The sequence below is a fragment of the Helicoverpa armigera genome, chromosome 6, assembly GCF_030705265.1.
Source record: "Helicoverpa armigera isolate CAAS_96S chromosome 6, ASM3070526v1, whole genome shotgun sequence".
Lineage (NCBI taxonomy): Eukaryota > Metazoa > Arthropoda > Insecta > Lepidoptera > Noctuidae > Helicoverpa > Helicoverpa armigera.
The window spans coordinates 9,900,482-10,188,839 of NC_087125.1; the positions used below are offsets into that span (position 1 = coordinate 9,900,482).

A 288,358-nucleotide genomic window follows, 5' to 3' on the forward strand; every position below is an offset into this window, starting at 1 on the left:
GCGCCGCCTGCGCGCCGATCGCGTGTGGCGCGTAGGTTGCGCGCGAGCTGCGCGCGGGCGGCGCAGAAGCGGCGCACGAACAAAAATGCACGCGCGCAGCTCGCGGACAGCTCGCGATCGGCTCGCGTGCTGCGCATTCGCGGCGCATTCGCCAGATGTGGACGCACCCTTATACATCTTTCTCCAAAATTACAGAACCGAATTTAACTAGGGTTACGTATGAAAACGCACTGTAGCAAAATATAGGAAAAAAATCTACAGAAATTCATGTAAGATGGTTCTGATCCATTTAAGTAATTCTTCCAGTTTCACATAACACATCTACATTCCTGGCTTTTAACAATTTTAATAGATTTTAAATCGTTCCTGCTACATTTCGGTAAATGCACGGTAAGATAAGAGTATATTTAACGAATAAAAAATATGAAATAAATATTTGCATATCCAAAACTGACAATAAATTATGATGATGCAGCAAACCGAAATCAAAGGTTACAAATAAATGAGTTCCCTTTTGAAAGTTAGTTATCTAGTTTGTTTGTGCTTACATCATCTGTCAAGGCTCTTTTTAACTAACTTACAAAATTAGTCAGTTTTTTTTTCTTTGTTCGATTTTTTGAAGACAACTCTACCGATTTGAAAAATCTTTAATTATATGAAAGAGAATACTTGGAGTTGGGTCCCATTGCCACCATGTCAGGATTTGATGATGGAAACCCTGAAAAATCGAGGGAAACTAACAAAATTGTAGGCACGTTTCGGGTGAAAGCTTGTTTATCGTGTGTATATCTGGTGCTTATCTAATGATGGGGACAACAGTTTGAAGCAACAAGCATGTAAGCTTTGTTGAATGACCGTAAGGTGACCATTAGATTTTGAATCACATTCTTTCTCTCCAATCTTATAGGACAAAAGGTGTAATAAATGTAGTAGTAGAAGCCAGGTCCCGAGAAGTTCTAACGCCATATTCTAATATATAATTGTCGAATAATCTATCTATCATATTTGTAACAGATTGTTAAAAAAAAAAGGTTTTAACCTTCTACTGGCTCCTCTAAAAGCTTCTCCTTTTTGGAAAGCTGTTTGGAGAATTTTAGTTTCTAATTTGGATATTTGTACGTTTTCTTCTATTGCTATCATCTACCAAGACGAAGAATCATTATATGTTGTCAATGTTCATGTATGAAATTCATATTCATAATAATTTCCAGGAATGAAAACCTAGGTTGCATTATCCCGAGATTAAAATACATCGAAGTCTTGCTTTCATTTTAAATCAGCTGGTATTTTATTTTTATCTATATTGAGAATTAAGGTTTCTGTTTAATATGAGGACTTATTCTTCCGGCGACTCTCCAATACTGGAGCCATCAGATGAACGAACTTATTTCAGTCTTGTATCAAACGATATCTTCAATTTTTTCAGTACCTATTCTTACTTTCAGACCCTTTATTATCCCATCATTATAAGTTGTAACCATAGGTGCTTTTTATTTCTCAGCACATAATCAAGCGTGCACATGAGCAAGTGTGGTGATTAATGCTCAATCCTTCTCCGTGTGAGAGGAGGCCGCAGCCCAGCAGTGGGACGATAAAAAAAGGCTGTAACAGTAACATAATGAAGATACTTACGTATTTTTTTTGTCAGCATTTTAAACAGCCAACAGCTACTAATTAGAACAGTTAAGCTGCTATAAAGTAAGAAGCTTTCGCTTTTCAGGTTGATCGTGACGCCTGTAATCTATTTTCTTTTGAAATACAAATTATGTAAGAAAAATACCCTGAGGTCGGCAAAACGTTTTTCTTCTTTTTTGCACAAAACTTTTTATGAAAACGAACTGCTTATCCGGATTTTGGTTTGTTTTCATGAGACAGAGATGCGTCTTCCATATGTCTGAAAATACATTTAAGTATGTAATGAGTGATTTGAATTATTCATAAAGTGACTAAACGATTCTCTAGTAATTCTACCAGCTTTGTTAACAGATTTGAAATTACTTGATTGATGTCTGACAGATCTTTGAAGAAAGCGCTTAAAAAGGCTTTGTAGTGTCATTTGCTAAGATGCTTTCTACCCACGATATAGCCAGGCAATTCATGACATCAAAAAGCTTTTCAAAAGTACGAAAACAATGTATCAATGTTGAATTTCAACACGATATTAAGCTATTAACTTGCCATGACACGTCGCGGATAAAGCAAACTCATTCGATTATAACGAGCGGTTTAGTTCAAATGCGGAACAATAGTTTGGGATATCATCGACAGTTTTGTATGAGGTTTCGCTAATCGCTCATGCAGCGGCCAATTTCGGCGTGAATGATCCGCCGGCGGGCGCTTTTGTGCCTTGTCCTCGATTCTAATTGAAACTATTTTGGACGCAGGACAATGCGGCATTGTCCGCGTGTCCGGCGGTGTTTGCCGCCTTTATTAATTCAGGTGGGCGTGGTCGCTGGTGGGCGGGTGTCGAGGCGGGGCGTGTTAGCGGGACCGCCCAGCGGCGCGTCGCTCGGAGCCGCGCGCGCTCGCATCGCTCAGTCGGTCTGTCGACGCGACGTCTGACGCTCATCCTTGCGCGATCGGCGACGGAATAACTTTCCAACATCGCTTACGAGTAGATGCTCCAGTAACTTGTAGACTGACCTTAGCCGTGTCCTGGCTGGTGGCAGTGCGTGAGGCCTGAGCCGAGTGGGTCCAGTGTGCAGTGGGCGTCAGTCCCGCGGGACTTGCCACGTGCTTTTGACAGTTGCCGCACGGCCCCACACGCACGCCAAGTAAGTTTACTTTATGAAAACTAATTTTACAGTAACTTACATAAAGTTCTTTACAGATTTATAACAAACTAGTTTTATGAACCTTCAAAACTTTTTCGTGTGCAGTAAAAATATTTATCCAAATGACAAAACTTTATTCAAACTTCCTAAACATAATGACAAAAATTTAAAATTATGGAACTCAATAAGTAAACATTAGTATACCCACAAAATATCGTCATTTTTCGAAAGTGGACTAAGTCACTTACATAATTCGACAAGCGGTGATCCCTACTGTCTTGAACTTGAAAAATATACTTACCATTGAAATATTCATACATCTTATTTGCTGGAGAAAATTCATCATGAATGAATTTTTATTTTCGATGCTTTTCTGTTGCCATATTTTAATCTTCGATGCCATTTAGAATGTTCGAAAGAACTTTTTCAGAACCAAGTGCGTGTAGTATTACTGAAAACATATTTCTATTGAAAATTAAAGAAATGGAAGTTATATGCCACCAAAATATTTTAGAGATTTTTTTTTATAAAAATATACTATGCTCTTTGTGAAATTGTTAGAATGTTCGAAACAACTTTTTCATTAGTAGGTACGTAAGAATGTGTAGTATTTACTGAAAACGTATTTTTCCTGATATTAAAGAAAGAAAAGTTAATAGACAAAAAAAGACTTTGAATATTTTTTGCCATAAAAAATATATTAAGCTCTAAATTGTTAGCACATAGGTAAAAAAGTGGGGTAATACGTATCCCTAAATTGAAAAAGTAATTTCTGAATTAGAGTAAGCTAACTCACTTTTGTTTTAAAAAAGAATTGTGTTAACATTGAAGAACTTGCTGCAATTGTATTTTATATAAAAAGCTTGATTTTTTTTTACAACAAGTAAATCTTTTCTCATTTATACATAATTAGCATTTCTCTAAACATTTATAACCTTTAATATATTCTGGTAATAAACTAAAAGTGATTTTGGGGCAAAGATACAAAAGACAAACCAATCATAATTATTTTATTAGGTATAGGAATCGTAATTTTCTACAATAAAGAATTATATATTGAATTAACATTATATTACGTTTAATATTAAAAGCAAAACTTTATATTAAAAAAAAACTGTCACGAAGTTGACAATCTCAATACTCCACCCCTTCTAACAACCAAAAAAGTTTAACCCACATTAAAAAAAAAAACAAAATTACACAATCACGGAACCCAAAAACAACAAGAAAAACACACGTCACTAAAATACTCTACTAACCAATTGAAATGGGAACAAATCAGTCGTCACTGACGTTTCTCTGAAGTTTTTCCTACCGCGGTATAAAAATCCCGCCCGCCCAAACCATGTTGTTGCACCCCGCGCGCCCGCGCAACCCCCCCGTCGCCCTCACCCGCTCAAATCATCGCTGACAATGTGAATTCCGTTTTATTGGGCCGACGATCTTTTTATGGCAATTGGCAACGATCGTTTTTCCATTCCGATTGGGGTGCTTTGTCGTTCTAGCGGTTTCTTTATTTTTGTTTTTCTTGGTTAGAAGAAATTGAATTTTTATTGGTATTTTTAGGTTGGTAGTTTTCAGTAGAGTTGAAAGCTTTAAACTTTGTCTTTTAAATAATCTTACTATAAGAATCATCAACACAGTTGAACTCAAAGTCACCATCGCTTATTGAAAATTGGCTCATTGGATTTGAACTTTTTTTCAACCAAAAAAGTTCAAGCAGGCAATTTTCCATTCGCCTTTTACTGTTATCTCTTTTGTAAAAATTAAATTATTGACTAATTATATGCTGCAGAGACAAAATTATGATTTCGATTTCTATTTTAAAATATCTTATGTATATTATTTTTTACTCCTGTATAAACACGTTAGTATATTCTGTTTAATATTGTATATACACTGCGATTCTCAAAACACCGTTTTTGAGAAAATTATAAAGCCATGTCATCGTATAATTTAAAATGTTCTATAAAGCATCTTTGTTTCAAAAGCTTCTTCTTGCATTATGGCAATAATCCTAAAAGTGAAAATTTACTGTGAACATATACAACATGTAACTTAATTAACGCACATCCTGAAATTAGTTTGTTCAGAATCGTTTACTGAATCGATTTATATCATTTTTAATATAGGTAATTTTTTATCCCAAAAATAATTAAAACTACGGAAATTATTGTCATATTAACCCTGTACAGTCAAAACAAATTCAAATAGACCGTAACTCAAAGTAATAAGACTTCGTGTATTGTCGGCTTTTTCCGTAGTTTCGTTATTTTGTGTCGAGTGGCGCGCGGCGCGATATTTGCGTGCGTAGTAGTATTACCAAAAAGTTCTTCAAGAATTAAAGTAAATAACAATGCATACACATGTCAAATTAAAAATTCAGTGAATGTATTATGATTATAACATAATATTCTAATTGGGGTGTTTGAGGGTGTGCGTTAATTACGTTACATGTTGTATTAGGGGTTAAAGTATGAAATTGCCGTTTTATTCTAGTAGGTTTTTGAATTGCCATAGAGTCTTCATGGTTTGAGGTTTTCGAATGGAACTTTTTTCACGTGGTTTCTGTGATGTTCTTCTTTTAAAAAATGTGAAACATTTGATTATCGATGTTCAATTGTTTTTGTTATTCAACTTAAACAAGAAAGATGGATACTGCGAAAATTTGAGTAATTTTTGAATATGAGTTCCGACGCGGGATTGAACGGCAGAAACAGCCCGCAATATCAATGCTGCATTTGAAGAGGTGTCTGCTAATGAACGCGCCGTGCGATTTTGGATTAAACGCTTTCGTGGTGGAAACTTCGACTTGAAGAACGAGCCATGAGAAAGACCGCCTGACAGGTGATTAACGAGAAATTAAGAGAGACGGTGAACGCCGATCCTAGTCAAACTACCCAGATACCCAGCCGAACACCGAATAATGTTGAAAAAATTAGCAGTAAAACAGCCACGACTCATGAATCGACCTTCACCGCTATTGCTCCATGACAACGCGAGGCCTCATACAGCAAAATAAACCGTTTTAACTCTTCAGGAACTGCAGTTGGAAACTATTCGTCTTCCTCCATATTCGCCAGACCTTGCTCTAACGGACGACCATTTTTTTTGTGATTTGGACAATTATCTACGTCACAAGAAGTTTCTTCCCAGGAGGCAGAACAAAATTCTTTCACACTGTTTGTGCAGTCTAGATCCTCAGAGTTCTATCGTAAAGGCATAAATGACCTTCTTATTAGATGACCGCAATGTATAGATAATAATGGCAACTATTTTGATTAAATAAGTTTGTTAAAAATTAAAAAAAAATACAATTTAGGTTTTCAGTACAAATCGGCAATTTCATACTTTAACCCCTATTATAATATTTTAATATACCACTTTTAATTTTGCTACAAAAAAACTATTTAACTATGTATTAAACAATAGCATACAAAGCTTACACAAATATCGGTTACATGTTATCGCCAGATCAACCACCCATAACAATTACTTTTTAGTAGCCAGATTACACAGTTAACTCACTAACCTCTAGTTAAACTAATCCGAACTATATCCGAAAATCCAGTGAATGCAATAAAAATACATGTACATAATATTACAAATAAATTATGATAACGGGCGGTTATCGAGGCTTGTTCCCGCCTGCTCCACAAAATCCTTCCCAACGGGTCCAAAGCAAGAAAAAAAGATTTTTTTAAAAGTAATATTATAATCAACAAACAGATTTTAAATACAGAGAGACAGGACAAAACTATGGAGACGATACTTTAGTTGGCGTATATTGGTACATGTTGTATATAAAAACACAAAAAAAAATAATTTCGCTCATAAGCGTTTTATTTTGCTGGAAGGAATTTGAAGGTACCTATATTTTAATTTATTTATTTTGAATAAAACTACTTTTACGGATTTTATCGCGGTTATAATAATCTTATTTTTTTTTCTACAAAATTTTGGATCAAAGTGGGAGACAATTATGAAAACTTTTCTAACAGAAAACAATGGGGTTTGGAGTGAATAGGAACAAGCCGTTACCGATAGGGTCGTAATGAGGTGACCGCCGACGCGATAACGAGCCGGGTACGATCGGGATTAGAGATGTCGCCATATTGCGCGTTTATCCTGCGTTTGCAGTGCGTTTGTGCTGCGTTTAGGAGGTTTAGTGATGGTTAATGTGGTGTTTGCTATAAATTTCTATATTATTTTATGTTTAAATGCGATTTTTTTATAAAATTTCATTATTTCATGGAGACAAATTTTTTGACCGCACATTTTGATGAACTTTAATTTTGAAATGAAAACTACAACTTCTAATCTTTTCTGATACAGCCTTCCAATTTGGGTCGCCATCTTCCTGTAATTGCTTGTTTTAAAAAACTGAAAATAAACCTTACAAAGTTTGTAACAATTTACATTAACCTATTACATTCCAATCGAGGAGAGAATGACTGTCAGAGTATCATAATCACCTTGTTTGTTTAAATCATAAACCAATTAAAACACGTACTCAAATCAATATAAAACAACAAAAAAAAAATAATGACTTCCATCGTTTCTCTAAATTAATATAATTTGAGAAGCAATATTATGTGTACTAATTAAGAGAAGGAAGTGACATCAGTACGACATCTAAACGTGGCAATAACTTTACTCAATTAGAGCTTAAAATGAAGCAGTTATGACATACGCGACTTTAACATGGAGTATGAAGCAAATGGAATGTCAACAGCCCTAGATATTATTGCAATAATTTTGCCAAAACGAGAATCAGCATCTTATCAAGAAATTTTTCGCAAGTCGACGTATTATTGATATGAGGAACATTGGATATTAATTAATAATACTAACTACTGCAGTCTGTTCTTAGAAAATGAAAGAGAGTGGACAAATAACTCAATAATATAAAAAGGTTTCTTTCATCACTAGTTCCCTCGTAATACGCACACGGTATCTTGTCTCTAGGAAAAGCTCATGTTGATTCTCTGTTGTTTTTCTACTCTGTGGCGTGTAACGAGGTCGGGCACGTTATGAGATAAATATTTATGTGTTTACATGCAGTTAGCGTTGGATCGCTAGCGCTGATGGCTTCATAAATGATATTTCAGTCGCCAGATTATCGCCCCGTATTAATCAAACTTGTTGATTTTTTATTTTATTCGAAATAGCTTGTTTACGCTACAAAAACACACGTGATACCATAAAACCAGTGATTAGATTTGACTTACAAAAACATTTTTTAAATTAAAATAAACTTTGTTGTAAATGAAAAAATATTTGGAATAATACAGTGAGCAATGAAGATGAAACATTCCATTTCTGTTGCGGAATTTCAATTACAATCAGAGTTAAAGAAACTATTTTTGTAAAGGTCGCCACAGACAATGGTATCAGATGTTCACAGGGAATTCATAACTAGAGATGAGCTTCGGTATCAGTGAGCAGTATAGTATCCGAATAACAAGCGAACGCGAAAGGATTCAGCGGTCGCATTAAAAACGGATGAGGGTTAAAAAGCAACCCGCAAATGATGGTAAATGATCGTCTTAAATAAGCGGTTATGACGCGTGGGGGAAAACGCCCGACTGTCTGGTATGCCTATTATACTCACAGTGAGAACACCTACTATATTTGCAATGAGATATTTTTTAGATAAAAAATAAATATGGAAAACTTTCAGGCCAACAAGAGTTGTTTATTTAATTTTGTAGCCTCAGTGATAACAAATTTTAATTACAATGCATTATAGGTTTTCTTTTTTCAGTCTGACATTAGAGATTAATTATGAGATGTTGAGATGTTAACTAAAATAGTTTTGGAATGTGAACTTTGATTAACTTTTGGAATAGTGAATTTATATTATAAGTGGACACACAATATGGGGAACAGGTACAGAAAGCTTAGACAAAATTGAATTGAAAATATAACATTTAAAATCGCAGCGTTTCACCCGCTGGTCTGCATAACCAGCACGGCCGATTGGTTTAGTTAGCAGTGAGCGTCGCGCCTCATTTGCTTGCCGCACCGCGCCGCCCGCCGCCCGTCGACTTTGTTACCACTCTTTTCATCCCGACACCGTTCTAACTATCCGCTGAAGTGATAAATCGGTGTCATAAAACTTTATGAATGTTTTATGCACTTGATTTTATGTTTTATAGCCGTTTGTATCTCATTTGCAAGCTTAAGGATGAAATTGTGTATTACAGCTTAAGATCTATGTATGCTGTAAGTGTCCTGTAATTAATTTTCTATAATCATAAATTAGTGAGTGAGTTCTCCGTGAAATTTTATGTTGTAAGGTAAATGGATTTGTTTCAAAAGATACCTGTAATGAAATTAAATGGCACTGAAATTCTTATATTAATTTACCTAATCGGGTATAGTTTTAGCCGTGTAAAAAATAAATATTTCGAAAAAAGCTGCTAGTCCCCAAAATGCATCAGTCTGTCTTTTACCATGTGGTAGAGAAATAGAAATTCTCTTAATATTAGAAATAGAAAAACTATTAATATACTTAAAACGCTTTTCTAAATAAATCTCCTCTAAACACATAATCTTAGAAACAGAAAAAAACTTTAATTATAACGCGGAATTAAATATCTAAAACCCTTTGAAAGCGGAGAAATGAAGAAAAAGTAGAGAAAGGGCATCGGTTGAGCGCCCAACAGGTTGACGGCGGACTTTTAATGATCCCTTAATGATTGAGCCGCGGGCGACACGATGCGTGCCACCCTGATAATGTACACACAGCCTTATACTATAGATATAGCCACGGAGTAGGGAAAGAGCGGAGATACCATAATGCTGGTAGATCAGGCGCCTTCTTCTAAGTCAAATACATACGATGAATGATCAGTTACCTACGAGTGAACTAAAGAGGCGTTCGGGTTCTTTGAGACATCGGTCAACGTGGAGTGTTTATGTGATCTTTACTGTTGACAAAACGCTTTCTTTCATCAAATTAAATGTCCGAATTATTTTGTAATTTTTAGTGCGTGCTAAAAGCGTAATTTTTAGTTTTTAAACTATCATTCTTATTTTATAATTTTTATACCTAAATCATAGAGTTGCATTGCCAATCTTAGGACCTGCATTTTGGCGCGCTACTTTTTTAGGAGATTTTCCGTTATGGCACTTCTGCTGGTAATTCTGTTCTCCATGGCTATAGCCTTTGTGTAGAGTTGCCGGTGTATATCTGGCTTTATGGTCTACTATTAAATCAGAGCTTGATAGTCAGACACGGTGGCACGGCTGTTATTGCTATTGATGCTGTATGATTGATCGTTAGCTAATGGTGATTGGATTTTTAGATCGATCGATAAATGCTACTGTGGTATTCAATAAACAGGCGGTAGCCTATTTTTCTCATATTTATTTTACTTTTTTGATATATTGATTTAAAAGTGGCAGATAAAAGAAAACATGAAAAGGGGCGTGATTTTATTTTTTAAGCAAAACAGGTTCAAGTCAACCAGCAGTTCAGCTTGCAGTTATTACTTTTTTTTTCAGACAGATGATGGTTATTTAATGTCACAATTAAAATATTCATTAATGAGAGATCCCGAAGAATCCATAGTTTAAGCTTATTAAGTTAGACCTACTAATAAACTGAAGGAACTATACTTAAGTCTATATATTTTTGCAAAGTTTTCTCGCTTAAAACTTTCTGCTAGTAGTGCTAGTAGTTTGTATCCGTTAACTTCGTTCATTAACGCAGTCTGTTGATCGAAGTCAGTCGATCAAAACTATTAAAATGAAATATTGGAATGCTTGCTAACAATACACTAAAACTTTACTATCTTAGACTGCTTTTCTGAAAGGGTACTGTATTTTTTTAAAATTATGTTGTTTTTGATTTTTCAATAATATTAAATTTGTGTAATTATGGTTGTTTGTCCATATTTAAATTGTTTACATGTCCTAAAAACAAACTTATTTCCTTCTATACACATATACACAACTAAAAACAATTATTGCATGGCAGCAAATAACTCCTCATTGCTGCCCACCGGGAGTGTACCCAAGTGGCTGGCAGTAAATTTTTGATCAAAATTATCTTGTTTTTGTATTAATTGAAATATTGATATTTTTTCTTAAATCTCTAAATTCTTATTAAACAGATCTATTTATTGCGACTTATGAATAAGAAACAGAAAATTTTGGGAACGATAACTTTCTGTTAACTTTTGCTAAACAGAACAATGCATTGTTGTGTATTGTATTGTATCTTTGAAAATAAAACTTGGAGTTTTTCCTATAAAGTTATTCAATAATTTCTGATAACTTAACTATCCAAAAAAAGTCATAAAACATTTCTAATCTTTTTCAAAATACAAAAAAAAAAAACGAAAGAAAACGGTTTTCGAGCCCCGAGTTATTTGGGCGGACAAACTCTGTAGAGTATTAGTGACAGGAAAGCAGGCGGTAAGCGCCATTAATGATTTCTTAATGATTGATTCCATGGCCCGAACGCGGTCTCGAACGCTGGATTAGACTTTTTGTTGGTTTTCCCAAAGCTAAAGCTAGAGGAAAATTTAGTAAGTATACCACATTTCATGTGTTTTAAGACTAATTTAAAAAGAAGAGATTTTAGGACAAATATTTTTGACAGCAAAATCCTGAAGATGACGACTAGTAGTCCTGTGCGCAACTGGGGTGTTCTCTCCGGAAATGAAATTAAATATCTGTTGAAATTATTTTTTAAGTTCAACAGCGATGTCGTTAGATGTACCAAAACCTAAACAAAATTTTAATCCTTCAGGTTAGAAAAATACGACGTTGTATTTGTTCGCGCTTTGGCTCAAAATTTCGAATTTTTTTCGCTGCATATAATTAAAGCTACAAACAGTGATTCTTATGTCGTGTCGAGTGCGGATGTACTATCGAATTACTTGGTGGTGCTGGTATGTGCGGCGTGGCTATGCCGGCGGCGGCCCATTAAAAATAATCGATGCTTGCGAAAATATCGAGGGCTTTCCACTAATGACATCGCGCGGGAAAACAAAGCGAACCGGGTCGACACAGCCGAGCGACTGCCGCGCCATCTAACTCCCGCTCCGATTCAAATACGGCCTAAGGACGTGTGACGACTTGGCGAGTCACGGGAGTGCTGCAGCCTGAGACGGCGACTGATTTACCGTTATAAGTGTGCGTGGGCCTTAAGACCTTAACATTCTCTTGAAGACGTAAACAGCGAAAATACACGCCGTTTTTATTTTCCTAGCAAAACAGACGGTTGATAAATGCACACTAATAAAGCAAGTTCTACGAATAGACAAGGGAAATAAAAAGTGAATTTAGTAAAATTAATGGCACCGGAAAATATTGCCCGATTTTACGAGTAGCTACGGAACGTCGGTAACGGAAGTTATTTCCCGAATTTGGTGTTTAATAGGTTAATTCACGTGGAAGATGTTTGTGGAGCACCGCGGCGGCGGCGGCGGGCCCGCGCCCGCGCCTTGTTTTTCTTACAAATGAAATTATTGCGCGAATAAAATATTTTACTGTCTGTCAATTTGGTTGTTTCACTTCGTCGAAATGTTCCGCCAGATATTAAGCAGAGGTTAAAATTTTATTTGCACGGAGTTATTGCTCGAATGCCGGCGAGTCTCGGCGTGATGTTGTTGAATTCTCCTCGGTACATCGGGCTCGTTCGTGGCCCATTATTGCTTGATGTAAGACAATGCCTACAAATAAAATAAAATACTCTTATTTATTGCTTCGTAGAATATCGAGAGGACTTCGTTCGCTAGAAGTGTCTTGTGATAGAAAGATGGTCACGGTAAGAAAATAATGACAATGTATCACTGATGGGTACATGCGTTTAAAAAATAAAATCAATAACTAAGATGGAGGGATAACGTATGGAATTTGTGATGGCTCTGGAACACACGTAAATATTTTACATCTTTATTGTTTTATTTTATGGATTCGAAAAACTCTGGCCGCCCCTTCTGTAAGTACCAAATTATATCTATAAATCCAATTTTTAAACGGTAAACTTTATAATTATTAGGTATTTTTAGCAAAATGTAAGCCTCTGAAAGTATAATTTAGTATTTTATGGATCATCTAGGTAATCCTGGCTGATTAATTGTGTCTAAAGCTACTTAGTTACTAAATAAATTTTCTTTTCTATTTTTGTGACCTTTCGAAGTTATCGATAGAGGATCTCTATCATGACACTAAACTTCAACATAGCCAAAAATATGCATTTGTTTCTTGACTTCTATTTAAATATACCAAAGATAGATACGTGTGTCGTGTGATACGTGTGTCTACCACTATAGCACATGAGTGAAAACATACTATAGCCACTAATAAGCAATTCTATTTATCTGAAACGAAACATCCAAAAAACAAACACTCACTAATTAGAAACAAAACAAAAAAAAAGAACAAAAAATCATATCTAGACTCGCAGAAATACATCAAAATACTACCTATAGGTAGGTACGTGTTGGTAGCGGATTGAATGCACCTGTGATACGAATATAGTTGGACGCAACAAAGCTGGTGTAATTGGTGCATTGTAGAAGGCCGCGGGCTACCATCGTTAGCCTTTCTTTCCTTCACCCGGTTTTGTCCGGGCCGCGCTTGCTAATTAACTATGAAATTAATTGACGCGGCAAAGTTTCCGAGTGAAACTTGAATTAATTGGCACGTCCGACTTCAGCCTAATTAGGAGCCTGAGGCTTTTCAGTATCGCGCTCGTTGATGCCGTGAAAAACACACAAAAGTGTTGTGTATAGTTTGATGTGCGGGTTCTCGGTTCCATCAAAATATTCTCTGTGCGATGTTAATTGCGTGGCGAGGTGAATGTGTGCGATTTTTGAAGGAACGGCGTTTTGGTGCTTCTGTGAATCTGATTTGTAATTGGATTACGTACTTGAAGTTTTTTGTGAGTAGGATTTGTGTAACATCTGAATAGATATCTCTTTCGTACCTCATTTTGTCTCTTTTGTAATACTTAGTAAAGTGCTATAGATGACATATCTAACTTTTCTTTCCTATCATTATGTACTTACTTTCTAAGGGTAACTTAGAGATCAGTAAGTACTTTAATTTTAAGTCTGAAATTGACAATCTGCCTCGAGCCAGACGGTCATTCTTTCTCAATTATTATTACAAGACGCCTGTGTCCTGCTGTAGGGCAATAAGAAAAACTGATGAAGAATCAATCGTCAATAGGTATTATTTTGCAATAACAACCACTAAAAACCTCACTTATTTACACATTTTTGATCCAACACCCAAATAACACATAATTCGGTACAACAACAAAACACGTTCCGTTCCCTTAAATCAAATAACAAAAGCTGTTATTTAGTTCGCTTATTTAGAATTCCCAGTGTTGTCTATCATTATTTATTTGTAAGTGCACAATATAAACACAGTTCGCGGCAAGGGCCGGGTGGAGGAAAGCTTGTCCCGGGGCTAAGGAACCACCATAATTAACATACATTATGAATTATCGAAAATGACCGACTCGATAGACCTAATTACACGTTGCCGCGGCAACAGCAAGCCGAAGTAATGAATAGCCTTGTATTTTATTAATACGTGTTGCCGACCTGTATTAGATATCTTTGTTGGGATGAATCATATTTTATGAGCCTATTACGTGTTAATTGGGTTTATGTGGGCGTGTTTTGTTTTTTTTTTAAGTTCGAATTTCGAAATTTAAATTAGATTCGGTAATTTTAAATGGAGCGCTAGGATATTAATGTTATTAATTTGTTCTTTATCTGAAATTAATTTGGTTTTAATTTTGTAAGTTTTGCGGTTCTATGATTATTTTAATTTGAATGGTTCATTTTAGTTCAAAATTAATTTGTTTATTTTAGTTACAGTTGATTGCCTTCAAACAAGAAAAGTACTAAAAAAATACACTTCCAAGAAGGTTTCATTCATCGTCAATTTCACGACCCAATCAGTTTCAGTTGCAAATTCAAAAAAGATATATTTTGAGATACCGATCGAGTATTTTACGACGATCCTGTTATTGGAGTATTTACCGGTATTTTTCAAAGATGTTCGTATCAATACGAATTTATATTTCCGCTTCGGTTTGTCGGTGCGGGGGAAAATAAGCCTGTTGGCGGGAGAATACTTCCGGATGGCTGCACAAACTGAATGATGAGGTATGGTACGATATGTTTGGGGTACACAGGTGGTATTTAGGTACCAAGCAATATAAGTGTGGAAGATTAAAAAAAAATGTACGGTATTTTATTTGTAGCTCAAGAAAAATAAAATTTTTGGTAGCTAATTGACAAAATAACTCCAAGTTATAAAATTCTATCCAATTAATTTCGATAATTCCTCTCAGACAAAACAAAAGGTCTTCCAAAACCAAATGCATCCTTGACTCCTTAACGAATATTAAAAAAAAACATATCCATAAATCTAAGTAGGTATAGGTCATTACCTCAAGTGGTCTCGCAGTGACCGCTAATGACCGAACGATTGCAGAACGCCTCGTTACCACTGCCATTGTCAAAGAGTTGTTCATTCGTTCTTCATTCAAGGCGTTCTTCATTCGAATTCGTCTTACGTGACCGTGACGTCACCGGAACGAAAGGATTACGTTCGAAATTCGAAAATCTACAAAGATTCTATAATTGAAATTTTAAGGCACTTCCTGTACTATTGTTTGTTTTATGACTTCTGATTGGGTATTAGGAAGTTATTATAATGCTGTGTAGTATTATTTGAGTGCTATTTAATTTGTTACATCCTTTAGTTTTAGTATGAGAAATGTAGTTAAATTATGAGAAATCAAGTAACGTTTGTTAGAGCTTTTTGTGTAATTGTATTGTTTTTTCCAGTGTTTGCTAATTTCATCAGAAAATGGAAAAAGCAAGAAAATTGAAAGGCTTAGTTAGTGTTCAAAAGGCCCTCTCAGGGGTTCATTTACAACTCCCAGCTATATTTACTTAACATAAAATTCATAGTTAGCAAAAACATGAACACAACCAATTAATACAATTAAAACGAAAACTTTGACCGTTCAACTTACTGTTCTTTAACGAGCTGAATTAATTAATAATTAATTATATTCGCGATGTTTGCATACGTTCATAGTGCACCGAACTAATGTATGCACTGGGTGATCGAGCCAACTTGATTGCTTTTCTTTCTCAACTTCGCTCACTTCGCTCGCTCCGCTCTCTTCGCTCCATACGAAGTTAACGTGTGTTGTTGACGAGCTATTATAGTTCGTGTTTTCCTTTAAGCTTCACTGTCTAACTTTTGAAGCAATTGAGAGCAATGTAGAAAGGTCGATACTCATTAAAATTCGTAGAATATCTGACTATATTTAGAAGCTTATTAGTTTACATGGTTTTCGCCTGTTCTTCGAAAATGTACTCTGAATTGAATTTCGTTATCTAATACATTTTGCAATCAGTAAATATTGGTGCTGAAACTTAGGCCTGTAAGTCTAGCACTTGACCAATTGCCATTATTGATTTATTCATTGCAAGACCAATAATTATACTAAGCTACAGCGGCTCGCTTCTCATTCGAATTTGCCTTCGTGTTACAACATTTCATAATTCTTAGACATTACTCCGCATAAGCGCTCACTAAATAACGCTTAAAACACGTTGACAACATGGCTATTTGTTAGCCGTAACAACAATAACACAACAATCGTATAACAATAAGCCATTAGACAAGTTGTGGAAATTTTCCGGTTATTTCCGATTCACACCGATTGTTACGGCCGAGTCGGCCATTCGAAGGGCCATAACTCGGCCGGAGAGCCGCTTCGAGTGGGGTCTATGGCCAACGACCACGGAATCGTATATTTATGGTATATTTGTGGTATATTTACGGCCTATATAATGCGGGAGATTTATTGGGTGCGGCGTAATTAGCTCGCGTTTAGATTTATAATCTGAATTTGTAGAGCCAGTTGTGGCCACTTTTTAATGGCACGCTTAGTGCTAATGAGCCGGTCGACTGGCTGTAGCTTTTAATGATACGCACGCCGTCTACTATGAAAGCACGGAACACAATGGCGTCGTATTGCTCGCAGGAATTCTTTTGAGGATAATAGGCGGGATGCATTTAGATCCTTTGTCTCGGTATTGCTAAGTAAAATCGATGTTTATCTGTCATAAATTAGTATAAATAAGTCGGATGGGCGAGTGCGCCGGCGCCGCGAGCGCGCGTAAATCACGCACAACCGCTTATTAAGTTGTTAGGGGCGGCCGAGCCTGGGCCCACGCGTGCCCGCTCCGCCGCGCTCCGTCCACGCCCTTATGTTTGCGCTAGCGCACAACCTTGTAGCTCCGGTTTGTTCCCATAAACTTGTTTATTCCTTGTAGATACTTGTGAACATACAAAAAGGGACAATTATTTATAAGCCGTGTATGTAGACACAGTACCTTTCATGACTTTGTTGTTTTCATTGACAAAAGATAAGTTTCTCTAGAAAGTAAGCTAAGCTGATGTTGTTTTTTTCATGCTTACCTATACAGGACACAACGGACAAAAACTTTAGAGAAACATCGTAAAGGACTAATGCTTGTCACCTTCTTGGAACAGCAAGAAATAGCCAGTTCTTGTTGGAATACTTAGCCCAACAATCGCCACTAACAAAATGAACAAGTTTGCACATAGGTAGTTAGAATTAAAACAGCCCATTGTATCTACATTGTCGCAGCCCTTGCTAGTTGCAGTACACCATTGTATGTGCGATTACCATTGTGAAAGTCAACAGAAATGTTGTAGGTATAAAAAAAATACCTATAATAAGTAACTCTGCCTGTTTGTGGCACTTTCTCGCTAAAACTACAGAACTGATTTTAATGAAAGGTTGTATACCAAAACTCTGACAATCTTCAATAAGGACTTCTACTAAAGGACCACTTTTTCCCGGTTACTGTGAAGCCGAAAATCGATCTTAGTGGCGTGCACTTGGAGAGGCCTATGTCCAGCGGTGGACTGCGATAGGCTGATGATGATGTGAGTGGTTCTACCGGGACGCGAGTGAAACCGTGAGGAAAAGCTAAGGTGTTCGTGAGAACGACAATATCATACAAATACCTAGTCATTTTCCAGATGTCACCCAAAATCAACCAGTCCTGATCCTGATTGATATTAATTTACTCATGTTTAGTACAAGAAACATTTCATGCAACCTTACGAAACATCTTGTAACTCTCAAAATGTCAAGCAACACTATACATTTGTGAAAGTAACTCAAAACTTCAGACAACAATGAGCCATTTCAAATCATCTATCGAGGTATCTACAGGATTTCACGACCAGCGTACGCCCATACCGCGGGCAAAAAGACTGTGACGAATCCTGATATTAAATTAATATAAGTAATATAGGTATATATGGGTATCTCTTCTTGTTTAATTCTTGGAACTTACAGATTGAAGATAGTGGCTAAATTAATTATTTTGTTTATGTTGTGTCTGCGATGCGATGGTGTATTGTTGATGTTCTTTCAACTGTTTATCTTCTGTATAGGTATATATGGTATATATCTTATGTATGGTATAAAGCTAGAGATATATGTGTATAAAAGGGATTTGCCACTATATGATTAATCACGATATCTAAAACTAAAGGTAACAATGAGACCTCCGATAAAAACTGATTTTTAGGAAGCTCCAATCTCAAAACGGAATCTAGTAAAAATAATTAAATGGATTAATGCCAGGTCTAAACCATAGGTAAATATTACCAGTTTAAGTATAGCATCTGTAAAAAAATTAAAACTTTTCAATTTACCAATATACTAAATATTACTTAAAGAAATAAGATTGGACATTATACACCAGACAGACAATACTACCTTTAATAGGAGTCACTATTTTTTTTCTGCTTTTGCCTATTTCAACAAATAAATCATTTCAATCAATTCTAACCAAACAGTTTAATGAAGGCAAATTATATCTATAAAGCTCACGACTTGCAGAATAAATAAATTAAACACAACTGATTATTTGATGTAAGACTACGGACATCAATTTCATTTCTTAATTAAGCGGTTAATTACCATTCATCATGCGTAATTGCTTCACTAAATCACGAATACCCATAAAAATGAACAGTTTTTTATTGAACTTAATTAAAGATTTAATATGACATATGTATTTACAGATGTCGTAAGTAGGTACCTACTTTCAATCGTAGTAAGTAGGTACAGTTATGAAAAAAAGTTTTATTAAAGAAAGTTACTAAAAGTTTTGTATTGAAGCTTATTTTTTGAAAAATAACACGAAACTAAAATATACACAAACCACCTTGATTAGAATAATTTTCTTTGTATTTACCAATTAGCCATATAATGAAATGATTTACGTACACAAAACAGCCAGTGGATAGCAAATATTTTCGCTACGTGCCTGCATACCGAACTGTTTTGTTGACCAGACATAAGTAGGTACAGGCGAGTCACGTAGAATTGGCATGTTATAACAACTTAATGATGTTCGGTAATTTACCGACTTCAATCACCTTCATTACGGGAATCTTTTCGGTATCGGTAAAAACCGCACGGTAAATAAAAGTGCGCCCATTTAGTACATTCGCACTGAAAACTAGCTAATACATTTAATGAAAAAGCTTTAATTGCAATGCAAGGAATTGTCAACTTTAACACCCTCCATATAAAGTTAATTTTACACTAACAATATTTATTTAAAATGTCGTTAAATATAAAGATTTGCAATTAATATTAAACCTTATGATGATGTGATAAGGTTATTAATCCAACGCTGATTAAGAATTAATATCTATCCTTACTAATGTCGCGGTAATGGTGCAATTGGAATATAATGACCGTACGTAAGTCAATCAAACTGTAATGCTAAGATAAAATCATTATTAGGCTTTCTATATTTACCAGACGACTAATTTTTCAAACATATAAGTGTAATGTAATGATACTAAATAAATTAAAGATCCTCAATTTAAGGGTCTACAGTAATGATCTTTCCTTTAACAAATGACCGGATAGAACCAATTTTAAACTATTCGTCACGATAATTAAAAACAGTAATAAAACTTAAACAAGTTCCTGTCCCAATTACATACCTTCCCTGGATCGTGGGTAGAAAACACGTGAACATAATTTACTAGGTGTTAGATCATATATTTCAGTAATCGGTGTGTCTAAGATAACATTGGTTCGTCGAACGGTATAGGGCGTGTGCTCACTGCGCGCGAGTCGAGTTTGAGCGATATGCCCGATAATGTGGACTCGTTACCGACGCGTGAGAAGCGCCGCACCACCATTTCTCAGGACGAGATGAAAAAAATATACATGTTTGTTATAGCAACGCATCATTTCGGTCGTAGACTTTACGTAGTGTTTTTTGCGAAGGTTCTTTTTACCTACATATACTTAGTTGGCTGTGGCATGAGTAATCTCTAAGGAGAAAAAACGACTGTAATTAATTTAAATTACATTCACAAATAAACATTTAAATTAATGACGCTTATAAAACAAACCCTTTTCTTTACACGCATTCGTACTCAAACAGGCATCGTTTAAAAGACGCGCCGTGATGACGTCACATCACAATAATAAGCGTCATTACTTGATTACACCGTGGCGTCATTACCCCCACACATGAGCTGTGTGACGTCATTACCCGGTTTTTTCGCAATTTGTCGGGAAACATTAATTAAAACACTCCCTCGGCATTTGAGACAGTGAAGTCCCGCGTAATACCCGGCACACAGCGGGCGCAGATTACTCATATCATTATTTAATTCATTAACTTTTTTGCAAGGAACTGTACTGGAAACTTTAATGAGACGTAATACTGTAATTGCCTCAAAAGACCAACAAACCACTTAGGAAACAAAAACAATTAAATGGCGTTCTCAATGCCAAGGTTCGTTCGTTACTTAAACTGGTTACTTCAATGAAATTGCTACGTAAATAAAGCAAGGGAAAGGCCGCAAAACAAAACGATGGCTGTGTAAAAATGATGCTACGTTGGTGAATTTTAATAAGGCAAAAAGTTTGTTTGTAGTAATATTTGTTTGGTAGCTCATTTCGGCGCTCACGTAGGTGCGGGCGGGGCAGCGCGCGATGTGCCGCCTGCTTTGCACGTCGTCATTTCCTCGAAAGTAATTCAAATGGAATCGTGTGCGCCGTTATTAAATATTTCATAACTTACCTCGCCCCCCGGCCCTGACTGTGTCTCACGACCCCCTCCCTCCCGGCGACCGCATATTAAAGTCATAAAAAAGGGTTGTTTGATCTATCCCCTAAAACAATTTACATATCTCGGCTCAGGCCGCCGCTAAATTATTTAATTAAGAGAGGCATAAGTTTTTATTATTTTAATATGTCGGGTATAAAATTGTGTTAATGGAACAATGCCGCCATTGTGGACTGAATTTTAACCCTCGAAAGCGGGGAGATTACGAGCATCGACGTAAATATACGAAATACTGAAAGTGTTCTAATTTAGTTTCGCAAATAAATTAATGGTTTGTGTAATTAAATGGTTAATCTTCGTTGATCTCTACAATAGTCTCTTTTATTGGAGTAAGTATTTAAAAATCTTAGAAGCTGAGCTAAAACCGAGTCAAAACTGAAGCAACCAGATAAAGTGCAAGCAAAAGTCTGGTAGCCTTTTAACAAAAAATAAAATAAAAAACAGAACAGTACTTATTTATGCGTAAAGCAGCTACAAACAGCAGCAAACGGTTCGGTATTACGAGCGTAGTTTGCTAGGACACTGCTAAGCGAAGGCATGCGAAATTAGTGTCGCATTACTTGACCGGTGAGCAATAAACATTAGGCAGAGTAAAATAGGATAAAAAGAGTCGGTATGCGGGCACGCGACGCCGGTATGTTAAGCAGCGGTAATGAAAACTGCGTCGGATACACGATTACTCGCGTCCTCCGATCTTGCTGGGAATTCAACACCCTGTGTGTTATAAGAGGAGCGCTAAAGACAGGTGCGTGCTTTAGTTTTCAGTAACTAGTTCGACATACGCCTACAGTAAGTAATATAAAAAATATTTAGACATTTCCAATGAATATGTCCATGTGTATTTCTCGCAAAAAATATTGAACGAATTTTTATGAAAAAAAATTATACATAAAAAAAACGTAAGTGAATTGTGGGAAACAGCTATTTAGTTTGTCTAGTGTGAGTTACAGCGCTTTCATACAAGCGGATTTTCCGCTCGGTTTTTCCATGTACACGCGCCAGCAAACATTTGACAACTCTCGGTTATATAAAGACATTTTTTTTAATACCACCTTATAAATCAATTTTAATCTTTAAGCACAATTGAAAAAAAACTTTGGTACATTTCTCACGTTCAGTTCCTAACTTGGCCCCACCTTTCTCGCACTCTTACATACCGTACGGCGCACAGCATTACCCACTACACAGGGTGAGTTGACCACCCCAGGTTAATGAGAGTATTTTTATGTGCTCTCGCAATGAGGAATGCAAATTCAGTGGCGGTTACCGACGTTACTCGCCATTGTTTCACCGTCGCTTAACACCCTACGACTTTTATACCTTTAACCCCCGAATAACGGAGACTTTAGTGATACTCTGTTTTTGTTTAGCGGGTTATGTGTTTAAATTTATTTATTTGAAGGAATATTTTTGGGTGTTGTGTATTTTTTGTTACGCTTGTTGAAAATAAGTAGGTACCTATCGACTAGATAGGTACCTACTTATTGGTTAGTGGTTTTTAGTAGAAGCAAGCTTTGGTCTAAACTTAGTGATTCTAGCAAAGGTTTTCATTTCATACTGTTCATTGATCTGGAAAGAGCAGCTGATCTATAATTAAAATGGATTTAATAGTGACCTCAATAAACCTCATATTAATCAACAATATTAATTTTTCCGTCACTATAATTGCAACAAAAAAAACCTCCAATCTATCACAGCGACAGCAAAAATAATGGACATCGTGATTTCCGTCCATGTTTCGGATTTTAAGCTGCACTGTAATGAAAATTGAAATATTTTTTGCGCAGTAAATAACTGTGATTGAAATGTAAAAAAAGAAAGGGAACACAAAGGTGACGAGGTTTGCGCTTTCACGCAAATTATTTTATTGTAATCAATCAGCGTATTGCGCGGCGGGCAGGCAGCGCGCGACACGGCCGGCGCGGCCGACACAAGCCGCCCAAATTGCGAAGCTGCCGAACCTACCATGTTTTTATTCCAATTTTTCTCAACAACGAATATTGTAAATGGGAACGCGCAATTTATTTCATTCACTCGCGAGTGATTGCTTATGATGTGATTGTTAACTGCATTTTCCTCTCAATATTTTTCAATTCATATTTATATGTGTAACACACAACCGAGGGACGGAAACGTTACAATTTTATTTTTAACATGTTTGCGCGTCGTTTAAAATAAATGTTAAGCCTCTTAACGTCGATATTTATCACAATTTGCGACGATGTAATAACTATGGTTGGTTAAGTAAAGGTGAAGGGTTTCAAGCGATTACTAAGAGACAAATCGTTCAGGTGGTATTTGTGTATCTTTTGGTGATTCAACGCTTTGTACATTTTCATGTGCATAAATACTCCAACTTGAATCATCTGACTACAAGCGATACACGATATTTCATATGCACTGCAATATGAAATGCATAAATAGGAGTATGTTAAACGATGTATAATTAAATGGCCATTTACAGAACTTGACCAACATTTAAGATGAACAGAAACGCAGCTAATTCTCAACATTAACAAAACACAAAGCGTCATTTAATTCCAAAACTTGCACACAGATAGTCAAACTTTTTCGTTCGGCCACTAGTTGGCAACTGCCTAGAGGCAGGTTCAATTACGGGCACGTTGCGCACCCAATAATTGGCAGTAGGGCCCGCGACAAAGCGCCCACAATGGGCCCTGATTAATTTCCGAACTGCACCCGAATTCTAACTAGCAAACACGCGACGAACGCTCCGTGAAACCTGCACGGGAAAATTACTTCGCCGCTGTAGTCGGCAGTAGACCAGCCCCTTATTGTCTAGCCAGTGTATCAAAGGTTTTTGTCTGCTCCGATTGTTATTGGCGTCTGCTGATGCTGTTTTGTTTTTTTCTTTTTGTGATACGTGTCACGGTGATGTGATTAGCTGAGCTTTTTGATGGGTGCTCGATGGGTGTTAGTAGTGACTAGGTTAGTGTTAAACAAGGCTAGTATGAATGTTTAGGTATCTATGTTCTAAGGTAAGTAGCTTTAGAACGAAAAATGTAAATTGTATGTAAAATATTTCACCATTGAATTTAATGTTTTTTTTTATTATTTAAAAGTTGATAATTTTTTTACATAAGAAATACAGTAGTACGCTTATATGCATTCAATTGAATTATGCAAGCAGATTTACAAAACATCTTATCACCGGTCAGCCCCAACTTAATCTAGATTCCAAGGCGCAAAGATAACAAACAAAGGCCCAGTTTCGCTCTGCTGTGTTAATTGAATCTCCAACTATCAGATGATGGCAGCGAGAGTGAGCTCGGAGGGGGAGGCTGGGAGGAAATTAAACGTCATATGGTCACTTTCTTCCCCGGAACAATGCGCTGTTAATAATGATACTTGTCTTATGTTCTGTTACAACTTTAGTTAAAACTGTGACGCTAGAGCGATGTTTTATTTATAGCTTCATTTTAATTTATCGTGAATAAGGAGAACTATAATATGTCGTGCATAGGATGATTGTTCATTAATACGACTTAACATTACATATAAGAAGTTGACTTAGCATCGGCTACGCGACAGCTACGAAGCGTGCTACGCATTTACGCGTAGCACGCGCGTAGTTTTATTATATGCGCGTTATGTTAACGCCCATTGTTAGTTAAGAGGAATGGGAAACCTAGGTTATATTGAAATGTAACCTTAAACTTTAAAATTTTTACATATAAAAACTCCATACAGCAATCTTGATAAATTCCGCAGTGTTTAAGTAATGTTATTGAAAATGTGCAACTTCCGTTACCCCCATTAACTAGTGCTTACCTTAAGCATTAGATAATTAAGTAAACTTCTTATAAAACTCTGCCCTACCTACTACTTAGAACTACCTAACTAATCAACGTGCACTGCGAATCAGCACTGCAGGAAATTAACCGACGACATACTGAGGACGGGTTGTCTATGGCTGCTCAATTACGTTGCTTACTCTATGCCCAGAAATGCTTGATTTACTGCCAGCTTCTAGTAATAGTGGCCTTTGAAATCTTTGCTTATGGTTTAGATTAGTTTGGTGAATGGAGGTTGTAAGTGTAATGTTATTGTTTATGGTTTTGTTTTATTGGGGTTATATCATTTGTCGCTGCTTGTTTTTATTTTATAGAGTCTAATAAATAAGAGCGCCCACGTCGATACGTGTGGGGCTGATCTGGTAGCAAACGGCTAGGAGACATATGTAATAAGAAAGTTCATACCTAGCACTGAAGTAAATAATTTTATGTTGAAATTATTTGAGGACTAATGCAAGCTCAAAGCCATTACCACAATCATAAACAAAAACAACACCAGACCATTAGTTCATTCAATTCAACGTCTTAATTATTCCTTAATTAAGGCTCCATTTACTTCAAAAACGCTTGAAACAGAGAACAGAGGTGTTCACTCAAAATCCGCTTGTAAATAGAGGCGTTCGTACGTTGAATGACGTGACGACGGCGTTGCGTCGCAGGCCGTAGTGTCCTACCGTTTAATTTCCTGGCTGACGACGCGTCGCCGCCAACTGATTGTACAAGTCCAGTTTGTCGACAACAACTGCTGCCAGTGTTAGCTAATGTTTTCCCAACTTAGTTTTCGAAACGCTGTAATAGGTCAGTGTGAAACTTTTTGGAAGTTGCTAGAAGTTGGTGCTGGTAAATCCTCATGAAAACACTGGTTTAAAATAAAAGCAGCTATAAGAAAGGGGATATTGACATTAGATTAATCAAAAGCTTCTAGGAACCTAGCTCTTTGTGTAAACAACACCAAATGAAATCTAGATACACCAAGTTTAGGGGAAATAGGCAATTAAGTATCCGAAAATAGTGCAGTTAGCGTGCGTGGTATCTGCGCATCTAGCGCGTGCTGGCTCGGCGTGCGCGGCGTGCCGGCGTGCCCGCGCGCCAATTAGACGCCCGTCGCACCACCGGCTAATGGCCCATTAACACTCGCTTTACACCGCGCGGCCATCGCTCACCGCCATCTATTCGCCAGTTAGTGCACCGCCAATCCAGCACCTACCCCGCCTCCCAGCATCTAACCACGGCCACGGAGGGGAACCCCGCTTAATTGACGCGACTCCGCTGTCATAAATAAACGTTCAAATGTCCCACTTTATTGGTAGTACGCCTAATGCGCAATCGAATTTATTTATGGCACGAATTCAATAAATTGATGGCACTATGTGGTCCAGTAAGTAATTGGAATAACTTTAACAACTCCGAATACGTCATGTTAAGGGACAGGCGGAACAAGTTGCGTTCACACTGCAGTTGGACGTTAAGTTGGCAGTTTAGTGATGGGTGTCGCTGAAGAGAGATAGTTTCAAATTAAACAAGTAATAGAAAGTCAGTAGCGTCAGGTCGTTCCCGTGGCAGCACGCGAGGCGATGCCCCGTGATCGGGCGTTCGTTTCGCGTTAATTAATTGGGTATTTTCACACGTCAGCGGCTAGATCTCTCCAAATAGATCGGCGCGCGCGGCCCTTAATTAGCTATATCTGCGCGACCGATCGGCTGCGCCCGCGCACTCCGCCACGCCAATTTGGCGCTAGTCTCTGCTTCGGAATAGTTGGAGATAAGGCAACTAGAATGCTCAGTAATAACCTCATTATGAAATATACGACCCTCTGCTGTTTGTTAGATAACGCGACGAGTCTGTGTATCTTACGTTGTTATATTGTGTTGCCCACCTTATTTATGGCCATGCGCTTTGTTCTATTACTGAAATAAACAATGTAAACTTACATTAATTAAAGTTTATTTTATTCTAAATGTTTGCCTTAAGACAAAATTTCAAGTTCAGGTTTAGATTTATGGACTGTTTCGGGTTAGTAGGACATTACTTTTTTTTTTGAGAACTCTCTCATGTTTCATGAATGGAGAAAACGACTCATAATCGTTTCATAAATTATATTTCTAATAATTTTAAAATAATTACCATTGTCTATTCTCTATAGATGAGTCCGTTGCCGACATAACACTATCGTGTCGGTATAACACTATCGCTTCGCAACAGACAGAGAGTCGGTCGGCGCGCACGTGTCGCTCGCTCACTATTCTCTCCGCGACTGATTGACGCCCGTCAGGAAACAATTACCTTTTTGTCGGCCGACCGATACACCGCTAATTACAATAAGTGATCATTGATTTTTTTAATTACGCCGCCCATTCAGGCGTCTATCATCGCGGCTAATAGTTGCCAGTCAGTGCATTTAATAACGCCCGCCGCTGCCTCTACGGAATGCTCGTAGTTTCGCTCTCGCGGAATTTCTATTATAAACTCCTCCTTCTTTAATCTATTTTTTAAATTAAACTCTTGTACAGAATCATCCGTGACTAGTAACCGATTTTATTTAATCATCCTTACAAATTGCAAGTCGAACATTGTTAGCAGGAGGTGGCGGGCAAAAAGTTAACAACTATTAAGAGCGAATTTTAATGTGTCGAGTGAAGAAAATCTTTATACAATATGCAGTTGGAGTGTAACCTGTTTTGGTGCAGTTTGTACGCGTTGCATTCCTCCGGAGCGCGAGATGCGCGGAGCGGCCCGAGCGGCCGGAGCGGTACCGCACGCGGCGCGCCCGCCAGCGCCGCCCCGTGAGAAACGAATGTTCCCGGCCTCTAATTACGTTTTATGCGATATCGCCATTTAATTAGCAACATGTTTCCCATTCCGAAACATTAATTAATATTTTCATCAGAGTTCTCTGCATTTAACTGTGCTTTTATTACTCTCTCGAGATTTTAATAAAGATTCTCGACCACCCTCATTCGAGTGTTATTGTTTTAAAAAGTCTTATTATGAAATTTTTATTGCTGTGTCGTCGAGATCGAGAGGGATCATTTATTTCATTGTCGACGGCTTTTGGATCGAATGCCATAAATGAGTTCTTTTAAGTAAGGCGAGGGATCGAGTAAGAAAGTTTTTTGCGACGCGCTGTAACGGCGACAAGTGGTTGACATTATAACAACGCAAGATCACATTGGTCACTTTTTGCAATAATAAAAATATCACCACGAACGTTTCTTGACAGCTACACAAGAACTTAACATCTCGATAAGTTGACGTTCGCGAGTGAATTCGCCAGATAAGGGGTACAATTAATTCAATGGTCGGCGAGTAATTGTAGCAACAGATTAATAACCGATCCACGTAGCGACGGACAAATTGCGGCAGCTGACCGGCGCGCCCGCGCGACATTGCACGTGTGACGTCTCTCTTACCGGGACACTCGCTACCACTCGCAACTACGTATTAATGACGACTAATTTATTCAATGTCTCCGACTCGCTGGATATTCAACTATATTTGCCTTATCTGCATAATTGTAATCGATGAAATTCCTATTATTTCGCAGTGTTTAAGGTCCGAGAGCGTGAGAACAGCCCTCGGAGGGAACTAATTACACCGAATGTGGCTTGGGTCTTCGGTTAATTAGAGACGGAGTGGTTCAACCCTCTTAATTAATACTTGTGCCTAGAAGGCCCTCATGCTTACCTCGACTGTTTTGTTTGAATTGTTAATTCGTGATAAAACATCAGTGGGTATTGTGTTAACATTATAATTAAATGTTAAAAAAGCAATAGAATTTTCCTTTTTACCCTTAACCCTTAAAGTACAATAGAAATTGGAGCGTTTATTAGTATAATTTGGAAATGTTGATACATATTTGTAGAACATAATGAAAATGTTGGAAATCGTTTTTCTTTTTCATAATTTGCTTTCCAAGAATGTTGTTTCATATTCTCAATTATTCAGCATAGCTTGCATTTGCAGAATGCTTTTGGAGGAAATAGAAAAATATGTAAAAAATACAGTCAAGCTTAAATACCTGGCGAAGAAGATAACCGTCAAATCCATTTTCGTCTTTGACCCATAAATTAATAAACTTTTATAGTTTGATAGCCGTTTCCGGATCAAAATATTAGTTTAACGCAACAAAGGAAAAATATTGTTTCCGAAAAGACACAAGATTTACGATAACAACTTCATAGTTCGAAGTTAAAGTAAGAACACACTGCAGACTAAACAGTCGGGCGACAGTTGACACACAGTTGGCGGACACGATGGTTGTCATTTTTTAAAATAAAAATCTTGATTCCAACTCAAGTTTCAGTCGGTCTGGTACTGGCTAAATACCGATTTTTGTAATGTGCGTACTACCATTCATATTCAGCCCTAACAAACTATCAGCCGACTAAAAGTTTGCCGTATGCGAGTACTCTAAGTATCGAATAAATTAAGATATTGTAAAAGGTAAGCTGAGGAGTAGGTGGTGCGTAGGAGACGATCACGAATCACGCTGTTGTGTCCAACTATACGATATTTTTGTAACAAAACAAGCTCTTATTTATGTTACGTCTTCATTCGAATGAATTGAGACGTCGTGTGATTTTATTTAAATTGTTGACAAAACCAAAACGCATTGTGTACGAGAATGTACCTACTTGCGAGTGTTAAGAAATTTGTATTTGTTATTTGAAGGGTCAATTTTTATATCTATTTTTGCAAAACATACCTATTTGTTGTTAAAATTATTTATTTACTGAAAATTGAAGAAATTATGAATATTTTTTTTTTGTTTCGTGAGTTTCATAATAAGTAACCTATAGCTTCAATAGTAAAAAGTCGCACTTTCAATTATTTTAAAATTATGTTGCATTTTAATTCAAAATTGACCAATAAAAAAAACTATTTACAACTCTGACCTCACAAAAAATTATAAATGGCCACAAAATACACGAATGCTTATCGCATTTTTCAGCCACATAAAATGTTATACGAAAAACGATTTTTCCATATTTTCTAAATAAAACTTAATCATGCTTGTAAGCCGACACTTTTGAATTACTTCAACTACTTGAACACGGAATTTCTTTACATTTGTAAATCTACTTTAGCTAAGAAAAATGCGGCTCGCCGTAATGAATATTGCATTAAATAGCTAATTTATTGGCCACTACAAATGAAGAAAGAGCATTCGATATCTCGAACACGACTTGAAATTCCTTCACATACGCTTTATTAATAACCTATTAATGTAATTACCATTATTTAACAATTAAACTTTTTTTTCCCACTTTCCATAAGTTCGTTATTGTTAAAGTTATTATCTTTGAGAAAGGTGTTTACGACTTTTACCAGGTAATGTATGTATAATGTTAGTTAATTAGGTGTATAATTATGATAATAATGCAAGCAACTCTTTACATTTATAGCTCCCATGTAATTCGAAACCAATGAGAGCGGTTATTTCAGCAATTTTTTTTATTGGAGATTATTTATTTAGTATCCCTTATATTTACTTAAAAGCTCATAACAGTTGTCCCGTATCGTGGCACTTCGTCCCGATCGGGTTCGCTTCCAATTACCTCACGTGCAAATAAGGCTGCAAGCCTGCAATAGAAACTATATAAAGTCAATTTACGACGTGTCAGTGTAAAGTCGTAAATGTGAAATTGTTCTCGACTGTGGATAATGGCGTATTTAATGTATTTGTGACTGGATGCTCCGCATTACCTAACCGTTGTTTCTTATGTACACGTCGCCCGACGACACGGCTCTTCGATTAACATAAAATCGAGGCGAACAGCGGCGACCCCGCGTGGGCGCGTGCTCTTGCGCATCTACCCAGCCCTGTGCCTTATGCTTGATCTCGCTTCCTCTAAAACTCCATAAAGCTAAAACTAAACAAATGTACTCAACAAACACAATCCTATTACCACAGCACGGTAATCAGTAAAGTATTTCGTGACCACTAAACCGCATTTAGTCAGTTAGTCATCATAAACCAGCTGATGTTGCAACTCGTTGGTCGAAAAATAATTAGCAGTTAGCCGACCTCGCGGCCCAACTGCGAAGGAAAACCGCACGCGCTGACATTGACCCGGCGAGCCCCACTCTGTCTGCAGCCACAGCCGGCTCAGCCACTCCACCACCACGCCACACAAACGCGCTTTTTGCCTTTATGAAGTAATAGCTAAGTTTACATTCACGCGGCACCTAATAGACTCCAATAAAAAAGCTAAGATGTTGAACACGCCAGCTCTATACGACTTTCATCCGGTCGGCCACACAAACCGATCATTACCACTTACGGGATCAATAATTCATATCCAATTAGCTGATTACCGCAGGATGAACATGTAATACTCATATATTTATAATATCGACCGCGTTACATGATTGCGTTTTCAATTAATTTATCTACTCATTTAAATAGTGGTTTACAATGTAGTACGATAGTGTCAGACATGTTTGATGCCGAGTACCGATGCGACGCACTGATAACATTCCGGTTCAGGTATCGAACACGAAATTCTTGGCGTGGTCAAAGCTGAGCCATGCTTGAGGTACACAACGATTCGATCTAGACCAGTGGTTCTTAACCGGTGGTCCGCGGACCACTGGTGGTCCCTGGAGGCATTCCAAGTGATCCGCGAAGCTTAGCTTCGCAACGTTGCTATACGTTATCTAACTTTATTTTTATCGACTTATAATTGCGAGCGGGGGTTTTCGCATGGAAGTATATCGGGTGTGTGCGGTAACTAGTCCCCCCATTCATGAAAATGTATGTTTGGGCTACATTTTACGTAATATTTGGTCGAAGTCCGATAAAAATTTCGCGCTCGCTTCGCTCGCGTATTCAGAAACAATATTATAGCCCTTATTTTGGCATTTGCCAACAAACAAAAAGTTAAATACGTTTGTGTTACATTTTACGTAATATTTGGTTTAAGTCCGATAAAAATTTCGCGCTCGCTTCGCTCGCGCATTTGGAATCTACATAGGCAACTTTTTCTTCATTTGCATTTGCTTACCTACACAACTGCCAACATGCGTTTAGCTTTGAGTAGAACTGACCCAAAAATTCAGTTTTTTTTTTTATAAATAATAACGAAATGAGTGCTAATTTAGGTAAACAGATGAGGTGGTCCCCGGCAAGACAAACTTTAGTTAAAGTGGTCCCTCATGTCAAAAAGGTTAAGAACCACTGATCTAGACGTATGTTTGAATGCGTGGAATTCACGGACAATTGATGGAAGCGCGCGATCCATCGCTCTCTATGTGCAAATCTAGTCTTTAGGGGCGGACAGGGGCGCGCAATGTTCTGCATACCGTTCGATGAGAGGTCTCGTCATCGGCTGATAGGATCGTGACAGAGAATTCGTCGGTCGGCTGCCGGTGGAATGCGAGCGGTAATTGATTTGTCCTGTGTAATCGACGACGAACGGGATTGACAGGAATATCGAGACGTCACGCTAGTTGGATGTCGAAGATACGCACGCAACCCGCTGCTACCGGTGGCACACTTGTCGATAACTAGTAGCGTCACGCGTGCTCAATTAATGACATTTGAGGGTTATTACACTTTGTTATAGATCAGCTTAACATCACACACGCAATCGAATGGCACGGCAATGCGAAGTAAAGGGTTCACAACAATTTGTCCATTTTACTTAAGCTATCAAATTAAGATTCCGATAAACTTAAAGTGATTTTCACTGAAGCTTAACGTGAACGGCGTTCTTCAAGTCCGTCATCAGTTGTCTTACATTAAATATTGGAAAGAGTCGCGAGTAATTCGTCGCACGCGATCCAGAAACTGGTCCGTTCAGTAACAGCGCGAAGCCAAATAAAATTAATATTCATAGCCGTTGTATTTATTGGCTTTCAATTAGTATAATCTTAATGGAGCATTAACATACGCGCGGGCGACGCGTTGGAGCATTACCATAGCCGTCCGTGGGTTGCCAACCTCCATATAGCTTGGGACTTTTCGACATTTTTCAATAATTGTAACACTATAGTGACTAAACTTTTTCTATATTTTTAAAGAAAAATCGAAAATAAGAAGCGCCAAGCGGATATGCCATTAGTCGATAAAAAAAGTTTTGCATAATCTAGACTTGCATGCACAGATCATTACTTCTAATGTATCCTGTCCGTAGCTGCCTCGTGCAAGACTAATAGACGACTTAAAAAGGCAACAAATGTTACGGGCTGTCCCAGTTAACCTCAGCCGTTTCGAAAAACTACATAAATGGGCAACCGAGTCGGCCTAAGCTGGCAACACCGGTCGCGGAAGGCTCGCTGCCGATGACCTCCGGCGACCGGTTCCCGCGGCTCCCTCCCCGCCGCCCGCGCACCCTCACCCTCGCCCCTCGCGCGAGACGTTTCATTACGTTATTATTATATTAAATGCTATAATACACATTGTAGGCATTAGTCCGCCGAGACGTCGTCCTAAGAAAGGGTAATGTATGGGCCACGTAGCCGGTCCATTCGGTTTTATTTGAAACGCTCAGGGATTAGCGCGGTGATCTTTATGACCGTTTTGAATGGCGAATTGTTCTATAGCGAGAAATTTTTAGTCATTATGTTGGTTTCTCGGTATTTTGGTATGAAAGAAAGTTTTGTGTTATATTCTGCACGTTTTGAACGTAAACGCTGGTTCATAGTTTAGCCAGAAGTTTAATTAGGGAAACTTTGAACCTTCAATTAGTTTTTATGGCTGGTGGTAAGTTGTCATCATTTCTACAAAGACTTCTTTATAGTTCTGAAAGTTTATATAATACTAGCCAATGGTCTAACAATGATTCACAAACTGAAAAGTTAAGATGATCATCATTATGATCTTAACCACATGATCTTACCAAACAGTTCATTCAAGAAGTAGTTTCGAATGATAGACACAAATAATTCATGGTTCCTTTCCACAAACAAACATGAAACGAAAGTGCGTCTAATTTAACAATTATCCGAGGTATTGAACATGAATACAGATGGACACCTGTACAAACATTCAAGGTCAACGTTATCCAAATAATAGCAGTCGCGTGTTTAAAAATATAATGTGTTGACACAGCTCCGAGCCACCGTTGTTCCTGCATCGTCTGATCGTAATTCGATTTGGCATTAAACCGATTCTTTGGCGCTCTCGAGCCGTATATCGATTTGGAACAATTAAGTGAGAGATTTTTAATACTTCATACGTGTTTTTTATTGATAAGCGCAAGTACGGCGAGTGCAGGATTAAATCTTTAATGAAGTATGGTTTATGGGTAGTTTTTCTTTTATTTGTCCGGCTTGTACAAAGGAGAATTTATGCTCCTGTAATTATGCAGTCTTTAAAACTTAACATTTTGTTTCAATAGTAGTTAAGTACAAAATGGTATAGTCAACCCATATTCAAGTTCCTCTTTCCTCTCAAGTTGTTAAGTCGAAATATTTCGTGGTCGATTAACTTTTGGGCCACGGTAACCGTAATAGAAGCGGGGCCGGGGCTTATCTAAGATCTAAATTCATCTCATTATTAAAACACAAATTATTTCCACGTAGTGTGTCACAGAGGAGCGAACTAATTATAGAGTTGACCAGTTCTGTGGGCCGCGGGAGGGGTGCCGGGGGGTACCTTTCGTCGGAATAAGGCACGCTACAAAGTATCGCGTTACATCGCGCGGTGCACTTGATCATGCCGTTGTCCGCACTCTTTTATTTATTATGCTTTATATCCGTCCTTTATTTTTGTTCGAACCGCTTTGAACGGCGACCGCACCGACCGCACCGCTTAGCGCTCGCCACAGATCCCACCAGACCGAATTAGTCTTACTAGAATGCATTATGTTCACGTCAAACCACATTTAAAATCAATATTCGCTAACTAAACGTCTCGTGTGGTGCGACTTTAAAATCGTTTTAGTAGTCCCAAGACCGGCATTAGACGTGGAACCGCATAACTTTCATTACCGTCTACTAAATCCCACACGTTATGACGCATCCTTTTAAGCCAGGGCTAAGTCGATGTTTGGAACTTATTAGAGCAGTCGTTAAAGTGAGTACTGTTGAGGAGCATAAATCGAGTTGGCACGTCAAATATCAGTGGTGATGGAGCGGAGTGCGTGCGGCGCCGCGCCGAGCCCGAGCGCCATCGCGCAGAGGCCGTGCCCCGGCCGACCAATTTATTCGTCGGGACGTCAGATTTCGAGGGCCTCGTTACGACTAAGCCTCCAATTAGACTTATCCCTAATTAAGAGATGCCAATAAATTACCCTCCATCACGGGCTAACGAAGACGCGCCGCACTAATAACGCTAATTGATTTTGAGTAATGAGCTCGAGTTTTGATGGAGCTGATTGGGGGCCGCGAGGGGGCGCCATCGATCGCGACTCTACTGCCAATATGAGATGCCTTTGCTGCGCTTCTCCATTATAGTTTTGTTGTACTTTCTTACCCTGTTTAATTAGCTAATTGAATTTGGGGATTCGATTAACCTGTGTAGACACGTAGACAATCAAGAATTTCAATTAAATAATTGAATGAAACTTGTAAAAAGCTCCTTCCAATGATAATTTAATTAATTGTATGCAGCGGAAGTTTACGCTAGCTAGTAAGTCGGTATCAACGGCTGAATACACTGCGTTAGAGTTTTAATTGAATTCCATTACTGTAGTGAAAGCTCTCGTTTAATTACCGAGTGGACTCAACAGGAACATGTTCTGATAAATTGCATTTTAAACGTAAATTCTGCAATTGTTTTATTCCCGATAAACATTTTAATTAATTATGTCATATATTTTGATTTGCTTTGTTACGAAGCTTTTGTGTTCCTTTATAAACTATTGAAACATTTTTGCAAAATGTTTATTTACGTTCAAATAAGAATTACATTTAAAGGTGAGGTAGAAACTGAATATGGAACAATTAATATATTAGGAAAATTCGTTTATAAAGACCAACACAAGATGCATTTTCAAGGTAAAGTATTAACTGAAAAGCTCTTATCAACAATATCAATAGTTATTAACTTCGAACAGCCGAATAAATATTTCACTTTAACTTTTTCAGGAAACTTACAAAAGCTTTCCATAAACAGCTAAAAATAACTGTATTTTGCGTTGTTAACCTTAATGAGGACCCAAGAACGGTTATTACGTGAAAAACTATAAATAATTTATACAAAATTCTTTTGTTGATATTAATCGATGTTCGTGCCAATAGACATTAAATACCCGTATCTTTTTCATCTGCACACACATTAAAAAAAAAACTTAAGTCTATCGATTTTTAATTTCTAAACTGCTATTTAAGGCGTTCAATTTAACTAAACGAGTTTATACGCTGCAAGATGTCCGCTTTCCGCATCGCCCATGTATAGAACTGATCGTTTTCAAATAATACCACCTTTATAAAACTTGTTCCATCGAGATGATTTATGTTTACCTGACAAATGACAATCGTCCATAAATTTCATATTACCTTTTAATTATGAGTCGCCGACATTAAATAATTGTTTCGGGCTTTACCTTATAAGGTTTGTTCGTCGTTGATGAAGTTGTAAAGCGTGCGCGCGCGCAACGTGACTCGCGACTATCTGTAGATCCTATCGGGGATACATGGGCCGCTATCAGAATCTCATTATTCCACACAATCCGATTAGCCGTGTCTTCAATAGCGTTAACTTGTAATTTCGCTTAATAATGAGGCTTTGAATAGTTTATTCCGATTTTGGTGGTTATCGTTGATCGATTGTTTGTTCGTTTCGGGTTAAGGGTTATTGGTGTTGATGTGTTTATTTATTGCGTGTATTTTTAAATATTAATCCTTATATGTAGGTGTGTCTTTTCTTGTTGTTATTTAAGGCTTTAGTCATAGTAAAACTATTGCAGAATTTGTGCCAGTTGAAGCCTTTTATCGATACTTCTGCACAAGTGGTTTTTAACTACATAATATATTTTGTTTCCCACGAAGAACTTAAAAACAAATTGCAAGAACATTGTTTTAATTTTTCAACGTGTACGCAAGAATTGTAAAATCCCAGAGGCAAAGTAAATACTCGACAGTTTTTGTGTCTTGGTAAACTTTTTTCTTCAAGTCCCGCATTCGTCATTTCGTTGCGCAAACAATGACATACGGCAGTAGGCTTTTTACACTTTAACTAAGTTTTTGCGGTAAAGTGGGGGCCTTATGCTTAAGTTTTATGACCTATATAGTTATGAGTAAAAAGTGTTTAGTTCTCAGCGATGCTGTTTATGCAAATGATTGTTTGTTTTATGGTAGGAGAGAAAGATGTGAAATATGCAAGATTTTTTTTTAGATAATTCTTGTGGCAGAATATGATGCTAGATTGTATGAAGGAGCTTGAGGTTTGATTTTCAAGTTAACAATGAATTCATGGTTTTGATTCCGTAGTTATTTAGCATTTCCCTTATAAAGGGGAACGTTCTTTGTTTGTTTTTGTTTCCAAAACTACCGGACCGATTTGAAAAATTCTTTCAATATTCGGAAGTTTGATTAGACATAGGCTTTATTTTATCTGGGCTGCGGGTGGGGATGTAGTTGAAATAGCTAGATTATTATAAATATACACATCTTTGACCTCGATTGTACCCCAAAGCAACAACACCTATCTCAAGATACTCACGTAATTTTTCAAGGCATCTCAGATCTAATAGCATCAATTTCTCAATAAGGCCTTACATCACAGAGAAACAATCGCCGTGTAATAAATGTATCAATGATACACAGGCAGAAACAAATTGATTGCCTGAGGCTACACATTGAACCGACCTCTTTAGTCGTTTACGTGGGATAATGACCAACTGACTACAGCCTGTACTTCATCGGGGTGTTTCGTTCTTACTGCTGGAGACTCTGAATATTCTCTTAAGGATAAGACTAAAGAGGTGTCTATATAAAGGGATTAAGATAATATGAACAAAAGAAATAACTAAATACCTATGTCATCATGAGTTACGTTTAAGATCCTAATAAAGACTTTGGGTTCTTCTTGATCAATTGTTTTTGTTCTTGAATCCGTCGCGAAAAAGAGAATAAACAATTATAATGTGACAGCAACTTAAAAGTCATCTTTATAGAACTGCTGCAATAGAGAACAGCTGTATTTATGTCAGTATCATCCCATATTAGTCAGTCACATCAACTACAAAATACTTATTAAATCCATTAGTACTATCATCCCATACTGTTATGCAGAATCTGTCTCAAAAGAAGATATGTAAGTAAATCTGTGCCCGTCTAAATAAATGAAAGCTCTCATGTCACAGTCCCGATACGGACTTGACAGGTGGCACATTGGTTGAATGCACCATAACATTCATGGAAGTACATCACTATAACTGTTTGAAGCACTTGTATTTTGGTGTCACCTACACACAACCACCAATCTAATCCCCACTCTATGGCCTTCAACTTAGAGTTGATTATGCACTAGCTGGAATGATACACGAACAAGTTCCTCGTGTCGCCGTGTGATGGGCGAGGTAAGCTCCAATCTTTGACATTAAATAATGAAGTCTAACTGAAGCCACTTATACCACCATTACTTGTTATAATGAGCTATGTAAGATAAGCTTAATACTGTTAATTGGTACTGGTTGGTCACACACGGATTTATAGAGTTTCTTCTAGTGGTCGCGAGATGGCAGCGGATTAGCTATTGAATAGTTTTTATTGCTTCGAGTTGTTTAGTAAGCTGCTAATGGCAGTTCAATTAGTTGGTTTTAGCATTTATGTTTTATTTTTTACATGTTTAATGTCTGATTTGTTTTTGCTAAACTTAATTTTATTTGTGAGTTTAGCAGAGTTTAGCTTACGTGATGTTTGTAAAAGCTTAATGAAGGCATAGACGTTGTTAAAAAAAAAACGAACAAAGTTTGACAGCAATACGATTTCCAGAGGCAAACTTTAGATCAAATACAAATCATTCAACATTCTTTACCTCCTCTTCTTTAAAATACCAGTAATAAAAATGAAATTAAAGAAAAATAATTATCTAAGCACACCTACTATAAAACAATAAATCATTGCGCTAATTAAAACAACAAAAAACAACATTAAAACAATAAAGCAAATATCCAACCAATTAATTAAAATAAAATTAAATAATTCCATTAAAACAATAACTTAAACTGACTCAGCAAGACAGTACCTACGCATCTATTTATAATAGGGAAATAATTAGGAGAGTAAACAAGAACCGAGTAAAATGAACTTTCTCGTACAAGGTGAACTGCTTGTGATTAATTAGCAAGGTGGCTAATTAGTGAGCACAAGTCAACTCATTAGTAACCGTAATTGAAACAAGCAAGCCTTGGATTTTTCCGAGAAAAATCTCCGGTTAATTTTGTCTATACATATTGTGACCAGGAGTTTTGTTTGGAGCGGGACATTTTAATGCTCGGTATTTTTCTTATATAAGTTCTTATGTGTTTGAGTAAAGAGTAAGTTAGTTTTATGTAAATACCATTTCAAATACATACCTAGTTGGTTTAAAAAAATCCTTGATTGAGAAGGTTTTGAGCAATGTTTTGTATTTAATTATATATGTGATAGTCTTTAGGATATCTAAGTATATCTATGGGCCAATGTAGCCTGACGATAAAGGTATATTTTGATTTGATTTGATAAACGTGTAATGGATAAAGGATGGGACGACCAGAGAAATGCGGATGGACTGTGTGAAAGTTGACATGGCTAAAAAGATACTTATGAGATGACATAGAAGAGAGCATGGAAGAAGAAAACAAGCTGCACGCATCCCAAATGAAACTGGCATAAGGGGGAATGTCAATATGCAAGCTGCAATATTTTGTTTAAATAATCTGTAGTATTATGAATAAGAACACACGATCAGAACATAAGGAAATCAAAACTAACTAATAATTTTGATATTTTTTTCAAATCCGATATCGATTAATTTGACCTACAAATATTTTTCTTAGATTGTCTGACCTTTATTATCCCAGGAGACCAAAGTTTATCAGCAGAATTTGCATGCAAAGCGGAAGACTATTACAACACAATTCTCACATATTGCAAAATACTTGTATACTTTGACGTCATTCTGTACGTCATCCACACTTTATCATGTTATTAATTTCAAAATTTAATTTAAGTGACAGCTCACTTTTTGTCTTTGAGAGACAGTTTCCATAAAACGTGAATCATGGTCACACTGTCTTAACATTAACTATTCCGTAGCCAATTTAATGAACGTGCATTTTTGCACATTTTTTACTACAATTCCCATTTCGCCCCGTTGTATTTAATTATAAAGGTATTAATTAAAACTATAATATGAAACTGGCATTTATTTCGATGTTGGCTATGCTTAATTAACGACGGAACACGCTTCTTTCTTCTTTTAAATGATGCTGTATATTTTGTTAAATGAATAAAATTGTTTGTATTGTTAACGGAAAATCAAAATGTTATTTATACATGTAGGTATCGATAGCAAACCAACAATTTTTTATTGGTATGATGACCCAGATAAAATCGTCTTACAGTGCAGTAAACTAAGCATGTATGTAGTATGTCAAATATTCGTTTTAGTTTAGTGGCTGAAACCGTAGTGAAGAAACCTACTTTTTTAAACCTATTTTAAGGATAGGATACAACAGATACATACTACCCACACTTTATAGTACCAACATCATGAACGAAAAAGAAGCCCGAAAAATGAAAATACATTTATTTCATTTTAATTAGCAGTAATAAACTGGATTAATTAAGCCAGTACGGGACGTATTGTCTGTCATATTCAATTATTTCTAAAGCCGCTCGCACAAAGAAAACTTTACATATGTGTGAATAGGGTACTTTTTATTAATATATGAGATTTGATAGTGTGTGTAATGAATTGGTAATTGTTTAAGAACAACTTGTTGCATTTGTGAGATAATATAGATTTTGTGGTATGTAGTGGTTGTATGATGGATAAGTAACTTTCTAGTTTATTTAAAAAGTCAAAAGGTCAAAAGGCCATCGCTAAAGTCAATATAGCCAAATACAATATAATGTACAACATGGTTACAATGGTAGGTAACTTTAAAAATCAAAGTCAGCTTGTCTCAACTGTGAGAATAATACATATGCCACATAATTTTTTAGGTATCTAAATCTTCAAAGTTAATAACAACCAAATAAGTTTCAATAAAATTAGTAATTATTTCTTTATGAATAAAACCCTATATTCTGTGAAATTGTTAAGAAAATTAGCTAGGTTGTCACCTGATATTCTATCGATATACTTTAAACTTGACCCACTTTGACTACATTACATCTTTATTACAGCCTAAGAATTAAGTCAAATATTTCAAAATCCTGCAAGTTCATTAATTTGTTCAGAATCAGGTTAGAAGGCTTAGACTGGCCTTCTAGTGAACAGGACTAAGTTTCAAACGCTAATTAGCACCATGAGAGCTTAAGGTACTAGCAAGCTTAAAGTACTGTACCTACTTATTTGATGAGAATTTTAAAGGATTTTTTTAAATCATTGCAACTTAAAAAACATAATTAAGACTATGTGTAAAATCGTAAATACAGGAAACCCTATTTTAACTTTGAACTTTTTTGGAAGTATTAATTTTAAAGTCTCCGTACTTCAAAGTTACATTACAGACACCATATGACCATATACCCATAAACATTTTTCATACAAGCCCCAATCATGAGACAAACAATCGGAATATACCTGGGAGTTACATGTTATATTCTGGTGGGAGTCAGGATTAATCGAATTTCTATTAACTATAATTAGATTAGCTGCATACCACTCAGATAGAACAACTTAAATCCATCTACTAGTTCCTTACTTTCCCACACCCACTCATCCACAAAGTGGTTCCTATAAATGAAAATCAAATCAAGGAAACATAAATAAATGATAGAGATAACTAAGTTATTGGTTTTAAATCACATTATTCCCTACATCGCACTGAACTCAATTTGAAAGATTGGCTCGAGCACCGAAGTGCAATAGGGTGATGGTATAAAGGCGAGATTGCATACCTGTGCTACAACCTAGGGCTGCAACACACGCGCCATTTGTATCGATACTTTACAACCTATCATTACACTTTAATGGCATAGTATTTTACAAATAAAATACCACTATGTGCGTCTCGCGTTTCATAAATGATTATTATCTTTCTTAATTGGCTTATTTATTTAATGTAAATATCCTATCCATTTCTTATCTTTTTTCCTAAGCCTATGTCGGTGCCATGGCAATTATTCATTTGATAATTACGTAGTATAAAACTTCAATTATTTTGCTATAAGCCATCGATTATGCAAATTAACCTGTAGGGATATAACAAACATAGATAATTTATAGACATTAATACATAACGAATAATGCTTAGACTACAAATGCCAAACACATAGATCAGGTAACATTTAGAAGCACCTGTTTACCCTAGAACATCGTTAAAAGCGATTAATCAATTTTTTAAATATAATTTCTAATATTATTCGTCATAACTATATTTTGCAACACGAATGACAAGCGGACGAGTTAAATTAATGCGGCTAAACAACGTTCGGATCAGAATCGGTTCGGAATCAATTTAGCGTGGCGTTTGCCCACTTATCGAGTATTGTTGGACTGAGATACTCGCTTTGTGACGTTTCCCATCCCTACGGGCACCCAGCGGGGGGTGTTCGATGATTGATGGCTGGCCGGCTGCACGCCGCGGGGAAACGGGACGGAGATATCGGCGAGGTGTCGGACCTCTCGTTCGGATGCACAGCGGGCTGGCCTCGTAATTGAATGGCAATTACCTGGGCTGTAAATATGACACAAGCGCGTAATTGTAGGAGTGGAACGAGTGCGGCCGAGACCGCAGTGTGCACGCTGCCTTTGAGATGAAATATTGAACTCACGTGTCTCTTCGTGCACAACACTGCTTTAATTGGAGCATGACACCTTTTAATTCATTAACTTTTTTTATTTAGACAAATGCGTTTTACCATAAAGGTTTTTTTTTACCAAAAAGGATCATGTTCAAACCATTGTCCACGCAAACAGTTGGCATTTTTGAAGATACTTGACTCCGGTTTACGGTTGGGTCCCACTCTAAAAATGTTAATATATTATGACACTATGTTATTCAACCAACGAGACCTTTTTATTTTGGGTCTCTTTTTATACTATTTGTCATCCCAAACTAGCTCAAACCCTTGTGACATGAAATAAATTAAATATTTCGAAACCAGTGTAAAAAAAATATTCAATCGTTAATCCAGAATACACCGTGTTTTTTTGACTGAAAAAAAAACCTGATAGCTTTAATTAAATTTATTTAGGTCTCCACCATACAACAGACACGTGCACTGTCTGCACTTTTCCATTCGTATTTATACTTTGTTTTCATAATATTAAACTGATAATATTTATATTGTTACTACCACGTTTACTTGCAAACTTCTTTTAGCTCTAAAAAGCCAATTAACATGACGTGTAATGTTAATGTGTTTAGAAAATCAATATTAATTGGTATTAGGTACATTGTTATTTTTTAAGTTTACTGACATATGCTCTGATTTAGACGAAACGTCACTGTAAGTAAGAGCACTACCGACTTACTTAGGTACATAGTCGTTGACCTCATTGCGAGCATAGTAAATCATTGTCGATTGATCCTTAAATTACGTCATCCCGAGTTACTAAGCTGATTCAAAGCCGCGGGCAACTTGAAGTGAAAGGCTAAGCAATACCTACCTAACTAATTAAATACTTGTTCCAGCAACTACGCGGACATATTAAGTGAATTATATTAACAACTAGTATTTATTCAGTCATTAAAATATGGAAAGTAATGGTGTTTATTTTTAGCTGTTAATTAAATTTTTAATTTACATACAAATAGTGGGCACATGTCGGTGATGGCGGGCAACTGTTACACCGTTGCGCCCCGGGCCCCGTCAGGCGGGCCCCGCCGCGCGCCCTCGCCACCTGTCTCACGCACTGGGGTGCTCACACAGATATTTGCAGTATGCACCGCACTACACACTTCATGCCAACTAATTAAGCACCCCACATTGTTCGTAACTACCAACTTGTACGTGGCTTGTACGTAGGTAGGGACTCCCATTATAGCGTCTTAGCAACAGTTTAATTTTACATATTAAAATAGCCACGTTTAGAGCCCAAATAACCTGGTCAGACCATGTTCACACGCCATGCTAGCTTGTGCCAATTAAAAAATATTTCTAGAACATTGATTCAATTAAAATTCAACACAGCTAGCTAAATCTAACGCGTGCCATACCTACATGACAAAACGCCAGGAGTCAGGTTTTAATTGGCGTGGTGTCGAGTTCGGTCCAGAGGAGTGTGGGGGGAGGCCGCGGGGAGCGGGGGGATCGCCTCTCGCCCGACACTCAGTTTTTCTCTCACCCTCTACAGAGCAACAAGTGGTTCGATGAACTGCCGAAATTTCCGAAACCGCGAATCTATTACATTAACGTCGAAGAATTGACAAAGTTACCGCCAGTACTTTTTCTGGCGCATCATTGTAATGGGTGTTAATCAGGGCCACTCTAATATCAATCGTTCATTAATCCGAGCTCCTGCACAATCGTTCATTTAAAGCGTTCCCACGCCTCATTAAAGTCTTTTTCGTGATTCGGCGACCGCGTCTACCGTTTCCCGGAGCACAATGAGCGAGTGATTCGGCGGCGAATAACGAGGGCATTTTGTCGGCCGCCTCTCACGTCCGACGCCTTCCGACGCTCAATGAAAGTTTACCTGCAGCCGTAACGAGCGATTTGTCCCCTGGCCCCGGCCCCCGCGCCCCCGGGCCCAAATCAAAGCCCATTCACATCTGCATGCCGACACAATGCTGGCAATTAGGCCGCGCCTGGCCCTACAATCGAACGTAATGCGCTCTCGTTCGATGACGCCACGAGTCTGCTCGTCCTTGATCTCTCAGTCCCCAAATCGAGGTAATGTGATGTTCTGAGAATAAGCAACACCATGCCAGTTGATAAGCAAATATTTGGTATCTGTTTTAGGAAATAATAACTCTCTAATCTGTTTATCTGCATCACGTCAGTATGTGTAAACAATGTTCTCCAGTTTCAAAATAATTGTCGATGACTTCCGCTGCTATGGGCATTTCGTATTCGTGTTTACGTTTAGTTTTTAAAAAGGAAACGTTTTAATTAATTTCGTCGCAACCCTTTATATCGACATAATTAAGGGCACAAAACATTCAAATAGCAGTCAATTAAGATCTTTTTCACATAGCAGGATCCCTCGTCTGATTGCCAAGGTTAGGGTCAACCGTTTTGTGCGTCCCCGTCAACGCTTCTTTTGTGAAGGCAATTTGCTTGGCAGAGGTCAACTGCGCACCGTAAATCTCCGCACCTGCCAGTCGCGCCAACTTTCTTCGCTTTAACTTTAAACTTCCCAATACATAAACTAGTGAGATGCAATTATATTCCTTCCTCGAATGATTTGCAGTCTTCACTAATCATATGTTTAACATGTGATTAAGGTATTATAATATTACAATAGAAAGAAACGTTACAACCGCAACCCGTGCATTGTAGGAATTTGGCAGCTATCCAGCTTGAACGCAGATTTACGAAAGCTGTATTCCGAACTTTTCTTGGATTTATACATGAAACCACAGTTTGCGATAAATCACACATTTTCATTTTGAACCGTATTCCTACTGTCCTTATTTTTATGTAAAGTGGCATGACCATCAATCATTGAAGTGGCAAAGTGGTGAGTTCCTAAAACGGGCTAATCACTGTCAGTTTAATTACTTGTAACAAATTTTGCTAGTTTTGTGGGCACTAAAAGTAGTTTCATAAACTCGCGTCCCGCGGCGTGCTGGGGAACGTCAGTGTTCGACATTTAGTGCCCTCATAATGTAAATTGCAACCGCGGTTTGTCTTGCAGAACTAGTACTGGTACATCCAACTGTCTTAGCTTTGGCACGAGTATGATATTTAAGAGAAGCATTTCACGATCCTATTTATGGAGTTATTAGTACTTTTGTAACTGTAATAAGTGAAGATGTTAGGAAGACTGCTCTAATGTTTTGTGATTATCACGTATTAGAGTTTTTAGGGCAAGGTAGTTAAAGCTTCGCTCGTTCATTTCGGTGTTTTGCTCTTTGGCTTTTTAACCCGTTGGTAGAATTTGGTACTAGTGTTTTTACTTACGTCTTCTAGGTGAGTGCTTCCAAATATTTCACATTTTCTTTCAAGGAATGATGATTTGTTGACTTATGTACAGGCACAAATCACATGTTGGTACATTGTTGACAGTGCTAGCTGGAGTGTCGGCACACCACTCCACTCAGTTTGTGTAACTGTTGCTTTGGCACCCGAACGTGCGTACGCGCACGCAAGTACAAATACTCACCGAATTCCACTACAGAGTACTGGCTGTTGATGAATATTTATAGTTGCGCCTGTACTTGGGCATAGTATTGCAAGAATGTTGTTAAAAAACAAATTGGAAATGACTAATGGAATGATGCTTCATCATTTCCTTGTGTTTTTTTCTAATGTTATCTCATCATTTACATGCCATTGTTTTGTCATCGTATGGTAGTTTGAGTACAAAAGTGTACACATAGTATACATATACATACTCTCTGTTTATTTGCAACTGAACAAGACTACATGATTGCCCTCTTCATGCATTTGCACTTCGCACCACGGTTCCAACTAACACCACACTAAAACTTGACTTCAACGCATACGGCATACAAGCCGACTCAAAAGACACTCCCCATGTGGAGTTACCTCGACAATGATAGACAATCGCGCAAATGTCGTGTGGGTGAGGACGGCACACGGGGCCTGTGGGCCTGGGCCCGACGCGTCATTAAGGAGCATTCACGCCGTCCGACAATATTCTTCATTTGCGTACCGACCGTCATTTGGCGCATTGTGACCGACGCGCAACACCCGCCCTCCGCTGCAACGGTGCAGTGTGCCACCGCCTTAATTGTACCCTTGTCTCGTTGTTACCCGTTTTAGAGACGTGAATATGTTAAACTAATCTTGAAATAAGATGTCTGCATTTAGCCGCCTTGTTCGTTTTTATTGCTTGGTTGAATCCAGATTGTTCTCAATGCTTCAAATAAACCACATGTATAGAAAACCACGAGCTAATCACAAAAGTGCACTCGATAACAGCAAACTTTACCTTGTGGAGTACAATTTGAAGGCACTTACACGATTGACGGGTATCACACATTATCCTGATTGGATGAGGATGAGACGTCCCCGCGTCGCTCGGCGCCTCACATTTTGGCAGACAGAAGGGGAATGCTACCCATTACTGTCTGCGCTATAATACTGATGCAGAGAAGGTTACATGAATATCATCCTTTTAATAAGAACACTTACAGGATTAAGAAGACTCTCTAAAGTACACCCACAATCACAAAGCGTAGTCGTTAATACAACTTTCACAAAATATATTTACATAACCTCTCTAATTGAAGCAGCTGCCGATACAATGTATAAAGTTATTATAAACACAATCACATTAGAAAGAGCCATAAAATTAAAACCACACTTTAATGGCATTACAATTAAATTAGTCGGGAATAAAGCCCATTATATTAAATTCCCGTGGATCTGAGTGTTCTCACCTCTATTAATTAAGAAATATAATATTGGTAACACATTCACCTGCCCCGGTATCTTTGAATGAATAATTCTAAGTTCATTATGAGCTTTAATGCAGGGCCTTAAAGTGTAATTTGTATTGTGTTCCGGATCTATTAAATGTAATAGAGCAACGGACAGGTTGTGTAACGGTGCATTTGTTTTCGTAATAAAAGCCTCGATATCTTTGAAGTGAGTCACCGATTACCACATTATATTCATCTAGACATAATGCCCATGATTAATAAGGCCCATTAACTTTAAACAAAGATTAATTTCAAAGCGGAGCAGTCTTGTAAGAGATTTCCTCGTACCACGAAAACTGAGGACCTTCAAAGAGTTAAATTGATGTATTTTACTTTTATTGTCAGTTAATCTAATTATAAGAAAATATTAAAATATACAAAAAAAATATGTCAGTTTAACTAAAACAGTGAGTAGATATTTTTGTGATCTGTTTATTGTAGCTGATGGTATTAGTGCAATGACAGCTGTCACCTGTGACCGCAGAAAGCCCAAAAAAATGAAGGAAATAATAAATAAGCAGATTCCAAGTTGCACGCTTAAGATTATTATCGAAGACTGGAATCTAATAACTGTAAGTTTTTATTATGTACTTAGATAATTTAAAGACCCAATAAAAACTTAAAAATTAATAAAAACTTAAATCCTGAGATTAAAATACTTCAAAGTTTCATAATACGGGATGGTGGTGCGCTTACTTCGTGAAGCGCCCACCTGCGCCCGCGCATCGGTTGATCGATCGGGCTAAACCGAACTAAACCGAATTAGCCCGATAATGCTCCATCCGTAAAATTATTGAATTAACCAGAAATCGAGACCGGCCTCTTTCTTGTAACCCGACACGAAATGTGTAATGAGTTTCCTGTGGGGGATGTCTCAGGTTATTTTTCGATTCGATTCACTTTTTTATGTTCACAGAAATAAACGAAAATTGACAGACTTAATTTAAAACGTCTCTTGTTCTAAGAATTCTGCTAGTTAATACATGGAACTATATTGATGATTTATTCGTTTTTGTAATGAATCCGCTCAGAAGTTTATCTAAAGCTTTAAAGCTCATTAAATAAAAATTTTAAAAAATTCAGTATGTGCAAATCAAAAATACACTCCAATTTCTTCCAATGTTCTCTAAAAGTTTCCAAACTAAACGAGTCGAGTAACACTTGGAACGAAGGAATCGCATCAGTAATTCCCCGTGCCTCAGTTTCGCAGCCTCGGCCCGTGGGAACAACAAATGAACTTAACGGATTGGGTTCAATAGTCAACGTCTAATCGACTCTAGTTGGCTTAATTGGTAAACTGATCGTTGTGACATTAGACGCTTTCATTCTTAAAATAAGAGAAAAGAAACACGAGAAGTTAATAAACTCGATCTTGTTGAATGAGTCAATCAATGGGACTCCAGTACCTGTGTTTCGTATTCCTATGGGCTGTAAGCACTAAAAGGATTCGGCCCATTGATTAATATTCACCAAAATGCATAAAGTGTCGTCGGTGCTGCGGGCTGGCCGACAGGACAGACTCAATCTTTAACAAGGTTTTCGTGTACAGCCGTCAGTCGTTTGAGAACATCTGACATCGTCGAATAACTCACTAGTGACTTTGTTTTACTTCTGTATGTAAATGCACCAATTAGCGGGTCTTACGTTGCTCGGTAGGTAATACTCATTATTTCAAGCTGGGATTTTTTCCTGCGAGCGTACCGCAGCCGCAGCCGCTGTAATTAACCATGAACGGGACGGGTCCTTCAGCGTTTGCTTATTAACGTCTAATCTTTGTTGGCGCTGTTGGATTATATAAAGCAAAAACTAATACCCCTAACTTTCGATAACATTGTTCTTTGTTCTATCTGAACAATCTACTGTTTATTTAACTCTACACACACTGCGTCACGGGATCTTGTTAGACGGACGTATTGCTTCCAAGTACCATTTAAAGTATAGAATAAATATTTCAATATCAAATTAGTATATTATTTCTTTTAATCCCATACCTCCTATAGGTTATGGGCCCAGTGCGAAAAAGGACATTTAGTAGTGAGAACATTCAGTAGTGCGTAGTGACAGTAAAGTGCATAGTTGTAAATAAAAATAAAGTTGTGACAATGGAAAAAGTGAAAAGAAACATTAAGCCTTTTAATGGAGAAAAGTACAGTGTATGGAAATTTAGAATTCGTACACTGCTTTCAGAGTTAAACTTGCTCAGTGTTATTGACGAAGAAATTCCTGGAACGCGATCCGCTGAGTGGGAAAAGAATAATAAGGCAGCCAAAAGTATTATAGTCGAATATTTGGCGGACTCATATCTTAATTATATTAATGAAAATGGGACTGCTCAAGCAGTTTTTAAACATTTTGACGCGATCTATGAAAGGAAAAGTGTAGCAACTCAATTAGCGCTGAGAAAACAATTATTGGGATTAAAATTAAAAGCCGATATACCCTTGATCAAACACTTCTCAACATTTGACGATCTGCTGACAGAATTATCAGCTGCTGGAGCTAAATTAGAGGAAACGGACAAAGTAGCTCATTTATTACTTACTCTCCCGAATACATATGATGGCGTTATCACTGCAATTGAGACACTATCTGAAGAAAATATCACTCTCGGTTTTGTAAAAACTAGACTATTAGATCACGAAGTAAAATTAAAAAACGAGAGTCGTGATACCAGTTTAAAGATACTCCATGTTGAAGAAAAATATAATAAAAACAGATACAATCGCACAAAACAAAACTATTTGAAGAATACAACATTCAAGAAAACAAACAAACAAAAATTTGTGAAATGTCATTACTGTGGACGCAAAGGACACAAGAAACAGGATTGTTTCTATTTCAAAAGACAGACAAATATACAAAACAATGCCCCAGAAAGGACAAGACAAGTCCAAACTATTGCCCTGCAAGAGGGAACGACCTCGAATTCTTCTTTTCAGGATTTGCGTTCATGACAAGCGCATACCATTATGAAAAGACCACTCGACAATTAAATTCCTATTAGATTCAGGAGCGTCTGATCACATCACAAATAGAGATGATCTCTTCACATCGTTTGAATGTTTAAATCCTCCTTTAAAATTTCAGTAGCTAAAAACAATACATTTATTTCAGCAACTAAAGGGGAAACATAAATCTTATCAGTCAAACAGGAGTGCAAGGAATACTTACAAATGTATTGTTCTGTGCCGAAGTACCATATAATTTAATATCGGTATCAAAGATGCAGCAAGCAGGATTCACCATAATATTTGATGACAAAGGCACACAAATTACAAAGGAAGGTAAAATCATCATGAAAGGTAAGACATTGAATAATCTTATAGTTCTAGAGTTTAAAATACCAGTAATAAAGGGAATCCGCTTCCCAAGCATGTTATGTTAATGAAAATAAATATGAATTATGGCATCAACGCCTAGGACATATAAGTAAAACTAAATTCCTGCAGTTAAAATGTCATAATATGATTGATGACTTAGATGAAATAAATACCGTAACTCCAAATGATAAGTTGTGTGAAGCATGCATAAATGGGAAGCAGACTCGCCTGCCTTTTAATAAAGTTAAAGACAAAAGTTACATTAAACGCCCTCTGTTTATTGTGCATTCAGATGTTTGTGGTCCTATAACACCTCCAACAATAGATAACAGAAATTATTTTGTTTTATTTGTTGATGAATACACACATTATTGTGTGGTGTATATGTTAACTTACAAATCAGAAGTGTTTACAGCTTTTAAAGACTATGTCGCTAAAAGTGAGGCTAAATTCAATTTCAAAGTAGTAAATCTTTATAGTGATAACGGTGGTGAATACTTATCCACCGAAATGAAAAACTACTGTAGAGAAAGAGGCATAAGCTATCATTTAACAGTTCCTAGGACCCCACAGTTAAATGGTGTTGCAGAACGTATGGTTCGCACAATAACAGAAAAAGCTCGTGCTATGTTAAATGGCACTAAAGCATCAAAACGTTTTGGGGAAATGCAGTTTTAACTGCAGTTTATTTAATAAATATTACGCCTACGAAAGCTTTAAGTCAATCAAAGACACCATACGAGATGTGGCATGATAGGAAACCAAGCGTTAAAAATCTCAGAGTTTTCGGTTCAACTGTATATGTTCATAATAAAACCAGTAAAACAAATTTGACAATAGGTCGTGGAAAGGAATACTGGTAGGTTATGAACCCAATGGTTATAAAGTTTGGAATACAGAATTCGAAAAATATGAAACTGTAAGGACGTTGTAATTGATGAGACTAATTTTATCGAATCTAGGCCTTCATTACGACCTGAACGGAGTAATAATACATATTCCCAAGACGAAACTGATAATGACTCCGTAACAAAATCAGTGTCTTATAAGTCTCATAGTTCTGGCCCTAAATCAGATAGCTCTCAATCTGATGAATGCAGTACAAGTAAAATTCGAAAAATCGGTAGTCATGAAATACCGAATGAACCTGAAAATGAATCTGAGAGTAGTTTGAAACACAAAAATCAGGATAAACCTGATGAATTTTTAAATTTACGAAGAAGTGAAAGACTGAAAACATGTTCGCGTAAATCATATAATGAAAATGACTATGATGTCTATAGTGCGTTATCCATCACAAGTAATATACCAAAATCATTAAATGAAATTAAATCTCTGAACGATAGGAATCAGTGGGAAAAAGCAGTCAGAGAAGAACTCAATTCTCTTAAGAAAAATAATACATGGACATTAGTACCAAAACCATTAAATAAAAATATTGTAGACTGTAAATGGATATTCACTATTAAAAATGACGTTTCAGGTCAACCTTCAAGATATAAGGCACGTCTTGTCGCTAGAGGTTTCAGTCAAGAATATCTTAGTGATTATAATGAAACATTTGCACCAGTTGCTAGAATAGCAAGCTTTAGATTCTTAATTAGCTACGCAAATCAATATAATTTACTGATTCATCATATGGATGTAAAACAGCATTTCTAAATGGTACACTAAAGGAAGAAATCTACATGAAAGTTCCTGAAGGTGTAAAATGTAAAGATAATTACGTATGCAAATTAAACAAAGCTCTTTATGGCTTAAAACAATCAGCTAGATGTTGGTACGAAACATTTGAACAATGTCTCAAAGAAATAGGTTTTCAGAACTCCCAGTAGATAGGTGTATATATATGAAAGGTAAAGGAGACATTTCTAAAAATATTTACGTAATCTTGTACGTCGATGATTTAGTTATAGCATGTGCAGATTTGCAAACAATGAATAATTTCAAAGCATATTTAATGACTAAATTCGAAATGACCGACTTACACGATATCAAATTATTTTGGGCATTAAAATAGAGAGACACCATGATAAAATTACTTTAGACCAAAGTGCTTACATTAAAACCGTTTTGAATAAATTTAATATGAGTGATTGCAATCCTATAAACACACCGATGGAGCTTAAATTAAACTATGAAGCTCTTAACGCTGATAAGAAGTGTGACGCACCATGCCGTCACCTGATCGGTTGTTTAATGTACATTATGCTTTGTACGCGTCCGGACTTAAGTACATGCGTAAATATTTTAAGTCGGTACACAAATAAGAACAATAAAGAATTGTGGTTATGCTTAAAGCGAGTTTTAAAATATATCAAAGGCACAATTGATTTGAAGTTAACATATACAAGAAATAATTACAATAACATCCTAAGTGGATATGTCGACTCAGATTGGGGTGGCCACGATTGTAATGATAGGAAAAGCACTACTGGATATGTGTTTAAATTATTTGATCAAAATACAATTACATGGTGTACAAAGAGACAAACATCAGTAGCGGTCTCGTCTACTGAATCGAATATATGGCTTTATATGAAGCTGTTAAAGAAGCATTATGGCTTAAGTCTCTGGCAGAAAGCATAAACTTAAAATTAATAAGCCCATTATTTTATATGAAGATAATAACGGATGTATTAGCATAGCTAATAATCCAACAAGTCATAAAAGGTCCAAACACATAGATATAAAATATCATTTCTCTAGAGAACAAGTTGAGAAAAATGTAATAAAATTAAATTATATTTCCACAGGTAACCAGTTGGCAGACTTGTTGACAAAACCTTTACCAGTCGTGTCTTTTATAAGACTGAGAAAAGGATTGGGTATAGAATAAGTTTTAATTTAAGTACAATTTCATTATGAAATGGTCTGATCAGGTTTTTCTGGGTTTTCCCTGATCCTGTGCAGCAAATGTTGGACCATTATTGTACAGTTGTCCCAGACCTTACTTGGAAGTATAATATGTTACGTCGTATTTATAAGTTGGTATTCACTTTGTAATGTTGAATTGTAGACTAGATACTGTATAGTAAACTAACGAATGACTAAAAGTTAGGGATTAATTTTTGAGGGGGCGTGTTGGATTATATAAAGCAAAAACTAATACCCCTAACTTTCGATAACATTGTTCTTTGTTCTATCTGAACAATCTACTGTTTATTTAACTCTACACACACTGCGTCACGGGATCTTGTTAGACGGACGTATTGCTTCCAAGTACCATTTAAAGTATAGAATAAATATTTCAATATCAAATTAGTATATTATTTCTTTTAATCCCATACCTCCTATAGGCGCCCGTCGATCTTAATTAATTCAATTAAAGTATTAAGGAGTAGGTGAAGGTTGCGGTCCTCTCACTGAAATTTAAAAACTTAACGTCGCCGTCCTCGTAACGACTCACCGAGTATAGAAGGGGGAGGCGAATTAATCAAATAATACCGCGGAGGTGCGGGGCCGGCGCCCGCCCGCCCCCCGCGCCCCTCTCGCGACCGCGTGGCTCAGTCGCGACCGAAACGCCGGACGGGGAAGTGTCGTCGATCCCCACAAACATATCTACTTTTTTCGAAGTTCTCTGCACAGTTTTGTTTTAAAGTTTTACAAGGAAGTTTTTATGTGACCAGTCTTTTATCCTGTCGAACTTAAAGGTTAAGAGACTGCGCTCGACGGTGTAGTTTCTTGAGTTCATACGTTTATTGTGTTTTTTTGTTATTGTTAAGTTTTTTTGTTTGGTGCATCGCGCCGGTCCGGAGACCGGCGGGTCCCTTCGAGGCACCAAGCCTGGACGCGCGGCATACAGACCCCAGAGGACAAAGCCTTTAGGTAACTATTGGGAAGAACTTAGTGGTTTGGCTGTAACGATCGAACGTCTTTAGCGTGGAACTGCAATGCAGCATGTTTGTAAACAGACTGCATCAGCTAATAAACTATGACACGTTGTAGACATTATAACAATAGCTGAGGTGCTGGATGTAGGAAGTATCGGAGAGGTGGTGGGGCAGTGCCGGCTGCAGTGCGCGCCGGCTTGCTAACTTCTGAGCGCCACGTGCGACTCCGGCTAATTGCTTCCAACCCGAAGTGATGTGCAATTATTGACATGACTACTTAAATAACATGCAACTATTGAAAGTAAGAAACTTATGAAGAAACTATTTTTGTCTAATACTATGGATGTGTTCTTGTCATACGTACCTAAGTAGGTACATAGAAGTTTTTATGTGTGTATTTTTTTCCAAATTTATGGACAGTGCAATTAATTTTGAGGCGATTGCACTAGATAAATCGGTTACTGAACTTATACAAGCTGGTATTTAAAATTATAATGTAAGTAAAACAAAAAACGTGTCCGAATTAATGAATTAATTAAAACTTTTATCAGCAAAGAAGACATCATAATAGATTACCCCGTACAACAGTATCTCCAAAATCATTAATTAATAAGCATCTCGTGAGCACAACACTAATTATTTTACCGTCAGGTGAAACTCAATTACTAAGAGATAATTAAACCATCAAGGATTTATTTACTTTGAACATCAATTTTCTTTAAAATAAACCTACTTTTAATTAAAGCTTTAACGAAAAACAAATAGAGGAGAGGCGCACAACCCTTGCGTACGAGGCGCCTCGTCACCGCGGCCCGCCCCGGCCCCAACATTGTTATTGAGGACTTAGGCCTATTCGCTCCTGCCTCCTCCGGACTTACAATCTACATTCAGCCACGAACTAAACTAAACGTATGATGGCAAACTATTGCTATTGACATAATCTTCAAAGAAATGTTGATTGCAATTATGACTATCAAGTGTCGGATAGACCAGGAACGTAGAAATTATTTCATCAAATCATTCGTAATAAGACGGGTTAAAATTATTTTAAAACATGTCTAAGCAATATTATACGGACCACTTCATTTCATCGCCGGTTTAATTAAAAACGAGTGCCCGCTCCCCTCCCTCATTTTCGGGTTGGAGTACCCCCTGCCCCGCGTGGGCGTCTCGCTCCGCTTATATTTAGATAATTGTACAATCATCTAAATTAATGAGTCCTCTCGTCCGGCCCTGGCCTCTATTGTATTATGTTTGTGCTGGCCACAGAACGGATACACGGTGACAATTTTAATTTAAAAATTCTAATTAATCCATTATTCATTTCGTGCTTGGCTCTCGAGATCCTAAATAATTCCCGAGGATTTTAATTTCAAAGTTGTAATAGATTTAGCTTTTCATTAGATTAAATTACGATTGTTAATGATTATAAAAGCTTAAAATATTTAGATGGTTATAAATAATGTCACGCCACTAATGCCTCATAATGCATTTAATTGGTCCTCCACGCTACATGGTATGTATGTATTTGTTAGCAGCCCGGAGAAGAGTACAATCTCTGTGGGTGTTCATAACTCCCAGTTGACGACAGTGATAGAGCTCAATGCAATTAAAAGTTTCACTACGTGCGTGGACGAGGCGCCGCGCGAATCTACCTTAATTTATGCTAGCGATAAGCCCAAGTTATGAGAGCCAATTAATTACTTATTTTAACTAAGATTCTCATTTGGATATTAAAACAGATTAAGAAGCTGATTCTTTAATTAGCTAAAATCAAATTGTGGAGCCACAACATAGGTATAGACGAAATGAATTAAGTGAATTTATGAAACAAAAGCAAATTGATGTTTCGTGCATCGATGGTTTGTAAACGACAAGCCCGCTGATGGACAAATGGAATTAGCGACGCATCCATCATCGAATGCCCTCGCAAAATTAAATGCATCAAGCAACAGAAGGATGGTGCATGGAGTGGGCCGGACACCCCGGAAGGCCCCGGGCGATCAGCCTAATGAACCCGCACCACCCCGCACCCTGATTTATTAACGAATTAAACGCATTCTGCTGCACCCTCATGAAAACACGATGTACACAAATGGATTTTGATTAAAGAAAAAGAAACATCACCGAGTATAATCATAAACTTTTATTGAATCCACCTAACTTCCCCGACCTTCCAAGATAGCAGGGAAAATTGGAGCTTCACTGCAACAACCCAAATAAGAACTGTGTTTCTTTCAATCAAAACTTTGAAAACGTTAAAACCCCAGAAGAGCTAATGTTAATTTTACTTAGTGAAACATTACCGAGCAGAACATAACCAGTTCCGCTTGGCTAACTCTCTACCTACACATTAGTTCCTTACATTTAAAGAGCAACTAAACAACTCGCTTACTATGCAAATAAAGCTTGCATATAGCATGCCAGAGCTACGTAAATTTCCAGAGTTCTATTTTCTTAAAAAATAATGGGATATTTCAAATAATATAATTTGTGCGAAATATTCTGGAACTGCCATTTCGTCTGTGATACATTTGGAATGAATACTAATATATTTAATACTCTAGCCAGACGCCATTCTAAAATGCGGGGAGCGACAGGTGTACGTTCCCATGTTTCTCTTATAAAAGCCTTTTATTCGGAGGAGGATATTCTAACGCCACAAATGAGAGTTGATTGTTGAAATAAGAGGATTACTAAGTATCAATGACATCAATATTTAAAATAAGTTTTACATCACTCGGAGTTCTAAATATTCAGGCTTTAAATTGTTGGATGTATCGTCAAAGCAATATGGTATTCGGTATTGAATAAATTGAGATGGCGTAGTCGAAGTCATATTATTGTTGCATCCATTATTCAGCGAACAGGCCGGTAAGGGACGGCGCGCCATCAGACCTTAAATTATTAAACACGCGTTACAGACACGCCGCCCTAAACTCATTCTCGAATGTCTTTGGCCGGCTCTGATGGTGGAATGATTGCCTGCTCGACAACTTCATGGGGTTCGCAAGTCTTTTTATCTTCGTTTATCAAACTGAGATCGCACGTATACGCTATATCAAGGGCCAGCTGTGTGGCAACATTTATCTTGAGTTATAGCTAGACCGCGAAGTAAATCTCAGACAAACTATTTAAGGCTCGAATTGGAATTCTCATTGAGGCAGTAGGCTCACAGTGGAACACCTGCTATGATATCGCGCATGCCCTCTCCCCAGTCCGTAAGTCCACATTGACTAAACCGGTTTCGATTACAGGTTATAGCTACCTACTTATCCGTTTGGCGGAAACGAACCTCTCACGTAGGTTGTTGTGCATATTTTTAATACAATGTACAATTAGCTTTTTTTCGTTTGTAAACCATTTTAAACAAGCAACTATTAACTTTGCAAAGTTTTTCACCGTCTTATTCTTTTTTGGCTCCTTATAATTTTGTTTAACTACATCTTACAAGTACCATATTTTGCGTGTCCCTAAGTATGGACTACTTAGATCATTATTAGAAAATCTTCAAGTGATATTTACAAAGCGATTACCAATATTACCCCCGTTCCAGGAAGAAGCAATTCAACTCCCATAGAAAAATAAACAAAGTCAACCGAAGTTTATTTGTTTTGTAGGTAAGAGGGTCTCGGCCATGAAATAATGATGTTTGAAGAATTTAGGAACAAGCGTTTAAAACCTCTATCATAATAACGAGACGAGCATTCTTTGAATAAAAAAAAATATAGCTCAGACATTTTAGAGAAGAAACTGGGCGTAGATATTATCTACACAAAAGTACTTCTGATTGTCAAGCTAAAAATGTCAGGCGATCTGTAATATCCCCAAGAATTTTTGATTTAGGATTTCGTCGTTATAGAAGCTACAGATAGCAATGAGGAAAAGAGGAATAATTCCTCTGAAGAAATTCCTTTCAAACAATACTAGTCTTATTCAATCAAAATAAGTGCACTTCTCGCTATCTTAATGGTAGTTTTCGATGTCGATGATTGAGAGCTTAAATTGAATTGTGAATGAGGGCAAGGGACAGCTGTTATTGTGCCTTTACCGAAGAGAGACAGATGATCTCCTTAATTTCTCTCTGCGTGCGGCCACTCAACTTGTGCCAGTCATCCCATTTGATTGTTGAGGATATTTCGTGTCGTAATTGGTACTAATTATTGTTTTGAGGGCACTCCATTGTATGGCCTGTTGTTAAAACTCATGTGGTCTAATCGCGATGAGTTATGATGAATTGACTGTTGTAAAATATTTTCCGACACTGAATATTAATAAATTTTTACATGAGATCTCAATCTTCCCTTCGTTTGCACACTGGGACACATCTATTACACACGTCTAATAAATAAATGGCAAAACACCGAACAGGTTTGTTTTATACCGATCAAGATTTTTTATTAGTCATGTTACTCAATAAGTCTTAACAGGAAAGTTGTTACATGATAACTTGATAAGGAAACTAAAACACATCGACAAATTGTATCAATTGCTGCAATATAGTGGGAAACACTATAAAATAAATGCACCAATAGAAGAATGGAACTGAAAATTAATAGCGATCCTTAGCTAATAATAATGGCAATAAGCTTTGTAAAGACGGGGCCCATATTTCACTGGTTGCCATGGAAACTGGCGCGCCAAACACGACCAACGAGGAGATATAACGGCAGTTACGTGTCGATATCTGGCTCACATCTACATACAACACAATAATAAGATTATAATGAGTGTAGCCAAAGAGCTTTTTGAAAAGGATCATCGATAAATGTAACATAACGAAACATTTTGGCGAACAATAACATTGAAACCTGTTACAATATGATATCAATTCAATTATTGGTCATGCAAAAAGGTCATTGCCCAAAGTGATTCATGGAAATAATATTATCGAGTAACTTTTAGATTAAGAAGAAAATGATCCTTAGTTATTGCAATATTTTACGTTATTCGTGCTAATGTGGACTGTTCACTTGGATGTTTCTGATAAATCTAATTGTAATCTCCCGATAATCGATTGATACCTACAAAGATGCAGTAACTTTGAATATCCCATAACATCACATATCCATTGATATCAAAATCATAAGACTAGTTTAGAACAATTTGTTGCTTCATTATCAGGGCGTCCGGAGCGCTAACAGCAACTAAGTAGATAACAATCAGCTGAAGGCTTGTTCGAGACACGAAATTAATTAAAACAAGTTTGTTCGCGGATCCTATGCAGGGCGAACAAAGCCATGCTGAGTCACTAGGTAATTACACCAGGGCAGACGCCAGCCAGGCGCCTCAAATCTAACATTATCTTGAACCTCATTGCTATAAAGCTCTGAAGACCCTCCATGGAACTTCAAAACGATTAACAATCTAAAAACTATAATTTTAGTTCAGCGAAAACACAACAGATAAATGAATTAGCCGCTCATTTGCAAGTCACGTCAAATATTAATTGAAAATTGAATCACTTCAAGACGACGGTCCCAAAGGGTTAAAAAATGTCCTTTCATTGGCTCTTTGAACTCGCCAATATTCTTTCTGAGGGTTTTCCTCTCTGATGAATATTGTGGTGATCGCGCCTTGTCATCGGGAATTTTAATTATATTCAGTGATTAATTATGTGTAACGAGCAAAGCCGGGTGGGGTTTGTGATAGCTGATTGATGAGGAGCCAAGAAGTTCTTCGTTTTACGCGGAGCTCCTTTCCGCGGCATTGTCTTGTATTTAATTGTTACTTTAAACGTTATTTTGTTTCATTGTTCATCGCATAGTGGGCGATGTAATTTGATTTATTCGGTACACTGAGTCATTGTTGTTATTAATTTTATAATGATGAAGACAATGCTGGTATTTACGCCGTGCAGTCGCGCGTCGAGCTGAATCATCGTATAAACCTAATTGTTTTACGTATTTGATACCCGATGTCTAGTATTTTACAAAATACACAACATAATTATTTTTAATAGTTGTCATTTTTGCTAGTTTCGTAACATTCTAGAACAATCGCGTGCAATTGTTTCCCTTATTTTGTATTCTTTAAGTAGGTGAGCCGAGTCGTTTACTTGAAGTCATGGCTTATCTCTACCTTTTAACACAATGAGCCATCTGTTACTGTGGCGACGACTGACGATATCCGTGACCTCATGGCAGGCATACCTTTGCTATTATCTGCCTTTCTTACTTATTTGTAGCTGCTAATTAACTACTACAGATAAATTATTATTCATGGGCATCGTTAATGCAAACGATGGGATCATTGAAACTAGAATTAATGCCATTAAAATATTTCTTTAGCAAATGGTATTGTTGCGGAGTCTGTTGAAATATCTCCCGAGTTGAAATTTATAGCATTTTTCAAGTCAAATGATGTTAAGATTAGATAGATAACTACTCCAAGTTTATAACGGTGAAAGGCTAATGGAGAATTAATCCGAAGGCGGATTATAAAAGAGTAATTACTGATAAGGAACATGCTGAGTAAGAGGAAAATCAAACTGACGTTGAACAAGCAAATTGTAATGAGTGTTGACGGCGAGCTTCGCGATAATAGTAAATACTCGTTCATGTAATATCGACTGAATAGATCGGTCCACTCCGAATGTAAATAGATTATACTGAGTGCTCCCAGCGGCATATATTATTAAACAAGCGATTACCCTCTAAATTTAGATCTGCATAGATACCGAACGATCCGGGAATCGCTAGTACGCGCTCCCTGCAAATCCGACAGTTTTGACAAATTATGCGCATTCATTTGCACTGCCATAAATTCCAACCAAATTGTCAACGTACACAACGATCCTAATACGTTTAACGAGACACAGAGTCACATTGAACGACCTCACGCAAAAAACTTATTTATGAAGAATGGTGTTAGACATTTTTCTTAAGAGATTAATGGCTTGCGAGTAATTTGCACACAAACGTTTGTAATTAAAAGACTGTTTACGTCATAATTCTCGGCTCGCTTCCCACGTCGCGCCGTTTTCTGTAGTTTATCTAATCTGCTCAGGGCGGGTTATTTGCACTCTGATAAAACTGCGAATGGCCCTTAACGGATCGGCATTTTGCAACAGTGTTCCACTTTACAATCATTTCGTGGAGACATGCTTTTTTGCTTCTAAACTTTTATCAGACAGCAATAAAATTGGACGCATAATTTTTTTGAATTATCTGAATCTAAATGCAATATAAACATGTTTGGGGGTGGGGTGCGGACCCCGGCTCTGGGGGGCGCCATCCAAATTGGCAACGGTTCACGAGGGTTCTTCCCATACGTTAAATACGCAATTTGGTGCTCTATACAATCAGTCAAATGAGCTCGCGTCGATGCAATCAATTACGCATCTTTTTTATTTGGGGTGGAAATCAACGAGTTCACTAGGTCACCATTCATCGAAGATATAGTAATTATTGGTTTATTGTATGCTGTTATTATTCACTTTTTGCCGTCAGATGTATTTCGATCAAAATGTTATCCTAAACAAATAATGACATGCATTTTTATGGCGTACGCTTCCAAAACGGGTCTGGTCGACATGGATACCTTTAAAGATATCCATCATTGTAAGTTTATTACCACAAAAACAAGATCTATCAAATAACACAAAAAAATACATCATAAATTACAAGTCGATTAATTAGGCTTTGAATTATGTGTTACAAAAAATACAACCCTTTCTCGTACGAACAATTTTACAAACGTGGACAAACAGCATGCTTGCGACACATTACAATACCTTGCACAAAATAGGCATCATTAAACGCTTGTTATGGCGATATACATTTTTCAAATCGTTCACAAACATCTACATTATAGTACGAGAACATAATGTTTTGTATAACATTAGCTATTTATATTTAAAGCCGATGTATTTACGCGTACAATTACGCGAGACTTCGCGCCGTGAAATGCGTTTCCGTGTGAGCGTTATCAGGCTCAATCTTCCATTGACTCTCTCTATTATTGTATGTAAAACTTGGAAAAGCTTTGATAGCATTAAAGTTAAATGATGTTAATTAAGATATCAGTTTCTTATCATTGTTTTATTTCTAATTTATAAAACGAATGCAAATACCCAACTAAGTAAGAAAAAAAAGTAAGAAAAACCTTTTTAAACCCTTTACTGTATATATTTTGGATAATCTCAAGCATAACATCCTAATGACAAAAGTTTCTCATGACAATAATAAAAATGCATTTTTAATTTAAATATAAATATTTTAATAGGAATATGGAAAATCCCAAGTAAGCGATGGAAGAGAAGAAAAACGAATAAAGATGGATGACACTTATTAAAGTCACAGACGAAATCCCCAACTTCAAATATTTAGTTCCCAACACAGTGTATAAAATAATAAACCAAACTGATATCTGAACCAAATACTTCAGCCAATAAATACCTTTCAGACTAATTCCCGAGTCTAAAAATAAAATTTATAAGAATACTCGTGTCTCGTGTAGCAACTTCTTTTCCAATAAAGGACTCAGTTCGTGACAATTTGTATTAGACACCATTTTCTACACAAATTAAATGTTGGTCGTCTAAAATCAAGCCAGTTGAACTTGTTAAAGTATTCCGAGACGTGTGAAGTTTTAACGAGGTAGATCCAGAAGCCCTCGCGACACTTAATAGTTTACTTATTATGGACTCTGTATATGCTACAATGATTATTAAAATAACTACATACCTGTCACTTATAAGGGCAAACAATTAAGACGTATGCGCCTTTTATCGTGATTCATGATTCAGTTTTCTGCTATGAACAAAGAGTCTTACTTTATGCTATAAACCTTTTTATGCATAATGTTTTAGTGTAACAATTAAATATAAAATTATGGCATACACATGGAGCATCCGTTTAATTGTTTGATGAGCAGTCGACGAATTGAAGTCGCTATAAAATGGAAATAAAATACTGTTGTTAATGGTCATGTTAAAATTAAAAGCTGACTTTAGCTACAACTGTATGGGTGCATACAATGATAAAATTATTATTTTATGTACCTGCGTACCTACCTATTTATTAAATATTTTTTTTCCAAAAATCCTTATTAGCTAAACCACTAGTGCTTATTAATTAGTGCCTGGTACCGCTACTAATGCACGCATACCCATCACAAAGGCAATGCAAAAGGAAAATAACCAATATATTCTGTAATTCTGCTTTATTTACTATTAAGAAAAAAATATAAAAATCGATATTAGCCTTTGCCTGATATGACGTCAACTAACATAATACTAGCAACCCAACCAGCAGCCTCACCGTCCATCACACTGGACAAAAAACAAAAATAATGTAAACTAACCGTTTTAGTCATCACCAGTATTTAGGTACCATTCAGCATTGTTCCACACCATGACCTCTTTGTCCCTCTGACACCGCTCATCAGCGAACAATGGCGACCTGCGCACGCGCACATGAACGCTTCGCTACCTGTTTATGAATTATTTAAACGCTTACCACCTCTGTGTGCACTTGGTTGACCCTGACTTTAGAAAAATAAATTCTTGGCTACAGTATTTTTTTGTGTAAATTGTGCTTGGGAGTAAGCTTGGGACTTAGATTCCAGAACTTTAAAGGCTTTTTACACAAGCGGCACAAGCAACCTTTTTTTATTCAAGTTATTCACGAATTCATATTATTTGATTCCTATATTCATAAGTTTTAATTAAAACTGAAGACTCTTCTGTAATTAAAAATTCATATTGCGCTTATGCTTACTGGCAGTTTAACAGGTTGTACATATTTAACTAGAATTAATATGCCATTTGTTATGCTACTTAAATTTCGAATACCTAAAACAAGCCGATCAATCATTTACTATGTAACGCATCCAGATCATTTAGGCTACCTAATGAATCGAAACTAATGTTAAAACGCAAACACGCAAAGTGCATCAAACTAAATTGCTCAGCTACATGAAATACCAATACTCATATTGTATCGTGAAACCGTTTTATTACAGTTTTATAAGGCAGCCTTCGAAAACAATATCTCCTTTAAAAGAAGAACCTAGTTTCTTAAAGGTTACGTCCATAATGTGTTTGATTAATATAGTCGGTAGACTCGATACGTAGACATGCAAGACATGTTGTCATATTTAGAGCACACGGCAAACTTTTAGTCGGCCGATAGGTTGTTTGCGTAAATCAGTATGAAGATGAATGGTAGAATGCACATTACAAAGATCGGTAATTTAGCCGGTTTCAGAACGACTGAAAGCACCGACTAGTGTCAAGACTTTAAAAAAAAAAAATTGCCGACTGTAGGGCAACTGTTAGTTTACAGTGTACTGCTTACGTGTCTTGTACGAGAACATTATTGCTAATACCGTTACGGTATTTTATGTCCAAATAAAAAATACCACGTGGAAGCCACTTTGACACGGCCACAATTTTTCAACTTAAAAGTATTTTTATCATTCTACTTAAGCAACGGCGTCCGTAAATACGTAGGTACTTAGATTTAAATAAACGAATTCTATGAGTTATTATTTTTACAGTAATAATAGTTTTCGGCGTCGCTATGTCTGCAGGGGAAACAGATGGGGCCGGGAACCCCTGATGGGTCTCGTTAACTGCACATACATACATAGATAAAGATAAATTTATTTTTATCTGCCAATTTACCCCAATCTCGTCTATTGTAGACACGATGACAGTAATCGTTAAGCGACAAAACGGTAATTCAATGTCAATGAGAATCTAAAGATTTTATCTCGATTATTATGAGTTGTTAATAGATACTGATTAATGCCATAAAAATCGAATATTTAAAAACAAAATATTGCGGCTAGAAAACAACACGTTCAGCATCTATTTGTATTAAAGGAATGTAAAAGAGTTTCGTTAATGTGAATTCTTTAGACAGTACTACAGCATTCAGTAAAAGCTTTCACGTTAAAAATTATCCTCGACCGTTCACCTCAATGGACCGACGGATTCTTGCGTCGACCAATAAAATGCTTTAAGTGTGAAATCTTGTTTTTGTTTTGTAATTTTTCACGATAAAAAGCCGGTCAAGTGTGAGCCCGTCTCTTGATAAATGTTCCGAAACATTCTAGGCGTACTGTTTACATGTATAACAAATTGTTTAAATAAATATTTTTATATGTGCTAAAGAATGTTTATTGTGTAATGCGCAGCTGACAATTTTGTTCAAGGTAGAACCCATTAGGCATATTTTTATTATTACTTGAATATTAACCGAGGGGTATTTTTTCAAGATTTTATTGCTCAACATGTTCAATGTTAACTGCACTAGTTACGTTTCTCGTATCATAAAAAAATACACACAAATGATGTAAGAAATCTATTTAGAGCGTCACCTCCAAAGAAAGCCGTGACACCAAAACTCAGTCGGAGACAATTCCATAAGCGTTCCGTTTTCCCAATTTCATTAGGGAACACTAAAAATAATTCGGTGTTGTGTGCGCCGTCCACGGGCCGTATCTCCGGGCGCGCGGCAACAAAAGCGTTATCTTATCATTACCACCCCATCCCCGCCGATAAATTACCATAACTCTCATTTACATGCACCTACGTACCGACGAGCATTGTTTACGACCCACAGATGACGGATTTTCTTCCGCTTTCGCTCTGCCTACTAAAACTCGGATTCGGAAATTTCGTGTTATTGTGTTTCTCTGTTATAGTCTCGCATATACATATTTTTGTACGGCATTGTTGTTGAAAGTTCCCTGTAATATATCAGGTACATAACGAGGGTATAAATACTCCGGGATGTCTCCAATCGAATGCCAGTCCCACTCGATGAAATTAATGTCTTTAGCTGTTCTATTTAGGTAAATACATTATAAGGCGAAGACAGTAACTTTCAGGCGAGATTTTCAGCGTTGCCAAAGAATCTTCGTTATGCTAAAAGCTATTTTATTGTCTCCAATCATTTTTTTTATATCGCTCCAAGAATTTTTAGTCCATTAATTCGTTCAGCTGAACGAGTTACATTCCTTTCCAGGCGTTGAGCTACTTCGAGTTGATAATAATGCCTGTAATACAACTTAATGTTTTAATGCGCACTCAAATTTGGGGAGCACTGATAAAATAGGAAGCAAGTCTTATATTACTCACTTACAGAGTAGTTATCCGAAAGAGCTTTTAAATCATTCACAAAACACTAATGGACGTGGGGTAGGGGCGCGGGGCGCCGTGCGAGGGAAGCCCGGCCAGATGTACTCCCAGGCGAGCAATGAAATGGAGATATAACAATATGAAGGTGTGCGTTTGAATTGCCGTGAATTGCAATTCGACAGAGTAGTAGACAATGTAGACACGACGACGAGAATCGCCAGCGACGACGTTAGGGAAATCGAATGTCCTGTTTTTATAAACTTTTTCGTGTATGTACGTGTTTTGTAACGCAAACAGAACAACTACATAAAATTCCGTTGAAATGCTCCTTGACACGATTTCCAAGAGAATCCCTTTAATTACATTACTCCAGATCTGCCCTTGTTCCACTTTAAGAATATTTAAAGTTATTTACGTTTAATCAGTACTGAGCTAAAAATAATGGTCTCTATTACTTCTTAGTTGCAGTAAAGTATTTATGGACCGGTGAGAAATTAAAAAAAATATTATTCTCTGTTTCCGTATTGTGCAGGTACTGTTGGAATAATAAATGTCGAGGGGTCTGCTAGGGGAGACTGGGTGCCATTATTATCGGCGGCAATTTAATTAGATCCCCTGCGTTATTACCACTGATTCGTTTTATAATGCCGTCTAATATCCATCCAGTGGCCGACGCTGCACCAGACTTGTTTGTTCATTAATTTAATTTGACATTCCGGATTACCATTGAGAACAATGTGAGCCAATTGTTCGTAATCGATGAGAGCTTTCATTGTCTCACTGCTAAACCTATATTGTTTTCGAATTAGCGTTATATAGGACGTGACTATGTATAGAAGAAGTAATTTTATCTGTAACAGCAACAGCACTATCAACAATATATTCCAGATCAAACTAAAATTCAGCTTAAAAACCATAAAATTACTTTCTGAGCGACGGAATTTTATCACCCGATGCAATCACCCGCGCCGATAGGCTTCCGGCTCATCGATATTCGTAACGAATCGTCGAAATTCAATAATTATCCCGAACACGACTTCATTCACCAAAAACCATCGTAAAAAGGTGTGAATGAAAAGAGGAAGGCAACGGTTGGTTTTTTGGGGCGAGCGACCAGCCGGCCAATCGCTGTCGCCGATCCGTGGCTCCATTTCACGTGGTGGTACCAAGTCGTGTAGTAGATAAGATTAAAAGTGGGTAAGCGGTTATCAGTGCGCGACCAAACTGGTTGAATGGAGTCCGAACGCCGTTCATTCATGAAGCTGGGATGCCATCACGCGAGGGAGACTGCGCGCGCGCCGACGTCGCCGCTACCGATGCAACGTGGAACTTCGCGTTTATAGTCGAAATCTTTACGATCATGCATGCCTCGGTAATTAACAATCATCACTTCATTAGCCGCTCACCTGGGTACATTAACTTGTCTCAACAATCGAATTTATTCGCGACGAATTAACAGCTCGGCTTTAAAGGAATAATCCCAATTAACACTGTCATCCTGCATCTCGATATGTCAGCTTCCTCATTACCTCCATGTTGTATACGTTTCAGGTGTTTAAATTAACACAATCTTAACATTTAATTGGACAAGAGATATCTTTAAATAGGACTCTGTAATGACTGCAGCTGGGACGTTCATTCATACATATCTTCGAAATATACAAAGTTATTATGAGAGTATTATATAAACTTTATTTCATACTTCTTTGATCTACATAAACAGGTCGAATCAAAGTGTAGGAAATGTGTTAGTAGTATTTTTATTAGCGGTCTTAAATTTATAGTTTGTATAGTTGCGCCCACGCACGCTCTCCCAATAAAATGGTCACTGGTTCGCTGGACCACAGTGTAACAAAAATAAAGATTTTCAAAAGATCAGTTAACGATATGAATGTTCCGATTCTCATTCGTTTGTATAAATTGAAACATTTATCATCTGGTAGCTATTAATTCTTCAATAACGGAGATAATAAAATAATATGAACTTACAGCCGATGCGTGTAGAACATTTTATAGATTGTTTAATATTTATAGCATTGTTTAGTACAAAATGGCTCTGAAACACGAAGTATTGTAGTTTATATATAACTTCTATTTCAAGATACATGTGAAGCTCATTAATACAATATTCTCGTATTTCCTGTTCGTCTACTAAAACTAGCTTACTTACCTAAATAAAATTCTCAGAATATTGTGCGTATGAAAGACTATAATTAGGAATACAATCAGTTAGTTCTGTTCCTATACATTTTTGACTAAACAAGACTTTATGGTCTATTAAAATACCGTTAAACAAGTGTTTATTTTAATAATAATGTAAAAATACACCACGTGCAGACGTTCTTTGATTGCAACCTTGATCTGTTATTAATTTTCCGCTTATTTTCACCGCGCCCTCCGATGAGTCATGCTCTTGCGCAGATAGTTAATTCACGTTCACAACGGTAAAAAAGCAAGTTCCACAGTTTACCTGAGCTTGGATACACCTAAATTGTTGTATTAACCAATGTTTTATTCTTGTTTCAGGTAATACGATTTTTGGTATTTTTATTGAAAATCGCTGGTGTATCTGGTGAAATTAAGTAAGGTATCATTAAACACATGAAACACCTATTGGTGACAATATGTGTGTAGTCATAAAGTAAATAACCACTAGAGAGCGCACTCGCCAATTTCTTCTAAGAACACGACTCACCACTGCGGGCGGGGGGACGCGGCATAATCCGCGGCTACTATTGGTCAGTTCACGGTCGCTACTAAAGGATCGTACTGATCGTAGCCTTATAGTACGCGCAAAATCACTAACTTTTGGCGAGCGTCGGGGCACTGTATGCGCAGTCAAGTGGTTTTATAGTCTTTGTGTGTAGTAAATAGTGAAATTCAACAAAAAAAAATCTTTATGTAATATTTGGCTTCTCGGTTTGAGCTACCAATTGTAACAACGTAATTTCTTAACGTGAGTATAATGTTATGACAAACATTCCCGTGTCCCGGTCCCGGCGGCGGGCGCGGCGGGCGGCGCGGCGGGGGAGGCCCCGGAATGCGGTCTACCTGCGCGGGACCACCGCTAATCAATTTAGCTTTTATTATCGTACCAATAACGCTTCATTACAACTTCTAGATTTATGCTCGCGTTGTTTGCTTTGCTCTCCAACGTTTTTGTGACCGGAACATGTATTGGCTGTGGCACGCTTACACTACGAGTACTTTGGAAACTTGCCTAGGAAATTTTTATGAGCGACCTACGTAGGTAATGTTCTGTCGCGCTCGTTAAAGCGACAAGTAAAAGAGAAAATCATACGCATAGAAACGGCCCGGTTTGGTGCAGACACGAGAGCTTTTATTCTAATGCCAACGACACACGCGAGAAATAAAATGTACAATAGTTGTCTGTGACAGTCTTACGAAAATTTAAACGTGGAACTGTTATGTTGGGTATAAAATTGTGTCACAATAGTTGGGACCACCTGGCTACGGGCTGTCAGGGCGCAGTCAAACGTCCATCAATGTGAACCGGGGCCGCCGCTTATTATCCCGTCTTGCTATATAATAAAACTTTTAATGCGCTCGTCAAAGCGGCGTTGAAGCGTAATACACGTAGGGAATGTGTTGCTTTAACGTTGCACGATTGAGTTTTTAGATTTTAACTTTGGCCATCATTCTTTTTTCCGCTGTCCGACCTTCCTCAAGATTTGGGGAATGACAGACTTCTCAGCAAGCAGCATCAGCATTGGCTTCCATTGACATAAACACTAAATGTTGTTGATTACCATAACCTCCTTCTAGACAGCATGTATATCCTTCAACATTGTTGTAATAGGAAAATTCAGCAGCCAATTTATGTATGTTACTGCTGTGTGTGTCACCTAAGATTTAAAAAGTTTAAAAAGTCAAGTCAATCGAAAACTACCCAAACATTTTGCTTAATGCCACGCTCCTGAGACATTAAGAACTTATTTACCACCAAATTGTACAAAAAAAGCAGTTTGTTCTAAAGCTAATACGGGATTGGCTTAGCAAACAGTAGTGTTTGGAGCATACAGTCGCCTACGCATGCATGCACAGACAGACATACAAGAGCGTATATCATGTTTACTTTTCTCAATTCTGTATCATCAGACGGGCAATGACTTTCCTCTCAGAATTCGGTTTGTTAAGTTTGGGGAATTTTAAATAGAAAGCTCGTACCTAAAGGTCAACTTGTCTTTTGCTAACTACTTCTTAAATTTTGTTCTGAATAACGTCTTTGCTGGTTACAAAACCAACAGAATCATTTCTACAGGACCTGAGATTTATAACAATTTTTTTTATGGTGGTTGCCTGTATTGGTCCGTTTCTGAAGAGATTGTGATCAGGACTAGTCCTAAAAAAGTAGCTTTATGTAAGAATGTTGCTGTCAAACTTTTTTATGGAAGGCCCTATTACGTAATTAAAGAAGCGTCGCTTAATTTAAGGGGAAAATAAAATTAACTGCTTTTGAGGACTTGGTATTAGTTTTTGATCCGTCTCGTACCAGACCGCCCGTCGTTTTGAAACCACTACCCGAGTTTCTTGTCAGTCAATGTCACTCCTCATTCATAGGTAACAAATATCAGACCCACTGGTGCATTCGTTCAAAAATATCGTGTTCTTTTTTAGTCGTAAACAATTAAAAACCTTTTTTTTTTTTGCTACAGCTGGCTGACGTATTTTTGATCTAGGTAGTCAAACTGTTTATCAAAACTGCGATTATGTCACTAGTGCTGCAAGTAGCTAATATTATAATGTTTAGTGTAATTTCCTGATTTAATCTTCTTGCGGATCTAGCATAACCTATCTGTCATTTTATCTATCCATTCCTCACTCATAAAACAGTTGTCACAATAAATAAACCTATGTTTCTTGTATCATGTTCAATGTTCATATTTCCAAAGAAACTTTTCATTGTCTTATCTTTTACCTTTAAAGATACACGTGTAGCAATTATTGTAAAAAACGTAGCTACTTAACTAAGCGAAACACTGCCTAATTTTAATTAGTTTGTAAACTAAAATATTTGTAGACAGACGGTATTAGCCTAAGGCACTTAATAATTAACCAGTAATGAACCAAGCTCTCGATTAAAACATAGCTTTTGATTTTTTGACCATCTGTTCAGTAATTACTGCTTTTTTGTTTAATTTCGATCATTATATTAATATCAAAGGCCCTTCGTTAATAATGATGATGATGCTTTTTTGCTATCATGTTCTATTTTTTTGCAAATTAAAATTGAAAATGGTGTAGTAAGAAGTCCACAAGTCCTCCTTTTGGGCTTTTTGGAGTTTCAAACAGCAGTGTTGTATTCATCTCGATTCCTTTTCCATCAATTCGAACCGATAATCATCTATCAATTCGATTCCAAATGTTCCCAACTAATTATAATGACGTTAACGTTTTATAAATCGCCCATCACGAAGTATTTTTATGAGCCATTTTCTTACATAGTATTAATTGAACAGTGATTTCTATTACTCGAAGTTTGATATCGTGACTATACGTGAACCCCGAATGACTTGGTTATAATGAGGCCGCGAAGGCCCGACTATTAACAACATCAATTGAGTCATTTGTTAAGCGGCCCGCACAAAGAAGGTTCGATGTCAGCTAATTAGTGGTATTATTTGATTGAAATTAGCTACATTTATTATAATTGAACCTTTTATAATCCAAACGATAGCTCGGAGCAATCTCGACGAATGATCAAAGAATATAATTAATCGTCTGATATTAATAAACAACAAATAACATGTCTGTTATGAGGGAGAGGAATTGAAATAAATACGATCCTGGTGTACAATATAATGTTGCGGTTGACGTCGCATGCGCAGCTAACGGTAGTACGTCAGTTAACCGCTTAACTTAACAGTTATAACACAAAAAGTATGCATAAACCAGATGTTTTACGCCTTCGCTCACTCATCATGAATGGTGTTCACTTCAAAATGGCTTTTCACGGTAACGCCCAAAAAAATATTGAAAATTTCAATAAAAAGCTTCCTCGTTTTTGCAAAAGTTTCTGAAAAAATCTTGTCAGTGGTCTCAATGCTCACGTTCTGCGCTTCTTGGGGGTAAGAACCGATTTACCGCTTCTTAAATAAATGTAAAATTCTAGCAGGCAAAATAAGCAGTAAACGATTTCACTGAAATAATTACCATGATGAATTGTTTCATAAAAACGTAACTCAATTATATCTTAGTTTACGAACACCATCAACCAATCAAGTGACTGCTTTCTTCGCTCAAACGACGCGGGAAATTATGCAGCGGTTTCACTAGAGCATGTCATTTCTCCCGCAGTACATAGAAAGTAAATAAATCAATTAAATGTCGAGATTTTTATAGGAGGAAATTGTATGATATTTATCTAATAGAACGATAGAAAGTGCGTAGTTTACGCTTGTGTGTAGTAAAAGCGATAAATTGATATGGAATCACGGTTATCTCGGTGCGTCTGCGCCGCATCGCAATGCGCTGGCGCATGTTCGATGCGCTATGAGCTATAAAACGGTGTGAAAGTTACCGAATAACGACATTATCTGTCCGGAGTGAGATACAATAATAAAATTATACTTCAACTTATCTTATTCGTTATGGTCTGTAGATTATAAGACTTTAGAACATCCTGATTTATCCGACTGCGTCTTTGGTCAAAAAGTCTTAAGCGCAATTTCTAACCGTGGGTTTGAAAATGTCAATGTGGATGTTATAAGTATCAAAGTGTTATAAAGTAAGCTTTTATCCGTTAAACAAGAAAAGCGAAACAATGACCGGCGAGATAATCATCATCAATCTATTTTTTTTGTAATTTGTAATATTCTTGACTTTTGATTGCTATTGAAAGAAAAATTGTAAATACTGTGTCTTCTGGGTACTTAAAAACTGCTTTCAATAGGTCGTACTACAAGAATAGTCATCCTTCACTTCTTAACCTCGTTCAAAGTCAAATGGGTTATTAAAATTAATAATGAAGACATCATAATAATGATAATTTACCTTCCTATGAAATAGCATGAAGACTTTACTACCTAGTGTAATTAAACTGGTTGTAAAAATGTTAGTGGCTGCCTATGGGGTACATAATAAGTTTAAAAGGAAATAGTACGGTTTAATAACAAATTGTTTTGTTATATGTAGGTATTATATTAGTAGCGTATATTTAGTAGGTACTGGAGTAACTTTAAAACTGGTATTCATATGTATTTTGTCTTCGTGAACAACATTGTTGTCTTAAAAAAAATGCACATTGACAAAGGGAAAGCTGGAACTGGAAATTAATTTTGAGATAACTTCTTAAAGTTTGGAACCTCCTGATTTTTTGAAAGTCGATTACAAACATGTAACTTGTTTGTTTAATGGCTATAGTTTAATGGTATTTCAATATAATACGCCATTTTTTTATTGTCTTCTAAAGTAAGTACACAACATTGTTCTTCTATTTGTTTGATAACTGGAACTGCAAAGTACCTTAGCAACTGTAAAATTGCAGATGTTAAACACATGTATCTTGATACTCATTTTTACTACAAAAATATGAATTTGAAAGTACATGCTAGGTAATATTGCAGTAAAACAACCGTTAAGGCTGAATAATTTTATGGTTCTTTTCGTATCCATAAACATTAAAAAATAGTTTTTTACTTTTTTGTAATACGCAGGTATTGTTAAAAGTACCGACCACATGTTTAACTGACGTCAACCGTTTTTGTTTTCTACAAACAAACTTTGTTAATATTTCTTAAAAGATTTTAAGTAGCTTTCGAAACATTTCATTATATTATTGGAAAACGAACTTCATAAATAGACCGGCAGTAACAGTTAAAAATAGAAGTTCTTATTTTGAATCTTGACTTACGGGTTTGCCATCTCCGGTGGTCGAAATGGTGTTTTTTTTTTTTTAATAAGACTGACTTAAAAAAGGTCATCTAAAGAAATTATGCTTGAGGTTAAATTAAGCATAGGATATTTTTATCTATCACAAACCAATTACTCCTACCTGGAATTTAAAAAAAGCTCATATTTATTTAAATGCAGTCTATATATTTTCAACTCAAAATTAGTCTCCCGATGACAATTTCGACAAGAAAGCATTAAGTCGCATTACCTATTATAAACAGGATTGTTATAACATAACGCCTATTAAAAGCCCTAAAATATCTATAATAATAAGACACCTCCGCCTAGCTTTTCAAAAATAAGCACAGTGATGTTCATAAATATGTTTCAGATTATTCGAATTTTTAAATGAGCTGTGTTGTAGAACACACCTACCTAAAACCCACATGTTATGTAAGTATGTAACATAAGCCTCGAAATAAGTACAACTTATAATATATTTCCATGGTTTACCTGCTCATTATTAACTAACTCAGTATAATGTGTTCGTAGAAATGTACGCATCGCTTTACAGTCTATTATCGTGTTCATTATATTGAACAAGTCAAACAGACGGACAAGAATTCCCATAATATTACGTAGTTCTTGCAGTACTTAAAAATTGTCGATATATCAATCTGTCATTCGTCTTGAACACAGGAGGAGAATGTTGCAATTTAGTTTCCAAGTCCTTTTAAGTGGAGACCTACGTCCACTTGATGTTTTTCTTGGGTCAACAAAAAACCTCGTGAAGAAACATTTGTATATCGTAAATATTATTTTTTGACAAATCACTGATGCAGGGGCGCCCCTTTTCCAAAAATACTGCCATAGACCCAGAAAGTGCAACTAAACTCCATGATGATGTCATTAAAAAAATAAAATATAAACAATCAAAGATGGCGTCGATGCATAGTTCTTTGACCTTTCAAAGGCGTATAAAAAACAAAATATAATATTGATGACAATAACTGTGTGCCTGATGACATAAAGTTCATTCACTGATGGAAACAATGGATGCCTTGTGATTGTGAAGTATTATCACTATAACCATCGGATGATAATGACCTGTGAGACATCAGTCGTTTAAAATTTACAGCCAACGTCATATTAACTGACGTATATCCAAACTTATATTATAAATACGAAAGTAGCTCTGTCTGTCTGTCTGCCTTTTCTTCACGCCAAAACTGCTGAACCGATTTGTGTGAAATTTGGTACAGACATCGTTTGTCACTTTCGAAAGGACATAGGATATTTTTATTAAATTTTTTCCCTACATAGGTACAGCGCCATTTATTGATTAAACCAAAAATCTGCCGAAAGTCACTATTCCACGCAAGCTAAGTCGCGGGCAAAAGCTAGTTTTAAATATTTTACTTTTGGTTCAAGTACCAATTAAGGTTTTAACTTGCACCCAATTGAAGATAAGATGAGAGAAAGATTTACATTGTGTGCACTTGAGATATCCCGTTGAAAGGAAATTAGATATACGAGTGCGTTAGTGTTCGAATGCGTCCGAACAAATCAAATAATAATCGATTTAACACGTGTAGGCAGACGATTTCCTTAAAGCGTCAAAACGCATATTTTTAAATGTAATTCTTATATTATTCGTAACGAATATGCAAAACGTATTCCGAAGTAATGACGTCATATTTTGTAAGCATCTCATATGTGGCTATATGGAAGATCTTGGTAATAAAGCATCGTCGGTATCAAAGTAAACAGGCAGCAATCACTCGTGTCGGGCTAGCAACAAGTTCAAGTGTCGGACACTTCGGACCCGCCCGAGGCCGACATTTGTGGCAAAACGTTCTAAAATTACACACTGCTCACTTCTATCACGAATACTTAATATATTTGTTGGACGAGGCACAATTATGGTCAGTCCGCCGTGACGGACAAACGTGGAGCCTTGAATATGGGTCCGCTTTTGGATGAGGCACATTGTAAACTTATGATCGCTTTTGAAAAAGACTGTAGATAGATATAATAGGATTAGCAGATAAAAGAGTACCAAGTTATCTGTTGAAGGTACATACCATATTTGAAGCATTGGTTTGAAGCTTAAACAGAAGCTAATGCAATAGGTACCCAGAAGCCAATAGAACAAGGGTTACATGTCTTATTTATTTCATAATAATTTGTCTTGCACCTGCAAAAAGCATATTTCACTGTCATCCCTTCGGTAGCATAAATAGATCTTATCTAATAAACCGCAAAATAATCGCAAGCGCAATCACGCAGCGATTATCGTTTCATCATTAATTCATAATCTATATTTTGTAGGTTTTCAAAATAAAATTTATTAGAAGGACATCAGACCAATGTTATCCTATTAGTAGTAAGGGCGGCACCTTTGTTTTTCGAACTAAATCTTTATCAATTTAATTAATAATGTTGTTTAACAGATCCTATATCAATTTTTTAAGTAATCTACGATCAGTTAATTAAATTATCGTCTATAGATCATCTTTTTCAAGTCTTATCCGTGCGTAATTTGGAGCGGTAGCTTTAAACATTGCAGATTTTGTACCTGATAAGTGATCGTTATCAATTTTTACAAAGCATTGAAAATTGACTTAACATATTAAATTTCATTTTACATGGCTACATTTATTTTTATTATTGTATCTGTCACAGATATCTCTATTTGATTAGCGTTAGGGAAGTTGGTAATAATTCTAATAACATTCAATGCAATTTTTGTAATCTGTTCTAGAATTATTTCCGTGAGGTTCGTTCTTGACTTAGCTTAAGGTTAATCGATGCCTCCTCTATGCTTCGTAGGTCTGTGTCGTCCTCGGTCGGCCGCCTCTAATTACGGGCGAGAGCGCTCGATCTGTCGGAGACAATGTCTACACTTGTACGGTCATTATTACGTGTTTTTCGTCACGACACCTGCTTGCCGGCAATGACAAATCCTTCGCCATTAGTGTACTACAAAACGTTCCTATTAGCATTCTTCGTGCGCGTGCGACTCCCAGTTCATTCACTCGCCTGTAATTTTATAGCTGCAGGTTAATTCTTCATGAATAGACTTTTAAACGTTTTATTGCAAGTGTATTAATATGTTAAGTGAGTGGTTTGAAGTATAAGTATACGTTTGTAATACAAAAGTCATCTACTAAGTATCTTGTAATTAAAAAAGTTATTATTTACAGTAATATTCTTGAACTGAGTACAGCGTACATACTTAGTTGCATGAAATACTATTAAAATTAACTGTTTGTATGTTTCCTCCATCATAAGCTCGTAACTGGTAATTAACGGACAGCCTCAACAAAGCAAGGACAAAATATTACCAAATACTAACGATTCATGCGAAACCCTGACACGGCTTCGACTGACAAGGTAAATGATAATCATAATTACCGCTAATGATGGTAATGGACAAACATAAAAACAATATTTGCCCTTTTCCGGAAAGGTTTTTCAAAAGAAAAGTTTAAGTTCTGTGCAATAGAAAGTGAGATTATTAAGCGTGCAAAGGAAACTGCAACTAAGAATTCCCACCCGGAAAAACCAAATGCATGTCTTGCTATCCCGCTATGAGGATAAAATCTGGGAAAAATAATCGACACTGTTAGTTGTAAACAATTTTATTTTCGACGACCTCGATGGCGCAATGGTCACCATGCCGGACTGCCGAACCTGAGGTCCCGGGTTCGATTTCCGGCTCGGTCGACATTTGTGTGATGAGCATGCTTGTTGACCGTGGTCTGGGTGTTACAATATGTATTTATAAATATGTATATATGTTTATCAGTTGTGTTAGCACCCACAACACAAGTTAATTAATAACTTATCATGGGGCTAATCGACCGTGAAAAGGTGTCCCGACATTATTTATTTATTTATTTTGAAAGAAAGCCACAATTACTTTTTTTTGTTAAAATAGGCAGACATTGTTAGGCAAATACCAAGGCGAGATATATATACGCTCCTATATCAGTTTTTGTCTTACAATCATTTTATTGTGTTTAAAGTTGTAAACATTGGTTTGCGAAAATTCCTAGTTGTCGGTTAAAAAAAATTGGTACTTTATACAACCGTTTCCAAACATTTTAAAAGCTATATTTTATTTGATACCCACACCCACATAATAACTATCATTAAGAATATGGCACACAATTTTGTCGGATCTGATACCATCGTGCGTCAATTACGTCGTTTACCACTCGTGATTTCTATAAAATTATCTATATGCTACGTGATTCCTTAGTAATTACCTACCTATCATGAAATAACCATTTTAAAATACACAGATGTATGGAGAGGGAATGTACATCGATAAAACGGTTCTTGCGGCCGTTTTGAGGTCACGCCGGATGAATAATGCGTTGGCCACATTAACGGTCATTATATGCAAATAATATTACACACATTAGTCTCATGTACTGTATACCCGTTTACTATAAGTGGGCTGATACATTCAAAACGCTGCCATCATTTTTTTCAACACCATGAGTCGCTATTTCATTCTTCATTGTAGGTAATTGAAATCGGATATATTCGATACATCAGTGAATAAATCAGTAATCGCACACAACGCCGAAAGTCACTCACCTAATGAAGCATGACAATTAACTCCTGAAAAACTTGAATTCGCATCCGATTGGATAAAATTAATCAATGGCAGACCGGTGCCGTCAATGGAATGGATATTTTATGTTCCCGTGGGCGAAGAGTGGGCTCCAATTTGTCCGCAGTTTTTTAATTAGTATGGATGTGAGAGAAAACGAATTGGATTTATGCTTGCGACCGACGTGCGCTGTGCTGTGATTATTTGCGTGATGCAATATAAAAAGCAGAAAAAAGGCTAATATTTTATAGCTTCGTTAAAACGCGGCTCATTAGCGCAGAATTAATATTACTGGCGTAGTTATGTTTGTCATTAGTTCTGCAGGGAATTAAAATTAATTGGCATTTTTGAATGCGCCTTTTTTCATGTGGATTATAATTTGGTCACATCATTAGTTGGTTTTTTAGGCATGCGTGTTTGTGTGGAATGAATGAAGACGTTACGTCACGTGTCGGGGTCCCGCGTGCAGTCGCGAGGCGCGGGGCCCGGGGGGCGGGGGGTCTGGGGTGCCGCTGCAGCGTCTTCCGCCCCGCTCCCGGCTCTAATTAGGCTCACATTCTCATTCCGTTTTCGCGTTTAATTTCGCCGGCGGTTTCGCCTTAATTACATTATTCGCGGCGTGCGGGCGCCCGGCTGTTCTTGGGGAACCCTGCAGTTAAAACAAGTGACCGATACGTTTACTTACATTAGCTTTTTTATAACTGTTTAAGTTTTTATGGCCATGAATAATTCCATTGTTCCGTGTTTTTCTAGTCGGTAAATAATTTTAATTCTTTAATATTTCTGTTCTGTCACAATGATAAGTATGATTAATCGCTCGAAACGATCCGTCACTTTATCATCCATATTTCGGGGAATTCTACGAAAGTGTCGAATCATCACGTTTATTGCAGCTGACAAATGTTTTAGAAGTAGACTGTGGAAAGCGCGGAAATAAACATTCACTAACAAGATGACTTACACTTTCGTTTGGAACCTGCACCTCATCGCGGTAATTGAAAAAAAATCACTTAACAGGTAAATAGAGGGGCTCCGAGGAGGCTCATCGTACCGCTTTGTTGTCGGCCGGTTGCTAATAAGATTTTTAAACGGCAACAAAGTATCCAATCAATGGCGCTTGAATAATGAAAACGGCACCTGCTAAGTTCTCAGCCCACCCCCCGGCCTAAACACGCACCGCGTACTCAGAATAAAACATATTTTAAACTTTAATCCAAACAACAATACGATCTATTTTAGAATAAACAACGGTTCCAACTAAAATAGACATAAGTTTGAGTAATTATGCACAATTGTTTCGTGTCCCAAAACCAGCATTTGTTTTTTATTTACGAACTGATACTGCTATTGTACTCGGCATGTTTCATGAAACGAACGATTTTGAAAAATTGTTTCGGTCACAGATTGAAAAGTTTTACCGGCTTAAACCACACGAGGCTGCATATATTGCTGTAGATAGGAACCAATAGGAATTACTTGGAAACAATAGATGGATTCACATTCATTGATTAAAATATTTTGAAATAAAATACTTCAGGAAGACATGTAAAAACGTTAACGCAGTAATTAAAACTTATAAAAGAGTATTGTATTTATGTATTACATTTTCAATAATGGCTTAACGATTCTAATTAATATTTATAAAGAATATTTTACTATCAATTTATGCAATTAACTGTCGCAATATTATAGATAACAAGATTTATATCAGAGGTGTAGTGTTTGACCTACGTTAAAGTATTACTGCTTGTATGCATTTTGTTGTGTTACTGACTGTTTGTAATTAACTCGAATTTAATCTTGTTTTCACCATTTTAGTTGCAATTTTTACCTGTCTACAAAATAAAGTCAATTTAATATTAGATATGGGTGTAGGATACACTAAATATAGTTCAATCTCTTCAAATTCATCGCCTTGATTACCTAAACGGACATAATACGCTTAATTTCCTGTCTGGCTAGAGTCTTTCTGGCACAAACATAGGCACTGTAGCACGCACACAGCGATTAAGCCCTCAACTCCTCAACACTGGGCGAATGCCTTAATGCGTTGCAGAATTAACTAAACAAAGACATTAATACACCTCGGATCGCGTAGTTCGGGCGCGATTTAACGAAGTGCGATAGGTGCGCACGCGACGACGCTCATTAGGACGCACGCAACGCCGGCCACGCCATACCTCGCCCTTACTGCCTTCATTATAGACATGCTTGCCAAGTGCACGGTGTAATGACTTCCCTCACGCTCCTGCAGATGCAGCACAGGCCGTGATGCAACACGTAATGTTTACAACACCATTGCACCAATCGTAATTGAACGTCTACTACGTTAATTAATCACGATACGCTCGTTAGTACTGACTCATTATACAATCATAGCTCCAGCCGCTCTGATAACGTTATTCATCATACTTCAAGCTGATTCTGATGTAAGAAATAAATCTTGACGCAGCTACAACCCTTTATCTCGTTGGACACAGAAATTAAGCAAATTACATTCAGCAAAGCAAATCGTTCCAAAAGAAAGGGCTACTGAAATAATTGTCTACTTTACTCTCGGAGAAATAGAATTACAATCTAAATTAATTACGCTTTTAAAGCGTCCGTTATTCTTAATTAGTTTCTGCACCGCAGCGGAAGCTCCCGCGCCCGACTCGCGCTCTCTTAATGAAGGGTAGTTTCAAATCAGTGCGTTTGATCAACTCTGTGCAGTCTTAATTACGGCACCCGTTCCGCGCGGGACAATCCGGTTATTTATGACTACATAAGCTTGATTATTCTTTAATGAATACTTGTTTTAAAACGTTTAATTAAGTTTTATGGCGACAGGGCCGCTCAGACGGCACGGGCGTCCCGCCGCTTCGCCGGCCGCGAGCTAATTGGATCGGGTTGACGCACTCCCCGCGCCGCGACCCGCGCTAACCATCCCCTACCCCTCGGCCCGCACCCTTACCCCGCTCCTAATTGTATGAAATTGCTAATTGGAAAATTTTATAAACGCGGCCGCCCGCAGGCCTACGCCTGAATCCACTGCGCCCTGACCAAGGGCTGCCAAGAAAAATTAAAACAATGGGTCAACATCTCAAAGAGGTCAAAGCAGAATATTTCCCTTGATTAAATAGGGTAGGATGGGAATAATTTCGATGTTGTTGTTCAGTCTTCGGTAAATCATAAGAGGATATCAGTCTAACAGTAAGTTTGTTTGTCAACAGGGCGTGTAGTTGTGGTGGTCGGTGCGAGCGGTCCCCGCTCCAACCGTCAAGCTGGCAACGAGCGCGTTGAGCATGAACCCGCACTACCACGGGTACGCGGAGCTCAGCTCGCCGCACCCGCCCTCGCCGGAGGCCGCCTTCGCCGCCAACGGCCACGACTACCCGCACAACAACAACAACCCCGCACTCAAAGAATGCGCAGGCTGCAACGGCAAGATTGTGGAGAGGTTCCTCCTCCACGCGCTCGACAGATACTGGCACCACGGCTGCCTCAAGTGCGCCTGCTGCGGCCAGGCGCTCGCGGACATGGGCCGCTCCTTCTACTTCAAAGGCGGGATGATATTATGCAAAAGCGATTACACAAGGTGAGCCACGTTTATTCTTTTAATCTAATTATTTTCAAGTCTCGTCTCCAACAGGACTAATTGGTACCTTTTATGGTTCGGTATTCCAAGTGTTCGACTCCGCATCGATCTTTCCCATTGATCATCAATATAAGGTTTAGTTTTTAGTCCGTCATCTGACGATGACAATGGCGTGTCTGTCAAACGCATCGCATCCAAAAAAGTATACCGAGAAAGCCGTAGGCGCATTGTTATGAAAATGCTTCGAACCGTTGTGTTTTCTACCTGGAGAGGAGCAAAAAGTAAACAGTTTTGCACACAACAACCGATCGACGGCGTCTCGCGGACCAGCTAAATTGGTCTCGTTAAAGAACGCTTAGGACTAATTTAAGATGTAGGCAACAAGGTTTTTATTTGAAACCCCGCACTAATCAGCCTTTTGTGTGGCAGTGTACCGCGCTATGTAGGAGCTAACTAACGTTACGGCTGTATCTACGATTATGGAAATTTTATGTCTCTTTGCGAACTAATGAATAACCATAGTTAGTAGTTTGTACCACGTTGTTGATAAATACTGTGTGTGGCCAGTTTATTTCAGTACTTGATACTAAAGAATAAGACATACTTCATAGCAATCTAGGTCGGTAAATACCTTAAGTTGTAGTATAAGCAATTATGTCCTACGATTTCCATTAAGTTTTACACAGGCCATAATCTTAATCGATGTGGAATTACGCACAATCACTTCTTTGTAATTACGTTAAATGTTCATAATTGTTAACTTCGTTAAAATAACTACGAACATGTCTCTTTTTATGTGTTGATAATTACGGCGTACATAGCAATAGTTTCAAGCTAATGTTCATGCAAAGTATGTTCAAATAGTTTATTGCCCACTTGTAGAACATGAATAGTAATCAAGGGTCGTCAATTAACCATACAAATAAATATACAGAGGTTAATTAATAAAAATACTTTTTGCAGTAAATAACGAAGAGAATGGTTGTAAGTAATTTTACTTTTAATAGCTGCATCGTTCAAAAGCGGACAATACTAATAATAGACTATAAGTTTTTACGTGCATCAAATGACATAAAATAAAAAGCATTAGTAACTATTAAAATAAACCCTAAGAGCCGCCGTACACGGACTGCTTCAAGCAGTTGAGACCGACTGCTTAAAGCCGCGACCGCGCAGTGAACTATAGTCATTCATTCGCTGCCGTACACACGACTGCTCGAGCAGTCGCGACCGCTTCAAGCCGTCAACTGCATGATGAAATTCCATCGTGCCGTCGACCGCTCGCGAGCGGTTGCGAGGCATACACCGACTGCTCGAGCCGTTGACTGCGCTAGAGCAGTCGACAGCTCTCCGACTTCCCTCTCCCCCCCGCCCTTTGCGGCCTCGCGGCGTCTGTTTTCTCATTTGACTGCTCGAGCAGTTGGGTCGTAGCTCGAGCAGTCAACAACCGACAGCTCAAGCAGTCGACGCCGACCGCTCGAGCGGTCCGTGTATTTCACTCAGCCGCTAACTGCTCGAGCAGTCCGTGTACGGCGGCCCTAAGAGCCGCCGTACACGGACTGCTTCAAGCAGTTGAGACCGACTGCTTAAAGCCGCGACCGCTCAGTGAACTATAGTCATTCATTCGCTGCCGTACACACGACTGCTCGAGCAGTCGCGACCGCTTCAAGCCGTCAACTGCATGATGAAATTCCATCGTGCCGTCGACCGCCCGCGAGCGGTTGCGAGGCATACACCGACTGCTTGAGCCGTTGACTGCGCTAGAGCAGTCGACAGCTCTCCGACTTCCCTCTCCCCCCCGTCCTTTGCGGCCTCGCGGCGTCAGTTTTCTCATTTGACTGCTCGAGCAGTTGGGTCGTAGCTCGAGCAGTCAACAACCGACAGCTCAAGCAGTCGACGCCGACCGCTCGAGCGGTCCGTGTATTTCACTCAGCCGCTAACTGCTCGAGCAGTCCGTGTACGGCGGCCCTTAGTAATCACTGTGCATATGAAAGTTGTTCACAAATAAATAGAAACTGCGATTTCTCCGTCAGAGGTGGGAGGGTCGCAGCAAAGATGCGGGCGGCGCGCGCGCAGCCCCACGTGGACCGCAGCTGTCCCTACGCGTTAATTAGCCAAAAGCAAACTATTTCAAGCTATTCATTTCATTCCAGCTCTGCTACAAAATATGCCACATGCCTCTTAGTTTTTCGTACATAAATGAATAAGGCGCCTTCATGATTTGGGTCTTCATCGCGGATACCGCATCTCTTACCAACACCTTCTGCCGTGACAGACGCCTATAATATCTCGTTACGATATTTAACCCCCGTCTATTTGTCGTTCATATAAATTCGTTTTACACTGATTTCCCTTGTTTACCGGCGGTTGTGAGTCAAACTAGAGCGAAGAGTGGGCCGACCGCGGCGCGGGTCGTGCGTCGTAGATTCGATAAAGCTCGTCTCACAGTTGACAGAGACGGCGCGGCCTAACGAGCGGGGCGGGGGACAGGTGAGGGGCCACAGAGGGGGATGAAGAAGTGCGGTTCCGTGCATGTCTCTGCTGATTGACCCGCGTCACTCGGCAAACAACAACTAACGAGTCGGCCCCGCGCCTCCAGGTACGGTAATTCGCTCGAATCGCTCCCGCGGCGGTCGCGCGCCGACTTTACTTACACGCCTTCACTGATTGAGACTCCTTAACAAAATTAACGCTCTCTCACGCAAACAACTGGCGCGTTTATCCGCCTCCTTTTGTCTCGATATGATGGATTGCGGTCTCGCTCCACAAAGACGCTGATGATGTTACGTGCTGCTGATTACTGTGTACGAACGAATTAGCCGCCGAGGTGTTACGCCTCGTGTGTGCGACTATAAAAGCGGCGGAAGCGTTACATAAACATTAAGCCGGCTTAATTTGAATTTTATAATGATTTATTGCGCGTCTGGCATTGTTCGAATGAAGACATTATGTTTCATATGTTGGAGCAATAGGCAATTCACGGGCCGTGTAGCGGTAGGTGGTACAGAATTTCTCGATTGTGTACAAATGAACCAAATTCAGTAGGGATTCCTCGACGTCAATCGGACCGAATTATTGGAGCTAGTCAGCAATCAGAAAGCTGTCGTAGCGCGCAGCGCCTCTATGAGTTTTGAATATGACGACTTTTCATAGCAGGACCATGTGTTCAAATTCTTTGCAGCTTTGAAACACGTCAACAAGTCAATTTAGATTCTTACACAATACTCGAGTAGACAACCAACCTCGATTACATCAACGTATTTTTTTTTTTATAAATAGCATAAAATTCCACACCTGTTTATTTATACCGCAATCCGACACGCAATCACTTCATCAGCCCACTAACCCCTGTTACACATAGTGACCTACATAGAGGATGCGTCTGTGAGTCTGTAAGACGCAGGTTCGTCGACGGGACGTGCGAGCAGGCACGTCCATGTTGAAAGCAGGTTCGTTAGCAGTGCGGGCGCCGTCAATCAAGGCAATTGGTGCTCAATCGGCAATCAGCCGCCCGCGCGCCTAACGAGACCCCTCTAAAATACCAACTTCTTACCCATTCTTAACAACACTTTAGTTAACTAACGTCCTTTGCGAAATGCTGTTGAGTGCCGGTATTTGAGTTCTGTGCTGTACTAATGTGGAATATGCGCTTCTATGCTCGAACTGCGAAAAGCACATATTTGGGAATAGTCTTTGCTATAGAAAGATGGTACAAGAGATTTGTATGCATTTTAAGATTATCGTCTGTAAAATTGAATCCGGCAAAAATTACAAAATTTGTTTTAGTTTACAATTTACATTTACTTTCAAAACTACATCAATTATCCAAATATTTCATTAGTTCAATTGACCGAATAAACGCAGAATTACATTCACATATAAATCGTTTTTGTCCCCCGTATCTGGGCAATTTGTCATCGACAATCAGCAGTTCCCCCGTATCTCGAAGGGGTCTCGTTAGCGGTGGAGCACTGCAGCGCTAACAAGCCCCCTTTATACAAACATCTTGTCCTTACTGACAGTTAACATCTTTTAAAACTGCACTTTTAATGAACACCAACCTCCAAGCGTTAATTTAGTTAAATTGGAATTATTTTGTGAAATAATCATAAAATTGTATCTTTTAAATTTTCTCACGTTGCTTAAGAAATACTCTACATAAATTGAAAAATAAAAAAAATATACAAGTTAATTAAAACGAAAAAAATCGTTCCATTTCCAACTCGCCTCAAAATAACTACGACATTAGTTCGTTCTCATCATTATCAGCTCAACATTATATCCTCATTTAAACCCAAAGGGAACACAACATTTCACAGCGATAGCATCAGCGAATATATTTATTGCATCACGTCGAAATGTATATTTATTAAAACGCGTGTCCAGGGCGGGCGGGCCGTCCAATTTGGGCGCTCGTTAAGTCGCAAAAGACGCACGGTTTAATTGCAACGGCTCGCCTCTAATGAGGCTCTGTATCCCGGAGTCGGTTCTCTTGCGCAAATTGACATTGTACGTAAATTGATGTCGCCAAACCACGATACGCGAAGCCAAACGATGATGTTGCCAGTGTTAATTAAAAATTGCGCTTCTATTAATTATGAAGTCATTACGTGGGTGGCGATAATTGGTTTAATATGTCTTAGAAAGAGATTCTCTTTGTGAAGGTTGTAGGGACATCTATTTTGGTTTGCGAGCTTTGATGAACTTTATTGTTGCGAACAATGACGAAACTTTTAGTGACATATTTTTTTAGAATTTGGCAATCTGCAGGGTTAATTTTAGTTTGTAATTACATTGAAGTCTCCAACAAAACTGAGTCCCAACAAGGTTACGAGAATATGGTTTGCAGAAGGCTCATGGCCGAACTTCTTGCAAGAGCAGCGCCCGAAGCCATGGCTGATCTATTTAAAAGGCAGAGACCGGATAGACGCGATTGGATTAGGCCGTCGGCGCATGTCTCGATTAATTTCGTTTGTCTCTTTGTCCGCCCGTTCGTCCGGCGTCTCCGGACCTCTAAATAGAACCTAAAGAGCGTCCAGCAAACGATCTTTGCGTACAATTCGATTACCGATATTCATCTCGGTTGGTATCGAGAACATTGCTTGCACAACTTTCCGTCTATTGAGAGAGATCTATCTTCCGAAGTGATTCACTACGAATCACTTTAGCGAATGAGCTTTTATTAATTTTAAGTTTACTTAAAAAAACTTTAAATGACAATTTCATGGACTATATTTTCTTTTTTTAACAAGACAACTATAAAGTTATAGTTAGTTTTGGCCTATAAAACACTCTTGTGGAAAGTTTATGAATGTGGGGGATCATATATTATCTAGAATGATACAACTTGGTGTAGTAAAATTTTTGTTTAAAAAAAATATTTGTGGGATTTTTACTCCTTCGTAAAATGTGTGTGCCCCATGCTACATATGTAGGCCCATCTCCGGTATCGCGAATATTCTTGCACGTCAGAAGTCTCTCATATGAGAATAATTGTGGTCATTATGTCATTGCCATTGTGTGTCTGGCTGTATGGGAAACATTAGGTAGAGACTTTAAATATAGCTTTAAAACTTAACACCACACAACTATCGAAAAACATACCACACTACAACAGTCCCACAAAATATGTATCAAAAGCCGCAAGATGGAATCCAAAAGCAACTTAAAACTAATTAAATTTAAACTTTCATTAAACTAAATTCCAATTACTGGACACATTCAACTACAACAGTTCTCACTTCTCAAGCTTAATCAATTAAGACAGCTTTTAGCCGTTAATTGGTGATCTAAATATATTCGCACATTTACAGGGAGGCAGTTAGGTTGGGCAGTGGGTGCATTAGTCAGGCGCAATTTAGCGGTTAGAACTGGGCCCGACGTGCAATGTGTTCCTAGGTACGACATGTGCTGCTCTGTAAATCATTGAAGCACGTTTGTGTGTGTGCGTGTATTGACGTTTGACGGATGATTCGGAGTGTCTTGGTTGGGTATCGGGTGGTACTAGTGAACTTCGAGCTGTTTCATGGGGCTTTATGGTGTTCAAAGTTTGATGTAGAGCCGAGATTATAATAGATAAGATAGATTCTACGGATTTTGTGACTTTAGCGATAGCCAAAAATGGCAAAGATTTTTTTTCAAACAACAGTAATTTAAAAATGAGCTTTCAAACATGTCAAAGAAAATTGTTGCGACCATTTAAAATCTTGTGTTAACAGTCAATTGTATCTGTCAGGGTGGTCTTAACAAACGCTTAACACTTGCATCACAGATACACACGACAATATGAATGATTCAAGCTTTCAATGAATCGAATGCTTTCTACTTATGCGTGGTCATTCAAATGGTAAACATTATAATTATTTATGAAATGAAATGAAATCGTTTATTTTGCAAGTTGGACATTACATCACTTTTACACGTCATTTTAAGAATGCTGAGGTCGGCATTTCCTAACTGACTGATCCCTGAGAAGAAACGCCGAAACAAACTCAAGGGTCATAGTCTCTTTTAAAGTCCAAACATGTTATAAATCAAGTAATATCATGTGTGAGTGTCACCATGTACGCGGTCTGGAATGGCCTTTTGAGGAAAGAGCCACATCAGGCTGGAGCTGACCAGTCCCAACAGACGGCACGCATGCATCAGTCGTCGTGTAGCTCAAACCATATCTTAGGGAGCTCAACGACCTGTCACACGACGATACCAGATCTGCAGAACATTTGCGTAGGCCATTCAAAAATACTCAAACCCGCCAGACAGTATTTATGTTATAAGAATATATAATGTTGCTCGCATACACGATACTCACATTCACAATAATACAAGGGGCCACCTTGACGTGGTGGGGGGGCTTGTGGGAAGGCATGAACAGTGAAATTGTCACTACGATCATGACAACCCTGTGCCATCAGGTAATCAGGAGGTACTAAATTAAATTGTCTCAAGACCTTGACAACACCCTTTCCAACTAACGGTCCCAACTTCCTAACCTATCAATTCCTTTATCCTTATCTACACTCTCCAACTCCCAAGAAAACTGAAGCTTAAACCTTTACCCTTCAGGTATCAGCACGACTTAGATACCTAAAATTCTATTCCCATATAATTTATTTCTTTCTTCCTGTCTCTTTAACTATCTTCTTATAGGTTTTAAACCTATTAAGTTAACTTCCCTATGAAATGCGACTACGTAATAGAGTATTACCCCAGGCGGGTACCGGAACTAACCGTGATGGAGAATCCCGCCCCATGGCTTCCAGCCTGGGCTGCCCTTCGTATTCTGGGGGGGGCACCGTATCGCAGCCAACTGCTCAGTTCCAAACTGCTGCAGTGTCACATGACGATGAGTCATCATGTTCTTCACTTTTTTCATCAATCCCATCATCATCACAATCATTTTGCATCTCACCATCACCATCATTATCATCAGCTAGTATACAGTCGGTGGATGTTGTACAGGAGACAAATTTTGTCAATGAGCCTGTACCCAACACCAGCACTGCACCAATACGTAGAAAATGGACTAAAGAAATGAACGAATTCATTCTACGTACTTATCTTCATCTCACTAACATGGAAACCGATACCAAAACATATCTTCAACCCTTACACACACAGTTTTCATCAAAATTCCCACACATGCAAGTAAGCCGACAGAGAGTGGGGGATCAACGCAGAGCCATAGTTAATAAGAAACTGTTACCACAAGATGCAATAGACCGTATTTATGAAGAAGTAAGAGGTCAATTACACATATTCCCCACTCAAACACAACAACACTCTACACAAAACAGTACACTACACACAAACACTGGACAACGAATGAAATGGGGTAACGAGTTAAATGAATCAATCATGAGAATCTACTACACAGTAACAGAACTTGAAACAAACAAAACATCCTATAGAAAATATTTGCACGAAGAGTTCATAAACCAATATCCACACTTATCTCATATAACAGAACAAAGATTATCCGACCAACAAAGAGCCATTGTCAACAACAAATATATAAATAATAGTCGATTAGCAGAAATTAAAAGACAGGTATCCGATCAGTTGAGGAGCAGCAGTAACCAAATTGATGACCAATCAAACACACAAACACAACACAACACAGAAAACTACAACGACAATTACGAAACACTTAACACTGAGCTAACAAACACACAAAACCCTAACTCACAAACTAACAACGAACCTCATATTACGTTTGACATAGGTCAGGACGATTTAATTAACAATATCGATATTGAAGCCTTTATCCCATCTCAAAATAATACTGACACTGCCCCAGAATTTAATTCCATGATAGAAGACACATTCACACAAGCAAAACAATACTTCCTAGACACACATCCTACCAACAGACCATTCATACCGAAACAAAGGACATCCAAAAAATTCTCAGTTATAGTAAACTACATAGATACCAAAATTCTACCCAACAACGTAAACGCTGACACCAATTTTAACACTCTACAGTCCATAATATACTGCGCAGCATGGACGGCAGCAAAATGCAATGGAACCAAAATTTCAGAACAGATACAAAACCAAAATCGAAGGAACGTACAGAAAAAGCCAAAGTGGCAAATAAGACTCGAAAAGAAAATCGACAAACTAAGAGCAAACATCGGTAGGCTAACACAATACGCTAGAGGCAATAGAAGCCGCAAAGTAATAGCAGCAGTAGAAGTAGTAAAATCAACATACCAATTACATGCACAACACGAAGATTCAAATACACAAATATCACACTTTCTGGACACACTGAAACAAAAGCTTAATGCTGCAGCTAGTAGACTCAGGCGATACATGACATGTACAGAACGTAAATCACAAAACACAAAATTTATCAATAATGAGAAAATCTTCTACAGGAACCTCACATCTAACAGCAACACTAATCAACACACTCTTGAAACACCTTCCCCTGAAGCCCTTAGAGAATTCTGGGCAAATATATGGGAAAACCCTGTAGAGCATAACAACAACGCTGAATGGTTAAACCAAGTTTCATCTGAAATCAGCGAAATGAACTATGAATTTATACCAATAGACACATTCATAGATGTCCTCAAACGTACACACAGCTGGAAAGCACCAGGCACAGACAATATACACAACTATTGGTATAAAAAATTCACTCGCATACACCCATTCATACACAATCATCTGAACACATTCATTAACTCACCTCACTTACTTCCAACATACATCACACATGGAGTCACGTATATGATACCAAAGGATACAAACGACACCGTCAATCCAGCCAAATACAGACCAATCACCTGTCTACAAACCCTATACAAAATACTCACCGCCTGTATAAGTGAAGTAATATACACCCACCTAACTACACACAACATACTGGCTGAACAACAGAAGGGATGTCGAAAGAACAGCCAAGGTTGCAAAGAGCAACTTATAATCGACGCGGTCACCACAAACAGCGCAGTCAAAGGCAAAAAGGAGATTCATGCGATGTTCATAGATTATCAAAAGGCCTTTGATTCCGTCCCTCACAGTTGGTTACTACATGTTTTAGACCTTTATAAAATCCACCCGACACTTAAACTTTTCTTACAATCTGCCATGCAAAACTGGCAAACCACACTTAAAATCAATCAAGGGCCTTCATCTGTATCTACCGAACCAATATATATAAAACGCGGAATTTTCCAGGGAGATGCTCTAAGTCCATTGTGGTTTTGTATGGCTCTAAACCCACTATCTCACTTACTCGATCAAACTAACAGAGGATACACACTATCTAACAACAACACACAATACACACTGACACACCTCATGTATATGGACGATATTAAATTGTACGCAGCTGACATAAACAACCTATTTAAATTAGCCGACACTACTCAACAGTTTTCCAATGACATATACATGCAATTTGGCGTAGACAAGTGCAAAATCTTGTCAATAGTCAAAGGTAAAGTACAAAATAACACTTACACACTTGACTCTGGTGAAACAGTACAACCAGTCGATCAACACAGTACATACAAATACTTAGGGTTCAAACAGTCCAGACAAATACAGCAAAAGATCACAAAACAAGAACTACGTAAAAAATTTGCACACCGCGTCAACCTCATCTTAAAAACCAACCTTAACTCCAGAAACACAATTAAAGCTATAAACACATTCGCAATACCCATCCTCACATACTCTTTCGGAATCATACAATGGTCTAATACCGACATTCAAAATCTACAACGCACTATTAACACTTCATTCACTAAACACAGAAAACATCACCCCAAATCATGCACACAACGTCTCACACTACCAAGACAAGAAGGAGGAAGAGGATTAATAGACATACACAACCTACACAACAAGCAGATATCGACACTCAGAACATATTTCCACAACAAATCTGAACACTCACCACTACACAGACACATCACGAACACTGACATACAACTAACACCACTCAACCTACACGACCGAAATACACAAACTAACGAAACAATAACAAACACACAACAAAAAATAGCAGCATGGTCCACCAAAGCCTTACACGGAAGACACCGAGCCTTCCTGTGCCAGCCACACGTCGATAAACTTAAGTCGAACGAATGGCTCAGGAGAGGCGAGTTGTTTCCGGAGACCGAAGGGTTCATGCTCGCTATACAAGATCAGATTATAGCTACTAGGAACTATAGAAAGTACATTATAAAAGACCAAACTCAGCCGACTGACCTATGTAGACACTGCAACACTGCGTCTGAAACGATACAACATATTACGGGAGCATGTAAATCCCTTGCGCAGACCGACTACAAACACCGGCACGACCAGGTTGCAGCAATCATACACCAACACCTAGCTTACAGATACAAACTCATAGATAAGATAGTACCATATTATAAATACAAACCTGAGACAATTTTAGAAGGCAGGAATCATAAAATCTACTGGGACCGCACAATAATAACAGATAAAACCATACATTACAATAGACCGGATATAACAGTACACGATAAAACTACTAAAACAGTTTACTTAATAGACATTGCAATACCTAATTCACACAACATCCAAACCACCATTTCGGAGAAACTGAGTAAATACCAGGATCTCGCGATAGAAATAAAAACCCAGTGGAAAGCGCAAACCGTTCACATCGTCCCCATAGTCCTGTCATCTACCGGTATCATACCCAAATCTCTCTTACAAAGTCTCAACACACTACACATGCCAGCCCATACACTACACATGCTTCAAAAAGCCACCATACTTAACACCTGCCGCATTACACGTAAATTTCTTACATCATCCACACTATCATCTACATTTTCTATATAATCATCCCTTACACGCTTGGCTCCGGCCCGCATGTAAGATTCTATACTCTCTTTAAAGAGAAGAAAACAAAATAACATAAAAAAAATAATAAAAATAAAAAAATATAAAAAAAATACAATTATAATATATAAATGTCAATAAACAATGTCATTAATAAAATGTTATCTGATGATAATATATATTTAAATGTCAAAAGTAACAATACACAGGCATTTGAAAAGATATCACTCACTAAGCGAGCAGCTCATTCCCAAGCTTTTTTATCATTTAAATAATCAGATATTTTGTAATATCCTTTTTTCAAAAGTTTGGATTTTATATGATTTTTAAATTTCTTGATAGGCAAATCACGAACCGCTTTGGGAAGTTTATTGTAAAAGCGTATACATTGACCCATGAACGAGTTGCTTACTCTGTGGAGGCGAGTAGCATGTACAGCAAGATTATGTTTATTCCTAGTATTTATGCTATGAACATCAGACATTTGAACAAAGTCTGATATGTTTTATGAACGTACATTAAATTTTCAAAATGTATTGAGAGGCAACAGTCAGAATATTTATTTCTTTGAATTTCTCTGAGAGAAACTTTTGGACCCAGATTATAAATGGCTCGAACAGCTCTTTTCTGTAAAATAAATATAGTTTCAACATCCGCACAGTTTCCCAAAGGAGGATCCCATACGTCATTGAACTATGAAAGTAGCTAAAATAAACTATTCTGGCTGTGTCCACATCTGTGATTAGACGGATCTTTTTAATAGCATAGGCGGCGGAACTAAGTTTTCCTGACAGTTTAACAATATGTGGGCCCCATTGGAGTTTGGAATCAACGGTCAAACCAAGAAATACCGTTGACTCAACAGGCTTCAACTCTACTCCATTTAGTTGTACATTAGTTTGTAACTGCCTTACGTTGGGCGTTGAGAATTTAATTAACTTCGTTTTAGACTCATTTAAAAGAAGATTATTGACATTAAACCAATGAACAACCTTAGAGTGCATTGTTAACTTCGTCAAAATTGTCGAGTTGGCGCTTGATTTTAAAAACGAGTGAAGTATCATCAGCAAACAACACAATCTTGTGATTGTCCCTTATGTGATAAGGAAGGTCATTAATATAAATAAGGAACAAAAAAGGGCCTAGAATTGAACCCTGCGGAACCCCCATGGTGACCGTAGATCCAGAAGACCTCTTACCGTTGACATCTACCTTCTGAATTCTATTATGCAAATAAGAAGTCAGAAGGTCAAGAGCCTTATTTTTGATACCATAGTGGTGAAGTTTCCTGATGAGTATATCATGGTGCACGCAATCAAAAGCCTTGGACAAATCGCAGAAAATACCGAGCGCATCCTGCGAATCCTCCCAGGCCTCGAATATATTTTTAAGCAATTCCACGCCCGCATCCGTAGTAGAACGACCCTTGGTAAATCCAAATTGTTTAGTGTGCAACAAATTGTTTCTATTAAAATGGCTCAACAATTGACGTAATATTAACTTCTCAAAAATTTTACTCAAAGTGGGTAAAATTGAAATTGGCCGAAAATTTGATGGATCGGTTGTACTACCAGATTTAAACAATGGAATTACTTTACTAAGTTTCATTAAGTCAGGAAAAACACCAGATGCAACACAAGAGTTAAACACAGTTGCTAAATAAGGTGAAATTATTTCAATTATCGATGAGATTATCTGAACTGACAATCCCCAAAGGTCAGCAGTCTTTTTTACATCGAGATCTTTATACGCTTGAATAATATCCTTAGAGCTAACAACTGAGAATTCAAAACCTTTGTCACATTCCGCAACACAATTTTTTAATATTGTAAAAGCCGAACTGGAAGACGACATAAGAGTTCTGGTTGTTAAGATAGGGATATTGGTGAAAAATTTTCAAACTCAGATGCTACCCCAAGTCCGACTTAACGTCTACATTGTTTATTTTTAAGTGGAAGTCTCGATTCCGTACAGTGGATCGGCCTATTTCTGAATTGATTATATTCCACGTAGTTTTTATTTTATTACCAGAAGCTTTTATTTTATGTTTTATGTGTATTGATTTAGCGGAGGTGCAGGCTCTTTTAAATATTTTTGAATAGTTTTTAACATACTGTTTAAATGTTTCATCTTGATTGAATGATCTTTCATAGTATAATTCAAACAACTTCTGTCTACTTTTGTAAATACCCGGCGTTGCCCAATCACTAAATGTTACCTGATCACAAACAGATATGGACTTAGTAGTAAAACTTTTTAAATTCACAATTAATTAAGTTGAATAAAAGGGTGTAAGCTTGATCAGGATTATCATGATAGGGCAATTCAGGTAGTTTTTCAATCAAGTTATTTTTAAAAAGTTCCAACCGATGTTTGTTTACAGGAATAAAACTTACATTTTTTCTCTGAGCTCTAATAGTTTTCATGGGAAAGGTAACTAATTGACCAGAGTGATCAGAATCTAACACATTTAAAATATGTTTGTTTAAAGGTTTTAAGTTAGTAAAAATGTTATCTATACATGTAGCACTAGTGCTAGTTATTCTAGTCGGCTCGAGAAATGTACTGTACAAGTTGTATGATTGAAACAGAGTTATAAAATTATTAACAATAGCAGTATTTTCCAGTATATTAATATTAAAGTCTCCACAGACAACAACTGTTTTATTATTGTTAGAAATTTTGAATAAAACATCTTCCAGATGCTTCTCAAAAATTGTATATGTTGCACATGGGGGCCTGTATACACTCATTACAATGAACTGCTCAAGCTCAACGCATGATATCTCAATTACTCGCTCAACAGAAAGGTTCACAATATCCTTCCGTTCTTTGAATTTAATAGTATTGCGAAGAATTATTAGAGAACCACCACGTATTATATTTACTCTGCTGTACGAGATGCCTACACAATGGTTCTTGAAGCTAAACATGAACTGATGCTGTTTAAGCCAATGCTCAGTTAAACATAAAATATCTATATTATTACAGTTCATGAACAACTCCAATTCCAATTCTTTACCAATCAAACCTTGAATATTTTGATGGAATATATTCAGATTGTGTTTGTTTCTAGTATTTATACTCAAAGGGTTTGATGGATTAGAAGTAACAACATTATTTGTGGTATTTATATTTGAACATATAATTGCATTTATGTCACAATTCAAAATAATTGATTGACTGCTAGAGATTGGCTCTATTGTCTGGTGGTGGAGTTTAAATCACTTGGAACTAATTCCAAGTTCTGTGAAAAAAATAAACTAGACTGCTCAATAGGAGCAGTATCGTTAGCCAAGCATTTGGCTTTGTTCAAAATACAATAAAATAGCGATTTTGCTATTTGTCCTTTATAGAAATTACAAATATAATAATTATCATTTGTCATAAAATAATTATTACTAATGAGTACATTAGAGTCAATAAAATTGAATTTTTCATTATACAATGTCATAGTTTGCAATTTAAGATTGCATTTATGTCTATGGTTATTTTCTGTCTGCGACAAGCCCTTGCCATAGGGAAAAGCATATAAAACTATTTTATTTACATTTAATTGCGATAAACACTCAAAGTATTTAATTACTGTTTTAACAGTGGCATTTCCTCTTCTCCCAATTAGTACAACTAAAGTAGTAGTTGGACAGTAACTACTGCTTAATATTTTGTCTAATATTTGTTCATAAGTAGCTTCAGGCATGCAATAGTTTATTACCTGGTCACCTAAATATTGATGTAATTTGTGACACATGTTTTGTCCAATTTCATCACTAAACATTACTATTTTGTTACAATTATTATTTTCATTTTGTATTAATTTTATTGTTTTTTGTGTGTCGAAGGAAGTACTTTTTTTACAACCATCTAATTTAATACAATGAGAAGATTGATGAGAATCATCTAACCCTGAACAGCCTGGCAGATCTTGTTCACAACCTGGTGTTCGATTGTTTGTCAATGAATTAAACATTTTCTCATTTTCACTACACAGATCCACCAAGCCGTTCATTGCCAGTATGTACTCACCCATTTCTCTTTGTGAGGTTTGATATTTGCATGTAACTGCCATCAATGATTCTTGTAAATGGAGAATCCTTGACTGCAGATCCTGTATATCAACCTCATATTCTTTCTACTATTGTTGAAATTTAATTGTAATTTTTACAACTGTTAAAAGATTTGTGGTTTTGGTGAAATTATTTTTGTTACTTTTATTAATTTTGAGTCCTTTTAATAAATTTATTTATTTTGACATATTTCTTTACTTTGTTTTGCTGCCAATGATTTGCTTTACCTGAGATATTGATGCAAAACTATTGTCAGTAGTCAGGTCAATGGTTACAATTTGAGAACTATTATTCAAGAGTGAGTCAGCAGACCGCACCGGAGTGGTACCAACCAGTTCCTCAAACAGTGCATTGGTTTGCTCTGTCTGAAGTTTCTGGCTGGTACTTTCCATCCTGATAATAGTATCCTGGGCTTCACTCAACCTACACTTCAGTTCAGCGTTGTGTTTGAGAGTTGTGTCAAACTCATCGCTGCACCGGTCAAACTGGTCAACAATGTGTTGGAGCTTATCCCGTTCTTCTGTGATGTTAACTAATTGACAATGTAGTTCTGCCATCTCACTCTTGAGTTTACTATTATTGTTTAAAATTTGAAGTACTTCCTTCTCATTGTCATCCTGTTCCCTCTGTAGATCCCCACACAAATCCTTATATTTCTTAAGTTCCACTAATGTTTGTTGAAGTTTAGCTTCCTCCAAACGTGCAGTGGCTTTCCTGGTCATTATTCTTTCCATTTTGTACAGAAAAAACAATAACTCAGGTGGATGTTTACGAAAGTATTTTAGTTTGTGTGAGAAACTATTTTCTATGCACTATTATGATGAAAATTATTTTCTCCAGTAATCACTGATGAAGAATAGGAGTTCTCAGTAATAAATAAAGTTGAAAAAGATAGTACTTACAGGATTTCACGATGACAATGCACTTTAATTCAAAACTTTCAAAGATCGTTACCAAGTTTCGAACTTTGACAGGTCGAGATTTGGTTATTTATAATTACACAGTAAAAACACAATTATATCACAAAATTTACAATCCCAGCAATAAGATTTTGTTATTATTGCGAATTAATATTATAAGTTTTATAAATAACACTAAAATTATATTTAAATTAAGTTAATTAATTGGGAGAAGTTTTGTTGACGTCTTAAAAAAATGTTTCGTTGATTTACAAGTCACATGTGTTGGCACTGGCCACTGTTTATTAACAATAAAAAAAATGTTTTTAAGTGTAATGTTTAGTGATAAGTGAAGTATTTGACACCGCATTTGAGGCTATGAGGACCACAGGGTAGTGTGTAAGATTGTATGTAGCCAAACAAAATCTTAACAGCCTCAACGCATACCTGAGCTCAGTATATTCGTCTTCTTAAATTTCAATGTTAACTATAGCTACAACAAACAGAAACTTCGCAACGTTACACTAATGGATTTAAATTTAAATACATTAGCATAGACGATAAATAAGATTCATTGCATAACTGGTCTAACAGGTCGAATTAATTAATACAAAGAAGTCATTAATATTTCTTATGTATTGTTTTAATCTTTGGAATTCGAATGCTATTTGTTTGTGAATGAAACTTTCTCTTTGGGGAATGCTACAGGTACTTCCTTTGAAACTTATAAGAAAGTAACAATAGTTGCGTTTACGTGTAATATTAATCGTTTCTCATTGGTTGCACTTTACAAGTCTAATCGACTAAGATCGATTCTTGATGACAAGAAAATATAATTTTGCACACATTCTTTAAGAGGAGAGTCTACTTAAAAATAGTTTTTAATTCAACACGGCTATCCAAACGCCCTTCTTCAAGCTTGACAATCATCGACAAAAAAGTTTAACTTCACGACTCTAAACTCTATGGCCAAACCACTGCCAACACAGAATAAGATTTACAACCACCAGATTAACACAGAAAGCAATTTGTGAACGCCAAATAACGGACGTACCAAACATATAGACTATAGAGCCGAATGCACATGTACCGTTCAATATACCACCGATATTTGTAGTCATCAATTTGACGTCGTTGAACGTCATCCAACATGTTTGCAAAGCGTCGTCCATAGACATATACGTCCACAAGTCGTGTACCACGGAAAGCCACGAGAATTTCACGAGATGAACCAATCTTGTACATGTTCGTCCAAGTCTGTTACATTAAATTGATACTGTGTTTGGTTTCTTAATTGGACAGTCTTGGCTTGCAAGTTATGGTAACGTGCGCGGTTTTATTGTGTTTGTTGCAATGTGTCGGTTTTAAGCGTTTTGGTGTTGTTTATGAAGGTTTTATTCTATTGTAACTTTGGTCTGACTCGAGAAGGTGACCTGTCTTATAACTATCAGACAGACTTTTAAATAGTTTAATACACATGTACAATTATATCCATCACTTTTCAGAATAATTAACCTCACGTTTATAAAAACTCCATAAGAGAAACTTAAAAGTACCTCACAGATACGCAAAGCTAAATAATCAACCAGCTACTTTATTTCACAACCACAAGCAGGAACTAACAAGACAACCAGTTTCGAAATACCTCCATTCTAAGTCTAAACATGGTTTAAATCTGTAATTAACGGACATCTGATTCTGAAGCGGTTCTATAGCTATCGGTTGTAATACCTATCCATCCATTTCCAATCTTCTCGGAATCCATTGCCTTTGAAGTAAACTGCACTTAATTAATACGTTACAAGCTGTAGCCGATGAATCGTCATGTCATACAATGTTATATGGAATATAGAAATCATTGCTAAATACTCCGTCTATGACTTTGATGCAGTTTCGTCAAAAGTTCTATCAAAGTTTTTAAGGTTTATTTTGTTTTGTTTAAAATAAGATATTACCTGTATCTTTGTTTGTTTTAAGCGATAAGGTGCATGCCATTTTAACCTTTATTCTAAAAACAAATATAGTCTTAACCGTTGCTTTCCTTGTCAATACAAGGAGATTGATAATATGTGCTAGAAAAGGAAATTTTACTATAAATTGAAGTTTATACGTCAAAAGCAACACCTGAAAATTTAATATATTCTATTTGCAAGAAAACGATAAAGTTGTATCCGCCAATCATCCCACACAGTTGATACAAATGGGTCAAGCGTGGGCGCTACACAATGAGTGCAATTGTGCATAGTGACAACTTGTTAGCCGCACGCGTGCGATGCAATCATTCAATTTTTCAATCTAATGCTTGCTTTACAGTCAAACGGTACTAGTTAGTAAATTAACGTTTCAATTGAAGTATCTGCGTGAAACAAAGAAGGATCTAGTAATCTTATTTTTATATGGTTCAGTTTTTTATGAATGCAAGTGTATTTGCTACGCCGGCTACGCTCCATTTTAGATAACGCTACGCGTGCTACGAGTCCTTTTAAATAAGAATAAAAATGTGTTTAGAAGTTACTGACTTTCTACGTTTACTAGAAGAGTTGCTTTATTGCAGTTTTATTATAAGTCTAAAATCAAAAATAAATTACAGAAAAAATTGCAAAAGTAGATGAATAGATAAAAGAAATTAGTACATAAAACAGTGAAATAAGCTACAAAAGCTAGTAGATGAAAATAATTTTTATTACACCAAGTAGTTAATTAAGTAAGCCGCGAAAATTAATGTCCATATTAGAGTCAAGAATGGCCGGTCGCATGAAGGTATGCAGTCGTCAATAATTCGAATTATAATGCTATTCCCACAGATTAATTTAGATTTCCTATTCAATGGATTATTCACAGAACTCCGATACCATAGAAGGAATTCAATTGGCAATTGAACAAGTTAACTAGTTGTTGTGATTAGCATTTCATTTTAAGATTTTATTGCTTAATTTGTGGTTGTTTGCATTTCTGGGCATTCGCTTTTAGGGATGCACTATGGAATGCACAGTCGTCATAATGGGTATTAACACGTTAAGTACAGTGAGTGTCGCAGTGATAGCACGGGGCGGCCTGCGGGGCGGGGGTGAGGGTGGGGCGAGGGGGGGTGGCTCGATGTGATGTTAATTAATAACGTCTGTCTCACGAGCGCTAACGACGCCGTCACGACTACATTATTTAGCCACCTGATTAGTTCGCAGGAAGCACCTCGCCCGCAGCTCTAATTAGCGAACGACTCCCCAACAGGACCCGGTTAAATTTGATTTGTTACTGCACTATCACTAATTGGAAGTAGTTTGTAATTGATGATCCCAACATTGAGCTGTACGAGGCTACGTGTCCTGCCTAGCCACGTCCGACGCCGCCGTAAATACCATCCGTTTAACTTCAACGATCGACTAATGAAATATTAACATTCGGACTGAACGCTCGATATCGCTCAATGTGCTCATGTCAACAGAACCGGACCAGTTTTATTTCTATTCTATTATTAAAGCGTTTAATTTAGGGCAACAGTTTTACACACAAAACGATCAAAACGCAATCTCTCCGGCCGAATAGGAAACCTATTCGAAATTGATATGGGTGGAGCGCACGGGCGCAATGCCGCGTCGCGCCTATGCAGCCTCGTAAACGATACCCGCCCGATTGAAAAAGGCTTATCGCGTGTCGCACCCGCCACTGCATCTTACACCCTATGCCATCGACATGGAGCCCACATTGACCTCAGCACACACGACGGACGAGACGTGTTACATAGACGGACGAATTTCGTTAATAAATAAACGCAGTGCCCGGCGTCCGGCTGGCCGTCAAAAAATAGTAAAAAATGTTCCCGGTGAAAATTTGGCGCAAGTATGACAGCGGAAGCCGGCGTGACGTACACAAATCATTATTCGATAGCCACCGCTGTCAAAGGAATTTTTAATAATGTTTACTGGCCGAGATTCGGTTAGTCCGGACTCCCACTTGTTACGATTGGCGCTGTGACAGTTCATATCCAGTCAAAAGATATTGTTTTGACTCGCCGATAGAGATTTTTATTGACAATTGTCAATGCTTTTTGAGTATTCCGTGTGTTTTACAAAGCATACCCGAGCAAGGAAACTAACCAATTACGTTTATCGTCGGATATAAATTAAATTATCGTAACGTAAATTTTAATTAAATTATATACCGGGAATAAGCGAGAGCTTGTGATGACGATCAAATCGTATCAATTAAGGGGAAGCACTCAGTAAACTCGCGCGGAGTGTCGGTAGCGACGTTAGCTAGTTATAGGTCCCGCTTCTGATCTTAATTAACCTCATGTGTTAACCTCGCCATAACTATGAGACGCGTGCTCTGTGCACTACTAACTTACTACGACTTACTTATTAATAACAGGAGGTATGCTCGCACCGATATGTAAATTTATGCTTAACTTTATTGAAGATGCCTTAATTACGTACCGGAGCGGCTGTAATTTAATAGTAAAGCGCTTAACTTTACCACTATTATCTCCTCACGATTACACCTAATTTTTATATCGCCCTAAATTCCTGCAGGAAATGCTGGCAGCGCATCCTATAATTACAAAAAAATACGCAATCATTATCTAATTACAATTACGAATTTAACTACCTCATTTGTATACATGTATATCTGGCGTAACTTTATGAGGTTTCTCGTTCGATCATAAAGTCGTACGATCAATTTTACTAGTGTACTGTATTTATGTTTGCATTTTGTAACGATGGGTTATGAGCAGCGAACGTGGTAACATAAAACTGTATTTTTCCACTGTTCGCAGTAAAATAAGAAGGTAACTGTTTGCCGAATAACGCAACCGGTGCCCTTGTGTCAAATAGTTATGACATGTACTGATAATAGGAGTGTGAGCTACTGGTCCGCGACGATATGCGTCGGTCACTAACGCGTCTATTTCCAAACTTTCTAATACCTAGTTCATCAACAAATTCATTATGTCGTAAACCGGCGTGCGCGAGACCGAAATATCGCGGGGCTCGTAAAACCGCTCGTAAAGACGTTTGTTTACTAATTCGAGTGGGGCAGGTGGGGCGAGACCGCAGCACGCGAGGGATGCTGCTAATAATAATAGTGCGCCACTAACGCGATACTAATAAAATATTTATAAAGGGACGTAAACGAAGACGTCCGACTGGCGTCACAGTGATAGTGTAAAGTCGGCTCGTTAATAAGTAGCGGGCGAAGTCGTCGCGAGCCTCCAAATTGCCTCCTCCGCAGGTCGCAACTTTTAATGAGGCAAAATTCCCGTCGATTCGCCGTCTCCGTCGCCTTAACGCAACCTGTTCGTTAGCGCAAAAACGGGCCACGCTAACACGCGATTAGAATACACCCCCGCCGGCCGGACGCACACCGGACGCAAACACTACCTGCTAAAACATTATTACATTCAATTACTATTATAATTAAAAACACCTGCACTCTACAGAGGTCGTTCCGGTACTTCGCCTTTGTTCGGAGGTAATCGTGCAGATTATAAGATGATCCTTATTTTTCCACTAATTAGAAATTAATTATTACTGGCGGTAAACCGTGGTTAATTATGAGATTAGTGGGTTATAAATAAGATACTATCATTAGACAATAAAAGGTGAATTGCTACAAGGCTTGTTTAATTGCCCGATGGTTACGCTCGGCTACGATTTTTTCGTAGTACGGACGTGCTACGAACACTTACGATTTTTCTATCATGCTATTTTCTTTTATTAGAATAACATTAAGAGACATTTACTTACATATCAACACTATCACGAAATACACGAACATTTATCTGGAACGTCTAACTAAAAACCAGCCCCTGTGTGCCCAAATCCTAAGCCGAAAAGATGGTCCCTCATTTGTGGCGGGCTTTCTCTGTTGTTGTCACATTAGCGAATAACTGCGGCCAACTTTGTCGATACGTTAATGATGTCGGCGGGACGTCTATTACGGTGAAAAAACGTTCCTTTTGTGCCGCATCCGCGCGGCTTTCGCTTACCCGGCTCTCACACCGTACTGTCATATTGACATTGCTGAAAAGGATGCTTAATTTTTATATGAATTCTTTTTATTATTTTATGATCTTTTATTTATTAATTTAATTATCTTTTAGTTTTTGATTTTGTGTAGTTAATTTTCACGTAAATGCTGTATATTTCTCACTTTAATTTGTAGAAACGTATCGTATATAAAAGGTTGCCAGACTCCAAGATTCTAGGAACCTGTAATTATTTGTTGACAACTAATGATCACCAGCTCGAGACGACGCTAACTTTCGCCTGCGTTTTTATCCGATCCGCGATCGATAAAAATCTTTTATTCATCGATTTGAACGAAAAGCCCTTGAATTAGTAATTTGTACTACATTTAATGTTAATGCAGACGGAGTGGCCTACCGCCGCATAATATATCATGAAACAATTTTCTTCTAATAGAGTTTCAATTCACCTTAATTGACCATTAAGTTTCATTAATCATTAAATTACTGAACGTTGGGGGAAATAAACATATATTTCCCTCTAGTAGCTTTAATAGGTAAAATACTAATGACTCCAGAAATAAGAACTATGGAGAATTATTTTAAAACCAATATGTAAAAAAATATGTGTAATTTTTATTTATTTGTTCCTTTATTCGATTGAGTGATGACACTCATTTACAAATGATAAAACATCATTAAAATCAATCCATCAGTTTTCGAGAGCACCCCAAACATACAAACACGGTAATGCACTCCGTCGAAACAAATACTAATTCACAAAATTAATTGCTACGTAATTAATTAATGACACAGCACACTCCACTCGTTTCTTTTACAAAATGTTAATCAGCACTTATTTACAAATAATTTGAATACCTCCATGTTTTGTAATGAATTCTAAAACTGGCAATTAGCATAAGCGTTAATAGAGATGCTTAAGCCAATAGGTGTAAAATACTATGTAAGAATGCTACAAATGCCGTTTTTAATGGTAATCAAACTTAGTTTATTCAATGATTAGTAGGGGAAACGAAAAAAAGACACGATACAGCTATGCTTAGGGTCCGTATTATGAATATGTAAATGCACATTGCACACCTTTAAAGTCTTGATAAATTGCTTGAAGGGGCTTTTTTCGAAAAGCTAGACACCGGTTGTGAGATAAAACAGCTTGTGTTGCTTGACCATTGATGTTCGTTTAATTCAAACAATGTTTAAAGCCCATAACATCGTTGTTGGTATTCTTTTTAACACGTAACCAACCATATTTGGCTATAATTTTTCTGCGCACATGTATGAAGTAAATTTGTGACAGTTGCATAATTTAAAATAAAGTTTTAAAGTTCAGTAAAGTAAAGCTATAAAACTGCATTCAAAAAATAACAATGAAGGTAAAGTCATACATTACCTTCTCCCCTAAACTTACTTAAGTTATATTTGTGTTGTACCGGACCATTGTCAGTAAAGGCAGTTGTAATTTTCTAAAACAATTGAAGGTCAAGTTTATTACCCTTCAACAAACAACAATTGTCTTTAAACAGAAAACAATAAGGTCCAAATTCATTATTTCCAAAGAAAAAAACAAAGAGTTTGCGCTCATGTTTATTCATAAGCCCGGATTGTTTGGTTATAATCTACAACAGAATCTACTTAGCGGCAAGAAACTCATTTTTCAACTTCATAAATTATCGGCCGATATCCGAGGCTATTTCCCACCGACGTTACCTACCGTAATGAGGTTGTAAACAACACTGTCTAATTAAACTCCTTAATCGCAAAACTCAAACGGTAACCGCTTTTAAAACAAAACCTCGCAATTTTCAGAGCGACCACCGCGTAAATAGCCTTCGTTATATCGGAGCGGCGATCGCGGCTCATTACCTCGCCCCCACTCCCTAATTAGACACCCTTCCTTCGTACACCCCCCGTGCCTCGCCGACCTGCACCCCTCTCTTCTGTCCGGATTGTTTTCTAATAATTCCTTTATTTTCGTGCAGGTTAAACTCCTAATTACCCTTTTACGTTACAAATTGTTTGCGATGGCGAATCAAGATCGAGTGAAATATGAAGTACGTGCCACAATATTGTGAGGCAAACGAACTTCCATCCTGTCGTACCTTTGTGTGCCACCTTCATTGTGGAGATTTGTTTCTTTCAAATCAACGTTGCACCAGGATATGCCTTTTTATCTTTAACCTTTTTGTTCGGAGCTTATTTAATTAACTTTTCTTTTTATACAGAATAAATACCGTAACTTAATCATCTGCCTTCATTGTTTTCAAAGTTTTTGTTGTTATTTTATGTACTCTTCATTATATTGAGTGGCACAGGTGTGAGGAAAAAATAAATAACCGCGATATATTGGTTTGGATTCATAACCGAAAAATGATTTAATAGCTCTCCAATTAATCGATTCGCTACGGAAGAAATTCAAATTGGTTCTCATTTCCTGCGGCCACCGCGAGAGGGCGCACGCACGGAGCACCTGTGTGCTGCATCCGGCCGGGCCAATTACTGGGCCTTTTACCCTAAATAAAGCTCCCTAACGACCGTTACTGGACACCGGTTAAAATTTGCGTCGAGATTCATTAATATCGCATGTAAATTGTGAATATCATGTGTTGCGTGTAATGCGAACGCGCAACTTAATTATCGCTCTAACTTAGCTCATATATTAACTCGGTTTATGTGCTGCGCGCTCTATCACGCGGTGGGATCTGGATAAAGGTGATGTGACTTCACTTAAAGTCTTGTAATTATATATTTTTTTAAATAAGAAAAATATGTATTTAATTTAAAATTAAAATAGTATTTATACATCCTCACATAAAATTGTATACACCTGAAAATTGCGATGCCTAATTAAAAGTTAATTTCTTTTTCTGTGCAAACTATCTATATGAGAAACCAATTCAGCAATATTTAGAATATTCTAGATATTGCACATCTAATATTACCGCTACCTGCAGTTCTAGATATAGGTACTTAATTTACGTTTCTAGCTCGTACGTCACTCAGCATATAACGATGAAAGATGAAGTGCAAACCTTCGTAGTTCGCCTTCCACGCTGCCATCCATCTCGGCCGTCTCCAGTCCTAACTAACAAGACATATTCACCACTCAACTTTCAACCCAAACACAATACAAACAAAGCTCTGAATCCTTCAGCCAACACCAAACACGGTCAACGATTAGATACATGCGATTTCATACACTGATACTTAAAGCCTTATTATCTTATATAGAGAGGTCGTTTCGGCGTTTTCGCTTCTATAAATGTCCCAAGATGTGTGATAAGATCTGCGCAAGCGTCTCAGATCGGCACCTATTTATTTATTTAATCAGGTTGAGCGACAGATAATGTGCCATTGTATGTCCTGATTTATTGCTCACCGCTCATCTATAATGGACTTGATTCTTGTTTTACTAACAAACATCTACACTTGTCTCATAAATTAATTGCTGACGAAATTGATTATGATCAATTTGACGTAAATCCGATCAAATGTAATAAATTTGTTTACATAAAAAAGTAATATTTGATCAGTGAACGTTATAAAATCAGTTGGAGGTAATGTCGATCGATGCCGATGCTGGAACTATTAACGAAATTGATTCGTCTATTTAATTTTTGTTGCTTACAAATGGGTTGATTAAAACACGTATTATGGGCACGGGAATTGAGTCAATAACCAATTAATTATGATAACAACCTATTTTGTATATGAATTCTGAGTTCGGAACACAATATTTGCATAATATCTTTCCTATTGATAGACATGTTATGAATGATATATCTTAATTGAGAGCTTTCCACGCGTTGCGTTCAGTTATACGCATGCTTATTTAGACGGCGATGAGTAAGGGACGTTACGATATTTTTATTAAAATCGTGTCAGTTTATTGCGTGAGTTTTGAGTGAGGTCATCAATTAACTATAAATCTGAGATTGGGTTGTGATATCAGGTACACGTTATTCCATCGTTAATGGCCGGGATTTATAAGCTGTTACGTTACTATTATGGCTTCGGAATAGACCGACCACACATGGTAAGAGGATTTATGATTCAGCTATTGGTGTTAAGAGGACGAATTGGAATTTTTGGCGCCAAGGATGTCAATTTTTCTCAGTAAATACAAAACGGATCAAAATACAACTTGGTTACCTGAAAGTTCATGATATAAGCCTTATTTTGTTAGTTGTAGAAACATGATTAGGTAACTTTTATAACAGAGAAAAATATATCAAACATACCTCTTTTTAAAAAGAGATTCACATATTATGGGCAAACGGGACCGATTTAAGCCTCTTAACTTTTTTAGTAGTTGAGTATATACATACTCTTTAAAATGGTAGTAGGAATTTTTATTAAATTATCATTTCTAAATATTAAAATTACAAAACCATTTTGTCGCTTACGACTTTTAGTTATAAGCTAGCGCGCGTATTGTTATCCTCGCCCCGCTCAGACGCTCCGACCCCTTTTGGCGCCTTAGATGCGCGTGCCGGTTATGGAATTATTGTTGACCACTTCCTCGCCTTAATAACGATATCTTCATTTAACTTTATTTAAACTCCTAGTAGTTTAAACCCCTCTAACAATGCAAAAAGCACGTAAGTGTGCAACTTGTGTCCATATTCGCTCGTCGTTTTGCATTTAAATTAAAACTATTCACGATATTAGCATAGAAATGGGTTCGATGGCTAATCGTTGCGGTGTCAAAAATGTTTAATTAAAAAGATTGATGCTTACCGGCGGAGTGGAGCACCAGAAGTACAGTGGAGTTGCAAACTTATCTAATTAGTTAGGGGCGGCGGGGGGAGGGGGCGTCGGGCGGGGAGGGGGTGCGCCGCGCCAATTAGCGGTGATAGTCGATTAGCTCATCGTGCGAGCGCGGCTTTTGACAAATGTTGCCACTTACACATCATTATTATTACCCATGCGTGACACCAATAATTAACATTATCCGCACTTATCGACACATACTTAAAGTCACACCGAGTGAACCCTCGACTACATAATTGCGCGAAATAACATTTTGAACTGTCAATTGTATTGTTTGCTAATTGATAAGATAACAGTTATGGTTTACTACGTGTAAATAAGGGCAGCGCTACATCAAGTTCTCGTAACAACTTTACAAGTTAGATAATGAATTGTTATGACCGTTCGTTTATTAAGTGCAACAAGCGATATTAACTTACGCACACAATAACACATGTCATTCGTATATATTGTTATTAGTCGCAATACAGACTATTGTGATTAAAACTTAAACGTTTTATAACTGGCCACCGTGGCTCCATTCGAATCGCTAATTAATTTAGATTTCTACTTCAAGAATTTACTGAATAAAACGATAACTGCTAGCATGGGCAATATTTATTTTATCCTTTTTTATTAACAAGCGCTATTCTCATTAAGAAAATATATAGTGGTAATTTTATAGAATTATGTTATAGCGAGGTTGGCTACTTTGGAAGATTGATTAGTGAAAGTTTAGTAATAAATGAGGGACCGTAATACCGAGATAATTAATTCTTAGCGCAAGTTAATTGATATTGGTATTAACAGTAATTAGAAAAGTTTGCTATACCGTTTTTGTTATACGTTTATTTATACACGACGCTGTATTTTATAGTGAAACCTCTGGGGAGCGGTTTAAAATCTTTTATGACGTTAACCCTTTGCAAAAACTGGTGCAACTCATTAGCAAAATTTGATTGTTTCGCGTGAACATAATTACAGGATAGTCTCGTTAAACAGCGATCACTGGAGGACAATAAAGCGCTTTAAACTAATGGTGGGGCATCTCTCGGTTTTAATATGACATGGCTCGCAGCGAGTGGGACGTCGCGCTAATAAGTACGTCGTCATTACGCCACAAGCGCGGGAGTCCGCCCCTAACACTTGTTAGGTTTTTCCTCGCTAGTTGTAGTAATAGTTTAGCTAAGCGACGGCCACTGGAGTAGAACAAGGCGTTTAATTAAAGGACGCTCACCTCACGGCCGCTGTTGTCGGTCGGCTCATCGCATGCGCCTTAATTAGTTCAGACCGCCCCCTAACGGGCTTATTTTGTTTTTCTCTGATAATTTTTAATTAAACGCTTGATTAAAATGAAAGTTTGCGTAAGTAGCGAGCGAGGAACAATCGAGCCAGAGTTTAGGATAATGAATTGATGGTGTTACTTTGCTCGCTTGCCGCTCGCTAGGGACTTAATTAAAAATCGCCGATAGAATGTGTAGAGGGGAGTTTGAAACGAGTTTATGGAACTTGGTCCGGAGGCTCTGTTGTTTTACTATGTCAATTTGAATACGAGATTGCCTCACGGTTAACGAACGTAACTCAAAATAAAATTTTCACTGGAAATATATAGAAAACAATTTGTTTGTACCGAGATATTTATATTGCGACAATCTGTCACAATAAAATTTTATTGACATCCAATATGCTGAATTAAAAACATGAATTGTAACTTTATGTTATTTTATACCTGTCCAAAAAATTTTGCTCTACAAAGTCTGTCTGTAGTTAAAAATTCTGAATGCCGATACAAACCACGGATCAAGTACAAAGCCCTCAACACTAAACAGGCAGACGGCACCATGTTCCGTCATTAAGCTCAATCGTATGCGACACGTTCCGAATAATAAACATGATATTCATTAAAGCGATCCGATTTGTCAAACCGCTTGATTCATCCGCGTACGAACCGTAGACGGCGCGACCGCGAATATCAACAGGGCTACCCACCGGTTATACTTCAATTATGAACTGATATTTCATAAATAAAGTGCTTAGTATTTTGTCACACTAATGCATAACTACTATCGTAAATGATTTCTCTTAAATTATTTATTTTCCTAGACATTTTATCTGCACTTACAATAGTTAATGTCACCAATAAATAAACATTACTGCGTAGAAACAGACTTAATCCACGTTCAACGCTATCTGCTTCAAACATTTCACTACAACATAATCAATGTTTCCCCCACTTAATGCAGTTCCTTGATGCATAATCTTAATTCCATTAATTAGTCTGCGAAGACTGTCTCATACGTTTTATAACGGGTTATATTAGTCAACCCTATCGTGAGCATGTGTCATTAGCAAATTCTTGGCTTGTCGTCGCCACGCGCCGCTAACGAGTATCTCTAACGACGTGCTAACTTGATACACAGACAGTACGTCCCGCCTCCGAAGTCCCTGCATGCATTGTGATCATAAGCACACAATCACTGTATTGACGTCTTTGGTTTCTTAACTAAATTATAGACTGCATTGATTTTGTTTGAAGACTTTGTACGTAATAGAGTTCCGCTAGCATTAACTCGGTTTTGTTCAACAGCGATGACTGGCTTCAGATTGGTTAATTTCAGACTTTGTCTACAAAAATATGTGCAAAAAAATATTGTGAATATATGAAAACTTAATTAGATTTACTTAAAAGCTTGCGGCTTAATTATAATCACAATTCTAATGATACTTTCACAAACGTTCAATTAATTAAAGTAATATAGAAAGTATTTCATAACTTATAGGACTTCTTGAATTTATCATTAGCACTGTCGCAATCCAATTACCATATGCAAATTAGCTGTAAAATAAATCAATGTTACGCTAAGTACTAGGAAAGTATGAAATATAGGTGGTATAAGTTAGAACTAGCAACTGTCCGCAGTTTCATCTGCTTTTCAAAGGAACTCCATGCCGTATAAGGATAAAAATTATCCTATACGTTATTCTGATCTACAAAATAGTTTAATACCAAATTTTATCACAATCCGCCCTTTAGTATTTGCATGAGAGAGGAGCAAACATCCATAGGTACATACAAACATTCGCGTTAATTATAATAAGTATGAAGTAAAAGCGTAAAGAGACGAAGAGTAATTCAATATCCTCTCTTAACAGTGATAATGTCGTCGTTTAAAGATTTCTTCTGTCCTTTCCTTAAGTCTGATAGTAAACAGAGAAGCAACAAGTGAAACCGGGTCGGGATGCGTCTCCGCGATTGAGAGGCATTCGTCTAGCTGTACCAATCGCGACTCCCTCCCGTAGTTAGAGTACCGGATAGTAGTTAATAGTTATTAGGAATTATAGTAAATTCTGTGTAGGTATACATTGAAGCAATTTCAAATTAATAAAAACTTTTTTTTTTCTGCAAGTTGCTGAAATTGTGAAATTAAAATTTTCGGTATTTTCGGAAGGAAAACCATCAATATAATTTCCCAAATTGGTTGTCGAATCCCTGGAATAGATAGCAATTAGGTACCTAGTGTTAGACCAATACGGCAATTTTAGTATTATGCATTTAATTCTGACAGAAAAATAATAGTGACGAAACGAAAGCTCGAAGTAAAAACCATTTTTAGCTATAGTTATTTTGAACAGGTGGTTTGAAAACATATTGTTTTTAATTCCGAACAAGGACAACAACGAGGAAGGAAAGATGAAAAATCTGATATTTAATTAAACATGTAGGCAGCCAACCGTGGACTAACTATATTCTGTACCTATATCGTTATAACTAATGAGTCATGTAATAATCGTAATTAACTTATCGGTACGTTCTCGCTTCTAGGAAAATCCAGTGATAATTGCGTGTTTTTTTTTCATGTTAGCTCTCATCTGCGTTATATTTAGATGCGATAAGAGCGCCCTCTCGCGGGCCCCATCCACACCCTCGCTCTAATGATCTTGTCGAGAGGTTTAAAATTATGTTCCTTACAACAATCCGAAGTCGACACGTACACAACCGTGAGACTCAAGACGCTCCCTTAATGAATAAAATAACATGTCAAGATACAGTCTACATCTTAAATTAATGAGGATTCACTGCGACGTATTCAATTTTACAAGTAACGAAGGCAAATAAAGTTCGAGTAGGCACCACACCCGTACGTACGAAACTTTCGCATTTATTAAACACACACTCCTTAATTAATATCAGTATGAAAGGGAACCTAAAAGTTGCCGATTAGAAATTCTTAACAACTTTGGAACTACATTACATAAATAAAATTACAAATCACGATGAAAGGTATCGAACTAAGCGGGGCCTTTATCAGTTTGAAATGTTCAAACCCAAACTAAACTTGTTAAAGTCACACGGTCGAATAAATAAAACAACTTCGCGTGTGTTAATATCCTCGTTTTAATTAAGTCCGTTCCGAGAATTGATGTGCGATGTACAATGTTCAAAAGATTCGTAAGGAAATATTAAACATATTAATTAACTTAATTAATTATAATGTACGGTTCCGCCGGCCTTCAATGTGCCAAAGCACGACATAATATCTTTCTTCCAAATGAAGTAGCCCTCACAATTGGCAAGGTTCTACATAAAGAGTAGATTTATTTAGGTATTCATAGAGTTCGACCCACTTACGGTAACGAAAAGATTTATTGGTATGTCAACCTTGCTTAGGGTTATACTTTTGCTTTATAAGTTGTGTAACAGCCTACAGATACATGGCATAGGGATGTTCGCCGTATTTTTCCCGGGTATAATCCACACATCTTCTGGTACACACGGCTTCGCGAGCGTCCAACACAAATAGATTCGTACATGTTTGTCTTGGCTCGGTTTAATTAATTTTACCTTCATACGCCGATACTGTTTGTCGGGCGCTCCTTAATTGAAAACGCTCTTACCGGAGTAAATGAAACGAAATCCTATTTGCTCCGAGTGATTGAAGCGAATTTATCTTTTAAGACTTTCAAATTTATCTTTAACCCATTGCCAATGTTCGGCGTTGAATTTCAAAACGAATATCGCTAAGAAGCGCAGGTAATTAAATTTTGATTGCTTTCGGCCGGATTGTTATTGCGATTTATTAATATTCAGGCCGGTTGTAAATAATACGGGCTCGCCGGCGACGCTAATAGCGATTGCAATAATGACTCATTAAGTATTAAATGCCGCTATTAAACTGCCACAGCCGCGGTGTTCTCACTGTTCGACGGCATTTTTGGGAGGATACATGTCATTAGCTTAAATCGAGTTTTCCGTCAAGAGTTGCTATGTGGAGTCCGCGCGATGCAGCGAACGCCACGGTATTCTAGAAACTTTATGCGGAATCATGCTAGTTAACAAGCTAAATAATAATAGATTTATTATATTGTAGTTGGCAAACGACGTCTGAACTAAAACGAAGTAGAGATTGTAATTATTTAACGGCAACGAGGTTGTTAAAGCTGTCATGTAGACTTTTAGGTTCATTGCTGTTTTATGTGACAGAGCTTCCGTCGTATTGCAGGTCCTCGCCTAATGAGGCCTCTTAATTACTAGTTCATTCACACCAATAACACAGATTGCTTCATTGCTATAATATTGCGTAAACCAGAACTTCAGCATAAACTTAAAATAAGTTTAATTACATTAAGAATTTATTTTACTTCTTTCTTGGGTAATACATTAACTAAATATAGTTAATTGATGTGATAAAAATAATTTGCAAAGAACCCATATGGAATAAATCAGGACGTTTTATTTCCTGCCACAAATGAAATACAAACATTAGTCAAAACTGTGGTCATTAACTTTTATCGCAAATTATAAACATAAAGACGACACTCGTCAAAGGTATTATAAACATTATCTTATCGTCTGTGTTCACACGTTTTATTGGTCATAAACCATTCAATATGGCCCCTTAAGCCTTATTAATTATACGCTAAATCACTAAGAAACGCGTGATTGATTTTACAACATAGCGTTGAAAAAGTTAGAGGAGAAATAGAAAATTTAACTACGCTTTATGACGGAGAAATGATGATTGATAAATTGTTATATCAAAATTCAAGCTGTATAGGTGGTCTTGGCTAATAATAAACCAGCTTTTTATATTCTGAGGTTTTATATGACTGCGTACAATGAAGAACTAGAGAAATAGAGAGTGGAAGGCCGTAGGACCGTAGCAAGGATTTTTACCTAATTTTGCCTAAAGGTCCCTTAGTTGATAAGTCAATAAATCCTTCCTTAATTTAGATTGTCAAAAGAAACAATGACAGATAGATAGAAACGAGGATTTTGGCAAAAATATCACACACTACATAGGATTAACTTCTGAGCAGTAAAACTATTCAGCAGGCTGTCTGGTGATCTAAATATCAAGCAAATTTTCTGGCGTGGAACTAGCAATAATTTTATAAATATACCCAGTAATTTAGTGTTTAAACAGCAGTACAAATAAGCATGTATATTTGAGTGATTTATAGTCACCGTCGTTACTTTATTATCCATTTATCAAAGCTTAACGAGCAATAATCGTGGCATTTTAACGGATTGAAGCTAGCTTGTTAAAATTGTTAGCTCTTAGTACCTCGGATGTCGATCATTTTAATCTTCAATTTAAACATTCTGAGAGCGCAGGTCGTTTAAAATACTCCAACTTCATTAGAGAATATTTCAATACTTGTAATTAGTTCGCGTTCTAATTAGCCAACTAGAAAAGTGGGTTTTAAATTAGTTTTTTGTTTGATTTAATTTTTATTTTTAATATACTGTGTATCTATATTTATGTTGTTTATATTTTATCATGTTTGTTACTTGAGATTAAGCTAATAATGTCCCACACTAGTTATCGTCCACATTATCCTCTTTCAACACACTTGGAATTCCCCTTGATTTATAGCATAATTAAATGACTAGACAAGTAGTATATTCATCCTTATAATTATGGCACAAGTTGGCCCAATGTTGAGTGGTTTTCCCTTCCGTTGTCCTCTTTTCTGTAGACCGTGTGGGAAATGACGATACGATTCGTCATCTATGGTCTACCGAGAAGTGGTCTACCTTTTCCTACTAAACAGTTCTGTCTCAACATTGGGCCGTTGTCCCCTCCCTGGGCCCGGGGTATTTGAGCTTCTAAAGCAAGTTAAAATAAGGCTGTCTTGTTCCAGAATGTTCGGTTCAGGAGGCGCGTGCGCGGGGTGCGGGCAGGCCATCCCAGCCAGCGAGTTCGTGATGAGGACGAACGCACCACAGCAGCCGCTCCATGTATTCCACATAAAGTGCTTCGCGTGCTCCAAATGCGGTTCACACCTCATGCAGGGCGATAGGTCAGTATACAAGGTATAGTATAGGTCACTATCCAGGGGATAGGATAGCCTCAAAACAATCACTGCCGGAGGAGGCCGTTCTCCAGCAAGCTGGGAATACTCGCCCATACTCACTGCGCTGGGCTTACGTGCCCGTCGCAGTGTGGGATATTTTTTAGCTTCTGAGATGCTGCCCATCTCCGAGCAAGTAATTTAATATCCTACCTAGTTCAATGCCAAAGCCTTTCAGCGGAGTGCAGCACGGGCTGGTGAGGTTATTGCCAATTAGGGCAGGAAGATGTAGGTTTACCACCTAACATCCAAACGTTAACTTTAAATAAAATCCCTACAAAGTATCTATTTCCCTAGGTATTACCTGCTCTCGGGCGTACCAGTGTGCGAGCAAGACTGGCAGAAGCTGATGAAGGGCGCGAACGCGACGGGGGCGCCGGGCGCGCCGATGCGCAAGAACAAAGTGGGGCGCCCGCGTCGCTCGCGCGAATGAGCACCAGCTGCGCGCGCGCAGGCGCCGCAACACTCACATAAGGACTACGAGGAGGTATGTCGCGAATACTGCATTTAATACCGCAATTTTGGGCCACCACATAAGGTCAAGGAATCCGTTTATCACTTTGGGAACGAGATAGCAACTCCATGTTACGTGCAGATTTGGACTGAAGAGAAATTCTTGTACCTAATTGTTTTCAATAACTGGGGAGTGTGACAGGTCCGAATCCTCAACCATTTACAAATTAAAAACGACCATTTTTATTGAACCGAAACACAATAATTAATTTAATCGACCATAAATCGATTATCCGAATGGATCATTGGCCGCGCCTCAACATTCTTTAATAAACCCTCGAAGGTTTAACTCGTGGGCGGGTTCACGCTTGACCTTTGCTTCAAACACTTACACGTCGTGACTAGCGTGATCATTAATTAAGGTATTTCCTAAACTTAATTAATTGCGTTAATTATTGTCTGCCGGGGGGCGGGTTGATTGACACCGCGGTGAATTGCCAATTGAATGGAGTATTCAGAAAATCGGTATTTCCACTTCTGTACGTAGTTCGTAATTTGGTGACGTAATTGGGGAATATCGGCGTGACTTCAATTTTAGTTGTTTTATCGTTATTAGAAGTATTCATACTTATAACTATCAAAAATGTTCACTTACAACAACAACAAATATGCAAAAATAAGTTCTTATAGAGAGACAAAATCGTAAAATTTTATTCACATGCTTCTATAACTTTACATAATCTGACGTCATCGAAACAGGTACAACAAGTTCCTTGTCTATATAAATAAAGTTTACGTCAATAGACAGACAATAAATAAACCAAGTATCAACACTAAAAATAAAATGATAGGTTAGGTTTTAATTATAGGTTAACTATCCATGTATTCTGTATGTATTCAGGCCCAATCACCGGCCTAGTAGAATAGTAGATAAGTCCGACACAAGAAAAAAGGTTAAACAGTTTCACCTACTTACATTTCTTAAACGGAAAGTGTTGATAAAAAGCAATTTTAGCCTGTAACGGTTTAATTAAGCAGTCGTTTGTCGTGTAACTGCGTACTTTGCTATTGTCTATTGCAGCTAACTGAGGCGGAGAGATAAAAGTTACATAGCTCGTAAAGTGGCTGGCACGTAGCGAATAGTGTACCAACACTACCAACTATTATAGTAACACGCGTACATTGTCATATGTTGGGAAACAAACGCGAATGAATCAAGTCGTCAGCTGTTTTACGTTCCTAGTAGGACGTTCGTAGTAAGTCACTGCATGAGCACGCTACGCACGTGTAATGCATGCTTTGAGCACGCTACGCACGCAAGTATAATTAATTTGACTATGTATGCACGCGTAGCCTATTTGGGATCCGTAGCCCGCGTAGCACCGCTACGAAGCCGCAGTGTCACATCCCCTTATAAAAGCTTACATGATAAAAAACCCTAGCTTCTAGCAATCGCACGCCACCTAGTACTTGCATACCATATCGTAGAGATAATATGCGTCACGAGTAGATTTATTGTCCCATACAAGTCAGAATAACGCTCAAAAGACAGACAGTTACTCCAGAAATTAACTTCGCTAACCACATAAAAACTCCGTCGAAAACACCACAGACAAAAAGAGGCTAATCAAAAACATTTTACATACCATATTTCTAAAAGCCAATACCAATATTTTTTTAAAGCAACGTTGCAAAGCCAGTCCTCTCAGACGTGTTAAAAATTCACGAATCATAAGCGAAACAGAGGGATGAAGGCGAGGGCTTGTGCAGAAACCATTTGCACTCACGACACGACCACTCAGTGCGAGCGGATTAGGTAGCGGCTACAGAACAGCGTGGCGATCATAATTATTGAAATACTACGTTGTATGCTCGGGCTGCTGCGAAAATGTATTTCGTTTCCTCGAACGGTTGTAATGTGTTTAACGGTGACGTTTCTATTTTGATTTTCTGTATAGTTCTTGTAATATTATGTTTCGACAGTTTTGTGATAAGAATAAGGTGTTTCACCATCATAAAACTATCATAGTAGCTTCTCATCTTAACTTTTACAATAATTTTCTCCATCATTAGGTATCTTGCAAGAAAATCCCGGCATCCATCTTACAACAAATGCGCAAAATCTTCGTTGAAAGACGTATTAATTAATTGAAATGATTACACATACGAACTCCGCAAATAGAAGTGGCGAAGAAATACAATTAATCTGTTCAATGAACAACGCACAAAGAGTGGCTTTGTTTATGTGATGAGGTTACCGAACGGAACGCACTTCGAAAATGTACTCCACATTTTATAATGTCTTGAAGCGTCTAAAACAAATGAAGTGCGTACTGACACGAGGCCATGTCATTATAAAAAACAAATGATTCTCTAAAAGTTGCCAGGATTAGATGCGTATAAATTCTCCATTGATTAAAAGCTTCATGGCATTTTCATATGCGTATAATGAAAGTGGCAGACATACTGTGGCAGAATACCAAGGCTCAAATGTTAATGATATTTATTAGCGCTTTAAAGCAAATTTCTAATTGCAGTACTTGTCGGACAAGGGGATAGTTCGCACAGTTAATTATCCCGTGGAGCGGAGCGTCGTCCGGCCGCCGCGGGCGCCGGCTCGTCTCGCCCCGGACTTGCTTACGGCGCTCACACAAAATGCACCGCTAACCAATTCCGAAGTTTAAACACTACCAAACTTATTTCGGCAACTCATAAAACTATTGTACCAACCCTGTTAATGAACTAACAATTTCTGGTCAGACTCGTAAACATTTGACACGCCACAACGCCTCTTTAAACAACTGGATGTTAGCAAAGTGATACCACGCACTTCAAAGAAAATATGTCATAAATGTGTAAATAAAGTGATTGCTTTTTGTGAGCCAATAAATTGAATTAATTCCGCTCGCATATTATTCAAAAGCGCGTCTCTATTACACCGCCGCCCTTTAATAAAACTACACGGGTAATAACAAAGGCTGTAGTTATAACTTTGTGCGGACGTGGTCAAAGGCGCGATGTTAATTGGAAAACACCTGAAAATGACAGCGCCTTTATGGTCGGTATGTTTGGCGTAAAAATCAAGTCCCGGTGGAACAGCCGGTAGCCCGTGGCTCAAAGACTTGACCGTTCACCAGCGGCTTTGTAACACGATTACGCCGACTTGTCGAAAGTTAATTAAATAACGTTTTTCCAAATTACCTGGCGGGCTCGACATCAAAGTGCCCTCGCACTCGCTCCGGGAATCTTTCCACAAAGGGCTGCTGCGGGCGAGGTCCGTCCCTCTGATCTCGATGTTCTAATGTAGTGCACTGGACAGGTTAGAGAGATCTTCTACTTTTTGTCGATTCTTAACGAGTTTGTACCGTGAGAGGTTTTACTGTTCTCGTCGATCATAAACAATTCACTTTCGACAATTAAACTCTTGGACGTTTTGATTGATGACTGATATCTATTGTCTATCTAATTCAATCGGCCTCAAAGCGGTTGTGGCACGCGAGCTAAGGGGTCGTTTGCACTGTGCGGCGAGGCACGCTACTTCTGTGTACCTTTGTACGAGTCCGTGACGCTACCAAAATGTTGTTTAAATGTTTACTATAAGTACCAATTATAGTGTCCGAAAGGCTGCAGTGTGAAACGATAATTGAAAACAAACTGCTTACAATTATGCAGGTAAATACATTTTTGTATAATTCTTAAACATTTTAAAATTTAACTGCTCCAATAAGCCCAAAACCAACACTGTAGGATACTGTATTATTTCAATAATCACGGCCAATTTGTTCTTCGTAAATTTTCCTCTACAAAGTAAGACAGGGTTGTTTACATTACAATTTTTACTGAAGGTAGTTTGATCGAACGCCCTTCGTGAGAGCGTGCCGGGCGTCGAACCCGCTACCGTTGCGTGCCTCGGCCGATCAGCTGCTCTCACCTCTAATCACTCCCACACTAATTACCCGTTTCAACTGACGCTGTAAAAAATAAACAATTTAGATCGATACTAGTGTTACGTGTGCAATTACGTCTGTATTTTATAAATACGGAGAATTTTATCGCCTTGTTCGAGGTGTTAAGAGGTCCAAGATATGCTCTAAGTAATCGTTGCTATGTCGGTCTTGTAATTAGAGTGTTTTTACAACCCGTGTATAAAAGTGCTTAATTAATCTTAAATAAATAAATGTATCATACCAATGTATATCATACCAAAAAAGTCAAGGCAACGTAAGGTCGACAAGTTAATTCATTGACATTAATACATCATCCTGGTCAACACAGATGGTCACAATTCCCAGTCTTAGCTTACTACGAAGAATCAAAAAGTAATGAAAAATACTTCGCCTTACATTTTTTATGAAACGTTACTTTCTCCTTAGGTACAGAACCTTAATAAAAATATAACCGTAATTACTCGCAAGGCAATCCGCTTCAAACAAAGTATGTCAAGAAATTAGTATTTAATTTATTCATTGGGCTTGGGTTCGTGTCTAGTTTAGTTATTACGAAGGTAGTTAAGGCGTCAGGAGGTTTAGAAATTAATCACGTCGTGACACTAAGGCTTAGTGCACACTCGCCCCCAACTCCCCACTCTATGATCATGAAAAATCATACGGTCAGTCGTGTGAAACAGCTCGTGGCCACTTGCGAGACCGACATTATGAACCATACGCGCTCGTAATTCAGTCACGACTTGATCATGTTAAGTGCCAGTCGACTGTGTGTGCTTGACTTAAGTGAACGCGTGCCTCCAACAGTGGGGATACGACACGATATTAATACTCCATTATCGAAATTAAATCTTTGTTTCATTGTATTTACAGACAGCCAACTAATAACCTAACTTTGATAAAAACCCACAACATAAAAGCTCAGTAACTCATTAGCCATTATGCATTACGAATAAAAACGACAAGAAAATCAGATTTATGTGGAACATAAAAAAGTTTAATACTCTAATACGTACATTAGAATAAAACATGAAATATAAAGAAAACTTTAATTAACGCGAGTCGTTCACATGTGGAGACAATTTACGTCTCTGGCTCTAATTTAAAATTAATACCGTCGGGCTTGTGGAAAATTTGAAAAGTTTGAACGACGTCGCCGGGCCTTCGCTCCGCCGATTGCATTTTTATACGAGTAAGACAACCTCTTAGCTTATTAGGGAAGCCAGTTATTAGAGGTCCGTGGGATTTCTCAGCGGACGCGCTGCGTGGCCTCGAAACCAACTCGCCCCACTTAATTAGTTAAATGGATACGTTGTTATTTCTTCTTTCTATTTTTATAGACGTAACGTGTACAATAAACCCAGATCCCGCTGCGGCTCCGCAATCTGAGCAACTATTCAAATCCGCTAAATTGAAACAGAGCTTTCTGCCGTTTAATTTGGGATCGGCGGTACAATTTGGGGCAGAGCGGTGATGCACTTATGCACCGGCACATTTCCCACAGCCCGGTGCGCCGGATCCGCATCCGCACGCGACAAAGGACATCCGCCCACAATAGTTCCATTAAAATAATGCAAGTAAATGAGGATTTGCGGAGACGAGTCCGCCGAAGCCGCTGGCGTCCGCTCACAATGCGCACGGTCGGCACAGTGCGGCTCTGGCTGCGACGCCGCTTAAAACACTATACGCGAACATGTTTCATTAGCTAAGTGGAAGGCTTTTGGTGGCTGAATCTGTGTAATGCAGCTAGCTAGACTAGACGCAGCGTCGCTTTTACTTAAACGCCGTAATTAAAACGCCCCCTCCCCGCTAAGGGCGCAGTTTTAAACTCGGTTCAACTAGTTTCGAGTGGCCAATTTAGTTTTAGTGTTACGCCGTGTTTGAGATACAAATTTTAAGTTGATGTATCAAAAGCCTCATAGTAACGTTTGTAATGAGTTGGAGTTTTGACACAGAATTTACGATTAGTAGATGAAACAGAATAAGTGTACGATTTACCGTTTTAATCAAAATGTCACCCCAGCGTGTCCTAGTTTTCAAATTTTATTTGTTCTTTCATGAAAATAATAGGTATCTAGTCATTATTTAAAAACTTCGCATTTTCCAAAACATAGTCCTTCCATCCGCAAAGTTCGTTAGCACCCTCTGAGACGACTTTCTTAAAGGCACCAGATTTATGCCATTTAACCCTGAAGTGGCGAGGAAGCGTGTCAAGCGCATATGTCAATACGTTTGGTGTGAACATTCTCCGTCACGTGGACATGACACGACATGACTGGCAACCCTAACTGACCGATCCATTTGTCGGATTCTGAAACTGTAGAAACAGTATCGACAGATTCTGGTGTCAAACATACAGGATTCTGTGATCTCGTGTCGAATATTGAGCGAAAGAATGTCTACCTCAGACAGATTTGATTGGATTTCCTGAAAAATGAGGAAATTAATGATTTATGGTTATCTATAGAAAAGGTACAAGAAAAAAGAGTAAATGAGGCAGAACACATTTTTTTTTAGTTATTTTGCTTTCTTTAGTTAATAATGCTTAGCTTTAGTTCCGTTTGCGTTTCTTCAGGCCGTTGCAACGAACTGAAGACGTCACAAATTATTGATGTGACAGCAAGTCACGGAGCCAAGCATCACGCTACAGTCTGAATGACGCAAGCCTGCGTACCTACTCGTTGCGTGTCACCACCGAATCATGCCGCAACTACTTACTATTTCAATTCTACAACCCCAACTTGCATTTTTAATATCTTCATTCCTTTTTTACCAGCTACAAATATAGCCCTATCATTTATCTAAATCATTTCCCACTTAACAACTTCACGAACCAATCATCATTGTACCCTTTTCCATGAAAGCACAACTTGCACCTGGCATTGCATGTTTGCGTAGGGGCTTCGCGGCTCGCTTAATAACTTTATTGATAACTAACGAGTAAAATTGATCGGTATTAACGATCTTAATCGAATCGCGGCTGGCATCGATTCATTGCGTGTCGATGCCCCGATCTCGAGTTAATTTAATTGAAACTGAGTTGAGTAATTAATTAGAGGCGAATGAGAGCTCTCGGGCGGATGAAGCGAACCCCCGCATTGGTGTTTACAGCCGCTCATACATATTGAGTGAGTGACGACGACTCCACAACACGTCTTAACGCAGATTAGACATACATACACTTTATATTTTTGTTTATAATAAAACACGCGTAAAATGCCTCCGTGACATTCCGCTTTTATAACAGTTTTATACTTAAACGTGAATACTAATAAGCTCATTATAACAAACAAGGCTCTAAAAAATAGCGAAGCATGAAGATTATATTCTTGGTTATGTTTTACGCATTTTTAGAACGCTTATAGTCTAGACGGCAGTTTGATTTATGTTTCAAACTAAATAAATTAGTATCAAGATATGAAAAATATTAAAGTAAAATAACTAAGCTCTAATATATCATACTAATTAACCTAAATAAGAAAGTAATAGTAAGTACGTCATGATTTTCATATTAATTAATAGGATTAATTATATAAAATATAGACCATTATAAACTAAAGTTCTGTCGGTATACAGCAATACAATAATAGTTTGTGCGTTAATACCTACTCAAAGATAACTTAATTATTCTGTATGTCCACTATACCACCACAAAGTGCTAAGTCTAAAAATCTTAAATAATTCACAAGAAATGTAAGTAATTGGCCTGGAGAGCGAGCACACATTGTAACACAGAATACATAACAACAGATACTCCGACCGATTGATTTAGCTAAGAGCATAGCGACGCGGGTTAATAGCGTTTAATCCCGCTAAAACGCTACACGATCCGTCATAATGAATATTTATCCTCGACAGAAGTCGGCGCATACTTTTATGACGAATACATATTTTAGTAGCCGCCGTAATTCTACTGATTACTTTCTTTAATTTTTCTGAAAACGCAGCCAGTACCTAAGTGTATTAAAGCTTTGGGAAGAGCACACATTTAATGGATGAAAAATTTCAACAAAATACTCTTTTTTCGAATTCGGATTCGAAAATTGAACGAACAGTATTTAAATGTTCGAATGTTTTTGTTCTTTTTTTAAATTTTAAATAATGTTTGTGGTCATTAAAGTTGCCAGGCTTAAAAATGTTTACTGAATAAAGTTTATGCAGCCTCTTTTGAACGAATATGTCAATATTCCAAACAGTTATTGATGATCAGCTGATTATATGTTCTCAAAATTATTCAATTATAAATATCACTGCTATAAAGTGATGCGGCTTAAACGTTTTTTAGCAGTAAGTGTAATGCTTTGATAGATAATTAATAATAGATGACAGTTTACACTAATATCGTTACGAGTTTACACCAAGTCGGTTTATTTCTATTTTCCTTGAATTGGGCGCCATCGTTTGCAATCCATGTCGGATACAGATTGTCAAATCATGAAATTCCTAGAAATACCACTCTCAGCTCAAAATGTTCTTTTGGTTTTTATTCGTTTTAAGCGTTCCATTCGTTCTGCAAAATATGTTGGTTGAATAAATATGTAGGTACCTCTTTGTGGCTTGTATAAGCCACTTTCATACGGTAATCTTTAATGTAGGTAGTTTCTAAAAATAAAATAACAATAAGTAAGTATATTTTCAAATCTGAAATAAAATGTATAACGCTTAAAATAAAAACTTTATTATTTAATGATAGCTTATCATCATAATTATAAAAGGCGGCTATTATTTTGATCAACATAACATTACGGAATTAAAACAAGATGTTTTGTCCGACGCGGTCGTAATTCTTGCACTTAATAGGCTAAATTTAATAATTAATAAAACTACCTGCCTTCGTACGACCCGGTCTACACATTAGCTTTAATTTTATTATAACGTTCATAATAAAAACACCACGTTATGAAGCCAGCGTGTTTAAAACGAGCCTCATAATTATGGGTATTATATATTTTTAAATTAACCAGGTAATATTATGTAGTTTCTTGTGGTATAAGAACTGTAACATCTGCCTTTTACTGTAGGTATACGTCATTATAATGGTAGTGTTCGAAATATTTTTTTTCAACATAGTATTCTATTGCAAAGTTCCGCGTTAATAGATTTTAGTCTATAGAAAAGGATCGGAAGACCTGCAATACAATTATTCGTAAAAACTTCACACTAAAAGAAAAAAAAATCTTTTAAAATTTCAAAAATATGCAACATAATATTTATAACATAATCTGTAATATACAAAACCGATGTATGCCAGTGACACTAATTACGAAAAAGTTTGTAACGTAACGAACAAGTAAGTATAAAGTTACAAAAAGTGGCAACATTAAGAGAATGACATACACAATAAAATTGTTGACATAGAATTTTCTTCATTAGTAAATGATACGTAAAGATGCGTAGGAGCAGACAGTAATAAGCATAAATAAGGTTTTATTAAAAGAGTAGGCCTTTTAGCACAGCCAAGGCTGCCTCAGTTTAATTCATCCTTACCGAGAATTTTCCTTCACAAATATCTCTTAGTCTCATACATTTCAAAATAAAAATTTGTTTCAGTTTTGTAAACACCAATAAGCGTACGTCGTTTTTATATTTAATGTGCCCTCGTCCATTAGTCATATGAAACATGTGCCAATACAAATTATATGGAGGTTTATGAATGACAGACTGGTGCGGGGGTGAGGCGCGCGCGGGGGGTGCCCCGAGGAGGGAACACTAATGGATTACATTCGCGCGAGTGAATTAGGATATTGTCGTGCGATCTGTTCCGGTGCACTCCTTTATGATGCCATTCATACATACATACACACATGCAGCCCTTTGATTATATATATGTCTAGATGTAGCGTCGAGTGCGCGCAAGCGTGGAAAAAAATGTCAATGTACTGTTCATCGACATTAGCTTTCCTGTCAATCAGAACAAATCGTGCCGCTTAACTGTCAAAACGTATTACGCGCGCTAACTAAAATACAAATAACAGAGGTAAAATGACGACATGTGCAATTAAAGTCTGCCGGAATTATAAAGGAAGGCTAAAAAGTGCCAATAACATCACCTATCATCGGTAACTGACCCAGAAAATAAATATTTGTTTTTCGTAATTATGTTTATTAAATCACGCCATATTGTATCAGTGTTGCCAGTTTCTGTTTTTCATTTTCCCAACTTCACGTGTTTATGTTATGTATAAAGGATATAAAGGATAACTGCCTCGTTGGTCTAGCTGTCGCAAGTGCGGCTGCTGAGCACGAGGTCTCGGGTTCGATACCCGAGTCGGGCCGAAATCGCTTTGTGGGTTTTAGAAGACTTTCACAAAGCAGCCCGGAGCCTGGAAGTTGGTGATTGATACACCCGTGCATCGGAGAGCACGTAAATGTCGGTCCTGCGCCTGATCTCTCTCCGGTCGTGTCGGATTTGCCGTCCCATCGGGTTATGAGAGTGAAGGAATAGGGAGTGCACCTGTGTCTGGGCAAATTTTTGTGCACTATAATATGTCCTGCGCAATTGGCTGATCTCCTTAAATGAGAACAGCCGCCGTAGCCGATAATCGGCTAGGAGGACATCATCATCAAAGGATATTTTTTTAAGCACTGCGGAAAAAATTAATAGGTATAATTTCTATTTTTATTGCTCGGATAGACATTTTCTGATTCTCCAAAATATTATCTACTATTATTTGATTAGTAAATTATGGTCATCGACGTAACATAATTTTTTTTAGAATTCCAAGTAATCCTATTGTTAGGAGTCAGACCGCATTAAAAAAAGCCGCGAAGATGCGATGTGGACACCAGCAAAAAATACCGTACTGTGTTCCGATCACTTCCACAGCAAGGACATGAGTACTGTCGACAAGATAGGGCGACGAAGAATTACAAAAGGAGCAGTGCCAAGCAAGGTTCAATTTTCTATAAAGTTATAGTTAAACCGAATAACACTATGTATACAAACTTATTTAATTAGTCTATTTTTTTTTTCATTATTTATGGGAGAATCGTAGAAGGTGGTATCATTATTTACGTCAACTCGCGGTGTAAAATGACATCTACACGCACACATGCATAACAATTTTGTCTCTGCTTCTTTGTTGGGATTGTATGGTGACACTCCATCTAGACATATATATAATCAAAGATGCAGCCATACATACACATGATTACAGATTAAATATTGATAGAGCAATACAATTAGGCCTTCCACTTGGGCCATCCTCTAAAGTCGCGTGGGCCGTCGAATGGGAGTATCGATTCAAGGATTTTACATACAATTAGACGTAATAAAAGGTACTGAAATAAATATAAGCCATTTTCCACTGGTACGTATGATAAGTAAGATTTTAACGAGTGTTTTTCTAAAAGATTTCTAAGGTTTAACGAGTGAGTCATATGTTAACAATAATGTATCGAAAGATAATTACCACTGAAGAATGGAAATAAACCAGAACTGATCGTTACATTTTATGTAATAATGACTATGACACATTTAGTATTATATCGGAAACATTTCTATTCAAGAAGTCTTATTATATTATGAAAAGAATATATTGAATTAAACATCGAACAAAAGCACATATAAATCCAACACAACAACTAACGGCTATTCCCAATGATCTATCTACCTCGCTTACTAGAGATAGAATTTTTACATTAGCCCCACACAAGTAGGGCTGCCATTTCGAATTTCGCCAAACCCGGACAAATATTAAAAAAAACCCGGACATTTGGCGTAAATCGCATTTTTTCCCCGGACGAGTCCGATTTTTTTGTTTAACAAAACAAGACCTAATTTTTAATATTACCATATTACTTAAATTCAATGAGGGCCTTCCTTACATGAAAAGTCAGGGCCGTCTCTAGCTCATGTAGTACCTAGTACCTATTGAAAGATTGTGACTTAATGTATTTCGAAGGTCATAATTAAGAAAGCTCATTTGGAAACTAGGAGTTACCTTCTTGATAGGTTAGACAAAAAAATGTTGAAAAATACAAACAACTGTAAAGTGAAGTCGCCGCGAGCGCAGCGAGCACTTTTGAGCATTTTTGAGTTTTGGGTCACTAAAGCACCTAAACTTGTATAATAAAAAAAATCCGCAAAGTGAAGAAGCCGCAAGCGAAGCGAGCGCAAAATTTTTTGAATATTGGAATATTAAAGTAGCTAAACGTAAAAAAAATTGTGTTAAGAAAAGAAGCCGCGAGCGAAGCGAGCGCGAAAATTTTTGAAATTTGGGACACTTCGACTTCTGCATTATTAGGCGCCCGGGTTATTCGCATACCCAGGCACCCTAGGTTAAGATGGCCCTATGAAAAATGTCCGGGTTTTCCCCGGACACATCTTGAAACCCCGCCCGGACGGCCCCCGGACGGCCTCCAAACGAGGACAAATCCGGGGAAACCCGGACGGATGGCAGCCCTACACACAAGTAATGTAAAATTCCCATTTCTATAAGCAAAACAACACATGGAATTTTGGAAACGGCCGCTAAAAGCACAATGCACAATGACAGATAACATCAAACTGTAATCACTTACTCTGATTCCAATATTAATGAAGCATTTCCCTCGATTAACTCCGCGTTTAAAGTTTACTTTTTCACAACACTCGTGGCAATGAAAATAAACCAACGTCAAATTACAGCTATCGAGCATTGAAAACAATCTGCGATTTAATTTAAAACGAGTGCGATCCTGACGGTTATTGGTCGGAGAGCTTTCACTTTTGCATGCTCTTTTGTCGATAATTCGTCATTATAGGTATCGATATTTCATAATCGGATAGTTGTGAGTTCGGATGTAATAAGTCTGTATATCTTTTCGAAGAATTCTTGGTACTTTTTAATAAAGCCAAGTTGTATGTAAGATTTTTTTTTTGATTTCTAGAAAAGAAACTAATCTTACTTTAGTTTTTCTTAGTAGCTTTTGATTTTAAACAGAAGGCAGGTGCTCCTGTGGCATTGAATAACCCATTTGAGATAGGCTGCACAAGTATCAAGATCTAGTTATAAAGTTTAGATCCTAGTTACAGTTGGTGGGCAGTGAGTAGTTCCCATTTCTAAACATATACACCGACACAGATTACATTTGTATAAAAGAGAAGAAAGATGGCAGCACGTGACGTGGAAACTCAGCCAGAATGTTGGCAGTGCCAAACTGTAGCCTTCTCGGTACAAGGGTTTCAACTTATCAATTACACCGTTCGCTACTTACCGCGCGGAAAGGGCAAATTGATTTAATGTAACCAGAGTGCTTTGACGAATATTATTAACGTCTTTTTCACCCCTCCATTGTGGGGGTAACGCGCGCTTTGTTCTTTCGCACGGTTTTGTTTAACATCGAATCACACTTATCTCAATCACGGGAACGGGTTGTACAGAAGGACCGTGTCTTCATTATCTGCGCCAGAACAAATTATGACAGAATTTTAATCAGCTCGCTACATTGACGGGACCTTGCTAACCCAACAGCTATTTACTTAGCAAAAAATCTGCGCACACTTATATGCAATTAGGTATGTGGCAAGCGTTTAATTATGTAATTAACTTGTCACTGCGGCCTTACTTGTCGGATGGTTTATCTTAAACAATTAACTCTAAAGACTGGAGCTCTTGCTAAACAGCAAAATTTTCTTCAAAAAGACGTTATTGCGTTATGTTAGTAAATCTATCAGATTAGCAACGGCCGGGCCGTCGCTGGGCGTACGTTAATAAATACGTCGAGTACAAGCCCTCTCATTAGAGCGCCATAACTCCTCATTAGTGGGCATGCTAATTAATGTGACGTTTACGAGTACCGGCGGTCGTAACTCAGTCCGCGGCCGCTCGCCCCGCGGCCCGCTCCCGATACGTCAATTCTTATTTTCCAGGGTAAAAAATATTGCACATTTCTTTTCACTAAAGCATCAAACGTAATTGGTATAATCACTTCTAACGATGGCAATTTTGTTACATCTGAAAATTGTTTCTCACTTTTCTATTTGCGGGGTCGATTTATTGCCACTTTAAGCATTTTTATAATAGACTGAACTTAGTTTGTGATGCATTTTCCATTGGGTTATCAGCTGCGTCACTGCATATTGTAGTATTAGATCAAGTGACACACTAACGCGTTAGTTAGGACCACGCAGTGCGTTTGTTGTTCTTTACCGATCGGTTTTGAGTTTAATTCGCCGCCGTCAACACCTGAATCAAATGTTTCCGTTATGAGGCGAACCTTGGAAACCGTCTCAGAAACCTTAGCCACTATTGTATGTTAAACAGAAACTGTATTTAAAATGCTCATTTAAGTTAACTACATAGCATTCGCGATAAAGGGTTTATTATCCTTATCTTACTCTTTTATTTTAAAATACTTTAGAACTCACTCAGTTAAAACGAAATATACTGCAAACATACAAAAAGGCATGGCTGTGCAATTGTTTTTTAATGTTTCGATAGCAATCTAGGCAGCTACCTCGTCCATAGAGCTGGCATCTTTGCATTAAAACGGCCAACACTTTGCATAATTTGTCACTAAACACATGCGCCGTAAAGCGTACATTCAGCAATAAGGCGAATGAGATTAAAATCATTAATTCTAACTTTTATAATGTCAACTCGTGCATTAAGCTGCATTGCAGCAAGGTTTACTAGCCGATGTGGTTTACGTCCAGCTTTTATTAGCATCGAGCGTATTATGAACGCGAGGGGGTCATATCACGCCGGCTCCATCGGGGATCACCGCCGTAATTAAAGCTTCGGGGCGAAAGTTGAACGTGAAGATTGTAATCAGGAGCATAATTTTAAATCAAATTAACACTTCAACTTTAAACCGAGGTCATTAATGCCATTACAGCGAAACAATATGGAGTCGTGACCGCACCGGCCGATATCTAAATAATAAATAAATAGACGAGCGGCTATCAGGGTATCGCATCTCTGCGTTAATGTTCCGCGCCGGAGTTTTATAATTAACAATAAATTCGGTATGTTTTTTGTGGTACCGCGCCGAGGGCTGGTGCATCCATTTTTCCTGCTCTCGATATCGATCTTAATAACACATTCACTATAATGCCGCTATCGGGTGGTCCCTATTGCCTATTCGCACATCATAATTTAACTTTACATTGAAAAGCGCGGAAATACTCGGAAATAATTAGGTGATTCTTCCGAACGCCGCTTGTTATCATACCACTTCGCGAGTAATACGCCTGATCGAGGTAACGATCCCTTTCCTCTCGTTATTGTTACGTGGTATTATAATTAGTTCAAGGAAATACTACCTAGATAGAAAACTTAAAGTAGGAATATCGTATTTTAAAGATCTATTAAAATTATGGATAAACTTAAAATAATACAAGATGCAAGGAATTTAATCTACAGGTAAACGCTAGAAACTATTAGCCATTGGGACAAGAATAAACTGCCACTCTTATACATTTGCGAGTAGTCCGCTTTCTTAGAATCTATTAGATCGTCAGGATTCCATGAAATTCGCTCAAAAACACCAAAAATACTGCACGGGCTGAGTACTCGAGTCCCGGCTCCGTTATCTCGTTATCCTAATGAAGTCTACGCTAATGACGAGTAGGTAAATAATAGGGCGGCTAATGGGGGCTTTATCATTCTCGAGTGCGCTCCAGGTAAGGGCCAATTAGAGAGGCCGACATCGGTCCATATTGTTCAGCGCAGAGCTCGCTTCGATTACGATTATTTCCTAACGACTCTCAACACTGATAAATTGGACAAACTATTGCGAAATGACGTCCGTGGTTTGCGGCACCAACTTTAATTTCCTGTTAAATTGTCGTATTTTACGTGTACCATAAAGTGGCTTATTAGGTACCGAATGTAATTGCATTGCTTTGTAATTGATAGGGTGGTTCGGTCACAGCGGCGGACATGTTTCATTTCGCTAATGAAAGAATTCCCGTCACAACGTAATTAGTTTGTATTATTGTAACTGCGAGTGCGTTATTGTGACGTTTCCTTTGTATATTATTCAATTTATAAACGGTAATGGAATGTGGTTGTAATTATCGAATGTTTGTAGCCTTGTGTTTGCAGATTATGTGGTTTGATTAATTTTAATTATTCTTGGATTAATTTTAGTAAAACAAAATAATTAAATTGTGATATTAGTCACACGTTAAAGTTAAAAATGATTTAACATGCACTATTATTTCAGTCGAAACATCCACCATAAATTGGCTTCACAAAAACAAAAATATCACGATGAAATTGAATCGGAAATAAAGTCGAACGCTTAAAATCGTTGTCTGTAAACAATTCTTGAAATGTCCGGTACAATATCGGATCCCGCAATTATCCGACAGTGGGCGGGCTAATTATCGCATCAAGCCGACCGAGGGAGCCGGCCCGGGACGAGCGCGGCCCGGACACGGAAAATATTTTCCCTTCAGTTTTTTTGAGCGAGTCGCAGTTATCACCTGTTATGACTCTCTCTGCACTTTCAATAAACACAGCTGCACGTGTACCTATGCTAATTTACTGTATTTTCGTTCTGTCAATTTCTTGTTTTTTCTGTAAATATTCTGTCATACTTGGGTTGCTACCTAATATGTAAAGCAAGAATATTTTTAGTAGACAAAAATTGTCTTTTTTTCTAGTCTGGAATGAATTCAGGTTCAGTACACTAGTATGAGTGCGCTGCTAAACTTAAACAACAAGAAATGAGGGTTCCGGAGAGCTATTGAGACTCTTGTAGGGAGAACTCTTCGATACAATGAGGCAATTGCTTGTACTAACAATCCTGGCACAGACTTGGCGAAAGCCTTATTTATATTTGGTTCGCTTTCTCGCTCAGATCGCAGTTATTTTCTGAAACACTTTTATTAGTAAGTAGATCGGGGATCGTGTAAAGTGCGGGTGGACAGAATTGTGTAGTGCTATAAAGCGCACGGGTTGGAGGCAGGCGTCTTCAATCCCCGGGCCGCTGTGAAACTTCCCGCCGCTGTTTTTTATTGCGCAGAATTTAAATGCATTTTTGATGTTACGAGATGACACGCGGCGGACGTCCGCCCCGCCCGCGTCTCACCCCGCGCCCTATAATTTCCCAACTTGAAACTTCACTACGGTATTAAGCCTTGATTGCTTGAAGAAACTTGGAACATTTTACCGTATTCTTCGGGCTCCCAGTAGATGCTGCGGCGCTAGCGCAGACGTTTATTACTAACAGTGATTTGAATTAATTCAGGATTATTTAGAGAGAAAATTTCGCACATTTAAATTCCAGCCGGCGAGCGTTTCCATTTTGATATCGGTTATCCACTACAATTGTATTCCATTACACGACACATTATCGAGACGATCAATTAATTTTCCATCGCACCTCCAATATAGCGATCAAAAGGGATACCGTGTATTTGAATTCTCTATTACGGTTTTCAATTAAGTAGTTGGGGTTTAGTTTCGACCACATCAGAAGCGGTACACGACAATACGTTTAGCGAGCAGCCGGCGGCGGCCGCGGGCCCGCCCGGCACCTGCCCGCGGATTGACTTCCTCTGACGTAGTTTTTAGCGCTTACTAAAAGGATTGCCGTGTTCGCATTGGTACTTGAGATCGAAAGAAACTTTGAATCCATTTTGGTTTTAAAAATGTTTGATTACGAATTCGATATAGTTGAGTAGTTATGAATGAGTCGGGTCCACGTAAGACGTAGTGTCTCAGGGTCGTAAGGCGAGACGTCCGAGCGGCTTTCCGTGGGCGCATTAATTAGCGGGACCGGGGGGGGAGGGGGAGCTCATGAAAGTTTACCATTTAATTAGAAGGAGCTGCCGCCCACCCCTTACCTTTTGTCGTAATGCTATGAGTATAAGCGCAACTTAGGGTTTCTCATTAGTCATGTATTAAGTTTTAAACAGTTAATTAATTCTAAGTTCCAATACGTATTTTAACGAAGTTTGAACTGAAATTAAAAAAGTTCGAGATGTGTGTAGTGAAATTCTTAATTGGTAACACACGAGCTTAGTCTCAATAAGGTACATACCCACATAGGCATTTCATAAAAGTACATAAAAAAAAACAATTTAAAAAAGGGAAAACTGCTCCGTATAACTTTTTATATAACCCCTAAAATATATTGTTTAAACTTTATAAAAATACCACCTGTATTACATATGGAACGCAAATAAAGATTTGAATTTGAATTTGAATTTGAATTTGAATTTGAAAATAAACAAAACAAAATACCGTCATTCGACAAAATCAAAAGACCTAAAATCATCAAACTCCCGCACGCTTTCAGCGGTCTATTAGCAGATTCCAGTCAAATTTAGTATCTCGTATAACAAAGGGCCATGTCCTAGGTGGCGCTGCGGTGCTGCCGCGTCTCCAATTAGGCTAATGGACACCACCCGACCTGCATTCATACTCGAAATCCTCCACACCAAGCTGCAGCTAATTTTCGCTTAAACGTTACGTAGGGCGCAGACTGGCGGGCTCAACGCGGCGGTTGAACGCTGATGATGATTTAGTGGGTGCCTAGTTAAGTTTTACCTGTTTATTGTAGTGATGTATATGAACTTTATATTACCTAATAATTTGGAATAAACAAGATGTATATAAATTTTTTTTGGATTGTACCTATTCGTGGTTCAATGTATGAGTCGGTTAAGTTTAGTATGTAATTTTATTGAACATACTTAAACTTGTATTAGAATAATAGATAGTATCTACGACACCTCACTATCTGCCTAGCCTTTTCCCAAACATGATGGGCTTTTCTTGAAGCGAGTGAAGCGTATCCGATCTCCTCAACCCAGTTACCTTGGCAACCTGATACCTCTTTTGGAAGCCCAGTTATCATACTTTCATATATTGTAATTACTCTGAAATTTCACCCATTATGGAATGAACATAAAATTATTTGTAGTTATTATGTAATAACTGTGGCTACTAAGACAAAACAAACATTACTCAGCTTCCGCCCGCCCGTCTGTCCCGCACTCGCTTCGGCATGCATCGCGACTCATTACTCCACTAATGGAGGCCGTAATGAACCAATCTAACAGATTGCTCTCAAATCTTCAGCCAACGCCACTGATTTGAAAGCTCTGCCCTGAGACGTAGCTATCTTTTAAATTAAATACTCTCTTACATTAACGGAATAACATACTGAACTAATGTTCATAATACTGTGCCAAAGTTAATTTGACAGAACCATTTACTAACTACGCCCAATGATCCTCGTTAATTTAGCACCTAATTAAATTTGTTTGACAGCTCGACACGCGAGTTCTAATCGCCAAGGTTAAGTCGCGACTTCCAGCGAACTTGTTCACAACTCCAATTTGTAGCTCCGTTTGTGCGACTCGGGAAGTTATATTAAAAGGTCCACAGTAATTTTCTTGACAAACACAATGAATAATGAATGGCGCAATATAAAATTCGGATTGAGGAGGGCGCCTCGTCATGTGTCCCACCCGACATGTTTGTCTCTCTTAATTCTGTGTGTTTTTGCTAATTGAGTCCCGCTTCGGTATCACCTGAGCACCGCGCAAACGCTCGTCATCGCTCGCTTCGTTAATCTATTATTCATCCAGAAACACTAATTAAAACGTAAACGCGTACTCTTTATGCCGGCGGGCCTCGCGCGACACTCGCTCCTTCCGCTTGCGTTCCACGGTGCGAATTCAATCAACTCTAAATTCAACATAAGGCGCAAGATTTATGATCGACACAAATCGAATTCGCTAACAAACAATATCGTATTCGAACGCGGTACGTGGGATACGATACGAGTATATCAATATTGCAGGCGCTATTAATACGTCCGTCTCATGAGCGGGCGGGGTAGCCCGACCCCCCGCCGCCCCACTCCCCTTAGTCGCCGCTCTTAATTGAATGAGGAGCGGGAATTGTTTCCCAAAATGAAACAATTAATTGTGCAACGGCTATTCCGCCTTACATGGATAATACGTTCGTTTATGGCCTCCTAACGCGGCTGCACGGCGTCCTTTATTGGACCGACTCTAGGAATTTGTGTTCATTGGAGCTCGTATCCAAAATTTAATCGAGAATTTATAAGGACATCTCTTTGTTGTCCCGGAGCGGGAGTTTTTGCAGCTGGCCCAGTCGGGATTGCATTGTGCAATGTTTAAAAAGATGTCGGTTCTAAGCTAACCGCAAGCACTCGCCTCAACAAATGCGGGTTGTACATTATGCACCCGTTGCCAACTTACGATGGCGAGAACGAGCCGTTTAGTTTGAAGCGAGACGTTTAAAATTTTCATGGTCAGGTCATAGAGCACGTGTAATGCGGTTATACCGCGAGGAAATTCAGTGGAACACGCTAACATGTGGCGCATTCAACTCGAAGACGCGTCGTAAACCGCCTTTACGCCTCTCGGAGAGAGCTGCTCAAAACTTTTCATATTCGTCGACCGTAAAACAAGCCAAAAAATACGACCGACGAAAAACATTGTAAATAGTAGCGGGTTATCGACGGAGCCAGCCTCGCTGCAAAATTAGTTTTTAAAACATAGTTTTAACTATCCCGGTTCCTCCAAAATGAGTGGTGCTTCCAGTTTAATGTTTTGCAAAGTATTCGCCATGTGGAAATAATTATTCACTCAGACATTACGATCGCTCATCTCAAAAAGTACTTAAAGTCTGGTAGAATTAATAGGCAAGCGCCACTAATCACCAAAATATACAGCTTGCATTATCAGTGCACACACGTAGGCCGCACGCACACACATGCAGCTTGGCTCGCAGACGGGGTGGTGCACGCCACACTACTAGGGGCACACATTCAATTTGCTATTTATCCGGGAATGGATCTAAGTCATTACTTAGCTGAGCGAGAGAGATGAGAACGGGATGCACTGGAAATTACACGGCGAGCCAGTGTTCACAGCCAGCACTACTATGCGTGCCTTCGTTTACTACACAATATGTACCCACCGCATTTGCCAAATGTGCACGATACGACTTCATTTACACAGTTAAACCAGGAACGATCATATGGTACTATTATTGTCCACTTTATTTAAACATACTTAAGGAGTCGATTATGTTGACCATTTAACGACTCTAGTCTCCTAAGAATGATGTCTCAATGGGTGATGAATGAGTACAATGTCTTTTAGAAAAGAGAAAGTAATAAGGAGTTAATTTCTATTGAAATCTTGTCATTCATCGAACGACCATTCAACCGTGGGTATTTAACAAGTTAATGACGTTACAACGTTAGGAACTATAGTTGTTGAATCTGTATAACTTCAAGGCATAAAGACTTCTTCAACCACATTCACTAATAAGACCCTCGAAGTCCAAAAACTCGCGCTCGAGAACAGCACGCAATTTTCTCGTACAGCTAATTTGACATTAGAGAAAGTTTCGCAAGTGTAGGGCGCGATCCGGCAGGACGAAGCGCGGCCGATGGGCGCCCTCAATCACAGGAAGTGCCCCATCTCATTGCGGAAGTGGTTTCTCTTGTCGTCTCCCTCGCACGGCCTCGCTTGTTTTGTGTTTTGTAAACTTGTGCCGTTAATGGACGGACTCTGCTTGATATGCCGCGATCGAATGCATTTCGCTTGATGAAAAACTCAGATTTTTGTGTGTTATTTTTTTTTTAGTTTGGTTCCGTATGTTGGTTTCTGTGGTAGTGTTGGATGTGTTGGGAGGTCGGTGTTGAGATTTTTTATCATTGTTCTGTTCTGTTGGTTGGCTGTGGGCTGACTTGTTTCTGGCAGTAGTTGCAATTTTTTCAACAGCTTATGATTTTGTCCAAAGAAAGGAAAACTGATGACATTAATTTCATAAAGAGTCAAATGTATATAGTCTACTTGCTGTCGTGTTTGTTACCAAAAAGATATAAAAAAATCGACTGAATCTGAGTAGAAAAATAATGTCACCACGTGTCCTATCTTAACTACACTTATCACTATCACAATAAAATGCAAAGAAATAGACTGTCTAAAGAAACAAGCAATTTGTCCTTCTATTTTTATTTTCCACTCAAATGCGTTCATTGACTGGCGGGACGGCCTGGCTTGATTAATTCTTATCTAGGGCCGGGCCTACGTCACGGGATAAGGTACGGAGTTCCCGGGATAAGGAGAGGGTTCCCGGGTTGTTTGGTCGCCCCACTAGCCTCTATACTGACGTTATTTATAAGTTTCATGTTAATTGACAGAGACAATTTTATTCGTACCAATTCGTTGCTTTTTAAAAGAATATAGACAGAAATGTGCTGAAATAGTTTTAACTCGGGAAAGTTTAGAAAAATTTAAGTTTATTTTATACACATTAAAGTTGAAAAAATATTCTAGAATCGGTTCAGTAGTTTTCCTTCATTTTTTTTTATTTGGTATTCAAGGTAGGTATGGACTGATATTAAGCATGTTTTCTTTACCTATGTGTATATCTTTATAGAGGAAGTATCTTTAAAACTAATTGAGCAAATTAATTAAGGCTGAATGCATAGTAACTATGTTTCAATTGCAGGACTTCCTAGTTGCCTAGAGATCATAAATATAAATAACAATATTAATTAACTATTTAATGTTATAGACACAAGTGCAACAACTATAGACAACCTTCAATTAATGCTGTCTAGCTGTTAAATAAAATGTTTGAACTAAAAATAATTATCTCTTAATATCTTGTTGACTTATTTACCAGATAAAACCGGTTACATATTTATACAAGTGCCTATAATTTTGAAGTTATATGGCAAGAACTCTATGAAAATTATATGCTTTTTTATAATTTATATTGAAATGGGAAATAGTGACATGTTATATTTTATTCAAATTCATGCTTATTTTTAGAATCCCTGTTTACAGGAACTTTTTAATATGGTAAATGGAAATGACCTTTTAGGAAGAGCTTTTACAGAGATTTGTAAACGCTTCAGGCTTACAAGTATCCTAATTAGAAATTAATGTATTCTTAAAAACTAAGTTACCATCTTGTTAAGCTTTTATCATATCCTTAAAGCAAACAAAAATATAAAATTCCAAAGTGAAACTTTCTAGACATTCATGTGTCTGAGATACACCTGTCAAATTACACTCATTCAATCTTTCATGCTTAATAATAGCTTTTATTTCAAATAGTAAATTCTTCTAAGATTTAACGTTAGAATTATTTTGCTTGCCCGCAGAAATACAATACTATTATCTAGAATTTTTATTTATTTCTATCTATGTCAAGGCATCTTCCTTGGTCTTAGCTATGAAATCCGTCTTAACAGCCGTCCAGTTAATTTAATTTCGCTCATATAAAAATAAATATATTTTAAAGGTAAGGTTACACCGGCGCTGAGTGGTGCACTGATAAGGGCGCCCGATTAAAATGAATCACAACGGTGCTGCTAATTGGGCTGGCCTGGCGGCTCATCCAATTAGCCGGGACTTAGAAACCCGTGGCCGCAGGCCGCCGGGACCGGGCGCACCCCCGCTCTAATCTACCCTGTCTGTTCCACTAATATGAACCGTCACAACCGTGTACACACTGCCTTACTTGCGGGAAACAATTGCAACTACTGCTAAAATAGACACACAATATTAGTGCTGCAATCATTCGGCCATGCTTTATAATCCTACAGCTCCTATATTCATTCCATTTCAGCGTCTCTTCATAATTTTTGAACATTATTTTCAATGTTCCTTTTCTTAGCGTGAGTGCTTAGCAATTTATGTGTATATTTCGGAATGTTGATGAAAACTCAGTTGTTTAGGCGAGGCGCGGTAACGACTCCTTTCAAGACTTCGCGACGCCTTTAATGACATCGAAGTCGGTGAGGCCGGGTTCGCGTGCGCAGTTCTTGTTATTTCTTTATTACAAAGGAGTGCCTCATTAATTTGGCAGCCCCTCAGGGTTGAGAGAGTCGCGAACCCTTGACCTCGTTCGCGAGAGCCCGCGACACTGAACCGTTCCCAAATTGAAAAGCTTACGCACCTAGCGATACATAATTAACGATCCTCATTACTCGGTAACAGACACCACGGCTCACTCGCGCCCTCGTCCGCGTCTCCCCGCGTCCTCGCCTTCAGCCGTCAGTGTGACCAGCTCCTACGCTTACTCACGGACTTTTCGCACGGACCGTGAAAAGCCGCGCTTCTCGAAACGGAAAACGACATAAAAGTCAAACTTAGATCATTCCAGTCCCAGACATAATTCCTGGACTCATCGTTCCAGCTAGACAGTTTCTATTATCCTTAATAGCATCCGTAAGAGTTTTAAAATGGCTTCAATAGTAAAACTTGTTCTCAGGAAGTGTTCGCAGGCCACGCAGAGCACGGCATCCGAGGAAGTTCGATATTGAATGTCGCATTTTATCGGATAAATTGGACGACAAAGCAGGCTGGCGGAAAAATCCTAATTTGTTGTTATAATGTAGGAGATGTGAGTCTGAGACGCGCGACGCGCCTCGAGCTGGAGTTAATTTGGAGGAGGGCCCGGGGACCGCATGTAAAGAGGCTAATGAACGCGTCGGCCGCCGGCGGGCCAGCGTGTCCGCGGACTCGTGCATTTTTAATGGCGCACGCTAGCACACTCACTATTAATATTTACCGAACACGTCAAGAGGGTGCACTTTACCTTTTAGTTAACTAGCGTCCGGCCGTTCATTAAATTTTCACGCGCGTCAGTTTCGGGCGAATTTTCCGCGGCGCTGACCGGCCGGCGCTGCCGATAACGAGGCGGACCACGCTCGTTACAGCCGCCGAGCGCTCCGCTCGCCCCGCTCCCCGCTCCCCGCTACCAAACCCACCCAAATTTTATTAATAATAAACTGTAACTGAAACGCGGCTTTGAAGTAAGAGAGCGACTCGAACGCTCGTTATCGGGAATTATGCGAAATCCTTTGACGTATACACTTATTTCTTTAAAGTTTACGTAAGAATCAACTACGTTATTGTAACTTTACGAGTTCTTAGTAATATATCCAGTATAAGTCAAATTTTGCTTTGAACGTAAAACTTGTCGGGAACTTGATTTCATAAGTATCTAGGTAACAGATGGGTTATCGATACTCGTGTATAATTATGATATTAAAATGTGATTATTATTGAGGCTCTATTCTGGGAAGCTTATAGTGAAGTTGTAGGATTAAATACGATGATTTGATGAAGTTGTCAGTGGTGGAGACAGGCGTTGACAGCGGATGAGAGCTTATCACTAAGACGCGAATGATGATTAATGTGCGGTCATCGAGCCGACAGACGCGACACAAAGCCGCACCACTACGCATACGCATAGCCTGTAGGTACATATTTTAAAATCACTTTATATAATGTTTAGTTCAAGTTAAGTGTACGTTTTATTTTGATATAATTTGATAAATATTATATAAACAAAACTTTAAATTTCCCGTCAACAAATTATCCAAAAGCACTATTTATTAGCAAAAATAATCTCCGTATGCAATCGGTGTAATATAGCAGTGTTTAACCCATTATCGGTAGGGCAACACTTTTGTATGATAGTGTGCGCCTTACCTGTGCGTGCTTACCGTGCATGAATAAGCAATGAGCGCGGGCGCACGCTACGCGACAAACGGCCGCGGCGCACGCGACGCCGCCCTAGTCCGCCCGCCCTAATTTATTGCCGCCCGCCCAACGCTCACTATCACTCTTATATCTTACCTCGCGATATCTTTAGCGGCTCTCGTTGTGTTTATGGCACTCGCATATTAGGCGAAATTACTAAGTAGAGCTTTTCGGGTAATCTGTTTGAGGTTATAAAGAATAGTGTATACTTTGAAAAATTGCTCTCCAAAATGTGAGCAAGGCGCCATTTCGTAGGAAAAATATATTTATACGTTTACTTAATTTCTCTTATTATTTATTATCACCCAGTTCTCAATTGACAAAAATACTCCATGAAGTCCCACTAAACAGTTTAACATCTGACCCTAAGCCTCAGAGCTCCATATCATCCATTATGGCGTGGAAAAAGGAAAACTTTGTAAAGGACATCCTCACTGAGTCCATAGGTCTTCCAAAGTTTCGCCGCGCTGCAATTATTTTTGAGAAGGAAACTCCTGAAGTTTCATTTAAATTAAAAAATAGAAATATGTTTACAATAAAAAAGTAATTGTTTTTTTTTTCTTGTTTCCGTCTAAAAACTAGTTGGCAGAGAGTACACTGTTTCTTCGGTCTCAAATAAGCCAACCCGGTCACCCACTTTCTTTAAAATCAAAACTCATTAATTTTGCGTAATTATTCACAAAAGCACAAAGTACCAAAACTTTCCATGCACAACTTCTATTAGGAAACGAACTTTCGAATGAAAACAAAGCGAGTCTCACACGTGGCAGACAATTAATCAACACGTACAAGACAAAGGCTTACTTCATAAACCTTGGGCCGATAGACCTCGATGCAATATCGTCGTACGTCGGCCGACTGTTTGCCGACCGCTCGAAGCCGCGCCACCGCCTACAACTATTAAATTATTGAGGCCCAGTCTTGCATTGTCTCGCGAAAGTCCGTCCGGGCCCCGATTGTCGGCCGGATCGGGCCCAACCCGCCGCCAATATAAACAGTCGTTAGTGTTGTTACAATCGAATAGGAATGTCCCGAATGTGCGAGTATCGTTCGCTAGGAATCGTTTTGTATTGAGTTAGTGCCCGCACGCGTCCCCGTGTTTGCTCTAGTAGTTAATGGAATGCCGATGGACCATTGTGAGCGCAGAGGCGTTTTCTATTCAATGGCCGATATTAAATTGAACGCACATACGCAGAAGTTCCTTACGGTATGTCTGTAATAACCGAAATTTGTGTTAGAAGCGGGCCTATTGTCTATTCAATAAATACTGTGCTTAAACGTATGTAGATGCCGAAATTAATGCAAATACATTGTAATTTGGTTTATTTAATGGAATCTTGGAGAATGTAATGAAAACTTAGAATTTCTTAGTATAGATTGCATAACTAAGGTTACTGGTTATAATGCAGTTTCTGGTACAATAGCTACGAATCGTTTCGAGTTTAATATAGCCTTCCATTCTTGAGCAATATCGTATATCGGTGATTACGGTGCAGCGGGCGAGGTCACGCGACCCCCTGACCCGGGCACCGTGTCCCTGACCTTTACAGGGTTGCACACACACATACAGACACTTACACGAACTATTTTTGGCAACTTTTTTGCCGACCTGTACCTTCGTTAGTTGGTCTTACGGTTTGTTGACCCCAATACGTTTGATTCTAATTGAATTAAGTTGGGTATGAATACCGTGAATTTTTAAACGTGGTCTGAAAGGGTCTTTTATTGGGATGTAAATAAGTGTTGCCTAGACGATTGCCTATCCTTGTTTTCAGAAAAAGTATTCAAATTGGTGAGTACTTGAAGGAATTCCCTCAGGTCAGCGATGAAACTACATAAACTGGGCTACCCTATATTTTTACCTACTTTGTAGTTATGGTATTTTAGCATCTTTAATACCAGTGTTCTAAATACAATCTAAATAAAATGCTTCAAGCTTAGAACTATTATAGGTATTGATTACAAACACATGAGGGGTTACACACTGCCCTCAACTGACCTTAACGAATTGCAGCCCCGTCTGCACTATAATGACGTTAGGTCAGAAAGGTGCATGGAAATCTAGGCTTCCTCTGTATGTTGTACGGCGGTTTTGTTGAAATTAGGGCTTTTTAGTCAGTATATCCGTGTTTTTTAATATGTTGGGAAACCAGGCTGGGGAACCAGAGAATAAATTATTACTACTAGGTATGGTTGTTTTTAAAAGACTTGTGCAAAACTCACATAATTAGTTGCGAACAAAAAATAGATACAGATACAAAAATAATCATGATGCATGAAACATTAATAACAAATCATAATTGCATTGAATTATGCAAGAAGACTTGCGAAAATAATATGTTCATATATTAAGAGCAGTGAACAAGGCTGAAATGCGCCACCGTAACACACCATTACATCGCCTCCACAAATATTATGCATGTTTAATTAACGCCATTCCTAATTCATAATCCGACAGTGATAAATTAGACAGCTCCGTCCGCCCGTAATTAGGTACGCAATTATCGCAGCCCGTTTGAATTCATTAATGCTGAAAGTACCAACTGTAGGTGAACGTGATTTATTAGTCACCTCAGTCTTGATAGCAATTAATATCGCGTTACAATCACCCCCTATCACCGCACAGGTATCCTCGATTTTTAACACGAACGAGCCGCCGCGTGAAATAATTAATCAGCCACACAAGATCCTCATATTGCTCCCCCCGTCCTATTATTAGGCAATAAGCGTGTTTTCCGCGGCCACCGGGCGCACGTAATTGGAAACCCTATACGGCTATTTAATTTACCTAGCCGCCTGAGCCGCACCACCTGGCTCGATGGCGAAACAATTGCCGAGCGCCTAATTATATTTTAATCGCAACATGCCCCCCGCCCTGCGTGGCCCGCCGGCCGGCCGAGCGAGGGGGGGGTCACAACACCACTAATTCATTTGTGCGGCGAGGCTCGTCCAGCGCGCCCGCCTCAGACCCTGTTTATTCTCATAGGAGAGTTTAGGTCTCCTAAAGCAATACCCACGCTTAAACATATTAACCAAAGCATTTACGTGAAGGGTTTAATTATGCACTTTACGTTCTTGGGCACAATGGCGTCAAGTTAATTAAGTTCTGCTCGTTTAAAGACTTGACGTGAGTAGATTGTTGCTTTTGGATAAATTTAATTTATGCATTAAAATTCGTCGTTTTTAGCGTGCTGACATAATGCATGTTTGGAGGCAGTTCCATAAAACTTGCACAGAGTTGATCAAGTGCAATAAATATTAAAGTTACAATATCATTGTTAGAACACTCCGTGTACGCGAGCAGCTGTTGCCTCCAACTATGCCAATTGTGTGGAGGCTTTTGTACTCCGTATTAACTATGAAACTATTATAGCAGTACAAGCCTATCGCCCGAGCTACAAATCAATTTGCCATTCATACATTTTGAGAGAAATTTCGTAAGGTACCTTATATCAAGTTTGACAATATTAGTTCAACATACTCGTGTTATTGAAGCAAGTTGTTAGGACAACAGCAGTGGCTGTTCGGACGCCTCGTGTATTGTGTAGGTAATCAATTTCACAGCGATATGTGTGAAAAATGGACGCGAGCGGCGCCCTGCACCCGCGCTGTGATATATAGCCACTAAATGCTTTACTTACAATTACTTTAAGATATATTGGCAAACGTGAGAAGCCATATACAACATTTTGTTATTTTATGGATGAAAATATATAAAAATTTTGCTCTAGGATCTGCAATAAAATTATATTCTTATGTAATTTTCCAAAGTGATAAGTTCAGAGTTCCGGCGAAGTTACGAGGTGTCGGACATGTGATGCGATTTAGTGTTGCTCCTGCGCCCAATCTGCATTAGCATGAAAGCCTCCTTGAGAGGCGGCGCGGGGGGGCCCGCGGCTATGCTGCGCATTGGCCATTAGCGTGATTACAGAACCCCCTCCATCCACGAATTCTTCAGGCCTCTCATCTCATAATACTACATATTTCATTATTTATGTAAGCCCTGTTTTTACTCCAATCTCTCTCGGAGATTACACGCACAATCAACCTAATTTCGCTCAAGGTTATGCCGGAGATGTTTTAAAATGAATTTGTAATTGTTTCAGATGATGTCGTGTTCGTACTTGAGCGCGGCGGCCATGGCTCCGGAGGCGTCGAGCGCTGCTTGCTGGACGCCGCCCGCGATGTGTCCGCCGGCGGAGGCCCCGGCCGGCATGCTCTCGCCGTACGTCCGACCCCCGAGCCTGTTGAGCCTGCAGCCCGCCCCGGCCGCGCCCGGCCCCTCGCACGAGCCCGCTCTCGACCTCACGAAGCCGTCGACATCCCTCAAATGTCATCTCCCGTCTCCGGCCAGCGACGGCGAGACTGAGTGACAGTGTTGTGCCACAGACAATTTATTGAACTTACGACACAGACAAAATTATTACTGACAGCTGGGAAGCTGGCCGTCAGTAACAATTTTTCTTCTGTCAGTGAACTGTTAAGTTATACGTTAGTACCTACTACATATTTAATTTCGGTTGTGAAAATGGCAATTTATATAACTTTAACTTGCTATATGTAAATTTCCATTAAATTACTGATACTTAAGAGTTGAACAGAACGAGATGTGTTAAACACAAGCGTGTTGTTTCTATTTTAAATTAAAGTGATAATTAATGGTGGACGTGGAAAGATCAAGCATATCTTTAATGTTAAAAAACTGTTGTTTTTGAAGCACTCTTTTATTTTATATGAACTCGATCCATCGAACAAAATAAATTGTAACTGCGTAATTTTGTGAATACTGTTGTAGTACTTGCGCAGATTGCAATTTCACCATCGAAACAACAAATGAATATGCATTTTATCAGCAAACATTAATTTAAATAAAATTGAACGAAATATTAAAAATGAAGTATTCGCTCAAGAAGCAAGTTGCATTAATAAATACATTAAGTGTATGCAATCTAGCCTAAAGGGTATTTGGGGTTACATCTGCGTTAAAAAAAAATTAAAGAATCATGTGACCCTAAAACTCGTTGCGTCTTGCAATATTTGTTGGCAGCCATAAAATATATTATAAAACGTAAGAAAGCAATGTCGAATCTTGCCAGAGATTGTACTTTTTACTTTAATTTTAATTACCGCTATGATATATCGCAACAACAATGTTTCTTGCGCACGCCTCCCTGTGATTTGCAACCTTGCTGTGTAAATAGTTCTCTCGTCTTTTGTTATTTCTTTGTAAACGAGCTGTAAATCAATTGACTCGTTATTAATACGTTTATATTGTAAATATTAGTATAAACATCATAGATTTAAGTAGACACATCTTGTACCTAAGCGAGGGCTTGTTAGGCAACTTTTATTTGAAAAGCCGATTCAAAACACAAAAGCATTTTTTTTTTGTTTGACGTAATGGTAATGTGGAAGTTAATAACATTACTACATGGCTTTTGGTTTACGAATCGGAACTCTTTTCTGAAGAAAAATTGCCTAATGTGTTCCGATGCTAAAGTTTGGGCGCAAAACTTCGTAGCAATAATTTTGATGCCAACATCTTTGAAGTTTAAATTCAAGTAAATAACGGTCTCTGTATATATTGATCTACGTTTTACCAGTTGTTCGATCGATTTTTAAATGTATACAGTTATTGTATATAAGTAACCTTAAACGCTAACATTCCTTTATATGTGTACCTATGAATAAGTCGTTGCAGAAAAAGTTGGCGAAATAAACCAAAGGAAATAATGAAAACAACAAATAAACTGTTTTTCTCGTAATCCAGGTTCTGTACTTAAATAAGTAATACTGCCCTTTACGGTAAAGTGTGATGATCAATCACGTGCCAGTTTATAAATGGACGTTTTAAAAGATATGACGCTCCTATAGCCCACATGTATTAAAAAAAATGTTATTAAATATTATGAAACAACCATTAAATAAAAAGGAAAAACATGAGTTTTTTGTTCAGTAATTATTTCCCGAAGGTTTATATCGACGACTGAAACTCCATATAAATATTACATAGAGTCAGCTCAATATTCATTCAGAATACTATATTTATTCTTTATACTCAACGACGTTAGTAAATTCATGATAAAATACTTTCCTTTTATTGGAATTCAAGATTTTAGTGGTTAGAACTTTAATCAGAACTGTATGTCATTAGATTGTATCTGACAATGTTTGTGGCCGGCATACAATATAATGTTAGCGTTTAGTGAATCTTGCCATCTAAAGATATGTTTAATTTACGGAAAACACCACAGGGTTTTGGTCTGACTTATGTTATAGAGAACGACCTTAGTATCAGACAGGTTAAAATATGATAGCCCTTTAAAAACGCTCGGGCAGTTGCCGACAATACGTCTGTCATTTTCGTTCAAGATCTTCGGTCTCAAGTCACACCTGAAGCCTGTGGCGGTTTGTTAGAACGACAGTTATGGTGTTACCAATACACAAAGAAAGAACATACAATACCTAGCCTAAGAGAGCCGGTGACAGGAGGAGAAAATAAAATTTTGTAAATTATTTACGCTGTTTCAATTCCCAAATATACCTTACCTACCTGACAAATATACAGTTCGTGGCTAAGTAAAAGCCGCATGAGAAAATCAATCATAAGGTTAAGCAATGCTTGGCGCGGTAAGCACTTGGAGGGAGATCATCTTTACCTTAAGCCCTAACGAGATCTATCCTTCGTGTCTCGGAAAGCACGTTTTTGAATGTACCAAAGATGCATATACATCAACTGGATGAATTAGGATGTACGTTGAAGCGAAGTAAGTATTAAGTATACTGTGGTTGAAAGCTTAAATAAAAAAACCACTACCTACCCCTTAGTAAGCTATTATGATTCATGCTATCAAGAGTTGGTAAATTTTTACATCTACCATACCAAGACATGGCTCCATCGAAAATAGCCCTAAACTGGCTTTGTGCAGTAGATCTCTGAAAGTTTTTTACGCAGCCTGAAACTGGATTCAGTAAAAGAATCTTTCGAATTAGTAACTCCTTATATGGAAAATACGGCAGTTTAGTTTAAAATGGTAATAGAAAAAAATTTACAAGTAATAATGTATACCGGCTGATATTGATCCACGAAGTGGTAAAGAAATAAAGAGAAAAGATATTTACACATTTTATCATCGTCATGCCTTTTCAACTAAATATTTTGACTGCCTAGCTGACAACCCACAACCCAATTAGCAGATAACATAACCCTATCTTTCTTTTAGACTTCTTACAATCATCTATTTCTGAGAAATCTATTTTGCTTTTATCTAGGTAGAAAAAAAGCAAAATTAAACATTCCATTTAATTTAAATTAATGTTGGATGCTCTCAAACCGTATTGTTCCGGAGTAAAAACAAGCAGTTACTTGAATTTTGTTGGATTAAAATAAAAAGCAAGAAAACATCTGTTCGAAATTGTTTAACATTGCAAATTGAACGATTATGTAAACAAGCCATCCCGAAGCCTTTTTTGACTGGCGCCATGACACAATGAGTGGACGAGACGGTGAATTAGTATTCAAAAATATTTCGATTTCATTTCCTTTATGCGAAGGGTAAGAAAAATCTGAATTTACTTAGCCATTTGTGGATTAAGTGTTGCTTAATCATGCAGATTACTTGCTAACAACAATAACAAAACCTTTATTATAGAAACGATCAAAGATTAGATCTTAAGGCTTAGTAAATAACGACTATAATACGTATAATTTATCTGATTAACTCTTTAAAGCTCGTTGGAAATGTTAACTAAGAACGACCACATTCATTCCCACGTGCAATAAGACAAATCCCTTTGGAGTAAAGAACCAATTTGTAATTTATAAACGAACTATAAAATAAATTAAGCGGACATTAAAAGACGTTGAGAAAAAGCGAATAAAAGTCGTTATTTCTTTTGAACGAACGAACATTCTACATCTTAGTATACCTTTATAAAACCATTATAAAACGCATTCACGTGAATTTGAATTTAGAACTAAGAAGCGTGGATTTCAAAAAAATATCGTTTTTATTTCGTTAAAAGTTTGCATTTATTTATTATCCTTTTTGGGCATTATGTGACAAATCTGGGCGCGTTCACGTTACATCGAGCCTTCCGTTCAATGAGTGAACATGAAACCCATCGGGTTTCTATCAGCCTGTAATCTGAGCCCAAACATCTATATCATATCGTCCGAATTCTGTACCACTACCACGGTTCCGGGTCGGATTTTATACGGATTTATTTGTAACTATTGCCCGGGATTTTATCCGCATATCTAGAGAACTACTGCACAAAAAGTAATGTTCCCTAAATGTTATTTTTATGTTCAAGATAGATAAAACTTTTGTTCCGCATAAACAAGACACAAGGATATTTGCAATATGAAAAGAGAGAGAACAATTTAGAGCTAAAAAAACCACTTCTTTAAAAGGCAGAAAATAAAAAATTATAGGAACTATTTATAAAATTACAATATTTTTGTCACGTTGCAGTGAACTGTAAACAAGTCCACTTTACCCTCGTACAAACTAAACAACAATACAAACCCAGTACACTTTTCTCAAGCCAATCTCACACTCATTATCACCGCGAGTTGATCTCGAGTTCACCTAGTAGGTCCCCAATGGAGTGCACAGACGAAAGCGCCTCACGCCTGTTGGCCACGAGTTTGGTCTGACAATTGGATTATCTTGTTGTGCCGGCAAGTATTTCACAACACAAAAATATCATCGAAATAACTTCCGATGGATAATGGTTCATTTTGCGAAGTTTTCTTAGTGTTAGAGTTAGTTGAGTATGAATATTATGATAGGTGGTTACTTTGTTAATAAGTTAAGTGATTCTTAAGTCGATTTATATCTGTTACGCGTATAGGCACTATGTTTTAATAAATATACAAGATAATGTACGTGTGAGGATTTATTTTAAAACATCATTTGAAACGATGACATATTTGCTGATGATAATATTTGCCTTTCCCAAATCAAAAATCATTCCCAAAATTAATTGTGCAACACCCCAACTCAAAAACCAATGACTCCAATTAAGAAAAAACTGCAAAAAAATACGCGAACAAAATTGTATATTCAACAGATCTCATTAACAGACATCCGACGCGGTGAACCCAGGGGTTCTATCAGAATTTATCCGGCGGCACGACCAATTACGAAGCACGCCTTCCTTCCTGACCGACGCACCATCAAATATGTACTTCGGCCTTTGGCTAGAAATGGCGAAAAATACCGGGAGACTGACGCGGGCTGCGGACACGAGTATGAATGAATGATGGGTGGCATACGAGGGACTAATCAATAGAGTCGCTGCAGGCCACCCTACAATATTCACGTTAGTAATGGCCAAAACCACTCGCCTCCTGCCACGTATACAACCTCGTTTATATTTTCCATTTTGAAAATCGAAGCTGTAACTTAATGACAGTTGACGATTTAGTACGAACTTGTCTTGTTAGTCTCATTACAAACCTTTAACTTTTAATTACAAAGAGCAACAATAAATTATAGTTCGGCCGTTCAGAGAATGCGTTCCTGACACCTATCAGTTAGTCAGGACTAGTGATGGGCACAACATAACACTGAGTTCGTTACCGTTCCCCCAAAATAAACCGCCGCATTATTTTAAGATTATTTTCGTTTTAAATTGGCGGAATCATTTAAAATTTATATTTTAGTTATTTAAGTGGAAACCAAAAAAAGGTAATATTCATATAATAAAATCGTTTTATTTATTCTTTGTTACAAAGTTACAATCTGTAATTCTATGCAATAAAGTAAGTACATTGAATTGAATGTGCGTACAGAATGTTAATCAGACTCCGATTCGCTTGAGGAGGTGGTGTCTTCATCATCATCTTCGCCTACGTGTATATTACGTGTATATTAGGTATTATCAATAACAGAATCAATCCTGATATCTCTGTCAAAATCTTCCAAAATCAGGTTTTTAGAGCTCTACCTCACTGGGACGCCATGGCGACGTCGCCAGCGGCACAGGTCTGGCTACTTCTGGCATCCAAATGTCGCCAAGTCGAGTGGCCATGGCGTCTCGACAGTCAATTGTTTACGTCGTCGCTCAAGAAATTGCAAGCTGACTGGCGACCACATTGGCAACTGTGTGAGGGAGGTGCGCTTTACCGTGTACATTATAGTGGCTACTGTGGCCACGTCGCCAAGTTGCCACGGTAGCCAGAAGCCACATAGTTACCAAACCGTCGCCAAGTGAGTTAGGTTCCATACATTTCAATACTAACTGCTTGGATACGTAGCCGGCGACGTCGCCATTGGCGTCCTAATGAGGCAGGGCACTTAGTCTTAGCGCACGAAACGACAACAAAATGACTATTTAGCGTCACAAAATGACGGCCCATGATGCTATTTGGGGTTACCATTTTCAACCTAAATATAAAAATGCTACTTTCTTTCGCGCGTTCAGTTTGATCATAGTTTTATTTTTATATTTCATAAAAGTTATCCTATAGTCCATTATTTTCAAATTCTTAAAAAGAAAAACAAAACGTATTATTTTATATTATAAGTATAACTGTATAAGAACCATCAACCAGAACAGATTACGATACTTGCCTGTTATTTTTAGCACAGCACTACAAATATAAAGCGCTGACATAACCTTGTAATAGCGCAGTATAGATTTAGAAAAATATTGTTTACCAAGTTATTTGACACTCAATTTGGCACAAAATTACAACATTCATTGATTATTATTGATATAATAATGTTGTTTTAATGCTCAACAATTGTTAAAACGATAAACAACCAGCAAAAATATTTTTATCGTACTGCAACGCCATTACAAAGTTACGTCGTCAGTTCAATCGCGATGTGTCAGAAACGCATTCTCTGAGCGGCCGAACTATATCTTCTACTAATGACATGGGACGCGATGAATAAATTAATCTTAGATTTCAACGAGCTTTTATAAGAAAATAATTTTAAATTTTGGTAAAACCACATTAAAGAGCTTAGTTGGAATAATTAAATAAAATATCAATGATAAATTCATAACAAACAAAAGAGGTATATTTTAGAATAAATAAGAAGGAGCTCATTTGTCTATGAACAAGGGTGGACATGTCGGAGCCGGACTCGGGATAGTCCCGCAGCAATTGTTAGCTGTATGTAAGGCACTGAGGGTCACTTCGAGCAGTTCTGTACGGTCGGCGCAACAAGTTTAACTTATTTTTCTTAATATTTATTTCGTGTTCAACAATGTATAGGTAGGACTTTTGACTACGAGGACGCTATGAATGATAGAAATTTTGTTAGTGTAATGTTATTCTTACCGCAGTTTTTTTTTATTAAGTACTTCACAAAATAAGAAATTCAAACCACGAGGATAATTAGGAATATTCGTACTAAATAATTACAACGCGAATGTTTATATCTGTTTGTTACCATTTAATACTAAACTGGTTGGAAAAATTTATACCTCCAATCCGGTTGCTGGTAGAATTTTCCTTGAGACACATGTGAAAACTTAAGAAACCACTATTAATAAGTAAATAAATTAAAAAAAAAACATTAGATGCTAATTAAATCTAGCTAATAATACTAACAAGGCTGAAGACAAGACTGAAGACCAAACTTGTAAAACACCAAACAAAACCAAACTACAAATTCATCCAAACTTGTTTCACCAACAGTACGTTGTTTTCTGTCAGCCGAGGCTTATTATGATACACTTTAATAACGTTAGCATACATCATTATGCGTGTTCGGGTCCAGCGAGCCATGGGTAACATGTTCCGACATCATAAGAAAACCTACTAACAACATAACGATCCTATTTTGAGGAATACTAATGAACGTGGCCCTTCCAGTGACGTTGGCTGCTGTTTTCTTTATGGAAATAGCGTCTGAGCGCTTGTGAGTTGTTTTTGAAGGCGGAAATTATGATTATAACTATGATTTCATATTCTGGTATAATTATCTATATTTATATAAGTATAATGGAAGATAGGGGTAATCAAAATTAAGATCAAATATTTTTTTTAATGCTTTCAGTCAATTTATTTAATGACGTAAAAATAAAAAATACAGGTCAGTTTCCTAAAATTCTCTATGTATGGATCGACCATGCGATCGTAGCTAAGCGTGTGCTACGCCGTAGCGTAACGTAGCGCATGCATGCCTACGCTTCCCATGTAAGCGCACAGTGATGATGATGAAATGTCAAACATGAAGCCACTCATACACACACACACATTTACATTAGCTCGTTAATTATAAATCGAGCACAAAAATGCTCTAGTTATATGAGGATTTTATGTATAAATGTAAATTTTCTATAGGTACGACTTCATTGTAGAATAAAACTTTACTTGCAATACAAGTTTCTCCATTATCTAAGAATTTAAGTAACGAAGATAATTAGTATTAGCTGCAAACAGTGAAAAGCTTAATAATTAAAAAACCGTCTATCAGCGCTAATTAAACAGATTCACTTAGGTAATTGATGCATAATTGATTCTCACAACCCACTGGCTTTGTTTACGATTTCAGACTGTAAAAAAGTAAAATAAACTTCTGTTTAGATCAGTGGTTCTTAACCGGTGGTCCGCGGACCACTGGTGGTCCCTGGAGGCATTCCAAGTGGTCCGCGAAGCTTAGCTTCGCGACGTTGCTATACGTTACCTAACTTAATTTTTATCGACTTATAATTGCGAGCGGGGGTTTTCACATGGACGTACATATATCGGGTGTGTCGTACCTAGTCCCCCCCATTCATGAAAATGTATGTTTGGGCTACATTTTACGTAATTTTGGTTTTGAGTCTTAAAAAATCATTAAAATTTCGCGCTCGCTTCGCTCGCCTATTCAGAAACTATATGCCCTTATTTTGGCAATTGTCAACAAACAAAAAGTTAAGTACGTTTGGGCTAAATTTTATGTAATATTTGGTTTAAGTCCGATAAAATTTCGCGCTCGCTTCGCTCGCGTATTCAGAAACTATACTATGGCTCTTATTTTTGCATTTGGCAACAAACAAAATGTTAAGTACGTTTGGGCTACATTTTACGTATTTTTTGGTTTAAGTCCGATCAAAATTTCGCGCTCGCTTCGCTCGCGTATTCAGAAACTATATGCCCTTATTTTTGAATTTTTCAACAAACATAAAGTTAAGTACGTTTGGGCTACATTTTACGTAATATTTGGTTTAAGTCCGATAAAAATTTCGCGCTCGCTTCGCTCGCGCATTTGGAAAACTACATAGGCAAGTTCTTCTTTATTTGCATTTGCTTACCTACACAACTACCAACATGCGTTTAGCTTTGAGTTGACCCAAGCTGACCCAAAAATTCATTTTTTTTTGTAAATATTAAAGAAATGAGTACTAATTTAGGTAAACCGATGAGGTGGTCCCCGGCAAGACAACTTTGGTCAAAGTGGTCCCTCATGTCAAAAAGGTTAAGAACCACTGGTTTAGATAAACGTAAGTCTCTTGTGGGAGATTGGGGATGTTTTTTGCGAGTTGTATACCGGGTTTGATGCCCGATTGAGATGAATATTTGCTTAAGCATCATAAATTGTATATTTACATGCGGAAACTGCACTTGCACTTCTTTGTAAACATAATCACAAAATACTGAAAAAAATATAATTATGATTTCGCCCGCGACTTCGTCCGCCGCTACTTCAATACCCGAAAGAAAATCATCTATCTAGCCTTTTTAGAAACAAACAAACGAACGGACTTTCTCGTTTATGACATTTGTAAGGACAACGATACATAGGCTCTTCACAAATGGTGACACTCCATGTAATAAATTATTTAAAAAAAACAGCAGCTTAGTGGCAATTTTCTCCATACCACGTAACACTCCACTTAGGTAAGTAGCTACTCCTAATACCCGCAATCAGTCCAGTAATAAATTAACGCCATTACTAAATTATTCGTAGCTTCTAGATTAATCTAGAAGTCGGGCCGCAGTCCGACGCGGCCGCTCTTACATTATTACAGCATTCATTAGAGTTCGCTAATTACTCCTTGCTTTAATGAATAAGCTCTAATGAACCACTTTCTGTTAATTAAAGGCGGCGTGGGGGCGAGGGGCGGTGGGTAGGAGGAACTTTTCTCCGGGCTCTGATTGCAAATGTGAATTTGTGTAAGTCTGAGTGGAAAGAGTGTTCCAACTTCCAACTGAAAAGGGGTAATGAGCCGGTCGAGTGGGGCAGAATTAGTTGCAACTGTGAGGCTAGATAAATTACATTCGGAGGTCGTGGGATGCGTGGTCGTGGTAGTCGAAAAATTATAATAAAATCCATTAACTTTAAGATATCTAATACTAGGTACTACTTTATACTTCAAAACCAGTTAGAAAGCCTATTTATTCGGGAAGACCATAGTAGACTACTTTTTATCCGGGTGCACGAAGTTACTGAGGACCTAAGGGACGACATATTTGATAAAATAACAAAAAGCTATTTAACCGAAATGCTTTTGTAACTATGTTTCACAAAATATACCTATCTAAAAGTGTAAACAATTATTTCAGTATGTATTTAGCCATTTAGAGGTATCATAAAGGAGCTACATAGTAACAGTGTAAACAGAACCTTATTTTCTTCAACTTGTCCTTAAACCATATTCACATTTTCACACAACACTGCGTTCAATACAAAAAGTGCGAGTCAATTGTGAATAAACATTAAAGGCGGGTTCCGTACCGTGAAAATATACCTCGGTGTATCTGCTCTGTTATCATGACTTTTAGATAGATAGATAAATAGATAAAGCGTTTATTTAGACAAACAATCTTCTACTATAATTCTACTGCAGTTGTTGTTAAAAATGAAATGGTAGTGGGACATTCATACCACTTGGTAAAAATTAGTATGATACGGACACGTACCCAAAATATACACCCGAATTGAAAACTTTATCCCTGTTTTGAAAGAACCTTGAAAATAGCAATTCGTTACAAATATCTTCTACCGAACTCTCTAAATACCGAACAATTATTGAGTGTAAAGGTTTTCATTTCATTTGTTCCATGGAACCCCAAACAGCGAAATAACTCATGTAAATAGGTGAGTTTATTAGATTAACAAATGCACATACATACATATTGACATTATAAATGTCGTAAATATGTTCAAGCCTAGTTGCCTACCTTTAGCAAAGGCAATAAATATGTAACAGCCTTAATTAATAACTTTAACGAATGAAGACAAACCTGTATGAATATATTTTTATGCAATTCAGTTACGAAGTGGTGCAAATTTTCACGAGCATCATTGAAAAAAAACTTTAAAGGACCAAGACTCAACTACAACTGTGGAAATTGTCTATTAAAACAAAGTTAAAATAATGTGCATGTCTTAGGAAAATGGGTAGGTATGATAATATTTCACGTATTCTTTGATCGTTTTCCTACTGGATGGAGATGTGATTATCGCAGCCTCTATCTTGCTACAACTAACAAGCCCTAAACTAAACCACGCTATCAGGTGGAAACGTGTCTCTTTTGGAAATATTAGGTAGATGATTAGGTTGACACAAAAATATAACTTTTATTAAAAGGTTATCTAACAATTTCAATATTCGGAAGTATATCAACTGATCGACATTGAGGACATCATTTGGTGTGTAGGTACCTCCTATGACATGTTATCGGGAGGTCCATACACCTACCACCCAATCTGACATATACTCAAGTAGTCAGAAACAAATCAAAGCACAAACGTAGATCACCGAGCAGAATAATAACCAATCAGAGCGGCTTACATCTCCCACTACGCAACAGTTAACATGTCTGTAACGATCATTAACAGTGGCCCGGGAATTACAACACCTATCATAGATACGGATTGACTTGAGGCTATCACGGATTGATACAACTGACTACAAGTCTGAGTGACCTGATAGAATAGGCATAGATTGTACACCTCAATACCTATTCGATGATTATGTAGAACCTAATCTATACTTATATGAAGTACGAGCAGTTTACCCGCGGTTTCACCAGCATCCCGTGGGAAACCCGTAGCTGTATGAAATATAGCCTATATTACTCGGAAAGAGTGTAGCTTTCCCAGTGAAAGAATTTTCAAAATCGGTTCAGTAGTTTTGATTGCCCATTTATCCAGGAAGGCTATAGGCTACTTTTTATCTGGTTGAGCGGAGCAGTTCCTATGGAATGCACGAGAAGCCGATGGCGGAAGCCAGTAGAGAAACAATCATGGTATTTGTAGCTAAACGGATGTGCAATGTCTTTTCTACAGAGTACCTAACCAGTATAAACTTAGAACAACGTAAGACGCACGCTTCCAACGCGTGCTGAAAAGTCCCAGCACCCAATTGTTTTACATTATTTATATATTAGATGATTATATGCACTAATGGCTGATAAAAAGGTGAAGGAAAACATCTTGAGGAAACTTGGGCTATATAGTCTGAAATCACCAACCCGCATTGAGCAAGCGTGGTGATTAATGCTCAATCCTTCTCCGTGTGAGAGGAGGCCTGTGCCCAGCAGTGGGACGATAAAAAGGCTGTAACAGATTATATGCAACTTACCACGTGCGTAGTAGGTCGAACAACTGCACACTAGTTCGCTTTTCTCTGACACTTCAAAAACGGTCAAAGAACTTTTAATGGCGGCAAGTATGTACTTGCCCACGCACCAAAAAATATTTAGAATCATACCGTTCAGAAACTGCGAATAAATGTTCATGTATCAAAATAAAAGGTTGGATCACGAACCAGCAGTCATGTAGGATAATATATCATGGGTGTCTTTTAAAACCCATGGGGGTAATAGCCATCTAGGGTGGACCCCATCAGTGGCGTAAATATGTTATTTATAGATTCAATTTCTTTTCCATTTGTGTTTAATAGAATTTAAGTGTTTTCTTTGAGTTCCATTGCTGGTTCTTTGAGGTGTTTTCTTAATCAAATAAGTACCTACTTTCGTCATCAGATTTTTCGATATTAGGAAATCATTTGATCGGGTGGGTAATGGACGTGAACATACTTAAGTTAAAATAATATTGGTATCTGTCTTAGGGGAGTACATAAAGGTTAATCGATACATAGGGTTAGTATATAAAGAAGATTATAATGGGGAGTAAATAGGGAAGAACATTAAAAGAAGACGTTAGTTCTGGTTGTTACCAGCTATGCCCTTTTATCGGAATACTTAATCCATATTCGAATCAATATTTTAAGAGATGACTTGAACATTACTTAGGTACAGGTGGATGATAGTACTTAACATTAGTCTCTAACCCTTGAGGAAGTGGAGGCGCGAGGATATTATGATAAAGTTATCGACTATTTTCCGGCATTCACGGATGACTGGATCAATCAGAAGCAAATTGAGTAACAGCCGGCCAATTACTCACATAATTCCTGTTAACCGGACAGGAATCTGATGAAACAATTACCCACAGCTACAGAGAATACGGACTGCACCAACAATTAACTAATTACCGCCGATTTTAGGACACGTTATGAAAATATATTCGAAGGTGCGTAACGTGAATAATCAATAAGCGTGAAACGACCAAGGATTGTAAGGAATTGACAAACAAGGAGCGGTGCTCAGTATAAAAACGATAGTCGGGTTGGCAATGCATTATTACTGCACAAACAGTTTGGATAACGTTCACGGGCCCGCTGAACTTACCTGTTCATCATGTTCAGTTTCATTGCGGTAAGATATAGACATGTCTTCACACTACACACATGGGGTTTCAGGAAAAAAAAATGAAAATTGTTTATCTTTGCTATGTGAGTAGTGAGCGTGAAGATCTCGGGTTAGTCACGTCAAAATCAAATTAACTTGATTGATATATTTATGTTAGTTTGTATGTGGTAAAATGATTCACTTAAACTTTTAATTATATCAGTTACCAATTCAATCGGTCTACATGTAGGTACATCTATGATTGATTTCGTGATACATTGTACAATGCTTACAATACAGTTCAATATTCATGACACTAGTTGCTTCAGTATTCATACATTTGCATCTATTTTCAGATTGCTTGCTTGCTTGGTGTAGCAACGGCCGCTCCGTCCGACATCGGGGCTTTGCCCATCGCTACCGGCAGTATTGTAAGTATTACATACCATTGCATCAGAAAATATCGTCGTATGAATGTTCATTCAATATGAGTCATGTTTCTCTCCCCAGTCGATCCCGCGTTACGGCTTCAACTATGCGGTCAACGACCCCATAACTGGTGACCAAAAGGCACAAACCGAGTCTCGCGACGGAGGCGTCGTGAAAGGCTCTTACTCCCTCACTGAACCCGACGGTACCTTGAGAGTGGTGGACTATACCGCTGATCCCGTTTCTGGTTTCAACGCGGTGGTGAAACGTGTTGGCCCTGCGGCTCACCCACAAACCTTGGTTTCTGCGCCCGTCGTCAGCAAACAGATCGTGGCTCCTATTGCCGCTGCGCCGATAGCCGCTGCCCCTATCGCCACTAGTGGTTACGCAACCAGCTTAGTCGGCCTCGGAGGACTAGGTTTGGGACTCGGCAGCGGATTAGGCCTTGGCTTAGGCTCAGGCATCGGCAACGCCGGAATTGGCCTAGGCAGCGCCGACCTTGGCCTCGCTGGAGCCGGCATCGGCTACGGCGGCCTCGGCTACGGCATCGGAGGACTTGGCGGCCTCGGTGGATGGAAGCACTAGTGTGATAATGCAGGTGCCAGAAATTCCCTTACGGACGTTATCGCGACCTTACTTTCCTTTCGCATCTGAATGTTACCTGTTCATTAGGCGATACGAATAGTATAGGTTGACTATGTATTTGTGAATACTGAAATAAAATAAGTGTCACGGTGTATTGTGTTGTTTACTCTTGTTTTACGACCACCATATAATTTGGAACTCGTTGAAGTTGCTATGCGGAATAAACGTAGAGGTATATAAGACCTATATTTTTCCGGGTTGCTTGCGATTAGGTAATAATGTTTACGTGTTTAGGGCTAAATGAAACAAACGCATACATTTAACTACACAATTATATTTCATAAATACCATCGACACATTTATCAATCATACTTAAATGCACATATATTTGAGCGGTTACACCGTCCCCAGTCATAAGAATACACCGAGACAAGTAACGTACTTTGTTTATAATTTAGATATTTACACGAAATGCCCACAGATTAAACAATTGTCAGATACTCCGCTTTGTATGATTACGACTTGATAAAATTAATAATAATAACAAAATATACAAATTGTCGTAGCGTATTTATGCTACAGTATTATAAACTTTAAGATTTTGTCTAGTTGAACGGGCTTAACTCAGGATGTAATACAAGTTCGAAATAAAAAATATATTTTTGTGTACTTACGTGTATAGACGCGGGGGAACGAATGAGTTTAAGATATAACTGGAGTATCTGAACAGTAGCTAATCTGTGGTACAACACATTTACCTATATTAGCAGCAATAAAGTCGTGTAAAGTCGCTACGTGCCCTTAGTTCTGAGCCCCTCGCCGAACAGAATGAGGCAGAGTCGGTCCACTAGGTACGCGAACAGCATATCCGCTATCAATACTTGTACTAATATAATTCGGTACTGAAACAATAATTAAATATATTAGAATCATTTTTAAGATCTATTAAAAATATGCAGTAGATGTCACAGTTTCAGCAGATTTACACATCTGTTTTTTTTTTTTTATATACATAGGTACTCGTGGAATTTTGATGCAGTTATTGGAAACTTAACAAAAATTAACTCGCGTAGCAAAAAATATATATAAAGAGTGAGTCATATTTAATAATGTCGCACTATAGTTCGGCCGCTCAGAGAATGCGTTTCTGACACATCGCGATTGAACTGACGACGTAACTTTGTAATGGCGTTGCAGTACGATAAAAATATTTTTGCTGGTTGTTTATCGTTTTAACAATTGTTGAGCATTAAAACAACATTATTATATCAATAATAATCAATGAATGTTGTAATTTTGTGCCAAATTGAGTGTCAAATAACTTGGTAAACAATATTTTTCTAAATCTATACTGCGCTATTACAAGGTTATGTCAGCGCTTTATATTTGTAGTGCTGTGCTAAAAATAACAGGCAAGTATCGTAATCTGTTCTGGTTGATGGTTCTTATACAGTTATACTTATAATATAAAATAATACGTTTTGTTTTTCTTTTTAAGAATTTGAAAATAATGGACTATAGGATAACTTTTATGAAATATAAAAATAAAACTATGATCAAACTGAACGCGCGAAAGAAAGTAGCATTTTTATATTTAGGTTGAAAATGGTAACCCCAAATGGCATCATGGGCCGTCATTTTGTGACGCTAAATAGTCATTTGTTGTCGTTTCGTGCGCTAAGACTAAAACCTGATTTTGGAAGATTTTGACCGAGATATCAGGATTGATTCTGTTATTGATAATACCTAATATACACGTAATATACACGTAGGCGAAGATGATGATGAAGACACCACCTCCTCAAGCGAATCGGAGTCTGATTAACTTAATTCAATTCAATGTACTTACTTTATTGCATAGAAATACAGATTGTAACTTTGTAACAAAGAATAAATAAAACGATTTTATTATATGAATATTACCTTTTTTTGATTTCCACTTAAATAACTAAAATATAAATTTTAAATGATTCCGCCAATTTAAAACGAAAATAATCTTAAAATAATGCGGCGGTTTATTTTGGGGGAACGGTAACGAACTCAGTGTTATGTTGTGCCCATCACTAGTCCTGACTAACTGATAGGTGTCAGGAACGCATTCTCTGAACGGCCGAACTATAATATCAATAATTTCCCTCATATAGCAGTTTTTAGATGACCATAGCTGACATATCAGTAAAATGGCGTAACTGACTAAAAGCTTCAGGACTGTTAGAATTTGGCTTTCAGAAAGTTCAAAATAAGTTAGAGATAATTTTTGTATACTTACATCAGGTGGGAAATATACAATTTCGAACATATTGGAGAGGTCTGGGAAGATGCCGGCGGCTAGCGCTAGTACCGCGCCGCTCGATAGCATTATACTGTACAGCAGGGGCTTGTTGTCGCGGAGACCTTCCATGAACGGCTCGCCCTGGGGACAATAAAACTTATTACAGACTTTTGTACATATAAAACACAAATTTTGTACATGTATTCTATGTACAATCGGTCAAAAAGTGTCGACAAGGTTCAATTTTGTACGGACAACAAAAGGGGAAATCGGCCATGTTTCAACACGTTCGAAGACCATCAAACGTAATGTGTAGTGTGGTAGATGGTATATACTTATACCAATTTTTTGGACTATAGGTACTATGGCTACAATTATTATTGTAATCAATTATCACAGCGTGGAATTATATTTTCGAAAATTGAATCACAACAACCAAAACACGTTGGTGTGAAAGTTGGAACCAACTTTCGCACCAATTTGGAGCGGCCGTTAAATCGCACGCAAATTGGGAATTTGAAAATATTACTATCACACTTTGTTGCCGTGGGCAATGAAATCTTCGGCTGATTTACAGATTGTATAAAATAATGTGCTATCTACAAAATGTCGAGAAATTGGAAGTAATTTAAAATTATTTTTAGTGTTAAAGTACTTACCCTGTAGTTAATAGCAAAGGTGGATATCTGCAGAGACATTGAGATGATATAGACGGTGCTGTTGAGTAGGTCGGGCGCGAACTCTCGCTCCTCGTCCTCCGCTAAGTCCATGTCTAATTTAGGCTTTGTATCTCTGTAAATAAACATAGGTAAGTAAGTAATAATTTTTCATTTCGTTTCTACTATTTCAAACAAAGTTAAGATTAAAATCGCTCTCGCATTTGAAAGGTGCCTGGATATTCAAGTGTTACATTATTTAAATTATTATACATTATTATAGTTTCGAAGATAGGTTCTGTTCTGTATATGAGGCCATTAAAACAGTTTTAATATATAAAAAGTCTAACAAATACCTGACTTATATTGTTATGTTCTATTATGTAATATTTTCACTGTTCAACTAATATCAACTTTATCCCCATTAAAATAGAGTCCAAAATCATTTACCTTCCCGGCGACCGCGACGTAGCTTCGTGCACCAAGTAAATGAGACACAGGAAGTGCACCGCGAACTGTGTGAGCACCGTCATTATTGTGTATACGTTGAATATATTCGGGAGGGGACGCTGCTTCGATAGCTGTTTTAGCGGCTGTAAAACAAATATAATGTTTTAGACATGTTAAATTTTTAACAGTTACATTTCAAAATATTGTGTTCCTCATGCATTGGCGCAGAAAATTAGATATAAAACACTTTTCTAAAGAATAAATTTCCCCGACAACATAAGCGTAATTTATCCTAAAAATTGCTTACTTCGAAACTCGAACTTGATAAATTCAGAATCAACAGTTCAAGGCGAAAATTGAAAACAATTTGGCGATTGAAAACTGGCGTTTATGTTGTTGTTGAACTTGGATTTTTATCATCATTTATTTATCTGGCCAATAGCTTAGAACTTAATTAACGCTGTTGCTTTCGCTATTTTCTTTTTCGGTCAAAAACGTCTTTCTTTAGCATTACAAGTCTATAAATGAAAAAAAACTTGAATTAAATAAACCTTACCTTAGATCTGGATATAAACAAGAAACATGAAGCCAACAACAGACTCTGCAACGTAGCCTGAGTATCACTAAACTTGATGCCATCGAGGTACAGTACTGATTGACTGTACGCCAAGATGAGGGCGTTCAGAGCTAAGATCTTGAACATTTGTAGTGTCGTCACTAGAGTGCAGCGGCCTTGTTTGATTATGTGGCAGACTGAAATAGAGAAAATAATGAAATATATAATTGTTGACTGACCAAAAAAGTTTACATAATATAATCAACAACAAGAAAAAGTGATTACAATGAAACTTTGGTACCCAAGGTAAGATGAAACTTGTCTTATGGGTGTGTATGTACGCACACATTATGTAAATGGGTTGCCTTTTCTGCCTTTTGTAGAGAAACTTAAAGAGTCAATTTGTTAGTTTAAAGTTTGTATTCTATCTCTCAAAAAATAGTAACAGCAATACTATTTTTAATTAGGGATGTTGAAGGTGAATTATCAAATCTTGACGTCAATCATTAGTGTAAAAATCTCTTTGTTTTTTGTACCTACTCACTGAATTAAATTTTATTCTCATTTAACATTGCAATATCTGTCATTGTCCCGCCAACTTGACCCAAGGGTTATTTACTTTGTCTGTGTTTTTCAGACCAATTGTGACGAAAGTCATTTTATGCATCTAGTGATTTCATTTCATGTACGTACACTACGATATGCGACCGGGACGTGATAATGGGACAGTTATGAAATAAAAGTGGTAGTTAAGTATCAGCTATGTAAGCCTAGGTATATAATGTCTAGTTTGGTAGGTACATAATGTCTACCCCCCTACAGAGACCCTACACTTTTGTTTTATATTTTAGTTTTTTTTACTTAATGTTATGTTAATAACATTGAATTTTGAGTATTATTTAATTTTTATTGAGCGAGTCAAGGATTTGGAAACCAGTAGAAGACTTACTTTACATATTCCCCTCTATCAGCTTTTAATGTAATTTAGTATGAGTTTAAATAAAAAAACCACTTACTACAAAATATACTGGACAGTCGACTGGTGAACGGGGCAGCAACACTCGCGTCTCCCAACCTCACAAGCTGCATATCTTCTTCCTCTAACTCCCGCATGGCCCTGCGGAGTCGCGCGGCGGCCTCGGCTCGCGCGTCCGTGCGACTTGTCGTGCGACGCGGCGCTTCTTCCACCGCGCGTTCTTCTCGAACCTTCTCTCGTGGTCGCTCGGGTGCATTGGCGAGGATCGCTACGCCTACCTATAATTTGATACAGGAATAGTTTAATCGATATTTGGATGCGAAGATGATATCAATAAAAGGAAGAAAATATTTATTTTGTTATTAAAAAACAAGAAGATATAGAACAGAAGAAAAATCCGAGGGCACGATGATTAAACTTTTGATGAAATTAATAGATCTAGTAATGTGATCAGATACTCACATCAGCGTGTTTCAAAGCTCCCACGTCGTTTGTACCATCACCACACATGAGCGTCACGTACCCAAGCGAGTTCAACGTCACCACCACAAACTCCTTCTGTTTTGGCGCAAATCTTGCAAACACCTTTATATGAGGCATCAACTCCAGCAAGAACTTATGATGGTGCTCATTGAGGAATGTCAATCCCTCCCCTGTTATACACAAATCGAACTTCGAAGTCAACTGCTTCGAAGTCTTGAACGGATTCACTGGGAGATTCACTTCTTCGTCTATTGAAGTCCATCCCCACTTACTTTCACTCTCAGTTAGAATAAGAACTTCTTCCTTCTGAGTGAACTTCAGTTCTTTAGCAACGTGACACGCCGTCAGAGGGTTGTCACCGGTGATCATAACCACGGAATGAGAAGCATTCACGATTTCTGATATCGCTTTTTTGGAATCACTCTTCAAGGGACACGAAATGATAACAAAGCCAACAAAAGTCAAATCAGATTCGATATCTTCTCGGGACATGTCCCTGATCTGTTGGGAACTTAATTTGCCTAAATTCCTATATCCTAATGCCAGTACTCTCGCCCCTCTTCGCGATAGAGTCAGGTAGACGTGATCGTAATGACTGGGAACCTCTTTGAGCATGGTCTTTATAGTTTCAGGTGCACCCTTGACACTGCTTATGTAATGGGTTTCCATAAAACCTCGCTCATTGACCTGATAGCCTGCTATCACAGACATTCTTTTGAGAGCACTCGAGAAGTGGTTTCTGTGAACTATTTTCAGTCCTGGTGATTTTCCTTTCTTTGGCACGACAGCATCTCCTTTGGTCAAGTTCCATTCGGCAGCTTTTAGTGTAGCTTTCTCTAAGGGGTCTCCCACCACGCCATCGTCCAGTTGTACTAGAGAATGACATGACGCCAACACTTGTATAGTCTCCATCGGTGCTTGGGATAATGGAATGACTGTAGCATCTTTGTGGTCCTCTATGCCGGCCACACCTTCTACAACTAAATTATCACTCGTAAGTGTACCAGTCTTATCGAAACAGCATATTTCTACTTTTCCTGCAAATGGTATTCTGAAAGGTTCTGTACAAAATACTGCTAATTTTGATAAAGATAATAATGATGTGTTGACTGCTAATGACAACTCTATTGGCAGTTCAGGAGGCACAACTGATGTTAAAATCAATGTGCATTCTAAAAATAGTTTGTATCTATTCCTCTCAGGATCTTCACAGCCCTTGATCCAGACATACGCGGCCGCGGCGATTGCGAAGATAAGCAAGAACAAGATAAATCCGAATGTCTCAAGATTGTTGGCTGTTACTCTCTTCACACCAAACAGAATAGTTCTTAAAAGTTTTCCTTGTGATGTATTAAAGCCGTTGCGAATAACATATCCAATGCACCCATTGTCAGGCGCTTTAAGAGCTGATGAGGTACTTTTGCTAGGAGAGGAATGTTGAACAATCTTTGTTCCACCAAACAACATGTGTAGCTTGCCATCACCTTCAGGGTCTAAATTTTGTTTTAAATTCTTCTCATTATCTACTGCTTCTTTCATTTGAGGCACACTTTCACCAGTTAACATGGACTCGTCTACTATGCATGAACCTCTGAGGAGCACAATGTCACAAGGTACTAGATTGTCGTTGGTGGATCTTATAAGAGATACAACATCTCCTGGTAGGAGCTGATCACTCATTATCTGCCGCCACCTCCTATTTCTATAGACATTGATATTGTACGGTTTGTTTCCCATCTTTCTGATCTCGGCCATGTTTCGCAGTTGTTGTTGTACTAAGGTGCATTCAAACGTGACAAGCATAACAAGGGTGAATATGGAGTAGTACCAATATTTGTCTAAACACCAGAGTGCAACACAGAATACTTGGAATACGAAGAAAGGTGCTGTTGCTCTTTCCTTGAAGAGTTCCATGAACTCGGGAACAACCTGTAACAAATATGTTTCTCTACATTCACTCTTTCATATAAGTATTTTTGGAGTTGTGCTATTCTAGTGAGTTTTTTGGAAAAATGCCTGGCCTTGAGAAATTCTAACAATACAACAGTCACACATATGAGGTTTGGTAGGTACTTATTTAAATTATAAAATCAATAGCGTATATGTCACAGTACAGAATTAGATATAATCCAATAAAAAAAGTGTATTAAAAATAGAATTGAGTGAGTGCCACTGTATAACCTTCATATTTTCTCATGCTACTAATTTAATTACATTATGTTACTATGTTGATGTGTGTGTGTATGTTGTATGAAAGACTTTCATTCCCACACATATTTATAAATTGTAGTGTTATCAGAACACATTGTTAAGATGAAAAGACAATTGCCTTGCTGTGTTTTGTTTCAGAATATTGTTTATGAAGAATAATATTGTAACCAATTGCTCGGGTAACTGGGTTGAGGAGATCAAACAGGCAGTCGCTGCTCGTAAAACACTTTTACTCCACTGCATACAGTCAGACTGGATGGTGACCCCAACATGGCTAGGCAGATGATAATGTATTGTATCCAGCTGTGAATTAAATTGTTTTCCAGTGTGTACCAAGTATTTCATTAACTATTTAATCTGACATTAAGTTGCTGAAATGTGCAACAAATTGTTTGCAGAACCAGAATGAGGGTTTTCGATACTTTTTCTGCCGCCAGGCGGCGCTTCGTATGCGTCAGGTCCAAACAGCTGTCAAATAGTATGGCATTGTAGGGTCCGAACTTATTGTTTATTGAAATTCTGTTATATTGGAAGTGTTATTGATTTTATTATGGACTACGGTCAGAATAAGGTTTCCAAACTAAAAATTGAGCCAAGAGAGAGGGTGCAAAAGTCACTGGTACTAAGGAAAAGCTTGTTAACACAATATGATTTAGTTTTTTTTATTTACTCAACCTCAATAGTAAAACAATAATGCAGTGCTTTAATTATAAAATAAAAAAAAACACTAAAATCGTTCACTATTCATAGTAAAGATAAGCACTTTGACAGTTACCTGGACCTGACGACTCGGTGCTGCCACCTCGTGGACGCCATTTTAGAAAACCCTCATTCTTATTATCAATTATAATAAGGTATTAGATATGGTTCGCAAACCACAAATAGTTGTAATCAACTGTATGGTAATAGACACGGAACCTTTTCTGAATACTAATGAGTTTGCATAACTGAACATTATGTGTATTCTCGATAGACAAGTATTCTCTTTACAAATCATGACTTACCATTATCATTTCATTCTTTCCAAACTCCTTTTCTGCAATATCAATGGCTTCATCGTCCACATAACCTTTGGAATCCATATACTCCTCGTAAGTTTTACTAATTGGGAACTCAATTGTGTGAAAAGACTTCTTGTCCCAGTCGTAAATGTACTTACTCTTTTGAAATATAAACCACACATCTGGGTGTATACTACCCTTTTTGGTTGACTAAAATCAATACATATTTAAGTTAGAAAACAGTTGAGCGATTAGACAAAAATGGTATAATGTATTCTCATTAACAAGATTGTAAAAATTACCTTAGTATGATGGAGTTTAACAATTTCAGAAAATCCATTATTCGATGTGGGAACAACTTTCACTATCTCAGCCTGGATTGGGTCTTTAACCTAAAATTGAAGCAACAAATGATGTACAAGGACATACAACAGTTACATCTACAGAATTGAAAGATGACAGTCAATTTGTTGAGCACAACATGTGTGCTACTTACCGAGGAACACGACAGGAAACACTGAATGTGGACGCTCCAATAGCAACAGAGACATATGAGAATTTGTATAGTAGCGACGACCACGACACTCACAAACCCAGCTTCAAAATTTTCCTCGAAACCATACACAACGATCCATGAATAAAACACTATTGGGTATATTATCAAAAAAGGCAGCACAGTTCCTTGCAGAACAGTCGGGACCGGCTTGAAAAGCTGTGTATATTGAACTAAATCGTCCAATGACGACTGCATCTTATTGGATACCATTTTATAATCCTATTACACTCTAAACCCGTACCAATATATCACTAATGGCCTTTTTAACTTTTTGACGTATAGTTATACATAATTTATTCATTCATCACAAGAAACTAATTCAAAATATAAATAAAATTCAATTTTATTGAGTTTACTCAACTTGACAGATTGACAATCAAGCGAGGAGGGAGGGAGGGGCTTAGCGGAAAACCGGAAAGAGTTTGCTGAAGAAGGAGCATGCGTGTCACGTGCATTTCCATTCTGCGCAGAAATTATTATAGAAAATTTAATAAAATATAAACCTCCTTTGGTAGTGGACATTGAGTTTTTTTTTTAATCCCGTTTAACCAACAGTTGGGGAAATAATGCAATAATTTCATTATATTTCGTTACTCCCAGGAATAAACTGTTTTGATTAAAACCTGGCAATGGCCGATGAATGTTGTGCTAGAAATGCTCCACCAAATGTATTGTATCTTGAAAGTTTCAGGCTCACTCAGACTCAGATTTCCTGCCTCCACATTTCCGATACAATCATACAAAACCTTTGCTCATTTCATGTACAAAAAAAAACTTTGCAATGTCACTGTCCTCCGTTAACGTCAAGTATGTCAGAAACGTCAGGAAAAGGCGCGAAAAACATATCAACCTGTGTTTTTGGAAGCTCGTGAATTCGTGATTTGTAGTTTATTTATCTTGTTAAAAGAAAAACTGCGTGATGGATTTGAATATCAGAAGGAAATCTACTAAACTGCAACTAACCAGTAGTCTTGTAGAAACTTATCCTCATGATCTTCAAATGTACAAGATTCCTCCTACTGAAAACATTACTCTTCAAGAATTCGAAACTTTATCTTTGGAAAGAGTAACTTTGTTGAGGACTTTAGCAACAGCAACAACTCTTAAAGGACTTCGAGCGTATTCAGAGGAATGGACAGAATATGTTATAGGTGAGCTTAGAACTCAAGGTTTGAAGTATTATGCAAAGCTATGTGAAAAATCGTCTTGTGCAACTACTGAAGCTGATTTGCAAGCGAGACGAAAGGACCACATTGCACACTTCATACTTCGACTAGCGTACTGCAGAACAGAGGAATTGCGTCGATGGTTCATCGCAAGAGAACTGGAGTTATTCAAAATGAGGTTTGCCACCATGAGAGGAGAAGCTGTGGATACATTCTTCAAAATAAACAATTTATGCTATACTAACATGAGTGATGAAGAAAAGAGTGAAATTATGCACTGTCTGAGAGAGTGTACCCCTCATGCAAATATTGATAACATGAAATTCTACAAAGTGAAGTTCTATGAAGTATTAGATCTGGTGAAAATGCGAAAAGTCTACCTCAGCGGCGGGTACGCGTACATTGCACACAAAGACTTCATATCTGTTCTCTCTGCACAGTATAGAACACAACTGAAACAGAGTTTAGCAGTTGCTTGCCACCATCTTGGTGAAATAGAACAGGATGAGCGATTAGTATCATTACTGAAAGGTCTACATCAATCATATTCTGGCAATGACTACAGTTCTTCTAAAGCTGTTATACCTATTGAGAGTTTGGACTCCTTATCGGTGAAGTCATTCCCGCTGTGTATGCGGCAGCTGCATGAGCAGTTGAGACTGGCCCACCATCTCAAGCATGGAGGTAGATTACAATATGGACTATTCCTGAAAGGTATTGGTGTGACTTTGGAAGACTCCTTAAGATTCTGGAGGGAAGAGTTCACAAAGATAATGGAACTAGATAAATTTGAAAAACAATATGCTTATAACGTCAGATATAACTATGGACAGGAGGGTAGTAAGAGGGATTATTCTCCATTCAGTTGTTTGAAGATCATTAATACTACTGTTGGTCCGGGAGACTGCCATGGATGTCCTTATAAACATTGTGATGTTGGTATTCTGAAGAACAGACTTCAGGGTTATGGTCTTGACCCTCAGGGTAAGTTAACATTGTTCACTTATCAGGCCATATTCAATAGGCATACAATATTTTTAAAAAAACTTGGACCTGTAAATGGAGTTCAATTCTTATTTTTGTTATGTTTTACAAATTCAACTTATATTCATTTTCCTCATCTTGTTTCTTTTACAGGTATCAATGAAATAATAGACATGACAAAGAAGGGACATTTCCAAATAGCCTGCAGCAGATACTTTGATGCTGTGCATCATTCTGACCTTGGATTAGGCATCAACCATCCTAACCAATTCTTTGAAGAGTCTCAGAAAATAGCCAAAGGAGATGTTAAAGTAGAAATTAAGAAAGAACCTAAATCAACAGCTTCAGTGAAAAAAGAATCAGTTGATGAGTTTGAAGATATGGACTTCGAAGAGGTCATGTAAATATATCTTTTGGAGCCTATTTGACCTTTAACACTATTCTGTCTTTGTTATCATTCAAGATTAAGTACTAAAATTAGTAGATATAAGCATAAAGACTTGATAAATAAATATTTTCGGAACATTGATAAATAAAATACATAAAGATAATAATTAAAAGATTTGATTTTATTGATTTAAATTATATATTACAATATCTATTTCCTCTTAACATACATAGCTTGCCTAGCCAAATTGCCACAATATAAACCACATATAAAAATTAAACCTACAATTGAGATGCCTACAATTAAAAAGTATTTCTTAGACGGTGAAGACGATATCTCGTTATACATATCGCCGAAATTTTCTATCACATTCAACTGCAACAAAGAAAACAAATTATTGAAGTATGCATCATGATTGAAGTTTAGAAGGGTGCTTTGGCAAAAAAAAACATAGGCTCTTCTTTTCTTGCAACTTACACAAGACCAATGAGGGATTATAAATTGGTAAATCACATGTCTAAAATGATAATTATCAAGAAAGTATTTTGTTTGCCCTTTAGAATCTAAAGGGTAATATTTATCTAAAGTTTCTATAATCATTATCAAAAAAGTGTCAGTAACAGATTATTGCTAATTATACCAAAACAAATGATACTTACAGCTGCAACATGTTTATACATTTCTAATCTATTTGATAATGCCTTTTGACAATCAGCTTCTAATTTCCTATTGCTATCATTCAGAATTATCTTCAGACATTTTAAACCTGAAAAAATGATTTGAAAACATTTAGTATAATATTTTAATCCCATATAAGCAATATTAAACTACTCAAAAAAGTCAAAGGAGGTCTTATGAAGGTTTTCAACTTACGCCTGCCAGCACCATGCTCCAAATCTTTGCAATAGGTCAATAAATCCATAGCACAAGCCCGCTCTAGCAATGGATCTGCCTCAATATCCACTTCTGTTTCTTCGATAATCTGTGCCACTTCTCGCGCACATTCCGCCGATACGATTTTATGATTCAACAGAGCATTCTTTAGACATTCTTCAACCTGGGATTTAAAAAAAGTTAACTGGATCAAAATCAGTAATAGTCTTCCTTCATACAAGATGGAATGACTAGTAAGATAGAATAAGAATTTTTTAAATAAGAGGCATACAGAGTATAGGATTTATAAGGCAAGACCAGGCATGCGTTATAAATGGAAGGTTTCCAGCAAATTAAGACTTTTTTGCAAAACATCAAGGTACCTGTCCATCAGACTTTGTAATATCGCTTGGAACAGCACAAATTGTCTGTATCTCAGCTTTACATAGTTTCCCAAGTAAGGGGTCGAGACGATAATTGAGAGCTTGTTCTTTTAAAACATTAGCCAGTTCATTCTCACAAGGTATTGACAATTTCGATTCTCTGAACTTCTCCTTCAGACAATATAACATTTTCCCTTGAAGTTCCATATCCTGTGGTTCTTTTGCTAAAAGAGGACAATACATCAATTTTGTATATAATATTCAGGGTAGGAAACAAATGGGGTTGTAATATGGTGGAGAACATGTGAATTGATTAACATAAACACACATATGACACTCCATTTATTTGCTACTCTGTATTATCTACTTTTATTAATTTCGACTTTATCTACTACCTATAGAGTTTGTAAATAGGTCTACCTAATTTAAAAATGGATTTTATACCAATCACATCTGAACAAAATTTCGTGATATCCGCTTTGCAAGCTTTTTGGAGATTGTTATTGAACCGGTAATCCATATTCTGTTCTATCATCCTGTTCACAATAACTACTTTGCAGTTTTCATCGAAATGTAGTTCTTGGCGATGTATCTGTAAAGGACAAAGTATGCAGTTGAGTAAACAATACATTGAAGTGAATCAAAAGAAAAGCAAACTATACAATAACTATAAAATAAATACCTTCAAACAGTCGAGAATATTTGCTGCATCTGTATTGTGGCAGTACAAGTCTATCATACTATTACAAGTTGTAATTAAATGATAGTCAACAGCATTGTCTGCAAACTCTTGTTTTCTTACAACAAATATGGCCTTTCTGCATTCATCTGTTAACTTTCCTTTAGCTGTCTGGAGACATTCTAAAGCTGCTGCTTCTCCATGTGTTACACCAGCACAATATATTTGCAAGTCATTCTTACAAGCTTCCTTTAGTTCGGGATCTAAGTCAATATTCTCTTTTTGTTGAAACAGCTGCTGTCTCAGCTGTTGGCGACAATCCTTAAATATAGTGTGCTTTCTTTTAGTGATTGTATCATTCCTCACTATTTCACTCAGACATGTGACCACCTGACTCTTGGTCATTGCTTTGGGACAAAATCTAACCACATAAGATTTGCAAGCATTCTTGAATTTTCTTGTAAACTTATAATTTTTTAATGAGATCAGTTGCTCATGTTCTATAGCTGCCCTACAATTAACATTTGCTTTAATTTCTGGATCATTTTTATGACTTATCAAACAGTCCATGATGTCATCCTCCTCTTTCTTACTTTTCAGCTCAGATGAGCACAGCCTCTCAATAGGAACTCTACAGTTAATGTTGACAACAGCATTCAGCTCAATATGGCCACTCTGAGTTTCTGTAAAATTAGTCACAATATCTCTACACTTTGGTCCAAGCTCTTTAATTTTACTTTGTAAACATGATATTTCTTCTCCTTTTCCAGTATTTTCAAAACATAGATTAATAAGATCATCCATGCAATAGTCTTCAATTTCAGGCATCAAGTCCACACTGATGGCTCTCTGTCTCATCACTCTCCTGACTTGTGTCTCACAACCTGGTTTTAACCTTCCTCTGAGATCAGGATTATAAGCATAATTGTATAAGCAGGGTAACACTAGTGGGTCTTTCTCTGACTGGTGTTCACTGGCATCAGCCCACTGGAGTTTAGCTCTACATACTGTAACAGCATCATATTTGCATGCCTTGTATAACTGGGGATCCAGCTTAAAGTCTCTAGATATAAAGTATTGAATTTGCAACAAGGCAGATTCACAATCAGGAGTCATTAGATTGGTTCCAAGTTTTTCCATCAGACAAGACATGACTCTACCATTGCCATAACTGACTTCTCTACAAGCTCTGTCCACCACTGGTTTGCAGGCCTTGCGTAGAATGGGGTCAACCCTCCAATCTTCACCTGGATCAGCTTCCAGAACTAATGCTTCCAAAGATTTTTGACAAGCTGCACTTATTCTTTTATCTTTCCTTTTTCTTGGTCTGGCATGTTCCATGAGACAGTGGATTGTTTTACCTCCAGCTTCAATACCCTTACATAGCATTGTAATATCATTGGCACAGTTCTGCATCAATTCTGGTGACAGTCTATAGTCATCCATGAGCATTTTTCTATGATCTATCATCTCAGCTGTGCATTCAGGGCTTAATTTTGTGCTATCATTGCGGGATACATTTTCCAAGCATAATAAAATTTGTGCAAGTCTGACATCCTTATCATCTACAACCCCTTTTCGGCAGTGATACTTCCTTATGTCTTCTTTACAAGACTTTACTAAACCTTTACTCATTCTATAATTCATTACAATATTCCTTTGGTCATAAAACAATTGATCTTGGCACTTTTTCCTCATTCCTGTAATCAGAAAATCATAAAACTACAGTTAACCATAGCTTGATAAGAAAATCAAGCAATTATCGATAAATAAAATGTTCATTAGCATACAATAAATGAATGACAGCATATGTTACTACTATAGCGGCACTATTGTTTTATTATTGGTGCTAATTGAAAACAAGCATTGTTTGGCTGTTTTCAATTATTATTTGTCATGCTAGTATGAGTAAAAATATTTACCATTTTCATATTTATGTCTTAAAAGACACTTGTACATCAACCAAGAGCCGGGGACTTCATCAGGGCAAAAGTTCTTTTGGTCCAAGTTACATGCAGCAAATATGATCTTGTCCAACTGAAGGGTGTTGTACTTCATTTCCTCTAACACAGCCATCTCAGCCTGGCACTCTGTTTTGATTGTCACAAGGTTCATGTCCTGCCCCTGCAGACATTTTAGTGTCTGCTTTTGAGAAAGACTTCTAGGATCATATGGTATACGGCCACAAGTATGAGCTTCAATGTCATCATAACAATTCTTTAGAAAATTACCAATGATTTGCCAATCATTAAACACAAGAGATTCTATTTTATTTATCATCCTCCAACATTTTTTATCTCGCACACTTGATTTCTTCTTGAGCACACAATCTATCATGTACTCTGATGGGCTTAGACAGTTTAATATTACTGGCTCATCTTGACATGGTTCTTTTAATTTATGTTCTATATAATCATTGTCTAAAAGCTCTGCCTGATGACTCCATAGCTTGTGCTGACAAAGTACTGAAATTTGTGTTTTGTTATATGATGCATTTAGTGCACAAGATAGAATACCGAGATCATCATCCAGGTGTGAGCAGAGCTTATGATACAAAGCACAGCCAGATACATCTAGAGTATATCTATCACTGGGTCGATTTACCAAATGGCCCAATACTTGTGCGTCCCGAAGGAATATAATGAGACATGTTGCTAGAATTCCTGCAGCTGATACCTTGATATTACTTAGCATTTCGCTGCCGGCTCGCGAGCTTTTGTTGCAGTCTAGTCAGCAATTTTACACTAACATAATTCTATTCACTGCACGGATGACTTGTATGAAACATATTAAAACTGATACATTGAAAATATAATACCAGATTTCCTTATCGGACACTAACTTAAATTAATTAAAATCACTTCAAAAACTAGAACAACGATACAAAATTTGTTTAGGGAAAATTGTCAATTCATGGGGATGCAACTGAAGTACAATAATTTTCTGAGGTTTTTTTTTAGAAATGCGCCATCTAGTGACGGATGCCCCGTAACTTGGGTATTTGTACTTCGTTTTAGTCACTAGATGTCACTGCACCTTAGACCGATATTTCATCGATTTAATAACAAATCTAAAAAAAGTTTTGTGATTAGAAATATTAACAAATATTGTAATTAAATAATTTTATGATTTATTTTTAATTCTTTTTTATCTATGAGGACGTCTTAGTTAATCACAATAATCACACTACTTGAAACCACTTGAAACACTGACGATTGACATTGACAGTCGACCATACTTTTAAATTAAACCGTTTTCCGTTTTCTAACGTGTTGGTTTATTCTGAGTGTTATTTTCTGGTTTTTTTATTACGATTGTTGCGTGTTCCTGGACTCTGATACTGACTGCTTCTGTGATTGACCTGGCTTCGTATTTTGGACCTGTGATCTACTGCATTTTCATTGACCCGGCTTTGTATTTTGGAACCTCGATCGACTGCTTTTACATTGACCCGGCACCGTATTTAGGACTAGAAAATGCGTCCAGTGGATCGTCTTAGGGGCGGAATGCCATCAACGTCAAGATATAAGTGCTACTTTGATTGTGACAATGACGGTAAGTTCAAAACTTTTAACTTTATAATGCACGTAATTTATCTTTTGCTGATAGGCTGCACAATATCCATTATTGTCATCCGTGCAATCTGTGGTCATCATAGTCCTTGAGTCATCAAAATCTAAGATGCACTACCACACACACTCCTGTCCTGACCCTACACAAACAATTGAAACTGCACATTAACTTTTATATCCAATCAAAAGACTCGGAATCTACGTATAAGACAAAGCCCGCTCTAGACGACCCTCTGACCAAATAACTTCATCAGGTTTTAAAACTATGATTTTACAGTGGCGTAGCATGGGATTCCGCCCCGCGCAGGTATATTTAGCTGCCGGTCAGTGGGTAGTCTTAGGGGCGAGCCCCCTTATTTAGGTACTTATTTAAATTCAAATGACTACAATTTAATAAAATTCTAAAGATGGTTTTGGCAAGAAAGAATTATTATTGATATCGACTCATGACCAGGTGCGGTCTCAGCCCATGATTTTGGGATTCACTAGGGTGCTGGAAGGAATACTTTCAGAAATTGTTACTGGCTCTCTTTGATATGTAGTGCAGCAGTGTGAAAATTTTAGCATCCTACCTAGGATTTTGTTGATTCATACACTAATGATCTATGTATAACTTTGTCGATTCATACAGCATGCAACAATATTTTTTGCAAACTAGGATATGTTAGATTTTCCTTTAAAGCTCAAAAAACATAAAGCCTTGTGTGGACTAAGCATTTATTGTCAAATTAAACGAAAAACAAGCAGATGTAAAATTCAAGAGCGAGTCGAAAATTTAGTACCCTGCCTGCCTGATAGGTTAGATCTTCTTTTAGTAGACAAGAAGTTATTGGGAGGTAGGCTAGAAGTATAGATAGATATCTATCTATCTTGTTGTATTTGTTATGGTGGTGGTGGTGGTATCTATACACACTATGTACACCATAACAAATTACAATTTAAAACTTAATAACTAAAAGGGGTGTAACAATGGGTGGTCTTATCGCTAAAAGCGATCTTTACAGACAACCTTTAATGTATAGTGACTCTTCTCAAGAAAATTGTATTATGGGGTGGCATAAATAGGAACTGACAATGTAAAGGCGGCAAAAAATGCCTTTGCCTCTACTGTCAACGCTATCAGCTTCTACTTGGCTTGATGCTGCAGCTAGGCGGCGGTGCCGGCCCTAGAGTAGCGCCACCCAGGGCCATGGCCCCTCGGCACCCCATGCTATGCTACTGTGATTTTATTTACTTCAACTGTGGTGTTCCTGTTCTAGTACTGCTAGACCTCAGCTATTATTTCTAGTGTTAGATTAATATTCAAGGATGGTATCACAGTACATTACTAAAATTTTATACATATGATGATGATATCTATTACGGTATTTTAATGAGAGTGAGTTGTTCATGTATAAAAACTTCTTGATTTCAGGCCCATTGCACCGATTTCCTAAACCTGAATACCCACATTTGGAAAAGTTTAACTCGTGGAAAAAAGTACTAGATAAAGCTTTACAAGAGAAAGGCGACATCTACATTTATAACCAAATTCGATTTTGCGACAGACATTTTGAAGAGTGTTACCGTTCAGCCAGTCACCGACTTACTCCAAATGCAATACCAACTCTAGGTACCTACTATTTAGATGTCTTATGTTATTTAAATCTTAATAGAAACAAAACCACATTTCTTTGCCTTCGCTGTAATAACAAAATTGTTCCTCAAATATTAAATAAAATTTTCTACTGAATAATCTAATCCTAATTAGAAGAAAATAAAATGAATATTATATACCAAAATAATTGATGCAACATGCTATCTTCTAAGAATTAAATGAATATTGTTCTATATTCTACATAATTATACAGTAACTATAAATAATTTCATCCTTTTGCAGATTTATCTACATTACCAGTTGGTCAAACTCTTGAAGGTCCATCGGGACATGTCGAGGCAGACATGTCGAATTTATTAAACATTTCGCAAGATAAACTTGCTGTCATTGAGCCATCCAGCTCTACCCACTATCATAGTGATGTACAGAATGCATTACAGACAGCTGAACGCCCTAAAGGTAAATATTTTTATTGACAATTGACCTTTGACTTGTAACATTAGGTTTTCTTTCCATCATCAGGATTCCAATTTGTTTCCACTGTAGGGTCATAAAACTTCTTGCAGAGAGAGAGTGGGCATTTAAGCGTACATAGGGAAATAAGGACAGAGAAAGCGACTTTGTTTTATACTATGTAGTGAAGCCTATGTGTTATTACATTTTTTATAAGCTATATTACTGTAAAGTTTCATCTAAATCCGTTTAGTAGTTTTCGCGGGAAAGAGGAACAAACATCCTCACAACATTTATAATATTAGTACTAGTATAGGATTATTTCATACTAACTGCGTCCCGCGGTTTCACCCGCGTATACCGGAATAAAAAATAGCCTATGTCTAATTCCAGGGTATAAGCTATCTACATACCAAATTTCATCCAAAGCCGTTCAGTAGTTTTTTCGTGAAAGAGTAACAAACATCATCCAAACTTACAAACTTTCGCGTTTATAATTTTAGGTAGGATTATTTCCGCACTTGCAGGAATCAATAAATGTAAGACAATAACAAATCTCCGAACTTGTAAACCTGAATTAAATGGATTAATAATAATAACTTGATATAATCCTACAACTTATGTGTCATAATAATTATTCATCCAAATAGCTAGTTCTAACCATCCATACCATTTTTTTTCGTTGGTAGAAAAGGCCCAAAATGTATGGAGTCTGAATGATCTTCTTTATATCCATTTTGTTTACCCATAAAATCCCCATAAAAAATATTTATCAAGCTTGTATCTGCTGTTGTAGGGAAGTCTCCACTTTTTGTATCTGTTCCTCGAAGCCTACCTATTCCAATCTCTGGTCATAATATAATAACAGAACAATATTATGTAACATATTTTTATCACAATTCTATTAAAACTTTGTGTAACACTATTTCTTTGATCTGAGGTGTAACATAATTTAAATTACAGGTTCTAGGAAAAGAGGGACTTGTCAATATTTAAAACGAGTCGTCACCTCCAAAGAGAAGGAGATAATAAAGTTAAAACAGAAAGTATTGAAGCTGAAAAGAAATATAAGGAACAAAATAACAAGAAACTCTCTGCAAGGAAAATTTCCACATCAAAATCATTTTTGAAAGAGTTAAATAAAATGCCTGCAACAATAAAATATTTACTTCCCTCCAAATGAAATGGAAAAAGAAACCACGAGGCAGGCGATTTACATTTAACGAAAAAATCATGGCATTGACCATTTACAAACAGAGTCAGAAAGCTTACAACCTCATGCGAAAAATGTTTGTCTTGCCATCAAAGCGCAGCCTACAAAAAATGTTGAGTAAATTTGAACTGAAACCAGGCTTCAATCCTGATATATTTAAAAATTTAAAAGCTACAGTAGCAAAATTGCCGGCAGAAAAAAAGTTGGTCAATTTACTGTTTGATGAGGTATCATTGGCTCCGGGTGTTTTTTACAACCCTGCCCTAAAACAGATAACTGGTTTTGAAGATTTTGGGCACAGACAAACAAAAAAACTCGCAGATCATGCCTTGGTCTTTATGATCAAGGGTATAAAAAGCAAAGTGAAACAACCTTTATGCTTTTCATTTTGCCAAGGTGCCACGAAAAAGGACGATTTAAAGAAGCTGATCAAAACAATAATAAAAGAAATCTCCAATACTGGATTGATAGTTATTGCCACTATATGTGACCAATCAGCCACAAATATTTCTGTGATAAAAGTCTTCAAGAAGACACAAAACGCAAATATTTACAAGAGGGTAATGAATATAGGACCCAAGCCTTCGAGTTTGAAGACCAAAAGGTCTTCCCATTATTTGATCCTCCACATCTTTTAAAGGGAATGAGAAATAATTTACTCGCCAAACATTTGAAATTTGTACAAGATGGGAAAACAAAGTATGCAAAGTGGGAACATTTGGAGATGCTGTTGAAGTTAGATGTTGGGGATGATGAAATTAGGCTTGTTAATAAATTAACAGAAAACCATGTTAATAAAGAGAAAATTCCAAAAATGAAAGTGAAATATGCTGCACAAGTTTTCAGCCAAAGGGTATCATCAGCATTGAGATTCTTAGCAAGTAAGTATGCTTTTATTGTTCTCATTATTTTCTCTATATTTAAAAAAAATTGCTATTAATTTACTAAATTAGATTTTTATTTTTAATTTACATGTTTTTAACCATCTTCATTCTCCACAGACAAATTAGAAAGTTCATTATTTTTCTTTAAAATAATATTAGATGTCCTGGCTACATTTATAAGTTCAAAAATATTTAAAAACAAACAATTGAGATGCTATTTCTCTCGATAAAATTCAAAATAAAAATACAATTCATATCTAATAATTTATCTAAAATTGGCTATGTCAATATTTAAGATGCATAAGATATATTGTTGGAATAACATTATAAATTGAAATGAAATAATAAATTAAAATTATCATATTGAAATAAAATTTGAGACATTATGAAACTACAAAATATAGTTTAATGTTGGTTTCTTACTAATTATATTTACACCCACAACTATTTACTGAACCAACTGATAAAGACGCACAGTAAATCGTTACTGCCACTTTAAAGTTTGTAAGTTTGTGCCTTTTCGACACAGCCGTGAGGCACACCGTTTAATTTTTAATTAAATTTTTGTATTTTGTTTTTTATTGTGTCCCCTAATCTGGGTCGAATAAATGTATTTTCTTTCTTTTTTCTTTAATTTCGGTCCACAATAGCAAAAAAGATTGATATGAACTGTATTCTAGTACTTATTTAATATATTGTTTCAGAACACAACCTTCTTCCGGCGGAGTGCGAAGAAACTGCTGATTTTCTACTCATTATGGACAAACTATTTGATTCTTTCAATGGACATTCATATACAGGTGATCCAAAATTTTCAAGGGGTGTGTAATGAATAATTCTCCTCATTTTAGATTATGGACAGAGGTAGTTCCTATATTGGATTCAATGACTTTTAAAACTATAAAAAACGGATGGTACAGAAGAAGTAAGATATGAAAAAGTGCCATCCCTTCAAAATTGGATCCACAATATTAAAACGTTTAAAGAAATGTGGGAGTTTTTAAAAATCAAATATAAAGTTACTAGCCTTTTAACCAGAAATTTCAATCAGGACCCTCTTGAAAATTTTTTGTAACATTAGAAGTAATGGGATACGAAATGTTAATCCCTCGTGCCTACAATTTATTAATGCGTTCAAAACTTTGTTACTTAATAATTTAAATTCGCCCCATTCTGTAAGTGCCAACTGTGAAAAAGATGAAAATAAATCACTGCAATCTTTCAAAGATCTTCTTGCTGAAAAACAAAACAATGAAATTGAATTGGTTAGTGGTGATTTTCCTATTGATTCTTTAATTAATACAATGAACCAAATTAAATGGAATGACTCGATTTTGCATGCCGAATCAAAAATATGTAGCAGGATACATTGTAAAAAATCGAAATGTAAAGTGTTCAAAAATGTGGAACATGTACTAATGATATATTAAGAAAGGAAATTGATTTTGAATCATTTAATTATGAAATAGATTATACGAAAAAATCCTTATTTAATGCATGTGATGATTTTATAAAATTATTAAATGAAATATATTATATGATTGTTGCATGTTTACGAGATTCACCTGAAATAAAATATCTGAAAGAAAAATGAAATTTTACATCAATTGCCATTGTGATTTTAGTATAATTACTTGTATAGTTCATAAAAATAAATTAATTGATTTTATAATTAATATGTCAATTAATTTAATCATTCACAGTTGGTGCACCGGGGTTAATAGAATAATTAACGGAAAAATAACAAATTTCGATGTAAATGATGAAATTAAGTTACAAGCATTTAAATATTGTAATACACATAAAAAAAGGAAATAAAATATACTTAGCCGATAAATGTACTCTTTATCTTTTGTTTTTTTATTATCTCCCATAATATTATTGACTAGACTAGAAGTTGGAAACTGAAAACTGGAAACTGGAACTGGAAATTGAAATCACTGTTTTAAATTCAATTTACAGTAAATTGAATTTAAAACAGTGATTTCAATTTTCAAATTTAAAAACATATTTAAGAGAACTCTTGAAAAGCGCCATCTACCCTAACCATACATGAAGTAACCACGCCATCTTGTGACGGGGGCCCGTTAACTTTCACGCTAGTAAGTTGTTTTGAACGATGAGTTGCGTATCTATCTCTATATAGTGTATTATCTATGTGTCAATTGATAGCACTTGATTGAGACAGAATGAATGGAAGATGCATTGAGAGAATGAAGGTAAACGAACGAAGCAATGTGTGTATGAACTAGTGATGTGGTTTTTTATCTTTAGTGAGTTCTTTACGTTGGTCGAGAAGGTGCTCCCTAGACGGTCATTTTGTATCATAATTATAATTTTTTCGCTAAAAATCATTGTAGAATATTCACCCTAAACATCAATAAACTTGCACAATGTTGTAATCTAGGGACCGCCTAAATTCAATCAGGGTCAGGCGTCGTCTAGGTCAATTAAATTAGGCTATATTAGTCGGCCCCTACACAAATCACAGTCCATTGCACTATAGGTTTATTATTATACTGAAGATTCCTAACGGGATGGGATAAAGAGTTGAAGTTGAGCCCAGTAAGGGTCCGTTCAGATAGAAATGTCGCATAAATGGCAATACTGAATAAATAATCATGTAGTTACGTCATGACGTAACTATATGTGAATTATTTTTAATCTGTGGCTAAATTACAGGGAGCGCCTGACAAGCAAGTCATTCATCATCTCATTCATTGATGTGATGATTGAAAAAATATCGCTACAGTACAAAACACTGTTTATTAATTTATTCGTAGCAATTTTGAAATAGTTTGTGTTTACGTGGATTTTTTTACCATGGAAGAGTTTGTGGAAGTTAATCAAATATCGGATTTTATCTCATACCTCCGCAGTGTAAGTTTCGTCAATACATTTCTCATACTTTACATGTAGAATAAACTATTGTAACAAGTAACTATTTACCTGAAGATTGAAATTGATAATTAGTAATTTACGTGCAAGGTGGGAATATTACATAAATTGTTCCCATCGAGGCGGTTACATTTCTTTGCGTAGCGGTTCTGTTGGCAACGGCATTCAATCGGTATCATGTACTTGTCTAATTAAAAATTTACTATTGTTCTACCGGTTGCAGAGAGCAAAGGTTTTTAATTAACATATTAACGCTGTCTATACTGCCTAAATTCACGGGTATCTGACTACTTTGGTTTTCTGCCTCACTGGAGCGTATCAATGTATCATCTATAATATTCCTAATCTCCCAGATCATTTTATTTTTTATTACAAGTACAATAACCGTATCCAAATAAAATACAGCCAATTCGTATTTAATATCTAGTTCCAATCAACTGTAAAAAGTTATCGCAGTGCAGTCTAACTTTGACCTTTAAAATCTAAAAATAAGTGGTTTGCACTCGACTGCTTTCTTTTTATTTTGGCTCATAATAAGTTAATGCATCATATTTTGCAACTATAATGGTTGTATTTTTTCTGAAATCCCAAAACAGTGACCAAATATCTTCAAGTACGTGAATATTTTGTAGAAAGATCTAAAATGTTTTCTTGTAAATACACACAGACCAGTAGTGCAGCTGCCATTCCAAAACATATGTTTAAAGAAAAAGGAAATCTTTCCACTAATTTAGGTTTATACCTATATACCTAGGGGTATAGGGTTGCCCGTGTAACTGGGTTAAGGGGGTCAGGTAGGGCAGTCGCCCCTTGAAAAGCACTGGTACTCAGCTACATCTGGTTACGACTGGAAGCCGACCCCAATATACTTGGAAAAAAGGCTCAGAGGATGAAAATTTAGGTTTATACCTAAGCCCCACAAATAAACCTTGCTTTAAAAAGTGGCTTATTCACGTATGAATGCTTTTAAATATGAGCAAGGTTAAATCATGCTACATCATTCAATATTTACAGTAATATGATAAAAACTGCAATTACACAAACATTCAATTTATATTGGGTTATCTGTTTCGCACTATCTTTGAGTCTGTTAGTACAACTTGGTTTGTGATAAAGTTATAAAAAAAACCTTTTTGGAAAGAAAAAAAAATTGTTGAATAGCATACCATGAACATCAAAAGATATATTATGTTATGATGTTTTCTACACCATAGTCTATATAGCAATAACGTCACATATTAATATTCAACGCTTTTCACGTATCACATAATATTCTTATTATAAAGTACTTTATATTTATTCTGATGAGTAAATATGACTGTGTTCATGCATGTTTTCCAATAGTTGCTCAGCTTAAATTCCATTCAAATTCTTTGACATATAGGTATATGAAAGTCATATAATATTATGTTGTGTTTGTTTACACACCTTATGTTGTTGCAAGTGTATGCAGTTAGATTGATCAAGTTTTCTAAATAAACAAGTTTTAATTTGTATTGTATTTTTGATGTTAAATAAATCTAATAATAAAACTTTTCTTACCTAAAATATTTGAAGAAACATGAATAATTTTAAAGAACTTGTTTTAAAATGTTTGGTTCAAGATTTCATTAATAGGCAACCTAATGATGAGATAGCCATTAGATTTTATACAAAAGTATTTTGGTCATTATTTTTTTTAGAACACCAATTTGCTTCCTTCAATCTTTTGACTATTCCAACTATTTGCCCACTGTGGAGTCTGTGGACAACATACCTATATTCTTCTCCTGATTTCTTAAAAATTGGCTAGTCCGCAATTGCCGCCTTGAAGCATCTAAATTCTACTCGCATTCTCATATTAATAGTCAATTTACCTTAAAGGTAGGTACTTTAGTTCATGTTGCCATATGTACTCCATGCTACCTCGGCACATATCGCACGACTCACGAGACTAGTCGGGCAATGACGTACCTACCTATGTTGTGTTTATCAAGGCGACCACAGTAGCTCAAAATGTAAAATAATCCTTATTGACCTTGACCTTTCTCTATGCCTCGAAGTCAAGGACAAGAGGCTCATAAATGGGTGTTAAAAATACTATTTTGAATCTGTTGCTATGGTGTAACAAGTTTTTACTTCATAGGTACCTATGAGAGTTTGGGAGGGAAAAGATAAACATGAAAAAATGTGTAGTAGTGTTTATGGTGCCTACTGAGCGATAGAGCTTAATTAAAAAACGGTCTGATAACCGCAATAGGTAAATTATTACGATGACCTTGAACCGCCGCCAGCGCTGCAGAATCGGCTATGCGCAAATTATGACGTTCACTTGTGATCTCGTTGCTATGGCCTCGCGAAATCATGTTTTTTTTTCTAAACACAGTTGGGTAGAGTAGAGATACCTATATGTATAGTTACGCTTTCAACCGAACTGAAATAATCTTCCTCCTACACGAGACATTAGTTTAATTTTATTAAATCATAAAGTTATAAAAACACATGAGTAAGCTACAGTTTTATAGTATTACCTCATTGCAAAGCAGGTCTGTACTGTATACTAACATCATAGTACCTATTATATTCGTATCTCGTATGTCAGAGTTTGGAGAAAATCTGTATTTATGTTAAACAAATTCTCTTATCAACATATCATTCTACAACAACGCTAACGGAAGTTTTTAACATCGTTTTAAATAGAACGGATCTAATAGAATGACGTAACAAAATCTATGCACAACTGAACTTGTCTGAACATTAATCATCCAAAATACGTCTCAGGTTAAAAATTATGCTGCTCACACTTTACCAATGACTTTCCTAGCCAACGAAGAAGAGTTTAATTCCATGCAGATGCTATAAGAATTTCCTACGATCGATAAACTCGATTCTAGGTAGACTACACACCTACTTATGCTATTATTTATGTAGATGACACCCAAAGAATTATTTATGCGATGTGGCCACTGGGTCGCCGTTGAGCACTTAAGTTTGTATAGACATTTACATAATACACGTACCTATGTTACCAACTAAAAATGGCTGGATGTAGAATTATGTTCGAATTTTGAACGTCAATTTAAAAAATTTAGATGAATGCTGGCTGCCAGAACCGGGATCTCTGGCACTCGTAAGAAGCCTACGTTCAGTAGTGGATAGCATCAGTAAGTTGATATTATGCAAGGCTCGATGAAAAGAGGTCTTTGTCCGAGCGTGCCCTAATTGCCTGGATATAGTAATTACTGTTAACAAGCATTCGCCATGGTCGTCAATTAAACCTGTAGATAATTGGCTGTAGAAAATTCCGTATTTTGATACTTTCTTTAAATGGGTCTTTTGACTTGTAACAGTAAAATAGCAATGATCATTCTATCTTCCAATCGTACTCTCCTTATGTCTGACACAAGGATCTGGTTAGATCTTTATGGCCAGGATTTTACTGCATTTAGAACTATCAGACTGTGTCAATAACATCAAACGTTCCTTATCATAGTTACACTTGATAGAATATAAAATAACCATGTCAAATCATCATTGAGGCAAAATTAGGTTATTTCCTAGACCAGATGTCCATTAAATACTTGACGTTCATTTAAGGCCTTTGTTCTTCAGTTTTATAAATATCGCATAGAAAAGTAGTAAATTGATTACCTATATTGTATTCAGCCAATTATGGCTTATACTCATGCAGGATATCGTCAGAACAATTGACTAGGTATTACACACAAAACTACGTTACAAGACAATAGAAGGAGGGCCCGTTCTGTTATCATAATTGCAAATTGGGAAGTCATATTAAGGAAGATAGCAATTTATTTATTTAGAAGTAGCCCACGAAGAAGCAACCTTACTTACATACCAAACCACGGTAGAAATATGCACGCATATCGATAACTGGGCCCTTAGGCAAATAAAGGGCAATTGTGGTTCCCTAGGTCCAAAGGTATGAGGGTCCAGCTTATCATGATGCTAATGCGACTTTTGCCTGCTGCAGTTTTGCTTATGTAGACGACATTATCACGAACCCTATTAACTCGAACTCAATTCATTTGCCATGAGGTACACAGGTAATTGTGTCTATTTCAACATAAACACGTTTAATCGATGTGATTAAAATATCACGTTTTGTACTTAGATTGATAAAGGAACGGAATCGATTGTCATAACCTTGACCGATAAAATATTCTAGTCTTACAAGGTTAATTGGTTTTGAGAAATGGAGAAATAACAGCAGTATTTTTGCAATATACACGAATGGGAATTAGAATTTAAGGTTTCTAGCACTGGAGTTAATGATTTCATTGTATTAGTTGCTAGATTATAAGGCGTAGAAACCTTACGAAGTCGGAGACCGGTTTCAGTATACGGTATCCGAAGAAGATTAGTCATAGAGTCGCGTATTATGAGCTGTACTAATATACTTAGGCTTACGGTGCGTTTGTATAAGTCTGAGGCACTATAAATTAGGTTGTGAGGTATTACAGGTCCTTGAACACTTAGGTCATATTGTACCGTTTGCGGAATAATGTTTTATTTAAACCTTGACTGAATACTTACACTTATAATAGGGAATTAATTAAAACCATCCAGTGAACTCGCCAAAGACTTCTAATATTCTTATAGGAACATAAGTAGGACGCTGGATGCAGGTCGCCTCCAACAGGTATCTGTGGAGATCTAAGGGGGAGGCCTATGTTCAGCAGTGGACGTCCTATGGCTGAGATGATGATGATGATGATGCAGATATGAACATAAAGACGAAATAAAATTCTAAGGACCTCTATCGTAATCATGTCAATTCGCGCGCGCTCGCGAGCAGCACGGACGTGTTACGGATCGTGTGCGTCACTAAATCGGATATACAAATTGTTATTAAATGGAGAATAAGTGTAGCGGCTGTGATGCTGCTTTAGAGGATTCCTTGTTTATGGAGTGTTCGCAAGCCAAATGCAAGAAAAAGTTCCACCTAAGTTGCTTGGCATTAACGACGGAAAAGGTCGAAGCTTTCTCGCCGGAATACAGGAGCCGGTGGATGTGTCCTGAGTGTGTATGTACAATGCCGAAAAGGGGGAATACTGATACACCTGTTCGAGGAAGTGCAGCTACCAGCAAACCGTTTTCGCCGAGCAGCTATGTGAATATCTCCGAGCGAGGCAGTCGTACAAATACAAGCATAATAATGGATACGGATGACCAACTTCTAAGCGAGATACGTGAGTTTCGATGGGAAGTGAGGTCCCAGATGGAGCAGCAGCGGAAGGAATATGTTTTATTGCAAGATAGATGTATCAATATGGAAAAAGAGTTGAAGGAATTAAGAAAAATATTGGAGGTAGTACAACAAAAGGCAAATAAAGTAGATGTATTAGAAACTAGAATTAAAACGCTAATGGAAAGCAAAGATATCCTGCAAACAAATCCTAGGAAAAGTCAGGCTAGATCGGCAAGCCATACAGAAGAAAGCCCTAAGGTCTCGACACAATCTTTTGCAAATGTCGTCAAAGAAAAAAGGGTACTTGATAAAAATGTACTAGCGTCAGCGATGGAATGTGTGGCCACGAAAGCGGCAAAGCCAGCTTTGGATACAGAGAAGATATCTAGGAATATTGTTACTGTAGGAAAGGAAGAAATGGAAAAAGAAGGAAATTGGACTACTGTAGCAAGGAAAAAAAATAGATATTCGAACGGCGAAGTAAAAAGAGGGGGAAACATGAGTTCAATAGACATACAAGGAATGGAAAAGAAAAGATATTTACACGTTTGGCGTTTACAGAAAGAAACGACAATAGAAAGCTTGGAAAAGCACGTTAGTAGATTATACGAAGAAAAAATACCCATTAAAATAGAAAAAATAATACCTAAAACTGAAAGGGAGTATGCGTCGTTCATCATAGGTGTGCCAGAAAGCAAATATGATAAGTTATGTCAGCCGGAAAGCTGGGCAGTTAATATTGAGTTTGCGGAGTGGGTGTGGTTTCGTAGACCAATCAACAAACAAAGAAACCTTTAATAACTCCGTTGAAATATTTTATCAAAACGTGCGTGGACTTCGAACGAAGTTGGAGGAGTGTTGCAACAATATTTCCATTTCAAATGCAGACTTGTTCGCCCTCACAGAAACAGGCTGCAATGACTCTGTTCAAGATGCAGAAATAATTCCACCGGGATTTACGATATTGCGGTGTGACCGAGCCGACGGGCGCAAACACGGCGGCGCGTGTCTCGTGGCCACACCGCGCTTCGAGTTGCGACGAGTGTCACTACCCATTGACGTTAATGTAAACGATCATGTGTTCGAACTGGTTTGTGCTACTGTTTACCTACATAACAGATTTATGTTTTTACTTTGTGTCGTCTATATTCCACCTAGAAGTAATGATAATGAGTACATGTTACTGTTTAGAATAATAGAACAATTTTGTAATAAATATAGGGAGATATTGGTTGTAGGTGATTTTAACTTGTGTTCGTGTTCGGTAACCATCAATAATTATTATGAGTAATTTTGCACTTTCTGTGGATTCACTCAGAGTAACGCAGTGAATAATAGTAAGGGCCGCTGTTTGGATTTAGTGTTAAGTACATTAGAGGAGGGGGGCAGTGTAAGCGTGCGCGCAGCGGAGGTGCCGCTCGTTCCGATAGATGCTTATCACCCGCCGCTTGAGATCTCGGTTAATACACACACGCGCCTGCGCCGGCGCCCCAGCTCAGCAGGCTCGGCGACATCTGACAGTAAAGCGGCTACACCACACGGGTGGAACTTTAACAAAGCCGACTTCTTGTGTTTATACTCATCAATTGCAAACATAGATTGGACTCCGTTGTACGAAATGGACATAGAGGTAGGTTTAAATTATTTTTATAATATTATTAATTCTATTATAGATGACTGTGTACCGAAAAAAAAGCGAAGTAGTGTAAACTCAAGATATAGTTATCCTGAGTGGTACACTGTTGAAGTAATTCGCGACATAAGGTTGAAGGCTTTTTTGCATAAAAAGTACAAGGCAACCGGGTCAAGGGTCGATTACGAAGCTTTTGCTAGGTGTAGAACCGACATAAAAAATAAGTTAGAAGTGGCACAGGAACACTATAGGAACCGCGTTCAGGGTCAACTGTTGAGTGATCCGAAATCTTTTTGGAGTTACGTCAAGTCCAAGAGAGGTAGAAGAACTCCACAAGTGATCATGAAAGGGGGAGTGGCATTATCCAATCAGCAGTCTGTAGAACAGTTTGCGAAGTATTTTTATTCGGTATATAGGGAGGAGCGACCGGAGTTGGATGTGGACTCAGCCATAGCTAGCGCAGGTAGTCGAAATGGAGCGGCGCGAGTGCACTTGGACCAATTACAATTGGTAGACGTGTGTCGGGCACTAAAAGAACTTAAACCGAAACGGTCCGCAGGGCCTGACGGCATTCCACCTTACATATTTAAGGACTGTCGAGTAGCGTTATCCAAGCCACTGCTCCACATTTTTAACCAATGTATTAAAGCTGCCGTCTTTCCAGAGAGGTGGAGAGTGACCCGCGTTGTCCCAGTTCCGAAGGCGGGGTTAGCAGGGTCAGTAGATGGGTACAGACCAGTGGCAGTATTATCGACGCCGGCAAAGGTATTGGAAACGGCTATACATAGGAGCATTTACCTTCAGGTTAAAGCACATCTATCAGATGCTCAGCATGGGTTTCGACCAGGAAGAAGCACCACCAGTAATCTGCTCTGCCATATGACCCATCTGGTGCCGACGGTGGATAGTGGGGGACAAACTGATTCTGCGTATTTTGACTTTCGAAAGGCATTTGATTTAGTCGACAAAGACATGTTGCTTAGAAAATTAGCAGGTGTTGGTTTTACCCCACACACTCTCCACTTTTTTGCCAGTTATTTGAGGGATCGGCAACAATATGTAGAATATGCGGGTCACGTGTCAGATCCATATTTCACGAGGTCTGGGGTAAGTCAAGGGAGTAATCTTGGCCCTTTATGCTTCCTTCTGGTGGTAAACGACCTGCCAGAAGTAGTTCAAGACGCGTATTGTCTGTTGTTCGCTGACGACCTCAAATTGTCCCTCACGGTTAAAAGCAAGGATGACTGTGTCAGGCTACAGGATGACATTGATAGGGTGGTGAGCTGGAGCAAGGATAACCTACTACAATTCAATAGCTCAAAGTGTGTGACCATCACCTTTTCCCGCGCACACAAGCCCATCTTGCATACCTACTACATTGACGGGCTACCTTTGGAACGAGTCGCTGTAGTTAAAGATTTAGGGGTGGAATTTAACACAAGTCTGACTTTTCGTGACCACATCATGCGTAGCTGTAAAAGGGCTTATAGAAATTTGGGGTTTGTACTTCGTACGGTCCGAGGATTCACAAATGTGAAAGCCATTATAGCACTATATAATGCATTGGTGAGGAGCCAGTTAGAGTGTAATGCAGTCATCTGGGCCCCACATGAAGCTAAATATAGTCTCATGCTGGAGAAGGTTCAAAATAAATTTATTAGATATTTATATATGCGGTACTATGGAGTATATCCCTTTTACCCATTGATGTATCCCACCCTATTTATTCTGGGTATGGTGGGATACAACGAGTTAAGGGTGAGGAGAGATCTGGCACTGACCTCATATTTATTTCAATTATTGAGAGGCAAGGTGCATAATGCAGTCGTTCTAGGCCAGTTGGGTCTGTGTGTGCCGGACAGGTACGTGTGGCGCCGGCGGCGGCCGCCACTGCTGGTGGTGCCGCGCGCTCGGACTAACTTGTTAAGGGAGGCGCCGCTGACGCGTGCACTCCGCATGCTCAACCTCATAGCGAGTGAAACGGACCTATTTTATTGTTCTCCGAGTGAATTCACAAGGAATGCATTATTTATTATTAGTTATAGATAGTAAATACTGTAGTTTTAAGTATAAATAATTTATATGTAATTAAGGCGCATTTATCGCATTGGGGTAACCTGTAATGGTAAATGTATGTAGATGAATAAATAAATAAATAAATAAAAAATGTATTATTCAAGAGGTTACAGGGTTTTGAGGCTTTGCCAACTTCCTAATGAGATTTTGTTTTTTGAACTTCTAATTTTTTCGATTCCAGATTGAATGGCGCGACCCATGGCTGATGGCTCTCATATCATTCCACATCATAATAACGTTCACATGTTTTTCGACGAGGAACTACGGAAACTTTCAAGTAATCTTGTTCATAATATTATGTAAGTATCGAAGAATTACCTAAATAATTACTTAAAGTCTTATAACTTATTGTTGTATAATACACGAATCATCATCATCATCATCATCAGCCTATCGCAGTCCACTGCTGGACATAGGCCTCTCCAAGTGCACGCCACTGAGATCTAGAATATTTATTGTTAATTTTGGAGAACATCTCTCTATAACAATCATCAAAATACCTCAATGAAATTTTAACGACGTGTGAAAGTCGTCGCATATTCTTTTCTGAACTTGTGAAATGAAGATACATTCCATACAAGATTTTGGAAGAAGAAAACATGCTTCGCTGACCCTATAATAAATATAAAATTACCCTATATAGGATGATGAGCTATTATGATGAGAGTTTTTAAGTCATATTCCATGCAACGGTCAATTTAAAGAAAGGGCATGCGATACTGATTCATGGAAGAATACTGTAAAACGAAACCAACATATATCCTAGCTAGACCTGTACTATATACAAACACACGCCCCCATTTCAAAACAAATACCTCTGTTAACTTTGTACACATTCTTGCTGTAATGCGAAAATCGAAAGCGAAGTTCAGAAGACGCCTCTGCGTCATTTGGCACTGCGACAAAATAGTGAAAGTTATTTTTTGTTTCGGAAACTTTGTGTCATTTGTTTATTGTGAAAAAAATATGTTTACATAGGAAGATTGTTTACAGTTTAGTTCTTATAAAACATTGCCAATCTTATTTCAAGATGGCAATTAGTACATTGTTAGTACACATGTACGCATACAGGTTTTTCTAACTTGTCCTAATTAGCCGTTTATTATTCTTGGCAAGTCATCATGCACAAAAAATATCATTGAATTAGAAAAGCCTATTTTAATTTGATCGTTTCAGAATTCAAAACAGTTTCCCACTTAGGACCAGGTTAAGTAAAAAAATAAAACAATAGAATTTAATTACAATGTTAATCTACTTAATTATACCAACAAAAAGTTCGCATACGACAATTTTATTCAGAGTTGCCATTAATTGACCTTGAATTTTGTTCCAGTGTTGCTAGTCTACTTTTCGGAGAATATCAATGAGGTTGCTGCAAGGAACTGGGCCTTATTTTCTAGACAGCAGTACTTCGATAGTAAAGGCCTGTTCATATCGGTCGTGTTTTCCATCCCGATATTGTTAAACTGTATGATAATGGTGGTAAGTTGATAAAGCATCGTATCACGTATGATATCGATAACGTAATTAATTGTTTTAAGTGCCGATATGGGATATGGGTGTTGTTGTGATTTATTTTCGCCGTTGGGAAATTGAATTAGGTGTATTGACTTTCACTGAAATCAATGGTTTATTTTAATGAGAACTACAGTAAATGTAATAAAAATCGTCAATGTACAGGCATAGCCTTGTTTGAGTGTCACTGCCTACGTATGTAATGACTTTTGAAGAATAAATTATTTAATTTTAATTTGAAGGATGAGAGTCGCGTGTAAATAGCTTTTGGCATATCGACACAAAAAATCTGTATAGTTCTATAGCGAATTCATGCTTATGTGCATAAATGTAGTAGTGTAGAGCCCCATTTCGGCTTAAGAGCTCCACTTAGGTAATTTGTCTTTATGTTTCCTAAAATTTTGGTTTAATATTTTCCAGGGTTCGTGGCTGTACCAATCAACGCAGATCATGACAAACTTAAAGAAGGCACAGCTCAGACAGCGCTTGAAAGAAATGAACATGAACCGCGAACTACAGCAGCATCTTAAGGCAGAGTAATCGGTCAAGTCAATTATGTAGGTAACGAAAATAACATATTTTTGCTAGCATTGACGATAAACAATGAATCTAATTTTAGGCATACGACGCAGTGATTTATTTATAATTAATTAATGTTAAAAAGAAAATTCGTAGGACAATGTCCAATAAGCTACAATCGAAACTAAATAATGTAAATATTTCAAAGTACGTTCTTAAATGCGGCGTAAGTTCCATAAAACGAGGTCGTTTTACTAGTGCTTTGAATAAAATTAAACGTATTCTTAGACTTCACGGTTTATGAAGCACATCGATAAAAAATGTGTTTATAATATTCGTTTTATAACTTGCCTTTTAGAAGTGTCTTGATGGGACAACCACCACTTAATTTTGATATCGAAATTATGTTAATTTTTATATGTATAATAAAAGTATATTTTGTAACACGTGAATTTTAAATGTTTGCACGCTGCATTGATTCTTGCCGCATACTATAAAACAGATGTTAGTTCTTTCTTTAATCTGTGGTACAATGGCCAGTCACCGCCCACGAATTATGACGTCACAATACACGTTAATGAATAGTTCATGGATTTATATTGCATACAATGACTGAGACATAATAAGGAAGTTTTTGTGTGATTTCATAAATTTTAATTATGTGCAAACGCATTCACGTTATTTGTTATATGTAAATTTAATTTACTGACACGAAAACAATGTGGGGAAGGATAGACATATAAGCGCAGTACTTGAATCCATTTTAAAATTTCAGTTACACGCCAATCTTTTTTAGTAATTCAGGATAAACTAGGAAGCGTCTTAAACAGGATAAAAGATATACCTATAGATAAAATCGTTGCCAATAAGTAAACAACGACTTTCATTATAATTTATAATGCAAGGCCCAGGCGTTCAGGCTTCAAAATGTGTGTTTTCAAACGACATATGCATTGATTATTATTGCGATTTTTAAAATACATAGGAAAGTCCAAAGAAGGTTGGTTTGAAATTCGGAGATGCGACAGTTCGTCCAATGAAAAAACCATTTGTTTGCTTCAATATCATGCATGTGAATAATCCTGGCGGGAAAGGCCTATTTATTTTTAGGCATGATTAAGAACACGTTTTTTAAACCCATTTCGTGTTATTCAAAGAAACCGTAAAACATTAACTTTTTTATCAATGAAATTTGTGTATTCCTCAATTTTGCGAAAAAAGGGTTTTTGACAATTCTTCGAAACTTGGAACAAGTTTGTAAAATGAGTGACAATAATATGTACGGCTATTTTAATCAGTCAAGTGATTCAATCACAAGGCATAAACGAGCCCGTTGATTGAGATTTGCACCTCAGAAAAACTTATTTGATCTTTTTCTGGAAACATGTCCATAGACATAGTGTTTCCAAACCAGATAAAATCAGAAACGAATAAGGGAATATGAATAATGTTGTATTGCGGCCAGTAGTTATATTAATAAGTATTTTCACTGTTCTCCTTTTTATCAGCATACTTGATTTGACTAATAATAAAGGCGTCCACGGCCGATTTCGGCCAAGGCGGCTGTTCTCAATTAAGGAGATCAGCCATATTATAGTGCACTAGCATTTGACAAATAAGTAAGGTATTGGCCAATACATTTTTCATGTCTATGGTCGCCTTTATCATCACTATGTGGATGATCAGTAATCAGCTGAAAAGTACTTCTAAACGATCCGAGTCCACAAAAATAAAGCGCATTAGGGTCGCAGCATATACGTCAACTCGGAATGGAATCGTCAGTGTATCAATTGGTCGACTGTTTGATGCTGAGGGGGAAAGTCGAGGCTCTGACCATCTGCTCCTAAGTTGAAATGTGTGCTACGACCCTTATATTGTATTTTAAAAAATCAAGTTTGATTTTGACTTCCACATGTGACTGTCGTGTTGTATTTTACTCTATAAATACTATGTATTCCACTTTTTGTAACTAATTGCATTTTTTATTTGTAACCTATGTACTTAAACTAACTACGCGTTCGCTTCGTTCATACCACCTGTGTATATTGCATTTGTTCTAAATCTTTTTTTTTCTTTTTTTTGTAAAGTTGCCATGTATTTTAATATGGTATGAAATAGTTTAGGTACCGGGATATCATATAGGTTTTATATTCGGTGCGGTATATTAAATAATGTACGTTTTATTTTTTTTACGATATATTTGTGTATAAAATGTTACCAATTTGTTTTTAAAAGTGTAAATGAATTTCATTGTTGTTGTGAATGTTTCTTTAACTGAATTTTATTGGCAGTAAAATCTATGGGTACTCGCCAAACAATCATGTCGTTTAGTACCTAGATTTTATTTAATTATTTTTCTTTTGAGTGTTTATGCTGCATAAAAATCTTACTATTGTTAGCAGCAGTTGTCTTTGGATCATTTAAAATTATAATTGGAATACATTTATTTTTTCTTTTCCCATAGTGTGTCTGAACACATGCTTCCCGATGCAAGAAGACGTAAGTGCCATTATCAAACATTCACAATGACTGTATATACGATTTGTGATAATTATTATAGTAAACAGAAGGTGCAATAAAATTAAGTTTGCTAGATTCGGCTAGAAATTTGATTTTGATATATATTTGTATGTTATTATTTTTCGCGTTAGTAATACAGAAATAATAAATAACACATAGTTCTATAAGGTGGACAGGCATTTTTGTTATTAATTTTCTGTAAAATCGCTGTTACAACTTTAAATGAAGTATTTTTAAACATTAGACATAGTAAATGTCCTAAAAATCACAGAAACACCACTATTTAGAATAATAAATTGTTAGTAGATTAGATTTTAAACTATATGCATTGAAATAGTTACATCTCATAATAATTACGCGGCAACATTGAGATAAATAATAATTTGTATGAGTATGGAAATGAACGTTCTGCCTATAGTAATGTTACGTCCATATCTAGTGAATATTGTCGTAGAAATAATAATAAGAGACCGAGTTGCCGACGAGTAACGTATCGAAGACTGAGTTGTGTATAGTGTGAATTGGAAGTCATTTTACTTTTTAAGTTTCATCCTCTGACAATCTATACGACCCCTACCATGAGTCTATCCGCTCCAAGATTAATTTGCCTTAATTTCGTACACATCACTTTCAAATTCTAGTTGTATACTCATGGTAGGGGTAATTGTTTTCTTTTTCATTGTGTATCTGTAGGTAGCAAACGTGTACATGCTTAACACTGTTTTTATTATTCCTTTAAGCAAAGGTGATTTTTATTTTGTTTTATGCTTAAATAAAGGAATTGATCGAAGTTTTTTTTCTTTTATTTATCGTGCATGCCATTTAATCGTTTAAAACAACTCAATAAATCTATTCGAGATTCAAAGGATAAGCCAAGGTGCCTTCGCATAATTTATGCAGCACAAGTCGATGTCAATAAGACCGGTAATATAATATCTTAGTTCTAGCTAATATATGACAATGACCTAAAACCTTACACGGCTTATTACTTGAAACTAATAAGGTATAAAATAAATAAACAAAGACATATGCCATTATTATTTAAGCGTTTATTTAAATAACAATAAGTACTATTAACACTGACGTCTTTTCAGCTATAAAACTGAGATGAGACTGACTTATATACATAAGACAGAATACGCGTTTCAAGCACTCAATTGTGCTCCTGTACAAAGAAAGGGGCTCTTTCGAGTGACAAACACATTAATAAGCATTGAGCACACGGTATGAACAAGACTCCACGTTATGATTGTCCATTGGCAGCAATTTTTTCTTTCACTTCCTTGACCATCAGTTTGACGAGGCTGTCCATATCGATCTCAGGTTTCCAATTCCAGTCCCTTCTGGCTTCGCTGTCGTCGAATACTTGGGGCCAGGAGTCCGCTGGAATTTTATATAGGACGTGTTTTAGAATTCTAAAGAAATTGAAAATTACCGGTAGGTCTTAAAGTTTTTAGCGATCAAAAACAAGGCATCGGCAGGTAAGGGGGTCTTACAGAGCATGAGAGGATAGGGGGGCTCTTATTTAGGAGCATTAACTTCTGAAACATGCTGATCAAAACTAACAGACTTATATAAAAAGTACCTTACTTAGGTACTTCAGTTTCCCTAATGGCACCTACCACGTCCACCACAAATGCCGAAAAAATAATTTTCTATTTTGGTCATGTATGTGGTTATGTATGTATTTTCGTTTCGTTGCAAATAATGTATTTTCTGCCCTTAAACCGTGACTTCCACAGCTTTGTTTATGTAAATACTACGATAAATACCAACCTATTTCCTGCCTGCTATCAGGCATGTAAGTGATCTTGAATTCCGGTATATATTTGATCATTGCTTCTGACAGTTCCTCCGGGGTGAAGCTCATTGATGTGACGTTATATACTCTTCTGTTGAGGACCTCATTTGGTGCCTCCAGGTACTCCGAAAGAGCTCGGAGAGCATCTCTCACGTGCATCATGGGTAACCTGGTGTCAGGTTTGAGGTAGCACTGGTATTGCCCCTTTCTGAGGACGTCGTGGAAGACCGCAATGGCATAGTCTGGAAACACAAGAAAACATTGAAAGTTTGCACGAAGACCTACTTTAGGGGAATGGGATGTGGTTCAATATCAGTCCCACACTTCGACTGATAACTGAATCTTAACTTTCATAGTTTTTCTTGGAGCTAGGTGACGGTGTGAAGGTCTTTGCAGGGATCGATTTATGATCTCTGTAAGGAACCTCCTGCTCTCCTTAAGCCGTGTAGCGACGGCTTAAGAATACACATGTCGCTACCCCTTCTTCCAGTGGGTGTCGTAGAAGTCGACTAATGGAGTAAAAAATGCACCGAACACCAGTGCGAGAGAAGGAAAACTCGGAAAAAAACCCTCTATCAACCCGTCTGGCCAGCGTGATAGCAGTAGGCTAAATACCTCCATGAGCAGCACAAAAAAGCCACGGCCCCTAGTTCCCGGCAGTCCCGCTATTCCCGGTCACGGTGGCGACCGTGGTTACGGTGGGACAGGGGGTGCGAAGAATCTCCGGGTTACGGGAGGCCACCAAACTAAACTGACTCTGGCGACGTACAACGGCCGCACGCTACGGCTTGACTCGCATCTGGCGCAACTCGAGGTGGAACTTGGGAAGATTAGGTGGCACATATTAGGGTTATGTGAAGTTCGAAGAGAGGGGGAGGACACCATAACCCTCGAATCAGGTCACCTAATGTACTTCCGAGAGGGAGACCAACAATCCCAAGGTGGCGTTGGGTTTCTGGTTAATAAGTCCCTAGCTGATAACGTTGTGGAGGTGTCTAGTGTGTCGAACAGGGTAGCGTACCTTATCATAAAGCTCACCGACAGGTATAGCCTCAAGGTAGTGCAAGTGTACGCACCGACCTCGACACATTCAGACGATGAAGTGGAGGATATGTTTGATGATATATCAAGGGCCCTCCACTTCACTACAAAGACCCATTACACCGTTGTCATGGGGGACTTTAACGCTAAAGTGGGAGTACAGATTTGCGGCGAATCGGCAGTAGGATCCCATGGATTTGGAAGCAGGAATCATAGGGGGCAAATGCTCGTCAACTTCCTCGAACGCGAGGGGCTCTTTTTGATGAACTCCTTTTTCAAAAAGCAGCCCCAAAGGAAGTGGACGTGGCAAAGCCCCGACACTATGACTAAAAAGGAGATTGACTTCATCATGACGAACAAGAAGCATATATTCAGAGACGTCTCTGTGATCAATAGGTTTAATACCGGGAGCGATCACCGACTTGTCCGAGGCTCTCTGAATATCAACTTCAAGGCTGAACGTTTCCGTCTGATGAAGGCCAGACTCCGACCAACACTGCTCCAAACCATGACAGGATCTGAAACGTTCCAGTCAAATTTGGAGAACCGATTTGCCGCCGTGGAAACCACAACAGACGTTAACCAGAACCACGAATATGTGGTTCGGATCCTCAGGGAGGAAGGTTCGAGATTCTGTAACATGCAGCGTAAGGGCAAGAAATCAAAGCTTTCGGAAGAGACTTTAGGGCTTATGAAGAAACGACGTGAAAACCCGCCTGTCACTTCGTCAGCTAAGCGGGCTCTAAACCAAGAGATCAACAAGCACGTACGACGCGACCTCCGGTGCTCCAATACTCTTGCCATTGAAAGAGCAATTGAGCTAAATCGGGGGTCAAAGGTGTTCGTACAATCTCTTGGAAGAAGCCACTTGACGAAGCTGACCACAACAAGTGGAGAAGTCGTTTCTTCGGTGCCGGCAGTCCTTTCGGAAGTGGAAAATTTCTATGGCCGGTTATACGCATCGCATGCATCTCGACCTGATCCCGGAAATGAGGATTCTAGAGCCACATTAACGCGCCATTTCACCGAAGACCTGCCAGAAGTCAGCAGTGGCGAAATCGAGATCGCTCTGAGACAGCTCAAAAATGGAAAAGCCCCTGGCGAGGATGGCATTACAACAGAGCTATTAAAAGCAGGAGGAAACCCCTTACTGGTGGAGCTCCAGAAGCTTTTTAATGCCGTCCTGTTTGAAGGGAGAACTCCAGAGGCGTGGAGTAGGAGTGTTGTCGTCCTGTTCTTCAAAAGGGAGACAAAACCCAGTTGAAGAACTATCGACCCATTTCCTCCTAAGCCACGTCTATAAGCTGTTCTCAAGAGTGATCACGAACCGACTTGCGCGAAGACTCGACGAATTCCAACCACCGGAGCAGGCTGGGTTTCGAGCGGATACGGCACCATAGACCACATCCACACAGTGCGGCAGATTATACAGAAGACCGAAGAGTATAATCAGCCCCTGTGTCTAGCATTTGTGGACTATGAGAAGGCCTTTGACTCGGTTGAAATCTGGTCTGTTCTGGAGTCCCTGCAGCGTTGTCAAGTAGATTGGCGATACATCCAAGTGATGAGATGTCTCTACGAAGCCGCTACAATGTCCGTCCAAGTACAGAATCAGCAAACAAGGCCCATACCGTTGCATCGAGGAGTGAGACAAGGGGATGTTATTTCCGAAACTGTTCACTAATGCAATGGAGGATATGTTCAAGACGCTGAACTGGAAAGGACGCGGCATCAACATCAATGGCGAACACATCTCTCACTTGCGATTTGCTGACGATATCGTCATCATGGCGGAAACGCTGCATGACCTACAACAGATGCTGAACGACCTGGCTGAATCTTCTCTACGCATTGGCCTACGGATGAACTTGGACAAAACCAAGGTCATGTTCAATGAACATGTTCTACCGGAACCGATTGCGATACACGGCGCCGTTCTCGAAGTTGTTCGGAAATATGTTTACCTCGGGCAGACATTGCAGTTAGGTAGAAACAACTTTGAGGACGAGGTGAATAGGAGAATTCAGTTGGGTTGGGCTGCATTTGGGAAGCTACGTCAAGTCCTAACATCGTCGATCCCACAGTGCCTAAAGACAAAAGTCTACAATCAGTGCGTCCTACCTGTCATGACTTACGGAGCCGAAACGTGGACACTGTCGGTACGGCTGGTTCACAAGTTTAAAGTCGCTCAGCGGGCTATGGAAAGGGCTATGCTCGGCATTTCTCTGAGGGATCGCATCAGAAATGAGGTAATCCGTCAGAGAACCAAGGTCATCGACATAGCCCACCGAATCAGCAAGCTGAAGTGGCAGTGGGCTGGCCATATTAGCCGAAGAACCGATAACCGTTGGGGTAAACGCGTTCTAGAGTGGAGACCACGCCTCGGCAAACGTAGTGTAGGACGTCCTCAGGCACGGTGGAGTGATGACTTGCGCAAGGTGGCTGGCAGGAGCTGGATGCGAGAAGCCGAAAACCGATCTCAGTGGCGTGCACTTGGAGAGGCCTATGTCCAGCAGTGGACTGCTATAGGCTGATGATGATGAAGGAACCTCCTGAGTCGGTGTTAAGCCGTTGGTCCTGCTGTGAAGCTATAGTATCTACGTTCGAGACGTGTTGTGGTCCAAAGCCAACAAGCCTCATCAATGCTAATGACCAGATGAGCAAAAATTTTGAACGGTCGTACTTACATAAGTAGGTACGTATTCCTAAAATTTAGACTTAATAAATATTATTGTTTGAGCAACTCACGTCCGCGTGGAAGTCGGTCAGTTACCGCGTTCAAGGCTTCACATCAAGACAATTTTTGCATCAATACAAAAAAAAAACTACGTTACGTCATGGAATTATAACCAATTATCTTGGTAGCCAACCTGTTGCTAAGGCATTAACGTTAAAAAAAGACACGGTAAATATTTAAGAATATGGTATTCGTGAAGTTAGCCAGATGATGACTTGCTAAAAATACAAGGTATTTTAAAAGAACTAGCCTCTTGAAAGTGCCTGGTTTGGGTTGGTTAGTTAAAAGGAGGACTGTGGAAAGTCTGTCTAATAAAAAAATCCCTTACCTGTTGTACCACCTCCAGGTGGGTCACTAGATATGACACCAGGGAACCTCAAGCAACGGAAATCTAAACCGAACTTATGATAATAATATTCCCCTAACAACTCCGCATGCACTTTAGACACACCATAGATAGTCCTAGGTCTTTGTACAGTTATATTAGGAGTAGGGTTTCTAGGAGAGTCCGGGCCAAAGGCCCCTATTGTACTCGGCACAAAGATCCTTAGATTATACTGTTTGGCAAGTTCAATAACATTATGCACTCCTTCTATATTCACTCGCACGGCTAAAGGAACGTTTTGCTCTCCAATCGCACTGAGAAGAGCTGAGAAGTGAATCAGCCAGTCAACCCTGTGGTCTACCACAGTTTTTTGGAGACCCTTAAAGTCCAGAATGTCCACAAAAATGTAGGGCCCGTCATTGACGATGTCTTGGGAAGGCTTGATTATATCTGATAAGATTACGTTTTCTCGGCCATATTTTCCCCGAAGATACCGGGCGCACTCAACGCCTAGTTGACCGAGGCCTCCTGTAAAGATAACGTTTATTTAAAATAAATGATTCGGAAGCTACCTTAATTACACAAGATATAGTATAAGTATATAGAACCTACTGAAAATGCTCTTCGGCAATTAAATATGATCTACGTCATTAGTTACAATGTGTTCCGATACTGCGTTTTGAAATGCCTCGTGTTAGTCAAAACGTGGTGATACTCGGTTTTCCACACAAACATGTTATTGAATTACCTTCTTCATATTACTACGACGTAGAGATTATGTACGTACAAGAAGTAATATTTATGTAAACAAATTACGCGGAAATGAGATCCTTAGATTTGCAATCGTCATCTTTCGCACAACATTCCTATTGCGAAATAGCGTTTGAAAAAAAAAAGTCTTTATCCTATTATCTTAGTTGACTAACATCTGATTGAAGTTACACTATTTCTCGTTCATTGACATCGATATAATCAATTACATATGCGTAGGTATCTATATTCTGATCTGTAATAGCGGAGATAAAACGGAGGAACTTATCGGTCTCGCACAAGACAACACTGCCGCCTTGTGGGTCAATGTGATCGACCGGATCAACGTAAGATTATGCTTACAGTAGTATTAATAGGCAGTTCATGATAAGCGTAAATAGAGTTATTTATTCATTCATATCTTTAAAACATCGTATTCGTTTCTAAAATCGAGATCATCGATTTTGAGTTCAGCGTAAAATTAAATGGCCATCAACCTAGGTATTTAGGATAGCATTTGACTACTGAGAAATCCTTTTTTCACCATAAAATTATATAAGAGAATCACCGATTATTATTCTTATTTATTGTTTTTATTTGTATTAAAGTGGCATGAAGTGTAGAGTTATCCACACGTTAAGCCATTTTTCCGCGCGCCTACCATTTTTTGAATGACTTATATTTTTTTTCGAGACGGGATGCCTGGCGTGGAGTTGTCTTACTAAATGGTTATTTAAAGTTTTGTGGACCAATGACTGGACCACTGATCCTTTTCCAAGCCCACTAACTCTTAATTTACTGAATTCCATAAGAGGTCCCACCAAACTTTTTATTCCTTAATAAAAAACAATAGAGGTTCATTCTTGCGCAATGTTTTTTTTGGGCAACGTTCACTCTCATCCCGAGGTTTCTGTATCATTAACCTGCTCTACATTATACATAGTTGGTTAGTTGGTTTACCTGTTTGAACCACGCCACCACTGGCACCGGAATGCACGCGTTTGAGCAACAATTCGTCATCCTCGTGCACTTTCGCTTCATTCGATCAGTCAGGCTGATATGATTAGAAACTACTGCATTTTTCACTGGGATTTATTTTATAACTAGTATTTTGTTGAATGCAGCCTTCACTGCATTTTATCCTTTCACTTAGACGGCTAGACATGCCTAATCGTAGCGTTAGCCTGATTTTATCGGTTATTTATTTTGCGTGTTTTAGGACGCGATCGTTTTATTTTTATATATTTACTTCTGTTTTATTAACCAGCTATATATCATCTTATTTATCATCATTTTAGCGAAATGTATTTTTTTTGCGGACAGTCAATTAATTTTTTACGTAGTTTTTTTGCACAACATTTTTTTAAAATTAATTCCTTCCTATGTAGATATCACAAAATAAAACTCACCCGTAATTAAAATCTTTGGTGGCTTCTTTAATTTGCTTCCAGAATAATTTCTAACATTTAATTTAATTGAAGTCCGATATAAATTTCTTAGGAACATAATTACGGAGGATCTAACGTCAGATAGGCGACACGATAAAACACTGTGTAAGACAAACGGTAACTGGTAAACAGTACGCAGGGTCTCGCGTGAGGTGGAAACAGGTTGTAAACCAATATTACATCTACCTATGTAGTGTATCGTATGATAACCCCGGCTATAAAAAAATGGACCTTATTATCAAACTCTTAAGATGCAGTTGCGATCGAAAAGATTTGGTGGGTGTGTCGCCTCTTATGTCAATTTTTGAACAAACTTGACATTGAATTTTTTACACGGACAAATTAGCAGTGGAAAATTGAAAATATCAACTTTGTTTAGAAAAATTCGTACGTAGGTATGTATAGCCAGTATATCTTTGTTGGATTGAATGAGGGTGTGTCTCATTTTAGAACAGTAGGAACTCTAGCAACACTATTACCCAATAACTTTGTTGTTAGTTCCAGTGATCGTTAAGGTATTTAGATGACGTTGGAAAGATTGGCATAGTTATGGTAGAAGATATGCATGACCGACCCCAAAGATAAGGAGAAGATATGGGGCAAGGCCGTTTTACCATCTCGGGACTCTTCGTGCTCAGAAAGAAGATCCCTCTTTTCAACCGACTTCAAAAAAAGGAGGAGGTTCTCAATTCGGCTGTATTTTTTTTTTTTTTTTTATGTTTGTTACTCGATTTCTCAAAGACGCCTGGACCGATTTCAAAAATTCTTTTTTTGTTTGAAAGGGTATGCTTGTCATTTGGTCCCATCGTCATCAGGTCAGGATCTGATGATGGAAACCCTGAGAAATCGAGGGCAACCTTCGAAAGTTGTAGGCATACTTAGGGTAAAAACTTGACATTCAGGTGCATGCCTGAAAGCACTATTCAACAGTGAAGGTTTGAAGCTGACCTGATGATGGAGACCAGAGAGGGTTGAGGGAACTCGACAACTGAATATGTAAACTACCTCGTGTTTGGGCTTATATTATTTGTATTGACGAGACCTTTGCAACAGTGCAGGTTTGGAGCTGACCTGATGATGGAGACCAGAGAAGGTCGAGGGAATTCGACAACTGAATATGTAAAATACCTCGTTTTTGGGCTTATATTCTTTGTATTTATGAGAACTTTCCACATATATGGATGGTGACAACTATTCGTATCACTGAAAAGTTGTAAATAATAAACTTTTTTACAAAAAAATTAAACCGACTTCCAAAAACACTAAAAAGTAAAAAAAAAACGAATTTTAGGTGCATCGGCCTAGAAGTCGGTGGCAAAACACCGACTTCTAGGCCGATGCACCTAAAATTCGTTTTTTTTTTTACTTTTTAGTGTTTTTGGAAGTCGGTTTTTACTTGTCTCGTTAATAAAAAAAGAAATAAATACTGCTGCAAGAGTTCGGGAAGCCGATATCTGGTAAGATAGCTGAGTTTTGGGTTTTTTACAGCAGGATCCGAGACCATAATATTTTCAAACGATTTTTTGTTTAAGTACGGCAAGGCCTTTTGCGTTTTGCAAATCACTATGACTAGCATTTTCAAAAAACCTGTTCCTACTGATCTTAATACATAGAGATAGTTTCAGTAAGGGTGCTCTAAGTTAGGTTTTGGTTTTGATCCGTAGACGAATATTATGATAATGGTTCCATTAGAAGTTTCCCTAAATATTATTTATAGCCTAATGTAAACTGGTCTTGTTGGCAATTAAAATATTATTATTATTATATTATTCATACAGCAAAAATGGGCTCGACGTTATGTTATTTAAATAAGCGCTGGTATATGTTTGCGAAAACGAAGGATATTATTTGGCAGTAATTACGTCAGATGGTCACGTTCTATAATAAACACCTTATTATACAAAAACACGTGGTTTTGTGATGAAGTCACCCATGTTTGATAAGATGAGCTTAGCAACAAGAGAACACCGCGAGTTATTAAATGTTCAAAGACCTTTTTAGTATTTTAAGGAAATATTATTGTTTTGGTAATTAACTGTATCCTAGATTTCTTTTAGCGTACGAGACTATCTTGGGTATATGTTTCCGGGGTAGGTTTCCTAGCTATTGAGAGATCTAAATTGTTTCATTATATTTATCTAAACTTTGTTTAAATCTTCTATTTTGCCAGTCCTAAAAAATAGCTACCTAAAATTTACAAAAAAACGGCAGGAGTAGATTTTTTTTTTATTAATATTTTATAAAGTGCTGTAGGCAACATACCACACAGTACAGCCACCATTCGCGAAATAGTTCGGTTTCTTTGGCCAAACACAAAATCTATGTTTTTTTGCGCGACATCTAATACCAAGGCCAGCAGGATATAAAACACGTTTTTGCAAACTCACGTAACGCCATAAGAATTGGCAAACAACTTGCTTTGCATCCATTTACGACGTTTTGGAATTGAGATTATTTTGCGATTTGATTATGATGAGGAACAAATGTTAGGACTAGGTACCTATTTGTTTTTCTTTTTTTGCCCAAGTCCAATTCTTCAACATAGGTCACGACTATAGAGCATGCATGTTATGGCTAAAGCCCGAAATGTGGCTACTCTAAGGTTTAGCCATATGCGGTTTAGCTTAGGTGTATCCTCTTGTCTTCAGTTAGAACTAGAGGTAGCTTTCATAATATCGGAGGATAGAGTCAGGTGTGACCGGTTTCTCATCCGTTAGAGCTATCGGTTTCACATCTCAGCACAGCGATCTCCTCTGAAGCTGAGCTAAGACAATATGTGTCAATTACACAATTCTATTGCTTGTTTAAAAAATATCTTTCCTCTTTGGTGTTGTCCCGGCCTAATCGGTGGCAATTCTTACAGCCGATTCTGTTGAGACTAAAACTTATTTCTTTATTCGTTAGATGGACGGTACTTAATTACTGTGTATGTTGTATGCCATACAATGAGGGTGTGTGGGACAAAGAACAAGGGTAGTATTTAAATGTATAAATAATTATAACTATTACTAAACTTCTTATTAAAGATAAAGATTTAAAATACAGTGTAAGTACCTATTGTTTGTATTTCTGATTACAGACATGTTTCAATAGAGTAATTAAGGCGACATATGGCAATTTCATTGTCCAGGCTGCCACCCTTCCTAGTTACCACATTGTACGATTTAATCGAGATAAGTCGCTTAGAATTCTTTATTTTGCAAGTTCTTTTTCAAAGAATAAAAATTATGCAGATAGGCAAATATCTACGTCTACTAAGTTTATTTGCATCTGTGTATTTTTGCGACTATGTGTTTTTCCAAATAAAATAAGTACCTAATTGGTAACTTTAGGATTAAGCTGAGATCAGAATAAAGTTAGTTGAGGAAATGGTGAGTTTAGAATAGGGATATTTCTTGGATGTAATTAGAAAGAGTTCAGGAAGACAAGAGCCTGAGGTCAGAATTAGGATAAAATTAGAGCGAATTTCGGAAAAGAAGATAGTGAGTTAAGAATAACCATGAGATCGGAATAAGAATGAGTTTTTGAAAAATGTGGCTTTAGAATCAGAATGCGTTTATACTGAGGATGAAGTGGAATGAGGTTGAGATTCGAAAAGAGTAAAGATGTGGTCAGAATGATCCTGATTATGATTTTGTATAATATCAAACCAGTCCTCTAAGAGGCAAATAGCAAAAACAATAGCACCTCAACATTCACATCTATGATAGTCCACAAGTAGTTACGGGCGGCAGCACGCGCCACAATGGTGAAAGATAAGTTACTTGATGTGCATCGAGCTGTGAACCGAAAGTCTGGTGTTTACATGCGAAATACTCGCATCCCAGTCCACGTTGGGCCACCATAAGCCACGCTTGTCCAGTCCGTCAGTCAGTTGTTTTGTGATTATTGCGTAACAGTGCATCGTGTTCTGACGTCTTAAACGGAGTTGACGCTGCTGTGTTCTTTGCATCATCTTTGACGGTAAACGAAGGCCCCCATGAATGTTTGATTAATATTATCTCTAGTGGGTTTGTTTAGTGAATGATGCGTGCATGGAAATCGTATTGTTTTCTTAGCTTATAGATTAGATAATGTGTTCTTGAAGTACGTGCCTTTGGAGGTAAATATATCTTACGGTGCGGTTAGAAAGACCAAGACTGGGATAGTTGGCGTTTTTTGGGGAGAAACGGAGAACGGAGCTGTTCAGCAGTGGACGGCAATTGGCTGATATGATGATGATGATGGTTAGAAAAACAGTGTCAGTCTTCTTTTCAGAAGAGAACATAAAAAGTGGTGACGGGTTGACGTTTTGGGAGCTGTCTTTTGTAAATTTTAAGGTCCAGAAGAATATTTCTGCAACCAAGTTTGAGTGTGTTAGTCTTAATGCCTGACTGTTTACGATGATATTGACCGGTTTTAGACCACAACGACCTTTTTTTATTTTGCACCTTTAATATACAAATGCTAGTGACCTTTCCTCGAGTTTTTTTGTTGCCATTATGCAATCGCCAAAACAGGTTTTCAGGTACAGCTACTTACCAAAGTAAAACAAAAAATAAATCAGCTATCATAAATGTCTTATGCATACATGCATGACTGCATAGATGATTATTGCTTACCTAAATATCATTTAATTTTCGGTTTTTATGTGGTATGTTTACCTATACGAAGGCTCAGCTGTTAATTAAAATAATAGAAAGTGCACTGCTCTAAAAATAGAAAATCTAATAGAAATGCACGAGATAGGGATCAGTTGACGTTGTATGCATCACAGGTAAACAGCACAATGCAGATATCTATAACAATCGGTTTTAATTCAGTATTGTAGTTGGTAGTTAGGGCAAGGCCTAATTAATCGGCAAGCGCTTTAGCTATTCCTATCGATAAACATCTAATAAAAATTATTTGTAATTAAGATAGGTAGGTATTATGTGGAACTGCCGAACCCTAATGTCTTCTTCTGGTCTCAAGTTATTTGCAGTTGAAGCAATGTTTTCCGTTTCTATTCCTCCGTCAGCCGCCACTAAGGTCTGCTTCCGAACTGGCGATCATAATCTTTCTACATAAAAACGTTTTTTTTTTAAATCCTAATAGCGTTAAGAAGATTGGGAGAAAAATGAAGGACTTTTTCTATTGTTATTTTCTATTTATCGAAGCCAAGGGCAAAGTCCCTGGAAAAAGTTAGTAGGTAATGTAAGTAGTTGGTGATCACGGACTCACACAAACTCAGACGGTGTTCTGTCATTTCAGGGATCGCATTCTTATGCAATTGCACACCCTTACTTCACGACTTCTTGTCTATGCGCTTTTATCACAGTATATTTTATAATTATGTCTTTCCTTCTAGAAAATTCATACATTTTTGATTTGAGATAGGGTACTAGGTTAGTGTGTTTCACATAAACCATTATTTTATGCGCAATTTACGATCTTCTGCAGACCTCTACGTTTGCGGCTTCGCTCCAGTTTTCAGTAAATTATTTGATTGCGTCATTTGTAGAGGTAATATGCACCTACCTATGTCAATCAATGTTAAGGCAGGTAATGGTTGCCTAGTATATTAAGTTCTTATGTATTTGCCTTTGCTATTATCCTCGTAAAAATACCTCATTCGTAAAAAAATCGAAATATAAAGGTTACTCTTTTATATTATCTCGTGTACAGATTTCCAGTCAAGACAGGTAGATAATTAAACTGCACATAATATTTATTGCATAGGTACATACGTGTCTATCTACTCAGTCACTTACCTCGATGAATATTGAGAAAACTGACCTTACCTACTCGCGTTCTCCTTGTCATAATGTCTAGAAATATCTATCTATCTAATCGCCACATGGTGCAATCGATTACTTATTTAAGTACCTAGTGTAGTAGGTCCATTATATATTTTATATCAGGGATTATTGTGGATTAATAAAAACATTACTTCTTATGTTTATGTGGCTCTATAGGTATATTTGTTGTTTCCTACTGTTAAACTGCATCATTGGTAATCACTCAAGATACATTTTACAATACAGGTCAATAAAAACCTTGAATTATAAGGGTACCTACGTACCCTCAGTTAGACAGGGCTATACCACTTGGAGTTTTCTAGCATCAAATTAATATGAGCCTTTTCCACTTTATAATATCCGCAAATGACAGGCCACAACCATAAAACTGTAATCAAACAAAAATAACCCACACAAGATCGTACTACTTAGCAGAACCATCTGAGATGACAGTTGTCTACAGTTACGGAGATAAACGCGATAACTGTACCATAATGACTGGTGTCCCGTTTACTGCATACGTTCTGCTTGCATGCGGAGTAGGTACTACGATAGATGTGTGTAGGTATCTGTCTCTTTAATGTCGTGGGTTTTACTAGAATACCTACAGTAAGAAATCTTTAAGCACTCTCTTATATCTGAGATCCTTGTAAGCGCCATCATTTGGGAAAAGGCAGGGTACTTAGTACCAGTAGGTAGGTATAGGTACCTACCTTTTTTTAACGACGTCAAAAATCATCAAATGACCCCTCCCGCCTGTTGGTTAGCAGCGGTGAGGGAGTGTCAGACTCTTACTGATTAAAAACTGTCGTGTTCCGTCGTAGGCCCTTTATGTACCTACCAGGGCCGCGGTAACTCTTTTGAACAAACCCGCAGCCCCGGGGTAGGTACTACCTTACTACCTACCTTGGTCCAGCGGTTAAAGTGATCCCCTGCCTCCCAAGTATGAGAATTAGGGTTCGATTCCTAATCGGGGAAGTAGGTGACTACCAAGGCACTTTTTAAGGCAAAGTTCTGTCATGGACGGATCACCGAATGTGTTAAGTTGATATGATGCAATGTAGGTAATATCTATCATTACCCTACTTAAGGATCTACTTAGCACATAAAGTATGTATCGTGAGCAGCAGACGTTATGTTTCCGCTCTAGTGCTGGTTCATAGACAGACAGGTCACGGTATCTTAGTTTTTACTCATTTTTACAGTCAATAGGAGTACCTACCTCCTATAGGATATCATTTCATCTTCTAGCTAGGGTCTCTTAAAGCCAATCTTTATACAATCCGAACTGCAAACCTAATATTATTACGTGACTAACCAATTTGTTCTGCATTGAAGCGTTAAAAATTATGTCACCTGATGAGATTTTCCAGCTCTTATGTAACTGCATATGTCAACAACATCATATAAAATACGTCATCTTCACTTTTTGTTACTATGACAGTTTGCTGCATCAAAATATTCAGCGTGAACGGTATGAACATGATTCGTTAATTAACGTTAGGTATCTTTAGTATGTTTCTTTTGAAAATAAAACAGAAAATATGCAAATCTGGACTGCAAGTAACGCTTTGGTTAACTTGTGCAATATAATGAGTCGTTTATGAAGGCATTGCGCAGTTAATTGCTATTTAAAACGTAACGTTTGTTAATGCTTACAAGAATACACAATGCATTAAACTATTTTAATCATTTTAGACTTTTCCTCTCCTGGTTTCATAATCTGTCTGCCTGACTTAGAACCAACTTTCCGAAGTCTTAAGTATCAAAGAAAACTAAACTTAAGTACCTACTTACCAAATTACCTTACTTAGAAATGAAAAAGTATTCACCGATAGTTGGTGATGGCTAGTGGCTATCACCATCCAAAGAACCCTAAAACTCGCATTATGCGTATGCGACGCAAAATACTAAGAAGTTAGATAATGATTATCCGTTAATCCAAAGCTAACGTATGCAGGCAAGGCATTGTAATCTCAACGGACCAAATACTCCGAAGGCCGAATTGTGACCTACATCAACAATACTCCATCAATGACTTGCATAACCCTAAAACAATGACGTAAATAACATTGCACAGATCGCCGTTAATAACAATGGTGAATAAGTGAAAGTGCAACTCAACCACCGGACCGTTCCGGTGAGGTATTGTTTCTATAACACATTGTTTTCATTAGTGCCGGTCCTTGACGCCGGATTACGATTTTGCGTAGAACAGGGAGATGGAGCAATCAAGGGTTAAGCTTTCAAGAAAACAAAGAATCGACGTTTCCTCTGTTAGACTGAGTTTCTTGAGCAATAACAATCTGCTGCAATGTAAAACTCATTTAAATTGTTTTGTATCATTACAGATAAGGAGTATTAAAACCACAAGAAATATGCTACAATGACCATCACACACGATTTAGAGGAATGGACCGCAAGAAAAGAGATATAGTCTCATGGCTCCTCCTCTTGACATTTTCATATGCGACAGGACAGTCTTCGATATGTCCGGTCCCAGAGTCAATACTGCCGTGCATATGCACAAACCGACACGAAGACATACAAATATGGTTGGTATAAGCAACCGGTATATGGCCGATTAATTAATTGATCTATGTTATAACGATTTCAAACTTTTTACAGGTGTACACACAGCGACTTGCCCCAAGTACTGAAGGGGGTTCAAAAAGTAGGAGAGCTTATAAGAAAACCAATAGATGAACTTATTATAGAGAACAACTATCTCCCATCGCTCCCTGGGAAGATATTCCAAAATGTGAAGATTATGAGATTGATGCTCCGGCACAATGGACTGGAAAGACTATCAGGAGCTTGGCTGGAAACCCAAGAATTAAATTTAGTGGAAATATTCATAGTTGAGAATGACTTGAGAAGTCTTCCAGCGGAAAGTCTGATGAAACTGCAAAACCTTCAAGCCTTGACAATACAATCGCAAAATCTAAAGAGGATACCCACATTTTCTGGCTTACAGAAACTACGTTACATAAACATTCAATCGGAAAGTCTAAATGCCGTGAATGAAAATACTTTCGAAAACTTGCCTAACTTAGAGAAATTGTTTATCCAAGGAAGTGTTAACCTCCGCATTGTGAAAGAAAATGCTTTTTATAATTTACCAAAATTAAGACGGCTGGAAATAACTAATTGCGGTATTAACTTGATACATATGAGAGCTCTATCTTTATTACCTTCTCTAAGAGAAATATCGTTAAGTAATAATAAGATCGCAGATGCAACAATGGTTGGGAGGGCTGTTAGAGACTTGCCAATGCTATCGCATTTAAATCTTAATCACAACATGATAGATAAATTAAGCGAAGGTGGATTTGTGGATCAACCCATGCTGGAGAATCTATTTCTTTCACATAACAATATAAACATCATACACCATGGAGCGTTTCACAGAGTTCCTAAGCTAAGAGTCGTAGATTTGAACTACAATAGAATAAGCCAGATACATCCTGAATCGTTCTTACAACAATCTGGTAGTGGAGTTGAGGAGCTCACTCTGATTGGGAACCAAATAATGCACATATCTGAGTTTCGAGCTCTGCTTGATGCTCTACCCCGTTTAAAGTTCCTAGACCTGAGTCAAAACTTACTTCAGGAAATTCCTCGAGGTGCTCTGAGAGGTCATCCGAGTTTAGAAAGATTACATTTGAATAAAAACAATATTAAATTCATACAAGCAGACGCATTCGTTGCAATGCCTGCGTTAAGAGAACTGCATCTGAGCAACAATTCCCTGAATGACATGAATGAAGGTCCTTATTGGAATCTGCCAGCACTCAAAGGACTAGATTTGTCTTACAACTTCTTTACAAGGTCACAGCCTAAACTTTTGTACAATCTCCCATCATTGCGAAGAATTAACTTCAGTTACAACCAGCTAGCTATCATAGATCCGATTACTTTCATGGAATCACCTCTACTAGAATACGTCAATGTGTCAGGGAATAGTCTGGTCTCCATACACCCAGCTACATTCAGAAACTTGGCGAATCTTTATGAATTAGACGCAAGCTCTAACAGACTGATAGAATTCGTCCCTGGACTACCACGAGGGTTAGAACAGTTATACTTACAACAGAATCAAATCACAAGCTTGCCAATGCCTCCTTCGCCAGATTTAGATTTACCATCCTTGAGAACTTTGGACATTTCAAGCAACGGAATCCAGAAAATCCCTCATGGAAGTCTGAAAACATTACACAATTTACGAAGATTTTATATGAAACGAAACGGCTTGAGACAAATCGAGATGACGACGTTTAGTGATTTGGATCGACTGGAGATACTAGATTTAAGTTACAATCAAATAATGGCAGTTCACCCAAAAAGTTTCAGCAAACTAAATTTATTAAAACAAGTGAATTTGCACGGGAATACAATCGAAAACTTCGATTTTATGGCAATCCAAGACAATTCGGCGCTATCATCTCTTGATTTCAGTAAAAATAAATTGAAAAGCATAAGCCCAAATATTGTCAGCAGGGCGTTAGATGTAGAAACACTAAATATTTCTTCAAATAATCTTTACGAATTGCCTTCTACGTTGAACATGATGTCAAAGTTGAAAGTTTTGGATGCGAGCTACAACCACATTAAACAATTCGATGGCAATTCCATAAACAGTTTAAACACTCTGACAGACTTTAAAATGCCCAACAATAAGCTTGTGGAACTCAGAACTGGAAGCTTCAAAGACCTCAGAGATCTATCAACGATAGATTTGGATAATAACGATATTGAAGTGGTCCATCCAAGAGCGATAGCTAATCTACCAAATCTGGTATCTATCTACTTGAGCCGGAACCACATTATAGATCTACCTGACCGAGTATTTGCAAATCTGCCGAAGCTAAGGATAATAGAACTGCAAGGAAATCGATTACAGTTCATATCGTTGCGAGCTTTTGAGAACATGCCATTAGTGCAGTACATGAATTTGAGCAACAACCAAATTACCAGTATCGATAACTCGGGGCTAAATCAGTTGACTTCTTTAGAAGTCTTGGATTTGAGTTTTAACAAACTGATGAGGTTGACACGAGCATCGTTTCAATACATGGAATGGCTCGTTGAGTTGAATTTGGATAACAATATGATATGCCACATTAGCGGCCAGCCTTTCGATTTCATGCCGCGTCTCAAGGTTCTCTCACTGAGGCATAACAAGCTTAGCACAGTTTTGGAGAATACATTTTCTAAATTAAGGAATAATATCGCCATTTTGGATATTGATGGTAAGTATCGATTATTAAAGCACCAAATTATAAACGCACTATCAGTTCTTTAGTAACATTTTGTAATTACTTGTCCATTATTTTCAGGTAATCCACTAGTTTGCAACTGCCACATTGTATGGCTGAAATCATGGCTTTCCGAATCATCTTCTATTGGGCCCAAATGTGCAGATGGAACATACGTAAAAGGTATGCCATTTGGAAGAAATGATTGTTCCAACACTGCAAGGAATCAGGTTGAAGAGGAACATCTCAGAACTTGTATGACTCATGAAAACGAAGCACTTCTACCTAACTTGGCTACATCACAAGTATATTCAACATTAGATAAAATAAAGGATTATACAACGCAGATTAAAAACACGTACCAGGCCAACAAGATCAACAGGCCGTCCCCAGAAGAATCAGAGTACTTCTACGATGAATACGTTGATTATCCTTACAACGAAACTTTAATAGACGGCATAAATAACGAAGTAAGTGCAACGGCAAACAATAATAGAACGTCGGGAGGCTTGCCCACGTTATATGCTGCGATGAATAAAAATACGACTGACAGGATTAAACCACCTCCTCCAAAACAACCAAATAGCGGGTTTACGTTCTTTGGAATGCCGCTACCTCCCATAGATATGGGAAAAATTCTTAATACAGGACGCAAAATAGACTGGCCAGACAAGAAGAACTCCGCAACACACGTCGGCATCGGAAATAAGTACCAGCTACCAGAACCACCTAAGTTTGAAACAGGTGGATTCTCTCCAATACTGCCAACAACTGCAGGCGGCTTTATGCCTATACCTGATCCTACACATAATGTTACTAATAATATTATGCAAGTCCAAAGTGCTTCAACCCACAACAAGCAAGGTGCAGTGGAACATGCTGTTGCAGCAGTGTCAACCAAACCACCAGTAAAAACTGTTCATAACACTACAACACATCAGAAAAGTAAAAGTGAGATACATGAGCTACAAGCTTATATTGACGATGATAACAGTACCCACGTTGCTTACAATAGAACGAAAAATGTTGAAGAACAAAAGTCAGACCCAAATAACTTGAGTAAATATAATTTGATGGAGTCAAACTTAACAATAACTCAAGTTACTGAAAAAGAGAGTATGCTTATAACAACAGATACAAGTAATGATATGTCTCTACAAGCTTGGATGGAAAGCAGTACTTTGTCTTACTCTTCATCTACTGCAGTGACATCTAAACCTCCGATGAAGAAGCATATTGATCAGCCAGCACCCACGGCTCTTTCTGCAGTCTTGGTACCCAGTACTGCAGAACTGCATGAAAGAAGTCATGGAAAAAGACCTGCAACCATCACAAAAGTAAATAATCCACAAGTGGAGCATTATGAACATAGAGAAAGCTATTCACCAAACAGAGAACCAAAGACAAGATTTTCAGAAAATTTGACCACTGGCGATTCAAAGATAAGACAAATTGGTGAAAATGACTGGTATTACAAGAATTATAATAATTCAAATTTAGAACCTTACATTGCACCGGGTGTACATAAGCCTACATCAAAGAGTAATGCTAATACATACAATAAGTTTATATTATCTTCTATAATGTTACTTTATGCTATGGGTTAAATGTACTAGGCACAAAGAACTTTTGTTACAATGTAAATAAGTAGAATCAGTAATATTATACAAAATAAAATAAAAAATATTTTGAAATGGTTTTATTTGAACAAATTAACATGGTACCACAACATAAGTAGGAACTTTATTTAGTCTTCAAAGAAGACAAGCAATGATGATTTTTATTTCTGATTATTAACTTGGCTTATTTTACTATTTGGTGTTGTAACACATTGACCTATAAGACTATTTTTCATGAAAATGAGCCTTGAATTGCTCTAGAGCTTTGTACCTATGAGATATTTTATTTTTCTCAGACTTTGGTAGTTCTGCATAAGTTTTATCATAGCCATCAGGTTGGAACACACAATCCCAGCCAAAATCTCTAGTACCTCTTGGTTCCACGATTGTGCCTTGAGTAATGCCTTGGAATAGTTTCACATCTAAATCTTCACAGTTTCCTGAACAGTAAGCAAATGTGCACACAGCTTTAGCTGACTTATCTTCCCAGCCCGTCAGCATCTTCGTGAGTCCTTCAGGCTGTAGTTTCTCCAAGAACCACTTAATATAAGGCCCCGGGAGTCCCTTTAGAGCATCAAAACATAGCGCCGTATCTTCAACTAACACTGGCCTTTTCAAACGACGAGCAGCTTCTTGGCACTTCTTGATTGACACCTCGTCTATCTCTCCTTGAAGTTCTGGCAAGTCTAGCTTGTGACTAACGATCTCCAAAGGGAAGTTATTGCCCAGTATAGCCCGGAGCTCTTCCAGTTTCTTGGCATTGCCAGTGACGAAGGTTATCGTTTTCTTAGACATATTGAATATATTTTCACTACTTTGATTGGTTTAAAACTAAAGCGTGGGGTATGTGCTGATCATCAAATTAATTATTAACTACACTTTTATTTACAATTGTTGTAAAAACTTAAAATAAAATTCTAGGAGCACATCTTGCAATGTTGACATTTTATTTGACATTGACAGTGACAGACATGACACTGTCCGTCAATAGTGTTGTCCACGTGATCCACAGACTAATAATATTTGGTCCGTTCATTCCATTCAATGCAACTATCGAGAATGCCTGCTTCAGCTGTGTTGCCAGCCTTAAGAGGTTTGACCATAGACAAACAAACCAGAGACATTCTTTTTTTTTATAATGACTGTCAAATTTTAGTTTTGATTGCCGCTTGGCAGAAATCATTATTTTGTAGATTTTGAGCGAAATATAGTTCAGAGTTAATATTGTTGTCGTTACTACTGCTCAATAGTATTCAATTTGTTGTTTAAATATTAGAAAGATACTTCAGCAACAATGCCCAGTCAAGAAGTTTTAACCACAAAAGTGGTGGTTCATCCCTTGGTTCTGTTGAGTGTAGTGGACCACTTCAATCGGATGGGTAAAATAGGCAACCAGAAGCGAGTTGTCGGTGTATTGCTGGGTTGCTGGAGAGCTAAGGGTGTTCTGGACGTCTCTAATAGCTTTGCAGGTAATTAACTTGACAAATTCCATGTACTCTGCTGATGTCTTATGTTACTTTGTGACAACAAAGCATATCTGGGTCTGCTACTATTGTTTCCATGTTATTTTGAAAGTCACCTTTCAGATGCGTCCTATTTACATGGCTCAAAGTAATTAATCACATTCCTTTCTCTATTTTCAGTGCCCTTTGATGAGGATGACAAAGACAAGTCAGTCTGGTTCCTCGACCATGACTACCTAGAGAACATGTATGGCATGTTCAAGAAGGTCAATGCCAGAGAGAAGGTGGTGGGCTGGTACCACACCGGTCCCAAACTACACCAGAATGATGTAGCCATCAATGAGTTAATCAGGCGTTACTGCCCTAATTCAGTCCTAGTTATCATTGACGCTAAGCCAAAGGACCTTGGCCTCCCCACTGAGGCCTACCAGGCTGTGGAAGAGGTCCATGATGATGGTTCACCAACAACAAGGACTTTTGAGCATGTACCCAGTGAGATTGGAGCTGAGGAGGCCGAAGAAGTTGGTGTAGAGCACCTTCTAAGAGACATCAAAGACACAACTGTTGGCAGTCTCTCCCAAAGGATTACAAACCAGTTGCTTGGCTTGAAAGGCCTGCACTCCCAACTCAGTGAGATTAGAGACTACCTCGTCCAGGTTGGACAAGGCTCCTTGCCAATGAACCATCAGATCATCTACCAGCTGCAAGACATCTTCAACCTGTTGCCTGATATAGCCAATGACAGCTTTATCGACAACCTGTACATCAAAACAAATGATCAGTCCCTCGTAGTGTACTTAGCTGCTTTGGTACGGTCCATCATAGCTTTACATAATCTTATCAACAACAAGATTACGAACAGAGACGCAGAAGAAGGAAAGAAAGAAGATAAAGATAAGAAAGAAAAGGAAAAGAAGGAAGGAAAGGACGGTAAAGAGGATGATAAGAAGGCTGAAGACAAAGTGAAAGGGGAGAAAAAAGAAAAAGATGAAAAGAAAAAGTAATTTAGAATCAACATTAGAATAAGTTGTTTGTATTGCTGAATTATTTTTAAATAAATTGTATTTACTAATTCAATTATTGTCATTATTTATTTGTCGATTTCTGTTGTATCAAGTAAAATGGAGTTCTTTCTAAGTTTCCATGCCTTATTCCAATTTTGTTTAGTCATACTTATTAAAAAAGTTTTCATGTATGCCAACAGTAGCTTAAAATTCATTATTTTTGTTAATTACTTTCATGCAAGAATTAATCACCAGCTCAGTAGCATGGTGGTTATCGATTAGATATGATTATCTTCTATTAACACTTCGAATGATTGAAAAATATCATGAACAAGATTGATCAGATTAAAAATTATTGTGGCTACCTGCGAAAATGCACCATATTTTGCATTTATCTTTAATTTCATATTTATTCTAATTACGGAAAACGCTAATCTTTAAATACTTCTTACATATTTAGCGTGATAAATATTTGGTACAACTTAATATCTAACGATAAGTCCGTCATATTATCTGATGCTGAAATAGTGATAAGACAGCTGAAATATTGATAATGTTACACAGTCGTCGTTCAAACGTCACGCGGAATTTGTGAATGTGAAAATGGTGGTGTTCTGAATTTGAATTTTAGTGGAGTGAATCTCAATTATCCAAGATGGCTGATCGAGTGAGTTTGTCGGTGAGTCTAGAATCAACTATGTGTTTATGATCTCCATTGTCCAGCTCCATTATTGTTATTTTCTAAGATAAAGTTCCGGTTTCTAAGCATTAGGTACACATGTAGCTAGATAACTATTTCATCAACAGTGAGTTGCGTAAACAGTATGGTCAGCAAAAAAAGGTGAACCCTATACAAGGTAGCTTGATACTTACTACAACATATTTCTTGCCAATTCACTGTAATACCACGAGATATGCAATTAGAATAAATTGTTGTTTAGACCGCAATAGTCCCAGAATTCTATTATGCAGTTTTAATGATTGTACGCTTTAGCCAAATTCTCGCAGGGACCTTGACTGGTCTGCTTACTAGAGCTAACACAAAAGATCAATTTTCTTTTCATTTAGAATTCAATATATGCTTTTCAGGACTTCGTCTGGCTCAAGCCGCCTGGGCGATCAGAATTCGATGTGCCCATAGCTGTGAAAGTGCTCAAAAGCTCTGGTGATAAAATAGAAGTGAAAGATGATGATGGCAACGTATTCTTCGCTTCAGTTCAAAATGTACTCAAGCCTTTACACTCGACTTCTATACAAGGCGTAGAAGACATGATCACTCTTGGCGACCTGCAGGAATACACGATTCTTCATAATCTGCATATGCGGTACAATAAACAGCTTATTTACGTAAGTATTTTTATATCTTACAAAACACCTGTGAAGTGTTTAATAAGTCTTGGAAACCTAGATATGTAAGCACTGTCAGAGAAAGTACTTAATTATCGGGACGGGAATACTGGAACTTTAGACATGGGCCCGTAACAATACATTCAGTTCACATAAACATCCACATGATATTATTATGTTAGCTTGCAACTTATATGTTCTAAATAACTTATTAGTATTTACCTACATGGGTGACGTTATAAGCTTATCACAAAGTAAATAATCATAATTATCGCTAGAATTTTGTGTCACTGATAGTATCTACCATGTATCCTTTTGTCCGTCGCAATAGCTTTCCAATGTTTATTTTGGTCAATGGGGACACTCGTAAACCTATCTCCAACTGGCCTTAACTCACATGCTATGCCTTTATATAGCTATATCTCAACACTAGCGTTTAAACTTTTTAGCGTCCCGTGGTAACTACTGCCCGTACCGGGATAAAATATAGCCTATGTTACTCGTGGGTAATGTAGCTTTCGAATGGTGAAAGAATTTTTTAAAACTGTCCAGTAGTTTTTGAGCCTATTCATTACAACCAAACAAACAAAAAAACAAACAAAGTTTTCCTCTTTATAATATTAGTATAGATAATGAGCTCTGCTACATACATGCACTCTTTTCTCACCCTTCAATTTCAATTTCCAACATAGAGTGTTGATCTATCCATAAAAGACGACCTTAATTAAGAATTTGTTAATTTTGCGCTACAATTTGAGGGGCATCCATGGGTCACTGATAATTAAGTCTTAATCAATTTTTCTGTTCGTTATGGCATTATGCACGAGTACAATAAAATTGATCTTGGATACGGAGAAGAAAAAGGTTTCCTTATAAGTTCCCCTAGTAAATTTTATAGCAGGCTTTTATACCCAAAAACTAACAACGACGATTTTCTTTTCCAGACATACACAGGATCGATGTTAATAGCAATAAATCCGTACGAAATTCTACCGATTTACACGATGGATCAAATTCATTTTTATCAAGAAAGAAGTTTAGGGGATATACCGCCTCACATATTTGCTATCGGTGATAATTCGTACAGAGAATTATTGGCTACGTCGTCCAACCAATGCATCGTCATCAGGTAAACTGGTGTCTAATATCTGCCTATAAAAGTTTATGATTGGCATTTTGTACATAATCATTAATCGCGTCATCAAAATGCGATTAAACTGCATTTACATCGATAAAGTAGTAGGTATGAATTCTCTTTTGTTTATCAATTAAAAGCTAAGGGTTCCGTACCATTTAGGTATAGCATAGCATTACCTACTTGAGTAATTAGCAGACAATAGTCGGAAATCAAAAAGTTACAAAAATACCAATGCGTGTTTACCTCGCAGTCTAGAAGCTAAAATAATACATATGTTAATTATTTGTTACAAGCGGATATAGATAAGAAAGATAGCCAGATAGCGCTAGCGTTTATACTTAAAATTATGAATCCAATTTTTCAGTGGGGAAAGTGGAGCCGGTAAAACCGAAAGTACGAAATTATTACTGCAATATTTGGCCGCAGCCAGCGGTAAGCACTCGTGGATAGAACAGCAAATTCAAGAAACAAATCCTATTTTGGAAGCATTCGGTAACGCAAAAACAGTAAGAAACGACAACTCATCCAGATTCGGCAAATATGTTAACATCTATTTCAGTAAGAAAGGTGTCATTGAAGGGGGTAACATTGATCAATACCTTTTGGAGAAGTCGAGAATCGTTTACCAGAACACGGGAGAAAGAAATTACCACATATTCTATTCGCTCGTCACTGGGCTATCATCGGACGAGAAGAAGAGACTTGAATTGGGACGTCCTGAGGATTATAATTATCTAAATTCTGGCAAAATGTTAACATGTGATGGACGAAATGATGGTCTAGAGTTCAATGACATAAGATCAGCTTTTAAAGTGCTCAATTTCCCTGATAATGAAGTTTGGGGGACATTCAGTCTGCTTGCCGCCATATTGCATTTAGGGAACTTGAAATTCAAAATGATGAGTTCGAACAATATTGAATCCTCCGAGATTAATGATTCTGTTGGTGCCACTAGGATTGCTAATCTTTTGGGTGTTACTAAGGCTAAGCTGTGTGAAGCTTTGACGAGAAAAACGTTCGTTGCTCATGGAGAAAAGGTTGTATCACTACTGACTGTAGCTTCTGCTATGGAAGGCAGGGATGCGTTAGTAAAAGCCATATACGGTCACATTTTCGAGTACATTGTTTCGATGATAAACAAAACACTGTTCAAAGATCAACAACTCACAAGCGGGTCAGTAGGAATCTTGGATATTTTTGGGTTTGAAAATTTCGACTTCAACAGTTTTGAACAACTTTGCATAAACTACGCCAACGAAAACCTGCAACAGTTCTTTGTGAAACATATTTTTAAACTCGAACAAGAGCAGTATGCGAAGGAGGGTATTACATGGACTAATATAAACTATGTAGACAATCAAGAGAATTTGGACATGATAGGATTGAAGCCAATGAATTTACTGTCCCTGATTGATGAGGAGTCAAGATTCCCCAAAGGCACTGACGTTACTTTGTTGTCCAAATTAAACAGCAACCATGGAACTAAGAGCTGTTATATAACTGCTAAGTCTTCCCGCGAGTATAAGTTTGGTATCAAACATTTTGCTGGAGATGTGTCTTACGCCGTACAAGGTAAGGTTAGACACCATTTACTAAGCAATTGCGTTTAAGGCGACTTATAAAGACATGCATTATGTAATCGTGAATGGGGTTTGTCTATTTCAGGTTTCCTGGACAAAAATAGGGATATGCTAACAGCGGACGTGAAAGAAATGATGTTGGATTCAAGTAACGAATTTTTGAAGAGTCTGTTCATCACTGAGTATGCGCCTACGCAGAGTGGGAGCAGAAAAACTGTTTCGCTGAGTCATCAGTTTAAAACATCTCTCGATGCGCTAATGAAGACTTTGTATGCTTGCCATCCATTCTTTGTTAGATGTATTAAACCTAATGAGTTTAAAAAACCAAGGGTATGTATTATAAGGGGCATATCTGGTTTCTTACCTGTTCCATACATTTTTGCTATAACCATGTCTGCATTGATTTCAGATCTTCGATAAAGGTCTTTGCGTTCGTCAACTACGATACGCTGGTTTGATGGAAACAGCTAAAATCAGACAAGCAGGCTACCCAATCCGCTATGGGTACCACGATTTCGTTCACCGATACCGCCTTGTAGCTCCAGGCATCCCACCGGCCGAGAAAACAGACTGCAAAGCAGCTGCAAAGAAAATCTGCTCAACAGTCTTTACTGACGAAGAATATCGTTTTGGACACACCAAAGTTTTCCTCAAAGATTACCATGACACCGTTCTAGAAGAGTTGAGACATAAGGTCCTAATAACAGCAGTGATTAAAGTGCAAGCGAATGCTAGAAGATTTATTTATAGGAAGCGGTACTTGAGACTGCGAGCTGCCGCCATTTTGATCCAGAAGACTTACCGCGCTCGTGGCTACAGAAGTCGATTCCTGACCATGAGGAGAGGATACTCGCGTATACAAGCTGTAATAAGGTCCAGAGAATTGAGAAAAACGTTCATAAACATGAGAGTGTTCTTCAGAAAACTCCAATCGCGCTGTCGAGGGTATCTAATCAGGAAAATGATTAAAGAAAAGGGTCATATTATTAAGGGAACATTGGTTCAGTTGAATAAAGAAAGGGCACAGCTTATCAAGTCAGGTGAAGGTTTAGATGCAGTGGGTGATAATTATGAGAAGCAGTATAGTGATATGATGAGGTCGATATGGTTCGTGAAAGATGTACCGGCAGATAATGTTGAACAGAATACTACGGCGATTGACGATCGATATGTGGATGATGTGTTTGGTTTCCTGAAGGATACGGCGACGCCTGCTGGTACAGTCAGGGGCACTGGTTTTGGAGTGGTGAGTTTACATACACTGTATAATATTCCTTAGATGTTTTATTTTACGAAAGGTGTGCGGCACACCTTTCGTTTCGGCACACATTTAAGGCACACCATAAATGTGTGTAAATTACATGCACATTGGTTTTATATGACTCGGCAATTCGGTTACTACTGAGTGCTCCAGAGTTTACGCATATATAGTATGGTTGAGATAATAGATGTAGTTGGGGCTACTGGTTGGGATTAAGGGTGATGAAGGGTGGTTTTACTTATTTTCGCTTTAATCTTTCAGACATCGACAGCCAAACCTCAAATATCAAGCATAATACCATTACAATCTCAAGAAATGGACGAGGAACCATTCGACGAGTTTAACTTCAGGAAGTTTGCAGCCACATACTTCTTAGGCAACACTACGCACCAATATTCTAGGAAACCACTTAAACATCCTCTTTTGGACCTACCATCGCCCGTGGACAAGATGGCCGCTCAAGCGTTGTGGATTACTATACTAAGGTTCATGGGAGATTTAGCTGAACCGAAGTATGCTGATGATAAGCCTGACAATGTACCTGTTATGTCGAAATTGGCTGACACTCTTGGACGAGCTTTCCAGAAGAGTAAAGAATTTGATGTGAGTATAAACTTCTTATCAACAAAATAACTATCATTGCTTTATTATGTACTGCCATATGTACAGAGAATGACACCAGCACATCAAGACTCCTGGATACCACATGGATACATAAAAAAATCTATGGAAAATTTTCCCAATCAATTTTAAACCTTATACTTTAGAGATAAAGTTGTAAATCTATTAAAGATAGCTTGATAGATCAGCTTGGTGTGGGTACATTCGTACATCGTTATATAGCAGAAACTTTTAGCAAGAATTTTAGAACAAATATTGTTATTTGAGATACCTACTGACAAACAAACTTTATTCCAGGAATACTTGCAAAAAGATGTATCCCAAACCAATAGAAATAAACTCATGTCCAGAACATTGAAGAATCGCTCTAAACTTGACGAAGATTTAATGAAAAACTTAATTAATGACGAAGTTACCAATGACATGTATAGCTCTTGGCTCAACTCGAGGCGAACCACTAATTTAGAAAAACTGCATTTTATTATTGGCCATGGAATTATACGGAAGGAACTCAGGTAAATAATAAAAAACTTATTTCTACCTGCCCTGACTGGTTTAGTTTTTGCAAGGTCTAATTTCGATCTTTCTCGTTCCAGGGACGAAATATTCTGTCACTTATGTAAGCAACTTACTAATAACCCTTCGAAGGCATCACACGCAAGAGGTTGGATCCTATTGTCGCTTTGCGTCGGATGTTTCCCTCCATCAGAACGATTTGTCAAATATCTACGAGCCTTCATTCGTTCCGGTCCACCCGGGTACGCTCCGTACTGTGAAGGTAGACTCATGAGGACCTTCAAGAATGGCCCACGTACGCAACCACCCAGCTGGCTTGAACTCCAAGCTACAAAGACCAAGAAACCTGTCCTACTAACTGTGACATTAATGGACGAATCAATGAAAACGGTCCAAGCGGATTCCGCATCGAACGCCGAAGAAATATGCCAGCAAATAGCAGAGAGTATCGGACTGACAGATTCTTTCGGCTTTTCGCTATACATTACATTGTATGACAAAGTTCTTTCGCTAGGAAGTGAAGGAGAACACATAATGGATGCTATCTCCCAGTGCGAACAATTTGCTAAAGAACAGGGAACTCCTGAAAAGAGTGCACCTTGGAGATTGTTCTATAGGAAAGAAGTATTTACTCCTTGGCACAACCCTGCTGACGATCCTGTCGCTACCAACCTCATATACTACCAAGTAATTAAAGGAGTTAAGTTCGGCGAATACAGATGTAATTCAGAAAAAGATTTAGCCATGATTGCAGCTCAGCAACATTACGTGGAATTTGGACCAAGTATAGATCCAAATATTTTAAGAAGACTCATCGTTAACTACATACCGAACCAATTCCTTCAATCAAACGATGCCGCGCTGACAAAATGGGAGCATTTGGTCACTAAAGCATTCGAAAACTCGACAAGCATTCAAACCAAAATTGATCCTCTGAGGTGTAAAGAAGACATAGTTATATTTGCCAAATTAAAATGGCCAATGCTGTTCTCAAGGTTCTTCGAAGCTATCAAAATAAAAGGTGAAACTATCAATAAGGATATAGTCATTATAGCTGTGAACTGGACTGGTATTTACATTGTAGATCAGCTAGAACATATTCTTCTAGAAATATCGTACCCAGAAGTGACTTACGTAGCATTTAACGCTGATAAAGATTACGACAATATTGGCAGGATAACAATCAGAACAATACAGCAAGAAGAGTTTGAATTCCAAAGTGTAGATGCTGGCGAAATGAGTTCGCTTTTGATATACATGATCGATGGACTGAAGAGGCGCTCTATTTACGTAGTTGCACAGTCAGATCTGCAAGGTTACAGTGACGCATCCTCCTTCCTCAAGTTCAAGAAAGGTGACCTCATAGTTCTTCTACAAGATTCCACGGGAGAAACATTGATGAACACGACTTGGGGACACGGTCTATGTAACGGCGAAGAAGGTTTATTCCCAACAGAGCAAGTTTACATCCTACCCACATTAGAAATGCCCTCAAATACCATTCTAGAAGTATTCAAGAAGGGTAACATAAATACGGAAAAGAAAAACCTTTCGAAATACAATACCATTCAAAGAAAGAGAATGCATACGCTCGAGAATTATTCTAAGCAATATTTCAGGGAGAACCACGATCTGAATTCATCGATATCGAAACAATCTACACTAACGACTGCCAAGCGAGCCATCGCTGGCGACTTATGGGCTCACACTAGAGAACCTTTACGCAAACCGCTCTTAAAGAAAGTACTGACCGACGAGAAACTTTCGAAGAATGCAGTCGCAGCTTTCTTCGGCATTCTCAAATACATGGGAGACATGCCAGCTCCTAAGGCGAGAACCGTGACTGAATACACAGACGAGATATTTAGAGCTGCTGTTACTGACATTAATTTACGCGATGAGATTTACTGTCAAGTAATGAAACAGTTGACAAACAATAGGATACAGTTAAGTGAAGAGAGGGGCTGGGAGTTAATGTGGCTTATGACTGGCAACTTTGTTTGTGGACAAACGTTACTGAAAGAGCTGGTTGATTTCCTCAAGACACGACCACATCCGATAGCTAAGGAATGTTTGAAGCGCGTATTCAAAACGCAGAAGAAGGGAGCTAGATTGTATCCCCCGTACATTGTGGAGGTAGAAGCTATACAACATCGAAGTATGCAGATATACCACAAGGTCTACTTCCCCGATGATACGGACGAAGCTTTCGAAGTGGAATCTTCGACAAAGGCTAAAGACCTCTGTGAACAGATTACAGGAAGATTAAACCTGAAGAACAGTGACGGGTTCAGTTTGTTCGTGAAGATCGCAGATAAGGTGTTCTCGGTGCCTGAAAACTATTACTTCTTTGACTTTATTCATGAGCTTGTAGAATGGATGAAGGCAACGCGTCCAGTACGTGGAGGTGAGTCCCAATTGTGTACAACTATTTTGGAAAAAAAATCTTTTACTGAGCAATTTGTACATCAATCGAGATTGATTAAACGAAGTTAATTGTCATTATCGATACATATGTTGTATCTCTATATGTTGTATCTGTATGTATCTCTTTTTTAACCTTCTTTCTCGTTACAGCAGGTTCACAAATGCAAATGAACTACCAAATATTCTTCATGAAAAAGCTTTGGATTAACACAGTCCCTGGGAAGGATAAGAACGCAGATCAAATATTCTATTTCCCGCAAGAACTTCCGAAATACTTGAGAGGGTACCACAAAATGTCTAAACAAGATCTGTCAGAATTAGCAGCATTGATATACAGAGCTAGATATGGAAGCGACCAATCCTTGCTACCACAAATAACGCATATGCTTGAAGACTACGTACCTTCCGATATGACAAAGATCCAGAATAATTCGCAATGGAAGTCCTCTATAACTAAGGCGTATTTGGAACGTGGTTCCATGACGGAAAATGAAGCTAAAGAACAGTTCTTGAAGAAAATATACCTATTGCCAACTTTCGGCACTGCTTTCTTCGAAGTGAAACAAACATCGGATCCTACTTACCCTGAGATGGTGGTCATAGGAATCAACAAGAACGGTGTCAGTGTGATCCATCCTCAGAGTAGAGTAAGTACCCGTCAGCCGCTGTTATTTTATTGATGAGACCATTGTATTGATTTTTTTAAGAGATTAGGTGTCCCCATTCGAATGTTTAACGCAAATAGTGCCAAGTTCTATTATATATTTTAATTAAATTACTTTTTTCCAGGACGTCTTAGTTACTCATCCATTTTCTCAACTATCCAATTGGTCATCGGGCAACACCTTTTTCCACATGACTATGGGCAATTTCTTGCGAGGAACGAAAATTTTATGTGAAACTTCTTTGGGATACAAAATGGATGACCTGATTTCGTCGTATATAGCTGTTTTGAGACAATTTTTAAATTAAGGTGGATATCAATGAAAATATTTGTAAATTATTTTAATATACTCTATAGTTCATTTGAAAATGTGTGAATAATAAGTGATTAATAAATTAAGTTTTAATGAAATTATTTATTTTATTATTTCATGGTTTGCATTTACGTTAGTCTTGATATAATTGAATAAATTAGGTATATGCATTTAAGGGAGGATATAATGGATTATACAAAGAAGTATTTAAGGTTTATAGATGCGTGTACATAGTTAAAGCACATAAGGGAGTAGCCAACGTACAAAGTACCCAACGTGAGGGAGTCCATAATAAACAGTGACCGAAACGTGAACAAGTGATCTTACTCATGACTACAAAAAACTTTTTTATTCTCGTTAGTTTTATCACAATAACATAAAAGATGTTTTTAATTTTAAATATTGGGTTTGTTTGTTTTGCTATTGTGATTAAACTAATTGGTTAAATATGTAGTGAGAGTTTTTTTGTATGTTTGTTATAAATAGTATATTATGAACAACATAGGCTCTGTATGTACGGTCACGGTGCTACAGTGTAGTCATAATTTGTCATACAGTTAACATAAGAAACTGTGAATGCATTTTGCAACTGACCTTACCTTGGGCAAAGTCGGGTCGGAATACTTTACTTCATTTAGGTATATTATTATACTAGCTTTTACCCGCAGCTTCGCTTCCGTGAACTGACTACTCTACCCTATCCTACCCTACTCTACCCAACTCGCCCCCACTATACCCTATTTTTTTTCTTTATAAGAACCTTCTCCTCTCCTAACAATAACAAATACATCAGAAAAAGAATTGGCCAAATTGGTCCAGGCGTTCTTGAGTTATGCGCTTACCAACACATTTAGCGATTCATTTTTATATTATAGATAAATGAAGTAAAGTACCCCGGCTTCGTACCTGTACAATGCATATAATTTCTTACATCATTTATCCCCATAACGTTACGTTCTTACCGTGCCTTCCGAATCACGGAGAAACACAAGATATTTTTTTGTTACCTTAAGATACCCACCATCCTGTGCGTAAGTTAAAACTTCAATACCAATCTGTGTTTAATAATCTTAGCAAATTCGAATTTGTCTCACATAGCTTAATCTCATAGTCACTCTATTAGAAAGGGACAGATGGCCTCCGTACTAACTGTTTCACTCGGCTCGTTTTTTGGGTATAAGTGCGCAGTCCAGAGTGCTTAGTGCGAGTTTTCGTGAATTTATTTACGGACTCACATGAGAGCGCGTATACTAAGATTTGTATGGAACAAAAACAGCTCCGCCTGGTGTCAAAAATTGGAACCTAAAGTAGCGAGTGCCAGTTTACAAATTTTCGAAATCGAATCGCTCGGACTCTCAAGTGAACGTGACAGGCACGGGATTGGTTTATTTCTGCCGTGATGCGAGTGCGAGATTCAGATTTTGACAGATCGAATAGTAAATAAATGCAAACGCGATCGAATTTAACCAAAAAGTTCTCACGAAGATTTTTGTGGTGAAAGTGAAGTGAGGAGATATTCGTATATCAACAATTAAGTTTTTATTTAGTGAAAATAATACAAAAAATATGGCAGGACGCTTTTTCTTTGCTCGGAGGATGTTTGCGGCCGCAAAGGCCCAAGATGAACGCAACAAAAGCGCCAGAATTGGGGCAAGGGCTTGCGCATTTTTTAATTCGTTAGTTCACCTCACGGAGACGCAATATAGACATAGATATAGATTGTCCAAGAAGAGTTTTAAGTTCTTGTGCAGTTAACTGAGACAAAGCACAAATCTAAAATCCACTCTACGTGTTTCCTTGGAACATAAGGTACCTATTTATCAATTCATGTAAGTTACAATATCAATTTCCAAAACAAAACTAGGTATGTATATGATTGAAGAAACTTTCTCCTTCTTTTATTTGCAGGTGCTTACCGCTTTAGTCTTTTTTGCCACTGGATCCTATCAAAGGCCAATTAGAGAAGCAAAGCACGTATCCCAAAAAATGTGCAGTGTGTATTTAGAACAAGTAACTGAGGTTCTGACTCATAGAAATATATAAGCTTCCCTAGCACTCCAGGTGCTAGACAAGAACTTGTCTTCATTTTAAATTAATTAATTTAAAACAACTAAAAACTTTTTTCGGGCGTCACGTCAAACATAAACAAAACATCCAAACAATAACCCCAAAAATTTTGAAAGACAGTCGTCCCATACGATTACATGCTAAAATGACGTCTTTCTAAATTTGGTAGGTTTATCCCACCAAGCGAACGGAACACCAACCTAACAAAAATGATCATCGCTATTCGCCGTGAGGAAACGTGATGCGAGTAATTTGCGAGATGGCAACTCGCACTCGCATAAATATTGCATTCGGTTCGTTTGAAGTTGACTCGCTAAACTCGACAGTGAAGTCATTCGCAAAATTTTGTTCAACTCGCACTAGGCACTCTGTTTACTATATTAAGGCTGATTTACATTGAGTCAGTAACTGACGTCAGTGTAGACGCCGAAAACTGTCGCGTGCTATTTACACGAAGTCAGTGTAGTGTCAGTGTAGTGTCAGTGTTTCGTCAGTAGTACTGTACTGACTTCAAATCAATATACACGATGGCAGTGCCGGGTCAGCACTGACTTGTCAGTGGACTGACGTCAGTTACTGACTCAATGTAAATCAGCCTTTATGTCTATGGTTACTACACTTGTGTTACGTACGAACAACCGGGCCTTAATGTGTTAATGTCATACATGACATGCGCCACGGCTGTCTGTAGGTTAGCTGTCAGTTGAACTCTTGTTTATTTTGTGTTTGTTGTTTTTTAATTTATCATTTAGCAAACCGAAAATACATTAGAATATTGACTGTTTCGATAACACATCGACACAAAAATGAGCTCACAATCCTTGAATTTTATGTTAGAAGATGGTCTTAATCTGAGGTAAGTAGGTATCATTTACTAAGTACCCTCTATGAATTATATTTCTTGTGTAATAATATACTTATTTATAATTTTTTAGATGATAATCAACCTACATACAACAATTTAATACTAAAATCCACAAAAGATGCCAGGAATGTAAGAAAATTGATAGTTAATTAATGATCGTTTAATTTCAGGGATGTGGTCACTACTGGCTCTATTCTGCAAATAAACCAAGATTATGATGAATACGATTTAACATCGGAACGAAGAAATGACGACGCTCTGAAGATTGATGTCCTTGGCCAACCAGTAGAAAACTTTGCAGTGTTTGCTGAAAAACTTGTAGCCATTGACAAAAATGATTATGTGAAAAAGAAAATAATTGAAGAAGGAGGTGGTCAACCTCTTCATGAAGGTTGCACTGTTTCTATTGCTTATTCTGGATACTGGGAAAACGCTCTAGAACCATTTGATATAGTTTCAATGAAGAAGCCTATGGTAAGTTGGAGCAAAAATAATTCAACTGGACTTTTCTTGCATATAGTAGTATGATTTCAGTCTTTTATTTATTTGTAATAATTTAATACTTTATTTATTTTTATTCAAAATTCTTCTCCCTCTTTTAGATTATGCTGATGTCTGCTTTCTCCTAGAGGCTCCTTGTTCCTAGAGGCAAACCCTGTCGCTCGTCTGTATCTCTCCTACTTTCTATCCCTCCTCATACTTCTAGCCATTATGATGGATCCTTCACTGTGCGCTCTGTAAGGCTTTGGAACGCTCTGCCTCACAGAATACGTGAGAGCAAATCGTTAGATATCTTCAAGAGACGAACTAAAGAACATTTCCTGTCAATATGACCTTATTTGTATGTATGTATTTATTTATTATATCGTATGTATTGTATATAGGTATGTATATATTTTGTTATGTAGTTTTGTAGACATTAATGTTGTGCACTTCTAACTTACTCTTTCTATCACATCTCTCTATCGCTCTAAGGTTTGCTGTCAGAGAACTCAACTCTGGGTTAAGCTCGCCTTTGTACATAACTTTTCTCTATTGTGTGTGTATTAAAATATGTATTGTGTACAATAAAGAATAATAAATAATTCAATTAAATAAATTATACAAGTTGTGTAGTATGTATGTTTTCATATTCTTATTTCAGGAAGTGGACCTAAAGGATAATGGGTTGTTACCAGGCCTGGAGATGGCTGTAAACTCAATGTTGGTGGGTGAAACATCCGTGTTTCTTCTCTCATACAAAGTAATGTATGGTGACTTGGGGGTTCCACCGAGAATCAAACCTAAAGCTGACTGCGTATTTTATATTAAAGTTGTTAGGAGCATCATAACTCCCCAAAAAGGGTAGGTGGTAAATCATTTACTTGCAGTAGCAAAGTTTAATGAAGTTTTGTAATTATTTTGGTTATGAAATCTAATTTTTGATATCCTACTATAATCACCCTTTTTTTTCTAGAAATTAATATAATGTTTGACCATTACAGGAAAATTAACTTCTCAGAAGCAAACATGTTCCAAAGAGTTGAGCATGAAGTCAAACTGCTATTAAGCTCAGGAATCACATTATTTCATACAAATAATTATACAGCAGCCATTCAATTATTCAGGAAAGCCATCAACATGCTCCACAAATGCCGTCTTGCTGATGAAAACGAAGAGAGGCGGCAAGAAAAATTATTAAAAAAATTGTATATTAACTTGGTTGTTTGTTACAACAATGTGAAGCAACCACTGAAGGCTTGCACTGCCTGTAATGAGCTGAATAGACTGAGAAGCCTTTGGAACAATCCAAAGGCTCTATATCAAAATGCTAAAGCTTTAAAGATGATTGGTGAATATGAATCAGCCATCAAAAGACTCCAGAGAGCTAAGGAATTAAAACCTGACAATGAAGAAACAATAGCAGCAGAATATGATTTGTTGATGAAAGCATGGAATGATAGTAAAGAGTCAAAGAAAAAAACTGAACTACTACAACAGGCTGAAGATGAATTTAAAAAGGAAGTCGATGAATTGATTAGTAACTTCAAAAATAATGATAGTGAACATCAGTTGATAATACCATCTAGCTTCGGCCCAGATAAAATTGCATATTTCAGGGAAGTTTGTATCAGGGAAAATTTATTTATCACTAAACATGATAAGAGCGAAGTACCATGTAAGGATGAAAAACCATCTAATGAAGAAAATTCGTTTGAAATTGTAATGCAGAAAACTACTTTGGGATCAAGTAGTAATTTTGTTGATTAGGTATTCCACGCGAACGAAGCCGCGGGCAAAAGCTAGTACGCTATAAGTATGGGCGCAGGGTGAGACAACTTATTTTTTATAATTAGTAAACTTCCCGGTGGAAGCCCCAAAATCCAGTGAACTTACGCTTCCAGTCCTAAGGACAGGTTTTAGAGATGGAGCCTTAACTATAAGTAATGTGATACATACTATTAAAATAAATTTGAGGACTAATCTGTTGTTTTATTTGCTATGCGGCCTAGAGTTAAGCACTTTTAAAGTAAAAAAAATTGGTTGCCTGTAAAGTCGGTATACGGGCGAAAGTTTTACGTGACAACGACTTTGAGTCTCTCTCACTCTTAGGCGGGCTAAGTGTGCTCGAGTGGAAGGGACGCGTGCCTTTCACTTTTTGTGTCTGTCTCTCGCTCTTAGGCGGGCTAACCATGCCCGAGTGGAAGGGACGCGTGCCTCTCACTCGCTCTCATTGTGAGCGCATAACGTGAGCGGAGCGTAACGCAGTTTCTTGTAGTGTCACCCGGCAAACCAATTTATAAGTCGTTGTCACGTCAAAAATAAGTTTGAAGATGAGATAGGTGGGACTGTCCCTGCAGAGGGATTCAACATGCCTACATGCCACTGTGGTGTTATGGGTACAACATGTTACCACTCCAAAATTCTTGGTACTATAATAACTAAGGCAGTTGTCCTACCAACAACGAGAAAACGACTAAAGAAACGTACAATAGATATACTTTCCAAGTGAACAAAAGAGATGCATATACAAATAGTTGATCGCTGACTGTTCACACTGCCGGCGAGCACTCGCTTCACTAGTTTGTCGCTGAGCGACAAAAGCTATGAAAGATAACACTCGCCAAGCGTTTAGAACTCACGCCGAGAGAGCAACCAGTGGTCATTTCTCTGCAGTGCGTATCTAGCGAGCGAGTGATGCGAGTAATCGCCCGCCTCACTCGCACACTCGCTTATAACCGAGCTACACAAATATCGGAACTACGCACTCGCTCCCCGCGTCTCGCTAACTCGTTTCTAGTTCTAGCTCTACTCGTTACTCGTTGCCGGTGAGACAAGTGCCTAAGAGGATTCTGTCTTAATAAAATCATTTTTTTTATTGAATTCAATGGACCTTCATGTGGTGAGTGAATTATAATGGAAATAAAAGAAGTTTTTCAACAAAATTATAGTTTAATGCGTAATTACAATTTTTCATAAAACTAATATGGACTACTATCTATTGGCGCAACCATACCATTGTCTCAACAAATGCAACATTCTTATACATTATAGTTTTGTAAATACAAATGCATTTTACAGAACCAACCCCGATTTACATTGAACACGTTCCAGCGTTGTTTTTAGCCAAGATTAGTTCTGTGTGGGAAGATTTAAGAGAACATTTTGTCCTTGCGGTAAGTAAGTAACATTGCGAGATTTAGATAGTTGGTAGGCGATGTCTTCAGCAGCTTCGATACGTCGGAGCTCGACTAGACCTTCACCAGCCTGGCCGAAGGATTTGGCGAGTAGGACAGCGGCTTGGGCGTCACCCTCGGCAGCAATAACGGCCGCCTTCTTTTGTTGTTCAGCCTTTTCTACGAGGAATCTCGCCTTCTCGGCTTCTTGTTGAGCGACCTGCTTCAATTCGACGGCCTGTGTGAACTCCTTGCCGAAGGTCAAATGTGTAATTGAAATGTCGTCCAGGATAAGGCCGAACTGCGCCGCTCTCTCAGTCAAACTCTCGTTGACTTTCTGTGATACAACCTGTGAAACACAATTGGGTTTTGTTACGTATAGATAGGTAAATCATTTTGTAATGAAATGATAAGTTGCACGGCGCTGTCATCCGTTTTTATTCCTTAGCATCTCAAGACACATAAACTCAGATTTGCCATTGTTCACGCAAGCACGTTCTCGTTCGTCGAAAACGGCTGGTGATATGCTTACGTAGGGCAGCAGGGTGGTAAAAGGCGTAAAAGTCGGTAAAAGAAGTTAGCTATAATATTATTACGAACTTTATGCACAACTATTAAACAAAATCATTCCTTGATCCTGATTGGACGGCTGAAGAACATGGCCACCTAACCCGCAGTATAGACGATTGATAATCTTATAATTACTGGTATACAAGCAGTTAATAGAAAACAATAGTTTTCTGGAATATTCTAGGCACTAACAGAATTATCTTACCTCTCTTTGTGTAATAAGCTCTCCAGCATCAAACTGCGCTACCACAGCCTTCAGGACCTCAGAAGTGATGGAAGGCAGTACTCGCTCATCATAGTCAATACCGAGGATGGTATAAATCTTTGGGAGCTGGTCAGGGATCGGTCTGAACAGGATACGGAGAGTAATGTTCACATTTTGAAGATCTGAAACATGTACAAGTGCATATTTAGAAAAATCATATTATAGCACATTAACATTATAAATGAGGGAGTATAGATATTTTGTTACTCTTTCACGTGAAGCCTGAATGGATTTTGATGAAACTTGGGAGAAATAAACTTAAAACACCACAATAAAGATTAAACTACTCAAATGTGGGAAATAATTCTTACACTGAAAGCTACATCAGCTACATGTGGAATGAATTTTCATTTATTTTATTTTAGGTATTCATTTTAAATGATTCAGTTAAAAATTACCTTTGCTTCCAGTAACGGTGGGAACGTTTCTAGGGCGGGATCTGATGTCGAAAATGATTGGTCTCTGCACCCACGGGACAAAGAAGTGGGTGCCTTCACCAACCACCAAGTTTTTCACACCAGCAAATCTGTCGAAGATCACAGCCCTGTGGCCACCATCAACTGTAAATTTAGAAAATAAATGAATATCTATTCAAAAGTTAGTGTTCTGTGTTACGTACTAGTTTGTACAAAACGTGCATGTGTGATCATTTCCTACCGTTGAGAAATATAACTGCTTGTATATGACTGATAATAAAACAATAGAACATCAATTGTGTCTCGCATATATCTGAGCTCTGATATACAACAGGCTAATAGCCTATTTTTTCAAGCGCGGATCTAGCCCTCAAAAAAGGTTGTGGTCACAGTTCTAGAAAATCAGCTAAGTATAAGTCGGAGCATGAACATGCTCATTAACAATCATGCAAGTCGTTTATGAACTCTTGAATTCGATTATTTCCTTTTTTTGAGCATTAGGACTTTGGCATTAGGAATGGAAATAAAATTAGGAGGAAATCGGACCCGATTAAAAAAAAAATAGTGCTAATCTAATAATGCTAAAAACGTATTTTTTTAGGAATAAGCGCATATTATGCTCAACATCAGTTCCGTCTCTAGCTTATGCTCCGGGTGCTATCATTACTAAAGCACCCCTATGTATGGATTTTTAGATTTTGTTGTAGTTATCAAGTTATAAAACCAAAAGCGAAGACGCAGCATAAAACCGTATAAAGTAGCGCGAGCGCAGCGAGCGCGAAATTTTTGAGTTCTGTGTCACAAACATACCTAAAGAAATATTTAAAAAAGTACTGTGAAATTAAGAAGCTGTGAGGGAACAAGCGCAAAATTTTGGAGTCCTGGGGCACGAAATGACCCTAACCAGTAAAAAAGAAGCCTCTGGTAAGGGAAAAAACCGCGAGCGGAGCGAGCGCGAAATTTTTTGAGTTGTGGAACAAAAAGTATCAAAACAAGTAAATAATGTAAAATAGTGCCTATTGTAAATAATAATAATTTTATTGTAATAGACAGCTGTGTTGCTGGGAAGTTTGTTCTTCACCGCTTCTTCTCAACCAGAAAGTGCTGAAAGAGGGCGTTATGGGGGTGCTATCCTTTTCTACTTTCAATTTTAACTTAAACTAATCGAACGTTTTCGACATTGGACTTAAACCACCACAAAATGAAGAAGCCGCGAGCGTAGCGAGCGCGTATTTTTTTGAGTTATGGGACACAAAAGTACCTAAAAACTAAAGCTGTTAGAAAAAAAATAAACCTCGAATTAGTAAACAACAGTCATACAATTTCATGCAATAAAAAAGTCTTATTTTGTTCCCTTGTGTTATCATCAGCCTATCGATCCCAAAAGACCGAAAAAGTGTGACGTCACAAGTCTATTAAGGTTGTGGGCATGCCCATCATGCCCACAACGGTGGATCCGCGCTTGTATTTTTTACTGCCATAGTATATGACTTTTATGAGTGGTTGAATTAACTATGGTTCAACCATTTACCTGTGATACTTGGAATGTCATCGTAGTGTATGTTAATCTTAAGGATAAGTACATGTACTCCAGCTGTCATATATATTCTCCATATATATTCTCTTGGACCTTGGTGATGATGATGAGACATCCATTTTTTTGACGACCCACTGACCTATCATACAAACAGAATAAGAAGATATTTACCATTATAGAGAGCAGAGTTGACGACTCCTCCAACGAGCGCCACACCCAGGCCCACTTGTCCAATTCGGTTGAAGAGCTGAGCAGCCATTTCTAGAATAAACGAATAAACATTCTAGAATAAGCTGGTAACTAATTGTTTTATTCAAATAGTGCGATTATCGCTTGCGGCATCACGGGCACTATTGCAGCATCGAAATGTCATTAACATCATACAAGCTCCGAATGAAACAGACCTCGTCAAAATATATTCGACACTTATAAATTGATATAATAGCCACTCATTTACAATATTATACAGTACTAAACTTCGACAGGCAAAGGAGTTCAGTCATAAACCCAAAAATTATCTAATTCCACGATATGTTATCTAACCTCAAAATACGCTTCGGGAGGCGAGTATATTTTTTTATGTTTTTACCAAGAATTACGTCTTCAAAATATCTCACCTTTGTACTTTTATTGTTTATATATCAATACTGATTTGATATTAATTATTATTTAGTAAATTTCGGTCTCAAATTCTATCTAAAACCAGCAAGACCAACCACAGATAAAAACAAGATTATAAATAACGTGCTACGTTTTGTTCACTATAGAAATAACGGAACGTTAAAAAATAATAGAGGGGCTTATCAACAAAATAAGAGGTACAAAATTATACTGATAAAAATAGTTATCGATTTTTTATTTAAAATGAATTCAACACATACATTAAGACAGTCCTTTTAGTAGGTGTTTTTTTTGTTTTCTACACAAAAACAAAACGTAGTTTTTACTTCTCTCCTGCTGAAAAATGAATGGCAATGCACTGTGTGCCAGTATTTTTGATTTCTTTTGAGTTTTTGTAAGGAGTATTTATTTGAAACTAGACCTTGGACTTGAGTTTAATTAAATGATTTGAATTAAAGCACAAGTGATTAAATTAAAGCTGAAGATAGTTCGTGCAACTTATTAACCAGCCGGTAGGCACCTGGGAGGCAACACTGAGGCTGTTTGCTGCTGCTCCACTGGAGATGTGCTATGCAGCTATGTTACGAAAATGTACCTACCTAGTAGCTTAGCTGTGACTGTTTTCACAGATGATAAGCTATGTAGCGATAACAGTCAGATGAGCCGTTGTAGCAATTTAGCTGTGTGAGGTAGATGCGCAGCTCGAGCTACGAAATATTAGCTGAGATGCGTATTCATAACACGAATATAAAAACAGTAGAATCCGTTTCCAACAGTGCTATGCTATGTGCACCAACAAATATAAAAACTAAGAATTAGGCACCTATATAACGAGCTGCTGTGCAGAAATTGTTAAGCTAGACATTTTGTAATTTCGATATTTCCCTAGCTAAACATATCGTTAAATCAAAACAGTGCAGTTAATTTCCAAAATAAACTATGGGTAGGTACGATACACGTTATTGCATTAGTTAAATCAGCAAACAAACCGCTAATACGGTTAACTGGAACCAGATGGTAATTGAACGAAAAATAAACAATGGGGGATAATCGTTCGAGTATGTTGGGGGTCGACCGTGGGTGGCTCAATTATGCAATAACTAGCAATGAGCAAATGATTCGACAAGTGCATTCGTACTTCATGCATTATTCATGACTAAATCATTTAAGGAATTATGTTGACTTATTCATTGGCCTTAAAAAAACACTTCAGATTAATCACCTAATTAAAACAACATTGTCAATTTGTTTATGTATAAAGTCAACGAACTTGTTGACATTGTAAGTTTATGATGTTAATGTTGACTTATTACTGGATAGATAATGCATAATCGTTATTAAATGCATATTAATAGTTTAGTTTGCACAGCAAATCGAGTGCCGTGGTCGTTTGGCAGTTTATTTTAAGTTGAAGACAAAAGTTTCGAAATGCGTATGAAGGTACCAGAAGTGAGAAGGTGCTGCTGCTGTTTGCCTTTGCGACATGGCATCGTTGTGTTTGGATTAATTAATATTGTAAGTAGTTTCTATAAGTAAGCTTACCTACCTACCTTCTACAATTTTTTAAACCCAGACAGACAGTGTTCCACTCTGTCTGTAATTTAATTCAAGTTAATAAGGGCGGTCCCCTACCATTGAATGACCCAATTCTTTGCCAAGGAATTCCTGGTGGGAATACCCAACGACACTTTGCATGATCTTGGAATCGAAAAAAATACCTCATGCTGTGCTCTTGTTGTAACGATCCCTTGAGTAGAGTGTTAAGTTGATATTTTGGGTTTTTGGTACGTCATTCAGACATAGGTCCTTCCGGCATAAAGGGTTAGGCTCATATCCAGTCGGGTTTTTGGGGTGTTCCTAATTCTTACAAGGGTTTTTGTTTGAAGCTCACATTTTGCAGTTCAGGTACAGACCACTTTATCATAACACGGTCTTTAAAAGCTGGGGTTGAACTACCACTTCGAAAAAATGGTCTAAACCTAGCATTAAAGCCGGTACTTTTTAAAATCACGTTTTATTTGTTCACCATTAGAGCCAAATTAAGCTTACCGTGCCACCTTTTTTTTTTTAAACCACGTTTTATGTTTGACCATGGAGACCACGCTTACCATATATTTTTCAAACCTGCAGATATTCTCACTGGCTGCAGTAACATGTCTAGTTATAAGGACAGAGCTGAAGAAGTCCCAGTTGCTGGATGGGTCATCGCTAGAGGTGGTGACGTCGACAATATTGTTCAGTATCTTTGGTATGAGTGTTATTTTGAACATTATGCTGCTATTTGCTGCTTGTCAGGTAAGAAATTTTCATAAGAATAAGTATAGTTATCGGCACGGATATTGAGCTCTCGGCGGAAGAGTGAGGATCGCTTTGCGCACTGTACACATAAATATAAACCAATAAATCGCTTCTGCGCAGGTGAAGGTCAGGGCTCAATATCCGTGCCGATAACTATACCTAAGTATTTTCAAACAGGTTAATAGGAATTACCTACCTATCTACCTAAGTACCTTAAAAAGTCGTGGTGGCCTAGTGGGTAAAGGACCAACCTCTCAAGTATGAGGGCGCGGGTTCGATCCCAGTTCAGGCAAGTACCAATGCAACTTTTCTAAGTTTGTATGTACTTTCTAAGTATATCTTAGACACCATTGACTGTGTTTCGGATGGCACGTTAAACCGTAGGTCCCGGCTGTCATTGAACATCCTTGGCAGTCGTTACGGGTAGTCAGAAGCCAGTAAGTCTGACACCAGTCTAACCAAGGGGTATCGGGTTGCCCGGGTAACTGGGTTGAGGAGGTCAGGCAGGGCAGTCACTTCTTGTAAAGCACTGGTACTCAGCTACATCCGGTTAGACTGGAAGCCGACCCCAACATGATTGGGAAAAAGGCTCGGAGGATGACTACCTAAGTACCTTGGTATGTAGTCCTGAGATCTTTGTAAGTACAAACATTTTTTACGAGTCAAAATCAAATACCCAGTCAATTTTTGTGTCTGAGTAAGTTTGTCTTTTGACTGTTCTTATCTCAAAACAGTAGGTATAGGTACAGTCGATTCACTTTGTTATGAACATACTTAATCCAAGTGCGATTCGGGTCATTTGTTGTATGAGTCATTATGTTGTATGAGGTACGGTAGGGGCCTCATTTCAAGATAGTATATTGAAATGCAAAATATTTTTTGGCTGACTTTCTTTTTTTAACGAATTGAACGAACGTTTTGATTATTCTCTAGCGTCACAATAATTATATGGGTAGGTTTATATACATATAGGTATAGATATTTCATTTGCAATAAACTGATAATCTGTGAGTAGCATAGATTACGAATCCATCTGGACAAAGTAGGCTACCTACTTAGATAACCCTAAGGACTTCATAATATTTGATACATTACGCATATCGGTTCTTAGATAGCTATAACCAATCAGCTTACTAATGTATTTTTGATACTCATCATCATCATCATCTCAGCCATAGGACGTCCTCTGCTGAACATAGGCCTCCCCCTTAGATCTGCACAGATACAGATTTGATAGAAATAACAATAATTTTAAGGCACGGATTCAAACAATTTAAGAATTTCAGTAAAGTCCTTTTCCCTGTGTTATTCTTTCCTTTAGCCTCATGTGGACTACCATCTGACCATTACATATGTTTCAACCAGTAAATATTTTCAGAAAGATATCTTGATGCTGCGATTATACTTGTACTACGGGGTGGTCACCACTCTGGCTGCGTTAGTCCCCACCTTCGTACTGCTGTCCAGGAGGATGGTATTCGATGTCTGCGTCGCTCTGTTTGCTATATGTGGGTATAACTATCGTTATTATTGCAAGTACTGAAGTTGTAACTATTTAGTAATCTGTGCCTACTAACAGTTCTTAGTTTATACAACTTCTTTTTTAAAAATAAAACTATTTACTCTAAATCAGTTTCCAAAAGTGACAATACTATGCTAGGAAAACCTAGCTAGAACAAGTTCAGTTATTTCTTGAACAGTACAGAACAGTATTAGAACAGTTCAAGACAATAACTTTTCTTTAAAAAAGCTTTAAAAGTTGAATTATCTACGTTCGTACTTCTTCGAAGCTTTTAATAAACACCTTGATTTTCTTTGCAAAATACTTACGCGAATCCAATACCGTTATTAGTTATCACTGTGGGAAACGCTCGTAGATACTAAATCTTAATGACATCTACACAATGCCTATGTTAATTGTTTTCACGTAAATAAGCATGGATATTTCAAAAATAAATGAATTCCGAGTCAACATACTCGTTCTCAAGTTGTGGTAGTAAATGCAAATTTTTACTATATCGACGATTATGGCCAGTTTATTGTTGGTCACGATTGTGTTTCTAACTGCTGATGTTTGAGCTTACCCCCGGGTATAAAAGAGAGAATATACGTGACTTTCCATATTGCGTATGATGTAACGCTACCTTACAAAAATTGCTGTTTCCTGTGGCTTTCCTTATGTTATGATGTCACTAGGAAAAATAATCGAAGTCCAAGTTTCGAAGTTTTTTCCTTCCAAAGGTTCTATCTTTATAATTATAGCTTCAGCCATTTGAACTTAAAAATATTGCTTTCCTAACAGAAAGGTGGAAATATATCCTTAGTTTTTATATCTTTTGTAACATAAATAATTTTTCATTTCATTGAATATAACAGTGTTTCTTATTTCACAGGTATGCAATGGTATGTCATCATCCTAGTTCGTAGTGCGATTGTGAAGTTAGAACAAGCGAGTGTGAGGTCAGAAGAAACCAGCACAGTACACGAAGTAGCCATTGATGTTCCAGATAGAGATACTTTACTTTAAAATATATTTAGAGCTTGTGCCACCATTGCATGTCATGTCATTTTAATAATTTGTATTCATGTAGATGTTGTGAAATAGGCTGTTATTGTTGAAAAAAAAAAACTATAAAATCATTTATTATTGTTTAATTTCAACCCTGTTAAAATATAGGTATGTGGAACTATGGTATACAAATTAAGAAATGCTTTTATTAAAATATTTATGATTTTGAGTTTTTCAAACGATTTTAATATCTTATTTATTTTTTAATCCTCAAATCATACTGAATTCAATCATACATATGAAGTTTCCATCTCCTTTACGATTCGTTCTTGTTCGGTAGCAGCTCAAAAACTAAAGACCCCATGAGCCTTGCGCAATAAACAAAATACGTTCAAAGTAGCCGCTCTTTGTTCAGACATCACGCTCACAGTAATGATGCCGTCAAATTATTAAAAGAAATGTGCTAAAATATTTCCAAATTTTCATGTGGCGCACAGGTGGGTGCCCGCAGGACACCGAGTCGTGACTTACTCCGCCGCCACCATTGTGCACATCCATCGCAGTAAGGATAACTTCAGCTTTAAAAGTAGCGGCTCATATTGTATTGTGACTACTCCAAATTGCCAATTACCTACCATTGGGAAATTTAAAGACACCGCAACACGAACGCTTCATAAATGCGGAAGTTTTTAGGAGCTCACATTTTAATTTGTTATGATTTAAATATTTCGCGTTAGAAATGATCCTCCTTAATTCGTCTTAACAGATTACCTAACGGTAAAGTGTTAAGTGCTAATCCTTCTTAGGTCTCGTGGGTTAGCTTATGGCTGGAATTAGAAGTAAAATCCGGATAATCCTTTAGTCTATTTCTTCGAAGCAGATGAACACGCCTTTGTTTCGATCCCTAGGGACATGTAGGTCCTATAGATAGACCATATTATTAAATTAGTAGGTCCTTCGATGGAACAAGTGTTCCATAAAAGCGGTTATTACAGTAATTTGCTATGTTTTACGTTAATATTCCATGTGATATGTATTTAAATGCCATCTGGTATTCGAATGAGAAAATTCTGCAAGCCGCAAAACTTTGTGGGCGGGAATTCTGGCGGCGGTTACCAGAGACAAGTTTAAGGACAAAGCTATTAGGTAAAGTTAATGTTGAAAATATGTTTTTTACTGAAATTAAATAATGCGTTGAGAAGGAAATATGCACTTACTGACTTTATAAATATTGCTGAAAAATGTATTTAACTACTTAATTAATGTTATTGCTTACAAATTCTTACTACGAATACATTTCAGACTTTATAATAACGCCCAGACTTCCTGAAAGCACAGTCAGAACTCTCCCGTATTTTAGTCATTTACTACCTACTAATTAAAAAGAGTTGACAATAAAACCAGCGTTGCTAATTACGAAGCACTTTATTCTCATTATTAATTAAACGAATTGCTTAATAACTACAATTAACAATCATTTTAATATCCAGTTGAATGTAAAATGGCGGAGACGGCCATTTTTTAAAAGTAGAGGCTTTAACTATGGCACTAAGGAGTCCTGTAAAGGAAAATGCACTTATTAGCTGAGGAGGGCGCATGGAGGGTTCTGCCTAATGGTTGCTATTCACGGCTTGAATGGAGACGCGAAATTGCCAACAATTATATACTCCCGCAATGATAACCGGTGGATGTTCTGCTTCGGCAAACTCAGGTTTGGCAGTGTGCACGTTTTAGCGAGATCCGCCAACTCGAGTGGCGATTGTTTGCCTCCAGCTTGTTATAACAGCGTATGTTTCCTTGTTACATAAAGGAGATGGCCAAATTTTCATAGAAAAAAAACCCAGAATCGACAGCAACGAAATGGGTACCAATGGGTTCATTATTATTGACCTTTGATGGTGCCAAAAAATCCAGTCTGAAATCCATGGGGTATAGGAGCTATATCATATTTTCACAAAAATAAGTTCTGTTGAATTTATGTAGATTTATAAGATTATTGACATCAAGGCACATAAAAAACAAGGTACACTAACATTATACAAGCCAATGGTAATATCCCCATAGTTACAGAGTTTGCCTGGAGATTAAAAGGTCTTGTATTTAACCACTCCAGATATGATTAAGCACCGACCTTACCTACTTGGAGAGGTTTCGCAGTTACATGCAACCTTCACAACTGGCTATGAAATGTTTTTGGAGAAATTGTCTTTGAAAATCGCGCCATGTGGCATTGTCAAATATAACAAATGACTTAGCAATGCAAAACGGTCCAATCACGAGTCTGCATTCAACTTCTAACGAACATCAAATAGTAAAAGTAAACTTTTTGTGAACTAAAATCTTGATCGAAAAAACGTTATAAAAAGAGAACCCCATGGTTTTTAGATGATTTGAAATACTTTTTAAAATCCATAAATTATACTGAATCCAATCATACATATGAAGTTCCTGTCGATTCTGGGTGTTTTTTTGGCCATCTCCTTTACATATCAGATTTTCATAAACCGAATGAACATTCAAATTCTGAATTCGAAATTCGACCGGGAAAACCGTTTCTGGTTTGACAGAACAAGTCCAAAATCTGAGCAGAATGTATGGTATTGTGCGAAGCGTGCGCTGGGGCGAGGTGACGTCACAACATGGTGGGCAGGTAGGCAGGAGAGCGGAGATAGGATCCGGTCATCCTGCCCATTTCCGGTCTTCACGCGGCCGTGACGCTTCCGGGCACGCGTCGCCGACGCCGCTCACCACGCTACCGATGCACTGGAAGAGATATTTTGAAGTTATTAGTCTGTTTAATTGAATCTGAATGACATTGGACGTGGAAGAATTAGACAAAAATGGGAGTTAATACAAAGATGTTTTATTCGAAGGAGCAACCTTTATAAATCTATGCTGCATTTATTTTAATTAAACGCTGTCATTTTAGTCCTTTTCCAGGAAACTTCTATGTAAGTAAACTAAATTAATGTAGTTTTTTTACAATATATTATTTGTTTTTAAATATAAGTAAGTAGATTGATTCATTTTCAGAACTGCAAGAACCATCATTTATGTATCTACTAGCTTTTGCCCGCAACTTCGTTCGCGTGGAATAGTGACTACCAGCAGATTTTTGATTTGACCAATAGATGGCGCTATATGTCCGGAATAATTTATTTTTTATTTTTTTTTTGTAATAAAAACTATCCTATGTCCTTTCTCAAGTTCCAAACTATGTCTGTACCAAATTTCACACAAATCGGTTCAGTAGTTTAGGCGTGAAGAAAAGACAGACAGACAGACAGAAAGACAGACAGACAGACAGACAGAGTTACTTTCGCATTTATAATATTAGTTTGGATTTATACACCCTACATATTTTCATAGTTTTGCATTATCTCATACAAACCAAACAACGGAACGCTACTTTCTTAATTAAAGAAAAAAAAAACATGAAACCTCCTTGTCTCTTCCAAAAAAAAACAAAACTTTTCCCGCCAACTTCTGTGTCATGTCGTCACACGACGCGACAACGGCGACGTCTGCAAGATGAGTTTTGTAAAATGAATTCGTTTGTAGCTACAATTGAACATGGTCCCTGTTGCTGCTTAGCTGTGTTGCTATCTTCAAACTGCAGGATTTTGCCAGAAAAGTTTGCTATTGAAACTTTTTGAGAGCGCTTATTAATTGTGGGGTTAGAATTGGGACAGTGCGTGGGTTTTGTTACAGGAGTTTATGAAATTAGTAACCGAAACTCAAAATCCGCAGTTTGGTTAAGTACATACATTCGGATTTGTAGTGTAAGTATATTGCTATTTAGGTAAGTACCTAATTGAACTTCGAAATTGTTAAAAATGTAGCTGATTAAAAATATATCAGAAACAGTCATATTTTGAATTCCACGTCGTATTTTCGAAAAATTATTGTCTTGACAATATTATGAGAGAGCTTCTAAGAATTTGAAATTAAAATGTTGTTATTCGCGTTTTTAGCAATCGTGACGGCAAGAAGCTACCTTGGACGTCAGCCATCTACGTTACAATTTCATAATATTGACAGGTGCCTCAGGGCCCACCTGACAGCGGTCATGCCCATATGTCGGGCTCCGCTGTCGGCTCGGTAGGGCCGCACGCGAACTACGCCCTTTACTTATCAATGACGGTTTTCTAGACTCCACTTTATACCTTGACGATTTTGTACTATACTCCTTTTAACATGGTAGATTATGATCTGCAATGTATGCTTAAATTTTCTGGATATTATTGAAACGCGATTATGATCCTTAAGACACTAGCAACTGAAAGAATTATTGAATAAAATTTAAAGTTAAACAGTAAAGTGATTGCGTTACGTGTAATTAAAGTCGTGTTTCGTGCGACGCCCTCTTAATTTGTTTCCCCTTTTGTGTGGGGGGACGCGACATGTGCGAAGTGGCACTTTTGCCTAGCTTTTAATCATCTCAGGTTTTTTTAGCTTTCTCGGTTAATTATTTTAATTATTGTGGTTCTTCAAACAGTAGTCTGGTGTTTCTGTGAAGTTAACTGGTACCATTTTTTTAATTAATAGGAACATATCAAATATGAAAATAAACATTCTTGAAAGTGTCTTCTATTTGCAATGTAGGTACATCAACGTCATAAAGCATCTTGAGACGGAGTCAATTAATAACACGAAATAGAGTGTTGAAAGTTTTTATTTCTTTTCCAAAAACAGCAGAAACTAATTTATTAGAAACTCAAAAATAAATAGCTAGTGTGGCGTGGACGGGCGTGACGAAAAATAATATTTTGTTTTTACGTCATTTTTGGACGTGATACGACTTACAAAAAAGGGTGACGACGCGGTTTCGCTCTGAGACAAAAACGTCGAGAGCGAAACGAATTCACGTATTTCGATGTACGCGTGTATAGGTACAACAAGTATCGAGAGAAGTCTCGATGTTACAAACAAAAATAACAAATAAGACCTACAAAGTTCTTACTTCTTTCTATTTCGAAGTAAAAATAAATATTTAGGGGCCAGTGATTTGGGAATGTCTATCTTTTCATAAGCTCTTAAGGGATTTTTTTCGTTAGGGTTTTTTCCACTAGTAAGTACATACACGGCAAAATTTTCCTCGTGGAAAATTTTCGGTTTATTTTCGTGCTTATTTTGCGAAAAAAAGTGAACATACTTTTCAATTATATTTATATTTTATCAAAAGACTGCTATTATCGGCAAATGTGATTTGCTTTTGGAGTAGGTAAATTACATTTAAAACTTAAAAAAGCCTGAGAAATAGATACGGATATTTTAGAACAAAAACCAAATATTAAAATAAAGAGCTACCTATAATAATAGGTATACCCTTCTCTGATTGAAATCGACATATGGTAGGATTGGTAGGCTAGTGATTTCCGTCCCAAATACGTCCTAATTCGACGTATCTAACACGACCCTTCTGGAATTAATGATATCGATGCGGTTTTCGATAGATATCAATTTTTACTTAAAGCTGTTCATTAGGAATCATTTTGAAAATTGCAGCTATTAATTTGGTATCGAGCCGCTTCGGTAACGCTTGATTTTGTTTCTATCTGTTCCTGTCATGTTTATTGTAAATAAATAAGTATGTATAATGTCGTATCAATAATTATGTAGCATTAGGTGCTATTGAATTTTGAAGAGAAAAGCGTTATCAAGCTTTAGTCATCTTTTCTGAAGCTGTGCAAAAATGTTGGTTGTTCACTATATAATAATATAACCTTTTTAGCTAGGATGATTTTATTCCAAACAAATGCTATACAGCAAAAAGGCCAATTTCCAAAGAATTTCGGTCCAAATAATTTACACTTCAAGTCGTGACATACAGCGACTTGCAAAACGTGCGGCTATTCGGGCGACGTGGGATCACATATTTCAAATAACAAGCCGTTTAAGAATTTTAAACAATTTCGGTGTGTCCCCGCGTGGACTATTAGCGTCGGTAATGACCCATAATGACATATAGTCGTATAATCAGGACATTAAGCGATGCGCGCGACGCCTCGGGCCGACGCCACGGCTGTGACCGAAGCAGCTCTAACCGACTTTATTCTTTGTTCAATTACTGTCGCTACTACGTGTCTTTTGTACTACTGTTAGGATTCGATGATGAGAATTCGAATGATACGTCAATTATAAATTGTCTGAATCGAAAGCATGTCAGGCCACTTCATTTTGTGTAATTAATCTATTTGACAACGTAGGATTTGTTGTAAAAGACGTGAGTGAATTCTAAGCATGGGTTGATGTTCCATAACTGTTGTTTTTTCCTCAAACTGCAAAAATGTGAGACATGATGACATTTTGGGAGGTTAACCACTAAATTCGTGGTAGGGGTTGTCATATTCGCGTGATTCGGTCAATACGCTCAGAGGCTCGCCTTGAGGTGACGTTTAATGTGACTTAACAGTACGAAATAAGTGTGAATCGTGATCGAAACACACCGGAGAAATACTTTAGTGTCATTTGCTTTGACGGTGCTTTCAATTTTGTCTCATCCTTTAGGGCAAAGGCCAGACTTTGGAGCGTAAAACGATCTTCCAATTCGTTATGAAATTTATTTTATGGAAGTTGTACTAATAGCAGATATTTTTGTTTTATTTTTATTCATTTACATTTATTTTAAGTCTTAAAGTGGTATTCTTTTTCAGAAACAGTTTCGCCTTTTATTGAGCCCTGTATAGTATCTGGGCCATTATTTCGAATCCTGCGCATAGATTTCAAAAAACAAATAACGAACCTAAATCCGGTGAAAACATATTCTTGTCATCACCATTTGGCATACAACAGTAAATAAGCTACTTTCTAATTTAAGCTGTTTTCTGGTAAATTCCTTAACTTACCCGAAAGACATAGCAAGGGTAATTTGAATTCCGTAAAATCAAAACAACCGTTTGCTCAAACTATTCTTAAGTTTGTATTTACTTAGAACGTATAACCTCCATGTTTAGTGGCAGGTGAGAGTCGACAGTCGGTACTATAACTCAAAGGGTAAGAGTAATGAGCCCTCGGAGTGCTAAGTCACGTGCCATAACGAGCCTCTCGGACAGATCAGCCTTAAGTTCGTAACCAACTGGTCTGCCGTTTTATTGCGAGATAGCTGGTCAACGCGATGTCACCCGTATATTTTAGCCACGAAAAATTTAAGCTAAGTTCACAAAGGTTGGAAATGTAAGAAATAGAAGAAACTTTAAACTACTATTTTAAGCGTCAGCTATCTGCCAAAGTTAATGCCTCAAAATCTGTCCAGGTGTTCTTAAAATTCATAAACCTGTTTGGGAGGTTCAAAAATCTGTTCAGGCTAGAACAGACAGACAAACTTATAAAATAAAAATATTGATAAAGTGTAGGAATGTCTAAAAGAATGTCACAAACAGACGATTGAATTGCGTTTATTAGAATGGATTTGATGTTATTGCAAATGTGGTTGAGAATTGAGTAAAATTGTTAGCTGCCTTATAAAGACGTGGGCCAAAATACTTTTTTATGCCTAATCCGAGCATACAAATTTCGAAAAAAAATAAAAATAAAATATTAAATTTCTTTGTTTTTTTAGGTAAATATAGATTAGTTATTGTTCGATTTATAGTATACATACCTCTGCAGCGATAGTTTTAATGAGTTTATCATATTTCTGGCAACTAATATATCAAGGTGTCAAGAAATGAAACAACAGCGTTACTTTTTTACAAAATTAACTTTTTTAATTAAAATTGCACAATCAGACTTTTCAATATGCCAGTTTTAAACTGTAACGCTTACATTTAGCTCTTAGTAAGTTAAATCACAGAAATAATCAGTTTCATGGAGTATTCTTAATAATTAAGATTACTGCGTTACCAAAGTGTCATTTTAAAACATAAACTTTCCTATTAATAACAAAAAACAACTTATATTTAATACCACCTAATGGCATAACCTTCCACTTTTGATCAATAATACGTCCGTAAGAGGTTCAGGCATTTAAGATCACTAGAAGCCCATGTATTACTGAAATTACTACAATAATCAAAGGGACACAAAAGTAACGCAGTAGTAAGCTTAGTAACACAGTAGTATTTTCTTACATACTATACTTTGTACTTACTATAGAGATCTGTTATAATGATAAAACAAAACAAAATTTTACTTCTTATTAAGTGATATAGTATCAAGTAACTCAAATAAATTCAAAAACAACAAACTTAGCAAATTAAATACAAATAATTCAGTCTTACTTTTCATATACGTTAATTGCTTCATCGTAATAAAAATATACCCTTTTACCTTTTGCGATAACTTTAGGGTTAGGAACAATTTCCAAGATGTTATCGTAAGGCTCGTAAGAAATATCAGTCTCCACTGCTACGAATCTTTTGCCAGTTTTATCTACCATCTTGTAAAACATAATTTTTACGTCTCCTTCTTCATCGACTTCACTTTTAGCAACGCCGAGGTAAGTGTAGTGTTTGTCTTTGACAGAAGACACTTTTATTAAAACATGGACACCGTCAGATATTTTTGAAGGATGAACATTTTCCTTTTCAATTAGCTGCATTTCGTTTATATTAGAAACCGATGGTTGGCTAAAGCTTGCTAAAGGTTCGTCGTCAGAGTTGGAAGATGAGGAATAAACCGTATTATAATATGATATTCTAGGTACGGCAACGACATTAGAAATGTCATCTAGGACTGATTCCTCATCCAATTCAAACGAAAGAATATCTTCTCTAAGTGTATTAATGACAGAAACAGGAACAGGCTGATATGTTTTTGGATTCATGCAACGGCAAAAACCCCTTTCGCAAAAGCAACTGAGGTCTCTGTATTGAAGTTCACCGGGAGTGTCAGTAAAAACTTGATGTACTTCCATAGTACCCTGGAGTGGCACTAGGTTTTTAGGTAGTGCTTTTTCAACGATTTGAATGTCGCTTTCAGTCAGTAAGTACAATTGAACCTTGCTCAAATCCTTCAAAGTGTAATAAAGAGCTTCTGCATCAGAAATATCGGAACCAGCAGCTACTTTTTCATCTGCGGTGCGTTTGAGGTAGCCACCAACGCCATCAGCAGCCCCTTTTCCATGACCAGCTTCAAAGAAATTCCATGTAACGCGGATGAAATTGTATTCGCTGAATAGTCTATGACTTATGAAATAAAAATTTTGCTTCTGCCGGTATTGAGTAGCTGGTCCATCGGAGAAAAAGTGAACTGTAGTTATATGACGGTTGTTGTGTTGTATTTCGCGAATAATTGGATGTAGGTGGGCCCAAATTGAGGCAGGGTTATGGGAATTATTCCCAGAAATGGTACAAAATGAATTTACAGTTGGTTTGTCATGTCCTTCGGGTTTCGTGTACATAACTCCTGTATGTAAAGTTACTTGCTTTCTTGATCCGCCAAAATGGTGGGACTGCACCTCTTCAAAATGCTTACAGTTATAGTTTTCGCTAAAGTCGACATGCAGAACGACTTCGTTATTATTCAAATTATCTATAGCATTCCGATAACTCTTGTACTGTACTTTAATGTTGTAAACATGTTTCTTTAATTGTATCAAAGTTCGTTTTAAGTTTCCTATCAATTCTTCAACTGTTCCTTCAGCTATTTCCTTTACGTTTTTAGTAACTTTAACTTTTTTGCCTGATTTTTCAATCATTTCCGATTTCCTTATCCAATGAGCCCATTTCACTAATCCGAGATTACCTGTTGTTTCCCTAAAAAGTAATTCTTTTGTCTTACAATCTTTACAATTGCCAGTCATACAAGCTTTGTTATATGTCGAGCATACTGTGCTAGTGATAAGTTCGTTCATGTTTGAGGTGGCAAGGACTCTTATTTTGTGAAGAGCATCTATAATATACTGCGCATTTGTATGTGTCTTGCATAGGCAAGTCTCTCTTCCAGCAACTGAAGGCGGTTTTACGTAAAAAGGCCTATTTTTTATGAAATACGAATAAGAACATCTCAGTTCTGGGTTTTCTTTTTTGAAAGAACGAAATAGGCCTTTCATTGTGTCCAGTAAATAGCGCTTCTGCATTTTTATTTTTTTAAAGGTGACAGTCTCCCGTTTACCCGCTGTAGCTCTAGAAACATCATCACGGTCAAAAAAGCTTTTAATTTTATCAACCAGAAGCTTTTTCCCTGAACGGTTATTCTGTTGTTTCATCGCTTTCATCTGATCAATGCCCAAAGTCTCGCGTATAATACTAATCTTCATTTTAGACTTGGCTATGCCTTCTCCTTGGAAAATTCGTTTTAAGGCTTTCTTCTCTCTCAATGACTTCAAACTTTTGTAATGGTCTTTGATTGCATTAGATAACGTTGAATACTTGTTTTGGTTAAGCTTATTTACTTTTTTCTTGTCATTGATTGCGGATTTAGCTCGTTGGTATCTCTTTTTGTATTTATCGCACAGCCGTTTCATCTTTTCGAGTTCTTCCTGAATTTTCAGATTTTTTCTGTAAACTGCAGAGCGATCTCTTCGTAATTGTCTTCGGCCTCTAGATCTCGGAGAAACTGGAGTTCCTGGCCGTGGGCTGGACGGTGGTGTAATGTTCATAATTTGTTGAGCACACTTTTGACGTTCTCGTCGTTTCTTGTTCGCAGTCTTCCATTTACGCTTGATATTTCTGTGTTCACGCTCTGTCATATCTTTTACAAGTTTTTTATTTGCGTGGTACCTTTCAAGATGTTTTTTTTTGGCTTCAGCATTTTTTATAGGGTCCAACTTCAATTTAAGCCTATAACGACGTTGCTTTTCTGCGTTCGTTAACGCCATTTAGTGCAGAAGCTTCTTTCTGTGAAGAACGAAAGAGTATTTTTGCATTTCTATCTTAATAACATATTTCTAACATCAAAAATAATCAAAAAACGCAACTGCGTTACCTTTACAACAACTGCGTTACCTTTTTCTAGTAACGCAGTGTAGCAGTAACGCAGTTGTAAATATTTGACTTTATTGTAAATATTCACTAAAAAAAATAACAAAATGCAAATATTCTAACACTGACAGAAACAAAACATAACTAGCTGCATATTAAAATAACAATAATGTAAATATCGTCAGTACTTACCTTTCGACAGCGGTAACTCAGCGGCCACGCAATAAACGCACGCACCTCTCTCAACGACTGCGTCGCGACTGATCCGACTAGCGGTCTCCCCCCGCGCAGTTGCTATCATTCATTCTAATAGTTACAATAAGTCGAACCAAATGAAGTGAAATAAAATGTAACATACTATCTTTAAGGTTTATTTTTATATAGCAACGCAAGGTAGTTACGATTTTGTTCTTTGTTGGGGACACAGACAAAATATTTTTTTATTCCATGAAATATTTAATGTAAAAAATATCTACTGGCGTTGTAATAAGGTTCAAATGTTACATTTTCGTAGGGACATTTAAGATTCAACGCCACCTAGGAAATATTCTGAGAAATAGCTAAGTACATCTTGGCGCAGTGCTCAAGGACAGCAATATTTTGTACTAAGAACGACTGCGTTACCAAAAATTACAACGTTGTTACTGCAATTTTAGGATAAATAACATATTTTCCCGGTCAAATCTTGTTTTCTGCGTTAGAAAATAATGTTATATTTCGATATAAGTATACTTTTTGCGCAATTTTGTACTGATATGCCATAAAATTAATTATTCTTTCGGAGGGACCAGTTTTTAGGCATCAAAAAGTATTTTGGCCCACGTACTTAGAGATTTCTGATTTTCTTCCTCAATATAAGTCAGGCGTGACAAAGTGTAGTAAGTACGTATATTATTTCCAGAAGATGAGTTTGAATTATTTAAATAAATAAAATTTAAAATAAACCCACACAACTAGCAGGTGTAGGTATGTTAAATTAATGAGACTGATTTGTCTATGTATCAGATTAACACAAAATATTTTTTTTAAATTTAAAATTAATGAGACACAAAAATAAAACTATTAAATTCACCCGCTTAGTGTGTAGTCTTCATAAACAATTTAAACAACCAAAAGTAGGTAATTATGTCAATACAGTAGCCAGTACGAAGAATTTAAGCATCAGACCCAAGAATCGGACAAAACATTAATATCTTCAAGAAACAATAAAAAGCCAGCGTTTGAATAATCGCCGTGGCGCGAACACTCGATCCGGGCGTCGTATCAGGCAACAGCATCAGAACAACCTGCGTATCGCATTACACATAAAATATTTATTATTTATTGTGTATAATTAATTAAAACAGTAGGAGTTACAAAAACAAGTAGCCTAACAGGAAGCTGTAATAACTCAATCGCGAGAACATCGGTCGCCTCGATTTGTTACAGTCCAGATTGGATCTCGGACGGGGCGTACAATGTAAACACCGTTTTATTCGCTTACGGTAGCTAAATGTCTTAACATGATACGTTAGAGCCTACCGCGTTTACGTGGAATACGCCTGTACGCGGCTGAGGGAAAATAATTGCGTATTATGTAACCTGTCTTTGCGTATGGTGGCCGTTTAGAATGTAGGCGTGTTCTAAAATGATTCGCTTTTGTTTTGTTAGTTTGTGTTTCTTGTATGTAGAATTGGGTATATGATTACTAGTCCGTTATGTTTTATGATTGTCATATTGCATCTAATTCCATGATACGATGTATAATTAATAAATATTTACCAAAATATGAAATGACACAGAAGTGCAGTTTAAAAATATTAAGAGCATTTTAAATCGGGAATAAAATAAAATTCATATGAAGCATTTGAGTTATTATGATAATTAATAAATTGAAACCTTTAATTATACCGCAATAATTAAATAAAATATTATACATTTAAAACCGACCCGCAAATCCCAAACACCTTTTATTTCTCCGCAATAAACTACGCATATTACTAGCACATGGTGCATTTATTAAAATATATTCATATTTAATGTAAGCAACATTTCACACTAGCCGTAAGAATCGCAGTTTATTTGCTTGACAAGGAGTCTCGCGGGCTCCCGCGGTCGCCGGTCGCCGGTCCCCGCGTGGGCATGAAATACGAGTATTGTGCTACGTGTGGAAGGTCTTTATTAAAGTTCTCGTGAAAATGCAACAATGACCCGGTGGTCGCACCAACTTAATCTAAGAGAATGAATCCGCAAATGAAATCTAGGATGAACGGGTTTAATCTCGCTCTTATTAAGAGTATTTTGTTGTTGTTGCGAAAGAATTTGGATGGTGACAGTTATTTTTGTGGTCCTTTGTTTGTTGATACACGAATAATATGAGAATTAAATTATTTTCAACAAAATTATTACTTACTTGCTGAACAATTCTTACAACAACAACAACAAGGAATAAGAAGAACAATACATCCGATTACACGTGTAACGTTCGTGTTTATCATCAGTACATATTTTATTTTTAAGGATTTCCTTTATTTTGTGAACTTAGCTTTTTTGCTGAGCCTGTCGCCGTAGACTTATCCCCTCCCAAGACTAACAAAATCTGTAAAGAATGACTAGTTCAGTAGTAAGCATGCATGAACTAAACGCAGCGGTTTACCAGTACTCTGTGTAAGGATTACGCCTCCAATCTGACCACTAAATACCCACAGATATTTCAGGTTCCCACACTGCAAAAAAGAAAAAAAAAACCAACACCTACTTCGCGAAAACTGATCTTACTCCATCTACCAAACCTCAAAGTGTACCGCGACTTTTTTCTTCGTAAATAAAAAATAATCCAATTACTTGCTTATCAAATAACAACATCTTAGTTAAACTAATAGCTTTGTAGTGTAGATTGGCCGTATCTGTATCAATTTGGATCTCATTACACTAATCATAACGGCGTCCATCTGAATCAATTAAAACGTATACGTATGTTCTAGTGCTGGTAAATTGGCATAAGATATGGTTTGATTGGATGTTAGTGAGTTTGTTTACTTTGCTTAAATAGCTTCTTTATAGGAAATAGTTTAACAGCTGTAAACTCAGAATCGTTTGATTGACATAGTTTCGAGGAGTAGGTATTTCTTTGGTTAGACTTATCAAAGTCTTCATATGTATATGCGTCCTTCGCGTCTGGCCAGTATGCCTTCAAGTCGGCTTCAAGGAAACTAGAAGTACTCTAAGTCAAACCAACTTGCAGTGAATTCGGTGTCTGTGCCATCGTGACTCCTATTTACTTTTGGTCCATCTTTGATTGACAAAAAATCGCTTAAGTAGGTATGTTGTACAAGTGACGGGGGCTGGTGACGGGGGCGCTACTTTATTTAGATACGCAGAAAACGTGACAATTAAAAGGCGAAACTACTTAATTCACGAAAGCTTCTGAGAATTAGCTGCCAAACAGTTTCCAAGTTTTTGATTCGTGTATGTAATGATTATTAGCACTTAATATTGGTACTTAAATCAAGTTCGATAAGCTTCATTTTCATTTGTAAAGGCTTCAAAGTACATAAGTAGGTACGCATCAAAATACAAAACACGTAACAGATATAGGTACCTCATATGGTACACGTAAGTTCGGCCATTGTTATAAGTTCTTGCACTCAACCATACAATTATACTGAAGATGCCACAAGTGCGTCGGATTGCACGCATCGATGCAAATTAGTCGGAATGATGCTTCATTTTTTTATAATCTGTCCACTTATTATAAGATGTGTATATTATAGTTATGTATGGTGATTGTCGATAGACGACCGTGTGAAGAATCAGCGGTTACATATACTTGTAATTGTTGGATATTTTTTTTTAATGATGATTAGAGTTTTTTGCTACCAGACAGGTAATGCCCGTTCTCACAAGGCTGTTGTTGATGTTGGTTTAATAAAATGATTTTACAGGTAACTCACGTGAAGGTGTTTTTTGTTTGTTGTTTATTATTCGTTTCTACGATAAACCTTGCAATTGGATTTCATAAAGATCGTACTGAATTAGTTATGATGCTACTATGTTACTAGGGTAATTTAAACGTTTCTATCCTAGCAGGTACGTACAGACTACAGCTTAAACCTCACCTCAGCCACCCATACTGCCACAAAATCCTTGACCCACGAATCACCACTAAACCATTGTACCCACTAAAATATCAAACATTATAACTAGCTACGAGCAATAACTACATACAAATGCATAAATAAATTTCACTTAAATCGACCTCCGCTGTCCGGTAAAGCAGTAGCCGTTTCATAAATCTTCGCCCCCGCAGCATTGAGACGACGCTCCTAGGTCATACCTTGCGGACGCCGGTCACGACTCAAGGGGACACACACAGGTGTATCGACGAAATTTTGTTCTAAAGATCACGTGAAACTGTACGACGTGACCTTTGAAGGGCGTGTTATGAGTTATTGCTAATTTACATTGTATTTGACATCACAGTCAGAGTTTGTGCGGTCATTTTGCTTTATAGAGACCCTGCTTATGACGAACCATAGAATCCTTTTGAAACATCGTAATGTTTTGGAAGGACTTTCGTGGATATGAAAATTATCTAGCTGACATCAATACGCATAAAGGAAATTATATTAAGTAATGACAATTTCAATTAAAGAATCAGAATTTAACCAACTCTTTTTCAGTGCTAAAACCAGTAATAACAAAACGCGAAACTGTCATAATTTCCTCTGGACATAAATCTTAGTGCGGCCAGTGGGACGACGATAAATAACAGAGCTTACAGTAGGAACTGTCAGTGTTAAGACCCCTTGGTTTTTATACATACCTGAGTATATAGTTCATATAGCAAACACATCTAGCTAATCTTATAAGTAAGAAATAATGGCTCGGTATGACCAGTTTTGTCTTCCTTAAATTTTGCGGAAGTCTTATATAGAATTTTTGCATGATATCAATATGGCATCGCTTTGACAAATGTGGTGAAGAACGAAATAAGAGACAGTGCATAGGCTTTTTGACTCACCAAATATGATGGGAAACTATATGCTTTTGTTGTGAACCGCCAGAAAAATTACACATTTGCTGTTTCAATAGATGAGCACTGATGATGTTAGCATGTTCTGTTATATTTTCATCGAAATAAATTGGTGGTCATGTTGCAAGATACATTGTTGAAGATGCTGGACGTTGATACATTGTTGATTTGAAGCTTGCGGTGTAACAAGGTCTCCTGAAAAGACCTTTTTGAGTCCTAAAAACTGTACCAGAGAAGACCTAAGTGAATATTTGAATACCATTACAAACCTATTAAAAGCTTAGATACACACACCACAGTTTGTATAGTCAATGTTCCTTTCCTACTACAGGCTTGGCCCAGTTGCCCAAACCGGATCGAAGGGTATACGACTGATATAAATAAACCTCAAACGTTTTACTTAGAATATATTAAACGTTAGAATTTCCTTCCTGTCTAATAAAAATGGCACCGGCCTGTATCGTATCTCGCAGGAAACCCGGCAGGTCGTAATAACTCTAACAAATAAAATAATTCCTCGGTAAAATATACACACTAATGTGACCAATATTATAATATCTTACGGTAAGGGTATCTACTAGTAACGCCGGAAGATTTAGGTGCGCCGAGGATGCGCCATGTGGAATGCAGCCAAGAAAATATTCATTTTAAAATGTTTTAATTTGAATTAAAGTTTTTTTTAGATTTTTTTCTTTGCTTGCCTGACTATTGAAATGGAAAATATTAAAATTTTTCAGCATTGTCTTCTCGAGACCTTCAAGATGTTTAGTTGTTCTTCTTCCTGAACGATACCATCTTGGCAGAGAGCGAGATTCTCGGGAATTAGGAAGGCTTATTTGGTAGTGTTTATTGACTTATATGAGTATGTATTGGCAATTTGACCATAGTCATTTCATAACGCGAATAATAGCGGAAGACCAAGTGACATCTATCCAATGAACTTCATAACACCAGCTCATGACCTAAAACAAAATCCAATCCCACTTCCTTACCGTAGTACATGGACCGACCAGCGCGCGCGCAGCAGCCCGTCTCGTAAACCGCGGGACCACACGCGGGCGGAGGTGTGAAGGAGCGCCCGCGCTGCGCCCCAGGGGCCCAACATAACTCACTAGCAGCGGGGCGCCGGCCATTCATGCCTACCTGCGAGCTGCCGGTACATGCACATACGTAGACACACTGTCGCGCCGAGCGTTACCCGAAACTTGGAATAATACACCAATATTGGTGGTTGTTTGATCAGGAATTACTTAAGGTTAATAGTGTCTGGGGTATTTAGAAATGTTTATCGAATTAATGGAGATAAGTCAGGGTGGAAGCTGCAACTGGTTTCTTAGTCCAGGGCGCTGAACTTCTGGGATAGGATTCACCAGAGAACAAGTATTGAAAGGCCGACATGAAAATAAGAAAGTGCATCTGATTAGATCACGCAAGTTGTATGAAGGACTGTTGATGCAGTTGACGATACATCTTTGTTCTTCAATTTAATGCATAAGAAAAGAGTGGGTTTGAAGCAATTGCGATGCAGAGCAAAAGTGTTTAACGACCAAAACTTTTTAAGATGCTGTAACATTTTAACGGTTTCAAACTTTTTTACTAAGTACGTTATATTAAAAGTAGAACATAATTTACCATACGTTGTTCATAAGACGGGCACCGAGACAACGAGCTTCCGTTTTATTGAGAGACCGCACTAATACGTATAATCATCGTTGAACAAACCTAACCAAACATAATTCTTGGGCTACGAGGGCCGTCTAATGACACATCTCTAGCGCGTGGCATCCTACAATTTACCTCTTATAAATTAGACGCAACCCGTTATTTAGGTATCGGTGGCGAACTGCCGTGTAGCGTGCATCGTTATTGTAATTTGATTTCTTTCACGAATCGTTCCCGCCATACGCCATTTGGCCGCTAATAGGGCCCGTTGTGGCTCATCGCTTAAAACGCGCAGCAATTTGACTTAAAACACAAAAAAAGTTGAGTTATAACCATAAATTTACATGAGTTAAGCCGATTTGACGTGAGCTTCGTGCAATTGGTTATTGCTCATTATGATAATTCGGCGGCTTTTAAAGATGCCCCTATTACGTGGTTCTTATGAAGCATAACGCTTCGACTTGGAGATAACGAGAGATATTAAGTGTTGCTTATGGAAAATTATAGCATTACAATGAGCGAATTAGTTGTGAGCCGACCTCTTTGGTCGGTGAGACTTTTTGATGAATAACCGCGTTGGTGTTGTTTGAAGCAAAGGTAACTGTATCATTAGGAGTGAAGACAAGCTGTAATTAGATAAACAATGGCATTGATTGAAAGTACGAATGTGGAACGGAGTGTGGGTAGGTGTGTCGCTCTTGACATATGCAGTTGCGAACGGAATAATAGATAGTAATTATGTTCTGCAAAAGTTCCAAGTTGTCTCGGTTTTATAGTCAGCTACAAAGTAGGGAAATGCAATGTTGTTTGTCTTACTGGCTGTTAACTGACGGTATGTGGGTGGATGTGAAATGTATGCATTTTTTTAACTTAACGACACATCCATATTGTTTAGCTTTCTAACTTAGAATAAAATTCTAGTGTTAAAACTAATCGCATTTTGAGCATGTCATGTGAGGCTGCGACGAAGATTGGCCAAATCTAAAGAATCCATTTGTTAATTCCTATTAACCAACTCACTTTGATAATGAAGAATTAATGCCACTTCTGTAACAGCATCTGTAGATACGATATAGTGAAAACATAATTGCTGAATAGAATATTGATATTAGTGCGGCGCATGAAGCGACTTAAGATTTTTTCAAAGGTGTTCCAGTTTTTTCATTACTTGATTTTTTTCAAAAGCTGGGAAAAATTTAAAACTGCGGAATTGTGAAGGCTACATTAGCATACAGAGCATTTGTTATATACTTAACTGTCGGCCACTAAAACACAAGCCCAGCAATCAGTCACAATCATTAACCGTTACCTCACTCTCAATCAAGGCTGGTGCGGAAGTGACGTCACATGCGCGTGCGCCGGAACCCTCCCGCGTGGGAGCAGCTTCCGCTTCCGATGTCATGCTGATATACACTTGTTGGTCAACCTGCTCTGTTTGTGGGGGAATAATGGTCAGATTTAGTGGATAGGATAAAAATATTTCAACTTTCAAATGTTGTACCAAAACCAGCCATCAACTACTGAAACATTCAAATATTTAGTGCGAAATTAAAGTAAAAAGTTGCATAGGTATGAAAGCTAAGGGCTAACAGTTTGGACATACATACGTAAGGCAGCATTCGAAGCTACCCTTTCGGTAGGTATCAATTCCACAAACACAAACACAAACATTGATACTTCTAAGGAGCTGCTTATAGAAAATATAATACTGAAGAACATAGGAACCTAACTTAATACCCTTAGCCGTAGCACCCACTACAGCACCTAGACAGACATCATCATCCTCCGAGCCTATTTCCCAACTATGTTGGGGTCGGCTTCCAGTCTAACCGGATTCAGCTGAGTACCAGTGCTTTACAAGAAGCAACTGCCTATCTGACCTCCTCAACGACCTTAACCCTACACAGCACCTAGACAGACAATCGTTTAAATTAATTAAATACTAGTTTTTAGGCTAAAGTTTTTATATGTGCTAAATGTCACAAAAAGTGGTCCAGACCACCCAGACTTCGAAGGCGGAGATCCGAATCAAAACTACGAGCTATTTAGTATTAAAAGATTAGTGACAGTGATAATTATATAAGTAAGTATCGGGTAATTAATGGGTTTCTCCATAGCTTCAAGGCTGGTCCACAGTTGTGCAGAAATAAGTCTGCATAAAACATGGTAGATATAAAAATGTTTCTTAGAATTGTTGGTGTGAGTTTTTATATTATACTTCTAACAAAATGTTTGTTTGTTTGTACCATAGAACCTCCAGAATCAATTTGATAAATTATTTTACTGTAGCTGTTGGAAAGCTGCACTGTCCATGAGTGACATGGCCGATATTTTAACCGGATACAGAAAGTTATGTAAAAACGTGGTATACGTTAAACTAGACTATAAGCCATTATTATTTCATCCAAACTATCTTATTGATACACTAACATTTTCTAATCCATCTGCTTATAGATGATTAATGTTAGATTTTAAAGTGTGCAAAAACCTTTTGAGCCTCCGATTATTTCGCAAGCTCGTTAATTAGCTTTTGATCAACACCTATCAATCGTCATCTGTAGTATTGGTATATTCTCCATACTATGTTATGGTTTGGAATATAAACTAACCATGCGACTACACACGTAGCGCACTGCACATACTAACTTTATGCTATACTTCTTTAATCGAAAGAGGATCTACTTCTATTGCATCAATCACAACCTTGAAGTCCAAATCCTATCACGTTTCATTAGTCCGATTAATCAGCACACATATTATAACTGGTTCACATATCTTTTTTTTTCTAAACCAATCTAACAATACCACCTGCTACGCGGATGTGAGTCGGAACTAGGATCTGCGAGTAAATGTTTGTCGTCATAAACCGATGGTCACAGGGCATTGACCTCATGTTGTTCCGGATATGTGACAGGTAAAACTGTGGGTGCGCCAGCGACAGATTTGTTTGAAAAAAAAATTGTGTTCTTTTTTTGAATTTAATTTTTATTTGTTTTTTTTTTTAAGAGATTCGTTTGGCGCCAAGCTGTGCGTAGGGCAAATATGGAAAGGTTGTATGTGTATGCCTAGAGTATGTATCCTATAAGTAGTTTCTTTAAATTATTAGAACTTGTTCCTGAATATTGCATTGTTATTTTGACCGAACGGCACTAATCAGGAGGCTCTCGGAAAGTTTAATTGATGGAAATTAGTGAATATTTTGATGATCAAACACTTAATTTCCAGGCATTCTTAAAGGTTATACATGGACAGTGCAGTACAGTTACCTTCATCTAAAACAAAATTTGAACATAAACACTGAACACCCCTGCTGTTTAAAATTTGCAGCCTTACGGTATCCACGCAGATGACAAACCATTGCGTGTATAGTATGTGAATGTTTATAATATATATATTATAGGTGTTCAGTAACTATAAGTCAGATAATTTAAAAATCCTAGGCTTATGGTAATACCAAGGTCTAGCTTTAGCAATGACTCATGTAACAAATACATTGTATTTTTTTATTTATTATTTCTTTTTTTACCAGCCGAAGTGACCACGAATCTGTTAAAGCGGTTTTACACCGAAAGCTCGCCATAAAAAGTCGTAAAACGTATTTTAACATCCATCTGATAATCAATCTAACACGTCATAACTTTGACATCCAGTCTGCCTGGACCTAAACCGTACATTAAAGTTTGTCTATACAACAATCAATCATAATGCACCACAATAAGACTGATTTTGCTTTAACAAGACAAGAATGCAAAAGAAAAACTGTCGAAGAAGATCTTCGACCAAATGAGTCTCTATATAAACATGTTAATTCATAATAAAAATGTGGTTTTGAAGCTCAAAGATACTATGTTTACTAACAAATTGGAATGTTACCTCTAACCGTATTAACGGCTCTATTTTCGTGTTGTTTGTAAAAGATAACAGAAACAATAAACGTACACCGACTGAGAAGGCAACAGTATATTTATTACACTTTTTTCCAAAAAATTTTAACGAAAATTGAATTTAGAAGTATCGGTAAAGTTTTACCGTAAAATTGATTGAAAATACAATGACAAAATATCACACATTTCATCTCAGTGTGTAATAGAATTTTATTTCGCATTTAATTTTAATCATATTGACCGCCACTGTCATAGTAATCGATAGTGACAAAAAGTCACTTAAATTGAACGCACTTAAATCAAAATGCTATCCTAAAAAAAGAAAAAAATACTGAGAGGTATTCGCGAGTGGAGATGCAGATCTATTTTAAGAATTAACCTGATTACGATCGATTCAACATCAGTGTGGAATGTATAATAAAAATATTTATTGATATAAAAAAGGAATAGGACAGTGGGTTTAAATGAGACTGACATGATGTACAAATCGCTACATCATCGTGTTGTGTGGCTTGCGCCTGCGCTGCTCACCGCACTGACCACAATCCGACGTTATGAAATTGTATTAAATGATTTAGAAAGTAATTAACGTAAGTAAAAAAAGATTACAATTTTGTGGTAGACTGTTACATTTTTTTTAGATATTAATGTAACACGTTTGAAAATGTAAACGTAAGAATTGAAATTTTTCATCGTGTCTAACCTTCAGCGAAAGTCGACGTTTGAAAAATATCCATCGCATTTAATTTACATTGCAAAACTAGACTATCATTCAATCAAATAAATTGATATCAAACCTACAACCATTAGTCATGATTTGGGCTAAGTACCAACCGGTGATATCGGTCGAAATTCTTCGGCTAATGAAATATAAAGGAATACTTTTATACCTGTTAATATTACACCTGACAGATACGTGTAGGTAAATATGAAGCTGAAGGTGTATGCTCGGGTCTGTTTGATTAATCACAAACACGAATGTTTTGATTTATGGTCGGAGTCGGGCCGGCCGGATCAGCGCGCCTTGTCGCGTTTGATGGACGAATCATTAAAGCCATTGCGACTAATAGAGAATACTTTTGCTATAAATATTTATTTCTGTTATCATTTTGGATGAATATTAAGTACATTTGATTATATCTTGTCAGTAAATATGGATTACATCTAATAAAAACAAAATACAGAATTATTCTTCAAATCACTTCTTTGGTATGAATTAACAAGTAACTTTTCATAAATCTTTGAAACATTGATAAAATTGTTGTAGGCAAAGACAATGTAATAATGCTTACACTAGATTTAAAAAAAAACTTTTTCCTACGAAAGATAATGAGATCGTGGTGACGAAGCATTTCAGGCTTAGGTATAAAAAATGTGTAACTAGTTCCACATTAACTTTTACTTTGCATTAGAATGTGTACTTTCGCCTTATTTATGCTGCTTACAATATATTCCTGTATGTGCTACGTACAAGTTTCCTACATTAAATCCTCCGCATCACAGGTCTAGAAACTAATCCTGCCATAATTTCTTTGCAAGGTCTTAACGTCTCGGCTTCTCGGAAACTGTATATCATTCGAGAGCTTCATACGAATATTTTAGCGCAATAACACCGACGGTAGCTATCGCCTCAGCTGTAAATCTCGTTGACGCACAGTCGGCTCAACTCAAAGGACCCAATCAATGTTAAATCATAGTAAAGTGACACACATCGATATCTCGCCACACTTCGATAAAAAACGATGCGAGAATTCGAAAAAGATCCCGACACTAGATCGCAGCCGACTTTAACCCTTGACTCAGAATACGTAAGCCGAGTCATTTATCAATACACATTGTGACCATAAAACCTAATAAAAATCTCGGACCTACGTTTATTTCACTTTTGCTTTCACACTTATCGCCTATTCTGTCGGAGAGTCATTTTTGAGTTAAGTTTATTTTATGCGTCTCGTATAAGTATGGTGTAGTGTGAGCTAATGAAACTCATTTCGAGCGAGTCCATAAAATAACAAAAACGTTGGGGGCACTAACATTAATAAATATAAATCTCTTCATCTGGTACGTATAACATAGTGATGCTGAGTGATGGCGCGGCGCGTTTGTGGGGGGAGTCAGGTGCGTGCGCGCAAAGACCGAAGCGCATTTGTCACTGTTGCCGGCGATTATTCATCTCATTGAAACATTAACGCTCTCGAGAACTAATCACGCTGACTAATGGAGCCCCCCGTCGACACTTCCTAAGTTTCACACTCGTGTGAAACGCCGACGCACGAATTGACGCCTCCATGTCAGTTCTGATTTAGTTGACGAGAACGAATGATCTGCTATGATCAATGAGTGTACCAATTAAAGCGGCTGCAAGGGTTCGGTATGCTTCATGCCAGGAGGTTTCTCTCTAAAAAGGCTGTACGTGTTTACTAGTATAAATATTGAGGCCATTGAACTGATCGGGAATGTTTTGAATTCTAATCATTGTCTTATTTATTAGCCGCAGACATTACATCATTTAGACATTACATGGTTAATTATGATGTTAAGAAAACAATATTTATTTAATGAAAGAACGAAGAAGAATTTGATACTAATTGTTCATAAACTATTAAAAGAATTTGATGGTGTTTCAACGTCCGTGTTGCCTGGCGTGATCTCTCAATAGTTTAACAACAATAGCCTACGTGTTTGGCACAAATCAAAACCAACACGTCATAAGCGTTGGAGTTATCCGGCACTACTGCATTTAGTTACCGATTAATAGCTTTGTCCCACGTAAGGACGCGAACCTCGCCGGGCGTGACCGTACATAAATTTCAAGTTGTATAACCCCACCGTTGGAAATATTGACATTGAATACTATAAAACATTTGAAATTAAAGCAATAGCTTTCTTGAGACACACGTTTTAAGTGTTGGAACTGAGGACAGGTACGTAATGATAAAGCCGAGGTTTATGTGCATCCCTGGGTCCGTCAGTACAGCAAAAAAGTACACCATAAACAGAACATTTATGACAGCAAATAAAGGCCGTCGTCTTCCCCGTAGTCCCGTAGTGAATTATTGCTTTATTGCTTCAGAAATATTTCACAAACAGAAAATATTTTATGATTCCCCAGTTAAGAGCGGTCATATATCATTTTAAGCCATAGATAATAAAATTCGTAAGTCACCAAGCTGGACGAAAGTGCGCCAACGGGATCTCGGTGTGTGACGCTCTCATTGAAATTGTCACTTGATAACTTGTGATTAGGGGATATTAGTAGTAGATCTTATCTATTAGGATTTTACGAAACAATGCAGAAACAATCTCATAAGACTGTTAATTACTTTTCAATAGTATCATTATGAATCTGAAAGAATTTTTCTTCTATGCAAAAGACAAAAATTGAAATATTTTTCATGTCCTTTATGCGATTGAGTCTAAATAAATTCTTAAGTCGCAACAATATTGTACATGTCCTGTACCCATAAACATTTTATAATTGGTTCGCAATATATCATTTAACTATTATTGCCGGCATTTCTGACCCTTAAATATTAAGAATTTCGTCCAGCTAAAACATAAAATTGGAATAGTTAATGCCCAGCGAAATCGTTAACCGACTGAACACTGTAATTGGAAGACATTAAAATAACCAGTTGTTATAGCTGACTGTTAAATATTTTACCGTGGGCATTAGTCTTTAGTATTTACACACGTGTTACAATGTACGGGCCTGATATTGTATTGTATGTTCGATACTACTTATCGCTAATATTATTCATAGTGAAGATGTGATTGTTTCTGAAAAAAGTGCGGGGGCAAGGGTTTGTTACTTCACTAGAAAACTTTGTGTCCCATAAAAAAGGTTGTGTTGAAGTATATTGTCAAAACATGTGCCCGCCGGGTAACAAGTCGTAGCCGCGATTCGGCTCGCTCCGGGAGAGATGCGTGCAAAACAAAAGAAAGTCGCCCTTCCATTCCCCGAACGTTGAAACATTTACGACAACAAAGTTGTACCTAATTGTCGAGTTTTTTTTACAGTCATGCTCTCTTCTCGGAAGGCTGAAGGACGACCCAAGGTGTGTCGTGATTACTTAAAAAAATTAGTGCACCCATTTACAGAAGATTTGTGGTGCACAAACTCATTAGGACGCTTCGGACACAGTGATGCAAACATTAACGCTCATTGAAAAATTGCAGCGGGCTTTTGCGGGCTATCATCATCCATTATGTCGGACGTCTCATCCTGATTTGACAACATTATAAAGTACATCAATAATTAAAATGTATCAGATTCTCGCAAAAAATGGTGCAAACTTTTCGTACGCTCACCGTTGTGAAACTTTTCGTGTTTTGAAATACACAGAATGTACAATTGTTAGTAGAGCGTTAACTGTCAATCAAACTCATAATACCGTGTGATTTTCTAATATCCTATTTGGTGGCAATCCAAAATATATTACTTTCGAATAAAGCAAGAACCAATAAAGGTACAGAGATAGCTACTACAGCTACAGCTAGATATTTGCAGTATAACTCAAAGGCTAGATAGACCAAACGGGGAACACAGTCGATAAAATTAGAATTTCGCAAAAAGAACATCAGGTAGAACCCTACCGAGTGCAGTGAGCGCTCGTAATATATTAACCCGCCTTGTTGAGGGTTGTTCATGTAATTTTTCAGCGTTGGCAGTGCAATCGGAAGCGCGCCGGCGGCGTGTACCTTTTTGTTTCTGCTGTGGTCGCCACTGTGATGGTATTCGGAAGCGAGGTCGCCACTCATCGCCATTCGAATATCGACCAATATTTCATATTTGACTTATTAACGACGTCACAGTTGCCCTGAAATTCACTTGCCCTGTGAGAAATTTTCGTTGCTTTTTAATTTCTTTTGCGATTTTATTGGCTCCGGGTTCCTTTATGGGGTGAACATAACTTGCGACATGATTCATTCTTGAAGCTCTGAATTTGTTTTGGTATTTTGGTCAACTGCGGCTTTGCTAGGGTAAAATATTCCAATAGTTCGATATGGAGATCCATTTGATGTAGACACGATACTATTTGTATTACGTCATTCATGTTGTGAGGCAGCACGTAGCACGTACTTAGCCACATAGACTTATTTTACAAACAATTTTGGCATGACCCTGGACTCCTCTCCACCCGAGATTGCTCGTTTGGGTCATCAGTCAGTCTAGCTGGAGTTGATCGCATATGAAACGGTTCTGAACATCCTCTTAAGCGTCAGCTTCAACGGCTCTCGATCCCCTGACAGGTACAAGCACACCATATTACTGGCAATTTCAACTGCAATTTTTTTTTGCAATCAGTTTCTATAAACGGATTAAAAAAAAGGTTTAATTTCATCGAACTAAATTGAAAAAAAGAACGCATTAAACAAGCAATTCGAAAATAATTGAAATTGGAACGCGTGGAAAAATGGCGCTCACGTTTCCCAACTACACGTTTCATTTAATAAAATGATTAGTTTCTTACACAGGAGTGTGGGAATTATTTACTTTCACGTGTACAATGTGTCTGAATATCATTAAATTATTACGCACATGTCCAAAATTCACGTTCATTAACCCGTGAGAACTTATTGTTTCACTTGACATATAATCATGTGGAATGTCACAGATTATATATGTAGTTGCCATAGCTACGTATTATTTGTTTTCGATAAAATTACTTTGTTCTGTTTTTGATAGTTTGCAATACTTCAAAGGGTTATTTTTGCTGCTTATGAACTCTACTGTAAAAGCTTATCGATTTAATTGACATGAAGGTCTTTTTTGATAAAAAGCTCGTCATTATAGCTGACTGAAGGTCGTTTCAAAAATATATTTACAAACGTCAATTTATAATACATGTACAATAAATTGGTTCTACATATAATTCGCAATGAAATTCATAGATACGAATTTCAAGCTCTATCAGATTATTTAAATCCGACACAGTCTATCAACACCTACAGATTGTAAAAAGTCTATAACAATTTGTTGAAATTAATTTAATCAGGGATTAACAGTAATTGATTTATATTTTTATGGCCACCAATCCTAAGGTCCTATAACTTATTAAATGTTGAATGACCAAGCAATTAGCGTGTAATATAATTCATATCTAACATTTATTATACCAATTAATTTACAGTCATAAAATATGTGTTATGCGTTGAAACGTAACAAAGTGTAATAGGCGTAGTTGTGTGTATAACTCAATTAAAACAAGGGTCCATTTTAAATTACCATCTTAATAACTGTAGACGGGCGGCGCTACCTGATTTCGTTAACAATAGTATAGATCCGCTGGAAGTGCTATTGTTTGTTTATTGTTTGTCTAGACGTTTATAGAATGTTTTGTCTTTTTTGCTGTTGACTTGTGCCTAAGTGGTATTTTCTTGTGTAGTGATTACGGTGTGAAGACATTAGCTTAATTGATTTCTTTAAACTGTTTATTGATATGACCATATTTTTTTTGTTAACGATACATCATTACGCACATAAGTATTTAGGTACAAGTTTTTACACCGATATAGAGTTACCTAATTAAACTTAACGAGAACTTCGATTAACATAAAAACTAATTTGGTTCATCCTTCACTACCACAAGAATCATAGAACATCTAGTAGAGGTACATCTACAGAACTCTAATAGCTTCGATTACCAGAACTGTTTCTTGTCCAGAATAAATAATGAAAAATCGTGTGTAATGTGTTTGGAGTCGCGACGTTGGCAATTAGCTTTTGTCATCCATCAGCGGGGCTCGATTAGTTCGCTGCCAGAATTAGTATTGTGTGGGTAACGGGTTGGAGGCAATCTTGACGGAATATTGTGATGCGTGACGGTAAATCGCAGGTCTTACTCGTAATGTGGTGTGGTGTGACGCTAATTTTGTGTCCATTAAGTTATGAAGATCTTGACTTGAAGCTGTTTTTTTATTCTTTTTGTGGTCTTCAGTGATGGTGCAAGAAATACAGTAGATTCAAGTTCAGTCATCTATACTAATATTATAAACAGGAAAACTTTGTTTGTTTGGTTGTAATGGATAAACTCAAAAACTACCGGACCGATTTTAAATATTCTTTCACCATTAGAAAGCTATATTATCTACGAGTAACATAGGCTATATTTATCCCGGTGCGGGCAGTAGCTTCTACGGGACGCGGGTGAAACCGCGGGAAAACTGCTAGTAAAGTATATTTGTTTGGTTACTGTCATGTCTTTACGATCCTCTAGATATCGAGATATCGAGATCCTCTAGATATCCTATAGATGTCGAGGAAATCTGTAGAGTACCTACACTTTTTTCGTATCTAGAGCATTGCATCTCCCTGTAGGTCGTATTACAGGTTTTTAGTCAGTATTTAATCAAGCGCCACATGGAGGAATACGAATATCACTATTGCCAATTTGCAACCTGCGATTTCTCTACTTTAGGCAGAAACGCGAGCTAGTTTCCTATCCATTCCGCTTACATAAACATATAAGATTATATACTAAAAAGTACAAAGGTCGTGGGTAGGCATGGTAAGCAAAATTTTACGTAACAAACAGCAGTATCCAGAGGTCTAAGGTCAACACAGACGGTGAGGACTTCGAAACGGATACCTGTCATCTTAATGTCACTGGCCAATAAAATGATCGAAATTTTATTCGTATGTTAATTGCGTCACACGTCTATGCATTGCAATCGATACAATCGTATGAAGAGAAATCGGATGGTTTGTTCTGTGTTGCTGTAGAAAAGTCGACCTTAAGTTGGTTTGTGTAAGTTTTATATTTCTTCGAAGTTATTTTTTTCGGATGTGGATGAAACATGAGATGGTAATGAAAAATTCGAATTAGATTATTTATTAAAATCTGTTACCTATTCGGTCAAATGTCGACTAACTGTTTAGTTTGCAGTGTGTGGCAACCCTAAACATCCACACTAAAGTACGTTTTGTATTTTCATTTGCAGCCTGAAAATATTTTCTTACATTGGTTTCCATGTAGTCTGCAATAAAATACAGGTACTTCAATTTTAGTTTTACTTAATGCAAAAGTGCATGCCATGCAAGGTTATAGGTACTAACCAATTATATGAGTCATAACGCAATTTATTATGCACTTAAAATAACTCAATAACATGTGTTGCTTATTATTTGTGTCTATTAATATAATTATTGCATATATGGCCCTGATGAGCGCAATCTACATACATAATTATACAAAATGTAGCAACTTGCGTTCTTATAATTATAAAAAAAATATCGTATTCGAAAACCGAATCGAATAAAATGAAGAAATATCATAAAAAGTTTTTCTTGTAAAACCTTCTTGCAGCTACCGAACCGTTCTTAAAAAAAATCGGCGCCCAAAATCATTGTACACCATAATTTTTTCGTCTCATCAATTTAATTAAGGGAATCATTTTCCGCGTCGACTAAAAAGTGAAAAATAAACAATTTTGATAGCCGTAACTGGTAAACACCATTGTCGAAGCCGCGTTGATGACGTAACAAAAAAAAAGTATTTTCAGTTAATTAAATCTACCCACTTCGTGGCGCAACCGACACGCCTCCGATAGAAGCAATTAGTGAAAGGATTAGATTATCTTATTTTATCTTTATCTTTGTATCTAGTGCTAGGGTCATGTAATTGGACTGGGTAGATGTAGGTTTGGTAATAAGGGGATATTGGTTGTTAAGTTTCGCGGAGTTTCCGATAGAGAAGCGGAGACTAGTTGTAGATTTGAATACTGAGTGTAATGGTATTAATCTAATACCATATACCATAATAAAATGTCATAAAATACCTTTAAAATAAACGTCTTTTGTCATCAAGATTACCTTAGCTCTAAATGGAACTTCGTATTGTAGTTATACCTAGATTAAAACTTTTAGCTTTCTCGAAGACCATTCCGGCAATCCAACGCCCCCGAGCTTAAATATTGTCATTGGACTTCTTCTTACTGAAACGAATAAACATAAACATCTCCCTAAAAGTCATTAATATTTGTATAATTTACCAAATAATTATTCGTAAATATACACATAAAGGGTATATCATCGACTATCACTGTCTGTCATAAAGGGGACGTCTCACTCCATGATTGAAGGCAACCGTTAAGAAACCAGTAATTATATAGTATTGCATATAACCTCTGAACTTTCAACTTGAAGTGATATTGAAAGCAGCTTAAGTACTCACGGATTAATGGCAATATTTTGGTCGTGCTTAATGGAAAACAAATGACTGTTGGAATTTAATTATCGGTGTTCCAAATATAAGTCTTAATATGATTTTGCGTTGCTGAACTGTAGGTGTACTATTTATAGAACCTTGAAAATTGTAGATGGTTGATTTCCTTATTGCGTTCGTCCCTCAAAGGATAGGGGCGAAAAATTATAGCATAATAGATAATCAGTATTGTAAAGCTTCAGATTCCAAATAAGGCTTCATAGTTCAAAGGTCGATATTCGGAATTCTATTATTGGAATTAAAAATATGGATGGTGATACTTAAGTCAACAATCTTTATTTGCAATAATTCTTTGGCACTATCAAAATGTCAACTTAGTAAAAAATATAGTTCAGAAATGGTGATAAATGTTATTTGTAGTATTATATCTATTGTTGTATTGACATTTACGATAATTGGTTATTCATGCAGGTATATACGATATTTTATGCACAATAATATTATGATTTATGTATTGAGACATATTATATGTTTAAGTATAGCTTTAGTATGTTTTAGGTACGTGCAGTCTGATGTCACTGTAAAATTTTTCACAATTCATTTCGAAGTTTCAGCAAGAGATGTTGCTTGACTATTAATTATATGTAAAGAGTTTATCATTGTAAAATAGCTTTTAAAAATGTTCACAAATGATTACGACACATCTACCTGTTAGGTAAGTGGTTACCACATGGGTACGAACTAATCGAGATACGAGATGATTTTGTCGTTCCTGAGAACAACAGAAACAAGAGTGCAGATTTTGATTGAGACGATACAAAAACTGGCAGACATCAACGAAAAAGCACCAACAAAATATACAACAGAACAGACCATCGAATGGCTAAAACAAACGCTACTATTATCGACGAAAAAAAATCGCAATTCCACAAACGTAGTGATTTCAGTGCGTGCGTGTAACGAGCCGTCGACACCTACCGATACCATCGCTATGACTGGCTGGAAATTATTCCGAATCGTAATTACAACGATTATTCACGGCGGGCCGGGGGCGGCGGCCATTTTTCAACAGTCACCGTTCTTAATTATGAGCCGTGCTGGACGCCTGTCGAAGCTTTGAGTCGAGCCGTCACCTCGGGCCGACTTCGCGCCGATATGCTGAGGCTATTTTGTAAGTTCAGAGCAAGGAGGTAAGTTTGGTTAAGAGTTAGGACTTTTTGGATGATCCTGATAGACGAAATCGGTGTTCTTTTGCTTTGGGGTAGTGATCCTGGTGGTCATACACCGTTGGTTTTTGAGAACTCTGATGGAACGTCAGTGTGATTGCTGTCAGTTTGGTTTGGTGCTTAGATTTGGGTATCAAGTTGTATGAATTGATACTCAGAAGATATTACAGTATGTTCTGAGACTGGAAAACCTTGGACGTATTCCTGAAAATAAATAGTGTTTCTCACCTATTGGTACACCTAAATTATTCTTCACTAAGGTCACAGGAAGTTTTTACCCAAAAAAATTTAATTACGTTATATTTTCTTTTAGGCTAAACGTCTCTCAATGTTGTCAGTCGAAAATCAAAACAAACTTGAAACAGGCCGCTCGACATTGTAGCGAGCACTTCAATAATAGGAGTCGGAGCGTTACTCCACACGAGAGCTCGACTAGTGTTTATTTATCGTTTTGGAAGGCTTAGACAAGACAGATGGAATGTTGTGTTTTTTACTCCAAGATGAGGTGTAAAGTCGAAATAATCTTTTTTATTCCTAATACAGTATGTAAACAAACTTCTACGCTGTTAATTTTTGTGACGTATGCTTGCAAGTTGTGCCGCGTTTTTGTCAGCCGTTAACGACAGTCATAACTGGAGAGGCGATTTTTTGTCCCAACCTTTATGTCCTTGCGGCCAAAGGTTGTTATTACTTACTTAGTAATGGCAAAGTTTAAGTGGTAGCCAGTGGAAAATAAGCTGTTATATTTATTCCACGAAAAACGGTATTCTTATTAAAAGTAGGATAAGAGAATGATTAAAAGTACTGCAGTGCGAGCTCGTGAAACGACTTCTAGATAATAATTGAAACCGCCGTCTGGTCACGACCAAAGCGCGTACGCTCGATAACAAAATGCTTTGGATATTTCTTTTATTCTTTCATTCGTATTTATTATTTACTGCATTGTGTGTTGTTCATGCTGATTTCATTTACATAATATTGACTATTACGTTAGGTCTTCGCAAATATCGTCAAGATTATATTTTGGGACCCATAACAACGGTAGTACTCCATCAAAATCTCAAATAACATATTCTCAAAACCAATATAAAACAAAATTAACAAAACATAAACCTAACTACGAAAATTACATAGTACATACCCGGTCCTTTCATCCTCCAAAAGGACCAGGTCCGTTAATAAACAAAATAGTGTTGCGCCCGACAGTATCGGGCTGGTCCCGGGCGTGCTGACGCCAGCGAGTCTAATCGGCGTTTATTGGAGAAAACCGATTACTGGCAGCGCCATGGCCGAAACAGTTTCGACATGTCACCACTATGAGATTGGCGTACAACGCCAACGCAACGGTTCTGATCGAAGCGAACGAACACATTTTGACAATGGAACGATGGATCAGTTTAAAGACATGATCAGTTTTTTTTTGTTTTAGGTTGTCGGCAATTGGACCTATTTCGTGTGTTGCTACTTTTACGCTCGTGTAGGTAAGAAGAGAATGTGTCAGTAGAGGAAAATTTTAGGCGATTGTTAATTTGGAGGAAGGAATACCAAACCTTGTTAACAAATTATAATTTATCAAAACAAACAAACAGTGATACAGAGGTCGTTCGTAACGGCTGGTTGTGCTGTTAAATAAGTTCCTGTTTAATAAGAAACGATATGTACCTATCATGTAAATTATAAAGTCTATGTTAAAGCTGAAGCTCGAGTCCAGTATGATACTGGCTGATAAAATCAGACGACGACTTAAGCCGATCATCGTTGTCCAAAAGCTAAAACAAAAGAAGGTGACAACCAAAACATTCCAAACTTAAAAACCTGCATAACTACGACTAACTTATTCTCCCGGCTGTACCTACCTACCTCTAGGATTTTTATTTCGTCGCTCCACGTGCAACAGTAAAACACTGAAAACTGGACTGTTGCTAACCGCCCACCGGTCTTTGTATACAGGTTTTCTTCACTTGACTTAGATTCCCGCTTTTGTTTACGTTTTCGGATGGTTTATTCAAGAGCCTACAGTTTATGGAGTGGGATTAGGTGACAGAGCGAAACGGTAGTTTGTGTTAGCGTGTCATATGGTTTTGGAGTCCGACGATTTTCATCACATTCAAATATTGATGTAAGCTGATCACTTGTCGGAAAAATCATATTGGTCGTTTAAAAACTAAATGGACCTCAATGACTATGATTACCTAAGAGGTACAAGTCGATTAGTAGATGGTTTCATGGGGAAGTTATATCCTTTTTCGAAACGCCTGGTTACAAAATACTCGAAGCTTTTACCCCGTTCCAAGAAGTGGAAAATCATTCAAAACAAAAGAAATATCAATCGGAAAATTTCCATAAACGTAAAAGGATTAGACATTAAAAGTGATTAAAAGTTTTGCTTTCAATTCGGAATAGAAATCAATAACAGAAATGGATTTAGGTATTACTTAGAATGCTTGTAGCTGAACTTATTATTAGAGTTGGGTACACGGTTCGTACCTGGCGGGCACAAGTTGCGAGTCACGGAGGGCGCTTTCGGGTAAAAACTACAAAAAGTAAATTATATTGATGGAATCGAGTCCGTTTGATTGATGATGAGTGAGCATTTTTTAATTTCGAGGATCGACCGCGCCGTCTGCTGAGGTCACATCCAAACGATTATAAAGACCCGTGAACGTTCTACGAGCGTTTGAAGGTTCCTTATAAAATATGTGAAACCAATTAATTTTCCTTTCAATTTGTTTGATGTTTCTTCGCAATAAATGTACGTATGGAGCAAGATTTCAAGGTTGTTCGGCTTATTAAGATGCAGATTTGGAAGTGTTAAGTAGAGGTACCTATAATTGAGAGTTACGGATTTTAATTTGAAATTCGTAAATCGTAATTATCATCATATTTTGCTACGGAACCACATTTTATTGTATAATTATAAAAACAAGAGCCGTTTGATCCGCGATTTTTTCTTAGTTCGGCAAAGGTGTCTATTAATATTAATTGACGTTTGTGAAATTCTGTTTCTAGTGTGCGACGAACAATGACGTTGCAATGTTGCCGACCAATTTTATAATGTGTTTCGTTTTCTCTCACATAATTATTGTTATTTAGGCAGAAGAATTAATTTACATTTCGTATCTTTCACTAATAGCGAAGGAAGTATATATTTTTGAAAAGTTTCTGTAGGTAGAAAATCAAGAAATACCACTTAATTAATACTTCAGATACGTGTACATTATTTTCTGAACAGTTACTAATGCTTTGTGGCAAAAAGATGTAATTTGTATCAATGGAAAATTTCTCTCATTGAGGGTCATCCCCCTATTTACGATTGATTTTAACTTAACGTTTCAATCTCAACTTTTTGCAATAAAGAACAAAATCTATTCAAGACCTCACTTCTAGGCAGATACATAAGCACTAAACCAACCTACCTGAAAGTAAACACACAGGTACACACGAAGCAGCTGCGATACACATTCTGTTACACACAAATGTGTGTTTTTAGACCACAGCTGAGCAAATCTGCGTCAATACGAGAACACTGTTTGCCGGGAATTTTAATTACGATTTGCATGGATTTTGATAACTGAATAACTGAGCCTGTATATTGCATCGGATTTCGAAGACTTTGTCATGAAAATTTTGTTTCAATTGTGTAGAATGGACTGTTTTTTCTTGTTTATGTAGTTATGCGTGCAGATATATATACTATGTGTGTTATATACTTATCAGCATAGATCGAGTACTAGACCAAGAGCATCATGAGTGTCAAGTGTAGTTAATGCGAGCTGATAGAGAATGAAGATATAAGTTAAGATACTTACGATATTAATACATTTAATAGTTTCTATAGATATTATTTGAATTAAAATGTTTGTCAAATACATGCGATTTCTTTTTGCTTTAACGCAGGTAATCTTATAAGTTTTTAACGGTCGAAAAATCATCTTCAATTTAACTGGCTACGCGATTCCAAGGGAAGGGTTTTCCTGTTCTATAAAAGTGTAGACGTAACTATTATTATTCGTGTCCGGGTGCAATCTGGGTCAAACTTTTTAAACAAAAAACTCCTTTGTATAGAATCACATACCTACATTGTAACACCAAACAAGAATTCCGGTTAACGGTCAACTAAACGATTTTGTCAAGAAAATTCAATTATCAGTCGAACTGTTTCCTCTGCGCAAAAACCGGTAATAACAAAAAAAAAAGATGACTTCCCACAATACTTTCTGAATCAAATAGATAGTCTTCATGACAAACGTTGACATTTAACCGATATAAATGTTCATTTTGTTTGTTTAGCTTGACCCTAAAATTCACACAAGTGCACCGATTCGATTCTTGTCCTGCGAATCCTTTTAAGTCGATACAAGACATTATATCGAGTAACAAAGGCGATTAACAAGCCGTTTGTCAGTTACTACACTAGTTTTGACTTGAATAGTGCTGGGAGCGATTTATCTATGTGTCTGGAACCTTAAACAGGTTTCGTAGTTTTTGTAGTGGGGTTGCGTCAGGACAAACGGTTCGGAATTTGAATAATTGCGAACTACGTTTTGTTTATTAAAGTTGGGTAATTGTGTTAATGATGATGAAGACACCACCTCCTCAAGCGAATCGGAGTCTGATTAATATTCTGTACGCACATTCAATTCAATGTACTTACTTTATTGCATAGAAATACAGATTGTAACTTTGTAACAAAGAATAAATAAAACGATTTTATTATATGAATATTAGCTTTTTTTGGTTTCCACTTAAAAAAACTAAAATATAAATTTTAAATGATTCCGCCAATTTAAAACGAAAATAATCTTAAAATAATGCGGCGGTTCATTTTGGAGGAACGGTAACGAACTCAGTGTTATGTTGTGCCCATCACTAGTCGTGACTAACTGATAGGTGTCAGGAACGCATTCTCTGAGCGGCCGAACTATAGTGTCTCAATGTTTGGTAGTACTATTGTACTGGAGTAAAGGTTACTCAGATCATGTTTGATACGTTTGTTAATTTTGTGGACTACCGAGTTTAAGGGTAAAGAGAAGTAGCAGTTCTAGTTCATTTGAGATCTCCTGTCTTAATTTGTTTATTTGTTGTTTGTATTGATGAGCAAACATAAATAATATACGAACAGTGACTCAGCTGGCCCATTCGTCGCGAGGTAAAAAACCATTGTTGATGTGTCTGTCTCTCTTTTATGCACTATCATAATATTTACAAAAGTTATAACGTCATATTATGGATATACATAATTAAAAAATATACAAATCACGAAACTATAGGCCTTTAATATTTACCTACAGACGTTAATGTATTTGAAATCAACCTTTTTGGGTGATAACTTTTCAGAAACTTGTGTGAAACAGTGTCATCCAGCGAAGATTTTGCGACATCCCACGAATTGGCACAGATAATCACTCCTAATTTCACAGACCCACTCCAAACTTCAAAATCAAAAACAGGTCCAATATCCCTAAAAAATTCTACTATGAGAGCGAAAGTGGTAATTTGCATATAACAATGCAACACCTGTTAGCCGGAGCATGTGGGCGTCCCATTCAACAGTTGCAGTGTAGATGAACCTTTTTTATCATTATGAATCGAGCCAAGGTCACCTTCTTTGTGCCATCATATGGCCTATTGTGCTACCATTTCATATTGTAATTATCGAATGTTGTATGTCAACAAAAAAGTTGGTTGATTGACCGTTGTTAGACGGAGATGATTTTGGTTCGTCTTTTCGAAGTCTGTATAGGGTCGTATCGGTTAATAAACTTGTTTTAGTAGTAAAGGGTTATTGACCTTTTTAGATGGTAATTTAATGATTTACAAATATAAGTGAGTAACAAGAAGGCAGGTACTTCACATACATAACATTGAAACATGCGTCTGTAGAATAAAACGCGGTACTCGATGCAACTGCAAACTACATAGTGCAGAAAATATTGGTAGATGGCGGTAGTATGCACATTTCATGAACACGTTAAGAATTACAAGAAATTCTGAAGTTCAACTTAATTGTAATTAATGTGCAAATAAAATCATGTTAAAATAACAATGACCTATTAAAGTTATATTTGGAGTTTGGACTATAAAAAAATCTTTTTGATTTATTTCCTATATTCATACGATCGTTTATAAAAAAGTCACATAGTTTTATACTTGTGTGTCTACATATAGGAGTACCTAATATACAAGTTTTAACAACAATTGCCTACGGAAATTCTCGACACCAACGACTTCAATTGCAAAGCCGACAAACTAGACATGTAACTTAGGGCGCATTATCAGCTCATCTGAACAACGATTAGCAAGTTAAACAAGACACCTTACTTATCTACATATCTTACACAACCCACGTGTTTAGATACGAATCTAAAGAAATGTTACCATTATGCGAGAATTTACGATCCAAAACACTTTCTAAGGGTGTATATGTATGATAAAAGAATTAGTTGTATGACAAGTGATCAATTGTCATATTTGCGAGTGAATGAAATGAATGAATGGGTTGTAATGGCCAGTTAGACTAGAACGGGTAGGGTTATTAAATCACGATTATTCTGGTGAGGAAGCGATCGAGGGTTGGCCAACGGTCACTGAAGATGTTTTGTCGCTAATGTGGCCGAAAGTAAGGTATAATGGGTGTCCAGGTAACTGGGTAGATAGGCGTATGTAATAGCAATGGGGTCATCATTAGATTTTGATAAATTGGCTTTTCTTCGCTCTAGTTGCTTGGAAGATATCCTGTAACCTACTTATAGATTTGTATTGTTGTAAGGTTTTGTCAACGTTTACCTTCGTAGTAGGTAACGGCCGAGAAGTAAATATTTATTTGTAGTAAATAAAAAAGAACAACGTAGATGACAAAAATATGTTTGTATTATCTTTGTAAATTATCTACTTAATGAGGTTAGTTTATATGAAGATAAGCTTTGAAGTTCCATGGTATTTTTTATAGAAGTACATTTAATTGAGTACTTTTTCATAAAGAAAAACGTATTATAATGTACTATTGAATATAAACAAGCCTTCAAGCATTCAAACCGATGTTGGCGTGTGATACGCATAACGAAAACAAAAATCCAAGCATTTAAAATTAAAGTAAGTATTACAAACATTATTCGCGATCAACCTTCTGAAATAAGAGTCTAAAAATAAAAGAAAAACGATTTTTCTTAGAAAAGAACTTTACGTAACTCAGAGCTACCTACGGCTTCGTCGATCGGAAGTTCGGTTTTTTCAGCCGTTACGATTACGATAGCCCGTTCGATTCGTTATTACGTTACGACATGCCGACGTTCGTAAATCGTTATAACGAAAGTTGCGCAACTTTGCGCTATCGTTAGTTTCGTTAGATTTCATTTCACACTTGAGCGAGTTTGTTATTTGAAACTGTTGGTATAACGAAACGTGGTCTTCTAGTGCTTATGTATTTTAGGTCCGTTTCACTTTTTTTGCGACAGTGATAGATATTTTTTGTACATTTATTTGCGAAATATTGTGTAAATAATATTAATAAATTATTTGTTATGTAAATGATCGTCATTCCTAGTCAATTATCATACCCTTCGCGTGTTGGTGGGTTATGAATAAAAGCTTTGCATATTTTTGATGTGATTCTATATTTAACGGTAATTTATGCTTTACGGTTTTAATTTAATTTACATTTGTACTTGTTGATAATTATTTATTTGGAGTAATATTGCGTAGGAATGTGTTCTGGTTATTAGATTCTTACGTTCGGTTTCAGAACTTTTTATTGTTAGTGAAGAATAAAAATCTGAAATACATTTATTAAAATATTTAAGAGACTTCAGGTCTGCTGAAGATTGGAGATGGGATAATGTGCCACATAAGTTCATTAGGAGATGGTCATGGTTCACTAAATCAAAGTATGGTTCGAGTACCCATTCGCTCTTGCCCGTGTGAAAAACTCAACTATGTACTATTTTACTTAGGTAATCCAGTTCTGTCAAAATTTCAAAAAAAGAACAGGTGTTACAATTAAACATCAAACTAAAACAAAAAAAAAACGAACCCAACCCTTAACTGCAGACATGGCAATCAACCACGCACTTATTCTCAGCATACCATCACAGGGGCCCATTACCAAGTCGGTTTACAAGTGGGGTGCGTGGCGGGGTGCATCGGGCCCCCGTTCCCACGAGCCGCAGGAAGAACTAGCCAGTTGCGGTTCCAATGCTACAATTAGAAATTGCGAGTTTTTTTTTCTTGTGTCGAAACTAATTGTTGGTAAGTAAATTAGTTTGGATGTTATTAATTAATTTGAGTTTTTTTTGGGGTTGAAAATTTCTCAAAAAATTTGCTTGTACAGCCTTGCCTATATATATTTCCATATGGTAAGGATGCCTAGACTAACAAGACAAGAAATACTCTATTTTCACCTTTTTAATTTATGCAAGGATTATAAGGATATCATAAAGTATAAGTTTAATGTATAAGTAGTGATACATAATACAATAGTGTTACGTTGTCCAATTGAACTATTGTACTTGCAGGTATCTGTTTCACATGTCCACTATAAAACCCTAAACGATGACGTACGTAGTGGACTTCTTAGTTAGTTTTCGATAAATTAAAAATCAATAGCTTAAAACTAATTTCATCACAGCATTAGCTTAATTATTCCAAATTACATTTTCCACTAAATGTTTTCATGGTTTCGTTCTAAACTGTGCAATGTGGAATTACACGTTCAAAACAACCTATGTATCAAAATACCTATATGTTTAGAGCCAAATGAAAAGAGGCTTTCATATATTATGGGCATTTCAATATATTATTCAGTGTAGGTCCATGCGGTGTACATAGTTCCTAATGCTGTTATTATGCGTGAATGTTTCAAAACATTATAATTATTTCTGGGAACTTATCACATATTCATAATGTTCCGGTTCGGTGTAATAATAATTGGTGCAAAACAGACAGGACGTCCTGTGTCGAATCATAGCGTACACACACAACGTTATATTTACCGTTAAATGCAAAACATGCCATAGGAAAATCACTCTTAATAGTTCATAATTAAGGGTGGTTTCAAAAGTTTGGCAATAGCAAATAGAGCTTACGTACGCCAATCTGCAGAGCATCCCTTATCCGCGTGACGGGTCAAAATCGCGATTTTATTTATAACATGTCGTATTATACCAGCTGGGGTTTGTCAAGACGAAAAAAATATAGAAGAAAATGAATCCGCGGGACCCCTTGACGGGTCTCGAGGGCCCAAAAGGGCAGACCACCCTTC

General features: G+C 37.4%; 15 protein-coding genes and 2 long non-coding RNA genes across 26 annotated transcripts in view; 11 read left to right on the forward strand and 6 right to left on the reverse strand.

The window, feature by feature from the left end:
- Window positions 1-2,528: 2,528 nt before the first annotated feature.
- Window positions 2,529-149,555, forward strand: LOC110371071 (LIM domain transcription factor LMO4). 3 transcript variants are annotated; one of them, XM_021327158.3, is made up of 5 exons: window positions 2,529-2,774; window positions 82,394-82,758; window positions 116,928-117,101; window positions 117,450-117,639; window positions 147,146-149,555. In XM_021327158.3, the coding sequence occupies exons 2-4, from the start codon at window positions 82,466-82,468 to the stop codon at window positions 117,583-117,585; spliced, it is 603 nt and encodes a 200-aa protein (XP_021182833.1). In that variant the 5' UTR covers window positions 2,529-2,774; window positions 82,394-82,465; the 3' UTR covers window positions 117,586-117,639; window positions 147,146-149,555. The 3 variants fall into 3 exon arrangements, with proteins under 3 accessions (XP_021182833.1, XP_021182832.1, XP_021182834.1); XM_021327157.3 differs by lacking the exon at window positions 2,529-2,774 and adding an exon at window positions 54,286-54,604; XM_021327159.3 differs by lacking the exon at window positions 2,529-2,774 and adding an exon at window positions 54,286-54,604 and having other exon boundaries at window positions 116,943-117,101.
- LOC135117007 (uncharacterized) lies at window positions 50,582-54,043 on the forward strand. Its single transcript, XR_010276574.1, has 2 exons — window positions 50,582-50,758; window positions 53,533-54,043. It is a non-coding gene; the product is annotated as an uncharacterized LOC135117007 (long non-coding RNA).
- A 10,732-nt stretch (window positions 149,556-160,287) lies between the features above and the next one.
- Window positions 160,288-161,857, forward strand: LOC126057035 (larval cuticle protein A2B). Its single transcript, XM_049852193.2, has 3 exons — window positions 160,288-160,716; window positions 161,046-161,120; window positions 161,200-161,857. Exons 1-3 carry the CDS (start codon window positions 160,699-160,701, stop codon window positions 161,701-161,703), a joined length of 597 nt encoding a protein of 198 aa, XP_049708150.2. The 5' UTR covers window positions 160,288-160,698; the 3' UTR covers window positions 161,704-161,857.
- Window positions 161,858-162,017: 160 nt separating this feature from the next.
- LOC110371049 (endoplasmic reticulum transmembrane helix translocase) lies at window positions 162,018-171,272 on the reverse strand. Its single transcript, XM_064035101.1, has 10 exons — window positions 170,805-171,272; window positions 170,611-170,700; window positions 170,312-170,518; window positions 167,076-169,025; window positions 166,654-166,891; window positions 165,638-165,834; window positions 165,082-165,224; window positions 164,635-164,767; window positions 163,973-164,116; window positions 162,018-162,605 (listed from the first exon to the last, which is right to left on the reverse strand). Exons 1-10 carry the CDS (start codon window positions 171,072-171,074, stop codon window positions 162,495-162,497), a joined length of 3,483 nt encoding a protein of 1,160 aa, XP_063891171.1. The 5' UTR covers window positions 171,075-171,272; the 3' UTR covers window positions 162,018-162,494.
- Window positions 171,273-171,689: 417 nt separating this feature from the next.
- LOC126057018 (DNA primase large subunit-like) lies at window positions 171,690-174,428 on the forward strand. Its single transcript, XM_049852076.2, has 2 exons — window positions 171,690-173,014; window positions 173,168-174,428. The coding sequence occupies exons 1-2, from the start codon at window positions 171,784-171,786 to the stop codon at window positions 173,416-173,418; spliced, it is 1,482 nt and encodes a 493-aa protein (XP_049708033.2). The 5' UTR covers window positions 171,690-171,783; the 3' UTR covers window positions 173,419-174,428.
- Glg1 (Golgi complex-localized glycoprotein 1) lies at window positions 173,563-178,224 on the reverse strand. 4 transcript variants are annotated; one of them, XM_021327102.3, is made up of 7 exons: window positions 177,260-178,224; window positions 175,341-177,037; window positions 175,103-175,250; window positions 174,659-174,882; window positions 174,276-174,480; window positions 174,062-174,168; window positions 173,563-173,777 (listed from the first exon to the last, which is right to left on the reverse strand). In XM_021327102.3, exons 1-7 carry the CDS (start codon window positions 178,029-178,031, stop codon window positions 173,613-173,615), a joined length of 3,318 nt encoding a protein of 1,105 aa, XP_021182777.3. In that variant the 5' UTR covers window positions 178,032-178,224; the 3' UTR covers window positions 173,563-173,612. The 4 variants fall into 4 exon arrangements, with proteins under 4 accessions (XP_021182777.3, XP_021182775.3, XP_021182778.3 ...); XM_021327100.3 differs by having other exon boundaries at window positions 175,079-175,250; XM_021327103.3 differs by having other exon boundaries at window positions 174,276-174,459; window positions 177,260-178,223.
- A 35-nt stretch (window positions 178,225-178,259) lies between these two features.
- On the forward strand, window positions 178,260-183,814 carry LOC135117032 (uncharacterized). Its single transcript, XM_064035348.1, has 5 exons — window positions 178,260-178,892; window positions 180,324-180,521; window positions 180,789-180,965; window positions 181,923-183,053; window positions 183,761-183,814. The coding sequence occupies exons 1-4, from the start codon at window positions 178,814-178,816 to the stop codon at window positions 182,087-182,089; spliced, it is 621 nt and encodes a 206-aa protein (XP_063891418.1). The 5' UTR covers window positions 178,260-178,813; the 3' UTR covers window positions 182,090-183,053; window positions 183,761-183,814.
- A 1,926-nt stretch (window positions 183,815-185,740) lies between these two features.
- LOC110371063 (transmembrane protein 18) lies at window positions 185,741-197,049 on the forward strand. The gene is made up of 4 exons (XM_021327146.3): window positions 185,741-185,936; window positions 195,036-195,153; window positions 196,188-196,336; window positions 196,790-197,049. The coding sequence occupies exons 1-4, from the start codon at window positions 185,880-185,882 to the stop codon at window positions 196,907-196,909; spliced, it is 444 nt and encodes a 147-aa protein (XP_021182821.2). The 5' UTR covers window positions 185,741-185,879; the 3' UTR covers window positions 196,910-197,049.
- A 3,393-nt stretch (window positions 197,050-200,442) lies between these two features.
- Window positions 200,443-207,671, reverse strand: LOC126056723 (L-threonine 3-dehydrogenase, mitochondrial). The gene is made up of 4 exons (XM_049850553.2): window positions 207,472-207,671; window positions 205,316-205,840; window positions 201,185-201,451; window positions 200,443-200,791 (listed from the first exon to the last, which is right to left on the reverse strand). The coding sequence occupies exons 1-4, from the start codon at window positions 207,566-207,568 to the stop codon at window positions 200,652-200,654; spliced, it is 1,029 nt and encodes a 342-aa protein (XP_049706510.1). The 5' UTR covers window positions 207,569-207,671; the 3' UTR covers window positions 200,443-200,651.
- A 3,547-nt stretch (window positions 207,672-211,218) lies between these two features.
- LOC110371107 (protein artichoke) lies at window positions 211,219-220,606 on the forward strand. Its single transcript, XM_021327217.3, has 4 exons — window positions 211,219-211,473; window positions 215,621-215,824; window positions 215,898-218,521; window positions 218,609-220,606. Exons 2-4 carry the CDS (start codon window positions 215,682-215,684, stop codon window positions 220,132-220,134), a joined length of 4,293 nt encoding a protein of 1,430 aa, XP_021182892.3. The 5' UTR covers window positions 211,219-211,473; window positions 215,621-215,681; the 3' UTR covers window positions 220,135-220,606.
- Window positions 220,250-221,128, reverse strand: LOC126056726 (inosine triphosphate pyrophosphatase). Its single transcript, XM_049850564.2, has one exon. The coding sequence runs from the start codon at window positions 220,939-220,941 to the stop codon at window positions 220,372-220,374; it is 570 nt and encodes a 189-aa protein (XP_049706521.2). The 5' UTR covers window positions 220,942-221,128; the 3' UTR covers window positions 220,250-220,371.
- Window positions 221,129-221,278: 150 nt separating this feature from the next.
- LOC126056724 (26S proteasome non-ATPase regulatory subunit 7) lies at window positions 221,279-222,686 on the forward strand. The gene is made up of 2 exons (XM_049850554.2): window positions 221,279-221,615; window positions 221,790-222,686. Exons 1-2 carry the CDS (start codon window positions 221,441-221,443, stop codon window positions 222,611-222,613), a joined length of 999 nt encoding a protein of 332 aa, XP_049706511.1. The 5' UTR covers window positions 221,279-221,440; the 3' UTR covers window positions 222,614-222,686.
- A 447-nt stretch (window positions 222,687-223,133) lies between these two features.
- On the forward strand, window positions 223,134-232,578 carry LOC110371058 (myosin-VIIa). Of its 2 annotated transcripts, none has more exons than XM_021327141.3 (11): window positions 223,134-223,292; window positions 223,703-223,960; window positions 224,905-225,089; window positions 225,463-226,670; window positions 226,764-227,008; window positions 227,088-227,924; window positions 228,201-228,542; window positions 228,858-229,075; window positions 229,157-231,483; window positions 231,654-232,150; window positions 232,293-232,578. In XM_021327141.3, exons 1-11 carry the CDS (start codon window positions 223,269-223,271, stop codon window positions 232,473-232,475), a joined length of 6,324 nt encoding a protein of 2,107 aa, XP_021182816.3. In that variant the 5' UTR covers window positions 223,134-223,268; the 3' UTR covers window positions 232,476-232,578. The 2 variants fall into 2 exon arrangements, with proteins under 2 accessions (XP_021182816.3, XP_021182817.3); XM_021327142.3 differs by having other exon boundaries at window positions 231,657-232,150.
- Window positions 232,579-235,223: 2,645 nt separating this feature from the next.
- Window positions 235,224-237,875, forward strand: LOC110371103 (inactive peptidyl-prolyl cis-trans isomerase shutdown). Its single transcript, XM_021327212.3, has 4 exons — window positions 235,224-235,403; window positions 235,583-235,886; window positions 236,557-236,756; window positions 236,897-237,875. Exons 1-4 carry the CDS (start codon window positions 235,354-235,356, stop codon window positions 237,660-237,662), a joined length of 1,320 nt encoding a protein of 439 aa, XP_021182887.3. The 5' UTR covers window positions 235,224-235,353; the 3' UTR covers window positions 237,663-237,875.
- Window positions 237,876-238,824: 949 nt separating this feature from the next.
- LOC110371093 (prohibitin 1) lies at window positions 238,825-242,632 on the reverse strand. Of its 3 annotated transcripts, none has more exons than XM_021327193.3 (5): window positions 242,474-242,632; window positions 242,028-242,117; window positions 240,302-240,463; window positions 239,844-240,025; window positions 238,825-239,417 (listed from the first exon to the last, which is right to left on the reverse strand). In XM_021327193.3, the coding sequence occupies exons 2-5, from the start codon at window positions 242,113-242,115 to the stop codon at window positions 239,025-239,027; spliced, it is 825 nt and encodes a 274-aa protein (XP_021182868.1). In that variant the 5' UTR covers window positions 242,116-242,117; window positions 242,474-242,632; the 3' UTR covers window positions 238,825-239,024. The 3 variants fall into 3 exon arrangements, with proteins under 3 accessions (XP_021182868.1, XP_049706513.1, XP_049706514.1); XM_049850556.2 differs by lacking the exon at window positions 242,474-242,632 and adding an exon at window positions 242,400-242,423; XM_049850557.2 differs by lacking the exon at window positions 242,474-242,632 and adding an exon at window positions 242,261-242,285.
- A 1,175-nt stretch (window positions 242,633-243,807) lies between these two features.
- Window positions 243,808-288,358, forward strand: part of LOC110371081 (uncharacterized) — a 79,512-nt gene continuing 34,961 nt past the window's right edge. Inside the window, exons 1-4 of one of the 2 annotated variants that reach the window (XM_064035238.1) lie at window positions 243,808-243,992; window positions 244,608-244,772; window positions 246,154-246,283; window positions 247,169-247,320. In XM_064035238.1, coding sequence (XP_063891308.1) covers window positions 243,906-243,992; window positions 244,608-244,772; window positions 246,154-246,283; window positions 247,169-247,302 — 516 coding nt within the window. In that variant the 5' untranslated portion in view covers window positions 243,808-243,905 and the 3' untranslated portion in view covers window positions 247,303-247,320. Of the gene's footprint in view, window positions 243,993-244,607; window positions 244,773-246,153; window positions 246,284-247,168; window positions 247,416-288,358 lie in introns of those variants that run through there. The other variant, XM_021327172.3, reaches the window with a different exon arrangement.
- On the reverse strand, window positions 254,968-258,611 carry LOC135117019 (uncharacterized). Its single transcript, XR_010276588.1, has 2 exons — window positions 258,342-258,611; window positions 254,968-258,065 (listed from the first exon to the last, which is right to left on the reverse strand). It is a non-coding gene; the product is annotated as an uncharacterized LOC135117019 (long non-coding RNA).

What these genes read in the sequence shown, in the direction of transcription:
- LOC110371103 (XM_021327212.3), top strand. Translation starts at nt 235,354, where the DNA reads ATGAGCTCACAATCCTTGAATTTTATGTTAGAAGATGGTCTTAATCTG. An exon ending in GAAGATGGTCTTAATCTGAG is followed by an intron (nt 235,404 to 235,582) that starts GTAAGTAGGTAT and finishes GTTTAATTTCAG; the next exon opens with GGATGTGGTCACTACTGGCT. An exon ending in TTTCAATGAAGAAGCCTATG is followed by an intron (nt 235,887 to 236,556) that starts GTAAGTTGGAGC and finishes TTCTTATTTCAG; the next exon opens with GAAGTGGACCTAAAGGATAA.
- LOC126056726 (XM_049850564.2), bottom strand. Translation starts at nt 220,941, where the DNA reads ATGTCTAAGAAAACGATAACCTTCGTCACTGGCAATGCCAAGAAACTG.
- LOC110371058 (XM_021327141.3), top strand. Translation starts at nt 223,269, where the DNA reads ATGGCTGATCGAGTGAGTTTGTCG. An exon ending in ATGAGTTTAAAAAACCAAGG is followed by an intron (nt 227,009 to 227,087) that starts GTATGTATTATA and finishes CATTGATTTCAG; the next exon opens with ATCTTCGATAAAGGTCTTTG. An exon ending in AGAAGAGTAAAGAATTTGAT is followed by an intron (nt 228,543 to 228,857) that starts GTGAGTATAAAC and finishes ACTTTATTCCAG; the next exon opens with GAATACTTGCAAAAAGATGT.
- Glg1 (XM_021327100.3), bottom strand. Translation starts at nt 178,031, where the DNA reads ATGCTAAGTAATATCAAGGTATCAGCTGCAGGAATTCTAGCAACATGT. An exon ending in AAAATCCATTTTTAAATTAG is followed by an intron (nt 174,883 to 175,078) that starts GTAGACCTATTT and finishes GTCCTCTTTTAG; the next exon opens with CAAAAGAACCACAGGATATG. An exon ending in TTACAAAGTCTGATGGACAG is followed by an intron (nt 174,481 to 174,658) that starts GTACCTTGATGT and finishes ATTTTGATCCAG; the next exon opens with TTAACTTTTTTTAAATCCCA.
- LOC110371093 (XM_021327193.3), bottom strand. Translation starts at nt 242,115, where the DNA reads ATGGCTGCTCAGCTCTTCAACCGAATTGGACAAGTGGGCCTGGGTGTG. An exon ending in CAACTCTGCTCTCTATAATG is followed by an intron (nt 240,464 to 242,027) that starts GTAAATATCTTC and finishes CTAAATTTACAG; the next exon opens with TTGATGGTGGCCACAGGGCT. An exon ending in AGCTTATTACACAAAGAGAG is followed by an intron (nt 239,418 to 239,843) that starts GTAAGATAATTC and finishes TGTGTTTCACAG; the next exon opens with GTTGTATCACAGAAAGTCAA.
- LOC126056724 (XM_049850554.2), top strand. Translation starts at nt 221,441, where the DNA reads ATGCCCAGTCAAGAAGTTTTAACCACAAAAGTGGTGGTTCATCCCTTG. An exon ending in CGTCTCTAATAGCTTTGCAG is followed by an intron (nt 221,616 to 221,789) that starts GTAATTAACTTG and finishes CTCTATTTTCAG; the next exon opens with TGCCCTTTGATGAGGATGAC.
- LOC126056723 (XM_049850553.2), bottom strand. Translation starts at nt 207,568, where the DNA reads ATGTTCCTAAGAAATTTATATCGGACTTCAATTAAATTAAATGTTAGA. An exon ending in ACCAAAGATTTTAATTACGG is followed by an intron (nt 205,841 to 207,471) that starts GTGAGTTTTATT and finishes TTATCTTTACAG; the next exon opens with GAGGCCTCGGTCAACTAGGC. An exon ending in ACCTGGAGGTGGTACAACAG is followed by an intron (nt 201,452 to 205,315) that starts GTAAGGGATTTT and finishes TTGTGTTTCCAG; the next exon opens with ACTATGCCATTGCGGTCTTC.
- LOC126057018 (XM_049852076.2), top strand. Translation starts at nt 171,784, where the DNA reads ATGGATTTGAATATCAGAAGGAAATCTACTAAACTGCAACTAACCAGT. An exon ending in TTATGGTCTTGACCCTCAGG is followed by an intron (nt 173,015 to 173,167) that starts GTAAGTTAACAT and finishes TTTCTTTTACAG; the next exon opens with GTATCAATGAAATAATAGAC.
- LOC126057035 (XM_049852193.2), top strand. An exon ending in CCATCGCTACCGGCAGTATT is followed by an intron (nt 161,121 to 161,199) that starts GTAAGTATTACA and finishes TTCTCTCCCCAG; the next exon opens with TCGATCCCGCGTTACGGCTT.
- LOC110371107 (XM_021327217.3), top strand. Translation starts at nt 215,682, where the DNA reads ATGGACCGCAAGAAAAGAGATATAGTCTCATGGCTCCTCCTCTTGACA. An exon ending in CACGAAGACATACAAATATG is followed by an intron (nt 215,825 to 215,897) that starts GTTGGTATAAGC and finishes AACTTTTTACAG; the next exon opens with GTGTACACACAGCGACTTGC. An exon ending in CGCCATTTTGGATATTGATG is followed by an intron (nt 218,522 to 218,608) that starts GTAAGTATCGAT and finishes CATTATTTTCAG; the next exon opens with GTAATCCACTAGTTTGCAAC.
- LOC110371063 (XM_021327146.3), top strand. Translation starts at nt 185,880, where the DNA reads ATGGAAGAGTTTGTGGAAGTTAATCAAATATCGGATTTTATCTCATAC. An exon ending in TTATCTCATACCTCCGCAGT is followed by an intron (nt 185,937 to 195,035) that starts GTAAGTTTCGTC and finishes TTTCGATTCCAG; the next exon opens with ATTGAATGGCGCGACCCATG. An exon ending in TAAACTGTATGATAATGGTG is followed by an intron (nt 196,337 to 196,789) that starts GTAAGTTGATAA and finishes AATATTTTCCAG; the next exon opens with GGTTCGTGGCTGTACCAATC.
- LOC135117032 (XM_064035348.1), top strand. Translation starts at nt 178,814, where the DNA reads ATGCGTCCAGTGGATCGTCTTAGGGGCGGAATGCCATCAACGTCAAGA. An exon ending in CTTTGATTGTGACAATGACG is followed by an intron (nt 178,893 to 180,323) that starts GTAAGTTCAAAA and finishes TCTTGATTTCAG; the next exon opens with GCCCATTGCACCGATTTCCT. An exon ending in AAATGCAATACCAACTCTAG is followed by an intron (nt 180,522 to 180,788) that starts GTACCTACTATT and finishes ATCCTTTTGCAG; the next exon opens with ATTTATCTACATTACCAGTT.
- LOC110371049 (XM_064035101.1), bottom strand. Translation starts at nt 171,074, where the DNA reads ATGGTATCCAATAAGATGCAGTCGTCATTGGACGATTTAGTTCAATAT. An exon ending in GTTTCCTGTCGTGTTCCTCG is followed by an intron (nt 170,701 to 170,804) that starts GTAAGTAGCACA and finishes CTTCAATTTTAG; the next exon opens with GTTAAAGACCCAATCCAGGC. An exon ending in ACGTCGCGGTCGCCGGGAAG is followed by an intron (nt 164,768 to 165,081) that starts GTAAATGATTTT and finishes GTTTATTTACAG; the next exon opens with AGATACAAAGCCTAAATTAG.
- LOC110371071 (XM_021327158.3), top strand. Translation starts at nt 82,466, where the DNA reads ATGAACCCGCACTACCACGGGTACGCGGAGCTCAGCTCGCCGCACCCG. An exon ending in TGCAAAAGCGATTACACAAG is followed by an intron (nt 82,759 to 116,927) that starts GTGAGCCACGTT and finishes AGTTAAAATAAG; the next exon opens with GCTGTCTTGTTCCAGAATGT. An exon ending in CACCTCATGCAGGGCGATAG is followed by an intron (nt 117,102 to 117,449) that starts GTCAGTATACAA and finishes CTATTTCCCTAG; the next exon opens with GTATTACCTGCTCTCGGGCG.